General features: G+C 42.9%; 5 protein-coding genes across 11 annotated transcripts; 2 read left to right on the top strand and 3 right to left on the bottom strand.

Annotated features, from left to right (window-relative positions):
* Positions 1-1,467: 1,467 nt before the first annotated feature.
* On the top strand, positions 1,468-187,031 carry CSTPP1 (centriolar satellite-associated tubulin polyglutamylase complex regulator 1; the record flags this gene model as incomplete). Its single annotated transcript, XM_082660053.1, has 9 exons — positions 1,468-1,571; positions 38,725-38,827; positions 82,831-82,961; positions 164,591-164,675; positions 181,173-181,258; positions 183,233-183,428; positions 184,101-184,210; positions 186,534-186,597; positions 186,857-187,031. Exons 1-9 carry the CDS (start codon positions 1,526-1,528, stop codon positions 187,029-187,031), a joined length of 996 nt encoding a protein of 331 aa, XP_082516179.1. The 5' UTR covers positions 1,468-1,525.
* A 1,872-nt stretch (positions 187,032-188,903) lies between these two features.
* ARFGAP2 (ARF GTPase activating protein 2) lies at positions 188,904-199,827 on the bottom strand. Of its 2 annotated transcripts, XM_082660051.1 has the most exons (17): positions 199,721-199,827; positions 199,432-199,550; positions 198,840-198,912; positions 198,189-198,320; positions 198,024-198,104; positions 197,129-197,210; positions 196,782-196,838; positions 196,099-196,140; positions 195,682-195,734; positions 195,115-195,251; positions 194,883-195,014; positions 192,326-192,454; positions 192,112-192,246; positions 191,092-191,218; positions 190,839-190,932; positions 190,622-190,740; positions 188,904-190,148 (listed from the first exon to the last, which is right to left on the bottom strand). In XM_082660051.1, exons 1-17 carry the CDS (start codon positions 199,790-199,792, stop codon positions 190,128-190,130), a joined length of 1,605 nt encoding a protein of 534 aa, XP_082516177.1. In that variant the 5' UTR covers positions 199,793-199,827; the 3' UTR covers positions 188,904-190,127. The 2 variants fall into 2 exon arrangements, with proteins under 2 accessions (XP_082516177.1, XP_082516178.1); XM_082660052.1 differs by lacking the exon at positions 196,099-196,140.
* A 707-nt stretch (positions 199,828-200,534) lies between these two features.
* PACSIN3 (protein kinase C and casein kinase substrate in neurons 3) lies at positions 200,535-208,746 on the bottom strand. 4 transcript variants are annotated; one of them, XM_082660390.1, is made up of 10 exons: positions 208,683-208,746; positions 204,883-204,972; positions 204,569-204,725; positions 203,578-203,813; positions 203,308-203,463; positions 202,553-202,728; positions 202,292-202,412; positions 201,987-202,123; positions 201,451-201,572; positions 200,535-201,054 (listed from the first exon to the last, which is right to left on the bottom strand). In XM_082660390.1, exons 2-10 carry the CDS (start codon positions 204,934-204,936, stop codon positions 200,939-200,941), a joined length of 1,275 nt encoding a protein of 424 aa, XP_082516516.1. In that variant the 5' UTR covers positions 204,937-204,972; positions 208,683-208,746; the 3' UTR covers positions 200,535-200,938. The 4 variants fall into 4 exon arrangements, with proteins under 4 accessions (XP_082516516.1, XP_082516514.1, XP_082516517.1 ...); XM_082660388.1 differs by lacking the exon at positions 208,683-208,746 and adding an exon at positions 208,242-208,502; XM_082660391.1 differs by lacking the exon at positions 208,683-208,746 and adding an exon at positions 206,648-207,510.
* A 13,163-nt stretch (positions 208,747-221,909) lies between these two features.
* Positions 221,910-243,290, top strand: DDB2 (damage specific DNA binding protein 2). Its single transcript, XM_082661051.1, has 10 exons — positions 221,910-222,191; positions 223,339-223,472; positions 223,880-224,071; positions 238,742-238,887; positions 240,156-240,255; positions 240,348-240,525; positions 240,854-240,996; positions 242,501-242,665; positions 242,812-242,857; positions 243,159-243,290. The coding sequence occupies exons 1-10, from the start codon at positions 222,065-222,067 to the stop codon at positions 243,206-243,208; spliced, it is 1,281 nt and encodes a 426-aa protein (XP_082517177.1). The 5' UTR covers positions 221,910-222,064; the 3' UTR covers positions 243,209-243,290.
* Positions 243,291-244,445: 1,155 nt separating this feature from the next.
* Positions 244,446-251,514, bottom strand: ACP2 (acid phosphatase 2, lysosomal). Of its 3 annotated transcripts, none has more exons than XM_082661054.1 (11): positions 251,367-251,514; positions 250,692-250,787; positions 250,274-250,360; positions 249,237-249,389; positions 249,029-249,127; positions 248,860-248,949; positions 248,271-248,403; positions 247,393-247,475; positions 247,172-247,278; positions 246,909-247,084; positions 244,446-244,591 (listed from the first exon to the last, which is right to left on the bottom strand). In XM_082661054.1, exons 1-11 carry the CDS (start codon positions 251,478-251,480, stop codon positions 244,458-244,460), a joined length of 1,272 nt encoding a protein of 423 aa, XP_082517180.1. In that variant the 5' UTR covers positions 251,481-251,514; the 3' UTR covers positions 244,446-244,457. The 3 variants fall into 3 exon arrangements, with proteins under 3 accessions (XP_082517180.1, XP_082517179.1, XP_082517178.1); XM_082661053.1 differs by lacking the exon at positions 251,367-251,514 and adding an exon at positions 251,215-251,233; XM_082661052.1 differs by lacking the exon at positions 251,367-251,514 and adding an exon at positions 251,139-251,211.
* Positions 251,515-259,549: the final 8,035 nt, after the last annotated feature.

Raw genomic sequence — 259,549 nt, forward strand, 5'->3', positions numbered from 1 at the left:
AGTGCATTAGAAAGTTTTATGAGGACAAATGAAATGATCTGAGAATAGCTTCAGGTTGCTTGGAAATAAAATGAAATTGTAATCCTTAATAATTATCATCCTATTACTTTATTAATAATATAGTAAAAAGCCACAGGTGTGAAAGTTATGAAACTCCCATAACTCTCAAGGTGCATGGGGTAGGGGAGGGGGTGGGAGGCAAGGGTGGAGGTAGAAGGCAAACATTTTTTTTATGATATGCAGGACTTCACATCAAATACCAAATTAGTTAACTTATTACCTCAAGATAATAAATGCTGCTCTGAGTTCGGCTCTGTCCCTTTATCCTTACCACATCCAAACTCAGAGTGACTCACCGGAGCCTAGAAATGAGACACATATACAATTTTAAGGGAAACAGAGAATTAGGAGGTTTGAAGCTTCTACTGGAGAAGGCTAAGAATAGACCACTCAGAACACAAAGAGAAGAACCTCCTCTTTCCTTTTTCTCCCAGTGTAGGTGGTCCACTGGTTTCCCAATCATTCCTTTGATAGAATGATTTTTGTTTTCTTTCTTTCCACAAAACCTCACCTCATGTGGGGGGAGAGCTAACTAAAAAAGTGAGGAGAGAGTGACCTTTTCTACTATGTTTGAACTGTGACGAGTGGTACACACCACTAAGCCGTTGTTGGGCGTGGAGAGGTGCAAAAAGAGAAATATCCAGATATCTGGGAACTTGAAAACCAATGAACACTCTCCCCTCTTAAAGGAAAAGTGAGCAATTAGGGATATAAGGGAAAAAATCCAATAGGTGTCCTTGTTTGTGCATCCCATCCCCCCAAGAAGTGAAGTGTCTTTGTAAGAAAAAAAGAAAAGAAAAGAAAAGACACTTGGGAAGGGTACCAAATAGTAAGGGATAGAAGTAGAAGGAGGGGCTATAAAGATAAAGAGGAATTTGAAAGGAAATGTCAATGAAGTCATAGAGAATTTAATGAGCACTTTCTGGATGCCCAGACTTGTCACAGGCAGAAAAGACACATCCCTGACCTCAAGAAGCAGCCAAGATATACGCACGTGAAAGCACTTTGTAGTAATTTAAGATGATAAATAATAAGGAGATAAAAATAGGTAATGGAATAGTAAATGTTTATGGGAATTTAGGGGTGGGAGCTATTATTGTGACTTAGGATAACAGTTGTATAAAGGAGTAGTTATGAAATTCAGAAATTGCGGGTATATAGAGGGCTGGCAATAATTTTTCGACACCGGGAAATATGATGGTTTCAAAGGAACTCTCCACCTCAAATTCCTCTAAAACCAACGCCTCAAGAAAGGGAGGCCAAAGAAACTACGACCGCCGCGAAGAGGCAGCTCCCGGAACTAGTGTGGCCAGCTTGACGTTGCGATACGGAGACTGTTTGCGTGACACCCTCTCCGCCTCTAGCCTCTCCTGCCGCAGCGTGGGTGCCATGGCAACAGAGAGAGCCCTCGACCTGGCTTCCGGAAGCGGGAGAGCTGGAGCTCTGAAGCTACCCTGGTCAAAGGATGCTGAGTCCGGAACGCCTAGCCCTACCGGACTACGAATATCTGGGTAGGCGCTTCCTTCAGCTTCGGGGAAGGAAAGAAGTGCAGACGAATTAGGCCAGGGTTTGGGGAGGAGGCCGGGGCGAGGTCTGAGTGGGAACGGGTAGGGTGGGCTAGGGAGGGGCGGGGTGGGGGCGGTCCAGGGCCTGAACTTGTAAGGCCCAGCGAGGAGGAAAACACCATCTGGGAGTAAAGAATGCTGAAGTATACCCGCTGGAGCTCAGACAGTGTGGATTGTGTCCTAGGTGGGCTAGGTTGGAGTTGAGAATTGAGGGGCCTTTGGGGGTATTACTGATATGCTGCCAGTGGAGTAACCTTGGAACCTTGAAGTGCCAAATCAGTCATTCTGTGAACAATCATTTAACCGTTATAGCGGCAACTAACATTTTTGAGCATTTCTTTTACATCAGACACTATGCTAAGCATTTTACGTGCATTCTTTATTGAATCTTCATAACAGCCCCAGGAGGAGACTGTGTTTTTCTTCCATTTTGCAGACAGCGAAACTGAGGCCGAAGAGGTGACTTGCACAAATAAGGCCACACAGCTATAAAATGGTAGGGCTAGGATCAGAACCTAATTTGCCCACTCCTGAGCTTGAGCTCTTGGCCATTAAGGCTGTGGCTGTAATACTTTACACACACTGTAACACCTTCAGTGTGTAAGGCATTTACTGGATGAAAAAAGGATATATGTATGTTGTGTGTATGTATGTATATACATGTATATACATACATGTATGCACACGTTTTAAAAAATTAATAGACTTTATTTTGTAGAGCAATTTTAAGTTTACAGAAAATTGAGCAGATATTATAGAGTGTTCCCATATACTCCCTCTCTCTCTCACTCAGAGCTTCCCATTATTAACATGTGACATTAATATAGTACATTCATTACAATTGATGAACCAATACTGATACATTATTATTAACCAAAATCCACAGTTTACATTAGGGTTCACTCTTTGTGTTGTACAGTTTTATGAGTTTTGACAAATGCATGATGTCATGTATCAACCATTATAGTATTATGCAGAATAGTGTCACTGCCCTGAAAATCCTCTGTGCTCTGTCTATTCATCCTTCCCTCGGTCCCCCAACCACAGGCAACCATTCATCTTTTTACTGTCTCTAAAGTTTTACATTTCCAGAATGTCATATAGTTGGAGTCATAGAGTACGTAACCTTTTCAGACTGGCTTTTTTCACTGAGCAACATGCGTTTAAGGTCCCTCCATGTCTTTTCCTGGCTTGATAGTTCATTTCTTTTTATCATTGAATAATATTCAATTGTATGGATGTACTATACACATTTTTTTTTTTTTTTTGCTGTACACGGGCCTCTCACTCTTGTGGCCTCTCCTGTTGCGGGGCACAGGTTACGGACGCGCAGGCTCAGCGGCCATGGCTCTTGGGCCCAGCCGCTCCGCGGCATGTGGGATCTTCCCGGACCGGGGCACAAACCCTTGTCCCCTGCATTGGCAGGCGGACTCTCAACCACTGTGCCACCAGGGAAGCCCTATACACATTTTTTAATGAAAAACAATTCTAGTTTAAATTTTTGAATTAGTAATATGGAAACTAGATTAAAAAACATAAAGAAGTTTATAATGAAAAGTCTCTTCCAACCCCTTTCCCCCCATCTGCCAGTTTCCAACCATCCTCAGCCTCCCACTAGTAACCACTATTGCTGGTTTCCTGTGTATCCTTCCAGAGTTTAGTTTATTAGGTATATAAGGGAGAATACACTTTTTTTATTCAATATATCTCGGAGTGATTTCTGTGTCAGTGAGAGCTTTCTCATTCTTTTAAAAAAATGTTTAGCTACATAGTATTTTAAATAATTTATTTGACCAATTCTCTGTTGGTACACATGTTGTTTTTAGCCTTTTGCTATTACTGAAAATACCCCACTGAATAACCTGTAATTTTGTGCCATTGCTAGTATATCTGCAAGGATAAATTCCACAAAGTGAAATTGGTGGGTCAGGGACCTATGCATTTTAAATATTGATAGATATTGCCAAATCGTCTTTCACAGGGGTTGTACCATTTTACACTGCACTAGCAATGTAAGAGTATGCCTGTTTCCCCATAGTCTTTCCAACAAAGTATATCAAACTCAAACCATCAGATTTTTTCAACCTGTTAAGTGACAAATAGTCCCAGGTAGATTTAATGTGCATTTCTTTTCTGAAGTTGAGCATCTTTTCACCAGGTTTAAGGGCTGTGTAGTTTTTGAAAGGGGTATATATATATATATATATATATAGAGAGAGAGAGAGAGAGAGAGAGAGAGAGAGCATTGTTATATCACAGATAATTTTGCATCCAATGAATAAGAATATCAATGTCTAACAATGCCTAGACTTTTGCTAAGGATTTTATGTATTTTATCTTATTTACTCAGTACTAATCTATGAAATATTTGAAAAGCCTAGTCTATTGTTCACTTCCTTGGATGTTTGTGTCAAAGTCTTAACATATTTAAATTATATGCCTCAAAGGCTTGACATATTTAATATACCGGTGCTTTGGTGAGTAGAAGTTGGTGGTCCCTCCAAAAGTGGCTTTTTACAGCCACTAATTCAGTGGCAATGTTAATAATAAATCTATAAACAGAATCAAGATTTCAGGTTGGTTGTAAAAGCTTCAGTTTCTAACCACTTATCTAATTATTGAACCCTGGATTATTGAACCTCCTTCAGGTTCTGTTGCATATTTAAGTGCCTTAACTTCCTGTCCCATTCACCATCTGGACGTTCATACTGCCCTAAGCAGGGTCATACTACTCATTGGCTTCCTCATGGTTCCTCAGACCATACAACTCTGCTGAAATGCATTTGTCTTTAGTTGAGAACAACCCTGCCCATTACAGTTTGGTCTCTTTTAGAGGCATGCTGTTGCTGTTTTGAAGCAGTCACCCTCAATATAATGACCACTGAAAATCACTCCTTATAGATTAATTTAATAAAATATTTTCTGATTTGAAAATTTAAATACCTACAGAGGTTTTTTTTTTTTTTTTAACTTTTTTATTATTTATTTATTTATATTTTTTTGCGGTACGCGGGCCTCTCACTGTTGTGGCCTCTCCCGTTGCGGAGCACAGGCTCCGGACACGCAGGCTCAGCGGCCATGGCTCACGGGCCCAGCCGCTCCATGGCATGTGGGATCTTCCCGGACCGGGGCACGAACCCGTGTCCCTTGCATCGGCAAGCGGACTCTCAACCACTGCGCCACCAGGGAAGCCCCAGGGGTTATTTTTGGCTTGGCTTTTCTTCCTCCTCCTCTCCTTCTCCTCCTCCTTCTCCTTCTTCTTCTTTTTTTATTAAATAAGTTATAAAGTCACATGTGTAGGCCTAGAGAAGAAAATACACATAGAAAAACGAAAATTGCATAGATAGAAAAGCTCTAGGTTTTCAGTGCATCAGAAAAGTGAAAGCTCAATATCCCTTGGTAAGTGTTTCTGGAGACCTCTTTTTAGTATTATGGTATAAACGACAGGGATACCTATTCAGTGAATATCCATAGATTTTCCCTTCTGCCTGCTAGCCAGGGCTTATATTTACCTTTTTGACTACTAGTGAAGAAAACAGTCTTTCATCCTGTTGGGTAAACTGATCCATTCCCTGCTGACTTTGTGGATTAGGAACCTGTAATCATGGCCTGGAATGGCTTAGGATCTTAAGATCATCATTACAGAACTGACTCCATGATGTTCATGCCTGCACTCATCAGAATGGAGTGATAGGAACTATGTTAATGCCCAGGCGTGAATAGAGAGAGAGGAGAGTCTGGTAAGGAGATGAAATAAATATAGAGCCCTTGAAAGGTTTCCACTTTATGAAAGCTACTTATTGGAAGCTTCTGCCAGAGGCTGAGGTGTGTCTGTGTATCTGGTTGGGTGTGGAGAGTTCTCTAGAGCTGAAGGGCAGCCTGTTCTGGTCCCAGGTTTGCAAAACACACTACCTACGTGCTGACCTGAGTGTAAGCATGAGGGTGTGAGGTTTATTATTTTACCCCACCTAAATTGGTGAGGTGCTTGCTTTCACTCATGCTTCAATTTGCCTCTTCTGTTTCTATGGATACTGCTTATTCTCACTGAGACTGGTAGTGGATTGGCATAATAGATAACTCCAGGAAATCCGAGATGGTCTTTCTCCTTTGAGGGCTATAGTTTTAGAGGAATCACAATAAACTGGACAGTTATTTTTAAGCTATAGTTTTTGAGCACTTCATTTATGCTTAGCACTGTGCCTTAACTCATTTAATCTTCACAACCACCATACAATTAGGTGTTATTATTAGTCCTATTTAGTAGTTATTAATATCGTCTCCTCATTTTACCAATAAGGAAACTGAGGCTTAGAAAGGCTAATTGATTTGTACAAAGTCACATAGGTGATGATACATAAAAGCAGGGATTCAAATCCAGGTTTATCGGATTCCATGCCTGTTTTTTCCTCTCTACCAAGAAGATAAAAATAAACAAACCAAAATATCTATTGCCTGTAAAGGGTAGTGATCCTTGCTTCCCTTTTAAGAATGGAGTTCTTAAACAGTTCATTAGTTGCAAATCAGTTTCCTGAACACAGGAATTGTATCTTTCTCATCATTGTATACCTACCTTTCACAATCTAGACACTTTATACATACACGTGTGTTAAATTGAATATGAATAATCTGACCTTAGGGTCCCCCAAATATGAGCAGCTAACAGCAATAACTAAGACTTATTAAGTACTTACTATGTACCAGGTAACATTTTATGTGCTTTATAAACATTAATGCACACGAAGATAGTTTCAATTTTTATCTCCATTTCACATATGAGGAAACTACAGCACAAAGGTATTAAATAACTAGTTAGTGAGTCCTAGAGGCAGAATTCTAATCTAGCAGTCTGACTCCAGAGTCCACATTGTTAAACTCCATGCAATGAATACCTTGAGCAACTCCAAAAATGAGGCTCCAGCTATTGCATAGACCAGCTTATAATGGTTGCATGGATTCTGGAGTAAGTTCAGGTGACTCCAAGAGCTTAATTTAACATTTCTGCCAGGAGGGGGCATACTAGGAACCAGGATGGATCAGGGAATAGTAAAATTCCAGTTCCTTCTTGCCACTGGACTCATCTCTCAATTGCAGGCAATAAGGAAGATAACTTCTAAAAATAAACCATTTAGGAGAGTTTTAATGACAATAATCTATGTACTTTGTGTAGCTGTGTGACCTTGAAGAAGTTACTCAACCTCTCTGTGCCTTAGTTTCCTGGTATGCAAAATGTACTTACCTCATACATGTAAGCTTTTAGAGCAATGCCTGGCTGCTACATTGTATCTGCATTGTAAAAAGAGGACACACAAAGATGAGTAAGATACCTTTCCTTCTAGAGCACCTGGGTAGTGCTCAATAAATATTAGCTGCTATTATTACTCCTACATTTTAACAAAAATGTAATACATCTGTGGCAGGCATGAAATTGTGCCTCTCAGATCCCCTATTATGTGGAGGGGAGGGTAATTAACTCTGAACCCCAGCTCTCAATCCAACACCTTGTTCACATTGAGGTCACACTTCCCGCAGGCTGCTCCCAGCGGATGACTGGGTGGGGAAGACCCACTTTTATGAGAAGTGTGACTCCTCTGATGGTGACTTTGGCTTGAGGACTCCCACTGCACTGCAGTCTAATACTCTCACTCCCTCGCTCTTTTTTACAAGGGTCAACCCTGCATTGTGGTCTGTCAGCTCTCCCAGCTTCTTCCAGCTCCCTCCCCATTTTCCCTCATGGGCTTTTCAGTATATCTCTTGCATGTCTGATCCTGTCTTGTTGTCTGCTTCTCAGAGTACCTGGACTAAGACACCATCCAACAGTAACTGATATAGTCCCTTCCAGTCATGAGGTTGATACAGTTTTTTCAAGCCTTGACAAAGGTTCTGACATGATTCTTTCTATGTTGAAGATTATTAAGTGTTACTAATCTTATTTTTTTGCATTTGCTGATATCATAGCACATGATATTTACTTGTCTTACTGCCTGGCACAATTTCTTTTTTTGCTTTTGGATGAATCCTGATAAGCAAACTTATTTTTGTTTGAATATAATGAGTGAATCTTCCAAACACAACCCTATGCTAGGAAACATTGCTATTTACAATAAGTCAACAGAAATACTGTTAGAACTTTAGAATGCTTGGGTTGTTGCAGAAAGAAAAAGAAATATTACAGATGTTACGCTGACTTCCTAAATCTTTGGAAACTAGGTTTAAAATATATAAAGCTGGTCACTTAAAAACAGTAATGAACGTGTTCACAAAACAATCTCCTTCCTTTCTTCTTCCCCCCTTCCGCTTCCTTTCTTTTCTTCCTAATTGTTCCTTTCTTTCTTTCTTTCTTCCTGAATACCTTCTCTATATAAAGCAAAGCATGAATACGAAGTGTTCCTCCCTACAGGAAACTTATGCCAAAGATGGGAGATGAGACATATTCATAAATGACTGTAACACAAAGTGACAGTGTTAATAAGTGCCAACAAAATTGGGAAATCGCCAAGACACCTGCATATATACAGTTCACTTGCTCTATAATGACACTTATTTCCCATCTCTGTAGTTGTAGCGCACGGGCTTAGTTTCTCTACAGCATGTGGGATCCTCCCAGACCAGGGCTCGAACCCGTGTCCCCTGCACTGGCAGGCGGATTCTTAACCACTGTGCCACCAGGGAAGCCCTAATAATGTTTTTGCTGGGGAGAAAAAAGAGCAAGTGAGTTCTAAGGCACGTTGTTGACCCTTACCCATCCCCATTTCTCCAAGGTAACTGATTGCAGGTGATGTCAGTGTTATTCTAGGGTTTAAATTCTAAGGTTCTGTAAATTGTTTACTTTGCTTATCATTTATATATTCAAGTAATCTTAAAATCTTTCCTCCAAATGCCGTCCAAAAGTTGGGGATCTCTTTTATTTGTTATAAATACCACATTTGCTAAATGAGTAAATTTAGGAAGCTGAGTAGGTAATTAAAGTTTTAAAAACTAATAATAGTAGATGAGAAGAGACAAAATGAGCCATTAGCTTATCTCTAGTTCATTATCGTGTTTATAGCCTTCTTAGCACTTATCACAATTATCTTATTTATCTATCTGTATATTTTGTTACTGTTTCTTACTAGAATGTAAGCCATAAGGGCAGGCTTATTCTCTCAGTATCTCCAAAATCTAGCACGGTGCTTGGCCCAAGTTAAGTGCGCAATTGTTAGATGAATAGTCTGCTTTAAGTAGCAAAATAATTTTTTTTTTCAAATGAGAGAAGGGACTCCAGTTCAACAAATAGTTATTGAATTCCTACTGTGTGAGAGACACTAAGCTTTTTTCTCCTTCTTCCATTGACAAAAAAAAAGGATGACTGATTAAAATCTTTCATCTGAATGCTGTCCCAAAGTTGGGGATCACTGTTATTTGCATAAATACCATGTTTGCTAAATGAGTAAATTTAATTTCATGGTTGACACATTTTCTTTGTTTCGGTTACACAACAGTAAGATTTAATTCATTTTTTTAAATGATATTTTATGAAGGAAGGAAATTTTATACAATTTGGGGGCATCTCCTTGAGATTCCATCTTCAGTTGGGCAGAGTAATATGCTTTAAGACTGGAATTACCCTTGTCAACTAATCCCTGGGTCCACTGTGTTGGGATGCCCTTGCGCTACTTCCCTACGGGCCTTAGGAAATTGCTCATTCTATGATTGGAATTTCAAGTCAAAACACATTTATCTGAGCAGAATTTTAATGATTTATCAAAGAGAGGAGGGATTTTCCCATACACATCTGAACTTACCAAATTACCGATCCCATTAGCTATGTTTTCTCTTAAGCACCTTTCTTTAAACAAAGTAATTACTGCTGAAATCATCCAATGTATTTTTCATAAAAGCTTGTGACTAAGTTTTGTTTGATTAGCAGGAACGCAGTAAAAGTAAATATTGTTTGAGAAGGCACTTTCAGAGCCCTTTCTTTTTCTTCATTGAATTAGCTTTTTAAAAGCACTGTTCTTTGGAGAGAGTAAGAGCCTTTTTCCAGCTGTCCTATTGTGTAGCTCAAGGTCTTGTTAATACTATTATCTGGCCCTGAGATTACAGGTAATTGTGGTAAAACACAAGCTTCAGTTTCTGTAATCTAAGACAGAAATCTGTTTGTGCCCTAGCCTTCATATCAGGTGTTTGTTAAATTCAGACTTCTCTCACCTGGGATAGCGCACTGCCCCCCACAGTAAACAGAGGTATCTGGCAGGGATGGGGCTACATTAGAGCCATTGCCATTTTTTTTTCTTTTTAAAGATCATGTGGCAGAACCCCTCCTGTGGCCAACTTACATACAACATGTGCACTAAATGGGAAAATTATATATTTTAAAATAAGCATGTTTGAAACAATAACACTTTTGAATGTGAAATGTACCAAAAGGCCGCATGTCTCTGGCTTTGCTTGTCAAATGGAGAGGCTGCCAGAACCACTCGGCTCCATGGTTCTCATGCCCTAAAGTCCTGCAAATTGACACGTAAGTAGGCAACACACAAAGAAGCTCAGCCCATGAGAAAGTGAGTTTGGGCGCTTGGGCTGCCTTCCTTTCTCTCTGTGTGGATTTCTTTCCAGCTTCGCTTCTTCTGTCCTATCTTAGTTTTTCAGAAAGGAGAGATTAAATGTGTCTGCTATTTCAGCATGTTAACTGCACAGGCAACATGAGGCTAGCACTCAGGCCACTGTTCAGCCTGTCATATGGAAGGAATTGCTTTTCAGGGGAGATTATAATTGTGTATGTAGCCACACAAATGCACATTCTGCCTGGAGGAAAATGCACAGAAGAGGAGGCCTTATGCTGCCACTCAGGTCTCTTTGTGGAGGGCTGCATAAGAAGCCCTTACATGGCATAGTCAACTCTTTTGGGCTTAATGAGTCATCTTTTTGTGTGATGCCTACTTCAAAAAAGGAGGAGGGCGGGGGGCGGGGGGAGAAGAAGAAGCACACTCTTGCCCAAGTGAGTTGCTTTTATTGGCCCTGCAGCTTTGTCTAACAGTTTTGTATATTCCTGATGACATCATTTATAATACTAGTGCACAGAGAGTAAACAAAAAATAATTTAGCTTTCAGGCATTTAGACAAAACTTAAATAGTGCAATTTAGAGAAATGATAATAAGCTTTATAAACAGTGAGCACATGAGCTTAAACAGCAAGCATGACCCCACTCTTTTTTGGAATGTGATGTGTTGAAAGATGGCTGTAGAGAAAACTAGAAGCTTGACACTTTTGAATTATGTGCAGTTCAGACTTGAGTCCATGGTCTAGTGTTAATCCCAAGCAGTATGTTCTAGTTAGTGGATAAAATACAAGCTACCATGTGAGTAAGTCATTAAGCCCCTTGAGTCCTAGCATTTTACCTATAAGAAAGGAAAAGGTAATATTACCACCTACTTCACAGGAATGTTAGAAGACTGAGAAGATAAAACATGTGGAGCTCTTTATAAGAAAGGTATTTTGTAAATAGAAAATAGCATTATTATTGTCCTTCATCAAATTTCCCCAACACATGGAGTTGATAAAAGCTACCTCATAGGGGGTTGAGAGGGTGAATTAATATATGTCAAGTATCTTAAAGTAAACTATTTAATGAGACCTAAAATTGATAGTCTTTCTTGATAGTCTCTAGACCACCAAACCTGATATTTAAACACATGATTAACTTATAAAGTCTTATATGTGCCATCAGTCTTTTGCCTTGTCTTCAAGGATTGGCATGGTAGAGGATAGTGAATATACAGGTAGAAGAAAATAGGTTAGGTCTTCAGGAAGAATGGCCCTGCCTTTTTTCTTTTCCAGATTATGCCTATGAATAGTCTTTGGAGTCTTGCTAATTTTTTTTAATTAATTCATTTAATTTTGGCTGCATTGGGTCTTCGTTGCTGCACGTGGAAGCTTTCTCTAGTTGCGGTGATTGGGGGCTCCTCTTCATTGTGGGGCGTGGGCTTTTCATTGAGGTGGCTTCTTGTTGAGGAGCATGGGCTCTAGGCGCGTGGGCTTCAGTAGCTGTGGCACGAGGGCTCAGTAATTGTGGCTCGTGGGCTCTAGAGTGCAGGCTCAGTAGTTGTGGCACACGGGCTTAGTTGCTCCGCGGCATGTGGGATCTTCCCGGACCAGGGCTCGAACCCGTGTTCCCTGCATTGGCAGGCAGATTCTTAACAACTGCGCCACCAGGGAAGTCTGAATCTTGCTAATTTTTGTTGCCATGTCTGGACATAGGTAGAGACTGTTTTGACCTTTGTTCTTCCAGTAAATATTTGGTTTTGATCTCATGTTTCTAAAGAAACAAACTCATAAGGAAAAGAAGTGATTGTTTTGTCTCACATTGTGAACTTTTCTTATCATATTTCTTAGTAGTTAAGAGAAAATAATTATTGTTGAAGGACCTGACATCGAGTTCCCTAACTGGAAAGTTCTTAAACTCAGCCAAGTAATAAAACCAGCTTTGGTTATTATCTTTAGAGGAGAAGGGACATCAGAAGAGAAATTATATTTTTTAATTGACAAAATTATCGCTAATATCTCTGCTTCCATTTTTGTTGGTATTTTCATAAGATTTTAGGCAACAAAACCTGAGAAGACCCCCTCGTGTAATTTTCAAGTTTAAAATTTCATCTGTTGTTTCCAAGTATAGTAACACTTGGGTAACCTCACTTCCCAGATTTAATTTTCTATTAGATGACACTAAATGGGAAACACTATTTCATTTAAATTCTAACTGCTTAGCAGAGATTATTTCTCTTACATTTTTTTAAATACAGAGGTAATATTCCAACTTCTAAGTAAGTCCAGCCCCCCAAATACTGTCTTAAGTGGGAAGTATATTCAAATAGATGCTCTTGGTATGGCAGCTGGAGTCATTCTCATATACAGGAGGACTGGAGATGGACAGCAATCTCATTTAGTCCTTACAAGATATTTGTGAGGCAGGTACCAGCCTGATCCTCACTTTTCCATGAGGAAACTGAAATTTAGGTTATGTAACTTGCCCAAGGTCACCAAGCTAGTAAATGTGGAGGTGAAGCTTGAATGAAGTTTATCTGACCCTAGAGCCTGTGTTGTTAGCTGCTTTGCTTTTAGGTCTGATTTCTCAAGGCCCTCTTTCCTATTCAGTTCACAAGGATTGAAGGATTAGAACTTAATATTTTAACAGAAATGTCTACAGAATATATGATATATTCCCCAGATTCTCTGGTATAATAGAACATAATTTAACATTTCTTTATGTTGTGGTGTCATTATTTGAGACATTATTTATTATATTGTACTGTAGATGTGTTATGACATTTACTCATGAGGGTGGATGCTAGGAAACGGGGACTCAGAGAACTTAAGTAAAATTTCCAACGTTTATATGTAATAGATAGCAGTAGGTGGAGCTAAGATTTGACTAGTACTTCTGGTTCCAAATTTAGTGCTTTGGGGTGCCATTCAATCAATGTTAGTTAAATCTGACTTTATAGTTATTAATTAATGGTAAGAACTTCCCCCTATGCTCAAAACTCCCCTCTCTCCAGACTAATGTTTCCTACTTTGTCAGTAAAATGTTGAGGTATACTGAGGTTTTGTACTCTAGGTGCTTTTGTGCCACTGATCTCAGGGTGATGGTTGAGCAGCTGTTATAAAAAGATCCACCACCACAACTGCCCCCTCCAGTGCAATGGCTCATACAAGAGAGAACTTTATTTCTTTCTAACTTAACCTGAGTCCAGGATGCGGATGGCAGGATCTGCTCTAGGAAGCCATCATGGGATTTCAGGTTAGCAGGGCAGCCAAGCCATTTGAAACCCATGGTTTCTGAGGATGCCTCCATTGTAGCCATTTCCCGTTATAGAAAGGAAAAGGGGAAGGAGCAAGTCCAGGGCAAACACCTTTTAAGCAAGTAAGGCAGAAGTTGCAAACATCACTTGTGCTCACATTTCATAGGTGAGGACTTAATATAAGGCCCCTGCTAACTGCAGAGGAGCTTAAGAATTGAAGTCCAACCAGACGATTGTGTGTAAGAAGAATAGGAGCACATATTTTGGGGTGTGCAAACAATAACCTGCCATACCTGGTATGTGTATTGTTAGTAGGTGCTTGCCCTTATTCAGAAGCGAAGCACAGATGTATCAGTAGGTGTTTGACTTTTCCTCCCCTACCTCTACCTCTGTTAAGTACAGAGTATTTTATCCCTTGTCCGTGTTCTCCATTCTTCTGCCTTATGCTACTACTGAGCTTGGTTGCTCCCTTTTTTAAAAAAAATAAATTTATTTATTTTATTTATTTTTGGCTGCATTGGGTCTTCATTGCTGTGTGCAGGCTTTCTCCAGTTGCGGTGAACAGGGGCTACTCTTCATTGCAGTGCATGGGCATCTCATTGCGGTGGCTTCTCTTGTTGCGGGGCACAGGGTCTAGGTGCGTGGGCTTCAGTAGTGTGGCACTCCAGCTCTAGGACACAGGCTCAGTAGTTGTGGTGCACGGGCCTAGTTGCTCCGCGGCATGTGGGATCTTCCCGGACCAGGGCTCGAACCAGTGCCCCCTGCATTGGCAGGTGGATTCCTAACCACTGCACCACCAGGGAAGCCCATGGTTGCTCCCTTTTTATTATTTTTTTCTTTCTTAACTCTATGTCTCCTGTCATTTCTCTTGGAACACTTCTCTGTCCTTTGTAAACATTTCCAACATCTTCCAAATCAGAAGAGTCCCTTTCTACACTTTAGTGAGCACATGGAATGTTAGCGTTTTAGTTCTCTACTGTTGTGTTGGCTGCTGGGTGTTGGGGCTTACTTTGCTGCCAAATAAAACTTCTCTGAGTGGGAGTTGGACCCATTGTAGGAACTTAAATCTTGTTTCCAGAGAGCTAGTTTTACAATAAATAAAGATATTTATCTTCCTATACTGAGAGTGAGAGTTTTAGAAGAACAAGGAAAATGTGGTGCCACGGAAACTGGGGGAGGAGTGAGTTTCAAGATGGAGGGAGTGTTCAGTAATAGCACTTGTCGCAGAGAGGTCAGATAAGATAAGAGCTGCAGAAGAGATTGTTAGTGGCATTAGGTGCGAAGTTTCAGTGGAGTAGTGTGGCAGGACGCCAGATTTTCCTGGATTGAAGAGTAAATGGGAAGGGTGAGGGATTAGAGACAATAGGTAGGCTGGATTTGTTTCCAGAAGTTCGGTGGATTGGGGAAGGAGGAGGGGGGGTGATAGCAAGAGTAGGGAGAGTTTATTGTTGTTTTTAAGTTTTTAGATGGCAGAGAGACTTGAGTATGTTTATAGGCTGAAGGAAAGGGAGCCATAGCCGAGGAGAGAGAGAGGATCCAAGAGAAGAACAAGATAATTAAATGATGGAACGCTTTTTCAGAAGAGGTGGGAGGGAATTCCAGGATCAAGGGCAGAGGAGCAAGCTTGTTTTTGGAGGTGGGAATCAGGGCTATGTTTATCCATTGGGCACTATAGGCATTGTGCCTAATCTATAAACTGTTCTGAGATCTTTGAAAATATTTGATGCCTATAAAATATTTATTGACCCTGAACTATAGGTAAATGTTTAATTATACATTTATAAAACATAGTATAATGTCACTTTTATTGTTATATTTAGTGTGGACAAACATTTTATTACATTTGAAAGCAGCTTATAGGTAAGATTTTTCGCAGTTAGCAGGAGTTCCCAAGTGAGAAATCAGGTCCTAAGATGGCTTTAGAACAACTTTACAAGGATATTATTCAGCAATAAAGAAGAAGGAAGTCCTGCCACTTATAACAACATGGATGGACCTTGAGGACATTATTTTAAGTGAAATAAGTTAGAGAAAGACAAATACCATATGATCTTATATGTATGTAATATTTAATATCTTTAAAAAACCTGGACTCATAGATACAGAGAAAAGATTGGTGATTGCCAGAGAGGTGGAGGGTGGAGAGTGGGTGAAATGGGTGAAGGTGGGGAAAAGGTACAAACTTCCAGTCATACAGTAAATAAATTCTGGGGATGTAATGTACAACATGGTGACTGTAGTTAATAATCCTGTATTGTATATTTGAAAGTTGCTAAGAGAGTAGATCTTACAAGTTCTCATCACAAGAAAAAAAATTGTAACTGTGTATGATGATGGATGTTAATTAGACTTACTGTGGTGATCATTTCACAATATATACAAATATTGAATCGTCATATTGTACACCTGAAATTAATATATGTCAATTATATATCAATAAAAAAGAAAAAGAAAGAAACCCTGACTCTACAAAGAATAATTGTATTTGAACAACAGACAGAAAGTAAAAATGGTGAAGGAGGGCTTCCCTGGTGGCGCAGTGGTTAAGAATCCGCCTGCCAATGCAGGGGACGTGGTTTCAAGCCCTGGTCCGGGAGGATCCCACATGCCGCGGAGCAACTAAGCTCGTGCGCCACAACTGCCGAACCTGCGCTCTAGAGCCCATGTGCCGCAACTACCGAGCCCACGTGCCACAACTGCTGAAGCCCGCGCGCCTAGAGCCCGTGCTCGGCAACGGGGGAAGCCAGCAGGGTGGGAAGCCTGTGCACCACAACGAGGAGTAGCCCCCGCTTGCCGCAGCTAGAGAAAGCCCGCACGCAGCAACGAAGACCCAACGCAGCCAACAATAAATTAATTAATTAATTTAAAAAAATGGTGAAGGACAGAGTTAAGCTTAGAAATGGAGCTGAAAGTTGATGTTCTTTACCTGACCACTTAACCTTGTGTTTGTCTTTGAAGTAAGATTCAAGGTTATCTCCTTAAGAGTTAGGGAAACAAAAGTAAAAGGCATAAAAGAGAGCAAAGAAAATTTGTATTGCTGAGGAAAAGAAGAAACAAGTTGCTGTAGGAAAGAAGAAAGATAGCTTGACTAGGGACAAGTATAAGAATTCTGAGCAGCATTAAGACATTTGAAGTAAGGATGTATAAATAAATCCTTTGAAAAAAGAAGCAACAAAGAACGTAAATAGGAACAAAGTCGACTATGTAAATTCTAAAAGAAAAAAATACAAAAATATTGCAAAGTAATAATTAGATGAAATGATTGAAAAACTTTTAGGAAAACAACATGTTACAAATAATGGGTAAAGAGGGAAAATCCAAATAGAACAAAAATTGTTTAATTTAATGTATATTTATATTAGCTACAGAATTTTATCAGTCAAATGGATTTATGAAAGTTTTAACAAAACACAATAGTACCATACCACCCAAACTTCTTGCCTCTAAATCCTACTCCTCAGAGAAGACTACTTACAGATTTTTTCACCATGTCTTTTGATATTTTTCTACATATTTTAAAGTAACATGCTTAAACTACTTTCCTTGATTTTTCAGTTATAGATGTTATCTAATGACTTCTTATGATGGATTTAGTGCTTTTATATCCTCTAAATTTCCTTCCTCCTAGCCTTCCAGTAAAACTATGATTTTTGCTTAAGTTAATATTCAGTGTTTATCATCACTAAGGAAATGGTATGTATACATTAGTCATGTGGTATGTACAAACAACATGTACAAACAATAAGGTAAAATTAGAACATTTAGGAAAAGACTAAAGGGGAAAATTTGGAAATAAAAAATATATGGATCTTTTACAAACATTTATCATATACAAAGAAGTTTTTGGTTAATAAAAAGTAGAAATTATATATATTGCATCCTCAAGCTATAATAAAATAAAATTAGAGATAATAAAAGTATAATTTAAAAGTTACCTAACCACAAGGATAGTTTAAAAATTACTTTCCTTTACAACTATGTTAGATAATAAATTTGAGAAATAACAATAAACTATTTTTTGATCCCAGCACAATTAAAATCTATGGGCAAAAAGCAATACTTTGAGGAAAAATTATTGTTATAAATTAATAAGAAATAGAAAGGTAATTAAGCTTAAAGAATTTAGAAAAGGAGCAAAGTAGCAAACCAAAGAAAATATAAAATAGAATTAAATAATAAAACTAAAAGTACACAAACAAGTTGGTGATTTTTTTTGAGCTTTCAGAAACAAATAGTTCATAAATTACAAAATTTGTCATTAACTCAGAAAAAACTCATCTTTCTTTTTTCTGTCATTTTTATGGATGTGTAATTTATCATCCATAAATCACAAATTATAAGGGTAAGATTTAATAAGCTTCGATATATGTATATAGCCATGTAATTGTCACCTCAGTTACGATATATAACATTTTCATCACCTGAAAATGTCCTTATGCCCTGCTCCTATGTTGAAGCCCTAATCCCCAATGTGATGGTATTTGGAAGTGAGGCCTTTGGGAGGTAATTAGGTCATGAGGGTGGAGGCTTCATCATGGGATCATATGAAGAGAAACAAGAGAGATAATCGCTCTTTTCACCCTGAGGAAGAAGGTGGTCATCTGCAAACCAGGAAAGCTCTTTGGTAGTATATACTAAAGTTGAACATACTCATACCCTATGGCGCAGTCATTTACTTCAAGGCACAGAACCAACTGAAATGCAGACATAAGTTTACTAAAAGACTTATGCTAGAGTGCTCATAGTCACACCATTCATATTAGGCCCAAACTAGAAACTGAAAACATGCTGTCAACAGGGAATTGATAAATAAATTGTGGTGTATTCAATAATGGAATATTATGCTGCAATGAGAATTAATGAACTCACAGCTGTATGGACGAACCTCCTAAATATGATGTTGAATGAAAAAAGCCAGACACAAAAGACTGCATACTGCATGATTTCATATTTCCAAAACAGGAAAAATTAGTCTATGTATTTACCCTTGGGGGGCTTACAGCTGGCAGGAGACTCTAGGAGGTTTTCTAGGGTGCTGATTATAAGTGCAAATTCATATTTTTCTGTATACTACGATACTTTCATAGAAAGTTTTAAAAAATTATGTTACTTAGTTTTTAACCTAAAGATACGCAAGTAAAATAGAACTGAGGTCCCAGAAATAGATGCCAAAGTACATATCCATTTAATTTGTGACAAAATAAGTGTAACAAAATAATGTGAAAAATCCATTAGTTGAGATAATTGGAAGGAACATGGAAGAAATAAATTCAGATTCACACTTCATACCATGTGCTTCAATGAATTCTAGTTGAATTAAAGTGTTAAAATACTTTAAAAAAATTTAAAGTGAAAAATTACAGTCAATCTGCATGCCCATCAGTAAGAGAATGGTTAATAAATTATGATATTTTTATAATAGGTATTACCATGCAGCCGTTGAAAAGGATGCGTTAGACTAATATGGAAAGATGTACGTTAAGTATTAAGTGACAAAATAAGTTACAGAATGTGTACAAAGTGGTTACATTTTGTAAAAAAACAAGTTAACGTTTGTACATATATGTATGATCACACATAGAAAAAGTTCTGGAAGGAGGTAGAACAATCTGTTGACAGTGAATACTCTGAGAAATTGAATTAGGGAAGTGCTTACAAATGAGGAAGCCTCACTTTTTACTTTATACCCTTCTGTATTGGTCTGTTACATTCACGTGTTGCTTTTACAATTAAATTTTAAAGTCCATATAAGAGGAAAGATAACCTAACTAAATATTCAGATTAACAATAATTTAAGCTTTGCAAATTAAGGTATTTTTGAGTTAGTTAAAATAGAAAGCTTTATACTGGGATGTCTGCAAGGAAATTGGTCTTCTTTTTTTGAAGGTGGCATAGTCTCTGGAGAGCAGTTTGGCAACGCATAACAAGAGCCATAAAAATCAGTATATCTTTTGATCCTAAAGCCCTACTTCTGGGAGATATCGTAAGGAAGTAATTCAAAAGAGAAAATAAATTGTGTAAAAATGTTTATAGCTACATTATTTTTAATAAAAAACTGGAAATAATCCAGAAGCAAACTGAGGTAGATTAATACAGTGGGATATTATATTATTATATCATTAAATAATTCCTAAGAAGACTATATGTGTGTGTGAGTGTGTGCGTGTGTGTGTGTGTGCGTGTGTGTGTGTGTGTGAAAAAGCATGTACAAATTTTTTTTAAAAAGTAGAACTCAAATATAAACCTATGGATTTTGGTGAAAATGAGAAGGGACCATAGAGATATGTAAATCCTTGCTATTTTAAGATAAAGGAATTCTGTGTTTAAATAATGTTTTAAAATGCAATAACAATATTGATTTCTAATTTTAAAAACGTATTAAACTAGATGGCCTAATAAGGTTACTGTCAGCTCTATGCTTTTATAATCTTAAGAAAGTGACATTGAAAGTCATGTTTCTTTGATCTTTTCCTTCTCTCTCTAGCACCATTCATATCTTTCTCCTTAGTTTAATATTTTCCTTAAACTAGGCCCATTAATGAGTCTCTGCACTGAGTCATTTTGTTTTGGGAAGACAAAGTATAAATTCAGAGAAGTAGAAGAGAATGCAGTAATTTCATTCTCCATATCTATTTATATTAACTGTTACAAAAGCAAAATGTTCACTAATGCTTAATCAGGCTTCCAAATAGTTCTAGAGAGTATCCTTCTCCCCCATAATCTAATGAGGAAAATTCAGTTTGGAGGGGGGTGAAATACCTTGCATAATGCCCCATGGAGCCATCTATAAGACAAGGATTAGAAACCAGGGCTCATGTAACAAGACCCTCTTGCTCAGGCTGTTAGCCTGGGGGCCTCTCTGTGGGATGGCAGTGCAGGGCTGGGATCAATTCACTGTTTAAGAGCTGGACTAAAGGTCAGTTCACCTTTCCTTGAAGGGTTGAATTATTTGAGCAGTATAAACTTCCTGATAAGAGATTTCTGGAAGCAATTGTAAAAGTGGCTTATACCACCAACAGGTGGAACTAGATGGAATCTGACCTAGGCTGTCCAAAGAGAAGGGGCCATTAGAGAGAAGTTCTGCTTCCCCTTTGCTACTTACTTACTTCATGTGCCGCCCCTCATTTCATTTTCCTCTCTAGTGCAAAATGCAGGATCAAAGGAAATGGTGCTGTCATCAGTTCTAAAATTGAACAGAATGCTTCCTCGGTTAGTAAATGGAAAAATTAATTTTAAAATGTCTTTATGTAAGTTCTGTGAAATACTAAGATATTGACTTGTGATCTGTTTTTCAATCAAGGTATTTATGTTCATATTAATTGTTATTAATCATGGTCATTTTAAACTTTGTGAATATCTCTAAGAATTTCTCTAAGAATTATCCACTGTGATTCAGTGGGTTATGTTTACACTTACGAGATTAAAGTTTAAGTTTCTGCTCTGTCATTTATATACTGAATGACCTTGGGCAATTTCATCATTTGTAAAATGGAGAGAATAATCCCAGCCTTATCTGACTCCTAGGTTGGTTGCAAGGTTCAATGAGATAATGTATGTGAAAGTATTTAGTAAACTTTCAGGGGCATTACAGATGTTACTGTTCAAGTCACAAAAGTCAGTAAGACCTTACCGTGTTTACAACAATGGTCCAGCATTGAAGAGAACAGTACATCTCTTCAGATGCTAGGATAATGTCTGGAAACACTTTATGCTAGCCTAGCATGCACTAACCTAAATCAATGGATAGGCCAATGAGCCTCCTGATTGGTATGTTAGTTTGATCCCTTCATTTATACTTTTGGGCAAATACATGGATGTTTTATGTTTATATTAGGTTTGTCTGAATACAATAGAAAAACCTAAAATAACGTGGTTTGAGCGACTTATATGATTATTTCTCTTTTGTGGAAAAGAATTCTGAAGATGGGCAGTCCACGGCTGATATGGTATGCTCCAAGGTGTAATCAGGAACTCAGGTTTCGGTCTTTTTACTCCAACATCCTACCCATAGATTCCATCTTTTGCCTCATGATCCTCATGATCCATGAGGACTGAAGTAGCTCTCTGTTATCTTCTGAGGTAAATAAGGGACATCTTTCAGCTGAATTAGTTCCATTTAGGGACTTTCTAGAAGACCCGCACCATATTGTGCTTATATTTTATGACTTAATCACATGACTAAAGCCTAGCTGCAAGAGGAGCTGAGAAATGTGATCTTTATGCCAGTGGCCATGTACCCAGGTAAAAATTGGAGTACGTTTCTAAAGAAAAAGGTTACTAGAGTCAGCAACTAGCAGTCTCTGTCACAGCATTATATAAATATATGGATGTTTTCTGTTATGAACTGCCCCCCCCACCCCATCCCCAACACACAGACATACACACACACTCGCATGTACCTCACATTCACGTAAGTGCTGCCTATTTCATTTTGCTTGTTTCCTGGGTGAATTAGTCCATTTCAGCTATCCTGTACCCAGGAATCATGTCAATGCATGGTGATTGATGCCAGCTTTAGAAGAGTAACCGGTTGAGCTCATTAAGCAAAAGGTTCTGTGGCCTTTTTTCAAGGCAGCCGGTTGACCAGTGGAATGAATTGATTATGTGTACGTTCAGCACTTTGCTTGATGCTGCAAAATACGCATAGGGGGTACAATACAGACTTTTCTTCCTGTATTTTGGTCTTAGTGAATGGAACCATCATATTCCCAAATGCCCAAGAAAGGAACCCAGAAATAATCCTAAATTCTCCCCCATCCTTTACCTCTCATCCCACCAATTACCAACTTCCATTGATTTTTCCTCTTTTGCTTTTATCTGTCATTCCCATTGCTACTTCCCTAATTCAGGCCTTAACTCTCTCTGACCTGGACTATTTCAACAACTGCCCTACTTCTTATCTGTACCTCTAATCTTTCTCCCTTCAGTTCTTCCACACTGCTTCCAGAGTGATCTTTCAGAAATAGTAATCTGATTGTCACTCTCTTGCTCAAAATCCTTCAGTGGTTTCCTGAAATCTGTGCTCTTTTATAAGACCCTTTATGGTGATGATGCTGTCCGGCCTTATCTCTTAGCAATACTCAACTATTCTTAGCTTTCCAGATCTACCATGCTTTACACATCTTGATGCTTCTGCATGTGCTGATACGTCTGTGTTAAATATCTCCCCTGCACTTTTTTTTTAATTAATTAATTTATTTGGCTGTATCAGGTCTTAGTTGCTTCACTCGGGATCTTCATTGCGGCACACAGGATCTTTCATTGCAGCGTGGGGGCTTCTTTAGTTGTGGCGTGCGGGCTTCTCTCTGGTTGTGGCGTGTGGGGCTCAGTAGTTGCAGTGCATAGGCTTAGTTGCCCCGTGGCATGTGGGATCTTAGGTTCCCAACCAGGGATTGAACCCAGGTCCCCTGCATTGGAAGGCGGATTCTTAACCACTGGACCACCAGGGAAGTCCCTCCTCCCTCCACTTATTCACCTGGAAAATTTTTTCAGGTCCTTTGAAACACTCTTTCTCCCAGACAGATATAGGCACTCTTTCTCTTTACATTTTTTACATATCTCCTTTATAACAGTTATCATACTATACTGTCATTGTTAATTTGTATGTCTGCTTCTCCAGTAGATGGTAAATAAACTCCTCAAGGACAAGGACCATGCTTAGGTATTAAATAATTATTGAACAAAGGGATGTCTTCAATTGTAAGTGAGTTGGGGATACTCACAGATGAAATAAGTGGAACACTTTTAAGTCAGCATGAAATCAAGTGCTATGTAAGAAGTAATAGGAGTTCAGGAGGAAAAGGAGATCACTGGGGATTGGAGGAATTAGTCAAGGAATCAAAATGAGTATATCTCCTTAGGGAGATAGCAAAGTTCTTTGGGCAGGGAAAACTGAAAATTCTAGGGATATATTTTTATACTTGGCAATGTTTGTATAAAGCAATATTTCTAATGTCAAAACATTAAATTTTGAAAAATATAATAAGTAAATAAAAAAGGAAAGAAAAATGAGAAAGGAAAAACCCTAGGAAATACAAGGGGTATACTGGTTTAATTTTGAACCCTCTTATCTATAAATGTCTTTAGTTCCTTTTACTTTAGCCTTTTCTCATCTTTGAAGAAATCAAAGTCCTATTGTATAAATGCTTTATTAATAATACTATATCAGTTATAAGAGTCAACATTGTCTCAACCTGCAATCTTTTTAGAATGTGTGTATACATACACAGTATTAATACGTGTTTATTATATATATGTTTTATATATGTATATGTATAGACTAGGTAATAGTTCAAAACATATAATAAGGCATACATTGAGAGGAATTGTTCTCACCCTGTCACATTTTACCCTTTTCCCCCTCTCATATGTTCTGTAGACAACTGCTTTTATTTTATTCAACCAGCTCTTTTAAATCCATTTGATATGATTATATTTTGGTTCTCCAAGTTTCCAGTACTGTTGAACTTTGCCATTTTTTCCCCCTGAAATAGCCTCCTTCTTTACTTTTTCTAGAATACCCTCTTTTTCTGCCTTTTATCGTAAAGGCATGTAATAATTTACCTCATCTGATTGTCTTCCAGTTAAGAGTTCAGTATAATTCAGTAATCTGATTATCGGTACTTAGATTATCTTTCAGCCCAGCGTTATAGGACAAAAACAGTTTTTTTATAATTGTTTCTGAATTATGATTGGTACCAGAGGCCTGAATGGACTAACAGTAAGATAGAAGAAGGCTGGATAATATCATTTGACTATTACTTTAAAAAAGTTAGGTCCATTCAGGGAGTATGAAAAAAATATTTGAAAATAATTCAGTTGCTACCATGATTCATTTTGTTTGTTTGTTTTTTAATTTATTTATTTACTTTTGGCTGCATTGAGTCTTCATTGCTGTACGCGGGCTTTCTCTAGTTGCGGCGAGCGGAGGCTACTCTTCGTTGCGGTGCACGGGCTTCTCATTGCAGTGGCCTCTCGTTGAGCGTGGGCTCTAGGCGCATGGGCTTCAGTAGTTGTGGTGTGAGGGCTCAGTAGTTGTGGCTCACGGGCTCTAGAGCGCAGACTTAGTTATGGCGCACGGGCTTAGTTGCTCTGCGGCATGTGGGATCTTCCTGGACCAGGGTTCGAACCCGTGTTCCCTGCATTGGCAGGTGGATTCTTAACCACTGCGTCACCAGGGAAGCCCCTCCTTTTGTTTGTTTGTACAAAGAAAAACTTTGGCAATGTGGTTATAGATGGAAATATGGAGAACTTAAGGGATGCATTTGAGCAAGCCCAAAGACTTTCTATTACTGAATCAAGGGTAAAAAGAATGAAGAATGACTTCAATTTCTGTATTTCTAAAATGACTGGAGTTGAATGATACGATCTTAAAGTCTTTCTACTCCTTAAGCTTTTATAATTCAGGAGCAGTGGTGAGAATAGTGACAAAGTGACTGGCTACTGATTCCAAATTAAGTACAAAAAGAGAGGCCAATGGAACAATCTGTGGAAGGACATAAGTGATTTCATGTCCTGGTGAAGAGGAATACTGTGTTCAGTAGAAGTTGAGGAAGACAAGGAATTTTCGGGTTGGAATTTGATAGATCATCATTGTGAAAGAAAACTGACCATGTGTGTCTAGGAAGAGAGATTTGGGTGCTGGATTTTTTTTTTTAACGTGTAGGCCATGAACCCTCAGGGGAGCTATAGATGAGCCTTAGGAGGTTCTTGAATGTTCTAAAATTATACACGCATATTAAATTATATCCATTTTTCTTTGAGGAAGCATTTGCAGCTTTAATTAGATTCTTATCATGACCTAACAAAAAGCCACTCACTCTTAAAATATGAATGATAAAGACTCCAAGTGATTAAAATGGAGAAAGAGTAATAATACACTTCAGTGGTCATGCAGTGGATGAATATAGTCATTGTGATATTTTCAGAGTAAGTTGGATTTCAATCACAAAAGACACAGAAGTAAGGGGTGAGAAAAATACAAAGAATGGAGAGAAATTTGTCATTAAACAGCTTTGAGTCTTGGCTTGCCATTATAAGCTGTGTGACCTTGGGCAAGTGAATAACCTTCAAAAACCTCAATTTCCTCAGTTGTAAAATGGGGATAATAAGTATCTACCTTAAATGGTGGATATGAAGATTAAATGAGATAACACATGGTAAGCACATAGTATAGTGCTTGGCACATAGTAAGTATTTGGTAAACCTTTTCCCTCACAAGGTTTTAAATTTTCTATATTTATTTTAAGGTCCTTATTGTAGGTTTCACTGGGGAGGGCTGGTCCTTAGTAAGTCCATCTTCAGAGAACTACTCAGTGATGCTTACACTCAAGATTATATTAAGTGGTTAGTCTAGAGGCTCTTTCCAATGTAGATTTGCAAGCTGGGTGTATAAAAGTCAGACACTAGACTTGTTGCCTGGCAGCACGTGTCCCTGAGTGGTAGTACATGGCTTGCATTGTAATGTCATCAGTGCAGGGGCCAGCTGGCTGGACATGTACTGCCACATAGTCTAGGGACTCCATTCCTCAACGAAACAGCAGCCGGCACTAGGGTTAACAGAAAATGACAAACCAGGCATGGATGAGGGAGGCGCCAGTAGAGCAGCGGGATGTCCTTTGATTTGCTTCTGTTATTTGCATGTCTTTCTTGTGATGTCTGTGAAATGTTCAGAATGACAAAGTTTTTAAAAGACCTGCTGACTCCGCCTGAAAAATGTGAAAAACCTCCCGTTTAGAGACCCATTATGTCCAGCTAGCCTGCATTTTCTATATCTTTTCCTTCATTTTTTATTAATGCAAACATTTGCATGAAGACAGAACCTTTGTTTCTTAAAGAGTTCATCTGCTCCTGCTGCTTACTGGCCCTGCCATGCAAGAGCACAACAGAACCTTTGTTACGCTTTGAGCAAAGCTGTTTATGAACGGTGGCTTACTGAGAACTGCTTCCTGTGCTGTGTGCTTCCATTTTGTCTAAAAGAAAAAAAGAAAATAGTTCTTAGGAGTGAAAAGAATTTGGACTTTCTTTTATTCACGTGTTGAATGTTGAAATGACAAGTAGCTCCCAAATTTGTGAGGAACTGGTAATTGCATCGAATGCATTTTTTCACTTTACCTTGAACATAATGAGGCTCTTGGTAACAATGGAAGAGACAAGTACTTTCTCACTGGAATAGAGAGACAACAGTAAAAAGGCAACAGAAAGAAGGGTTGAGAACAGGACAAAAATGGCTTCCTGTAAGAACCCTAATATTGTAACAGAATGTGTTTTGGCACTTAGTGTTTCCCACCTGGAAGGCACAGTCCTGAAATGGTTGAGTTGAATAAAGAATAGCACCACAGTTTATAAATAGTGATACATTTTATGTACTCATTCAGTAAATATTTGAATGACTGGTATGTGGAAGACACTGAATGATTCTGAGTGTTATAGGGGATAAAAGACAAATGAGTTATGGTACCTATCTGTCTTTAAGGAGCAGGAAGTCTAACAATGGAGGTAACACGGGTAACAGAAATAACTCTATATCAAAGTAGAAAGTGCCACTGGAAATATTTAGAATAGGTATTTAGGAAGTTCAGGAAAAGGAAGGTTGTTTCTGGCTGGGAGATAATCAGGGAAAGCTTCCTGACCAGGTGGCATTTGAGTGGAGCCTGGCAGGAGAGGTAGGCTTGGACATTGCAACATGCCAACATTCCATTAATCATTTGAGTAATAAGTCAAAAATTATGTGGCTCTGGTAAAATAGATCCAAAGCATATTTTTATAGGGTACTTTGGTGTTTTACACCATTTATTCTTTTTCATTTAAAAAAAGTTTAATTAATTAATTAATTTAGTTTTGGCCGTGCCATGTGGCATGTGGGATCTTAGTTCCCTGACTAGAGATTGAACCCGCCACCCCTGCAGTGGAAGCGTGGACCCTTAACCACTGGACCACCAGGGAAGTCCCCACACCATTAATTTAGATGATATGTTAAATGATGGCATGAATTTCCTGTGTAAACTAAACTAGGGCCTCTCTGTCTAGCCTATGCTGTTCCAGTCATTCACCGCATATGACTTTTGTGCACTTTGGCCTAGGCCTCTAGGCATCTATAAATATCTATGTTAGCATCCTTTACTTTCATAACAAAAATAGAAACTCAAAGGGATTATTGAGCATTATTGTAGCCATATCCCATAAGCAGGGTGTAGACATAGTTCTGAGTGAGGATTTGACATGTGAGACTCTCATTTGAAAAAGAATCTCCACCTTCATACAGAAGCAGTATCAATCAGAAGAGAGAAGATTGGGAATTCTAAGCCCATGAGTTTTCAGCTGCCTTTAATTAGAACTCTTCTGTATCTTTCTGCCACTAGATTAAATGAGACCCTGTTGCTGTTTTATGAGTTATTGTGAGTGCCAACTAATTTTTATGAAATAGTTTGAATGTAAAATGTCAAGTAATTGATAAGTTGTTGCATTCGTACCTTGCTGCATTAATATCACTAATCTGTATATTCCTAGTTAAATTGCATATTACCAAACATAATTGCTGATAATCTGTAAATGCATGGTTTGCCACAAAGGCTACAACCTTTAATGACTATGTAGCACAATTCATTTTCACCCTATAACATTAATACTTCCCTGCCTGACATGACATTATGAGTTGCACATTATGACAATATGATTTCTCCATGTTTGTCAGTTTATAGGTTTTTTTTTTTTAATTCATGGTGCTTTCTGGAAAATGGTATTGTGAATGTTTATGGAGTTGATTTGATAACTATACTGCTCTATGAGTAACTATTTTTGCAAAGCTTTTGTCATGACAATGCTTGGATTCTTCATGTATCCCATAGATCATAACTGTGGGAAACTTAAGTGCTACTTTAGATTTCTCTGCATTTAGGCAGTGCATTTTGTTATGGTCAGCTCTCTGAGTGCTTTAAGTTTGGATCTCTGTAATAGCTTCCTTAAAAAAAAAAAGAAAAAAGATTTCTGTAGTTTCTGGCACTTGAAATTGCAAGACTCAAACGTACTAATTCTGTATTATGAGATTTAGGCTGGAAATACTGAAGCAATAAGATTTAAGTACTTAGCCTTAATTGACATCTGCCTCTTCTCCCCCCCCCCCCGCCAAACCCCCCCCCCCCACCAGTTTTAGGAAGGAGAAGGGAGAGGAGAGGATTAATGGTTGACTAGAAACTGTTTGAATGTCAGGGGACTCAGCTGTTAACTTGTACAATACCACCGTTGGTTGAAGGAAGTAGACTTTAGTTTTTTGTCTTCTACTTTACATAGAGACCTTTAGTCACCTCTTGTTTTCTGGTTGTCACAGGTGATGTTAACATATGTGTAATGCTTTCTTTGCTCCTGGCTTATCTTTTAGTATTTGAGTTTGACTAGCTGTATAGCAGCACTGTGGTGGTTTGGGTGTCCAAATGCAATGTATTAGTTTTGTCTGTTTTATAACTGTTAATGTAAAAGATCTTTCCTTAATTTGTACATTTGTTCTTAGAAAATTCCATTTGATACATATGCTCCGTAGCTCTTTAAGGGCTGCAATATAGTGTAGTGCAGACCAAAGGCCTGGATTCAAATCCTGTCTCTGCTGCTTACCAGCCCTTTAACCTTTAGGTAAATTACATGTCTGAGTCTTCCTTTTTTCACCTGTAAAATGGAAATATAATGAAAGTACCCATCTCATAGGATTGTTGTGAGCAGTACATGAATTATTACCTATAAAATGCTTAGAATGCTGTCTTTCATAGAGCTTAATAAATGTTGGCTGTCATTTTATTATATTTATAGGTTTAGCTACCATTAAGCAAACTCTGTAATGATCAAGAGCTATTAAAAGAGGGAGGCCTCCTGCATTTATATGAAGGATATTTCTCAAGATATTGATCTGCAAGTTGTGATTCATTTACAGTTTTTTTCTGGGGGCCCAAAGTTAAACTTGACATGCAGCTGTTTTATATTCAGAGCTAGTTAGTGTTTAGAGAAGCTTGATTTTGGGTTAACACTTTTACTTTATTTTTCTCCACCGCAAGTTTTAAATTTCTTTTTGTATTATACTGACTATGTTAATTGTGAACTCACAATTTTGGCAAGGGACGTAATTAGCTTAAATTAAATATCATACCAGAACAAAATATAGGGTAATAGGTTTATACACTTGGAGTACAGAAGGCCTGTTTGAACAAGACGCAAAGCACAAAGGGCACAGATAAATACTTTTGATTACATCAACATTTTAAACTGTGCAATGAAGCGTACCATAAACAAATGAAAAGAAAACCCATAAGGTAGAAAACCCATATTTGCACATATAGAGAATTAGAAAAACCTCCAAATCAAGAAAGAAAAAAGACAGCCAGAGAGGAAAATGGGCAAAGGATATTAGCAGATTATTCACAGAAGAGAAATACAAGTAACCATGAAAATATGCTTAACTTTATTTAATTAAGTAATTAAGAAGACTAAACTATTAAAACAACAGTGAGAAACTATTTTATAACTGTTAAATTGGCAAAAGTCACAAAGCTTTAGTGAAAACAGATTTTCTCATGGTGGGGAGGAGTATAAATTGGAATAACCCTTTGTAAAGCAACTGTGTATATCTAGTAAACATGAAGATGTGGAAAAAAGGGAATTCTTGTGTACTGTTGTTATGATTGTAAGTTGGTACAGCAACTATGGAAAACAGTACAGAGAATCCTCAAAAAATTAAAAATAGAACTACTACCATGTGATCCAGCAATTCCACTTCTGGGAATATATCCAAAGGAAACAAAAGCACAAAATGGAAAAGGTACCTACATCCCCATGTTCATAGTAATATACTTAACAATAGCCAAGATAGGGAAACAATCTAAGTGTCCATTGATGGATGAATGGATAAAGAAGTTGTGGAAAAAATACACACACTGGAATATTATTTTAATAATATTCTGAATATTATTCAGAATATTATTAAAAATGAGGAAATTGGGCTTCCTTGGTGGCGCAGTGGTTGAGAGTCCGCCTGCCGATGCAGAGGACATGGGTTCGTACCCCGGTCCGGGAAGATCCCACATGCCTCGGAGCGGCTGGGCCCGTGAGGCATGGCCGCTGAGCCTGCGCATCCGGAGCCTGTGCTCCGCAATGGGAGAGGCCACAACAGTGAGAGGCCCGCGTACCGCAAAAAAAAAAAAAAAAAAAGGAAATCCTACCATTTGCAACAACATGGATGGCCCTTGAAGGCATTATGCTGAATTAAATAAGTCAGAAAGAGATAGACAGATACTCTATGATCTCACTTATATGTGGAATCTAAAAAACCCACCAAACTCTGAAAAAAGAGATCAGACATGTGGTTGCCAGAGGCAGAGGGTTGGGGGAAGGAGAATAGGAGGATGGTGGGGGTGATGGTAGGACAGGGTGCAGATTTCCAGGAATAAGGTAAATGAGTCCTGGGGATGTTAAGTACAGCATGATGACTGTTGTTAACACTGCTGTATGATGTATGGGAAAGCTGTTAAGAGAGTAGATCCCAAGAGCTCTTATCCAAGGAGAAATTTTTCTTTTTTTCTTTTCTTCTTTCTTTTCTTTTTATTGTATCTATATTTGAAGATGGATGTTAGCTTAACCTATTGCGATAATCATTTCATAGTATATGTAAATCAAGCCATTATGCTGTATTCTTTAAACTTACACAGTAATGTATGTCAATTGTTTCTCAATAAAACTAAAAAAAAAAAAAAACCATGAGGATATGTGCATCCTGTGACATGTCCATTCAACTTTGAGATATCTGCCTTAGGAAAACTCTTGTACGTATGCACAGGAAAACAAGTGCAAGAATGTTCAACCCAGCACAGTTTGCTATAGTGAAAATGTGGGAACAACCTATTTATCAATAGAGGAGTATTTACCATTGGCAAATAAGTTGGTTCCGTATTGTTTCATAAAAGATTTCCAAACATGGTTGAGTGAAAATAGTAAGGTACAGAAAAGTATATGTCATTTACTTAAAAACAAAACCAAGCTCACAAACTGTGTTTATATATTTTTTTAAGTATGAGTACCAAACTGATTGGGAACTGGGATTGGTTTTTTACTTTTTCTATATTGTTTGAATCTTTAAAAATAATTAAATATGTAATTATAAGTAAACATTTTTTTAAGTTTAAAGATCATGCCAATACTTTATCCTATTTACCAACTGAAGTTTCTTTTCTAGTATTAAGAATGGAGAGCCAGTGTTTTCTAGATAATACAGTGTAAAATGGGACACATTGTAGGTTCTTAGCTTTTTCTTATTTTGTTTCGTTTTTGAGAGCTAGGGTTGAAGTGGAAGGGCATGGGCTTTGGAGTTAAATCTTAAGTTTGAATTCTAGCTCAGCCATTTTTTAAGACTGAGCAGGTTCCTTAACCTCTCTGAGCTTCAAAAAAGTCTATTTCCTACCTCATTGGGTTGTATAAGTATTGCATGTGCTGGTTTTCCTCATTTCCCCATCTCCTTTGGTCAAAGGAAATTGGTCTAGTGTGGTCTAAGATCAAAGATGGTCTTGTATGGGTGATAAAATATTTTACCAGAACATACTGTGTCCCTGGATCAGGACATACCAGTAAAGATGGAGGATGTGAATAATTAGTTTTAGAGGTTTATTAACTTTTTAAACCATTAAGCTATCTATATGTACTTAACAAGATCAAATACTATATCATGTTAGTGATTTATATATGATATTAAACTTAAAGCTTCTAAACAGTTTACGTGACAGGTCGTTGGTTAACAGGGTTACTTTTCTAATCTCAGAGAACAGTCTTAATTTAATTCAGCACTTATTTGTGCCAGCCAGCATCTAAATCTCAGGAGGCTTCAAAGACAAAAATGTGTCTCAAAAGGACTCTGGTAAGGGAGAAGAAAGTCAGATTTAAAGTTGAATATATGTATGTACTCTGCTTTTCACTTACACTGCTCTTGCTCTTGTATCTATTAATATCACATATTGTAATTCATGTGAATATCTTCTGGGGAAACTTGTTTATTCTAATACAGGGACTCTGTATAAAATACTAATATAATAAAATGAGTGGTCTCAATGATGTAGGTAGCCTGTCAAGCAAAAATTTTCAAATGGGACCCCTTGTCATTTAATGGCAAAATAAATAGCTAATGCTTTGATGGTATTTATGCTGGGGAAGAGAGTAAAAAGAAATAGTTGTGGACTTTACCCGTATAAATTAGAGCCTCCTGAGTAATTAACAGTTAATAAATGAATGCTTCCCACAAGTTTAAAGGCTATAGCTGAAATGGGTATAGATTATGTATATTATCATATGTGTAGGGTTTTATATAGCCCAAGAATCCTTGAAGATAATCTGTAAACATCCTTGGTTAGATGAGCAGAACTTTAAATAGGTGAGTAGGGGGCTATAGTGGGTTGGCCTCCGGGTGTTCCTTAATGTTGAAACCCAATGTCTTGTGAGGTGCGATGTCTGGGAGGGATATGTAGTAACAACTGTAATAAAACAACAATAATAAACATAATAGCTAATGTTTATTGCATATTTACTATGTGCCAAGCACTATGCTAAGATTATTACATAAGTTATTTTATTTACTCCTCACTACAACCTTAGGTGGTAGGTATTATTTCCCAATTTTACAGGAAAGGACAGAGAGATTAGGTAATTTGCTTCAAGTCACACAGCTAATAAGTACCAGAGCTAGAAATCAAATCCAGGTCAGCCTGACTCCAGAGCCCATGTTCTTAACCATTGCAATAAATTGCTATGTTGTTTTAATCTGTGAAATTAGTATGTAGCAATAATAACGTAATCATTAATATGTTACCTTCTGTGTATATCAAATGTATTCTAAAGAAGCAGTTTATTATTAGACATATTCTTTTTTTTTTTTTTTTTTGCGGTACGCGGGCCGCTCACTGTTGTGGCCTCTCCCGTTGCGGACCACAGGCTCCGGACGCGCAGACTCAGCGGCCATGGCTCACGGGCCTAGCCGCTCCGCGGCATGTGGGGTCTTTCCGGACCGGGGCACGAACCCATGTCCCCTGTATCGGCGGGCAGACTCTCAACCACTGCGCCACCAGGGAAGCCCTATTAGACATATTCTTAATGTCATACCCATTTTATAGCAAGAGTGACTGTGGTATATAGAGATTAAGTGATCAGCAGGAGGTGATTCAACCGAGAACCAAGAAGTTTCTGATCCACAATTGCTTTCACTCGTAACGTTCATATAAAGATCATACAGTATTTACTTATCTTTTTTTTTTTTTTTTTTTTTGTGGTAAGCGGGTCTCTCTCACTGTTGCAGCCTCTCCCGTTGCGGAGCACAGGCTCCGGACGCGCAGGCTCAGCGGCCATGGCTCACGGGCCCAGCCGCTCCGCGGCATGTGGGATTTTCCCGGACCGGGGCACGAACCCGTGTCCCCTGCATCGGCAGGCGGACTCTCAACCACTGCGCCACCAGGGAAGCCCTATTTACTTATCTTTTACTTAGATATTTCAGTGCAGTGCAGTCTGAGATAAGCACTTATAGCTTCAGTACACTGCACTGAAATATCTAAGTAAAAGATAAGTAAACACTGTATGATCTTTATACGAACCTTGTGAGCGATGCTGTCTGAGCAAAACATGGACTCTTGGGCCTTAGTGTGGATTTCAGAACAATAGAGCATATTGGTTCATGTCAGAAAACTTAATCCTGGTCTTGTGGAAATCACAGCAAAGCAGAAGAAGAAAAGCCAATCTGAAATGCTTTTCCTTTTCCAAGAGGGCAGCTAAGGTGCCCAGATATCTTTGCCCTCCAGGGGTGCAGGTGTGCAGTTTTTATTCTTTAATCATTCACGTAAATTAAAGCTTATTCTTTTGCATTTAAAAAATAACATGAAGTGACACCCTCCATGTTTTATTGCCAGACAAGAGCTTTGAACTTCTGTCTCGCTGAAGTTTGGTGAAGTACAAGGATTTTCCATGGCTGGGTGGTGCCCTTAACCACAGAAGGAACATTGGAATGATAAGAGCTGCACAGGAAGGAAACCACTAGGGAGCAGCAATTTAGAGAGAGCTCTTTGCACTTGGCTTGTGTGAAATTCTTGGGGAGGAACTTCTTCCTACCTCTGCTGGCTTTTCTTAGCTCCTTCGCTTCACGCACAGATGAAAAGAGCCCTAGAACATATATACACTACCAAACGTAAAATAGATAGCTAGTGGGAAGCAGCCGCATAGCACAGGGAGACCAGCTTGGAGCTTTGTGACCACCTAGATGGGTGGGATAGGGAGGGTGGGAGGGAGGGAGACACAAGAGGGAAGAGATATGGGAACATATGTATATGTATAACTGATTCACTTTGTTATAAAGCAGAAACTAACACACCATTGTAAACCAATTATACTTCAATAAAGATGTAAAAAAAAGAAAAAAGAGCACTAGGGCTTTCTGTTTCTACTTTCCGAACTAGGAATGGGTGGAGTGAATACTTTGTGGTGGGGTGGTTCTTCGTAAGAAACTTTGAAATTTGGGGACAAGTTTTAACTTCACACAAATGCTGATTAGCATGCATACCTATGCAGGTGGGGACAGGATATAGACACACTCACATACACACATATGAATTCACACGGACACAAGTGGACCACATCTCTCAGATGATTTTACTATCAACATACACCCCTGCTTTTGTGCTCTGTGTAAAATGAAGATCATATTTATTTCTAAAACTGATTAGAAAGTGTCAGTGATGAGGCAGTGTGGTATATAGTGTTAAAAGCATGGGTTCTTGGTAGGACACACCTTGGTTTGAATCTTGGCTTCTCTTCTCACTAGCTGTGTGATCTTGAGCAAGTTACTTTAATTCTATAAATCTCAGTTCTCCCATTTGTAAAACAGAAACATGATCAAAATTTCTATCATAGGATTGTTGTGAAGACTAAATAAAATCATGCATGTAAAACAATTAGCACAGTCTCTGGCCCATTGTTGTTCAGTAAGTTGCACAGGTCCTCAAAATTGGTAGAGCTGTTATTATCATTATTATGTGTAATATTGAACTCTGAATGTCTGATTGGTAGCTGAATGTTAAATAAGTATAGTCCTTTATTTATATTTGTTTTCTTTTTTCCTTCCTCTCTCCCCCGCTGCTTTTTTTTTTTTTTTTCCTCATGCAAAGTCTGTTTTCCAGAAAAGTCCTCCTTTTTTTGAGGAGGACGAAAGTACTTTGATTTTAACTGCTCTGAAAACATTTCTCCCTTAAAGAGCTTTCACATTGACTTTTAGTCCCTGGAGCTAGGGAGGAGAAGCAGCAGGATTTGCTTCTAAGTAGAGCTCTTTCATTTCTACCATCAAAAAACAAAACAAACAACCAAACCAAACCAAACCAAACCAAACCAAACAAAACAAAACAAACCCCTAGTCTTGTAGTAGCCTTAGGTAGATCTAAGTCATAAACGCCTATATAGCCCAAGGAAGAAATCTTTTTGTAAGACCAGGATAAGTGAGTGGAATAAGGGAAGGAAACTCAGAGGTGAAAGTATACCTGATTTTAATGTTGGTTTGGCCATTTTTTCTTCCCGATTTCATATATGCTTAATTATAAAACAATTAATGCCAGAAATATCTTTTTTTTTTTTTTTTTTTTTTTTTTTGGCCATGCCACGTGGCTTGCAGGATCTTAGTTCCCTGACCAGGGATTGAACCCAGGGCCAACAGCAGTGGAAGCACTGAGTCCTAACCACTGGACTGCCAGGGAAGTCCCAAGAGATTGTCATGTATTATCTCACTTCACTGTCAGTTTTGGCCATTTCTTAGCGAAATAGTTTTCCAGTTGGGTGAACTGTTGCTGAAGCACTGGTTTTTGTTTTCACATCTTTTTCTGAGGTCAGGGTTAGAGAATGTTTGTGGTAGCTGATAGTTGTTAGCTTTGGGAAGCACTCATATTGATAGAATAAGTCATGGAATGTAAACATGTCATTCATCTGGACTTTAGGCTGGTGTAAACATGGTGAAACTTTAGGTAACCACTGTCAAAGACTCACTTGAGTAGAGCTTGGGTAGATAAACTTATTTGCTTTATAATCTCACTAAACTACCAGGACTTCAGGAATGTTTTTTTGAAGTACCTATTTTTACAAATTTTAGGTAATTCTTTCATATTTTCCTGAAGGATGAAAATGTGAAAGAGGCAAATGCCCATCTCAGTAGCAACTTTGTGGAATTGCTTTTTGGCAAGATATTTATTACTTTTGGGTTTTTTGTTCTTACTGTTCCAGACGAAAGTTGTTTTGTTTTGCTTTTTTGTAAAAAATAGGATGGCAAATGGAAGTACTGAATTGGAAGTTTCTATATGAAGTTTGCCAGGCTACCACTGTTATACCTAAAGACAAAACTCAGGGAAGGGGAGCAAGCATTTCGTGAGCACCTGCTATATTAGAAGCTCTGCTGTATTACTGAAGTAAACCTCCAATAGCCCTTTGACATAGCTTTTAATAAAATATATTATCAAGAAAACCAGATATTGTGGTTTATGAATAGTAACGGTATTATTATCCACAGGAAATAGGCTTGCAGAATAATTTGCTCAAGGTTACACAGCTAGCATTTGGTGGGGCTGAGAATGGAACTCAAGTGTCTTGGAACTCCAAAGCCAAAGTTCTTAACCAGTGATTCTTAAATTACATCAGAAACATCAAGGGTACCTGTTAAAAATTACTGGGCTCCAGTTAGAATTTTAAGGTCATCAAGTCTGAGATATTGTCAGATGATCAATTTGTATTTTAACAGGGTGTCTCAAGTGATTCAGATCAAGAAGTTGATTGACCATGTTTTGAGAAAGAATTAAATTATGTTTCTTTCATCACTTATATGTGGAATCTAAAATATGATACAGGGACTTCCCTGGTGGTGCAGTGGTTAAGAATCGCCTGCCAATGCAGGGGACATGGGTTTGAGCCCTGGTCCGGGAAGATCCCACATGCCACGGAGCAGCTAAGCCCATGCGCCACAACTACTGAGCCTGCGCTCTACAGCTCACAAGCCACAACTATTGAGCCCCCGTGCCACAACTACTGAAGCCCGCACGCCTATAACCCGTGCTCCACAACAAGAGAAGCCACTGCAATGAGAAGCCTGCACACTGCAACGAAGAGTAGCCCCCGCTCGCGACAACTAGAGAAAGCCCGCATGCAGCAGCGAAGACCCAATGCGGCCAAAAATAAATAAATAAATGTATAAAAAAATAAAAATAAGTAAAATAAATTATGATACAAATGAACTTATTTACAAAACAGAAACAGACCCACAGACATAGATGACAAACTTACAGTTACCAAAGGGGAAGGGGGAAGGGATAAACTAGGAGTTTGGAATTAGCAAACACAAACTACTATATATAAAATAGATAAACAACAGGGTTCTACTGTATAGCACAGAAAACTATATTCGATCTCTTGTAATAACTTATAATGGAAAAGAATATGAAAAAGAACATATATATATAACTGTCACTTTGTTGTACACCAGAATCTAACACAACATTGTAAATCAACTATACTTCAATTTATAAATAAATTAATTAATTTAATTAAATAATGTTTCTTTCCACACTTGATAAAGAAGAAAACAGGTGCAGATTAAATAACTATCCAAGATTAAGCTATCAGACAGAGCCATGATTCCAACCCAGGTCTGTCTAATTCTAATACTCATCACACCCTGTATTACAAGCCCATGATTAAGTCACACATTTATCCGTCACAACAAATGTAGAAAACATGATTTCTGATAAATTGGGCCACACAGATTTCATGGTCTTATTATTTATCAAGGTTAATAACTTATGACAACTTTACTGAAATCTTCATGGTCCTTAAACTTTTTCAGTGACTTTTTTTTAAATTAAAGAATTGAGTTTTCCTTGCAGTCAGATCATCCATGTTTCAGGCATAGAATCATTACTCCCTGGGATAAATTTCTGGGACATGCAGAAGTGGAAGAAGGTGGAAGGAGGTAGGAAGAAAGAATTCCCAGGTGTACCTGCTAAATGGTGCTAAAGCTCCTCACCCTAATCACTGAAATGAAGAGTGAAGGGTTGATATTAATACTAACAGCCAATCACACGGCAATAGGTTATGTTCTACAGCATCTCCCATTCTGCCCATTGAGAGTAGCTCAGTTAGGGCCAGCAAGTTTGGTTTGCCTATTCCAGTCCACTTCCTAGAACAGAACCAACACCTTGATTGACTTTCATGGCCTACTGGGATTGGAAGGACTTTTTTTTTTGTATCCCTCTCACTTTCTCTTTCTGTCTTTGTTTGTTTTTTGTAGCCCAGCGCCATGTCCTCACATACATGGAGGATGCAGTATGCCAGCTGCTAGAGAACAAGGAAGATATTAGCCAATATGGCATTGCCAGGTTCTTCACTGAATAGTAAGTACATGAGTGCTTTGCCTATAGCGTGGGCCCAGAGGAGGCTTTTGGAAGCAGGCAAGATACATGAAAAGTAGAGCAGGGCAATGCTGATTATGTAGTGGCAGTGAATGCTTAGACTGACTGAGAGCTGCCCAAACAGGTTTTGGAACATGCCTTTGGTGCAGCTAGTTTTGTCCAATGATAAGTCTTATGAGTGGTGATAACTATAAAAGTTCAACTGCTGCTTGTTTGATCTATTAGATCTGTTTTTTTTAGGTTCCTCTTATAATTTTTAACTTTCCCTCTTATTCAGAATATTCACTCTGATTTCCTTTAGTCAGTGTTCCTTTAGCCTGTGTTTTTCTTGGCTGGCTTTTTTCATGGAAATGCTTAGGATGATATTCCTCTGCAGTTTTCTTTCTACAGGAGGCTGTGTCAATCACTTAATGATTTAAGATTATTTCTAGAGGCAGGACATCTTTCACAGATTATATCTTTGAGGAGTAGTGTTTCTTTATAAAGTATGCTTGGAGTGTGTAAAAGTCAAAATGATTATTTTTTAATTTATTAAAAAATTGTTTTCTTCAAGTTATAATTTATTCAAGATATAATTGACGTATAGTACTAAGTTTAAGGTGCATGGCATAATGATTTGATTTACACACATCATGAAGTGATTATCATAATAAGTTTAGTGAACATCCATCATCTTATATAGATAGATAATTAAAGAAATAGAAAAAAACTTTTTTCTTTTGATGAGAACTCTTAGGATTTACTCTCTTAACAATTTTCATTTGTAACATGCAGCAGTGTTAATTATATTTATCATCTTGTACATTATTACATCCCTAGTACTGGTTTATCTTATAACTGGAAGTTTTGCCTGCCTTTATGCAATTCCTCCTATCCCCCACCCACCTCCGATGACCCGAAATCTGATCTTTTTTGCTATGAGTTTGTTTGTTTTTGAATTATTGACCTATAACACTGTTAGCTCCTGTTACACAACATAGTGATTTGATACTTCTATGCATTTGAAACTGATCACTGCAATAAGTCTAGTTGTGATAGTTCACCATACAAAGATATTACATAGTTTTTTGTTTTTGTTTCTTTTTTAGGTATTACATAGTTATTGACCATATTCCCCACACTACATTTCATACCCGTAAGTCATTTAGTTTGCAACTGAAAGTTTATACCTCTTAATCTCTCTTACCTATTTCTTTCTTTTTGGTATCACAGAACTGTTTTTAGGCTGAATGAAATAATCAGTTTAAAATACCTTGGTCTTCATGAAAGGATATGCTAAAGAAATACAAAAAATTATTTTTATTACCAAAATGCCAACATATTTATATAATCATTTGTCTTCTTTTTCCTTTTTTTCTGGTTTATTGTAAGCATTCTAAAAAAGGAAGAATAGCCTCTTATAGGCTTCTACTTATGGTGCATCATGAGCTCAAGTCCATCCTCCTTGAAAACAATTTTATTTTCCTTTCTGTTCTCCAGAGTTTCCTTGAAGATCAGACATCTCTTCTAATGGCCTTAACTTGGGTTGCTGTTAGGGGAATTCTTGACTCCCCCAGCTCTTTTGCTGAGCTATAAGTCTTGCAAACAAAATCTAGATTTCTTATGGATTGGAATTTCAAGTTCCTGGGAAAAACAGGCTTGCCAGGATCAGAGCTGGTCCCTTCTCTTCTCCCAGTCTTCTAAAGGAGGGTGAAGTAGAACAAGGAATGTCACTTGTTCTCGAGGTATGGGCTGAAGCAAATGAGGTGGACTGGGAATAAAGACTGAGATTGAATAGCCTTGCTTGCTTTTACAGAACTGACAAGCCTAGGGGTCAAGTTTCTAGGCTGTTTAATCTGTACGAGCACCCTTGAGGCTCCTTGCCAAATGAAATATGATTCTTCTGGGGACAGTGCTTCTTCCTGGCTTTTTTCATTTTACTCTATTCCCCCTCCCCCATCTCCTTTATAAGTCCTTTCCCTACTGTGCTGGTTCCTTGAGGATAGGCATCATTTCTTCTTCATCCCTGTATTCCCAATACCTGGCATGATGCTTATTATATGATAGGTGTTAGGTAAATGTTGAATCTACAGCTGTATCTGTATTTTAGGTTATTGCATACTATCCACTCTTATTCTTGGTCTTATTATGAATAAGGACCGTCTCTTGTTCTTTCTCTCTTTTTTCTTGATTCTTTTTGATAAAGTTCTATATCCTGCCATTTAAGAAGCTGTCTACTGGAATTCCCTGGCGGTCCAGTGGTTAGGACTCCGCACTTACACTATAGGGGGCACGGGTTAGGTCCCTGATCAGGAACTAAGATCCCATATGACGCGCAGCACGGCCAAAAAAAAAAAAAAGAAGCTGTATACCATGTATGTAGCACTCCAAAAGTGAACCCACTGGTGTATGTAACTAATACCGAACTCTAGTAAGGCTTATAACTGTTTCCAAATGCTATTGACTATAGCTTTTATCTAGCAGTACACTGTTGGAAAAAAAAAATCTTAAGACTTTTTTCCACAGTGCTGATAGAAATCTAGTTGCCAAGTGAGCAGTTTCTTGTCCTTAGAAAACTAAAAATTACATAATCTATGTGAATGGCACATACCTGACATTTTTTAAAAATAGATCTTTATTGGAGTATAACTGCTTCACAATACTGTGTTAGTTTCTGTTGTATAACAAAGTGAATCATCCATATGCATACATATGTCTCCATATCCCCTCCCTCTTGAACCTCCCTCCCACCCTCCCTATCCCGCCCCTCTAGTTCATCGCAAAGCACCGGGCTGATCTCCGTGTGCTATGCTGCTGCTTCCCACTAGCTATTGAACATTTGGTAGTGTATATATGTCGATGTTACTCTCACTTCACCTCAGCTTCCCCCTCTCAAGCACCCCCCAACTGTGTCCTCAAGTCCATTCCCTATGTCTATGTCTTTATTCCTGCCCTGCCGCATCAGTACCATTTCTTTTTTTTTTTTAGATTCCATATATATGCATTAGCATACGGTATTTGTTTTTCTCTTTCTGACTTACTTCACTCTGTATGACAGACTCTAGGTCCATCCACATCACCACAGATAATTCAATTTCGTTTCTTTTTATGGCTAATATTCCATTGTATATATGTGCCTCATCTTCTTTATCCATTCATCTGTTGATGGACACGTAGGTTGCTTCCATGTCCTGGCTATTATAAATACTGCTGCAATGAACATTGTGGTACATGTCTCTTTTTCAATTATGGTTTTGTCAGGGTATATGCCCAGAAGTGGGATTGCTATGTCATATGGTAGTTCTATTTTTAGTTTTTTAAGGAACCTCCATGCTGTTCTCTGTAGTGGTTGTATCAATTTACATTCCCACCAGCAGTGCAGGAGGGTTCCCTTTTCACCACACCCTTTCCAGCATTTACTGTTTCTAGATTTTTTGGTAATGGCCATTCTACCTGACATTTCTATAACTCTAAAACACCATATTGGCCTGAGGCAAGTTATTTTAAGAGGTGAGCCAGCATCAAAGCTCCAAAATCCTTAAAAAAAACAAAAACAAAAAAACACAAAACTCAACTTGAAAGGTGTTCATATATGATTGAATAGGAAGTAGTATTTGGTAGACAAGGAGACCTGAATGGTAGAAGTTCCTGATTTTCCTTTGATTGTGAATTTATCTACTGAAAATCCTTCTTTCGCAGACCTGAGTTTTGTATTGATTTATAGAAGCATAATGAAGTGAAAAGAGCTCTGCCCTGGGAAGAAAAAGAGCTCCTATCCTTATAAGTCCTCACTCCGTAATCTTGGGAAAATTTATGATATTTTTTTCCTTTTTTTTTTGGGCTGTGTTGGGTCTTCGTTGCTGCGCATGGACTTTCTCTACTTGCAGTAAGCGGGGGCTACTTTTCGTTGAGGTGCGCAGGCTTCTCATTGCGGTGGCTTCTCTTGTTGAGGAGCTTGGGCTCCAGGCTCACAGGCTTCAGTAGTTGCAGCACGCAGGCTCAGTAGTTGTGGAACGTGGGCCCTAGAGTACGCGGGCTTCAGTAGTTGTGGCTTGCGGGCTGTAGAGCACTGGCTCGGTGGTTGTGGCACACTGGCTTAGTTGCTCAGTGGCATGTGGGATCTTCTCGGACCAGGGATTGAACCCATGTCCCCTGCATTGGCAGGTGGATTCTTAACCACTGTGCCACCAGAGAAGTCCCTCTGAAATTTTCTGGGCTTCAGTTGCCTCAACTGTGAAATGGGTATAATAAAGTCTAATGTGCTAATAAATAAAAATAACGTAATAATTATATATTATAATAAAAATGTTTTATTAAACTCATACTATGTTTCAGCAACTATAATTCTTTGAAATAGGTAATATTATTATCTCTATTTTATAGATGAGGAAACTGAGGCCCAGAAAAGTTAAAATAGCTTCTTTAAGTTCACAAGCTAATAAATGACAGAATTAGGAACCAAGCCTCATCTGCAGTATTACAAAGGCCACTATTCTGTACTGTCTCCAAGTCGCTATAATGCCTAATGTTGCTGGAGGCCTAACCAGATAATAATATGAGGTCTCTTCTAGCTATGTTTTCTGGATTCTTTGAAATTTCCCTTATGAGCTGTACTTCACACAGTTTATCACATAGCTTTGTCTGGTGACCTCCATTCATTGCCATTTAAATGTTTTATGTTGTCCTTTTGGAGGGGATACAATCGGAGCTGTCTCGAAACAATAGGAAACATAACTTTTTTTAAAATGTGTTAAGTGTGCACTTCCATCTCTCAGTTTCAAGTTCAGACATTGAGATTTTCATACGTTTAATGGTGGATAATTTACCTTTGAGCAATGATAAAAATACTCTTCAAAATTGTTTTTGGAAGGTTTTTCTGCCGATTTTCTTCTATGGATCGGCTTGCCCTCTCACCTGTGCTGTCACTCCTTGGTGCTTGGTGTTTTCCAACAAATCCATGATTGTTCCAGCAAATCTGGATAAGCTGTAAAGCATGAGTAGCTAAGCTGTACTGTGTGTGTGTGCGTGTGCGTGTGCGTGTGTGCGTGTGTCTGCAAGACTGTGAGCTCTTCAGATCATATTCTTCTGGACACTCTTGAAAGAGGGATACGAAATCCCACAGGATTTTCTTTCATGTTGTATGCAACCTCTACCTCTGAATGCCATCTTTCAACCAATGAAAGGTAAAAGGAATTAATATTTAGAGGTGCCGCTCTAAGAATAGACCAAGTGTCGGCACGGGGTCAGGACCTCTGAAGAAGTACAGACAAGAAAGTGAGGCTAGAGTAGCTGTAACTTAGAAACGACAGCAGAGTGTGACCAGGTTCTTGTGGGAAAGATAAAATGAGAAATGTGTTTTTTTAGGACATTGGAAAATAATGATGAGAGAAAAACAGGCTGAAATCTGAGAATTCCTATCACGATTGGGAACCCTTCTTCACAGGCTAAATTGATAGTTACAACACTGTGGCATCAGAGAGCTTGACCTCCACATACTAATATAGAAAAGAATGATACTCTGTGGTCTTGGTTGGTGGGCCCAGGAGGACTCTTTTTTTATAATCAAGTGTCTTGTTTTTGTTCTTTTTTAAATGATGATTTTACCTTTCTAGGGAAGTTTTCATGATGACTGTTTTGGTTACAAGTACATATACAGATATCCTTCATTGATGGAAGTTTTTTTTAAGGATATGTGAGAATATACGACAGCATTCATTCAGTAATTATTTTTGAGCACCTACTGTGTGCCTATGTGTATTTGGCAATGAAGAAGACATAGTGGTGAACAAGACAAATAAGGTAATTACCCTCATGAACCTAGCTGTTTAGTGAGGGAGATAGCCAATAAACAAGTAAGCTGACAATGACGACAATAGCTAATAGTTAATAAATACTTGCTATGTGCTGGGCATGGTTCTAAGCATATAACATGTATTATCTCATTTAATTCTCAAAATACTATGAGGTGAAATATTAGTATTATCTTCATTTTATACATTAGGAAATTCAGGCACACAAAAGTAACATTCCCTAGGTTACACAGCTGATAAGTGTAACAAGGAAGTAACTAGGATAATGTGATGTATAGGATGGCCAGGAAGGCCCCTTGGAGGAGATGGCATTTGAGGGCTTATCCCATGGAATGACTGGCTCATCCCATTTGAGAGGTGATAAGTTATCTCAGCTCAGGTGACCTACCTTCTTTTTGTCCACCTTTATTACCTAGGCTTTCTGTGTCCAAAAAAAATAATTTGATTGATTTTATGTGCTGCTTCTCAGAGTGGAATACCCTTAACAGGCAGTAGTCATAGAAAGCTATCTTACAAGTAATTGGCCTCCCTCATGCGCTGCTCATATATAATAAGTAAAAACAATAAAATAATTAGTCATAAAATTATTTGTGTTATCTAATAGATAGTATAAATATGGAGATGGACGTATTTATCAATCTTTGGAAAAAGAACATTAGTAATTCCATTGTGATACATATTATCAGAATTCAGTTGGGAACTTGCATGCTTTTTTATATACTCTTGTAGTAAAAGGTACCAGCCTCAAATTCCTTTTTTTATTGTTTTAATTAGAATAAGTCCATGAAATGTGAACTTCATTAATTCACTCTTGGAGAAAAAAAGGAGATTCCAATAGTGCATATTCTTAAATCACTTAAAATATAACTTAATGAAAACAATGCATGATTATAAAATATGTATTATTTCTTCTTTTTTAAAACAGGTGCTCTAAGCCCTATGAAAGATGACCCACTTCTCTCCTCAGTAATCTAGAACAGTCAGGGTATAAACTTTCAGTTCTAAAATTGGCAAATTTTTTAGGATTATCCACCACCCAGCATTTAAGTAATGTTTTGGGTTCTTCTTGTGCCCATGGTAACAGAGGAGTGGATTTGGAGCAACAAAAAACACATCAGAACAAACTAGGAACTCACTGATTTCCAGGCTCATAGGTTTGAATGAGGGGTGGACTTAAGACTTCTCTGGGCCATTTCTGCTCCATGTTTTCCCAATTTATTGTTGTTAAATTGAGTCAAAATGTGGTATAGTGAAGGAATGGTGACTAATCCTATCATTGGCTTCTTCAAAAGGTGTAATACTTCTCCCAGCCTACCCCTCACCCCCATCTTTTTTCCACAGTTCAGTTCTTAGCTGGAGTTGACACATTGTAACAGAAAATAATCCATTTTTCATTGTCAACATCTGGATTCTCAGACTCAGATAATTGCCACGAATAGATTTTGCCATAGCTGAAGCAATCCTATCCTCACTGTTATTGGCCCAGGCATTTCTGTTAAGCCATCATTTGTGAAATCTATAGAGGATTCTGGTTCTTTTCCATATTACCAGAGGTATCTTATAGCAAAAGGACACCAGGGAAACATAGTGGTGAGTTGAGAGTCACCAAAATCTATTTTGAAACTTAAAAATCCAGGTTCATTGAGGACATAAGAAGCTGCATATTTGCTTAGAATCCGTCTCTCTTCTTCAGTCCCTTTATGTTTTGATTATAGGAAACCATCCAGCAGCACTTCACCTGGTAACTGAGGAAGCCATTTCACAGCCCACTGGTCCCCTGACTCATTTAGAAGTTGCAGTCAAAGGTTATGGAAGTAATAATTGGGCCCAGATTCTCCCTGTCAGGAAACACCTTACTTCCCCACCCCCTCCCTGCTACAATTTAAGAGAAATTTAGCTGTTGTGAAACTGTTCAATAAGAGGAAATGAAGGAACTCCATCCTTGGCTGAAGTATTCTCAAGACCCAGCGATATTATTTCTGTTTTCATGGGAGCTGCTTTTACAGCTAGCTAGTATAAATTTTAGGGATAATTCTCCACACTAAAATATTTCCCCTTAGAGAAATTACTTGATTTATTTTAATCTATAAATAATATAAAGAACCTTTACTTGGTCCAATCCAAGCCCTGGTATTCCTTGTCACTCTGATAATTCCCTGAGTACTCCTCTGGCAATCAGGTAGACACACACAAATCTGAAGTAACATGTCAGTAGTGCTATTAGCAATGTAAAATAGCTAATCAGAAGTTAAGAAACTTTACTTCATCAACAATTGAGCAATTTAAATTCATCAGTGCTTTTAACTTCTTCCATAATTTGCTCAGAGCTCTCGAAGATCTGTGGTGCTGGCAGCACAGGCCTGGCATGAGAGCAGGAAAGAATGACACAATCTGGCACCTTTAACCAGAGGGTTGTTAATGAACTGGGATGGGGCCAGAGGGGAGAAAGGGGAAGGAGGATGGACAGTTAGATTTTTGGCAGCCACACAAAGGTCCTTCTTCCCTGAGAAAAGTGAAATGAAAGTCAAATGAAGCTTCTCTCTGTTATTATGATTTACTAAGATGTTTGTCTGTCCATAGCCTCCGGCCCCATGGCAGGTGCATCTTTGCATTCTGACTTCCCCACAAAACAAATTCTCAGGGTCCTTCAAGAGGGGTCATATCCAACCAGGTTCTTGTCTGAGGCTACAACTGTGATTTCTTTTTTCAACTAACAAATGCAGCTCGGAGCAGCACGGTAGAAACTACCTTATCAGAAAATGTTATGAGCATGTAAATTTATTTGAAGACTCATCATTCCAGGATTACTGAGTTCTGGGGCTGCCACAGTAGGTAATGCCATTTCTGGTGTGGCCATAGAAGCAGCCTTGAATTTATCCCTTTGTCATTAAATAGCATTAATAACAAATGCCTTTGTTAAGGTCCTTGTGTTATATTTTCCAAGTCAAAACAATTGCTAGGGATGAAAATACCTGTCTCATAGGGTTGTTATGCAAATCTAGTGAAATGACAGGTATAAAATATCTGACTATATGTAATTCATTTTCATCGAGTCTCATTCCCCTTTATCTCCAGTTTTCTGGGATTTTTGCTTCCCTCCTACTTCATGGCTTTTTTGGAAAGTGATAGTCTTCTTCTTCTTTCTCTTTAAATGGTATCAAAGTTGAAAATCTTGAGAACTTTTAGTCTGTCTTGTTTTCTGTAACACTTTTTGCTTACCCTGCACTGTTTGGAGATTAAAGACGTTTGATGATTTTCTGCACGACTATTAGCCATTTAGTGTTAGCCACTTCACTCATTATTTAGTTTATTCAGAGAATAGCCTAAGAAAGCTTTTCTTTTTTTTCTTCACAAAAAAGCCATTTCCTCACTTCCTGTCTATACCCTCTTTCCTCTGGCTGCCAAGATTTTAAAAATTCAAGGTGTAATGGGAGACCTGAGCTAGTCGGGGCTCTGCAGCTTGTATTGTTCCCGCTCTTAGCTCTAGCAGTACAGTGATGTGCTCAGGGTAATGAAAAGCAGACATTCTCTGCTGAGGTCATTGCTCGTCACACTGGCAGCTTGCTCCAGGAAGCTGTTTATCTGTGCTTGCTGAGCCAAGCTCCAGCCTCCAAACAGTTGGATGCACTGAGAAACCACAGAGCCCAAAGAGAGAATGTTACACGGGCAGGTCCAGGCAAAGACAGTATATTTACACCACACAAGCTGCAATTTACATGTGTGGGGGTAATTGCTCATCTGCACCCTCTCAGACTTCACCTTCTATGTAATATATGTGCCCTCTCAAGGGGGTTTAACCTAGAGAACTGTGCAGCTCTGTCCAAATTGCCCTGAACATCCGCTAACTTGCCGTAAGGAAAAAAAGGTATTATAGAAAACTTGATGTAAAAACCACCTTTTTTTTTTTTTTTTTAACTGGACCATTTTTAAAGTCTTTATTGAATTTGTTACAATATTGCTTCTGTTTTATGTTTTGCTTTTTTGGCCTTGAGGCATGTGGGATCTTAGCTCCCTGACCAGGGATTGAACCCACAACCCCTGCATTGGAAGCCGAAGTCTTAACCACTGGACCGCCAGGGAAGTCCCCAAACCACCTTTTTTTGTGTGTGTGTGGTACGCGGGCCTCTCACTGTTGTGGCCTCTCTCGTTGAGGAGCACAGGCTCCGGACGCGCAGGCTCAGCGGCCATGGCTCACAGGCCCAGCCACTTCGCGGCATGTGGGATCTTCCCGGACCGGGGCACGAACCCGTGTCCCCTGCATCGGCAGGCGGACTCTCAACCACTGCGCCACCAGGGAAGCCCACCCAAACCACCTTTTTAAGGTAGTATTTTTCTGAGTCAAATTTGTTGTTTAGAATCTTAAACCATACAGGCCCTATCTCTAAAGCATCCCAAAACACTGTTCCTTGCATGGTTTTTCCAACTAAATATTTTTCTTCATGCCTTTACCGAAATAGCAGGTATTGTTATAGAGCTTCATATGTGGCCTATATCAATAGGAATATAAGATATGGTCACATGCCTAAGGGAGTGTAATCTGGTTGAGGAGATAATGCTTATTGATTAACAGCTACAGAACAATTCAAGACCTTATATAATGGCATTAAATTGTGCTCTGAGATCTGAGAGTAAGGTGAAATAATGGGTACTACAGTAGTTACATCATAGAGGAGTTTGTTTTGACCTCTGTGATGGTTAATTTTATGTGTCAACCTGACTAAGCTAAGGGGTGCCCCAGTAGCTGGTAAAACATTATTTCTGGATGTGTCTATGAAGGTGTTTTCAGAAAAGATTAGCATTTGAATCAGTAAACTGAATAAAGAAGATTGTCCTCACCAATGCATATGGGCATCATCTAATCCACTGAGGGCCTGATTAGAACAAAAAGGTAAAGAAGGGTAAATTTGCTCTCTTTGCTTGAGCTGGGATTTCCATTTTCTTCTGCCCTTGCACATCTGCACTCCTGGTTCTCAGGCCTCCAAACCTGAACTAGAACTTAACACCATTGGCCCCCTGATTCTTGGGTCTTTGGACTCAGACTGAGACTTATACTATTGGCTTCCCTGGCTCGTAGACCTTCAGATTTGGTTGAATTAACCAACTTTCTTTGTTCTCAGGATTGCAAGTGGCAGATCATGGGACTTCTTGGCCTCTATAATCACATGAGTCAATTCCATAATTAGATAAGCTATATCTCCTCATATATATTTATATATATACTATTGGTTCTGTTTCTCTGAATAACACTGACTAATATAACCTGGAAAGGTGAGTAGAATAGGGATAAATGAAAAAGAAAGAAGTATTTTTATGTGACATGAAAGCACTGTAGCGTAGTGGTTAACAACACAGACTTTGGAATCAGATCTGTGTTCGAGAGCCTGCCATCTAACTTAATAGTATGTGACCTTGGGCAAGTTGCTTAGCCTCACCTATAAAATAGGGAGACTCATATAATAAAATAAAATTCCATGTTACATGACTGATAGACGGTTTAAAGGAGATAATGAATGTAAAGTGCTTGGCATTCTACCTAAGATATACTACGTGTTGAATAAATGATAGGTACTGCTACTGTTCATTCATTCGAAAATATTTACTGAGTGCATTTTGGTAGTTTTCTAGACACTAGGGGATAGAAGTGAACAAAACAGACAAGAAATCTCAACCTTCATGGAGCTTCCATTCTGAAGTTAGCTATCATTCAAACTATCTTTATTTCACTTTTTTTTCTCTTTTAATTATTTTAGACTTACAAAAAAGTTGCAAAAATATTATTGAGTTCCTATAACCCTTTCACCCAGCTTCCATCAATGTTAACGTCTTCTATAACCATAGTATAATTACAAAAGTCAGAGACTTATTACTTGAAAACTATTAACTATCTATAGACCTCATTTGAATTTTCACCTTCATTTTTGAAGGCCTGTTTTCTCTTATATAAATTCTAGGTTGGCAATTATTTTCCTTTAGCACTTTGCATATACCATTCCTTTATCTTCTTGTTTACACTGTTTCTGTTGAGAAGTCAGCTATCAGTCTTATTCTTACACCTTTGAAAATAATCTTTCCTTTTACAATAATCTCTAGCTACTTTTGGATATTTGGTCTTTGGTTTTTGGTAGTTTTTCTATGATGTGCCTAGGTTTGCTTTTCTTTATATTTATAAACTATTTGGAGTTCTCAGTGTTTCTTGAACACGTAACTTACATCTTTTATCAATTTTGGAAAGTTCTCAATTTTTAGCTTTTCAAATTACTTCTGTTGCACTATCTTCACTCCTGGGATTCTAATGACACAAACATTAGACTTTTTCATGGTATCCACTCTTATGCACTTTTCTGCATTTTTTCATCATTTTGTCTTTCATGCTTCATTGTGAATATTTTTTTCTATTTTACAGTTCATTAATTCTCCTTTCATTTATGTCTAATTTGCTGTTAAACCCATCTACTGAGTTCTTAACTCCAATTATTATTTTGTTTTTGTTTGTGTGTGTGTATGTGTGTGTGTGTGTGTGTGTGTCTTACTGTGGCACTTTTAATCAGTCTTTTAAATACAAAGGAAAGAAGAAAGAAATTGCAAGTTGGACGACCCAGCAATCCCACTACTGGGCATATACCCTGAGAAAACCATAATTCAAAAAGCGTCATGTACCACAATGTTCATTGCAGCTCTGTTTACAATAGCCAGGACATGGAAGCAACCTAAGTGTCCATCGACAGATGAATGGATAAAAGTTGTGGCACATATATACAGTGGAATATTACTCAGCCATAAAAAGAAACGAAATTGAGTTATTTGTAGTGAGGTGGATGGACCTAGAGTCTGTCATACAGAGTGGAGTAAGTCAGAAACAGAAAAACAAATACTGTATGCTAACACATATATATGGAATCTAAAAAAAAAAAAAAAAAATGGTGAAGAACCTAGGGGCAGGACAGGAATAAAGATGCAGACATAGAGAATGAACTTGAGGACATGGGGAGGGGGAAGGGTAAGCTGGGACGAAGTGAGAGAGTGGCATGGATTTATGTATACTACGAAATGTAAAATAGATAGCTAGTAGGAAGCAGCTGCATAGCACAGGGAGATCAGCTCAGTGCTTTGTGACCGCCTAAAGTGGTGGGATAGGGAGGGTGGGAGGGAGATGCAAGAGGGAGGGGATATGGGAATATATGTATACATATAGCTGATTCACTTTGTGATAAAGCAGAAACTAATACACCATTTTAAAGCAATTATACTCCAATGAAGATGTTTAAAAAAAAAAAGATTGCAAGTTGGGGAAACTGTAAATGGTTGAAAGTTAGTTTGAAGAAACCTTAGGATTTGTTTACTAGTATTTCTCATACTTTTCTTAGTCTTGCCTCCCCTACAGTGCATCTTCATTCTTTCTTATTTTTATTTCCAGCAGCAAAGAGGATTTTAATTAGCTTACTTTCTATAGTTTATTCCTCTAGTTTATTCTGAAAACCTTCATTTTAAAATAGTAGTTCAAATATGCTTTTCTTGTTTGTTTTTTACAGACTTATTTTTAGAGCAGTTAGGTTCACAGCAAATTTCAGAGGAAGGTAGAGATTTTTTATATACCCTCTGCCCCCTAAAAATTCATGCTTCTCTCATACCAACATCCCACCAGAGTGGTACACTTGTTACAATTGATGAACCTACACTGACACATCATTATCCCCCAAAGTCCATAGTCTACCTTAGGGTTCACTCTTGGTATTGTACATTCTCTGGGTTTGGACAGATGTGTAATGATATATCCATCATTATAGTATCATACAGAGTATTTTTATTGCTCTAAAAATTCTCTACCTGTTTATCCCTTTTTTCCATTCCAATTTCTGACATTTTTACTGTCTTCACAGTTTTTCCTTTTCCAGAATGTCATATAGTTGGAATCATACAATATGTAGCCTTTTATGATCATTATATTTTTTTAATTCTAGAATTGCCATTCAGCCATCATTAAAAAGTCTACAAATAACAAATGCTGGAGGGTGTTTGGAGAAAAGAGAACCCTCCTACACTGTTGGTGGGAATGTAAATTGGTGTAGCCACTATGAAAAGCAGTATGGAGGTTCCTCAAAAAACTAAAAATAGAGTTGCCATATGATTCAGCAGTCCCTTTCCTGAGCATATATCCAGACAAAACTATAATTCAAAAAGGTATATGCACCCCTATGTTCATAGCAACACTATTTACAATAGCCAAGACATGGAAACAACCTAAATGTCCATCGACAGATGAATGGAGAAAAGGAAGATGTGGTACATATATACAATGGAATATAGTCAGCCATCAAAAAGAATGAAATAATGCCATTTGCAGCAACATGGATGGACCTAGAGATTATCATACTAAGTGAAGTAAGTCAGAGAAAGACAAATACCATATGATATCACTTATATGTGGAATCTAAAATATGACACAAATGAACATATCTATGAAACAGAAACAGACTCACAGATATAGAGAACAGATTTGTGGTTGCCAAGGGGGAGGGGAGTTGGAGGGAAGGATTGGGAGTTTGGGGTTAACAGATGCAAACTATTATATAAAGGATGGATAAACAACAAGGTCCTACTGTATAGCACAGGGGACTATATTCAATATCCTGTGCTAACAGGATACCATAACAGAAAAGAATATGTAAAAGAAAATATATATATAACTGAATCACTTTGCTGTATAGCAGAAATTAACACAACATTGTAAATCAACTATACTTCAATAAAGTTTTTTTAAAAAGAATTGCCATTCATTTCTTTTTTAATGGTTTCTTTACTGGATCTTATCTTTCATTTGCTTGACCATAGTAAAGCATGGTTATAAACAGTCCTTCATTCATTATTTGGATTCTTTGTGGGTCTTTGTCTATTATCTACTCTGTCTCTTGGTTTTTTACTCCATTGTCTTATCTTGTAGTATACTTTTCCCCCCTTTAGTTGAGTGTTGTATATTGTATCAATATATGAAAAACTATAGAGATAATATGAGGCCTAGAATGATGTTATCTTTCTTCAGAGAGGATTTACATTTGCTTTTGGCAGATGGCTTGAGCACTCACAATCCTGGATTACCTCAGTTCAATCAGGGGTTGAAATCATTTGAAGCTGGGCTTAAGTATCAGGGAGGGCTGATCTATCAATATTTCCAGGTATAGCTTTTCATGGTGCCAACCAGAGCCTGAAGGATTTACCAGAGTCCCTCTCCCCAGCCTTGGTGGGTCCTGAACTCCAGTTTTTTGGCTGCCAAGTCTTAAAAATCATTTGAAAACTCAAGAACTTAACATCAATTCAAAACTATTACCTGCTCAGGCTATCAGCTGCCTCTTTCATGACTAGTAGAGGCCCTTGGAACTACTAATGGGTATAATATTACCTTATTTTTGAAGTGATGATGACTATAAATGATATTGTGAGATATCTGGAACAACTTTAATATGATATGAAAATATCTGAGATTTCTATTGTTGAAAAAATCACAGGAACTGCTAATTCTACTATATTTACATTCATAGTTGAAGGAAATACTAAATTCCAGTTAAAGGTTACTAAAAAATAAAGATGTAATTTTTTTCCTATCCAAGTTTGTAGATTCCTTGAATTCAATCCATGGACGCTTCTGTTTAGAATTCCTGCCCACTGGGAAGAGTGGCACCAAACACTGGGCTTACCTCTTTGGATTTTATTCTCCTCTTATACGTGGCCTTGTCGTTCTTCATTTGACTTGGTGGCTCTCTGATGACTTCAGATAGATGCTTTTAATAGTTCATCCAGTTTTTCTCAGCCAGGAGGATTGGTCTAAATTACTTAGTCTACCTTTATTGTAAGAGGAAGTATTTGGAACTTTCATTCTAGTGGAATATAATTATATTAGCAGAAGTAGAAAGGGGTCATAAAGGAGGGGTCATAAAGGAGTCTAACTTGACTTGTGGAGGACCAGTACACGTTGAAAAGCAACAAACAAGAAATATATAATTAGGATAGGGTCAGTCTGTGGAAGCCTCAATTATATTGAGATAAGAAGAAAGGCAAAGTAAAAATACCTTATAAAGGCTGAGAAGTAAACCCACTGCTTGGTCTTTTTTTTTAAATTTATTTTTGGCTGTGTTGGGTCTTCGTTGCTGTGCATGGGCTTTCTCTAATTGTGGCGAGTGGGAGCTACTTTTCGTTGTGGTGCGAGGGCTTCTCATTGCAGTGGCTTCGCTTGTTACGGAACACGGGCTCTAGGCACATGGGCTTCAGTAGTTGTGGCACGTGGGCTCAGTAGTTGTGGCTCGTGGTCTCTAGAGTGCAGGCTCAGTAGTGGTGGCACAAGGGCTTAGTTGCTCCGCGGCATGTGGGATCTTCCCGGACCAGGGCTTGAACCCATGTCCCCTGCATTGGCAGGCGGATTCTTAACCACTGTGCCACCAGGGAAGCCTTTGGTCTTCTTTTAATTTTTAAAATTCAGTAACTATTTATTAAGCCCTACTAAATGCCAGTCACTGTGTCAGACATGGTCCTCAAGGAATTCACTGTCATTCTTACGTGAAGCAGAAATAATGGCAGTTTACATACCAGAAAAACGCTATTATTCTACAATGTTTGTGGACCCACTATATGCTAGGCACCATGCTACTGAAGGATATAAGATGAATTAGCCAGTTGAACTCGAGGAGCTTATGAACTCAAGGAGAAAATTCAGAAGTAAGCATAATTATTAAGATGCTATTAAATAAGTACCAAGTAGAATTTCGTGTTTTGGGATAAGTGGAAGAAGAGATTCATTCTGACTATGAATTTTGAGCTTCAGATGGTCCTTAGAAGATGAATAATGGAGAATGGGAGCTGAGCAAGGAGCGCATCTCTAGCCAAGGCAACAGCATGAGCAAGGGCACAGAGGTTTGGTGTATTTAGAGAATGATAGAAGGTCTGTGGTCAGCGGGTTAGTCTGTTCAAGCTGCTATAACAAACTGTCATAGACTATGTGGCTTATAAACAACAGAAATTTATTCCTTGCAGTTCTGGAGGCTTGAAGTGCAAGGTCAAGGCTGACAGATTCCATGTCTGCTGAGCCCTGCATCCTGGTTCATAGATGACCATCTGTTTGCTGTATACTCCCATGGTGGAAGCGGTGAGGAAGCTCCCCTGAGCCTCTTATAAAAAGGGCACAAATCCCATTCATGAGAGCTCCACCCTCGTGACCTACCTCCCAAAGGCCCCATCTCCAAATACAATCACATTGGGGATTAGGTTTCAACATATGAATTTTGAAGGGGACACAAATATTCAGCCTATTGCAGTGAGGTAATAGAACTCAGGAAGATATTTCAGTGAGGGGTTAGAAAGATAGTTTTCTATCCTATGTGACTGGTAGGGTATTGGTGCCATTGACTGAGATCATTCAATTCAGGAATTATTTCTTACATACCTGTTATGCCTTGGTTTATGACAGGTGCTGGAGAAACAATGACTAATAAGGCATGGTCCCTACCTTGAGGGTACTCACGGTCAAATAAGCCAGTGATTAAATTACTTGTGATTTGAGCTAACTAGAGGTTTAAGGTGCTAAGAATAAGACTGTCCAGAGGACAGATATCTTAATTAAACTTGAAGAGTCAGGGAAGGTGTCACAGAACAGGTAGCCTTCTAAGCTGAGTATTCTTTTCCTAATTTATTTATTTATTAAAATCAGAGTTATACATGCATACAGTTTAAAGAGTGAAATAGTTCTATAAGAATTGTAAAAAAAAAAAAAAAAAAAGGCATTCTTCCAACTCTCTCTCAATTTAGTTTCCCTTTCCTCAGAGATAATCACTTTCAACTCAGAGTGATTTATTTGGCATTTATTTCTAGACCTCTAAATGACTAGCTTATGTTGCTACTTCTTGATTTTTTCAAATCCAGGTGCTATCTATTGACTTCCCGCTGTGTAAGATATAACCCTAATGCCCTTTAACACCCTTTACTGCACATGTGTGCCTTTGCTCACCCGCCACAACTCCCAGTATACTCATATCAAGGTTTTTGTTGTATCATTATTCAGTGTTTATATTTTATAACTATACAAACAGTGTCAACCCCTGAACTATGTTGTGCAATCTTCTCGCCCCTATGATTACCCCGCTCCCTCTTTTTTCTTGTTTGGTTGATTTCCTGTAGACTTATCACCAAGTGAACCAAATTCTACCCACTTGAGTAAATTTCCCTTTAGTACTGTGCTATTTATTTTCCACTTGCCCCTCCAGATCCACTCTCTACCTTTCTCTGCTCTGGAGGGCTGATCTGTATGGATTTTAATCCATAGGCTCCCTTGCTCTGTGGCTTCCATTTGGGCTAAAGCCAGTGGGAGGTACTGGCAGGAGATTGAAGGGCAGGAGGAGAGAGAGTGAGATTGGGATATCTATTCACTTGTTTCTCTTTCTACCAGTTTGCTGTGGGCTGCATTGGCTCTGTTCCTCTACTGAAGGTCACAGCTCAAGTCGAATGGTCCCTACTCTTTCTGGATTCAAGAAAGCATTCCCTCTGCTTGTCTCTTCAGGCCTAGGGGTAAAAAACAGATCCTAACTGTTGCTGGCCCTTAGGTAATCCACTTTCCCTTAGCCCTGTCCATACCTTTGTAAATATTTTTTCTAAAAAGCTTTCCTCAGCTATCCTTTTTAAATGCATTATCTGTTAACTGCCAGGACTCTGACAGAAGCAAGTACATTAATATTTGTATGTATTTATTCTCTCTGTTTTATCTCCTTAAAGAAGTCTCCTCCAGAATCTTCTGGTTTGCTTTATCTTTATTATTTTATCTCTCTGTATGCTATATAGCAGTTATCAGGGACCTCTGGATTTCACCATTACCCTTCAGATTCCCTGTCTTCCTTCTTCCTTGTTTCTGGTGTAGTAGTTTTAAAAAAGGACCCCACATTCTTTGATATTCCTGCCGTAGAGAAGTGGGATCTATGTGCCCTCCCCTTGAATATGAATATAATAAAGTAACACTTTGTGACTTCCCAAGGCTAGGTCACAAAAGGCCATGTGGATTCTGTTTCTGGGACCTCGGTTTTCAGAAATTCCCTCTCAGGACCCCTCTTACTAACCAGCTGCCATGTGTAAGAAGCCCAGCCACAAGCCTGGTCTTCAAGTCATCCCAGTCCTGGCACCCAACATGTGAGTGAAGAAGCCTCCTGATGATTCTATCCCCAACCCTTTGTATCGACCCCAGCCATTCAAGCCTTTCCAATTAAGGTCCCAGACATCATGGAGTAAAGACAGGGCGTCTCTGCTGCACTCTGTATAATTCCTGAACCTACTGAATGCACAAGCATAGTAAAATTTTTATTTTTTATGACAGCAAGTTTGGTGTGGTTTGTTATGCAGCAGTAGAGGTCCGAACAAAATTTGTTCCTGGGAGTGAGTTGCTGCAGTAACAAAAACCTAAAACATGCATCATTGGCTTTGAGACCAGGCAGCAGGCAGAAATCAGAAAGACCTTGAGGAGACTGTTAGTGGAAGTCTGATGGGCCTCAAGGAGGCTATCAATGAAGCCTTAATAAAGAGGGAGGAAAATGTTATTGGAAGCTGGAGGTAAGAGGACCCCTGGTTATACAGTGACAGGAAGTTTGTCAATACTGTTTGTTACCTTTGGTAATGTGAAAAAATAGGAAATGTAAATGAACTATTTGGTTTTCAGGTAGGATTTAGAGCAAATATAGAGAGCTTGGGACAGTCTTTCTAACCAGCAAAAAATACTCAAAGTAAGAAAGTGCCTCGGGCTTCCCTGGTGGCGCAGTGGTTGAGAGTCCGCCTGCCAATGCAGGGGACATGGGTTCGTGCCCCGGTCCGGGAGGATCCCACATGCCGCGGAGCGGCTAGGCCTGTGAGCCATGGCCACTGAGCCTGAGCGTCCGGAGCCTGTGCTCCGCTAACGGGAGAGGCCACAACAGTGAGAGGCCCACGTACCACAAAAAAAAAAAAAAAAAAAATGCCTCAAGGCAAAGATCGAATACAGAGTGCTGTCAGAAAAATGTGGTCTTAGAGTAAGGATGTACGTTTGTTAAAACCTCAGAAAGATTTCAAGGTGGAGCCTCTTAGACTCTTTCAGATAGACAAAAGACCTAAAGATCCTAAGGGTGTTGTCTCATTGCAGCCTAAGAAAACCCAAATAGGGCCTGTCTCAGGGAGACTTGGGTGTACAGCTTTTGTCTGATGAAGAAAAACCCATGTTTTTAAGAGAATTGTATTGGGGGAAGTACCACCAGTTTGGACTAAAGAGGATAGAGATAAATACAAAACAAAAAGTTACCTTAGGACCCCTAGACTTCTATGGGCAGGAAGCAAGCCAAGAAAGCCCCTCCACTACAAACTGAAGCAATGTTTCATGGAAATGAAAGTATGATTCAGAAGATGGAACCAAAAGCTCAGAGTATAGAGTCAAAGGTCATGGAAAGTCATTACCAGGAAGAGGTATTGGGCCCAAACCAAGGAAATAAGACATGTGCCTGTGTGGATTTCAGAATTGCAATGGACCAGTGGCTACATATTGCCTCCTATCCTCCCTCTTTTTGAATGGAAGTCTATTGTGTTTATCCTATGCCTGTATCATCATTGTACATATGGGAGCGTATAACTTATCTCCTCAGTTTACAGGTGTTTAGATGAGTAATCAGACTGTGGAGCTGTACCCCAAAAGTTGTACTTGAGGAACTTCATCTGCACCTGGTTTTGATTTATATGACAAGATCCTGGAGTTTGGGTTGATGCTGAAATGGAGTTAGACTTTAGGGGTTTAGGAGAGCAGGGTGTATTTTGCATTTGGGAGGAATGTAAATTTGGGAGGGAAACTGTGGCAGATTATATTTTCCAAAGATAGCTGCACCAATGTCTCCTATCCTACATGTTCTTCTACAAAGTGACCTTGCCACACCCCCAAAAAAAGTGGAGTCTAGGACTTCCCTGGTGGTGCAGTTGTTAAGAATCTGCCTGCCGATGTGGGGGAACAAGGGTTCGATCCCTGGTCTGGGAAGATCCCACATGCCGCGGAGCAACTAAGCCCATGCACCACAACTACTGAGCCTGCGCTCTAGAGCCCACGAGCCACAACTACTGAGCCCGCATGCCACAACTACTGAAGCCCGTGTGCCCTAGAGCCCACATGCCACAACTACTGAAGCCTGCGTGCTCTAGGGCCTGCATGCCACAACTACTGAGCCTGCATGCTGCAACTACTGAAGCCCACACACCTAGAGCCTGTGCTCCTCAACAAGAGAAGCCACTGCAGTGAGAAGCCCATGCCCTACAATGAAGAGTAGTCCCCACTAGCCACAACTAGAGAAGGCCTGCGAGCAGCAACGAAAACCCAACACGGGCAAAAAATAAGTAAAAAAAACAGAAAAACAAACAAAAAGAAACTGGCTTGTTCATTTAAAGAAAAAAATGGTGGAGTCTAATTTTTTACAATGATGTGCCTTGGTGCGCATCTATATTCATTCATTGTGCTGGGCTTTTAAGGATCCTTTTGTTCTGGGAACTCATGTCTTTCAGTTCTGAGAAATTTTCTTCAATTTTTTTTCTTGCCTTCGTTTTCTCTGTTCTTTCAAACATCTTGTCTACTTGCATATGCACCCATGTAGTTTTATATCAATGGTATCATACTATTCATGCTGTTCTGTATAATGAATATTATTTTTCAGATTATATAGGCTGTATATCTTTTAAGATTTATCAAATGATATGACATTTAATATTTATCAATTAGCATGGCATTTAAACATAATCATTATACCTATATCTATATATAAAAAATCTATAGGCTGTTTCGCACACCTGGAAGTGGCCCACACACCAAATAAAAACTTTTTTAGACTAGGTCCCAATTTGAACTTCCGAAAATACGGTCACCATATGCTAAGGCATGAATTAGGGAATGAGCGTGGTGTTTGATGTTCCCCATTACTCTTTTCATTGCTCTCCCTTGCTCGTCCCTCCTTTCTTACATGATGACCCTATCTGAGATGGGTCTACATAATGGAAAGTAGTTTAGAATTGTGATATTTTATGGAAACAATTATCTGTAATAACTTTTTGTAAAAATCGTATGTTTATTTTGGAGTTTTAAGCCTGGTGGTAAGACAGAATTTTTTTCTTAGGAATCCAGATTTTCTCTTTAATCAGCAAAACCCTTTAATTTGCTAAAGATCAGTTTTGTGCCCTGTTGACCGCTCAGTGGAACAAGCAAGTGTTAAGAGATCCCTTGTGTTTTTTCTTTGGTTGTAAATTCCATCAAGCTAGCCCATTAATTACAGTGGTTGGGAATTGGAGAGCTGTTCATTTGGCAATTAGCAAAGGGTGGTGGATGAAAGAAAAATACCTTTCTGATATTTTTGCTTAGGAATTTAGGGATTCAGAATTTAGTCAGAAACGACTTGAATTGTTTGAATTCAATTCAAACAATTGAATTGTTTTGAATTGTTAATTCACTTAAATCCTTCACTTGAATCACTCTTAAATCCGTCCTTGTTTTGTAACATACAAGAACTTAAGAGATAGCTAAAACAGTGGTTGGGAAATTCTGTTGTGGATTTAAGATCCTCGAAAAGCATCATCCTTTAATGGGCATAGTGTTTTGGTGATAGATAAGCAAGTATCGGTTAGCTAATAAAGTGAGAAGTCCCAGGTCCCGTGGTTACCTTTCTGCATCAGAGGAAGTGTGTAGTTTGTAGGCAAGAGGCAATTTCTCTGGAGTTCACTATCTCTGTTCTGCAGGACTTTTTTCTTTCTTTTTTTTTTTAAAATATCATCCTAGAGATAACAAGAACATTTAGTGGCACTAGATGGTACTCATCAGGAGTTTAGGATGTTTGCATGTTAGGTTGTTTAAAACAAGGCAGAAAGGATTACTTATTGCCAGCTGCATCATTCCTGGCAAGACCTTACTAGTTTGCTGCTTGGTTTTTTGTTGTTGTTGTTAACCCATTAGAGAAGCTAACCACTATATTAGTTCCAGCCAAATCTTTGTCGTCACTGGTCCTAAAAACCTCTTGGGGACCTAAGAGCACCTGGCCATTCTGAAAGCCTCTATGCTCAGTGATTGATGCTCATCTCTGCAGGCTCCCCAAAGCCCTCGTCCCTTTTTCCTGAAGCACCTTCAAGCATTTCTGCATGGCTACCCACTCTCTTCTATTATATCTCCTCCTCCTGCCTTACTGAATACTGGATTTCCCAGCTCACAACTCTTAAGAAGGAGCTTTATTTCAGAGTAGAAAAGGGACCCCATATGTGGCCTATTATATCCATATCAACTTGCTTACCCTTTTCAAACAGCTATTGTCTTTTAATAGGGTCCTGCCTGGCAGGGGGAGTCCTTAATACCTGCCATATAAGAATGGGCAGCTTGAGTTACAGCGAACTGCAGTTTGGTGCTCTGATCAAAAGGCCTCTGTTGTTTTTAGGTTTTTTTTTTTTTTTTCCCCCTTCCCTCTCTCTCTCTTTCTATATCCTAAGCTAATAATTCAGCACAGCAAGGTCATTACTGGCTTTGAATTGAGAGCTGAGAGTGTTAAATTACTGACCTAGAATAAAAGAGATCTGGGGGGCTCTCAGGAAAGATAAAGGGATTCCGGCTAGTAAAGTGCAAGCCCAGCAACCTCGCTTCTTAACAATATTATTTTTTTTAATCCTCTCTGTCTTCAAAAGTCTTTTCTGGGACAAGGAAAGATCCTCAGTTAGAGAAATTAGGTTAGGAACTCAATGACATCTTCTGAGAATTGTGGCCCAGGTGCTAGAAGTTCATGGATGCCTATGTAGCTGTCCTTTTTGTCTCCCCACCTTGTTACTATTTCACTCTCTTCCAGCTTGCTCCTTAGCCAAATATTGGTCCTTTATCACATAAGTCAAATATATTTGTGATATTTCAGCTGAAAGATTATCTCCCACACGGGGATTTCAGACATGTGAAAAACATACCATTTAGCCCCTAAAATATTTTTCAAATATGACATTGTCATCAAAAGCTACTTCTAGTCCATTTATATTTTGTAAATAATGTTTGTCTGGTCCTCACATACTTTAACAAGAAAAAAATTCCCCCACTGTGAATGAATTTGACACCTTTTCTCTACTATATTGGGTCTTCTGAAGAAAGTCATTTCCACCCCTTCATACTTTGTCAAAACTATTACCTCCCATATATCCTTTTTCACAATTATCTCTTAAAAGCCAGGCACCATTCATATCCTCTGGAAAATATTGACTTCCTAAATTTACTATTTTTAGAAAAGTCCCTGAAATCCACTTTCACAGATTTTCTGTACATCAAAGTAATAATAATAGCTAATAGTCCCTGAATGTGCCAAGAATTATACCACAGGCATTATTATCACATTTAATCTTTGGCAACCTTATATAGTAAGCATTCCTATTATCACCATTTTACAGATAAAACATAATTGAGACACAAAGTGGTTAAGTACCTGGCCCAAAGTCACACAGCTAAAAAGTGGTAAGATTTGCCCCAGACTAGCGCTTCTCAAACTTTAATGTGCATATGAATCACCTGGAAATCTTGTTAAAATGCAGAATGGGGTTTATTAGGTCTGGGATGGGACCTAGATTCTGATCTCTAAGAGGCTTCTAAGGGACACTGATGCTGCCGTCGTTGGTCCACACTTTCAGTATCAAAGCTGTAGACATTCTTACTTTGGACCCACTCTAAAAAATGTTATGGTTATAACTTCCAATTTCTCATTCCATCAGGCAGTTCTATAAATATACATACTGGGTTTTTGTGTTACTACTATTATCTTAACCAGTATCTTCATTTCTTTATTTTTATTGTGGTAGAATATACATAACATACAATTTACCATTTTAACCATTTTTAAGTCTACATTTCTGTGACATTAAGTACATTCACATTGTTTTGCAGCAGTCACCACCATCCATCTTCAGAATTTTTTCATCTTCCCAAACCGGGACTCTGTACCCATTAAGCACTAACTCCCCATTTCCTCCTCCCCCTATGCCCTGATAACCACCATTCTACTTTCTATCTCTATGAGTTGACTACTCTGGATACCACATATAGGTGGAATCATATAATAGTTGTCTTTTTGTGACTGGCTTATTTCATTTAGCTTAATGTCCTCCAGGTTCATCCATGTTGTACCATGTATCAGAATCGCCTTCCTTTTTTGAGGCTAAATAATATTTCATTGTATGCATGTATCACATTTTGTTTATTCATTCACCTGTCGATGGACACTTAGGTTGCTTCCACTTTTTGGCTATCGTGGATAATACTACCATGAACGTGGGTGTACAGATATCTGAGTCCCTACTTTCATTTCTTTTGACAATAAACCTGGAAGTGAAATTGCTGGTTTATATGGTAATTCTACCAATATCTTACTTTCTAAGGTACAAGTTTATGTCCAAGTTATTGTTTGTGTCCCTCTTTTTAAAAAAAAAAAAAAAGAAAAAAATATTTCTTACTTAAAGTGAATCTTTAAAGGTTTGGCAGGAAAAGTGAGTTTTCAGTATAGATTTTCATTAGGTTCTGTCATCTATAGCTGCTTTGTGATTTTCAATCAATCACAAAAGAGTATTGAAAAATGTCCTTTGTTTTTTAGAAGTCTAATGGCACCAAGTAAAGAATTAGAGAATGGTAATGTTCTAAAATAAATCAATATTAAGAAGTTTTATGTCACAGAGAAAGTTTTATGTGAATGAATTCAAGACTTCACCTGACAAACAGGTGTTTGGGGAACGGGGAGGCCCTTGTTAAATTTTTATGTTCTTTCTTTAAGATTTCCTGGAGTAACTATCCTAGGATCTTCAGAAACTTTGTGGCACCTCTTTCTCTGAGGTCTTTAACCAAATAACACATTAGATTCTCAGTGTTTACAAAAGTTTTGTGTAAGAACCTGCCTACTATCTAGAGTTCTTCCCTCATATATCTTTTTTTTTTTTTAAATAAATTTATTTATTTATTTATTTTTGGCTAGATTGGGTCTTTGTTGCTGCGTGCGGGCTTTTCCCTAGTTGCAGTGAGCCGGGGCTACTCTTTGTTGTGGTGTGTGGGCTTCTCATCGTAGTGGCTTCTCTTGTTGCGGAGCATGGGCTTTAGGCGCACGGGCTTCAGTAGTTGTGGCTCGGGGGCTCTAGAGCGCAGGCTCAGTAGTTGTGGCGCACGGGCTTAGTTGCTCCACGGCATGTGCTTCCCTCATATATCTTTAGAAATAAAATTCTCTGCTGGAAATAAGAAAACAAATCAAAGTGACATTGAAATCTGATGAGTTAATAAGAACGTTTGAAGAGATTTTTATAAAGGTATCAGGAAGAAACTGACTTCTTTCCATCATAGACTGCTGAATCATTAAGGCTACTTTAATCACGTATGCCTGGAGCTCTCTCATTTTAGGAGTTCCTAACTAATGCAAAAGATTGAAAAGAATGGACTTGAACTTGGAAAGGTAAGAGAAAACAAAATAGCTTTCACCTAAAGTCAGGAAAATGAGTATTTTAAAAATATAAATGGATTTACCAGTAGCTTCAAATAAATAAGTATGCATGGCTACCAAAAGAAACTGCATTTATTTTCTAAAAAGTGAGACCAACTTTGGAGATAAAACAAAAAACAACACAAAGAAGGTAACTCTGGAGATAATGGTAATAGTGTAACACAAGACATGATAAGATGAAATAATAACCTAGAAGAGAATGGAATCAGCAGCCGCAAGACTGATGTGTGTGGCTCTAACAGAGCAAACCCTGTTTGGTGTGTTCCCAACACCCCTTCAATTTTATTATCATTTTGAATTATAATCAAATCCAAGACTTTGGCCTATGACTAAAGCATTTGTATGAAGCATTTTTTTTCTCAGCCTAATTCATATCATCTCGAACAAGAACAAGGGATGGTGGTTTGAGAATTACTTGCTGGCTTTGAACCGAGAGAGCTGATAAATGTAATGCCTGCAGCTCCTGAATGGGGGTGGGGGGGTAGGAGGGAAAGGGTTTTTAACATTTAAGGGACCCTAAAAATAGGGTTGGGTCTTCAATGAGATCTGCAGATGATGCTAATGGGACCATATTGAGGATCCTAGTGAGAACAAAAGGATGATACAAAAAATCCTAGAAGCTATAGCTGTAGGCAGAAAATAGAATGTTCCTTAAAATGTCATCTACTGTTGTACAAAGCTCAGATATGCAATGGGTGGGAAAAACCTGGAAGGAAACTAGTATTGAGCTGAAAAAGCTAAAGAAGAAAACTGACAAGAAATTAGATAAGAATGTGATATGTGATCTGGCAGTAAAACAGACAAAAGCTGTTTTGAGGTCTGGAGGTAGAGAGTAATCACACTGTAGGGAAGGAACGGCAGGATGTATCTGAGGATGACTAAGGAGAGCCTTACCTGCAGCACTAAATTTAACTACAGTAGCAGAAAAAAATAGTACCGGTGGGATGAGCCTGTTGACAAAAGAGATACAGAGGTTGAAAGGTAGAGCCGAAGAGAAAGAAATAACAGATAACAGGTTTAGAGACCACATAAGAAAATATGTGAGATGTAACATGTAGCAGGAGGTAAGACATAACAGAAATACTACAGCATTCTAAGGAGGAACATTCTTTGTCCAGAAATTTTTCCTGTAAGGCTAGGAGATGTTTCCCCAGAGAAATCATGGAAACACAATTACTCTTGATTTCAAGTGAAATTCGGCAAGCTCCTGGAAGTTCTGTTATCAAGACCTGTGTTTAAAGGCCTTGTAGGAATGAGAAAAACTAGAGGTTTATGGTAACTGTTGTTAAAAAATATTTTTCTTACAAAAATGTAACATATAATAATATTGTAGAATATATGGAAGACAAAGAAATCAATTAGAAGCTAACAATCCTAATTCAATGAGTAAATATAATTCTTTTAAATTTTTTAAATCATTTTCCTTATTGTAGACCTACTTTATTGTAGTTAAAATTATAATGTACACACAATTTTATTTCCTGTTTTTTTTTATAGTATATGAAAAGCATTTTCTAAATTGCTACATTGTCTTTTTGTAATTTAAATTTCTAACATGCTGTAAAGAGTATGTATGCAGAAATTTTCTCCCAGTGCTCTCTCTGTGCATTGATTTCCCATCCTGAGGTACATGTATTTGCCCGTTTCTATTGGCATGGAGTAAAGAGCAATATAAAAGAGATGTTCCTTAACACTTAAAACTGCAAGGGATAAACAGATGTTAATGAATCATCTTGCTTTTCTACTGATACAAGTGGGTAAGGAATTGATATGCAGTTGAGAGTTTACCATAGCATGCCAGGCGTTCGGCAATCAGTTTTGAAGTTGGAAGACTTGAAAGGGGAGTTTGAAACATTTTTTAACTCTGGCAGGGGGCCTAACTGAATTATGAATAAAGATCCAGAGGAGAGCAGTTTACTTTCAGAGAAGCAGCATATGAGAACGAAGTCCTTTGCTTAGTCTTCTGGGGAGAATTTGCTTGGTGATCACTCTATCTGGAAACACTCTCCTTTCCCCTTGGCATCAGCCCAGGATGGGACAAGTGCTCTCTTCCGCTGCTTTAAGAAGATTCTTTCTGGGGTTTGGTGACAGAAGAGTACTCGGTGAAGTAACCAAGGAAAGAAAGCTCGGTGCTGCTTATGCTTCCCATTGCAGAAGCTTTTCGTAGCTCTCAGGGCCTGAGGCTGTCTCGTGAGTTTTTCACTTCATAATGCAGTAGAATAGGATCTCACTGATGTCATGGTCTGAAAACTAGCTCTGCTACTGAGGATTACTCAGTCAGGCCGAAAAAAACCTTGGTATGAAATGCCAGTGCTAAAGCATTAGAGTGAACCGATAAGCTTCTGATTTAGTTGTTTTACTGTTGCAGAAATTACCAATCTCATCCACCACAAGGACAGCTCAGTTGTCACAAATTGGTTCACCTATCCCTAGACAGTGACTGAAGATTGATTAGTCTCTGTTGGATTTCTTCCTAAATTGGAGATTTTTTTTTAGAAGCCAATGATCTCAGATATTCTAGTTCTGATTTAGCCAGTGCTGAGAATGAGAAGATGAAGAGGATTGTGAGTGTCCACCTGCAGCATGGCAGCTTTCTATTTTCTATACTGCTTACACTTATATCTTCCTGGCCAACAGAGAAGATGACCTGCAGTCGATTCACCTAATGCATATCTATGAGCAGAACCATATTCCAAATGTCCCATATGTTAAAACCACACTTGGTGGGCTTCCCTGGTGGCACAGTGGTTAAGAATCCGCCTGCCAATGCAGGGGACACGGGTTCGAGCCCCGGTCTGGGAAGATCCCACATGCTGTGGAGCAACTAAGCCTGTGCATCACAACTACTGCGCCTGCGCTCTAGAGCCCGCAAGCCACAACTACTGAGCCCACGCACCTGGAACCCGTGCTCCATAACAAGAGAAGCCACCGCAATGAGAAGTCTGCGCGTCGCAACGAAGAGTAGCCCCTGCTCTCCGCAACTAGAGAAAGCCATGCACAGCAACGAAGAACCAAAAGCAGACAAAAATCAATCAATCAATCAATTCATTAATTAAAACACACACACACACTTGGTCAAATTTCTCCTTGGATACAGGGTCATGATGTTCATTTATTTTTTTCCTGTTATGGGTGTATTGTATGTTTGAACAATAGATTATAACAGCCCAGTAGAGAGTTAGATGGTTTTAGAAATTCTGCATTAAACTTTTCTGCAGATATTTCTTTGTAGCACTATAATAAAGAAATTCGTGTGAGGTAACTTCTATTCAAGTGTGTTGCCGAAACTATAATACTTTGGGGTTCTGCAACATAGACCAAGCTGACATGCTTCACCGATTTCTCTCATCAAGTTAGCATTGCAAAATTCTACAGCAGATAGGCAATGGAAAGAAGACACGTAAGGGCTTAGGCTTCGTCTGAACTTCACAAGGAAGGAAAGAACAAACCCAGGCTTAGTTAGTTCTGGGGACCAAATCACGCCCCAGGAATACATCTTTAGGGTTTGGTGACTTTTTGCAGCACAAAACGCCAATCTGCTAGTTTTTCCAATCCATTAATGGGAAATATGCCCTAAAAGCTTTCTTTTCTATTCCCTCTCTATGGAATATCTTTTTTCCTTCTGCTTCCAGAAGCAATAAAAGGTTACTTTAAATCATGACTTTTTACAAAATGTTTTGGATCTTTGATCTTATTTATTTTTCAGAGGTTGATCTCTACCCTGTGTATTTATCACCTTGTGTGGCCAGTTTGTGCTGCATAATTGGGTGTGATCTGTTCTCATATTTTACTTTCTTAGTAGATCCGTTTAGGATTTCTTGCAAATAAACTCATCTCAAAACAGCAAAAAACAGTCCCAATTCTAACAGAAGATAGTATATTCTAATGAGCTTGCCTGATTTTAGAAAGAAAAAAGGAGACAAGAGACTGGCCTAAGAAGACCAAACTGCTGCAATCCAATTTAATTGTGTAGGTCAGTACTCATTGGCTGTTTTCATTTTGAGTAAGAGCAAGGAGTACCTGGAAGATTTGAAGTATTATAGGAACTTTGAACTTTTGCCTCTTGGCACATTGAAAATGAACTGGAATATTTTAATCTGGTCCTTTTGCTCTTTGTTATTTCTTTATCTAGAATGTGAATGGCTATGTCTGTAAATCTACTACGATGACATTTATATTTAATTCTTTCCTTGGTAGTTCTTGAGTTACTGGCCACTTCACCAAAGTCATTTAAATCAATTCTGACTTTTTGCTTTTTAATATCCAACATTAAGGTGTTTATGTGGAATTGATACCATAAACGAATTCTTAGAACTTCTTTAGTTTTTCAGGAGAAAACAGATACCACTTAATAGAAGTCTGTTGACTTTTTTCTGTATAAACAGCCTTTGTTATTAAATGAGAAAATGAAATTTTATCAAGAACTCACACTACTTAACATGTTTACAAATGTCTGGTTATAAAGTCATTAATTTTAAGCACAGCTTCTGCTGTATTTTCTTGATCTGTTACTCTAGAGTTAATCAACTATTAAGCAAATAAAATGCGAAAACTATGAAATTTAAATAATTTATTTTCTTGTTAAAATCAATTTGAGACATTTGTTCTCAATTTCATTTTAATAACTTTATTTATACCTTTTAAGATAAAAATGATATAATTCACAGAGACATTTTAATTTTGATATCTCTGGTTCTCTTGTGGCCAGAGGATCCAAACAGAGAGTTCTTGAACTTTTTATTCATGACAGCTTAAAAAGAGATCATCAGATCCCTATGAATTGGACAAAAGAATATCTGTATTATGCTACCTATAGTATAAGAAAGAACAAGAAATAAAAATATTTACATGTATCTTCTCTTTATTGTAGAAAGTCAACTTATAAAGGTAGATGAAATGATGTAATTAGGGGGAAAATAACCATTTGGCAAACCATCATCATTTTTATTGTTTCTGGCAAGAATTATCAGTAGATGCTGAAAGTAGCAAATGAAAGTTTGAAGAGTAACAGTATATTTCCACAGCCTCAAAGTATCTCCCCACAAGATACTTGCTAATTACAAAGGATGGCTCTACAGTGGGTGAACCTAGCAGACACTGCTTTACCTATATGACCAAAGTTGATATCACCAGTAATTAGACTAATCCACAGCAAGTGCCTCTTGATATGATGCACTGGGAAAACTAAGCATCACTTCTGTGATAATCCTGCCAAAAGAGTATAACCTGAATCTAACCATGAGGAAACATCAGACAAACCCAAATTGGAGTACAATCTGTATTCTTTAAAAATGTCAATGTCGGGCTTCCCTGGTGGCGCAGTGGTTGGGAGTCCGCCTGCCGATGCAGGGGACGCGGATTCGTGCCCCGGTCCGGGAGGATCCCACATGCCGCGGAGCGGCTGGGCCCTTGAGCCATGGCCGCTGAGCCTGCGCGTCCGGAGCCTGTGCTCCGCAATAGGAGAGACCACAACAGTGAGAGGCCCGTGTACTGCAAAAAAAAAAAAAAAAAAAAAAAAAAAAAGTCAATGTCATGAAATACAAAGAAAGACCCAGGAACTGTTTCAGATTAAAGGAGACTAAAATGTCATGACAACTGAATGCAATGTATCATCTTGAATTTTCTTTTCCTATGAAGGAGACATTACTGGAACAATTAGTGAAATCTTAATAAGGTCTGTAGATTAGATAAAAGTATTATATCGATTCTAATTTCTGATATTGTTCATTGTACTATTGTTACATAAGAGAATTACTTATTTTTTAGGAAATACATACTGTGTTTAGGGGTGAAGGAGCATCATGTCTACAACTTACTCTTAAACAGTTCTGAAATATAATATATATAAATACCTATATTTATACATATATGTATGGGTGTGACAGAGAGTAGAGAGAGAATGAGAGAGAAAGAATGTTGTACTGAGAGCAAATGTAGAAAAATATTCACATTCAGGTAATCTAGGTAAGGGATATGCAGGAATCCTTTGTGCTATTCTTGTAACTCTTCTGTAAATTTGAAATTATTTCAAACTTAAAAAAAATTGACATCTCAAGGGAATAAAACCAACAACTTAAGGAAAATGAAAGATTTTGCTCAATGAAATTTAAATACTGGTTTTTGGAGAACTCTGTTTGAGGCAGGCATCTGATATACTTTTGTATGGCCTTTAAGATATTTTTAGGAACTTTTTTGTTTGATTTTACAAGTAGGATTGATAACTTCTTTTTTCAAAATTTGTGATCCAATTTTATTTATTTATTGAAGTATAGTTGACTTACAATATTATATTAGTTTCAGATGTACAGCATAGTAATTTGATATTTTATAGATTACACTTCATACAAAATTATTATAAAATATTGATTATATTCCCTGTGTTGTATGTTACATCCTTGTAACTTATTTATTTTATACCTAGTAGTTTGTACCTCTGAATTCCCTCCACTTATTTTGCCCCTCCGTCTACCCCTCTCCCCTGTGGTAACCACTAATTTGTTCTCAAGATTCATGACTATTAAAGAACATTTCAGTTTAGTTAAATACAATGAAAAATTAATAAGAAGGTACTTTTTTTTTTTTTTTTTTGCGGTACACGGTACGCAGGCCTCTCACTGTTGTGGCCTCTCCCGTTGTGGAGCACAGGCTCACAAATGGCTCACGGGCCTAGCCGCTCTGCTGCATGTGGGATCTTCCCGGACCGGGGCACGAACCCGTGTCCCCTGCATCGGCAGGCGGACTCTCAACCACTGCGCCTCCAGGGAAGCCCCAAGAAGGTACATTTTTATGCAGGTAGAAAGTTTGTTTTGGATTTCTGGTCATAATGGCTTTCAGTGTTTGTGATTTGGTCCTCCTATTCATTCCAAACACATGGTAATGATAAAATTTTCTGAGAGAAAGTTTAAAGGATATAGCCATGTGTAAAATCAATATAAATTCACCTATAGACCAAGAACTAAACAAAACCACAATGTTAATGGGACTAAAACCTTAGGCCTCCTGTACTCTGGGTTCAGAAGCAAGCATAGGTAACTAAGTGCTCATTTCTTATGGAATAGTAAAGACTAAAAGTGTCACACACAGGGCAAGAGACTAAAGCCAGACTTTTCTTCCTCTACCCCTTTAAAGGGGATTCATAAAAAAACTTATTATTGCTATCTGGAAAATGGCTTATATAAAACCTGGGAGTACAAGAGGAAGCAGACACCCTTGTAGTCAAGACTTAGTCTTGCTACTCAGGTCTAAGCTACTCAGGGATTCAGTGATAGTCTCTGTGGTCTCTGTGATATCCCCAGTATCATCAGGAATGGAGTCTTAAGTCATCCAATATAAGACCTAGTTCTGAACTAGGATCTGTCTCCAGGAGACAGTGAGAGAATAAACAAGTAGAGAGAATAAAGCCTGCCACTTAAGATGAGTTTGCACACTGCAATTCCAAAACATATAAGGAAAACTGATGCTAAGAAAAAGAGCCAATAAACCCAGCAATTGAAATATAAATTTACTCCAGAGAAAATAAAGTTAATTAATTATTTTAAATTGATTTTGAAATGAAGTTTAGGATCCTCAGGGAGAAAAAAGAAAGAATAGTAGTAATATAAAAAGAGAACAAAATATGGATAAACAACAAGGGTTGTACTGTCTAGCTCAGTGAACTGTATTCAATATCTTGTAATAACCTATAATAGAAAAGAATATATACATATATATATCTGAATCACTTTGCTGTATATGAGAAACTAACACAACATTGTAAATCAATTATACTTCAATAAAAAAATAAATAAAGAGAGAACAAAGATTGGGAAACAAGAACAGGCAAAATGAAACAAAGCCATGTATAAGCCTTAAAAGACAAATTGAAAGTTCTAGAAATAAAAAAGTTAATTGAATTTTTTAAAAACTGAGAGAGAATGAACTCTAGACCAGACATAATAGAATAGAGAATTCATAATTTAGAAGATAATACTAAGTGTAACACAAAGATCAAGAGATAAAATCTATAAAAGGACAGGTGAGAGACACTGAGAGGCAACAATGTATATCTAATAGGAGATTTAGAAGAAAAGGATAGAGAAAATGGCAAAGGAGCAATATTTTAAAAGATACTGGCTGAGAACTTCACAGATTTGACAAAATACATAAGTCAGGTGAAAGTCCTGAGCAAGATAAACAAAAATAAACCTACATGGTAGACACATTGTAGAATCTGTAGAACATTAACAATAAAGAAAATAGCTTATATGAATGATAAGAATGATTAACTCCATCAAGAATGTCAGAAGTTTGACTGCTGGCATCTTGACAACAATGATAGGTGCCAGATGACAATGGAGTAGTATCTTTAAAGTGCTGAGGGAAGATAAATGGCAATCCAGAATTCTCCACCTGGTTAAATCATAACTCCAGAGGGTAAAATAAAGATATTTTCAGGAAGATGAAAAGCAAGAGTATTTACCACCCACAGACTTTTGTGTAAATGACAGGTCTATGAGTATTCAGAAATTCACAATTCAGAACTCAAAAAAGCTTAAAAAACAAGGTTTTTTTGGTAAGTTTTCAGCAAACTCATTTGTGGGCACATTTGACCTGAACTAGTTTATGAGGCTGTCTTTGGTCTTTATTTATCCTACCTAGTGTGACTATATGTTTCACTGTGGAAATTTTAATATGCTTGACTGTGGGCTGCTTCCCCAGACCCAGTGGATGTGTTATATCACAGCTAGTTTGTCCAACATGTTGCCTTTATAAAATCCAAAAATTTGTCAGTTCCAAAACAGAGAGGTCCCAAGGATTTCAGATAATGATTGTGGACCATTCTTTCTTTACTTTTTTTCTTGAATAATTTCCAACTTTTCCCCCCAGTTTTACTGAGATATAATTGACATACAACACTATATAAATTTAAGGTGTACAGCATAATGACTTGACATACATGTATGTTGTGAAATGGACCTTTCTTTTTTTCTTTCAATTTTTTTCTTTTTTTTTTTTTTTACCTTGAGGTATAATTGACATACAACGTTATATTAGTTTCAGGTGTACAACATAATGATTTGGTATTTGTATATATTGTGAAATGATCACCACAGTAAGCCTAGTTATTATTCATCACCACACATAGTTACAGAATTTTTTTCTTGTGATGAGAATTTTTTAGACTTACTGTCTTAGCAGCTTTTAAATGTGCCAGTATTATTAACTATAGTCACATGGCGTACATTACATCCCCATGACTTATTTATAACTGGAAGTTTGTACCTTTTGACCCCCCTCACCCATTTTGCCCATCCCCCAAAATGGTTGCCTCTGGCAACCATCAGTCTGTTCTCTGTATCTGTGAGCTTGTTGTTTTGTTTTCTTTTTCAGATTCTTCATATAAGTGAGATCATACTTATATGAAGTATTTGTTTTGACTTTCTCTGTCTTATTTCACTTAGCAGAATGCCCCCATGGTCCATTCTTGTTGTCACAAATGGCAAAATTTCCTTCTTTTTTATGGCCAAGTAATATTCCATTATGTATATATATCACATTTTCTCTATCATCACTTCATCCATCAGTGAACACTTAGCTTGCATCTATATCTTGGTTTCTATAAATAATGCTGCAATGAACATGGGGGTGCAGATATCTTTTTGAGCAGTTCTTTAGATAAATACTCAGAAGTGGAATTGCTGAATCATATGATAGTTCTATTTTTGTTATTATTATTTTTTTGTGTGGTACGCAGGCCTCTCACTGTTGTGGCCTCTCCCGTTGCGGAGCACAGGCTCCGGACGCACAGGCTCAGTCGCCATGGCTCACGGACCTAGCCGCTCCGTGGCATGTGGTATCTTCCCGGACCGGGGCACGAACCCGTGTCCCCTGCATCGGCAAGCGGACTCTCAACCACTGCACCACCAGGGAAGCCCCTCTCATTGTGGTTTTGATTGCATTTTCCTAATGATTAGTGCTGTTGAGCACCTTTTCATGTACCTGTTGGCCATCTGTATGACTTCTTTGGGAAAATGTCTATTCCGATCTTCTGCCTATTTTTTAATCAGATTGTTTTTTTGTTTTGTTTTTGTTTGCTATTGAGTTGTATGAGTTTTTCATATAGTTTGATATTAACCCCTTATCAGAATATGATTTGAAATATTTTCTCCCATTCAGTAGGTTGCCTTTTCATTTTGTTGCTGGTTTCCTTTACTGTGCAGAAGTTCTTTAATTTGATGTAGTCCCACTTGTTTATTTTTACTTTTGTTGCCTTTGCTTTTGGTGTCAAGTCCAAAAAATTGAAATGGACATTTCTTAGAAGATGAACTTTAGCAAGAAAATAATTGAACCAAGAGAGAAGGAGCAAAAAATAGTAGTGAGGATGAAAATTGGTATGAAATGTTGGTAAACTTAATTAGCTATTAACTAAAAATTAATAACTTTTTTACATTAAAAAAAAAAGTAGAGTCAAAAGAAATAAAAGACATCCAAATTGGAAGGGAAGAGGTAAAATTATCTGTTTGCAGATGACATGATCCTATGTACAGAAAATCCCAAAGAATCCACAAAAAAAGCTACTAGTGGGCTTCCCTGGTGGCGCAGTGGTTGAGAGTCCACCTGCCGATGCAGGGGACACAGGTTCGCGCCCCGGTCCAGGAAGATCCCACATGCCGCGGAGCGGCTGGGCCCGTGAGCCATGGCTGCTGTGCCTGCACGTCCGGAGCCTGTGCTCCGCAACGGTAGAGGCCACAACAGTGAGAGGCCCGCATACCACACACACAAAAAAAGCTACTAGAGCTAATAAATGAATTCAGTAAAGATGCAGGATACACAGAGGCAGGATCAGTTGTGTTTTTATTCCAGCAATCAACAATCCAAAAAGGACATTAAGAAAGTAATTCTACTCACAACAGCATCTAAAAGAATTAAGTACTTAGAAATAAATCGAACCAAAGAGATGAAAGACTTGCACAGTGAAAACTGTAAAACACTGCTGAATGAAATTAAAGAAGACCTAAATAAATGGAAAGACATCCCATGTTCTTGGAAAGGAGGACTTAACATTGTTAAGATGTCAGTACTACCCAAAGCAGTCTACAGATACAACACAATCCCTACCAGAATTACAACAGCTTTTTTTTTTTTTTTTTTTTTTTTTAGCGGTACGCGGGCCTCTCACTGCTGTGGCCTCTCCCGTTGTGGAGCACAGGCTCCGGACGCGCAGGCTCAGTGGCCATGGCTCACGGGCCCAGCCGCTCCACGGCACGTGGGATCCTCCCGGACTGGGGCATGAACCCGTGTCCCCTGCATCGGCAGGCAGACTCTCAACCACTGTGCCACCAGGGAAGCCCCAACAGCTTTTTTTTTTTCACAGAAATAGAACAACCAATCCTCAAATTCATGTGGAATTGCAAGGGCCTCAAATAGCCAGAACAATCCTGAAAAAGAAGAATAAAGTTGGAAGGCTCAAACTTCCCAACTCTGAAACTCAATACAAAGCCACAGTAATTGGAACAGTGTGGAACTGGCTTAAGGACAGACATATAGACCACTGAAATAGAAGAGAGAACCCAGAAGTAAACCCTCATATGTAAGATCAATTGATTTTAAGAAGGGGGCCAAGGGTACCATTCACTGGGGAAAGGACTGCTCAAAAAGTCTTTCAACAAGTGGTGCTGGGAAAACTGGATACCTGTCTGCAAAGAAAAACTTACCTCACACCTTATATAAAAATTAACTCAAAATGCATCAAGGACCTAAACTTAGAGCTAAAACTATAAAACGCTTAGAAGAAAACAATCCAATGTCTTCTTGACATTGGATTTGGCAATGATTTCGTGGATATGACACCAAAAGCACAGGGAACAAAAGAAAAAATAGATAAATTGGACTTCATCAAAATTAAGAACTTTTGTACATCAAAGGATACTATCAAGAAAGTGAGAAGACAACCTGTAGAATGAGAGTACATATTTGCAAATCACATATCTAATAAGGGATTCATATCCAGATTATGTAAAGATCTCTTACAACTCAGCAACAACAAAAAATGAACAACACAATTCATAAAAGGACAAAGGGCTTAAATGGGCATTTTTCCAAAGAAGATATACAAATAGCTAATGAGCCCATGAAAAGATACTCAACATCATTAGTCATTAGGGAAATGCAAATCAATACCACAATGAGATACCACTTCACACCTGCTAAGAGAGCTATTAAAAAAGCACGTGGTGGTTGGGACTTCCTTGGCGGTCCAGTGGTTAAGACTCCATGCTTCCAGGGCTTCCCTGGTGGCACAGTGGTTAAGAATCCGCCTGCTAATGCAGGGGACATGGGTTTGAGCCCTGGTCCAGGAAGATCCCACATGCTGTGGAGCGACTAAGCCAATGTGCCACAACTACTGAGCCTGTGCTCTAGTGCCCGTGAGCACAGCTACTGAAGCCCGCACACCTAGAGCCCATGCACCTCAACAAGAGAAGCCACTGCAATGAGAAGCCCACGCACCCAACGAAGAGTAGCCCCCACTCGCCACAACTAGAGAAAGCCCACGCTCAGCAATGAAGACCCAACGCAGGCAAAAATAAATAAATAAATAAATAAATTTATTTTTTTAAAAAAAGACTCCATGCTTCCATAGGGGACGTGGGTTGAATCCCTGGTCAGGGAACTAAGATCCCGCATGCTGCACAGCACAGCCAAAAATAAAAAAGAGGTGGTGGAAGCACAGACGTTGACAAGAACATGAAGAAATTGGAACCATTCTGCATTGCTGGTGAGGATATAAAATGGTACAGACACTGTGGAAAACAGTTTGGTGGTTTCTCAAAACATTAAACTTAGAACTACTCTTTGATGCAGCATTTCTACTCCTTGGCATGTATCAAAAAGGAATTGAAAGGAGGGACATGAACAGATATTTGTACACCCAAGTTCATAGCATTTTTCACAGCAGTCAAAAGGTAGAAACAACCCAAGTGGCCATTGACAAATGAATGGATAAACAAAATGTGGTATATACATGCAATGGAATGCTATTCAGTCTTAAAATAGAATGAAATTTGCAGTATTCCACAACATGGATGGACCTTGAAGACATTATGCTTAGTGAATTATCCAGAAATAGAAGGACAAACATTGTATGATTCCATTTAAATGAGGTACCTAGAATAGGCAAATTCATTGAGACAGAAAGTAGAATAGAGGTTACCAGAGTCTGGGAGGAGGCTAGAAGGGGGAGCCATTTTTTAAATGGATACAGAGTTTTTGTTGGGGATGATGAAAAAGTTTTGGGTATAGATAGTGATGATGGTTATATAGGATTGTGAATATGTTTAATGCCACTGAATTGGACATTTACAGTGGTTAAAATGATAAATATTATGAATGGTTAAAATGATAAATATTATATATATCTTACCACAATAAAAAAAGTTTTTCAGGGCTTCCCCGGTGGCGCAGTGGTTGGGAGTCCGCCTGCCGATGCAGGGACACGGGTTCGTGCCCCGGTCTGGGAGGATCCCACATGCCGCGGAGCGGCTGGGCCTGTGAGCCATGGCTGCTGAGCCTGCGCGTCCGGAGCCTGTGCTCCGCAATGGGAGAGGCCGCAACAGTGAGAGGCCTGCGTACCGCAAAAAAAAAAAAAAAAAAAAAAAGTTTTTCAATTAAAAAAAGGTAGAATTCAAATTCTAGAAAATAGTATCAGAAGATGAGAAGAGTGCTAATAAGTTATTTAAGTGTACTTTGTTCCTTGTTTTGGAGAGTGATAAAGATGATTAATTTGACATTTTAAAAATGTATAGCTAGGGCTTCCCTGGTGGCGCAGTGGTTGAGAGTCCGCCTGCCGATGCAGGGGACATGGGTTCGTGCCCCGGTCCGGGAAGATCCCACATGTCGCGGAGCGGCTAGGCCCGTGAGCCATGGCCACTGAGCCTGCGTGTCCAGAGCCTGTGCTCCGCAACAAGAGAGGCCACAACAGTGAGAGGCCCGCGTACCGCAAATAAATAAATAAAATGTATAGCTAAATATGTATGTTAAATTTAAGAGAAATACTAAAAGTTTACAGATTCTGTCATAGCTTCCAAACTAATTGGGGGGTGATATATTTTTTTTGGGGGGGTGATATTTTTAAAAAACTTTACTAACACACTAAAAAGTAGGAAAAGAGAAAAAAAGTCAAAGAATAACAGTTCACAGAAAAGACAAAATAAGGGACTTCCCTGGTGGTCCAGTGTGATCCCAGGGAACTAGATCCTGCATGCCACAACTAAAGATCCTGCATGCTGCAACAAAGATCCCACATGCAGCAACGAAGATCCCATGTGCTGCAGCTAAGACCCAGAACAGCCAAATAAATAAATATTTTTTAAAAAAGACAGAATAAGGGCTTCCCTGGTGGCACAGTGGTTAAGAATCCGCCTGCCAATGCAGGGAACACGGGTTCGAGCCCCGGTCTGGAAAGATCCCACATGCCGTGGAGCAACTAAGCCCATGCGCCACAGCTACTGAGCCTGCACTCTAGAGCTCCTGAGCCACAACTACTGAGCCTGCGAGCCACAACTACTGAAGCCTGCGCACCTAGAGCCTGTGTTCTGCAACAAGAGAAGCCACTGTGATGAGAAGCATCCACAACAAAGAGTAGCCCCTGCTCACCGCAACTAGAGAAAGTCCGCATGCAGCAACAAGGACCCAATGCAGCCAAAAATTAATTAATTAATTAATTAAAAAAATAAAAAGACAAAAGATGGCAGAAATTAATCAAATATATAAAAAACTTACTAAAATACAGAGAATGTAAGATTGGGTAAAAAACCAAATCCAGCTGTGCAGCACTCACAAGAGAAGTATCTTTTTTTTTTTTTAAATTAATTAATTTATTTATTTTTGGCTGTGTTGGGTCTTCGTTGCTGCACATGGGCTTCCTCTAGTTGCGGCGAGAGGGGGCCACTCTTCGTTGCGGTGTGCAGGCTTCTCATTTCAGTGGCTTCTCTTGTGGAGCATGGGCTCTAGGCACGCAGGCTTCAGTAGTTGTGGCATGCGGGTTCAGTAGTGGTTCATGGGCTCTAGAGCGCAGGCTCAGTAGTTGTGGCACACGGGCTTAGCTGCTCCGCGGCATGTGGAATCTTCCCAGATCGGGGCTCGAACCCGTGTCCCCTGCATTGACAGGCGGATTCTTAACCACTGCGCCACCAGGGAAGCCCAAGAAGTATCTTTTAAAAATTACCCAAAAAGATTGAAATTAAAAGCATAGAAAAAGATATGCCAGGCAAATACTAATTAAAAAAAAAAAAGCTGGTATTGCAGTATTACAATACTAATATCAGACCAAAGTTCTAGACTTTTAAAAAGATGGTAGAAATTTGACTTTCAGTATCACTAGTATGGCTAGTTACAAACATAAATCCTGATACTTTCTGCCTGGTGTTATTCATCTGTTTTTTTCTTTTCTTTCTAAATCAACTACCACAGACATTTATGGAGCAGTATCTACTATGTGTTAGGTAATGCAACGGAGACAAAGATGAGTGCAGCCTAATTGATTATTGTATAGAATCTAATAGAGGAAATACATCCAGTAACTTTAAAACAAGGCAGCAAAATTGTGAGTACCATTAGAGAGTTATAAGTGAGATATGATGGGAATGGGCTGTGGTGGGAGGAATCAGGAAAAGATTTCATGCAAAACATGGTATTTGACATGGATAGAATTTTAAGAGTTGGAGGTAGGAAAAAGAGATTTCAGGTTGAAGAGAAACAGTAAAGCTTTGAGCAAGCGCATTTTCTGCTTTTTCTTTACAGCCATCTTATCTAAAAGAATTTCCCTGGTTATACTAAGATTGTCTATTAACTCTTTAGATAGTGATTCTGATCTCCATACTGATCAGCTACATGATCAACTGGTCATCTGATTATCTCCATACTAATCAAACATTTCTAATTATTTTTATTTTTAATTAAATATGAATTTTATTGGTATGAATTATCTAAAGGCAGTAGTGTAAATACAATTATGTCTTTTTATATTCAGTATTGTAAGACTTTGCCCTATCAGTTTGTTGTATAAAATTCCTATTTTATAAATTCTTATGTATATTCTATTCATCTATACAATGAGGCTCAGCTAGATTCTTCAATGAATAAATTACTCCCTAGCTTAAAAGAAGATATTTTTTAAAAGCTACACTAAGGATATAATTTCACTAGTATTAGTTCCTTTACAGCCTAGACCATGACCTAGACACCAGCATTTTTACCCTGGGGGTTGTGTAGCACACTTTGGGACTAATTCTTTACTGGGTAGCTTCATAAATTTAGGCTAGAATGTTATCATTTGCTAGACTTCATTTGCTAGAAATGTGGCCTGCTCCATTTACCTGTAACAGCTCATTTGCTTTATTTTTCATTTTCCTTTACTCAACACAACAGCACTGCAAACTGCGTAATTAGGTTAACACTTTCGTTGCTTTTTAAAAATCTTTCTTCTAACTCTTTGCCTCATACTTTCTCATAGTATCTTAGATTTGTATGCTAGTTTTCCATGGGGGAAGAAGGGTATGTAATTCGCTTTTTCATGCAGTGTTGTTAATATTGACAGAAGGAGGCTAATTTTATCCTAAGTGATAATATACTCTATGTTGAAGACAGGTTAAACACTTCCCTCTGAACTTGGTCAGGGCAAAGGAAAATGGATTAGATGGCTCCTGAAATTTTTTCCTGTTCAATTCAGAGATTCAGAATTTTTTCCCCCTTTAAATGCTAAACAAATGAAAAGTGACATTTGGGATTACCACTATCCCTCTGTTGCTTGCCATCTTCAGTTTAATGTCTGCTTCTCTACAAAGATTAACATATTTTCCACTCATGATTTACTTGTCAGGGACTTTAGGAGTTTTCTGGAACCAGAAGTCTGCCTTTGGTAGTGATGATTACTGGATAATTGCCTGTGCTTTGGTGGATTTTCCATTTTTAGATTACATCAGGCTCTACAGACTTTATTTCTTTGGCAGAAGAACCCAAAGGCAATGGAGTACATTTTTTCCCCTTCCCCAGCCCAGCTTAAACAATGACTCACTTGGGCCCTAGGGCTTTACTTCATACTCTCATTCAGGGGCCGCTTTCTACCCTTGTTTTTCTTACTTGCCTTTAGTGTCTGTCTGGAACCTTTTATATCCTTTGGCACATGGATTTTCCTCTAACGTTATTGTCAGAGAGGAGGTATACGCCACCACCCCCAAACTGGAACAGACAATCCAGTTATGTTCCCATAAGCCATGTTGTTCTTAAGACAGCTGATATAGGTCAGAGAGAATACAAAAAGAATATCTTTAAGGAAACATAAATTTCAGGTGGGGTAGAGGGAGAAGTATTCTCCAAAAAGATATGAGTGCCAGTGTCATCCAGCTAAAGACAAAGATTTCCCACTATATGAGATGCTCTAATGACTGATTAAAACTTCCTCAGTGTGTGTGTGTGTAGGAGGTGGGAAGCACTCAGAGGAATTGAACTCCAAGAGTTTTCAAAGAGATATAGTTATGTGAAGAGAATTCCTCATAGAAGGACTTGGTCTAATCTATAGTTCAGAGTTTTTTTGGAGAAAAAAAGATTTTTCTCCTTTTGGGCAGTTGTTCTATATATTCTTGACTTTTCATTCTAATTCCAGCCTTCTGTAACTCTCCATCTAATGATAATTCCTTGATTTTTCTCTTTGCAGTTTTAACAGTGTATGTCAGGGAACTCACATTCTTTTTCGGGAATTCAGCTTCATCCAAGCCACCCCTCACAATAGGGCATCATTCTTACGGGCCTTCTGGAGATGCTTCCGAACTGTAGGCAAAAATGGCGGTAAGTCTTCCCAAATTTTTTTCTTGCCTTCCTTTATTCCCTCCAAACTTCTTTCTTTTGCTCAGTATAAATACTGTTTTAGTGCATACTCTTCAAGGCTCTAGGAACACCTTTTAATGAGCTATCTGTCTTGTGTCAGAGATACTGCCATCAATATTATTATCACCATCACCATCACCGTCACTGAAGCACTTATTAAGATCCAAGTGTAACTCTGAGATCTATGTGCAGTAATTCATTTAATCTTCACAACGTCTCTCTGTGGTAGATAATATAATTCCCATTTTAAAACAAATGAAACTTAGGATCAATTTGCATATTGTTGGTTCAGCATCTTATGATTATAACCCAAGGAAAATATTAAAAAATACACTGATCAAAAATGTGTTTACTGAGACTTTATTTTGGTGATATGAAGGGTGAAAGACCCTTACTGAGAGCTTCTTTTAAAAAAATGGCACTAAATTCTTACATTCAGGATATTAAAATAGATTAAATTGCTCCAAAATTTTCAGATATAGAGTCTCTACATCAAAACTTTTGTTCACGTCTGTTTTCAAAGGCCTGTTCTTATTCCCATCTTCATATTATGTTTTTCCAAATAAGTATCGAATATCTTTGACAGTTTCTATAGTAAACCTAACTTAAAGTAGAGGAAGGCCTAAACTATTTCCTCATTCATTCAACAAATCTATCTGGTAGACTTACCATGTACCTGGTGCTGGGGTTATAGTAAGAAAATAGGTATGCTCCCTGCTTTCATTGAATTTGCAGGATCCCCTACCCTGCTCTAACTGATGCTACTGCTACTTTATATATAGCTACTGAAACTTTTTTGCTAAAACTCCTTCTACCTAGTTTCTGATTAGATCATTTCGCTATCCTAAGAAATAGGTATGGTAGATATTATTGTGCCCATTTTATTTTATTTTATTTATTTATTTATTTTAAGAAGATGTTGGGGGTAGGAGGTTATTAATTAATTAATTAATTTTTGCTGTGTTGGGTCTTCGTTTCTGTGCGAGGGCTTTCTCTAGTTGTGGCAAGCGGGGGCCACTCTTCATCGCGGTGCGCGGGCCTCTTACTGTCGCAGCCTCTCTTGTTGTGGAGCACAGGCTCCAGACGCGCAGGCTCAGTAGTTGTGGCTCACGGGCCTAGTTGCTCCGCGGCATGTGGAATCCTCCCAGACCAGGGCTCGAACCCGTGTCCCCTGCATTAGCAGGCAGATTCTCAACCACTGCGCCACCAGGGAAGCCCTGTGCCCATTTTATAAATAACAAAATTGTGTAACTCGCAGAAGGATTGCACAGTAGCAAATTTGGAAATAGAAACCAGATTTACTAATATGCTGTTTCTACTACTGACAAGTAACTCTAGAGATCATCCATCTCAATTACACTATTGTGCAAGCGTATTGAGAATAGCATCATCTTCTTTACAAAATATATGACTAGTAGTCGAAAATCAGTGTGAACTCAATTTTAAGCGAACTAGCTCAGAAAAACTATCTTGTTGGTCTCCACATAAACAAAACTGGGAGCTGTGAGTGTATAGATGAATTTTGTACTATTTCATCAGAACCTGTCTTTCCTAATCCTTTCTCTGTCCCTTAACCAGTCAGCAAATATATATTAAATACTCATTATATCAAAGAATGGTGCATATAGCTAGAGCTGGTTTCTGTGAAATAGCACATGGAGATAACTGTGGAAAATAATCTTCAGATATCCTTAATTCTTTTCATGACTTACAAGTGAGGCCTCTTCAGTAATTTATTTATTATCACAAGGGATCCATATAGTGGTGGACTCTAAGCAGATGTGGTTTTCTTTATCTTTCTTATAGCAGCTGCCAATGATTCATCCAGCTGCTGAGAGGAAGCAGCTCCAAGTTCTCCCTGTTTCTCCTGTGCCACCAGTAGGACCTAGATTTTATGCTGGATATTTATTGTCATGCTTCTTAATCAGACAGTCTCTGATTTCTGAAATACCAAATGCAACATTTGCGTCTAGGTGATCCTAAGATCTTTGGTTAAATAGTTTTAATATATTCTCAGTTTCCTCCAGGAACCTTCAGTCCCAGAATGTGTCAGTCTCCAATTTTAATCCAGAATGAGCAAAAACACTCAGAGGCAAGATTCCAAAGGAAAGTATTTATTAAGTCCCATTTTTTCAATTAGAATGCCAAGTACCAGACACCTACTCAGTGGACCTGCTATTATATTGTTCTCCTGCAGATAACTTCCTTAGAACATCATGTACATATTGTAGCATTATCAAGAGGAAACTGACTCTTCTGGGAGGAGGCAAAAGATGAGCTGGGTTCCAGCGTAACATATCTAAAAGTGAAGCCACCTGTAGAAAACTAAGGACCTTGATCCCTTCTGGCAAGAAATCTTTTATCCCAGTTTTTAGCAAGTACAGAGATACGATGTCATTCCTGCATGACTGAGTATTGAATGATGCTAATTTCCCTGTGTCTGAATTTCAAATAACCTCATGAAAACTGCAGTGAGTCTCTTGCTATCTAGACAACTTTAGACTCTTGGAAGCAAAAAGATCTACTCAAATGTAATAAGCCTTTAAAATTCAACTTCTCACTTTGGTATTTTTTTCAATACAGAAATATTAGTCTAAATTTTCCAAGTTGGCAAAGATTGAAATTCCCTTGAAGTAAATCTCTACTTCTTTTTAGGGATATTGGCTCAAAAGAGCTTTTGTCCACAGTTTATTTTCAGTTTATGAGAATTTAGTTTTGAGCTTTGTGCTTTTACCAGTGAATATATATATTTCATTTAATAAAATAATGATACTAAGGGAATTGTCCTCCTGCTATAAACAACTAGAAAATCAGACAAAGTATCTGAAACAACTGTTTCAGACATTGGACCAACAGTCAGTGTGGAACTATGGTCCCTGAGAGGCAGTTACCAAGTGACAGTACAGGGAGATCATCAAAGAGCTTGGTGGTCTTACTGAGTTGAAGAGGCAGAGACTGGGGTTTAGGGAGGCCAAGGTGGCCAGTATTTACAAGGCCAAGTACCAGAGAGAAGGGCATTGCTCACTTAGCTCCAGAGAGCTGCAAGGAGGTATTTGAGTCTTTGACTACAAACTCTGCACATGTGTGGGTTGGAAAAAGAACCACTAGAAAACAGTAGGCCAGACAATTCCTGGAGTACTCACAAGGCTAGTTTCTTCTATTTTGAGAGAAACCTCAAAATACACTGGGCATTGGATAGAGTCCTCAGTAGCTTAAGCATTAAACTGATCTGCAAGTAACTGCATATACCAGAACAAAATTCAATACTCCTTAAAGGAATTCAACAAAATCCAGCACTCAACAACATAAAATTCACAAAGTCTGGCATCCAACTAGAAATTACAGGAAGCAGGAAGATATGACCCATAACCAGGAGAAAAATAAATCAATAGAAACACAGACTCAGAAAAGACAGAGATGGGGGAATTAGCTAGCAAGGACCTTTAGACAGTTATTTTAAGTCATATAGATGTGCTCAAGTATGTAAAGGAAAATATGAATATGATTAGGAGATAAATGGAAGATATTAGAAAAATCTAAATGGAATTTCTAGACATAAAATACAGCATCAGAAATGAAAATAATGATAATAATAGCAGTTAATATTTATTAAGTGCTTCCTGTGTAGATTATCTCATTTTTCTAATCCTGTGTATTAGGTAGATACTTTTATTATCTCCTTTGCACAGAAAATAAAACTGAGATTTTGAAAGTTAAATAACTGGTCTAGGTCACACACCTATAAGTGTGTGACCAATGAATGACAAAGAAGCCAGAGAGCTGACTTGAGACAGTATTATGTTTTTAGTGTGTAATGTGTTCTCCATCAGAGAGTGTATGAAATGCTGGAAATACAGATAAGTAAATGACAGTGCTTGCCCTCAAAGAGCTCACATTCCGGGAGAAGGAACAGAGTAGCCTAGAAGTAGTTTCCTTAGAGTATAAGTGATTAGTAAAGCCTGTGTGAATCAGTAATAGCACAAGGAAAGAAATAGTTCTTCCTGCAGAAGTTGGGGAAGGCTCTAAAGAAGTAAAGACAATTAGGGTGGATCTTGGAGTAGTAGAAAGCTGTTAAGCAAAGAAGGAGTACATTCTGAAAAGAAAAAACAAGATTTTTGAAAGTATGATGACATGAAACATCATGGTTCCTTTGGAAAATGGTAAGAAGAACAATGTGGCAACAGAAAATGATGCTGAATGCTTATTGTGCCAGCCACTGAGCAAAATGCTATACATGTATTCATTCATTTCATTCACACAACAAACATGAGTTGGTGTGATTATTATCCTGTTTTATACATAAAGAAACTGAGAGAGAAGTTAAGTGACTTGCACAGGCTATATAGTTTATAAGTAGCACAGCTCATATTCAAACTTGTCTTCACAAAGGCCACATTTTTTTTTTTTTTTTTTTTTCTGTACGCAGGCCTCTCACTGTTGTGGTCTCTCCCGTTGCGGAGCACAGGCTCCGGACGCGCAGGCTCAGCGGCCATGGCTCACGGGCCCAGCCGCTCCGCGGCATGTGGGATCTTCCCGGACCGAGGCACGAACCCGTGTCCCCTGCATCGACAGGTGGACTCTCAACCACTGCACCACCCGGGAAGCCCTCCTTTGTAATTTTTTAAACAAACAAACAAAAATCCTTCAGTGTGATCTCTTCACTCCTGAGGTCTCCTCTAGCAGCCGGTTCTCTCCACTTGTTCCCACCAGTGCTTCACCTCTCATCACTTTCCCCGGAAACCTGATGTGACCAGGTTAAATAAATAAACAAATAATTTCTTCAACCTCAAGTTCCTGTTTCCTAGCTCCCATTTTACATATTTCTTCTCTATTCCTAATTTCCTCTTATTTTTTCATTTTTACTTCTTTCTTCAGAATCTTTTCTCCAGGGAGAACATTGACAATTGATGTCCCCTCAAATCTGTCCCCTCTCTACCTGCAATAACTTTAATCTTTCCCTCTATTTAATTTTTTTTTGGCTGTGTTGCATCTTCGTTGCTGCACGCGGGCTTTCTCTAGTTGCCGTGAGCGGGGGCTACTCTTTTGTTGTGGTGCGCGGGCTTCTCATTGTGGTGGCTTCTCTTGTTGTGAAGCACGGGCTCTAGGCACGTGGACTTCAGTAGTTGTGGCTCTCAGCCTCAGTAGTTGTGGCTCTCAGCCTCAGTAGTTGTGGCTCGCGGGCTCTAGAACGCAGGCTCAGTAGTTGCGGCTCATGGGCTTAGTTGCTCCGCGGCATGTGGGATCTTCCCGGACCAGGGCTCAAACCAATGTCCCCTTCATTGGCAGGTGGATTCTTAACCACTGCGCCACGAGGGAAGTTCCCCCTCTATTTAATTTTTCCTTTTTTCTATTTTGGTTATTTGGAGTTGTCACACGTGTCACACAAGCATTCCTGGAATGCTTTTGTCACAACCTCCTCTCCCACCCAACCCTCCTCACCCTCCATACATAATACCCTTAGGCTGCTGACCTCTCTATCCTTTTAGGTCTTAGTTTAAAGGTCAGCTCCTTAAAGGGGGCTTCCCTATGACCCTTCCTCATCTGAATTAAATCCTTTCATTACTCTTTTCAAAGCATCCTGTAATTTTCAGTCATCATTTATTACAGTTTCTGACTAAATATTTTTGGGATGACTCTTTACTTAATGTCCATCTCCCTTATTAAATTGTAACCTTTATGAGGGCAAGAACCTTGTTTTGCCAATAACTATTCCTAGCACCCAACATCTGTAAATGATTTGTTATTTAATATGAAGGCTCACCATTTCCCAATCACTACAAGAGGATAGATTTTTTTTTTTTGTGGTACGCGGGCCTCTCACTGTTGTGGCCTCTCCCGTCGTGGGAGCACAGGCTCCGGACGTGCAGGCTCAGCGGCCATGGCTCACGGGCCTAGCCACTCTGCGGCATGTGGGATCTTCCCGGACCGGGGCATGAACCCGTGTCCCCTGCATCGACAGGTGGACTCTCAACCACTGCGCCACCAGGGAAACCCAAGAGGATAGATTTTTGAATGGGTTATATTATCGTTTCTTCTATTGGGTGTAGGGTTGGTTTTGAAAATCTGTTTTACGCTAACTTTTCAATATCGTGTAAGAGCCTTGTTTGAAAATAATAGTAGCTACCACTTATTGACCACCTACTATATGCAAGGCACTAAACTTCATGTTCTAAGTGCCCCACTAAAAACTGACCCATTCAAAGCTGTGCTATTTTAAATGATACCTAATTAAAACAATATTCAATACCCACTGGTGATTCTAAACAAGGATTAGAAAGATTTAGATCATGATCTGTATGCAAACTTAATTTTTTTTAATATTTATTTTATTTATTTATTTGGCTTCGTTGGGTCTTAGTTGCAGCATGTGGGATCTTCGTTGCGGCATGCGGGGTCCTTTGTTGAGGTGCGGGCTCAGTAGTTGTGGCATGCAGGCTTAGTTGCCCCATGGCATGTGGGATCTTAGTTCCCCGACCAGGGATCAAACCCACGTCCCCTGTGTTGGAAGGCGGACTCTTAACCACTGGACCAACAGGGAAGTCCCGCAAACTTTAAACATTGGTGAGGATCTGATTAGTAGTACTTCCTTTCCTTCTTTTGTATTCCAGTCCAGGCTTTATGCTATGAAAGAGATCACAAACTAGTGGTCAGCTGACTGCACGTGCCTTGGCCTGCAGATATGTTTTCTTGGTTTGCGGTGTTAAAAATACATATTTTTAATTTGATGCCAACATTTAACATAAAAATCTCAATTCAATTTCACTTAAAAATGGAAAGTCCTCCCAATACCATGACGACATTCTAACAAGAAGACAGTTTGCCAGGGCAGAAGTGCAGCTGCTCTCTTTAGACAGGGTATGTAGACTCAGATTTACCGCCAGGACGGAGGTACAGCTGCTCTCTTTAGACAGGGCACGTAGACTCAGATTTACCACCATCCCCAGCTGCCTTGCTTCACCTGCTTACGTTTCCTGCCTGGCCTCTATAGGCATTTGAGTTTGCTGTCATTGCTAGAACTTCTTGGTCCATTTATAACCACTTGAAAGGTAAGGTTACACTCATAATTCAGAACAAGGAGTCAGGTTCTTATTCCTCAACTAGATGCTCTTTCTCTCTTCTCCTTGTTATCATGATGTCTCAAAATTTTTTATAATTAGAAGTGACCTTAAAGTCCTCTCATCTTGAAACTAAATCTAGGTTTTTTTAAAATATTCTCTTTTTTACAGTAAAATATACATTACATAAAATTTGCTATTCTAACCACTTTTTAAATTGAGAAATCTTTTTTTGGTGGTAAAATATAAATAACATAAAATTTACCATTTTAAGTGTACAGTTCAGTGGTATTAACTATATGCACATTGTTTTAAAACCATTACCACTATCTATCTCCCTTTTTTCATCTTCCCACATTGAAGCATTTTACCCATTAAAAAAAATAACTCCCCATTCCCCCCCTTCCAGCTGCTGATAACCACTGTTTTACTTTCTGTCTCTATGCGTTTGACTATTTTAGGTACCACATATAAGTGGAATCATACAATATTTGTCTTTTTGTGTCTGACTTATTCCACTAAGCATGATGTTTTCATAGTTCATCCATGTTGTAGTGTGTATCAGAATTTCATTCCTCTCTATAGTTGAATAATATGCCACTGTGTGTATATCGTATTTAGTTTATCCGTTCATCTGTCAGTGGACACGTGGGTTGTTTCCACCTTTTGGCTGTTGTGAATAATGCAGCTGTAAGCGTGGGTGTACAACTATCTGTTTGAGTCCCTGTCTTTGATTCTTGGATATGTACTTAGGAGTGAAATTGCTGGATCATATGATCATTCTATGTATAACTTTTTAAGAAATTGCCATACTGTTTTCCACAGTGGCTACACCATTTTACATTCTCACCAGCAATGCACAATTTCTCCCAATCCTCACCGACATGTGATATTTCTTGTTGTTTTGATAATAGGCATTCAAATTGGTGTGACGTGGAATCTCATTGTGGTTTTGATTTGCATCTCCCTGATGACTCATGATGTTGAATATCTTTTCATGTGCTTATTGGCCATTTGTATATCTTCTTTGGAGAAATGTCTATTTAAGCCCTTTGCACTTTTTTGAATTGTGTTGTTTATTGTTGTTGTTGTTGTTGAGTTGTAGGAGATCTTTACATAATCTGCATATGAATCCCTTATTAGACATGTGATTTGCAAATATGTTCTCTTATTCTGTAGGTTGTCTACTCACTTTCTTGATAGTATCCTTTGATACACCAAAGTTCTTAGTTTTGATGAAGTCCAATTTATCTATTTTTTCTTTTGTTCCCTGTGCTTTTGGTGTCATATCCATGAAATCATTGCCAAATCCAATGTCAAGAAGCCGTTGGATTGTTTTCTTCTAAGAGTTTTATAGTTTTAGCTCTTAAGTTTAGGTCTTTGATCCATTTTGAGTTAATTTTTAGATAAGGTGTGAGGTAAGGATCCAACTTTTTTCTTTTCTTTTCTTTTTTTTCCCACTGCATGGCATGTGCAGTGGAAGTATGGAGTCCTAGCCACTGGACCACCAGGGAAGTCCCCCAACTTCTTTCATTTGCAGAAGGATATCTAGTTTTCGCAGCACCACTACTGAAAGACTTTTTGAGCAGTCCTTTCCCCAATGAATGGTACCCTTGGCCTCTTCTTGAAAATCAATTGATCTTACTGTGAGGGTTTACTTCTGGGCCCTCTCTTCTGTTCAAGTGGTCTATATGTCTGTCCTTATGCCAGTTCCATACTGTTCTAATTACTGAGGCTTTGTATTGAGTTTCAAAGTTGGGAAGTTTGAGCCCTCCAACTTTATTCTTTTCCAAGATTGTCCTGGCCATTTGGGCCCCCTTGCAATTCCATATGAATTTGAGGATTAGCTCTCTATTTCTGTGGCAAAAAACCTGTTGGAATTCTGGTAGGAATTGTGTTGTATCTGTAGATTGCTTTGGGTAGTATTGACATCTTAACAATGATAAGTCTTCCTATCCATGAACATGGGAAGTTTTTCCATTTATTTAGGTCTTCTTTAATTTCATTCAGCAGTGTTTTATAGTTTTCAGTGTGCAAGTCTTTCACCTCCTTGGTTAGATTTATCCCTAAGTATTTTATTCTTTTCATGCTATTGTAAATGGAACTGTTTTTCTTAGTTTCCTTTTTACATTTTTCATTGCTAGTTTATAGAAATATAATTGGTTTTTGTATGTTGGTTTTGTATCCTGCATCTTTGCAAAATTCATGTATTAGCTGTAATAGTTTGTGTATTTGTGTATGTGTATAATCTTTATGGTTTTCTGCATAGAAGATCATGCCATCTTTAAATAGAGATAGTTTTATCTTTTCCTTTACAATTTGGATACCTTTTATATCTTTTTCTTGCCTAATTGCTTTGGTTAGAACTTCTTGTGCTATGTTCAGAAGTGACAAAAGCAGGTATCCTTGTCTTGTTCCTGATTTGGGGGGAAAGTTTTCTAGTATTTGGTTTTAAGATAGAAGTATGTCAGGAAAATTGTGATTCACATGGACAAGTAGCTGCAAATACTAATAGATTTATTTTTAACATCTTGACATCTGGTCAAAAAAAGTTTTTTAGTTATACTGATCCACATATTCAAAAAAGTAGTGATAGGGAATTCCCTGGCAGTCCAGTGGTTAGAACTCAGTGATCTCACTGCCAGGGCCCCGGGTTTGATCCCTGGTCTGGGAACTAAGATCCTACAAGCCACAGAGCAAGGCCAAAAAAAAAAAAAGTAGTGATAGTAAATTTTTGTGCCAAAGCTGAGTTACTTTCCTAATTGATGTGTGATCACTTTGGAGAAATCAATGAACAGTTTTCTCAGCTAGTTTAAAAACTGCATTGTTTGGAGAAAAATAAATGTATCTTATAATATCTCACATGAGTTGTTCAATAGTGTTATTTCTTTAAAGATCAGGTACCTCAGGGGCTGCTATGGATTGAATTGTGTGCCCCCCACATTCATATATTGAAGCCCTAACCCCCAACGTGACTGTGTTTGGAGGTAGGGCCTATAAGGATGTAATTAAGATTCAATGAGGTCATTAGGGTAGGGCTCTTCTCCAGTAGGATTAGTGTGCTTATAAAAAGAGATATCAGGGACTTCCCTAGTGGCACAGTGGTTAACAATCCTCCTGCCAATGCAGGGGACATGGGTTTGAACCCTGGTCCAGGAAGATCCCACGTGCCACAGAGCAGGTAAGCCTGTGCACCACAACTACTGAGCCCACATGCCATAACTACTGAAGCCCACATGCCACAACTACTGAAACCCACATACCTAGAGCCTGTGCTCTGCAACAAGAGAAGCCACCGCAATGAGAAGCCCGCGCACTGCAACGAAGAGTAGCCCCACTCGCTGCAACTAGAGAAAGCCCACGCACAGCAACAAAGACGCAGCGCAGCCAAAAATAAATAAATAAATTAAAAAAAAAAAAAAAAAGAAGAGACATCAGAGAGCCTTCCCCCTCTGTTCGCCATGTAAGGACACAGTGAGAAGGCAGCCTTTTACAACAAAGGAAAGACTCCTCACCAGACACTGAGCCTGCTGCCTCTTCCATCTTGGACTTCTAGTCTCCCAAACTGTGAGAAAAATAATTTCTGTTGTTTAAGCCACCCAGTCTATGGTATTTTGTTATGGCAGCCTGAGCAGACTAATACAGAGGCCAGATTTTTGCTCATAATTTTCACGCAGAAAAATTAATTTTATTTTGCATTTTGAATCCAAATCCTGTTTTGATTCATCACTAATATTTTATCTGAGGTGGTAAGTATGGCAGTGTTATAAGCCTAAATTGAGCTATTCAGTTTATTTAAATATCAGTAAGATTTCCAAGTTGATAAACTTACATTTAATGGATGTACTTAAGGTAGAAATAATAGTAATTTCTTATTTTATTTGACTATTGTTTTGACAACTGCCTTATATCAGTCAGAAAACTTTAGTGTAAAAGAATAAATTCTGGCATCACTACTGATACGTCTGCAAATGACTCTGAAAGGTCTACAATTTAAAAGCCTCATCCTAATAAAATTAACAGTATGTATCAATTTGTATAACATTATCCAATAGTGTTTTGAAAAATGCTTACATAATCTTAACTGCTAGTGTTTATCTACACAACATCTAATGACATTTTAAGGCCTGTGTTTTCTGTGATCCACTATTCCATCAATTTTTTCTGCCATTGCTTTTCCAGTCCCAGTACAAAGACGATTACATTTTTACCACTTTGTTAGTATCTTAACACTTAAATACTTCTATTTTGTAATTATCAAGTTATTTTATAGAGTAATAAATCTACTTTGTTTTGTTCCATAACCACATCGTATAGGAACAAGTATAAGGAGGGGTTGATAACATCTGTACTCTCATCCAGTAGAATTTAAAGATTTTATGTAATCACAGCCTTTATGCCAATATAGTCCTGGATTAAAAAGAAAAGAAAAAGACTAGAGCAGATAAAAAGCTTCCTAGTCAGTGACACATTTACAAGTTCAAATACATATATTTGTGAGCAGGAAAAGCTCCACGATGAGTTAACCTGAGAGCACAAGTTGGTAGTGTCTATATATTCAGATTTACTATGTAACCTATTTAGTGTGCATGTTGTTTTTCTTATAAATTTTAAACAAAGGTATATTTTTAATAAGAAAACTGTTAATATTAAACATTTGTAGAAACTTACCAATGCCTCTGAAAAACTCAAGCCTTCTGGTTTGAAAACTACTGATGTTTCTCTACCCATTCCCCATCACACAGGTATAAAATTGAAGCCTGAGGTCTCCCAGAGAGTCTTCTGACTCTCACCAAGTGCTCTTGCTATTAGCGTCAAGTGCTCTTGCCCTGATGCTTAATGCACATCAATATATTTTATGTCATTCAGCCTCTGAGATCAATGTATAATTTTCTAGCCCAGAATGTGATCAGATTAGTTAAGGTTTAAGAATGTATTGCAATTGTGTGTGATTTTCTATCTTCTTTGATTGCCTTGACAGATGGAGGAAAGTTTAAGTTCCACTCTACCTGTCTTCAAGAGAAAACATTATGTTATTCCATCTTTTATTTAAAATAAAAAATCATGATTCTTATTACTGAGGGAAGTATAGTACTTGCTTTACTGCATATTTCATGCTTTGAAGGACATAACATGCAGAATTTGGAAGTTCTTTGAAAATACAACCAAGGGTTTTTCAAAAATTAGGCTAAAGTGAGACTTTACCATGAGATGTTATTAAACCCATTCTCTAAAGCAGATGTACCCCAAAACAGAATGGTACCTCTTAGGCTTCTGAAATTTCTTGCTCGCATGATTCAGTTAAAAACAAAAGTAAAAGACTAAATTAAAGTGTATACACTGTGAGTCAAAATAAAGCCACCTTAGGTTAAAAATGTCAGTTTAATAAACCATACTCAAATTTGGTAGTTTTGGTGGGTTTTAAGCTGGGAGTGTATAAGTAGTGTTAAAAATTTAATCTTTTCTAGTTTTATTTTGCTTGGAATAACCTGCTCTTCATTCCCACCGCTGCCACTGGACCCTAATTTAGAACCCTAACTAACCACATCGGAGAGGTTGTCAAAAAGACAGATTCCTTGATCCCATCTCCAACCAAGTAAATCAGAGTCAGCAAGGGAGGGACCTGGGAATGAATGAATGTATTTATTTTAACATCTTTATTGGAGTATAATTGCTTTACAGTGTTGTGTTATTTTCTGCTGTAAAACAAAGTGAATCAGCTATATGCATACGTATATCCCCATATCCCCTACCTCTTGCATCTCCCTCCCACCCTCCTTATCCCACCCCTCTAGGTGGTCGCAAAGCACTGAGCTGATCTCCCTGTGCCATGCAGCTGCTTCCCACTAGCTATCTATTTTACATTTGGTAGTGTATATATGTCAGTGCTACTCTCTTACTTCCTCCCAGCTTACCCTTCCCTCTCCCGTGTCCTCAAGTCCATTCTCTACGTCTGTGTCTTTATTCCTGTCCTGCCCCTAGGTTCTTCAGACCATTTTTTTTTAATTCCATATATATGTGTTAGCATACGGTATTTGTTTTTCTCTTTCTGACTTACTTCACTCTGTATGACAGTCTCTAGGTCCATCCACCTCACTGCAAATAACTCAATTTCATTTCTTTTTATGGCTGAGTAATATTCTATTGTATATATGTGCCACATCTTCTTTATCCATTCATCTGTCGATGGACACTTAGGTTGCTTCCATGTCCTGGCTATTGTAAATAGTGCTGCAATGAACATTGTGGTGCATGACTCTTTTTGAATTATGATTTTCTCAGGGTATATGCCCAGTAGTGGGATTTCTGGATCATATGGTAATTCTATTTTTAGTTTTTTAAGGAACCTCCATACTGTTCTCCATAGTGGCTGTATCAATTTACATTCCCCACTAACAGTGCAAGAGGGTTCCCTTTTCTCCACACCCTCTCCAGCATTTATTGTTTGTAGATTTTTTGATGATGGCCATTCTGACTGGTGTGACGTGATACCTCATTGTAGTTTTGATTTGCATTTCTCTAGTGAGTGATGATGTTGAGCATCTTTTCATGTGTTTGTTGGCAATCTGTATATCTTCTTTAGAGAAATGTCTATTTAGGTCTTCTGCCCATTTTTTGATTGGATTTTTGTTTTTTTGATATTGAGCTGCATAAGCTGCTTGTATATTTTGGAGATTCATCCTTTGTCAGTTGCTTCATTGGCAAATATTTTCTCCCCTTCTGAGGGTTGTCTTTTCATCTTGTTTATAGTTTCCTTTGCTGTGCAAAAGCTTTTAAGTTTCATTAGGTCCCATTTGTTTATTTTTGTTTTTACTCTAGGCGGTGAGTCAGAAAGGATCTTGCTGTGATTTATGTCATACAGTGTTCTGCCTATGTTTTCCTCTAAGAGTTTTATAGTGTCTGGCCTTACATTTAGGTCTTTAATCCATTTTGAGTTTATTTTTGTGTATGGTATTAGGAAGTGTTCTAATTTCATTCTTTTACAGGTAGCTGTCCAGTTTTCCCAGCACCACTTATTGAAGAGGCTGTCTTTTCTCCATGGTATACTCTTGCCTCCTTTATCAACAGAGGTTTATCTCTGGGCTTTCTATCCTGTTCCATTGATCTATATTTCTGTTTTTGTGCCAGTACCATACTGTCTTGATTATTGTAGCTTTATAGTATAGTCTGAAGTCCAGGAGCCTGATTCCTCCAGCTCTATTTTTCTTTCTCAACATTGTTTTTCTATACAGGGTCTTTTGTGTTTCCATACAAATTGTGCAATTTTTTGTTCTAGCTCTGTTAAAAAATGCCATTGGTAGTTTGATAGGGATTGCATTGAATCTGTAGATTGCTTTGGGTAGTATAGTTATTTTCACAATATTGATTCTTCCAATCCAAGAACATAGTATATCTCTCCATCTGTTTGTATCATCTTTAATTTCTTTCATCAGTGTCTTATAGTTTTCTGCATACAGGTCTTTTGTCTCCTTCAGTAAGTTTATTCCTAGGTATTTTATTCTTTTTGTTGCAATGGTAAATGGGAGTGTTTCCTTAATTTCTCTTTCAGATTTTTCATCATTAGTGTAAAGGAATGCAAGAGATTTCTCTGCATTAATTTTGTATCCTGCTACTCTACCAAGTTCATTGATTAGCTCTAGTAGTTTTCTGGTAGCATCTTTAGGATTCTCTAAGTATAGTATCACGTCATCTGCAAACAGTGACAGCTTTACTTCTTCTTTTCCAATTTGGATTCCTTTTATTTCTTTTTCTTCTATGATTGCTGTGGCTAAAACTTCCAAAACTATGTTGAATAATAGTGGTGAGAGTGGGCATCCTTTTCTTGTTCCTGATCTTAGTGGAAATGGTTTCAGTTTATCACCATTGAGAATGATGTTGGCTGTGGGTTCGTCATATATGGCCTTTATTATGTTGAGGTAGGTTCCCTCTATGCCTATTTCCTGGAGAGTTTTTATCATAAATGGGTGTTGAATTTTGTCAAAAGCTTTTTCTGCATCTATTGAGATTATCATATGGTTTTTATCCTTCAATTTGTTAATATGGTGTATCACATTGATTGATTTGTGTATATTGAAGAATCCTTGATTTCCTGGGATAAACCCCACTAGACTGTGGGGTATGATCCTTTTAATGTGCTGTTGGATTCTGTTTGCTGGTATTTTGTTAAGGATTTTTGCATCTATGTTCATCAGAGATATTGGCCTATCGTTTTCTCTTTTCTTTGTCTGGTTGTCTGGTTTCGGTATCACGGTTATGGTGGCCTCATAAAATGAGTTTGGGAGTGTTCCTCCCTCTGCTATATTTTGGAAGAGTTTGAGAAGGATAGGTGTTAGTTCTTCTCTAAATGTTTGATAGAATTCGCCTGTGAAGCCATCTGGTCCTGGGCTTTGTTTGTTGGAAGATTTTTAATCACAGTTTCAATTTCAGTGCTTGTGATTGGTCTGTTGATATATTCTATCTTCCTGGTTCAGTCTCGGAAGGCTGTGCTTTTCTAAGAATTTGTCCATTTCTTCCAGGTTGTCCATTTTATTGGCATATAGTTGCTTGTAGTGATCTCTCATGATCCTTTGTATTTCTGCAGTATCAGTTGTTCCTTCTCCTTTTTCATTTCTAATTCTGTTGATGTGAGTCTTCTCCCTTTTTTTCTTGATGAGTCTGGCTAAGGGTTTATCAATTTTGTTTATCTTCTCAAAGAACCAGCTTTTAGTTTTATTGATCTTTGCTATTGTTTCTTTCATTTCTATTTCATTTATTTCTGATCTGATCTTTATGATTTCTTTCCTTCTGCTAACTTTGGGGTTCTTTTGTTCTTCTTTCTCTAATTGCTTTAGGTGTAAGGTAAGGTTGTTTATTTGAGATTTTCTTGTTTCTTGAGGTAGGATTGTATTGCTATAAGCTTCCCTCTTAGGACTGCTTTTGCTGCATCCCATAGGTTTGGGGTCATCATGTTTTCATTGTCATTTATTTCTAGGTATTTTTTAATTTCCTCTTTGATTTCTTCAGTGATCTCTTGGTTATTTAGTAGCGTATTATTTAGCCACCTGCGTTTGTATTTTTTTACAGTTTTTTTTTTCTGTAATTGATATCTAGTCTCATAGTGTTGTGGTCGGAAAAGATACTTGTTACAATTTCAATTTTCTTAAACTTACCAAGGCTTGATTTGTGACCCAAATGGATAGATATGGTCTATCCTGAAGAATGTTCCATGATCACTTGAGAAGAAAGTATATTCTGTTGTTTTGGGATGAATCTCCTATATATATCAATTAAGTCCATCTTGTTTAATGTGTCATTTAAAGCTTGTGTTTCTTTATTCATTTTCAGTTTGGATGATCTGTCCATTGGTGAAAGTGGGGTGTTAAAGTCCCCTACTATTATTGTGTTACTGTCGATTTCCCCTTTTATGGCTGTTAGCATTTGCCTTATGTATTGAGGTGCTCCTGTGTTGGGTGCATAAATATTTACAATTGTTATATCTTCTTCTTGGATTGATCCCTTGATCATTATGTAGTGTCCTTCTTTGTCTCTTGTAATAGTCTTTATTTTAAAGTCTACTTTGTCTGATATGAGAATTGCTACTCCAGCTTTCCTTTGATTTCCGTTTGCATGGAATATCTTTTTCCATCCCCTCACTTTCAGTCTGTATGTGTCCCTAGGTCTGAAGTGGGTCTCTTGTAGACGGCATATGTATGGGTCTTGTTTTTTTATCCAGTTACCCAGTCTGTGTCTTTTGGTTGAAGCATTTAATCCATTTACACTCAAGGTTATAATCAATATGTATGTTCCTATTACTGTTTTCCTAATTGTTTTGGGTTTGTTATTGTAGGTCTTTTCATTTTTTTGTGTTTCCTGCCTAGAGAAGTTCCTTTAGCATTTGTTGTAAAGCTGGTTTGCTGGTGCTGAATTCTCTTAACTTTTGCTTGTCTGTAAAGGTTTTAATTTCTCCATCGCATCTGAATGAGATCCTTGCTCGAGATCCTTGCTCGGTAGAGTAATCTTGGTTGTAGGTTTTTCCCTTTCATCACTTTAAATATGTCCTGCCACTCCCTTCTGGCTTGCAGAGTTTCTACTGAGAGATCAGCTGTTAACCTTATGTGGATTCCCTTGTATGTTATTTGTTGCTTTTCCCTTGCTGCTTTCAATATTTTTTCTTTTTATTTAATTTTTGATAGTTTGATTAATATGTGTCTCGGTGTGTTTCTCTTTGGGTTTATCCTGTATGGTACTCTTTGTGCTTCCTGGACTTGATTGACTATTTCCTTTCCCATGTTAGGAAAGTTTTCGACTATAATCTCTTCAAATATTTTCTCAGGCCCTTTGTTTTTCTCTTCTTCTTCTGGGACCTCTATAATTCGAATGTTGGTGCGTTTAACGTTGTCCCAGAGGTCTCTGAGACTTTCCTCAATTCTTTTCCTTCTTTTTTCTTTGTTCTACTCCCTGGCAGTTAATTCCATAATTTTATCTTCCAGCTCACTTACCCGTTCTTCTGCCTCAGTTATTCTGCTGTTGATTCCTTCTAGAGTATTTTTAATTTCAGTAATTGTGTAGTTCATCACTGTTTGTTTGCTCTTTAGTTCTTCTAGATCCTTTTTAAATGTTTCTTGTATTTTCTCCATTTTGTTTCTGAGATTTTGGATCATCTTTACTATCATTACTCTGAATTCTTTTTCAGGTAGGTTGCCTATTTCGTCTTCATTTATTTGGTCTTGTACGTTTTTACCTTGCTCCTTCATCTGTAACAAATTTTTTTGTCATTTCTTTTTTTTTTTCTGGTGGGTGGTGCTGTATTCCTGTCTTACTGGTTGTTTGGCTTGAGATGTCCAGCACTGGAGTTTACAGGCAGTTGGATAGAGCTGGGTCTTGGTGCTGAGATGAGGACCTCCAGGAGGCCTCACTCCAGTTGATATTCCCTGGGGTCTGAGGTTCTCTGTTAGTCCAGCAGTTTGGACTCGGAGCTCCCACCACAGGAGCTCAGGCCCAACCTCTGGCCTGGGAAGCAAGATCCTGCAAGCTTTGTGGCACAGTTAAAAAAAAGGAGGGGGGCTTCCCTGGTGGTGCAGTGGTTGAGAGTCCGCCTGCCGATGCAGGGGACACGGGTTCGTGCCCTGGTCCGGGAGGATCCCACGTGCCACAGAGTGGCTGGGCCCGTGAGACATGTCCGCTGAGCCTGCGCCTCTGGAGCCTGTGCTCCGCAACGAGAGAGGCCACAACAGTGAGAGGCCCGCGTACTGAAAAATAAAAAAGGAAGAAAGAAAAAAAGGAGCAGTACAATATCAAATAATAAAAAACAAAATAAAATTAGAAAGATAAAAAATGTTAGGAAAACTAAAACTATAATTGAAATAACTGCAACAGGGCACAGTAAAACAACAACAGAAAAAAAGAAGAAAAAAGGCGGGGGGGGGGGACAAGCCAAAAGGAGAGATCACTAACAAAGTATAAAGAATAAAATAAAATTAGAAAAATAGAAGATTTATTAGGAGAAATAAAAATATAAATGAATCAACAAGCTAAAACAGAACCCCAATCTAAAAGAGGAAAAAAGAAAAGAAAAAAAAAAAGTCTGGCTATGGGGGCGGATTGGAACTTAGGCAGGGGCGGGGTGTTTACAGTGGGGCCGGACCTAGGCTGGTGGGGAGGTGACGTTTGAGCGTGAGGTGGGGCCTAGGCGGGGCGACGTTCAAGTGTGGGCAGAGCCTCTGCTTAGGACCTGCGCAGAAGGGGAGCGGCAGCATGTGGAAAGGAGGGCCTCTGGAGTGTGGGGTTGCGGAGTCTGGAGGTAGGGCCCTGAGTGAGGGTGTGGGGTGGGGCTTGGCTCTGCATGGCGGGAGGGAGGCTCTGAGGGCAGAAGATTAGGCCAGGGAGCCCAAGAGGCTTCTCAGTGCCCAAGTGGACAGGGAAAGCCCCGGTCCTGTTCCCTTGTGTTCCTTCGTGCCCCTCCCCCACCATCTCCCCCCGGGGTCTCCCGTGTCGCTGCCAGACCCCTAACCGTGGGTGGGTTGTGCTGGGTGTAGAACTCCTCCCCTACCCCAGCCGTCCCTCAGGGAGGCCGGTCCCGTAAGTCCGGCCTTTACTTTTGCTCCCCCTTCACTCCCTCCCACTCCCTCAGGACCCGCGCGGCTGGAGAGGGCCTCGGTGGGCAGAGGATCAGGCCCGGATCTCAAGAGGTTCCTGGGGGCCCAAGTGGGCAGGGAAACCTGGCCGCACTCCCTTCTGATCCTCTGCCCTCCCAGTGGTCCCCCAGTTTCCCCCTTCGGGCATGGGATCCCTTCCCCTCCCCCAGCCACCCCTCAGGGGCGCCAGTCCCATTCTGCCTTCACTCCTCCTCCCCCCTCACTCCCCCCACTCCCCATGTCCCTGGTTGCTGGGGGTTCCTTCCGTCCCCTTAGGTGTTCGTGGTCCCCCACCGGTGCCTGGTAGGTGCCCTAGTTGTGAGAAGCCACGAATTCTGCGTCCTCCTAGTACGCCATCTTGACTCCCCCCCCCCGGCCCGGGAATTTATTTTTTAACAAGCATTTCAGGTGACACTTAAAATCACTCGTGTGGGAAGTATTGAATAACTTCTTAACTTTTTTCTTTTGCTCCAGTCCTTGCTCTACATCAGCAGTTTTCAACCCTGGTTGCACGTCAAGTTCATTCAGGGAGCTTTTAAAGACTACCCATGCCCATGCCCCATCACAGATCGATTTAATCAGAATCTTATGGGTTGGGACCTATGCTTTTTTTTTAATGTTTTAAGTAAAAAGGTTTTATTGCAGTACAACATTTAGAGAAAAGTGCAAAATAATAAATGTACAGCTTAATGGAGTTCTACAAAATAAACATACTCATGTAATGTCCATCCAGATAGAGAATATTACCAGCGCCCCAGATGCCTCTCCCAGGTCCCCTTCCAGTCATGAATCCCCTCTAGGGTCACCACTAGTCTAACTTTTATCACCATAAACTAGATGTGCCTGATCTTGAACTTTATGTAGCTAGAATCATAGAGCATGCACTCCTCAGGGGCTGGCTTCTTTTGCTTAACATTATATTTCTGATTTGTTGTTGGGTTTAGCTACAGTTTGTTCTTTTTTATTGTTGTGCAGAATTCCATTTTATGTATAAACCACAGTTTATCCATTCTACAGTAGGTGGTGTTTGGGTTGTTTTCAGTTTCAAGCTAGTACAAACAATGTTACTATAAACATACTTTTATATGTCTCTTGGTGTATAGATTTCTGTTAAGTATGTACTTAGGAGTGGAATTGTTGGGAATGCATACATTCAGCTTTAGCATATGTTCCCAAAATGATCGTACCATTTTCCACATTTAACTGCAGTTTATGAGAGTTCCTGTTGCTCTAGAACTTTTTCTGGGGCCCATGCATTTTAAAAGCTCTGCAGGTGATTGTGATGAACATTGAAGCTTGAGAACTACCGCAAGACCTTTTATAAATATAATTCTCTAAAGCATAGCCTTGGGCTTGTCGCCCCTGCTTAGAACATCAGAGGTTCTATTGGTATTGCCTGCTTATGAAATATGAGTTCCATTACCTTACATTTAGGCCACTCATGATCTAACCTCAGCTGTTCCAACCACTGCTTTCCTACTCACAGCCTACACTCTCACCACACACAGACATTCACTTTCCCCCAAACACTCCTTATACTTTTCCCCTAGCACACCTTTGTTTTTGCTTTTCTATTTGTGTAGCACTTTCTTGCATGTCTGTCACATTCCTGCCCATCTTCAAGTAAACCCAGTTCTAAAAGTCCTCGTAATTCCCACTTCCTCCCCTCCTTGCCCTCCCTTACCTCCATAAGTGATCTGTCTTATGGCACTTATTCTATCATATTTATATTAGTTATTGGCAAACATATAATCTCTTTCCTAAGATATCGCACAGGGTCAAGAATAAATCGATTTTGTCTCTCCTACCTCTCCATTCAGCTTGTAAATGTGTAATATCAAGCTCCATGTGAAGCACTAAAGAGAAGACTTTAAATTGGGTACAGCTGTGTAACCATGGTTAAGTTACTTTCTCCAGGCCTTAGTTTTCTCATCTGTAAAATGGAGAGTATACTACTTCAACATTGTGAAAATTAAATGAGATAATGGAGTAAAGCATCTATTAATCTTGGCACATAATAACTGCTTCATCAATGCCAGTTGTTTGTGTCATGTGATAGGTATCATTGTTAGTTCCCTTGAGTGGGGAGACAGCATAGTTTATCTCTGAAGCCCCATTCAGTACCTTTGCTTGTTGTGGGTGCTCAGTAAATGCTGGAAGAATAAATTAATGAATGTCTGCTGGATGATTGGATGGGCCAGGCTTATTCATATTCCATTTCCAGTAAGTTTGGCCTATCTTGGAAGAAGCAGTCAAATTTCAGTTTAACCATCAGAGATAGACAGAAAGTAGGGTTTCTACTAAAAACTTTATTTAAAAGCTTAAATCCCCAGTTTAACCATACAACAGCTGCTCTCCTTCTGCTGCCAGGAAGTAGGGGAAACGCTCCAAGAGCTATTTGCTGTTTGTTTGTTCATCTTCAGGTAAACATGCCATGACTTGGGGAGAGCACACACGTCACCCGCAGGCAAGCTTGGGTCTGGGAAGTTGCAAGTAGGAGCAATGAAGAAGAAATCCCCCACTCTGGGAGAGGTTCCTGCAGGGACTCAGCTAAACCCATTTGCAGCTTTGCTGAATTATTTACTAAGATGAGGGGACTGGGTGTGGCTGGTCTGAGATTCCTCCTGGGAAGTCACTTTAAGAGTCTCCTTAATTTCCTCACCCTTCATCTTTGTTCTCTGGCTTTGGTGCAAGGGTGCAGGCAGTCGCACCCAGTTGACTGTTGTTCCCAGCACACTGAATTCTTTGAATCCGGCTGTTGCTGCCAAGGATTCCCTGCCCTGTTCTTTTCCCCTTGCCCTGATTTTAAAAACAGTTCGAGAAGTTCTCATCTGGCATGGAGATGCTGTTTTTCTAGATACATAGGACCAAGAAGGACCTTTAGAGCTTTAGATTATCATTTCTCAAAAACCCAGTATTGATAGATGAACAAATTATACAAAGTAGGCTCTGCCATCACCACTGTCATTTAAAGGTATTTTAGTGCTAAGAGGCTGTACAGGTGAGATAAAACTGATACCTGAGAGTATTTATCACCACCTATGTCACTTGCAGGAGGAATATAAGAATATATTTAGCTAATTGAAACCTTATTAAAGGTGTGTAACAAAATATATGAAGATTAATGGGTAGTCCACGAAAATGTTTACCAGGTAACAATATCTTTTAAAACATGAGCAAATAAATGAATTTAACCATGTTATAATCAAAATGGGTCTGATGACAAAAGAATTAGTAGTCTGAAAAATATATAATCCAGTGTTCGAAACCTTATTTGTCATGCAAATTGGCCAATAATTCCTTGGAAGCACAATTCTACTTTTATTTATTATTTTTAAATTTATTTATTTATTTATTTGGCTGTACCTGGTCTTAGTTGCGGCATGTGGGATCTTTAGTTGCAGCATGTGGGATCTAGTTCCCTGACCAGGGATTGAACCTGGGCCCCTGCATTGGGAGTGCGGAGTCTTAGCCTTTGGACCACCAGGGAAGTCCCGCATTTCTACTTTTAAAATAAAGTTAACTTCAGGAAGCAATGATGAGCAAGGAAGTAATACAATTTTAGGAAGACACTGAAAATCTGCATTTATTGTCTCAAGTGGCAGAACAACAGGACAGTATAATACCATTTATATAAAATTATATATTTTTATGTCTGTATGTATTTATGTGCATACAAAAATGTTTGGAAAGAGGTTTACCAAAATGTTATAAGTGGTTTTCTTTCAGTGCTAGGATTTTACTTTTTTTTCGCACTTTTTTATATGGTTTGAGTTTTTTATAATGACTGTGTAACATTTTTATAATCACAATAAAAGCTATTTTTATTTTGAAAAAAAGAAAATTTTGTTTGACCATCTGCTATGGGCCCAAAATGGTACTAGGAGTTACAAGGATTAGAAAAGAAGGCTGCAACCTGGCCACCAGTATGTTTACATTCTAGTTGGGAAGGTACCTAAAGGGTGGTGGAGTGTAGAGTGTAATCAGGTGTCAGGATACGTGGTTCAAAGAAGTGCTGGAGGCTACCAGGAAGAAGAGAGGTCATGTGGAAGTTTTCATTGGAAAGAGGAAGCTCGAGTTGGACCTTGAAAGATGGACAGAATTTGACTAGGAGGAGGGAAGGAGGACATTTTAGGCAGCTTGAGCACTGAAGCAATAATAATGGTATTTGAAAAGACAGTGAGGAAACCAGCTTATATAGAGTAATAAGCAAATATGATTTGTGATAGAGAAATTTGCTTTATTGCCAAGTTTATTCCATATCTTTATTTTGATACATTGCAAATTGTATTTTGGTATACTTGAGCATTTTAAAAATCAGATCTTAGAAAAATAAATATAATTATTCTGAATACTGACTCTAAAGTGACATAAAAACTATGACTGCCATGAACATTTCATTATTTTAGTGTACTGAGAATGGAAAACTTCAGTCCATGTGCTCTATAATCCTGTCGTTTCTATCCATGTCTCAATTCAGTCAGTGGCTTTTTCTATAGGCTTTTAATTTGTGATTAATATATTCCTACACTTTCTTGTATTAAAAATCAAAAAGTAGGGTATGAAGGATGGAGGCCGAAAGTTTATTTAAAAATAAATGAAAGTTTATTTTTAAAAAAGACATTAAGATTGAGGCTTTTCAAACAATGGAGTCAGGATTTGCTTTTACTAGTTACTTGGTTAACATGACTACATGAAATGTGTGCTATGTACTCTAAATACTGTGGCCATGTAAACTATACTTACCATGCAAACAAGTCTTTCAGAGAACCATATGTTTGAAATTTTAAATACAAAATGTCAACTATAAAGCTTTCCTTTTTGAATTCATGTATTTTTAAGTACTTTCAGTGTTCAAAGCACTGTGCTGCTAGCTGATGAAAAGTAAGCAGAGAACTCATTCATTCATCTATTCTTTCATTCAACAGTATTTGTTGAGTGTGTCCTCTGTGCCAGGTATTATTCTAGGTGCTGGAACTAAAAGGATAAGGAGGAAATAGTTCTATTCTTAATGAACTCATAGTCTAGTTGGAGAGAAAATTGACATGTAAATAAACAGTTATAGACCACTGGTAGACAGTGTCAGGTCAAATACACATATTTATTTGCACTCTCTCTATAAAACACACTAAATTTATAATAAAGGGGGGAAAAGGTATAAAGCCAAAAGAGAACAAGAGATGACAGTAAGTAGTAGGCGTCAACTAAATTTTACAGGGTGGACTACAGATGGATAAGTAGGGAGTGATTTAGCAAAGAAAGCTGATGACTAATTTACAAAAGAGAAAGGTATCTCTTTATGCCACAGAGGTCTAGAAGGGTTCAAGAATTGGAGGTGTCAGGTACTCTGAAATTGGGAGTGTGAGGAAAGCTGAAAAGAGGATTTGCTGCAAGTCCTTGTAAGGAATGGTTAGATCCCCAGATCCTCTTCCCCACATTAAGCATCAAGGTCACTCCCTTCTCCGTCCAGTAGAAGGTTGGAGCAACTAAACTGAAGGAAGTCTTAACTCAAGAATACCAGGTTCAGAGCAGAGGTGAGATGGCCTCGTGAAAACAAGGAAATAAGCCAACGTCTACATGCTGTATGTTGATACCTCATTCCCCCCTTCCCTTGCTTAGCTCTCACAATGCTGGCTGCCAAATGGATACTCCCCAAGCACAAGTCTAGAAAATTTCCTGGAGAAACTTGAATAGCCCCAGGAAAAGTCCCTACAGACCTGACATTTAGGAGTTCCACTGTAAAATGACCAGGTCTCCATTCTGCAATGGAGCTCAATGTCAGCAAGCTCCATCCATTTAGAAAAACAGCTTTTTTACATCTCACTCTAAATATGAGCGGACATATTCAAGGATCACCAGGCATTTGGAGAAGGCTCTAACATGATAGCCAGAAACGAAGACCAAACAAACAAGGTAGAGGAGGGGGGAACTCAGAAGAAGCAGTAACAATACAAGGAGCAGAAGAAAACTTTAAGAAAGCTGTCATTAATAGCCTCAGGGAAAACAGAGAAGGTATTGGATCCATTAAATAAGACTAGCCTGCCAGGCTTCCCTGGTGGCACAGTGGTTAAGAATCCACCTGCCAATGCAGGGGACATGGGTTCGAGCCCTGGTCTGGGAAGATCCTACATGCCGCGGAGCAGCTAAGCCCGTGTGCCACAACTACTGAGCCTGCCCTCTAAAGCCTGCGAGCCACAATTACTGAGCCCACGTGCCACAACTACTGAAGCCCACACGCCTACAGCCTGTGCTCTGCAACAAGACAAGCCACCCCAATTAGAAGCCCACACACTGCAACAGAGAGTAGCCCCCGCTCGCCACAACTAGAGAAAGACCGCGCGCAGCAACGAAGATCCAATGCAGCCAAAAATTAAAAAGAAAAAAAAAGACTAGCCTGCCATATATAGCCGTGTGTGTGTGTGTGTGTGTGTGTGTGTGTGTGTGTGTGTTTAAAGAACAAGAAGGAGTTCTTGGAATTAAAAATATAATAGCATAAATTAAAAATTCAATAGAAGGGCTAAAGGTAAAGTTGAGGAAATTGCCCAGAAGAGGCAAAGAAATAGAAAATAAGAGAAAAATACAAAAAAATTAGAGGCCTAGTCCAGAAGTATAACGTCTAAAAAATTGGACTTCCGGAAAGAGATAAAGGAATTAGAATGCCACTGGGCTTCTCAACAGCAATGCTGGAAGCTAAAACTCAGTAGAGCAATAGAGCAATGCTTTCAGAATACAAAAGTAAAATTATTTCCAACCTAGAATTCTGTACCAAACCAAATTAATAATCAACAATGAGAATAGAATATAGATTTTTAGATAGGCGAGAGCTTATAAATTTTAACTCCCATGCAGCTTTTCTCATGAAACTACTGGAGGATGTGTTTCACCCAAAAATGGGAATAAATCTAAAAAGATGAAATTATGGGATCTAGAAAAAGGGATCCAACACAGAGAAGTAAAAGGAATTCTTAGGATGATAATGAAGGGTAGTCCCAGGACAGTCATTTATGCGGGAGAGTTAGATAGCAAGCAGTTCAGATTGCAGCAGCAGAAACATCCAGGAGGAATGTCTGCAAGAAAATTTTTTAAATAGAACTGATAAAAGTGTTGTGTTAGATTACATTCAGTTGGAGAATTAGAGATTAATACTTCAGTTGAAGAAATAGTGATTAATACTTAGAAACTCCAAGCAAACCAAGAAAGAGGTAATTCCAAGAGAAACAAAATGTTGTATGAGGAAGAAAATGTAATAATAATATACCTTGTGGCTTGGCTGTGAATAATGTTTATGTGGTATAAAAATATAAATACTGAATATTTTAAGCTAAAATTGTTACTGTATCTATATTAGAAAGATGGAGGGATGGGAAATGTGTGTAGGTGGTGAAAAAGATAATCTGTCATTTTCAACTAAGAGTCCAAAGATAATGTAAAATTTTAAAATCAAGAAATAGCAGCATAAGCATATTATTAAAAAATGAAAAACAGAAGACAAGTGGAGTTGGTTAAAAGAGTTGCTACCGTAGTTTGGTTTGGAACCAACTGAGTTTGAAAAACCAGTGAACCTTCCAAATGAACTTGTCCAGCAGGGATTCAAGTCTGATAAAGAGATTGGAAGTGGAGATATAGTCAGAATTTAAATCATGCGAATGGATGAGATCACCGAGGGATGAAAGTGTAGTGAGAGAGAGAGATAAGGGCAGAACTTTGGGGAATGCTTATATTTAAAGGGTGAGAGAAGGAAAAAGAGTCAGGGAAGAAACAGAATATAGGAGGAGAAATAGAATAATATGCCATTACATAAACCAAAGGAGGGGAGTTTCAAGGATAGGATGGGCAACAGTATCAGTTGTCACAGGTGGAGAACTAAAAAAATGTCCTTTGAATCTATGGTGATTGGAGATTGTAACTTTCAAGAGAACAGTTTTGATGTGATGGAAGCAACACTGAAGGGGCTACTGAGTGAATGAATGAGTGGTAAGAAAGAGGAGATAGTGAACATAGCACACTCTTCTGAGAAATTTGGCTTTGGTAAGTAGACTATGAAAGTTTTTTTAGATTAAGGGACCACTTAAACATATGTGGGTAGATAGCAAGAAGTTAATGGAGAAGGTAAGATGCAAGTGTAAGGGGGATAATTGACAGAGCAAGATCCCAGAGAAACTGAGAGAACATGGACTCAAGAGCACAGATGGAGAGATTAATCTTAGTAAGAGAAGGGAAAGATTTCTTTCTTTAAGAGAGGGATGGAAGAGGTGAGGATAAGTGAAGACACTAAGAAATATTAAGGTGTAGAGGAAGGAAATTGAAGGATTAAAAAATCAGATGGCTTCGATCTTCTTAATAAAATAAGTTATCTGCTTAGAGTTGGGGGTTGGGGCAAAGGGTTAGTTTGGAAATTTGAGAATGGAAAATGTCTGGGGCAGCTGCTGGAAGGAATGCAATACAAAGTTAAAAGGAGATGACTGAAAGGATTACCCGGTAGCCAAGAGCATCCAGTTGAGGTTAGAATGTATGAATTTGTAATAAAGCCAGTCAGTATGGTTTCTGGACTTCCTCCAAGAGCGCTATGACTCCAAAAGTTGTGTAAGTCATCATCTTGGCTAGAGAAGGGTTTTCTTGGAGTGTCTTAGGAGACATCCCAGGGTTCAAAAACTTTAGAAAAATGCTTGCTCAAGGAGAGTTAATGCTTAGGAATACCAAAGAGCAGGTTTGCCTGTGGGATACTTCCTTCTGTGGCTCATTCAGAAGTCTTGTGGGGAGAATCATGGGCAAAAAAAAAGAAATATACTTAAGAGACTTAAGAGAAGCAAAGCAGTTTGGTATCAAGAAGAGCTATAGCTGCATGGATATCTAGACACAAATCTGAGGGTGGGACCATGTTCGAGAACATCTGGATTCAGATAAAAGAAGAGCAGAAGAGAAGTGACATCATTGTGGGATTACACTGTAGGCTACCTAGCCAGATGGAAGAAATAGATAAAGCATTCTTGATGTAGATCATAAAACTGGCCTGAGTCATGACAGCATGGCAACAGGGATTTCAAACGTCAGGACATAAGTTCCAAGACACATTCAGCCAAAAAGCAGTATACTTGATTAATTCTTTTTTTTTTTTTTCCTGCTTATGATTTTCTAATCATTAAAGAGACACTTGCTGGAACTTCCCTCGTGGTCCAGTGGCTAAGACTCCATGCCCCCAATGCAGGGGGCCTGGGTTTGATCCCTGGTCAGGGAACTAGGTCCCACAAGCCAGCAACTAAGCCACAACTAAAGATCCCACATGCCACAACAAAGACCCAACACAGCCAAAAAATAAATAAATAAAAAAATTTTAAAATGGTCCACATAAAAAAAAATCTTAAAAATAATAGCCTTTATTTATTCAAACAAAAACTAAAGTCCCTTTTTATAGCGAAAGAAGATAAAATACCTAGGAATAAACCTAACAAGAATATGTAAGAGCTGTATGAAGAAAGCCTTAAAACACTACTGAAGAACTCAAAAGAAGGCTTGGACATATGGAAAAGCATAGTCTGTTCTTAGAAAGGAAGACTTAAAAATCATAAAGCTGTCAGTGCTCCCTAATTTAATTATAATTACCACGATCTCAGAAAAAATACCAAAAGGATTTAATTTTGTTTGCTTATGTTTTGTGAGACATGCTGATTCTAAAGCTTATACAGAAAAACTAAATATACTAGAATAACGAGGAATATTCTGAGAAAGAAAAGAAATAATAGGGAGGCCCTGAACCAAGATAGTGGAGTAGAAGGACGTGCTCTCACTCCCTCTTGCGAGAACACCAGAATCACAACTAACTGCTGAACAGTTATTGACAGGAAGACACTAGAACTCACCAAAAAAGATACCCTAGGGCTTCCCTGGTGGCGCAGTGGTTGAGAGTCCGCCTGTCGATGCAGGGGATGCAGGTTCGTGCCCCAGTCTGGAAAGATCCCACATGCTGCGGAGTGGCTTGGCCCATGAGCCACGGCCGCTGAGCCTGTGCGTCTGGAGCCTGTGCTCCACAATGGGAGAGGCCACAACAGTGAGAGGCCTGCGTACTGCTAAAAAGAAAAAAAAAGATACCCCACATCCAAAGACAGAGGCGAAGCCACAATGAGACAGTAGGAGGGGCACAATCACAATAAAATCAAATCCCATAACTGCTGGGTGGGTGACTCACAAGCTGGAGAACACTTATACCACAGAAGTCCACCCACTGGAGTGAAGGTTCTGAGCCCCACGTCAAGCTTCCAAACCTGGGGGGCCGGCAATGGAAGGAGGAATTCCTAGAGAATCAGACTTCGAAATGCAGCGGGATTTGATTACAGGACTCTGACAGGACTGGGATAAACAGAGACTCCACTCTTGGAGGGCACACACAAAGTAGTGTGTGCATCAGGACCCAGGGGAAGGAGCAGTGACCCCATAGGAGACTGAACCAGACCCACCTGCTAGTGTTGGAGGGTCTCCTGCAGAGGCGGGCAGTGGCTGTGGCTCACCATGGGGACAAGGACACTGACAGCAGAAGTTCTGGGAAGTACTCCTTGGCGTGAGCCCTCCCAGAGTCTGCCATTAGCTGCACGAAAGAGCCCAGGTAGGCTCCAATGCTGGGTTGCCTCAGGCCAAACAACCAACAGGGAGGGAACCCAGCCCCATGCATCAGCACACAAGCGGATTAAAGTTTTACTGAGCTCTGCCCACCAGAACAACAGCCAGCTCTACCCACCACCAGTCCCTCCCATCAGGAAACTTGCACAAGCCTCTTAGATAGCCTCATCCATCTGAGGGCAGACAGCAGAAGAAAGAAGAACGACAATCCTGCAGCCTGTGGAACAAAAACCACATTCACAGAAAGGTAGACAAGATGAAAAGGCAGAGGACTATGTACCAGATGAAGGAACAAGATAAAACCCCAGAAAAACAACTAAATGAAGTGGATATAGGCAACCTTCCAGAAAAAGAATTCAGAATAATGATAGTGAAGATGATCCGGGACTTCAGAAAAAGAATGGATGCAAAGATCGAGACGATGCAAGAAATGTTTAACAAAGACCTAGAAGAATTAAAGAACAAACAAACAGACGTGAACACTGCAATAACTGAAATGAAAACTACATTAGAAGGAATCAATAGCAGAATAACTGAGGCAGAAGAACGGATAAGTGACCTGGAAGACAGAATGGTGGAATTCACTGCTGTGGAACAGAATAAAGAAAAAAGAATGAAAAGAAATGAAGACAGCCTAAGAGACCTCTGGGACAACACTAAACGCAATAACATTTGCATTATAGGCGTCCCAGAAGGAGAAGAGAGAGAGAAAGGACCCAAGAAAATATTTGAAGAGATTATAGTCAAAAACTTCCCTAACACGAGAAAGGAAATAGCCACCCAAGTCCAGGAAGCACAGAGAGTCCCATACAGGATAAACCCAAGGAGAAACACACCAAGATGCATAGTAATTAAATTGGCAAAAACTAAAGACAAAGAAAAATTATTGAAAGCAGCAAGGGAAAAACAACAAATAACATACAAGGGAACTCCAATAAGGTTAACAGCTGATTGCTCAGCAGAAACTCTACAAGCCAGAAGGGAGTGGCATAATATACTTAAAGTACTAAAAGGGAAGAACCTACAATCAAGATTACCCGGCAAGGATCTCATTCAGATTCGATGGAGAAATCAAAAGCTTTACAGACAAGCAAAAGCTAAGAGAATTCAGCACCACCAAACCAGCTCTACAACAAATGATAAAGGAACTTCTCTAGGCAGGAAACACAAGAGAAGAAAAGGACCTACAAAAAGAAACACAAAACAATTAAGAAAATGGTCATAGGAACATACATATCGATAATTACCTTAAACATGAATGGATTAAATGCTCCAACCAAAAGACACAGGCTTGCTGAATGGATACAAAAACAAGACCCATATATATGCTGTCTACAAGAGACCCACTTCAGACCTAGGGACACATACAGACTGAAAGTGAGGGGATGGAAAAAGATATTCCATGCAAAAGGAAATCAAAAGAAAGCTAGAGCAGCAATTCTCATATCAAACAAAATAGACTTGAAAATAAAGAATGTTACAAGAGACAAGGAAGGACACTACATAATGATCAAGGGATCAATCCAAGAAGAAGATATAACAATTATAAATATATACACACCCAACATAGGAGCACCTCAATACATAAGGCAACTGCTAACAGCTGTAAAAGAGGAAATCGACAATAACACAATAATAGTGGGGGACTTTAACACCTCACTTACACCAATGGAAAGATCATCCAAAATGAAAATAAATAAGGAAACAGAAGCTTTAAATGACACAATAGACCAGATAGATTTAATTGATATTTATAGGACATTCCAACTCAAAACAGATTACACTTTGTTCTCAAGTGCGCACGGAACATTCTCCAGGATAGATCACATCTTGGGTCACAAATCAAGCCTCAGCAAATTTAAGAAAATGAAATAATATCAAGCATCTTTTCTGACCACAATGCTATGAGATTAGAAATGAATTACAGGGGAAAAAACGTAAAAAACACAAACACATGCAGACTAAACAATACGTTACTAAATAACCAAGAGATCACTGAAGAAATCAAAGAGGAAGTTTAAAAATGCCTAGAGACAAATGGCAATGAAAACACGACGATCCAAAACCTATGGGATGCAGCAAAAGCAGTTCTATGAGGAAGTTTATAGCTATACAAGCCTACCTCAAGAAACAAGAAAAATCTCAAATAAACAATCTAACCTTACACCTAAAGGAACTAGAGAAAGAAGAACAAACAAAACCCAAAGTTAGCAGAAGGATAGAAATCATAAAGATCAGAGCAGAAATAAATGAAATAGAAACAAAGAAAACAATAATAAAGATCAATAAAACTAAGAGCTGGTTCTTTGAGATAAACCAAATTAATAAACCATTAGCCAGACTCATCAAGAAAAAGAGAGAGAGGACTCAAATCAATAAAATTAGAAATAAAAAAGGAGAAGTTACAACAGACACCACAGAAATACAAAGCATCCTAAGAGACTACTACAAGCAACTCTATGACAATAAAATGGACAACCTGGAAGAAACAGACAAATTCTTAGAAAGGTATAACCTTCCAAGGCTGAACCAGGAAGAAATAGAAAATATGAACAGACCAATCAGAAGTAATGAAATTGAAACTGTGATTAAAAATCTTCCAAAAAACAAAAGTCCAGGACCAGATGGCTTTACAGGTGAGTTCTATCAAATATTTAGAGAAGACCTAACACCCATTCTTCTCAAACTCTTCCAAAAAGTTGTGGAGGAAGAAGCACTCCCAAACTCCAGCATCACCCTGATACCAAAACCAGACAAAGATACTACAAAAAAAGAAAATTACAGACCAATATCACTGATGAATATAGATGCAAAAATCCTCAACAAAATACTAGCAAAGAGAATCCAACAACACATTAAAAGGATCATACACCGTGATCAAGTGAGATTTATCCCAGGGATGCAAGGATTCTTCAATATACACAGATCAATCAATGTTATACACCATATTAACAAATTGAAGAATAAAAACCATATGATCATCTCAATAGATGCAGTAAAAGCTTTTGACAAAATTCAACACCCAATTATGATTAAAAAAAAACTCCAGTTGGGCTTCCCTGGTGGCACAGTGGTTGAGAGTCTGCCTGCCGATGCAGGGGACACGGGTTTGTGCCCTGGTCCGGGAAGATCCCACATGCCACGGAGCGGCTGGGCCCGTGAGCCGTGGCCACTGAGCCTGCGCATCCGGAGCCTGTGCTCCGCAACGGGAGAGCCCACAACAGTGAGAGGCCCGCGTACCGCAAGAAAAGAAAAAAAAACTCCAGAAAGTGGGCATAGAGGGAACCTACCTCAACATAATAAAGGCCATATACAACAAACCCACAGCAAACATCATTCTCAATGTTGAAAAACTGAAAGCATTTCCTCTAAGATCAGGAACAAGACAAGGATGTCCACTCTCACCACTATTATTCAACATACTTTTGGAAATCCTGGCCACGGCAATCAGAGAAGAAAAAGAAATAAAAGGGATACAAATTGGAAAAGAAGAAGTAAAACTGTCACTGTTGGCAGATGACATGATACTATACATAGAGAATCCTAAAGATGCTACCAGAAAACTACTAGAGCTAATCAATGAATTTGGTAAAGTTGCAAGATACAAAATTAATGCACAGAAATCTCTTGCATTCCTATACACTAATGATGAAAAATCTGAAAGAGAAATTAAGGAAACACTCCCATTTACCACTGCAACAAAAAGAATAAAATACCTAGGAATAAACATACCTAGGGAGACAAAAGACCTGTATACAGAAAACTATAAGACACTGATGAAAGAAATTAAAGATGATACCAACAGATGGAGAGATATACTATGTTCTTGGATTGGAAGAATCAACATTGTTAAAATAACTATACTACCCAAAGCAATCTACAGATTCAATGGAATCCCTATCAAATTACCAGTGGCATTTTTTACAGAACTAGAACAAAAAATCTTAAAATTTGTATGGAGACACAAAAGACCCTGAATAGCCAAAGCAGTCTTGAGGGAAAAAAACGGAGCTGGAGGAATCAGACTCCATGACTTCAGACTATACTACAAAGTTACAGTAATCAAGACAATATGGTACTGGCACAAAAACAGAAACATAGATCAATGGAACAAGATAGAAAGCCCAGAGATAAACACATGCACATATGGTCACCTTATCTTTGATAAAGGAGGCAAGAATATACAGTGGAGAAAAGACAGCCTCTTCAGTAAGTGGTGCTGGGAAAACTGGACAGCTGCACGTAAAAGTATGAAATTAGAACACTCCCTAACACCATACACAAAAATAAACTCAAAATGGATTAAAGACCTAAACGTAAGGCCAGACACTATCAGACTCTTAGAGGAAAACATAGGCAGAACACTCTATGATATAAATCACAGCAAGATGCTTTTTGACCCACCTCCTAGAGAAATGGAAATAAAAACAAAAATAAACAAATGGGACCTAATGAAACTTAAAAGCTTTTGAACAGCAAAGGAAACCATAAACAAGATGAAAAGACAGCCCTCAGAATGGGAGAAAATATTTGCTAATGAAGCAACTGACAAAGGATTAATCTCCAAAATTTACAAGCAGCTCATGCAGCTCAATATCAAAAAAACAAACAACCCAATCCAAAAATGGGCAGAAGACCTAAATAGACATTTCTCCAAAGAAGATATACAGATTGCCAACAAACACATGAAAGAATGCTCAACATCATTAATCATTAGAGAAATGCAAATCAAAACTACAATGAGATATCATTTCACACCGGTCAGAATGGCCATCATCAAAAAATCTAGAAACAGTAAATGCTGGAGAGGGTGTGGAGAAAAGGGAACCCTCTTGCACTGTTGGTGGGAATGTAAATTGATACAACCACTATGGAGAACAGTATGGAGGTTCCTTAAAAAACTAAAAATAGAACTACCATATGACCCAGCAAACCCACTGCTGGGCATATACCCTGAGAAAACCGTAATTGAAAAAGAGTTATGTACCAAAATGTTCATTGCAGCTCTATTTACAATAGCCAGGACATGGAAGCAACCTAAGTGTCCATCAACAGATGAATGGATAAAGAAGATGTGGCACATATATACAATGGAGTATTACTCAGCCATAAAAAGAAACGAAATTGAGTTATTTGTAGTGAGGTGGATGGACCTAGAGTCTGTCATACAGAGTGAAGTAAGTCAGAAAGAGAAAAACAAATACCATATGCTAACACATATATATGGAATCTAAGAAAAAAAAAAGGTTCATGAAGAACCTAGGGGCAAGATGGGAATAAAGACACAGACCTACTAGAGAATGGACTTGAGGATATGGGGAGGGGGAAGGGTAAGCTGTGACAAAGTGAGAGAGTGGCATGGACATATATACACTACCAAACATAAAATAGATAGCTAGTGGGAAGCAGCCACATAGCACAGGGAGATCAGCTCAGTGCTATGTGACCACCTAGAGGGGTGGTATAGGGAGGGTGGGAGGGAGGGAGACGCAAGAGGGAGGAGATATGGGAACATATGTATATGTATAACTGATTCACTTTGTTATAAAGCAGAAACTAACACACCATTGTTAAGCAATTATACTCCAATAAAGATGTTAAAAAGAAAAAAAAAAGACACATGCACCCCAGTGTTCATTGAAGCACTGTTTGCAATAGCCAGGTCATGGAAGCATCCTAAATGCCCATCAACAGACGAATGGGTAAAGAAGATGTGGGACATATATACAGTGGAATATTACTCAGCCATAAAAAGGAATGAAACTGGTCATTTGTTGAGACGTGGATGGATCTAGAGATGGTCATACAAAGTGAAGGAAGTCAGAAAGAGGAAAACAAATATCATATATTAACGCATATATGTGGAACCTAGAAAAATGGTACAGATGAACAGGTTTGCAGGGCAGAAATTGAGACAGAGATATAGAGAACAAACGTATGGGCACCAAGCGGGAAAGTGACGGGGGGCTGGGCCGGGGGGTGGTGTGATGAATTGGGCTATTGGGATTGACAGGTATACACTGATGTGTATAAAACTGATGACAAGAACCTGCTGTATAAAAAAATAAATAAAATACAATTCAAAGAAAAATAATAGAGTAGTAGCTTTTCCAGATATTAGAAATTATTATAAGGCTATAATAATTCTACTAATAACACTTACTCTGTGCCAGGTACTGTTTTAAGCACTTTCACTATAATAATTCATTTAATCTTCACACCAGCTCATTGAGATTAACTTGCTCAAGCTCACAGAGTTAATAAGTGGCAGAGGTTGAATTTAAACTCAGGTACTCTGGCTCCAGTGTACATGCTCTTCATCACCATGCTATACAAACATTCATTACAGGAACATGAATAGATAAGTAAAACTCAATGGACCAGAATGAGAAGCCTAGAAATTGACCCAAATATGAAAATGGAGTTAACCTGCGTTGGGGGAGGGAGGACCTTTTAAATCAATGAGCATAACTGGTAGCCATCTTTTAAAAATAAAGGGATTCCTTCCTCACACCTTACATGAAAATAAATTCCAGATGGATCAAAAATTTCAGTGTAAAAAAAATGAAACCATAAACATACTCAAAGAAACCACATGAAAGTGTTTTTATAGTTCAACAGAAAGCAAAGCCTTTCTTAATATGACTGAGAACATCAAAGCCATAAAAGAAAAGATTGATACATTTCATTAGATAAAAAGGATGAAAAATCTGCTTGACAAAAAAATCCTATAAATAAGGATAAAAGATTAACAACAAACGAGAAATATTTGCAACGAATATCACAGGTGAAGGGCTAATTTCCTTACATATGGAGTTCCTAAAACAATAATAAAAATCATAAAAACTCAGTAGAAAACTGAATGAAGGAAACGAACAGAAAATTGAAGCAAAATATTGTATAAACTGTTCTTAAAAATACTTTTTTAACAGTAGCTTGATTGAGGTATAATTCACATGACATACAGTTCACTTACTTAAAGCATGCAATTCAGTGGTTTTTAGTATATTCACAGAGTTGTGCAACTATTACCACAATCAATTTTATTTTATTTTTTATTTTTTAAAATTTTAAAATTTTATTTTTATATACAGCAAGTTCTTATTAGTTATCCATTTTATACATATTAGTGTATATATGTCAATCCCAATTGCTCAGTTCATCCCACCACCACCCCCATCCCCTGCCACTTTCCCCCTTGGTGTCCATGTTTGTTCTCTACGTCTGTGTGTCTATTTCTGCCCTGCAAACCGATTCATCTGTACCATTTTTCTAGGTTCCACACATATGCATTAATATACGATATTTGTTTTTCTCTTTCTGACTTACTTCACTCTATTTTTTTAAAGGATTAGATTTCTAAAAATAATTTGTATTTGTTTATTTATGGCCGCACCAAATGGCATGCGGGATCTTAGTTCCCCCACCAGGGATCGAACCCGTGCCCCCTGCAGTGGAAGCACGGAGCCCTAACCCCTGGACCACCAGGGAATTCCCACCAGAATCGTTTTTAGAACATTTTTATCACCCACTCTCTGCCCCCACACACACAAAAAAAGTACTCAGCAGTAACTCTAATTACTAAATACTTGCCCCTACTCTTTCCACTACTCACCCACCCACTTCCAGCCCTAGGCAACCACTAGTCTACTTTCTGTCTCTATGGATTTGCCTATTCTGGACATTTCATGTAGATGGAGCCATACAATATGTGGGCTTCTTTGTCTGGTTTCTTTCACTTAGAATAATGTTTTCGAGGTTCATCCATGTTGTAGAATGTATCATATCCATACCATATTTCTTTTTTATGGCCAAATAATATTTCATTGTATGGATATTCAATGGCTATTTATCTACTCATCCACTGACAGACATTTGGGTTGTTTCTACTTTTTTGGCTCTTATGAGTAATACTGCGACAAACATTTGTGTAGAAATTTTTGTGTGAACATATGCTTTCACTTCTCTTGGGTATATACCTAGTAGTGGAATGCTGGATCATACGATAATTCTATGTTCAACTTTTTGAGGAACTGCCTGCCTACCTGCCTGCCTGCCAAAATGGCTGCACCATTTTACATTCCCACCAGTAATGTATGAGGGTTACCATTTCTGCAGGTTCTTGCCACCACTTGTCTTTTTTTTTTTTTAATATAGTTGACATACAGTGTTATGTTAGTTTCAGGAGTACTACATAGTCATTTGTCATTTGCATACATTATGAAGTAATCACCATTATAAGTCTAATATCCATCTGATCCCATACAAAGTTGTTACAGTATTATTGACCATATTCCTTATGCTGTATGTTACATCCTTGTGGCTTGTTTATTTTATAACTGGAGGTTTGTACCTCTTAACCCACTTCACCTATTTTGTCCCCTCACCTTCCTGGCAGTGACCCATTTGTTCTCTGTGTCTATTGAGACTGTTTTCATTTTGTTTTGTTTGCTTGTTTGGTTTTCTTTTTTTTTTTTTTGTAGATTCCACATATAAATGAGATCATGTAGATCTCACTTTGTCTTTGTCTGACTTATTTCACTTAGCATAATTCCCCCTAGATTATCAATGTTGTTGCAAATGACAAGATTTCTTTTTTGTGGCTAATATTCCATTATATATCTACACCACATCTTTATCCATTCATCTATCAATAGACACTTAGGTTGCTTCCATATCTTGGATATTGTAAATAATGCTGCAGTGAACATTGGTGTGCATATATGTTTTTGAAATAGTGTTTTTGTTTTCTTTGGGTAAATACCCAGAAGTGAAATTGATGAATCATGTGGTAGTTCTATTTTTTTTTTTTTTTTTTTGAGGAACCTCCATACTGTTTTCCATAGTGGCTGCACCAATATACAAAACCACCAATAGTGCACAAGGTTTCCCTTTCTCCACATTTTTGTTGTCTTTTTGATGATAGCCATTCTGACAGGTGTGAGGTGATATCTCATTGTGGTTTTTACTTGCATTTCTCAAATGATTAGTGATGTTGCACATCTTTTCATCTGTCTGTTGGCCATCTGTGTGTCTTCTTTGGAAAAATGTCTATCTAGGTCCTTTGCCCGTTTTTTAATTGGATTATTTGGGTTTCTGCTATTGAGTTGTATGAGTTCACCATATATATTGAATATTAACTCTTTATCAGATACATGATTTGCAAATATTTTCTCCCATTCTGTAGGTTGCATTTTCATTTTATTAATTCTTTCTTTTGCTGTGGAGAAGCTTTTTAGTTTGATGTAGTCTATTTTTTGCTTTTGTTGCTTGTGATTTTGGTGTCATATATCCAAAAACTTGTTGCCAAGACCAGTGTCAAAGAGCTTTTCCCTTATGCTTTCTTTTAGGAGTTTTATAATTTCAGTCTTACATTAATCTTTAACCCATTTCAAGTTATTTTTGTGCATGGTGTAAGATAGAGGTCCAATTTCATTATTTTGCATGTGAGTATCCAGTTTTCCCAGAATCATTTATTGAAGAGACTATTCTTTCTTGGCTATCTTGTCAAATATTAGTTGATCATATATGTATGGGGTTTTTTCTGGGCTCTCGAGTTTGTACTGTTGCTCTGTCTGTTTTTATGCCATTACCATACTGTTTTGATCACTTTAGCTTTGTAATATAGTTTGAAATCAGAATGTGTGATGCCTCCTGCTTTGTTCTTTCTTTTCAGGATTGCCTTAGCTCTTCAGGGTCTATTGTGGTTTCATATGAATTTTAAGATCCTTTTTTTTTCTATTTCTGTGAAAAATGCCATTTGAATTTTTAAAGGGATTACATTGAATCTATGTTGGCTTTGGGTAGTATGAGCATTTTAACATTATTGATTCTTGCAGTTGGTGAACACATATCTTTGCCTTTGTTTGTGTCTTCAATTTCTTTCATCAAAGTCTTGCAATTTTCAATGTACAGATCTTTCACCTTCTTGAATAAGTTTATTCCTAAGTATTTTACTGTTTTTGATGCTATTGTGAATGGGATTATTTTCTTTATTTCTTTTTCAGAGTTTGTTGTTAGTGTATAAAAATGCAACTGATTTTTGTATGTTGATTTTGTGTCCTGCAACCTTACTGGATTAAGTTATTAGTTCTAACAGTTTTTTGGATTGGATTGTAGTTTTTAGGATTTTCTATATGTAAGATCATATCATGTGCAAACAGAGACAGTTTTACTTCTTCCTTTCTGATTTTGATGCTTTTTATTTCTTTTTCTTGGCTAATTGCTGTGGCTAAAACTTCCAGTACTATGTTTAATAGAGGTGGTGAGAATCGGCACCCTTGTCTTGTTCCTGATCGTAGAGGGAGAGCTTTCACCCTTTCACCACTGAATATCTTGTTAACAGTGAACTTGTCATATACAGCCTTTATTTTGTTGAAGTGCATTCCTTCTGTATCCAAATTGTTCAGAGTTTTTAATCATGAAAGGAGGCTGGGGCTTCCCTGGTGGCACAGTGGTTAAGAATCCGCCTGCCAATACAGGGGACACAGGTTCAAGCCCTGGTCCGGGAAGATCCCACATACCGCGGAGCAACTAAGCCCGTGTGCCACAACCACTGAGCCTGCGCTCTGAGCCCATGAGCCACAACTACTGAGCTCACCCGCCACAACTACTGAAGCCCGCACACCTGGAGCCTGAGCTCTGCAACAAGAGAAGCCACCATAATAAGCCCTTGCACCACAACAAAGAGTAGCCCCCGCTCGCTGCAACTAGAGAAAGCCCGCGAGCAGCAAGGAAGACCCAACACAGCCAAAAATAAGTAAATTAAATAAATAAATTTAAAAAACAAAAAAGGAGGCTGAGTTTTGTGGATATATGTTTTTATTTCTCTTGGGTAAATATCTAAGGGTGAAATTGCTTACAAATTGTTTTCCAAATTGGTTGTACTGTTTTACACTTCTATCAGCAATATCTGAAAATTCCAGTTGTTACACATCCTTGCTAACATTTGGTGTTGCCAATCTTCTTTTTTCCTCCAACTTTGAGATATAATTGACATATAACATTGTGTCGGTTTAAGGTGTACTATGTGATGATTTGATATATGTGTATGTTGTGAAATAATTACCACAATAATGTTATTTTTTAAAATATGGACTGCTTCACAAATTTGTGTGTCATCCTTGCACAGGGACCATGCTAATCTCTGTGTTGTGCCAATTTTTATACATGTGCTTCTGCAGCAAGCATAGTCTTTTTAAGTTTAGCTTTTCTAATGGATATAAAGTAACCTTTCTAGTATCTTGTAGTTTTAATTTGAATTTTCCTGATGACTAATGATGTTGAACACTTTTTTACTGCTTATTGACCATTTCCTCTGTGAAATGCCTCTTCAGATCTTTTGCCCATTTTTAATTTTTTAAAATTTTTTAAAAATTATTTTTTGATGTGGACAATTTTTAAAGTCTTTATTGAATTTATTACAATATTACTTCTGTTTTATGTTTTGGGTTTTTGGCCACGAGGCATGTGGGACCTTAGCTCCCCGACCAGGGATCGAACCCGTATCCCCTGCATTGTAAAGTGAAGTCCTAACCACTGGACCACCAGGGAAGTCCCTTGCCCAATTTTTAGTGGGTTGTTTATTTTAATCATTGAGCAGCAGTTCTTTATATACTCTGGATGCAAGTGAGATATGTGTATTGCAGATCTCTCTCCCATTCTTTGGCTTGTTTATTTATTTCCTTAGTGGAGTCTTTTATTGAGCAGAAGTTTTAAAAATCGATTTTTTCTTTTATGGTTAGGCTTCTGGGTCTGCTCTAAAAAAATCTTTGCCTACACTAAGTTTGTAACAGTATTACTCTACATTTTCTTCTAAAAGCATTAGAAATTTAGCTTTTATGCTTAGGTATATAATCCATCTTGAACTAATTTTTGTGTGTGGTTTGAAGTTGAGGTCAGGGTTTTGTTTTGTTTTTTTCCATATGGATAGCTAGCTGTTTGTTCCAGCACCACTTTTGAAAGACTTCACCTTTCCCACTTAATTGTTTTGGTTCCTTTGTAAAAGAAATCAGTTGATTACATAAGTGTGGGTGTATTTCTGGATTCTCTGTTTTGTTCCATTGATCTATTTGTTGAATGTTAGTCTTGATTACTTTACCTTTATAGAAAGGTAGTGTATGCCCTTCAACTTTTGCATTTTCACGATTGTTTTGGTCATTAGAGGTCCCTTGAATTTCCATATAACTTTTAGAATAAATGTCAATTTCTACACACAAAAGAAAGCCTAACAAGAATTTGATTGACATATCCATTGAAAAGCATTTCTAAGTTTGTGGTTGATTTTCGGCTGTGGCTTATTGTGATATTACGATTGATTTTTTTTTTTTCAATTTCGGTTTGGTCAGATTTTGTTTGGGGATTTTTCTCTAGAAATAACCTAAGGAAGGAAGTATTAGGAGATCTGAATGAAAGAAGAGGCATACTGTATTGTGTTCCAGGTTCAGATTCAAAACTGTAAAGAATTAATTCTACCTAAAATAAAGTTATTAATTCACTACAAAAAAAAAGAATTTGATTGAGATATGAAGAATCTGTAGATCAATTTGGGGAGAATTGTTATCTTTGCAATATTGACTCTTCCAATCCATGAACACAGTAAATTTTTTCTTAGGTCTTCTTTAATGTCTCTCAGCAATACTTTATAGTGTTTAATATACAGATCTTACACATTTTATTAAATTTATCTATATATTTCATGTTTTGTGCTACTATTTTAAATAGCGTTATTTTTTTCAAAGTTTTAAATTTTATTTAATTTTTTAATTTTATTTTATGTTATTTTTGGCTGCATTGGATCTTCATTGCTGCACGAGGGCTTTCTCTAGTTGCAGCGAGCAAGGGCTACTCTTTATTGCAGTGCGCGGGCTTCTCATTGGGGTGGCTTCTCTCATTGTAGAGCATGGGCTCTAGGAGCGTGGGCTTCAGTAGTTGTGGCACACGGGCTCAGTAGTTGTGGTGCGTGGGCTTAGTTGCTCCGTGGCACATGGGATTTTCCCGGACCAGGGCTCGAACCTGTGTCCCCTGCATTGGCAGGCAGATTCTTAACCACTGCACTACCAGGTAAGCCCAATAATGTTTTCTTTTCTCTAGCTTACTTTATTGTGAGAATACAGTATATAATAATATAACATACAAAATATGTGTTAATTGACTGTTTATGTTATCAGTAAGGCTTCAGGTCAATAGTAGGCTATTAGTAGTTAAGTTTTGGGGGAGTCAGAAGTTATAGGCAGATTTTCAACTGCGTGGGGGGCTGGTTCCCCTAAGCCCTGCATTGTTCAAAGATCAACTACATATACAAATGAATGTTTGTATTTATATTGTATTAAATTAAAGGGAAAATAAGAGACTAGGAACACTGAGAATTGTGACAAAATACTGAAGACAATATAAAAAGTCTTCCTTTTAAAAAATTGCATCAGAGCAAAAAAGAACAATGAAGACTAGGTGGGTGGTATAATATTAATGAATGAAAGTGAGAAAGCAAAACCTCTTATTTTGATTTAGTCTTCTCAGTCAAAGAGGATGCTCTTTGGACTGGAAAAGATAAAATAAACACTGGTTCCAGAGAATGAAATCAAATATAGCTGAGATTATAAGAGATCACGTAACTGCTTTTAATGAGCTCAAGTTTCTGGGCCTAATTTACATTCTGAGGTGCTAAGGCCCAGTCGATCAACTGGCTGAACCACTGCTGGCAGTCTTTGAGAAAGCAGAAAGTGTGCATGTTGTGTGGAGGGGGTGGGGGGATGGGCAGAGGGAGGGTGGCATGGCAGGTGGAGAGGAGAAGTTCCAGAAGATTGGAGTCAGAAGGTCATTTCAGCAGATTGAAGGCTGATGACCTTGCCATCCATCTTGGGTGATATTCTTCAACTATTTCTAAAAAGAATTAAAAAAATAAATAAATTGTAGGTATGTAGAAAAGGAAGTTGTAGTCACTGTAAGCCTATCAGAGTTTATTGAAAAAGAAGGGGGTGGGAGGGAATGAGGGAAGGAGGAAGGGGTGGAGAGAAGAGATGAGTAGAGTAGAGAAGAAAAGGAAAAGAAAAAGAGCCCAGGCTTGGTGGGTAAAGAAGGCCCGATTTCAACCCCAGGTTTCACTTCTTAGTAAAACGACATTAGGCAAATTATTTATCTCTATAAGCCAAATTTCCTTATTGGTAAAACAAATAATAAGAGAACCTACTTCATAGGGTAGTCCTGAGTTGTAAATCAAATAATGTGTGTAAAGCACTTATTTATCAAAATCAGTGATGATTGTGATGGGAGTGATAAAAGATGAATGGTGGTAATGGCAATAATCCTGAAGGAGGAGCAAGTGAAATAGTTAATGCAAACTTATTCTGTTTTTGAAGGCATTACCAGACAGATTGGGAGAAAGCTGTACTTAGTTTTAGCTATACTTATCGTAAAATTATTCTAATATTTAGCTACATTTATTGTATTTGTATAGTTTAATTGGGTTTCAACAAGACCTTGACAACATCTCCATGATATCCTTGTGAAGAAGCAGAAAGAATACAGGCTGGTTGAACAACATATAACTGGTTGAACAGTCGTATCAAAATGTGCTAATTAATGAGTTCATGTCATGCTGAAGGGAATAGTCCAGAAGTATGATTCTGGACTATTCTTTAGCCTATCTTTTTTTTCTAATCCATTATTTGCATGAAAGCATTGATAGCAGGTTAATCAAAGGTGGGAGAGGTAGCTAATAAGCTGCCTGAAAGAAACAGGGCCTGAAAAGCCATAGTATAATATAGTACAGAGAATATAGGCTTGGTGTCATGGGTCTACCATTACTTGCTTATGACCTTGAATAAATTATTTAACCACCTGAGCCTTTGCTTTCTAATTTGCATGAAGATAATACCACCTATTCCATGGTGGTTGAGGGGATAAAAAAGATAATATATGTGTACTAGTTAAATATATATGTATTAGTTATCTATCAGTGTATAATAAATTACCCCAAAACGTGGAGGCTTAAAACAATAAATACGTATGTCACACAGGTCCGGAGGGTCAGGAATCCAGGAGCAGCTCACTTAGATGGTTCTGGCTCAAGGTCCCTCATAAGGTAGAAATCAAGATTTGGGTCGGGGCTGCAGCCACCTGAAGGCTTGAATAGGACTGGGAGGTCTGCTTCTAAACTCACTCATATCACTGTTGGCAGGAGGCCTCAGTTCTTCATCATAAGTTCCTCATGATATGGTAGTGGCTTCCCCAGAAAAAGTGATCTCAGAGAGAGAGCAAACAGGAAGCATCAGTACCTTTTATGACCGAGTCTGTGAAGTCACATACTGTCACTTTTATTTTATTCTGTTCTTTAGAAGTGAATCAGTAAGTTTAACCCATACTCAAGGGGAAGGGAGGGGAGTATCATAGAATTTTGTGGACCTTAAAACCACCACATTATACAAAGTACTCTGTATAGCGCTTAGCACGCAGCAGGTACTCCATAAATGGCAGTTGCTTTTATATTGTTACTAATATACACCTCATACACATGGTCCTTACTATAAAGCTGTTGTGCGCAGGACAAGAAAAACTCATGGTTTTTTAGATTCCTGGAAAATACAGAGAAGGAAGCACCATATATCACAATATTCATTATATCTGTTTTGTAAACTAAAATGAATGAACCATTTTTGTACTGCATATATTGCATTAAGAACATAAGTGATAAAAAAAAATTTAACACTTAGTAGGCATACTTAAAATGTAGAGTCAGCCTGCAAATACCAGTGACACGGATAGTTTGAATGACAGTTAATCCAAAAATTGATTTTGTTTGGTTTTGTTAAGATAAAATATAAACACCTATATTTATATTTAACAAATACGAGAAGTCTTAAAATTTTAACTGTGTAGTACATCAACTTGTATGAGTCCTGCTCTCCTTTCCATCTAGAAATGGGCCACAGCAAAGACTGAGAGGCCCCAGTCTGCAGCAAAGATAAGAAGACTTGCTAGTTCACACACCCTCCCTGAGGGCAAGGAGTAATTTAGGGGGGAATTAAACCAACAAACAAAAAAGTGTATCAACAAAGGGCTCAGTTAAGCCAGAGAGTTGATGTTGACGGTAAAAATTTAGAAACAAGAATTAATATGGCTAAATCACTGGGTAACCTAGAGTTCCTCTGTTTATATATACATACGGATACATAGTATCCATACAGCCTCAAGGATTGTCTAAAGTTCTTTGTAAACAAAAGCATGAGATCTCTTGAACCCCAGGTGGACAGAGTAATTCACTGGGCCACTTTTGTAAGGTAAGATCATTAAATTGAAGATATTGTCACACCCTAAACTGGTTCATTTACTAGTGTTTTGATTTGTATTAATCATTAGACAGATCCTCAGGCTAATGTCTGATGTGGTAGAACGCTACTTAGCAACTCACCAACATAGCAATCAAACTTCCTAGTCACTGATTTGAAAGTAAGTAAAAATGGCCCCTGAGGAGCCAGTGTTTACAGAGTTTATATGTGTCTTTGTAGGAGAGGCAGAAAGTCTCCCAAGAGTTTGACAGAGAATCCGTTTACTTATAAATGCATAACCTTCAAGTACTGATCAGTTCAGCAGCAGCAGATAAAAAAGTAGTGAGGAGGGTCTAAAGTGTTGCCTTAGCCACACACTGACAGTGGGGATAAATGTTATCAAAAAAGAAAGTCACTAGAGAACCAGTGAAGAGAAAATCCATATTAAAGACAAACAAGAGAAAATCCATATTTAAAACAAGCAAACAGTATTTTAAGGTCATTAACCATATAGGGGACATGTAAAGGCTTTATTAATCTTTTTGCTCATCGAGGGTATCTTTCTATTATGGCCAGGGCAGTAAGCAGTAGTCATAATGTTGAACCAGAGTTGATAAACAAAAGGTTACTTGTGTTTATTATCATCTTTTTAGTAAGCCAAGGAAGTCTGTGATACAGTTAGAGATAAGATATGTTTAAAAAATTTTTTTTAAGTTTTGACACTTGAGTAAGCTTTACTTATTGACTTATATAGAATGCACATAGAAGAAGGGGTCACTAGAGGCCTCTGGAAAAACTGTGTACTGATTCAGCCTCATGAGGGTCACACAGCCTGTTCTGTGAATAATAAAATAATTATAATAGTAGCCACTCATGACACCATGTGTCAAGAACTGTGTTAAATCTTTACATGCATTATAATATTGAATCTTCTCAACCACCATTTAAGCATTATTATTATTTCCATTTTAAAGATGAGGAAATTGAGGTATAGCAGTTAAATAATTAGTGCAACAGAATCAAACCAAGGTCTGAATACATCCATTCGGGTTTCCCAGCTCAGTCTAAGTGTTTTATGGTGATGAGAAATATCCTTTCTGAGGAGGAATGACATTGTGCCTTCTAATTTATTTTCAAAGAATGAATGAAGATTCCCTCCTTTATTTCTTTTTTTTTTTTTAATAAATTTTAATTTATGTATTGATTTTTGGCTGCGTTGGGTCTTCGTTGCTGCGTGCGGGATTTCTCTAGTTGTGGCGAGGGGGGGCTACTCTTCATTGTGGTGCGCGGGCTTCTCATTGCAGTGCTTCTCTTGTTGCAGTGCATGGGCTCTAGGCGCGCGGGCTTCAGTAGTTGTAGCACTCGGGCTCAGTAGTTGTGGTTCGCGGGCTGTAGAACGCAGGCTCAGTAGTTGTGGCACACGGGCTTAGTTGCTCCGCGGCATGTGGGATCTTCCTGGACCAGGGCTTGAACCTGTGTCCCCTGCATTGGCAGGCGGATTCTTAACCACTGCACCACCAGGTAAGTCCCAGCCTCCTTTATTTCTTACTTATTCATGTGACCCTTTATTTTCTCTCACTCTGTGGTAGGCTGAATAATGGCACCCAAAGATACCCAGGTCCTAATCCCTGGAACCTGTGAATGTTATCTTATATGACAAGAAGAACTTTGCAGATATGATTACGTTAAGGATCTTGAGATGGGGGAGATTTTCCTGGATTATCCAGGTAGACCTAAATGTAATCACAGGTATCCTTATAAGAGGCAAACTGTGGGAGACTTTCGTGACAGAAGAGGAAGAAGGCAATGTGAAAGCTGGAAGCAGTGGACAAGGGAAGGTGATGTGATGCAGGGCCACAAGCCAAGTAGTGAGGACAGCCTCTAGTCGATTGCGAAGCCAAAGAAATAGATTCTCCCCGGATCTGCAGAAGGAATCGGGCCACTGACACCTTGATGTTAGCCTGTTAACACTCAATTTGGACTTACGGCCTCCAGAACTATAGGAGAATACATTTCAGTAATTTCAAGCCACCAAGTTTGTGGTAATTTGTTAAAGCAACCATAAGATTCTAATACACACCCCATATTACTGGCTTCACGGTTTATTTCCTTCGCACTTTGTCCTTATATTTTTCCTACACTTTGCAATTATTATATTACTTTTCTGAATTCAGTTATAAAAGCATTATTTCAGGTCAGGTTTGAGGAGTGTTGAGAGTTTAGCTAAGCTACTCCATGCTTTTGCTGCCTTGCAATCCATTTTGTTTGGCCTGCAGAGACCTTAAAATGATACCAGCTTCCTCAGCAAGTGCATGCCTTAGATAACAGCCTGCAAAGTCACAAACAAATATAAGTTCCTGATATGACTTTACCACTAGCAGTCTCCCCTGCCTCCCAGGGCTTTCACCTTGTCCCTTAGATAAGACCCCCATGGGAGCTTACCAAAAGCCCACTCTTTTGGTTTGAATTGACCAATCCGGCCTTAGCCCAGGAACCCCAAAGTTCTCCACCCACAGACCCTAATAAAGCCTTGTTGCCCCAGGTCCTGTCACTCTCTGTCTTCACTCTGCCTTGACCTCCCCCTGTGGCCCCTTGAGGTATGCTTTGTGCTTCCTCCAGGACCTGTCCGTAATAAACATCTCTATTTCAGTTTCTGTTGTGGTCTGTTGCTGAACAAGATAATATCTGGTACCCTATGCTCCACTTAAGAAATGTTGATTTGGGCTTCCCTGGTGGCGCAGTGGTTGAGAGTCCGCCTGCCGATGCAGGGGACACGGGTTCGTGCCCCGGTCTGGGAAGATCCCACGTGCCGCGGAGCGGCTGGGCCTGTGAGCCATGGCCACTGAGCCTGCGCGTCCGGAGCCTGTGCTCCGCAACGGGAGAGGCCACAACAGTGAGAGGCCCGTGTATGGCCAAAAAAAAAAGACCTAGTGCAACCAAATAAATGAATATTTTAAAAAAGAAAGAAAGAAAAGAACAAGAGTCATGGGAATTCCCTGGCAGTCCAGTGGTTAGGACTCTGTGCTTCCACTGCAGGGGGCTCAGGTTTGATCCCTGGTTGGTGAGGGGGGGGACTAAGATCCCACAAGCTGCAAGGCGCACCCAAAAAAAAAAAAGAGGCATAATGACAAGCAACTTAACAGTAAGAGTACAAGAGACTTAAATTGAGTACTGGGCAACAGGATGATGTGACTGTCATGAACCTAAATTAGCCTTAGGTTAATACAAGAATAACAGAGGCTGTAAGGAGAAGATGATTGTTTTGCTCTATTTATTCATTTTTCATTCAACAAGTATTTATTGAGTGCCTACTGTATCCCAGGAACTAGTTTATAGATTCTTGAAGGTCATCTTTTTTAACCGTGCAGTAAAAAATAGAGATAGTCACAGTTTCATTTTGGAATAAAGGAAGGTAATTATCACAGAAATAAAACTATTGTGTTATTTGGAGATATTTTTGTTTTACTGATTGATTTAAAATTGCTTCTTTTGAGCTCATCACTCTAATTAGAGAAATAAATTCCTGACCGGGAAATGGCCTACCGAGGGCATAGTCAAGACAAAGTGCAACAATCATTGCATCTTTTTCCTGAAAGAACTTTCCCATGATTGTTTAATTTGGCCTGAAGAGCCTTTTGTGACACTTAAACATCACTGAGGGGAAAAAAAAGGGACTGAGCTGGGTCAGTTTTGCAAAGGATGTAAGGGGTGAGTCTTGTTTCACTTGCCAGTATTAAGACAGGATTTCATCTATGAACTTTGTTTCTTGTCCAACTCCAGTTTCCACAGGTTTCCGTTTTCCTTTGCTCTCCAGTCAAAAGGAAAAATACTCATGTGATTATTAGGAATACTGGAGCAGTAAATTGTTTGCGGGACTTGAAACACCCTTTTTTCTCTCCCTTCAAAGCTTTAAATGATACTTGCTTCATTGAAGCTTACAGATTATTAAAAGCAGGCCTGACAGAGTGTTTAGCTTCCAGTAGAAAAAAATCTCTATCAAACTAATCTTTGAGTCATGTAGAAGTTTTCCTTTTCTAACGTTAATGCTTTGGAGCATTCCAGCACCTTTTCAGTAACTGCTATACAGAAAACTCCTGTATCTTCCTTGAGCCAAAGATGAAACTGGTGTCACCTCTAACGATTGTTAGAATTCCTAGTCTTTTTCAAATATGTTATTATTTACCCATTCTGTTCTTTGCAAAGTAACTCCCAAGGACTAGTGTCCTGGAAAAACAGAAATAACATAGTAGATTAGCAGTAGTTACGGGAACATTAAGAGTACCATTGCAAACCTGAATTTCTTGCATCTTTGTGGCTTCAGTTTAGAGTAAATGTAGATGGACAGAGGTCAAGCTGTCTCCAATTTGACCTTTAGTTAACCTAAAAGCTATATAAAAAATATAAAAACTAAGGATACCCTACTTCCTGTTACTTACAGAGAAAGAAGCATAAAAGGGCCAGACTAACAAAAAAAGGAAATAACATTTGTTGAATGCCTACAGTGAGGTAGGCATTGTGACAGGCACTTTTTAAAGTTATAATTCCTACAGTATCACATTTAATCCTCATCACAATCTGCATGGTATTGTCTCTATATTATAGACAAGAAAACAGAGGCTCACAACTAATTTGTTCAAGGCCATACAATAAGTAGTGGAGAAAAGATTCGAAACAGTCTGTTTGGCTTCCAAGTTATGCCCTTTCCACTACCTCTTTCTTCCTACTTCTCTGACCAGTCCTCCTCAGTGTCTTTCAAAAAGTTACTCTCGGCAGTGGGAGGGGAGGTGGGCAAGAAAAAAAAAAAGTTACTCTCCTGTATTCGTCTTAAATGTTGGTATATCCCAGGGTTCCATTCTTGGCTCATTACTTTTCTCACTACACATGGTTACTGAGCAGTCTTGTCTCCTTTGACTTTTCCTACTACCTTAGGCAAATGACTTTCTAGCCCTGAACTCTCCCTGAGCACCAGACCCACACATGCAGTGTGCTATCAGCCTCAGACATCACTACTGGTATGTCTGACAGTCACCGAATTTTCAGTATGTCAGAAACAGAACTCCTCACCTTCGCCCTTGAATCTGCCTCTCCTCGTGGGTTCCCCAAAATTATACTCTATCATTCTAGACTCCTCTTTTCCTCTCACATTCAGTCAGCTAAAAAGTCCCACTGTTCTCCCCTTCAAAACAGTTCCTGATTCCCGACCCTTCTTCTTGATTCCCCTTATCATTGCTCCGGTTCTTGCTTGAACCTTTGAAATTCTGCTCCCTTTACAGTCAAGTTATCTATATACGAAGAAAATCTGACTGTGCTGCTATTATTCTTCTTTTACTTGAAACCATTTAAAGGTGCCCGCACCATCTATAGAATGAAACACACAAGACTTTCTGTGACCTGATCTCTGCCTCTCTCTTCAGCCTTGTTTCCAGCAACTCCTTGCCTGAAAAGGTACTCTCCAATTATACTGAATTCAAGTACTGGTAGTTCCTCTCATCTCACATGTTGCTTGCCATGGAGATGCCTTTGTTGAGGCTCTGCCTGTAGCCCTGCCACCCCCATCTTTCCGCCTGGATAAACTCCCGCTTCAGTACACATCTCAGGTAGCACCTCCTCTAGAACACCTGCCCTCAGCAGCCCTCTACCTCAACCCACCAAGGAGGCTAAACCCTGTCCTCCCTGTCACTACTTTATCAAGATTGTTTTGAAATCAGTTTTTATCTTCTCTATTAGACTTTAAGTTCTTTGGGCACAAAGACCATAACTTATTGAATTTTTTAATCCTAGTGCCTAGCCTGGTACAGAGAGGGCTCTTAATGACTGTTTAACCTTAGTTAAACAACAGCATACTATCTCTCAAAAATGACTTCTGTATTGGCAGTTCAAACCATATCTTCCTCTGTGTAAAATAAATCTGACAACCGTTAAAACACAAGGACATAAAAAAAAAAACAACCTGATTTAAAAATTGGCAAAGGACTCAATAGACATTTCTCCAAAGAAGATATGCAAATGATCAATAAGCCATGAATGAAATGAAAAGATGCTCAACATCACTAGTCATTAGGGAATGAAAATCAAAACTACAGTGAGGTACTACCTCACACCCATTAGGAGGGCTACTATTAAGAAAAGAAAAGAACAAGTGTTGGCAAGGATGTGGAGAAACTGGAACTGGAACCATTGTGCACTGTTGGTGCAAATGTACAACGGAACAGCTGCTATGGAAAACAGTATAGTGGTTCCTCAGAAAATTAAAAATAGAATTACCACCTCTGTGTACATATCCAAAGCAGAGTCTCAAAGAGATATTTGTACTCCCATGCCCATGGCAGCATTATTTACAATAGCTAAAACATGGAAGTAACCAAAATGACTATCAGTGGATCAATGGATAAGCAAACAGTGGTACATACATATAATAGAATATCACTTACCTTAAAAGGAAGGAAATTCTGACACATGCTACAACATGGATGAACCTTGAGGACACCATGCTGAGTGAAATAAGCAAGTCACAAAAACACAAATACTGTGGGATTCCACTTATGTGAGGTACTTAGAGTAATCAAAACCATAAAGACAGAAGGTAGAATAGTGGTTGCCAGGGGCTGCGGGAATGGGAGGGTATTGTTTAATGGGTATAGAGTTTCAGTTTTGCAAGATAAAAAGAGTGCTGGAGTCGGATGGTGGTGATCCTTGCGTAACAGTGTGAATGTACTTAACATCAGTGAAGTGAACGCTTAAAAATGGTTACGATGAATTTTTTGTTATGTGTATTTTACCACAATAAAAAAATTTGTAAAAAGCAAAAACAGGGCTTCCCTGGTGGCGCAGTGGTTGAGAGTCTGCCTGTCGATGCAGGGCACACGGGTTCGTGCCCCGGTCCGGGAAGATCCCGCATGCTGCAGAGCGGCTGGGCCCGTGAGCCACGGCCGCTGAGCCTGCGCGTCTGGAGCCTGTGCTCCCCAAGGGGAGAGGCCACAACAGTGAGAGGCCCGTGTACCGCAAAAAAAAAAAAAAAATTTTTTATTGTGGTAAAATATACATAATAAATTCACCATTTTAACCATTGATAAGTGTACAATTCAGTGCCATTAAGTACATTCACAGTATTGTGCAACCATCACCACTATCCATTTCCAGAACTTTTTCATCATCCCAAACTGAGACTCTGTGCCCATCAACCAATAACTCCCTGCTTCTCCCTACCCCACCCCCAGCCCCTAGTAACCTGTAGTCTACTTCCTTTTTCTGTGAATTTGCCTCTTCTAGGTACCTCATAAAAGTGGACAGATAACTGATTTTTAACCTAAGTTTAATTGCTTTCTTGCCTGGAGGCATGAGTGAGGGGAAGCAAACATTAATTGGGTGCCTTGACATGACAAGCCAAGGTCGCATTCAGATTTATTGGATTTATCTCAAGCAATAGAAAATTATATTTATAAACTTTGGTTTCATGAAGTCATGTAGATTCCTTTTATCCTAATTATTTTTATTGTGACTTATGTGTTCATTATAAAATCTATTCATTCAAGATGGTTACTGATTAGTTGGTGATATTTATCTGATTTTCTCTAAAAATTAATAAGCATCTTTCAGTTACATTGTTCTAAGATTTTTCTGTAACATCAAGGCCCAGCAGAAAAAAACAAGGGGAATATTACTATTAAAATTGTTCCAAAGTTCAAAAACAGAGGAATTAGGACTTTTTAAACTCTTTTTATAAAAGGCATCTACTTCAAACCATCAAAAATTTGAAATTTCAAGTCATCCGGTCCACAAGATTTAGTACTTGAATGCAGCCCTACTGGCTTCTTCTAGATATCCCAATGAAGCAAAGAACACCTTATGTGCTCAGCATACTACTCTGGGGAGAAAGTCTCTTCATCTTGTCCAGAGCAGGACTTCAGACATCTGTGCCAGAGGCCCAGGAAATAGCCACTACTCGGAATGTTTATTTTAACCATATTCCTCAAACTTTTAAGACCAAGTATCTGTGACATACTCACGACCTTCACTGTTCCATAGTAACCTAATTATGTGTTTTGTGCAAAACTATGGAACTACCTGTTAATTACTTAAACCTTGCATTATAAAATTGCATTATAAAATTGCTTTTGATCTCTGTCCCCATGGGGTTGGACCACTGTATCGTGATAAATGGTTGGCCTAAGTTCTTCCTACACATTCCTGTTCTCCATTAAAAAAAAGAAAAAAGTATTCCAACTTCTAATTCTCAAACCTATAAGGGCCTTTCTGATAACCTACATCTATCACTGAAGTTGACCCTTGGATCCTATAATGCTCTTTGTTACAGACCTACTTTGCAACTTTGAGCGAATTACTTCTTGAACACTTAACTTTCCACACCACTGTTCATTGAGCATAAAACCAGGATAACAATACCACCTCTAGAAAAAGAGATTAGTGAGTCATTGGGTCTGTTTCCTTACTTATCTCTGGATGGGAAAATGCCTTCTTACTTTTCCTTCTGAATTCTCCCTTTGGTACCTGGCCCAAATGAAGAATTGTTCTTCTTGGCAGCATCTGTGGCTACCAAGAGGGACTTTACCCGCACTGCCTTTGAAGTGGTAGAGCAAAGTCTTTACCGAGGGCTTGGAGGATCTGGCACCCTGAGGAATCCTACACGTCCCCATCCACAACCTCTTTGGGAGGTCCTTTTCCTAAAGTTATATTCAGACTTACATCGATAGGCAGAGGAGACATCCTTCCTACAGAAGGTTTGCTTTTCCCCCACAGCTGTGGGAAGATGGTGAAGGGGAAGTGGGAACTGGGTATAACATTGGCATGTGTTTTGAGCACTTCAGATAAAAATGTTTGATGAGTACCGTCTTGTTTTTATTGCCTTATTATACTGCGCGTTGAAGAATGTGTTTTCTCTGGTCACCTGCCAGTGAAAAAACTTAGCCTTTTCCTGAAACTAGGATTATTCTTTAACTAGTTATGTAGGTAGAACAAGATAGACAAATGCTTCTGAAATTAGCAAATCAAGACTGGAGCACAGTGATGCTCATTCCTGCTCACCACCCTTTCCAATTCACTGACAGCTGCTGCAACCAACAGGAACAGGATTTCGGTGGGGCTCTCTTTCTCTTCTCACCTACTCCAAGTCGGAGTGTTTTCAGTTGGTTCCTTTGTTCTGATGTCCAAGACTTTAAAGGACTTGCCCCTCCCCCTCTTCGTTCCTGTTTTATGGTACCCGATAGGAAATGATTTTTCACTTAAATCCCTCTTCTGTAACAAACGAATCACTTTTTTTTTTTGCCGGGGGTGCTGAGTTGGGTCTTCGTTGCTGTGCGCGGGCTTTTCTCTAGCTGCGGCGAGCAGGGGCTACTCTTCGCTGCGGTGCGCAGGCTTCTCACTGCGGTGGCTTCTCTCGTTGCGGAGCACGGGCTCTAGGCGCGTGGGCTTCAGTAGTCGCGGCACGTGGGTTCTAGAGCGCAGGCTCAGTAGTTGTGGTGCACGGGCTTAGTTGCTCTGCGGCATGTGGGATCTTCTGGGACCAGGGCTCGAACCCGTGTCGCCTGCATTGGCAGGAGGATTCTTAACCACTGCGCCACCAGGGAAGTCCCAGAATCACTTTTTAGATTTCCATACCTTGTGTTCTCTAGTTTTTATTTTAGTCCAAAATAGTTATAGTTTCATTTTTTGAGGCAAAGTGTGAAGTTTTTTTGTTTTCGTTTTTGTTTTTGTATTTTTTTTGGCCCTCTCTCAAATTTGTTCTGGTTTATAGCAAAAGAAATGGCTAGCATAACATTTCTGTATCAGAAGCTAGTTGAGCTAAATGTGTATACTACTTTGAAATTCTCCTTAATGGGTTTGCATTGATGTAGGGTGTATCTTTTGGCTCTGGGCATTCTGAATAAAAGTTAAAGCATTTAACCCACCATTAGCTCATCTCCACCTCTTCAAACAAAAAGGAATGAACTATTGCAACGTGAGGGACAGAGGTCACATATGAGGGAGATTTATTAGAGATAATGTTATTCAGTGTCATGTTAGGTTCCTAAGCAATATTGCAGAATAACCTTCCCTGAAGTCTTTGTTTTGTTTTAATAGAGTAGACTCTGGTAGTGAGGAATTAATTACACACAGATCTACTTGAAGTCATGAGATGGACTTTATCTCTTGAAGTCAGTTATTCTTTAGAACGAATAAGTTGTATATTATTTTGAGGGAACTTTAACACTGATTTCATTGGGAAAATTAAAATGAGCCTAAGCCTAGTTTACAGAGAAGAGCCCTTTTAGATAGTACTTTTTTATTTGATTGGCCAACTCTCACTCACTTATGGTGAGTTTCAATATGGATAGTTCTACGTTGTGGTCAGTTTCCACGACTACTAAATAAAATATGAATTTCTCGTGTTATTTGAAGACTACCTGTGGGAGTTGTTTGTTTTTTGTTTTTGTTTTTGTTTTTTTGCAGTACGCGGGCCTCCCACCGCTGCGGCCTCTCCCGTTGTGGAGCACAGGCTTCAGACGCGCAGGCCCAGCGGTCATGGCCCACGGGCCCAGCTGCTCCGCGGCACGTGGAATCCTCCCGGACCGGGGCATGAACCCGCATCCCCTGCATCGGCAGGCGGACCCCCAACCACTGCGCCACCAGGGAAGCCCCGGGAGTTGTTTTTTTTTCTTTTCTTTTTCTTTTTTGGCTGCGCCGCGTGGCACGCAGGATCTTGGTTAGACCAGGGATCGAACCCGTGCCCCCTGCTGTGGAGGCGCAGAGTCTTAACCACCGGACCGCCAGGGAAGTCCTCTGTGGGAGTTCTTGATTTGAGTCTTTGTTATCTTCTGAGGAACGTATCATGGTTTACTCTGTCTCATCTGAACCCTACAAAAGATGATGGTATTCATCTTAGAAAAGAAAACTTTTGAACCTTCCTATACAGTGTACTATGCTCCCTAAGCCATTTGCTTGTGAAATAGAAACCTTTAGGATAATAGCCTGAGTTCTCTTCCTCTCTCCCCATCAGTCAGTTCTTATCTGTTAGCACCTTCTTTTGCTTTTCTGTCATCAGATGGAGAAAAGGGGTTGTCAGAGGCAGAACAACCTTCTTAAACTTTTCTCTAGCAGAGTACCTAGATTAAAGTAGGAACCAGAAGACATGAGGTCTAGAAACCTCAGAGTGACCTTATATGACAGACAAGACAGTTATATGAAGAAATGTCAGTCCCTGTGACCTGAATTAAGCTACCTAATCTCTCGATGATATCATTTCTCTGATTGTAAAAGGGGAATAGCAATACCAATCACTGTCTTCCTCTGGAGTTTGGGAGAAGTTTAATGAGATAATGAACTTAATTCTACTCTTACAAGGGAATATATTGTTGACGTTTAGAAGAGTGAACTATTTGGCGGTCCCTAAGGGACTTGACGATCTACTACCTCTTCCAGCACTCAGAAAGAAGTATTGTAGAAAGTTAACCCACAGCCAAAATGTAAGCCATTATTCAGTGGATAGATCAGGTCCAGTGTGAAAAAAGGGATTTTGCTCTCTTCTTTGGAAGAACTATCACTAGATAGGCACAAAGATATCCTTTTTTCTGAAATCAGAACAGTGCTATAATTGTGTTTTGTGGTTCACTTTGGGAGAATGTTGGGTTCAACCCTGGAAATCAGATGATATACTTTTTAAAAAGTCTCTGGAACATGCATTCTCAGTGGGAGCAATATTGCTCTGAAGGGGGGAAATATTGGTTCTTTGAGAGGCAAAAAAATTAAATATTACAGTGGTTTGTGGCCCTCCACTTAAAAAAATAGACATACAGTATATCTATGGTAGGAAAATTTCTCTGCGGGGCCGGGGGGACTTGGAAAAAAATCTATGAAAATGCTGGGGGAGGGGCAGGATTTTCAAAGGTTGGGAAACACTGCTGGAGTCTAGAACAAGCATACAGTTGTCAGTTACTCTTCTGGACATGTCTGTCCCTAAGTATAGGTGAGCTGCACATTGTCAGGCTGAATGCAGATTGCTATTGATTCCTTCACTCCAACAGAAACTGAGTTCATAGGAAACTTGAAAGAGATTAAATTTGTACCCTAAGGGATAATGATCTCACACAAACAACTCAAACATAAAATCTACCCTTTTAGAACCGATACTTTGTACTTAAATGTGGTTAAATCCTTAAGGTAAGAGACTCCTTTTTTCTCCTGTCTCTTTAGCCTTACAGAAAGGCACATCAAGGATAGGAACAATCTTCAAAGTGCTTCACAGAAAACGTCAGACTGAGAGAAAAGGGAGGGTATGGACCCCGCAGGCAGGAAGGGAATAATTGTCTAAATAGCAATGTAAAGTGCAAAGGAGTGAAGACAAGAAATATAGTGGGAATTGATGTTTAAATGTTTAAGAAATTTGAAGTTTGATGTTGCTGCTGATATTAATAAACATTTATATATCCTTCCATCCCCCTCATATGTCTTATATAGTCTTTCATACCTTTTTAATGGATGGGACGTCTCAAAATTGACTTGCTACGTACTATGAAATTTGGAAGAGGCCCTGTGTTCTGTATCCCTGAAACAATAGAATGGTCATATTTTCTAAAAATATTTTCCCCTAGTCTCTGACTCTTCCTTGTTTGATTATACTATTCTTCGATATACATAACATAACCATAACTTGGAGGAAAGAGAAACAGTGATTTTTTTTTCCTCCCTGCTTACCCATTTCACAGTGATGTTCTGGACAATGAATACTCTTTCTCCAAGCCAAGCATTTGCTAAGCATTAGTTGCTGTGGGCATTTAACTGTCTTACAGAAATCTACCCCAATCCCCTGTTTGTCGATTTCCTTAAGATCTTAGAAGAAAGTGAAATGAATTGGAGAGAGGCCTTCAAGCCCCCTGATCCACAGGGGGCCCACTGATCTCCACTTCCCACCCCAGTTCCAAAACCTAACATATTGTCCCTTTCATAGTTCCTCAGATCCCCACCCTTCAGCTTCTTTTTGTTACCCACTAGGTGGGTGTAACCAAACCTCAGTCACACCATGGCCCCAGCAGCTGGGCTTCTCTCTCCCGCATCACATTGCAGACATTCTTTTCACATCATTTTGTCCTCTCTGCTGCATTCCCTCCATTTGGCATCATTCCCTCTGTGCAAACTTCTCTTTCAAGGGACAGGAGTTTGCCAAGGAGATGCTGGCAGAGAGGGTCCAGTTCTCTCCTTTCTATCTGAAGAGCCCAGTGTCACTCATTAGCATATGAGAAGAATGGTTGTAAATAAACATCAAATGAGGTTAACGAGCTGCAACTCATCAATATTAATGAAGTCCACCTCACAGTCTTGGAGTGAGGTACTGATGGCTCTAATCACAAGAAGCAGCTTCATAAGGCCCCCAGTTACAGGGCAGGAAGGGTTAGATTCAGCCTGCTGGAATGTTTGTCATTTTACAACCCCAGGAATGCTGCAGAGAAAGGCTGTCTGATACCAGATCTGTACTTGCAAGGCCCCTCTTGTGTTCAGAATACATCTGTTTGTCTCAACAGGTGGAAGCCTAGAGGAAGAAGGCTGTATCTGCTCAGCCAGACTCTGGGATGGGAAAATGCCAGGTCCATCTGCAAGTCAAAATGGAGGTCCCCAGAGTACTAGGATTTAATCTCTCATGGTCCTTTCATCAATAACCCCATGAAACTCAAACTCTTGTTTCCAGTGTACTGAGGGAAGATCTGGAGACCTTCTAAGCCCAGTCCAATAGAGAGATGAAGAAACTTGTGTTTCATGTAGCTCATGTGCCAACTACCAGTTAGGTCCCTCCCCAGAGTCATGTTTGATTCCTGTGCCTGTATTTAGAAGATTCAAAGGGTAATAAGTACAGCTGTAATTTATTGAGCACTTACTGTGTCCCAGGCACTGCACTAAACATTTTTCGTACGTTATATAATCCACATATAATCCCATGAGGGTGATTCCCATTTCACAGGTGAGGAAATTGAAGCTCACTGATCTTATGTGACATGTCTAAGATTACACGCAGCAAGTGACAGATCTACAATAGATCTGTCTGACTGCAAGATCCATGCTTTCTGCAAATGCCAGTCTAATCACTGCATTCTATGGCATCTCAAAGTCAATCACGAAAAGTATGTGAGCTTCTGTGCTGTTCCTTCTCTTTTGTAAGATGCGTGCCCTTGGGCTTCCCTGGTGGCGCAGTGGTAAAGAATCCGTCTGCCAGTACAGGGGACACGGGTTCGAGCGCTGGTCCAGGAAGATCCCACATGCCCTGGTGCAACTAAGCCCGTGCGCTACAACTACGGAGCCTGCACTCTAGAGCCTGCATGCCACAACTACTGAAGCCCGCATGCCTAGAGCCCGTGCTCCACAACAAGAGAAGCCACCACAATGAGAAGCCCGCGCACCGCAACGAAGAGTAGCCCTTGCTCACCACAACTAGAGAAAGCCCGCACGCAGCAATGAAGACCCAGTGCAGCCAAAAATAAATAAATTTATGATGCGTGCCCTTTCTTCTCTAGTTCAACAGACCAAACACAAAGTAGTTCTCTGAAAGTAGAATCAGAGGACTTCAGAATTAATTTTTTTAGTCAGAGCACTTCTTTGAAATTATTTTTAGAAAGGAAACTTTCACTAGATATGTTTCCCTGTGTATATAAATTTGAGGTCAGTGGGATGTGTACTTTGAGATTTTGTGTGTGTGTGTGTTGGGTAGCACTGATACTGATTTATCCAGCTCACCAGGCCAGTTCCTTTTATGATTAAGCACATACCTTGTGTGAGATCAGTGACTGTGAGACACAAAGAAGCCGCCTGACTCTCAAGGCTGATTTGAGCCTATGATCCTAGCCTTAGTTACACTGTTTCAACAACTGAACCCTGGTTTATTTCTCAATGTTCATACTATCAGCTTCTTTATCTATGATTTCCTGGAGGGCGGAAAGGAGACCCTGATCCTTCATCAAATGGTTGTTATCACAAAAGCTATACCTGATTGTTTTTAAAGAACAACTCACAGTGAAAGCGTCTGAGAGTGAAACAGCCACTTATCTTTCTTCTCCTTTCCTCCTTGAAAACTCAGGGACCTTACTTGGTAATTTTTACTTAGGCAAAGTGCCCAGGAATGTTTCCACAGAATAGCACCCAAAGCCCACCCATGCAGGAGCCCTTCCCGCCACCAAGGTAACCAAGACTGGGAAGCAATTGAAACTGGGCCTTCCTTTCCCAGGCCTGTGGCTGTCAACTTGGCTCAGAAAGAGGCAGACTGATGACTCTGTCTCCTCACCCAGTCACATTACCGCACAGTTCTCATTTGAGCCTGAAGTCACATGGTTATGCTACTTATGGCCAAACAAGGATGCGCTGTTTCCAGTTCTTTGAACCCTGGGTTTGGCCTGGGCATCTTTAGTTGAAACCATCAGCGCCCCCAAAACCTGAAGCTTTTCCAGGGACAAATTGCATGCAGCGGTGGAGAGGGGGAGCAGAGCAGTGCAGTGGAGCAGCGGATGGGGCGCCGTTGGGACATTGGCGAGAGCCAAGGGGTTAGTTCATTGCTGCTTTGTATACTCAGGCGCACCAGAAAACTCAGATTAATGGGCTGTTTATTCTTCAGCATGTTCCTTGAATCAAAGGCTCTGGATGGTATTATTAAAGAGTGTTTGTGAGAGTGCCCTGGAACACTCCTCCTGGTCTCCGCTCACTGAAGAGGAACGACTGAGTCCTTTCATTTCCTGGGCAGCATCCCTCACGCTCACTGCTCACTGTAGTATAAAGGTCTGCAGAACCTTTGTTAGAAACAGAATCTTTTGTTCGGTCTCTATGAGGTCCCATTACCTCCAGCACCTTGGTCTGTTAGAGTCTAATCATTTCATGTTCTTGTCTTTGAGCTACCTGAACCTGATGAATGCAACCACTTTATCTCAGGCAGGTTTTTTTTTGTTTTTTTTTTTTCGGTACGCGGGCCTCTCACTGTTGTGGCCTCTCCCGTTGCGGAGCACAGGCTCCGGACACGCAGGCTCAGCGGCCATGGCTCACGGGCCCAGCCGCTCTGTGGCATGTGGGATCTTCCCGGACTGGGGCACGAACCCGTGTCCCCTGCATCGGCAGGCGGACTCCCAACCACTGCGCCATGAGGGAAGCCCAGGGAGGTTTTTTTGTTTGGGATTTCTGGGGGTTTTGAGTTGGCTCTGTTTGGCACCAGTTCTCTGTCTGGGCAGTACAGTCATCTTTTATTTTCATGTTTATTTAAAGTACTTTTGCCAGGGGTGAAGAAAACATACACCTGAACCCTATTCTGTGAAACAAATGAAGATTTTTTTTTTTTTTTTTTTGGCTATTAGAAGAGTCCCCTGAAATGTAATGACGTTTCTTCAAACCTTGGAATTGAAACATATCAATTATGGAGTTACTTCCTCCACCACCAACCCGCACAGTAGACATTTATGTCGGAGAAGGTCAAAAAATTAGGAGGAAACTGCTTCTCCACTCCCCTCCCAACCCCTTGTCAGCAGCAGCCTGCTATCACATGAGGGACCGCTGTACCCTGTTCCCTCTAGCAGTTATACTTTTCCCATGGCCTGGAAAATAATTGTATTTCAGGCCTTCCACGACTTTTGTGCGTGCACACACACACACACACACACAACCACAACCCTCACAGGCATGCCCTTAACACAGAGGCATCCAGTGTATTGCAGAGGTGCTCGAAGCTCACTAATCACTATAGACGATGCAAACACTCAGCACATTGCGGGCACCCATATATATCAAACAAACCCAGTACAAATCATAAGCAACAGTTCTGAATCTGGCACAACCCTAATTACCACAGCCAGAGGCCAGAAAATGAAATTGGGGTCATATATCTGGGCTTGGAACTCTAGAAACCATCTGGCATCCTGTAGCCCAAGATTCCACCGGGGAGGTGCTCCTTGGAGGGAGCCCTTGGAGCACTACACCGTGGGGCAGTGGGAGTCCTCTCATCCAGAGGATGCTGTCCCCTCACTTCCCTCCAAAACCAGCACAGCTGTGTGGATGAGGACTATTTGTGATATATACACTGAGATCAAGATATATATACACACCCGGGCGTTCCGCCTGTTTCCTTCTGTGAAGGCCATCTGTTTATCCAGTTCCAAATCCCAGAAGACAGTCACCGAAAAGTAAATAGTGAGAAGGGACAGGTTTTTTTTTTTTTCCTTCTAGATAAACATGTTCCAATGAACAAACAGATTTTGCAAACACATTCTATCTAGTAAATCTTACCTAACAGCTGTGTGAGAAGGGCTTAGAGGGGAGAAGGATGAGGCATATGGGAAGTCTTGGACTTGACTAAGAGAATTAGAAAGTTCAGAAATCCACAAAGCAGGGGCAGTTCAGTACTGTCTACTTCTTGTTAGATGGAAATTTGCTGCTTTATTCTATCCCCTCATCCCAAACCTGGGATCTGTGGTGGGCTTGCCGAAGATAAAGATCAGCTTCTTCCGCTGAAAAACCAATCTATCAAAACTTTATCTTTCGAGGACGTGTCCTGCCTTCTGACTGTACCCTCTTCCTCTCCCACTGACCCTGCTATCATCCACTTCAGCTCTAACGCTCCTCTGGAGTCAGACAAGGGAGTATTGCCCTAGAGCAGCCCATCTGGCCTGACTCTGCTTGGAAATGAGGGACTGAGCTTAGATCAAGAACGGATTCTGAAGATCAGGGACAAGCACAAGAAATTGACCTTTGGCCTCAGAGGCGGCTGGATATTTGTGTGTGTCTGTTCGATGTCGAAATGGCTCACTATACCATTCAGGAGTGGTTGTGTGCTTTTTTAATGCTCTCTTCACTCCTCAATTGCGGGTCGGATGCTTTGGATAATCCAGTGGAATTCTCTCCGCTTCACTGCTGGTTGCTGCCAGACACAGAGTGCTAAATCCTGTCAGTCGGTGACTTGAAATGATGATGTGTGAAACAGTGCTGCAATCTGGACATCCTGCACTCATTCCCGTGGACTGCTTTGCCAATTAACCATAGTAGGGAAATGCGGCAGCAAAGGGGGAAAGAGCCGTATCTAGAGTCCTCGCCTTATCTTTCCTCTGGGCTCAGAGTACCTAGTTAAGCTCCCAGTCCTCTGCCAATGCCAATATGTGTCTCCAGTAATCAGTGAACCTTGGAATTACGTTTCGTTCAATATCATTCCTTTCCCAGGCCTCATAGAGCAATTTCTTTAACAGATTGTAATGTGCCAGAGACAGAGAAGTAGTATGTGTGTGCAGAGCAGGGAAATGGGAAGCAAAACACTCTTGCTGCTGGTTCCCATCTCCCGGCCTGTGCACGTGCTGTCTCTTCTTTCCGCAGATCGCATGCTTGGCTTCTTCTCATCCGGTTAGACCCCAGCTCAAATGACACCTTCTCAAAGAGCTTATCCTTGACCACCCCATCTAGTATCTCACTTTCAGTCACTCCACATCACACCACCCCGTTTTACTTATGTCATCGCCCTTATCACTCTCTACAAGTATTTTATTTATCTCTTCACCCACACACACGTACTGGAATGTAAGTTCCATGAAAATAGGGATTTCTGTCGTATGCATTGCTGTTTCTGCAGAGCCTAGCATAGGCCCTGGAACACAGTTGGCACTGAATATTTATTAACTGAATAAATAGGTAGGAATGTAGCAATTAAGAACCCCCAAAGCAAATATATGGTTACTATCAGGAGATGGTGAAAGCAGACAGACAAATACTTTGAGGACTGGAATAAAAATACAAGGTTTCTCATACTGGTTTTCATAATGATTTCAATTCCAAACTGAATGTGTTGAGTTGAACATCACATAAAGCGAGTTGCTCTTCACTTCTTCTGACTCAGACTAAACTGAAAGTAACACCTAAGTTACCTATGGAGCAGGTTAGGTCAGGGTCATGGAGACCAAGCACTTCACCCTTCCTTGGCAAGCTGGCGTAACTGAGGCCACAACGGATGCCCACTTCCAGATTTCCACTCGATAGTACCTGGCTTAGCTTTCCCGAGGGCAGGTGCCAGAAGAAACTGGCACAGAAATGTAAAGCAGTTTAAAGCCCAGCCTGGGTATCTATCCGGCCTTGATTACACTCTTGCCTGCCTCCAGTTCCCAAAAAGACCACACCCCTCTCCAGAGCTCCGGGGCCCTGCAGGCAGCTGTTCCCACTGGGAGAGCCCTGGAGGGTGGGTGGGTGTGTCTTAGCACCGACATCGCCAGCTGTGAAACGGGAGGGCTGAGAGAACACATACTTTTAACCTGGCAGCCACATGGCACTCGTCTCCTCAGAAGTCCTTTGCCGAATCGAGAAGTAATAGCTTCTCAGACGCTATCCTTTGTCTTGTTGGGGCAAGATCAGTGCCTAGTGTCAGGAGAGAGATATTAAAGATTAAAGAGCCTCCTCCACCAGGAAACGGGATAGTTTTGCCTGAATCTCTTAATTTGCTTTTCCCCCCATACAAGTGCATTCATGTTGCTGGGCTCCCTGGCTTACTCCCCAGCAGTTTGTAGTCATTATTCTCCTGAGTTTGTGGTCTCATTGATATTAGAATGTTTTTCATCTGCTGTGATGCTTCCACGCTCCACTGCTTTTCCTCTTACATTACTAACGACTCTTCTGTTGGTTTCAGCCTTTAGCCAAGCCCACCCCATCCACACCCCACTCTTTCCCTGTCTTTTATTGATGCTATGTTGACTTTGTGTGTCTCTGTTAGTTCAGTGTTCTGAGCACCTGCAGAGAATTAACCATCTCTACTTGCTGCTGGGGATCACCCAGGCCTTTGATCTGTTTGATTTCTGTACTTTTGGAAACATTGAAGGATTCTGTAACCCCACCAAAGTACATAAAACCTGCTATAGTCCCTGTAGCCTGACCTTCCAGACTAGCTCTGCTTAGGGACCAGAAGATGTTAATGTAAATACAGATGTAGATACCATCCATTAAGTGTTTACTATGTACCATGTACTGTTCTAAGCACCTAACATGACTATCTTATTTAATCCTTACATGTAGGCCTAAAAGGCCACACATGAACTGGTCCCAGTTATTTCTCCAACCCTGTTCCTTAGTCCTTTCCCTCTTGTTTTCTTGGCTGTAGCTACACTGGCTTCTATGCTGTACTTCTTACCCAATGGGTATGTTTCCTCCATATAGCCTTTGCATTGGCTATTCCCTCTGCCTGGAATGCTTTTCCCTCAGATGTCTGCCTAGGTTACTTTTTAACTTTCTTCAAGTCTTTGCTTAGGCATTACCTTCTTCATGAAACTGAACTAGACTCCTTTCTATAAAATGATGCCACCACTACTACCTCACACTCCCTATTCGACTTGCTCTATTCTATTTTTTACGTTAAACTTATCAATAACTTACTCTATAGTTACTTATTTTGCTTATCTGTCTTCTCCAATATAAGGTAAGCTTCAGGAGGGCAAAGAACTTGTCTATTTGTTCCCTAATATATCCCAAGCACCTAAAAGAGCAGAGTATCTGGCACACAGTAGATGTTCTATAATTCCTGGCGAACTTCATCCCTTCAAGAACCATGTGAGGTAGGTGTTTCTGTTATTTCCATTTTAAAGATGATGGAATTGAAGCTCAAAGAATTTAAGTAGCTAATTTGCCCCACATCACTCAGCTATTAAGTAGTGGAGCTGGGATCTGAAGCCAGGATTGACTTAACTCCAAAGAATGTGCTTTCAAGCACTAGGTCAATAGTTCTCAAAACATTTTTCTTTTAAGTTTTTGGCCATGCCAAGCAGCATGTGGAATCTTAGTTCCCAGAACAGGGTTGGAACCCGCACGCCCTGCATTGGGAGCATGGAGTCCTAACCACTGGCCCGCCAGGGAAGTCCCATCAAACTTTGATATACATAAAAGTCACCTGAGCTATTTGTTTAGATGCACATTCACACGTCCTAACCCTGAGGATTCTGATTCAGATTCTGTAGGTCTGGGATGTAGATGATCCATGAGCTATCCCTGGAGGTACATTGGGATATACTATGCTGCCTTTAAGGGCTTGGGATCTATGTAAGGAGGCACAGAGATAAAGCCCATGGGACATTTTCTAAGTGCCCACTGTGTACCAGTCCCTGTGGCACATAAAAGTCCTCACTCTCAAGATTCAATCTTTTGGTGATAATGGGGCAAACAGACACATATATCATTAATAAATCATGGAATATTTAAAAGCACATGCTTTAGATTCAGGCAGACACACGGTTCAAAGCCTGAATGGCAAATGACTTAACCTCCCTGCATCTGCAAGTAAAATGAAAACAATATTTACCTAATAGGACTGTTATGAGGGATTAAATGAGGTCATGGGTGTCTAGGACTCAGGAAGGTAGCTTAAAAACAAATAACCAACACCAGGATAAATAAATGGCTCAGAAACAGTAAATATAGAAAAACTCAGAAGAAGAGTTACAGTTTTACAGCCTACTGCTTTATACTTAAGAGTACCAAAAATTTTTGTTGTTTGTAATGTACATGGAAATCTTTTCAAAATATATTTATATATATCTATATATAGATATAGGTATAAAATACTGTTCCCTGCATTCTTTTTTTTTTTTTTTTTTTTTTTTTTTTTTTTGCGGTACACGGGCCTCTCACTGTTGTGGCCTCTCCCGTTGCGTAGCACAGGCTCTGGACGCGCAGGCTCAGCAGCCAAGGTTCACGGGCCCAACCGCTCCGCGGCACGTGGGATCTTCCCGGACCGGGGCACGAACCCGCGTCCCCTGCATCGGCAGGCGGACTCTCAACCACTGTGCCCCCAGGGAAGCCCCCTGCATTCTTAAATAGAACTTATCTTGGCATCTAAGTATATACTTATAAATTATGTTATGCTGGACAACACTGCTGCCGTCAGAGCTTATTGAAGTGTACCCTAAAAGCATCGATTGTATTTTAAATATTTTTTCCGGCTTCTCTATCATGTTTCTATCATGCTGTTAATGCCTAATTTCTCACTGCTGTCCTTGCACCCGCCTTTTATAGTTCCTTTTCCTCTCCCAGGTGACTTTGTCTAGTCTGTATTGGGTTTAGAAACTAGATGGCCAAGCTTATTAAAACTGTGAGCATAATCAGGGCATTTCTCAGAAGCCTGTAAGTTAACCACATAAGCTTTAATGTGCGAACTTTGTGACATCTGTCTTGCCTACTTAGAGGCTTATTGGCATTTAGATATTTGAGATTGCCTATTAGTTAAGTTTTAAATACGTTAGGTATTATTGTGTAGGGTACAGACACCTGGAAAATCCATTTTCATTGTTCTCAGCATTGGAAGTTAGTCCATTTTGTAGCTCCATAACTTGAAAGAGCCTTGGGAATCACAGGATCATAGATCTGGCCTTTTGCTGTCAAGTAGGTAACTGATTGTTATCTCCATTTTACAGATAAAGAAACTGAGGCCTAAAGAGTAAATAGCATGCGCCAGTGAGGCAGTCCAGCAGAGCCAAGGCAGGGCTCCAAGTCTGTGAGCCTTCCCTTCTGCTCAGGCACACTGTTCCCAGGAGGAAACAGAGAATCACCTTAGGTTGTAGAAAGGAAGGAAAACCATCAATAACTATGACTAAAGAAAAATGAAGCCTGATTAGCATTGTAACTAATCAGTTTTAGCCCTGACTTTGATAGGTGTTTTTCCCCCCACCCCTGCCCTCATTGGAAGGGATGTATAATCTTATTGTGCCCCCATTGGGCCCAAACTGTGAGCATGTACTGATATAAGGAAGGGCCAAGGGGCATTATAATAAGATCCAGAAGCCTGTAAAGGATTTTAAAAGATGATTATCAGCTTTTCAAACTCTTTTCATTATGGACAAAACAAGGTGATTTAGAGAGGGCAGATAGAGCCACTGAGAATGAGGGACATGGAAATAGGTTTCTGAAGGAAGATGCAGAGTTGACTGGCTGCATCTTCTTGCTTGCTGGCTGGGTGGCTGGCTGGCCTCCTTGCTTGCTTTTTTTTTTTTAATTTTATTTATTTTTGGCTGCATTGAGTCTTTTCTCTAGTTGCGTTGCTTCGTGCGGGCTTTCTCTAGTTGCGGCGAGCGGGGGCTACTCTTTGTTGCGGTATGCGGACTTCTCATTGTGGTGGCTTCTCTTGTTGTGGAGCACGGGCTCTAGGTGCTCAGACTTCAGTAGTTGCAGCATGCAGGCCCTAGAGCGCGCAGGCTTCAGTAATTGTGGCATGCAGGCTCAGCAGTTGTGGCTCGTGGGCTGTAGAGCACAGGCTCAGTAGTTGTGGTTCACGGGCTTAGTTGTTCCACAGCATGTGGGATCTTCCTGGATCAGTGCTCGAATCCATGTCCCCTGCATTGGAAGGCGGACTCTTAACCACTGCGCCACCAGGGAAGTCCCAACAGAGGCATTGTGAACCCAGGCCTGTCTGAATTCCAAATCTCATGTCCTTAGTTATTATGTATACTGCACTAGCAGACAATAACATGGGTTTCATAGCATCCCACTCTTCTAGCAAGTTATGTGCTACCTAGATGCAAATTATGTCCTACCAGTTCTTTAGGTTACTGCCTTAACCACAGAGAATTACAATTAGAGAATCCTAGAATGTTAGACCCAAATAGAACCCTGAGGATTATTGAGACAAAAAATTTGCAATTTTTTATAGTTCTGAACGGTCTTACTTTTTTAAGACCCGTTGATGTCTTCCCACTGCTCATACTTTTGTCTTCTTAATTTTTTAAATGGGTTATACATGAACATGACAAAATTCAAAAGGTATAAATCTTACATACTTTAAAATATATTTAACTTAGTCTAATCGACTCCGATCATTTGTATGTGAGGCATGACAGAGGAAGAAACCGAGGCGTAAAGAGCTGGTGCCCAGTTGAAGGCCACCCATCAATGGGCAAACCAAGTACCTTATCCAAACTCCGGTGAGTAAGACCAGACTTTGTCTTCGAGAATACTTATGCCTAAAAGAAATCGGGTAGGCTTATCCTTTGATGTCGCTGGGGTATTTTTTATCTTTTTCCTTTCCTTTTGTATGCCTGCCAGTCCCACTGAAAGACAAGCATCCGAGTTGAGAAAGCCTGACCATTGTGTCATTTCCCAGGGTGGAGAGCCACTAGCATTTGGTTCACATTTTTATTAAAGTAAGATGAGTGATTCACTCACATTACAGGCAAGGAATCTTTTACCAGGAAAACCATACTTTGAAAAACAAAGCCGATGGCTTTAAGGAACAGAAACTGCTAACATCAATTTCCTTTCCCATCCAGTCCCAAAAAAGTCAGACACTCTCTGTCTCTAGCTGCGTCTTTCTCTTACCCACACATATACATATAATTATAGATATGTTACGTTATATATGCCCACAAATGACAGAAGACAGCAGGAAAGACAAAGGTGGATTCATCTGAAGAAATGTATGTGTTATCTACATCCAACCCTCTATCTGGTTCCTGCTGTTTTTTGTTTCTGAAGTCTATTTTTTTAGTTGATGGGTAGCCATAAATCCATCATCATTGGTGGAAGTTAGTGGATTCTGACAAGAGAACAGGCTGTGGTCTTTATAAATACGCCTACATGCTGGCAACAGCCTTCCCATACTCGCACAATCACTGAGGACCAGGGAACTTAGATTGTTTTTTATTTTTAGTCTGTCTTGGTTCAGCTCACCCTCAGTGAGTAACTCTGTTAGCCACTGCTTCTTATTATGTTTATTTAGAAGAGAAGGAAAATGCATTTGAAGCAAAACAAATGCATAATCTGTTCCACTTCTTATTTATTCTATGGCTACTTTGGACAGTGGAAAGCCCAGAGAAATAATAACTTTTATTGGTTTTTGTTTTCTGTGGCTTGCTTTCTCAGACAAGTCCTCATCAGACAGTTTTGCTGATAGCTTATGAAACTCCATGCCAACTCTCAGCCTCATTTTAAATTGGAAAGGAAAAAGGTAGCTGGAAGTATTTTTTATGTACATTAAATATACTCTTCTCTTGCTAATATGTGTCTGATCCTGTTAACATTGCAGATACAGGCTAATAATGACTTTAAATGTTTATTGTTTTTGTTATCCCTTCTCTATTTTCTTATAGAGATTAGCAGCAAGTCACCAAAAATAGAAAGCCTCTGTCAGTTTGTTTGGAGGGCAACAAGGAAGCTGGGAGCCAGATAGACTGCATCTGACCCTGGAGTCAGCCTAGGAGAAAGATGATAGAAAGAGGTGGAATAGCTGGTGGCAGATTTCAATAGTAACAGTAATGATAATAATAGCATTTGCAGCTAACATTTTCTGCATTCTCACTATGGAATTTGCTATGCTAGGTGTTTTTCATCCATAGAAGAAATAAAAGCAGGCTGAGTTCCCAGGGTCCCAGGGACCATATGGCAAGAAAGAAAAAGACATCACAGGGAACTGGCCTGTGTAATAGAAAGAGGCCTTGCCCTGGAATGGGAAGGCTTGATCTGATCCTGGCTCTAACATTTACTTGGTGATTTTATCCCTTACTGAGACTCATTTTCCTTGTCTATAAAAATGGGAATATTTTTATTCCCATTTTCCTCTCTCTGCCCCACAAACTTCTTATGGAGATCAAAAGTGATAATGCATATGAAAACAGTTTGCATAATTGTACAGTCTCTTTATAAATATGACTCATCATTACTTTTAATAGTGAGAAGAGAGAGGATTGGCAGTGCACTGACTATCAAGGAAAGTGGTGTACACCTGCCTTCAGGCAGGAAGTCTGTTATTCACTTGTCAATAAGAACAAAGGAAGCAAGATAAAATAATTATGAGATAAGGAATAAGATTATTCTAGCCACCCACTGGCTGGAGCTGGAGAACTTCCATGAACTGTGCCTTTTGTTATGCAGGTGCCATCGCACCTGTGTGCCTCAAACACAGGAGAGTAATAACAGGAGTGGCTACTCTTTATTGAATGCTTGCCCTGTGCCCTGTTCTAGCACTTTAAGTTTACTATCTCTCTCTTTTTTTTAATCGTCTCTTTTAACCCTCTCAAAAACTCTTCATGATTAGTATTAGTGTCATCTTCATTCATATTCATGTGATGATGATTATTATTCACTTTCATTTCTAATTGGCTTGCTCAATGCCACATGGCTAGTTTAAGAACCATGATTTAGATCCTCGTAGTATTAGTATCATCTTTATTCATATTCATGTGATGATGATTATTATTCACTTTCATTTCTAATTAGCTTGCTCAGTGCCACTTGGCTAGATTAAGAACCAGGATTTAGATCCTCGTCGGCTGATTCAGGAGCCTGCACTCTTAGTGAGGCACTATATAAGACCCACTTAGGGGTCAGGGCCAGTGGGGTTTTCTTTTCTTTTTTTTTGGCCACGTTGGGTCTTCGTTGCTGCGCGTGGACTTTAGTTGCGGCAAGTGGGGGCTGCTCTTCGTTGTGGTGCGCGGGCTCCAGGCACGCGTACTTCAGTAGTTGCAGCGCGCTCGGACTCAGTAGTTGTGGTTCGCGGGCTCTAGAGCACAGGCTCAGTAGTTGTGGCGCACGGGCTTAGTTGCTCCGCGGCATGTGGGATCTTCCCAGACCAGGGATCAAACCCGTGTCCCCTTCATTGGCAGGCGGATTGTTTTTTGTTTTATAAATTTATTTATTTTTTATTTATTTATTTTTGGCTGCGTTGGGTCTTCGTTGCTGTGCATGGGCTTCCTCTAGTTGCAGCGAGCAGGGACTACTCTTCGTTGTGGTGCGCGGGCTTCTCATTGCAGTGGCTTCTCTTGTTGCAGAGCATGGGCTCTAGGCATGCGGACTTCAGTAGTTGTGGCACGTGGGCTCAGTAGTTGTGGCTCACAGGCTCTAGAGCGCAGGCTCAGTAGCTGTGGCGCACAGGCTTAGTTGCTCTGCGGCATGTGGGACCTTCCCAGACCAGGGATCGAACCCTTCGTTGGCAGGCGGATTCTTAACCACTGCGCCACCAGGGAAGTCCCGGGCCAGTGGTTTTTAAACAGTCCTCTATAGAGCCCAGAGTTTAAAGCAGTGCCTCAGGCCTTCTCCCGTAGCTTCCTCATCCCCGCACCTCTAGCCTCAGTGAAGGCTATTGAGGACAAAGTTGGGTAAGAAGAGGTTTGTTTTTATCTATGTTATACATTAAGGTTCCTTATAAAATTTCCATTTTTAAAAAGTATATCTGTTTAGGGACTTCCCTGGCGGTCCAGTGGTTAAGAATCCATGCTTCCACTGCAGGAGGCCCAGGTTCTATCCATGGTCGGAGAACTAAGATCCTGCATGCCGTGCGGTACAGCAAAAAAAAAAAAAACCTTCCAAAAAGTATACCTGTTCAAAAATTTTGTTCAGCCCTCACATACCACGACATCCTTATTTTATAGGTGAGAAAATGGAGGTCCAGAAAACCTGTGGCCAGTATCATGTAAGTAGTTCTTTGCAGAACTCAGACCAAGTTCTTTTTAAAATGCTACCTCTGTTTCAAAAATTGAGTGAGGTATTCCAGATACACCACCACTGAGAGGGCAGGATTTTCCTCTCACCTTTACTTCCTGTGAGGCGGGAATGAAGTTCATTGTCCAGCTCTTGTGCCTGTTTGGCCGTTTCTGTTCAGTTAAGAACAGGAGCAGGTCACAGGAGGTTACAGCAGCACCTGCTTCTTCCTGGATAAAAATTATCCTTAGCTCTGTTACAGCACCTTAGCTCTGAAATCTCTGCTTCAAAGCGCACACCCTATCCTCCCATTTCCAAACAAAAATGTGAAGGAGCAACACCTGATAGGGCTGGACTAGTTGGTCTCTGGATCAGAGTGCAAATGGTAGTGCAATGCTAGGCTTGAAATAACTTCCTCGATGGGCTGCTGGGCCCTTTGGGAGCTTATGGTGCCAAGATCCTGCTCTACATTTTAGTGTCCAAAGCTGCCTCCATTCCTCTGTAAACTGTCAGGAGACTGTGTGCCTGTGCCAGAGTAGCTAGCCCTGTTGCTACTGAAGAGAGACTTTCTTTCCTCCTGGCTGGGGCTCCTTCCATAATGCCACGTGGCTTCCCACCCTGGGCATGTGCAGCCTGTTGTGTTTCATGTTATCAAAGCTGTCTAAGACAGTGCCTCCCCCCAGAACCAAGCCTTGCCTTGGTCCTCCAACTCTCAGGAGCCTATCAGGATGTACAGAAGAGAGGGTAACACCCCAAGGTGTATACACAGTATAGAGGGTTCTTACATATCAGCCCAGCCCACTGGTTCAGTCCCACAGTGGTGGCTAGAGATGGCCATGGTTAGCCCCAAAACCCGATCAGATTGCCATTATGTGCCACACACCATCCCTGGGGAAGAATTTTCAGACCCTGATAGAAATGCTCACATTTCTTTAAACCTTTGTATAATATAAACAGTTCCTGGGGAGTTTCTTTTATTCATTCTAAAAATTGCCATGAAATTGTTATTATATCTGATTTAGTGCTTTGCCTAGAACATATATACTGGCCAAAAAGTAATAGTCACTTGATGTTGGGCTTAGTCATAATCAAATATAAAAACTAAAGAGTCTGGCTTTCTGCCCCTGTTTGAACACACTACACATACTCTGGGGAGTAATGAGTTGGCAAAGGATAGTGTTAATAATGACCCCACAGGTGTCATTGGAAGCCATTGCTTCTCATTCCTTTTATAAAATCATTTCCCTTTCAGTAAACTAATTATCATTTTCCTCCATTTACAATATAAAACAACAGTGCTGTCAAAGAACATAAAATTGAAGAACACAGTCTGCTCTTCTTTGGGGGTTTTGCTTGACAGGAACATGGCCCTAGGATGTGAGCAATCTTCCTGTGACTTTTGGTACCAAGTGCCACGTGGGGAGTGAAGCCGTCAGATGTCTGCCTCCTTTCTCTCCCCTCCCCCAACTCTCCCTCTCTCCCTTCCCCTCCTTGCAGAGTAGCACTGAGATATTTACTCAGCTGTGGACTGGTACCAAAGCCTCAGTGCCCTGGGGAAAGGAAGGGGTGGTATGGTCATGCCCTGAATTATCCATGTCCTTCCGAGCATCTCTTGGCAGGGCGGCCTGGCTGGGGGTGAGTGTCATTTGGAATGAGCCTTCACAACCCCTGCATAAAAGAATATAAAAACAATTGCAGCTGAAAATTGGAGAGTCCACTCATGGACTGTGGTGTTCTCTGGCCTCTGTGGTAGTTCCTGTTGAGATCATGCAGCCAACCAACTAGAGGTTGTCCAGTCCTCTGGGATTCTCCGTGGCTTGGTAGCATTTCATTATCTCCAGCTCCAGTCTCAGCACTAGCTCACTCAGCCCTCAGCATGAAGGCAGTCATGCAAATGAACTCAGAGTAAACCCCAGTTCATCCTCCAGAGTTTTGGAGGTAAAAACCCTTGATTCAGGCTTTGGGGAAGGCTTCTCTGAGTAAGGAACAAAGGTATGGCCCTCATTCCTTCCATCTGGCACTCCTCCACTGGTCTCTTTTAGTGACACCACTCTGACCCTGGAAAAGGCACCATTTCCTAGGAAGAGCAGGAAGCATCTGAATCTTCAACCACACACTGCCGCAGTTCTTCTGAGCAAACGTGTGGACACGTGTGGTGGTCTGAGAGGAGGATGTAGAGATGACTAGGCTACCCCCACAGAGCTTCAGACCAGAATTTCCACAGCAAGAAGGCAGACCAGATGTAGAAAAGATAAGAGAAGGTCTTCAATCCTTCTTTTCCAAGAAAGGAGGAAGTGAGAACGAGTTAGCCCTTGAATATATTGGGCCTCAGTAATTTGTGACAAGATTACTTTTCGTAGCCAAATAACCTCACTATAATCCATCCAATCATAATCCATCCAATAATAATCCATCCATCCAATAATAATCCATCACTCTCTAGGATTAGAGTAGGGCTAGCCAGGAAAAGAATACTTTGAGTCAGGGATTGGTTATCTTGAAAACTCCAGTATTCAAAACTCCAGCTAGAGTTGTAACAGTAGTAAAGTGAATCACTAAGAAGTAAACCCTAGGCGGCTTCTGATTTTCACGGTAAAATTGGTGATCTATTCCAATGAAAATAAATACTCGAGTTGATTGGACTGAGCACTTGATAAGAAAGTGCTGGGAGTCAGCAAGGCCACGGAATGTAGTTACGCCTTCCATAATGTATTGAGTTCACTGAGAGCTGTGGTACCTACCAACCAGGACGTTTTCCATTTTCAGCACTTTACAGCTCCCGGCACCTCCTCACACTGCCCTGAACTTACAGTCATGCCTCCTGTGCCTGGAGATCCCCCATCTCTGTGTTCACACAGTGACCAGAAACTCGTCCCTCCGAATTTTCATCTGGGTCACTGTGCGGTGCATGTTTTTATTCAATCATTCCTTCAACAGATATTTACTACTGTATGCCAGGCCTTGTGCTGAGGGCTTTCGTTCAGGCCAAAGATGCCTTAATTTCAGGACTTCAAGTTTTAACCAGTTAATAATTATTAAATAATTCTCCCATTTATTGAGCATTTTGCTAATTTTTCAGAAAAGTTCCTTATATACAAATTACCTCATTTGATTTTTACAACAATCACACTAGGTAGGTACTGTGATTAGTCACATTTCTAAGAGGAAACCAAGGTTCAGAAAAATTGTCTAACTTATCCAAGTCATACTGGTGGTAGGTAGTGGAGGCCAGGTTTTGAAGCCAGGTCATCTGATTACATAGTCTGCGCTCTGCACTAACACAACTGCCCTGCCCAACTGGAGGGTATCTGTATGTTTAACTTAGATACTGGGTTGGCCAAAATGTTCGTTCGGGTTTTTCCATAAAATGTTACAGAAAAACCCAAACGAACTTTTTGGTCAACCCAATAAGTCTTTAACTTAGATGTAAAGTTTGTCAATTGCCTGGCATAAACAATCCTATCATCAGAAGTCAAGTCTCCCACTAACCAGCCAGATCACACCTGCTAGAGTAGAACTTGCAGGACCTTTGGAGCTAGACAGGCATATGTCTGAATCTCAGTCCTCCCTCCTCTTACTAGTTCTGTCTCCTTGAAAAAGTAATTAACCTTAAAGAAACCCTAGTTTCTTTATTTCTAAAATAATAACAGCAAATACTAACAGAGCACTTATGATGGGCTATTATTCTTAGTTCTTTTTTTTTTTTTTTTTTTTTGAGGTACACGGGCCTCTCACTGTTGTGGCCTCTCCCATTGCGGAACACAGGCTCCGGATGCGCAGGCTCAGCAGCCATGGCTCACGGGCCCAGCCGCTCCGCGGCATGTGGGATCTTCCCAAACCGGGACACGAACCCGTGTCCCCTGCATCGGCAGGTGGACTCTCAACCACTGCACCACCAGGGAAGCCCTATTCTTAGTTCTTAACATTAGCTCACAACAACTGAATGATGTTGGTACCACCATTATACCCACTTTATAGATGGGGAAACTGAAGCATAGAGCACTTAAAGGTCAGTAATTTGAAATCAGTGGCAAAGCTTGGATTTGGACCCAGGCAGTCTAACTCTAAAGTCCATGCTATGGGCCACAATGCTGTACTGTGCTGCCTCCTGAGATGGTAGGATTGAGGGTGTAGAAACCTCTGGTCCAGAGCCACACAGTCAATGGGACTATTACAAGGTTTAGAATAAGAAAATTTAACAGCTCTGACCACCCACAAAAAGAGTAGCACCAATTTGTGGGGAGTGTTCTGATTTTGATCTTATACCAAAGTCGTCTTATGTCTTTGCCTTTGAACTTTCAGGACCTGCTGGCTGAAGCTTTCCTAATTGTGGGGGGATTCCTTTAGAGAAGGCATCTGTTGGTACACACCGCTTACCTTCCCTGCACCTGCCAGGATGGAGAGCACCGGCAGGTGGGCGGGGATGAGAAATGGCCATGTAGCCACCAGCACAGGTGTACTCATCCCCCACCTTCCCATGGCCTCCGGCTCAGCAAAGGCTGTGGTGCTGGAGCTGCAGTCTTTCCTGTTGACAGTAATTAGAACCTTTCAGACTTAATTTCTTACATGAAAAAATCCCAGTTCACTTGAATTGTCTCCTTGATCCAGTTCACCTGGAGCTATTTAGTTCCTGCAGTTTGTTTGGGGAGGAGAACAAGCTATTAAGCCTTCACACATTACCGTTGATAAGATCAAGGTGCGGAAAATGTTAGTTGGGTAAACTTTGGAGCCAGACTGCCAGAGTTTGAATTCCAGTTCCAGCAGTTAAGCATGATCTGAGTTTTTGTCTGTGAAATGGGAATAACCATAGTGAAGATTAGATAAGATGAGATGGCACAGGTAAAACCCTTGGAAGATCAGTGTCTGGCCCATAGTAAGTGCTCAGTAAATGTTAACTGTTAGTATTATTATCGTTAATTAAGCCCATCCAGCCCTTAGACCCCAGCCTAGGATCTTGCTCTGGGAAGCCAAGTCCCCTTCCTGTCCCCCAGGCTCTGGACCCTTCTCTCCTCACTTACCAGATGATTTCATCTCTCTATGCCTCCACGCCCTCATCTGTGAAATGTGGCTGGGAATGCCAGAGTCTAGAGTCTACTTTGTGAGGTTGTTAAGGTTAAGTGAGCTAATTCAAAGCCTGAGCACAGAGCTCAGTGACTAGTCAGTCTCACTACTGTTATTCCTGAAGCACCAAGGGCTGCCTGGAAGGCAGATCTTTGAGATCTTGGAGAGCTCTTAGAACCAAAGGACCCAAAATAGGCAGGAGCATTTAGGGTTAACCAATGCCTGAGTGTGAGCCTCTGGAGCTGGGGAGACCGCTGGCTTGTTGGGAACGGAGGAGGCATTAAATGAATGCAGACTGCAGAAGAGTCTTCAAAACCAGGTTCGGCTCAAGCAATCTGACTGAATTTTCAAGGCAGAAAAACTTTAAAGGGGTTTAAGCATTTACACTCAGCAAGAAGCACCTTCCTCCTCTCCTGCCTTTGCCCCCAGGAGTTAAAAACAAAACCAAATAGCTCCTGTTGTTTGGTGTTACTATGTTCTAGACATTCTGCTGAGTACTTTATTGACATCATCTTTTTTGATCTTGACTTCAACCCTGAAAGGTGGGTGTCATCATTCCCATTTTACGGATGAAAAACTGAGATTTAGAGAGATTGAGCAGTTTGCCCAAGGTTGCATACCTGGGAAATTGCAGAGCCAAGATTTGCACCCAAGCCAGGGGGACAGGAGGAGGACAGCTCCCATTTGTTCATCAGTGTTTTGATTTTGGAACAACACTTAGTGCTCACCATTCTCCCAAATACCCACTGTACAACCCAGGAGTGTCTCCAAGTGGCAGATGCCTCTCCCTTGAAATTATCTGGCCTTGATATTATCCTACTTCTACTTTAATAGAACTGCTGTCTTCCACAATTAAACTGGCCAAAGTTGTTTATCTGCCTGCACTTCCCGTTCATCTCTTTATCTGACTATCTTCCTCACTTTACATTGGGGATAGTCAAGTTCCAGAAGTGGTGAACAGGATGTATTCTGTTTTTCTGATGTATTTAGTATTTCCAAGAACTGTTGTTGCATTGGAGAAGTACAAAATTATTTTTGTAAATCATTCTTCTACGCTTAGGAAGCAAGTATTTGAAGCACATGAGTTAGAATATCATCAAGAACCTAAAAGAGAGCTGAGGGTCTGGAAACCAGGAGGCTGAGATCTATTTCCAGCACTGTCTTTCTTGATTGAATAAGGGGGTCATACAACTCTCTTGGCTTCTCATTTTCCTTTACCCTGTTTGTCTTCCCGAGGATATCTTGTAGATAATTTGGGGGATAAATATGAATAACTGTGAAATACTTTGACCCCCCCTAAGAATGGTATCAGATCCATCCACCAAATCTTAGCCTAGAAAAGCATTAATGGGGACTACCTTGTGGTCCAGTAGGTAAGACTCCAAGCTCCCAATGCAGGGGGCCTGGGTTCAATCCGTGGTCAGGGAACTAAGATCCCGCATGCATGCCACAACTAAGAAGCCCTCATGACGCAACTAAAGATCCCACGTGCTGCAACTAAAGATCCCACATGCCACAATGAAGATCCCGCGTGCTGCAGCTAAGACTGGGTGCAGCCAAAATAAATAGATTAATTAATTAATTAATTTTAAGAAAGAAAGGAAAAAAAGCATTAATGATTCAAAGATAGAACTTTACTTTATTTAGTTCCTGCCAGAACTCACTTCTCTTTATACAGGGGGTTTTGAAGTGAGAATAAAGTGGGAACATATTAGATTCAGTGGCTTTTCTCCCTTTCGTCTTTCCTGTCCCTCACCCCAAGTCTGCGAGCCCACAAGTGGCTATTACTCCTTCCCTTGAAGAACAAAACCTCCTACTAGGCTGTGCCCTAGGTCAGGCGAGTGAGGAGAGGAAAGTGCACACCCCATTGTGGCCAAGACGAAGGCCGCAAAAGCCATCTTGATCCTTTGACCTACATTGACGCTGAGTCTGTCGCTTTGGTGTCCCTGACTTTGGCAGTGTGGTTAGTCTAACTCTATGCCCCCACCTTGAATTGAGCCTTGATGAAAAAGTAGTAGGAACCCAGGCCTGTCCCTGGGGATTTGGGGTTTTTATCTTGGAAACGCATCAACCAAACTATCAGGGCAGGAGATCTGGATGCCTGTGGCTTGAGCTAACTTAGGTCCAAAGAAACCCAGTGCCTGTGATCATCATCTTCATTCCCCAAATGTGGCCATGCCCTCTGGATTCCCTCCTCTCACTCATGCTCCTAGTTAGGATCTGGGATCCCAGTTGATCTCGCTTTACCATCAGCACGTCGTTCCATATTTGAAATGCTTCGGTATATGGAATACTTGTGGATGGCAGCTGCCTGACTGATCTAAAATCTCTTGGCTTTGGGACATGCAGTAACAAAACAACTTTTAAACACCAGTGTATTTCCTCTCCCTTGGCATTCTATAAACCCCCCTGAGATTTACCTCTCTGGGTTTTCTACTGGGTCACAGAGCCTCATCCTGGCTCATCTCTCCCAAAACACTGCTTCTGTATATCAGGAGTCACTTGGTTGCCTAGATTGTATATCTTGGACCTTGGTCTTGGCTTCCTAGAATAGAATGACCAGATTTGTGTGCAGCCATCCAAAAGGAGCCAGCCTGCACAGTACTGGATGACAGAGTAAGAAGGTCTGTGGGTTGCTGTGCTGTATTCTTCTCCTCCATACGTTGCAAGACTGCATTTGTCTTAATACTGCTTGCAGATGTTCTGTGGATGGTCTCTGGGCATGTTGTGGTGAATGTTACCATGCCAGAGAATTTCAGCAAACTTAGCCAGCTCTGAAATGACTCATTCTTGTGGATTTTCATACATAAGAAGGCTAATGAAGGTACCCCTCTAATTCCCCCTTCTTACCCGACCATCTTTCAAACCAGTGAAGCTCCTTTGGCCAAAATGTTGTAGCTGGGTGCCTCCCATCCAGGAAAAACTTTGTAGAAATATTGATCTTAAAATCTCACCCTTGGAGGGTTAGTGGCTAATGCAGCCTTAACACTGACTCACCTTTAAAAGAGCAGATCTACTGAGAGTAGGTCTGAAAACCATGAAATGATCAAAAAGACAGCAGTGACTTCACATGCAGAGACCTAATGTGTTCCTATCCATTTCCATTCCAGATTTGCTGACCATGAGGGAATATCACTGCTTGCTGCAATTACTGTGCCCGGATTTCCCGCTGGAGCTCACTCAGAAAGCAGCCAGGTATGTCTCCTGGGCTTTTGAAGTCAACTCAGCCCCCTCTTTGGCCCAGGCTTCTGAGAGAAACCTGAACTGTATACAAACAAACATACCATTAGGGGAGAATGAAACTGACAGGGAAAAAACTGGCATTTGGAGAGGGGTCTATTTGGGATTTGCCCAAAAACATAATACTTTCTGCATTTCCAAATGGAAGCCAAATGATCTTTGGTGGTTTCTGCGGGGAGTTTTATGGTCTGCAGATAGAGTTGGGAGGCGGTGAGATGAAGAGGCAAACACACACACACACACACACACACACACACACACACACACAGGCACGTACACAAAGAAATATCCCTAGAGGAAATTCTGAGAAAATATGGGGCAAGTTTGACAGCGACTTGTAATAAAGGGGGTTGAAGTTCGAGACTGGAAAACATGAAGGTGATAAAGCCCAATTGAGGGAGGGATAAATTGTATTACTTATGCTAAAAGAAGGTTTTCAAGATTAGTCCAGAACCAGGAAGACTTGGTAGAAATAGTTAGAACCCTCTAATTTCTGTGTTTGGTTTCACTGTCATTCACATTTTTTAACCAGATGAGGTCGTTGGGCTATGCCTCAGTTAACTTTTACTTATTTAACTGAAAACCTGAGCTAAGGCAGCAAGTGGAAGTATAGCAAAAATCTTGTTTTCTGAAAAATGCCAGAGCAGAGGATTTTTAGGAAAATACTCTGTATTATATCATACATGACAGATACGTGTCATTAGACATTTGTCCAGATCCATAGAATGTACAACACCAAGAGTGAATCGTAAATCTAAACTGTGGACTTTGGGCGATGATGTCTCAATGTAGGTTCAACGATTGTAACAAAGGTACCATTGGTGGGGGATGTTGATCTGGGGGAGGCTGAGCACGTGTGGAGGCAGGAGGTATATGGGAAATCCCTGCACCTTCCCCTCAATTTCACTGTGAACCTAAAACTGCTCTAAAAAAGTAAAATCTAAATAATAATTTTTTAAATGCCCAGCTTCCCTAAATCAGTCAAGTATATTTACAGAGTAGAGTTGACTAGTGAACAGGGAGGGGCTTAGGGGCACCGACCCTCTGTGCAGTGGAAAATCCAAGTATAACTTACAGTCAGCTCTCCATATACACAGTACCTCCATATACATGGCTCTGCATCCGTGGGTTTAGCACCTGTGGGTTCAACCAACCGCAGATTGCGTATTTGCTATTGAAAAAAAATCCACATATAAGTGGACCTGTGTAGTTGAAACCCAGGTTGTTCAAGTGTCAACTGTATATTCACGTCCATCACCACAGTCAGTTTTAGAGCATTTTAACTACCCCACCAAGAAATCCAGCACCTCTTAGCCATTACTCCCCAATCCCCCCATCCTCCCTAGCTCTAGACAACCACACTCTGTCTCTATATATTTGCCTATTCTAGACATTTAAAATAAATGGGATCGGGCTTCCCTGGTGGTGCAGTGGTTGAGGGTCCTCCTGCCGATGTAGGGGACGCGGGTTCGTGCCCCGGTCCGGGAAGATCCCACGTGTCGCGGAGCGGCTGGGCCCGTGAGCCATGGCCGCTGAGCCTGCGCGTCCGGAGCCTGTGCTCCGTAACAGGAGAGGCCACAACAGTGAGAGGCCCCCGTACCGCAAAACAAACAAACATACAAAAAAATAATAAATAAATGGGATCATATGATATATGGTGGTCCTTTGTGACTGGTTTCTTTCACTTAGCCTTATGTTTTCAAGGTCCATCCACATTGTAGCAGGTCTCAGTACTTCCTTTCATCAAATATTTCTTGAGTGCCAATTTTGTGCCAGGATCTATTCTGCATATTAGGGGTACAGTGATGAATAAGATATAGTTCCTGCCCCTCAAGGAGCTTGCCATTTGATTTAGAAGTGGATCCCTTGGGTACCGATCACGGCCTGCCACCACTTTGTGTCACATCACCTTGGTTTCTGTCACTGCACAGCAGCCTCCGTCCTCCTGTCCCACTCCTGAAAGGTAGCGGGCGAGTGTGAGGGTGAGCCTTCTGTATGATTTTCAACTCCACCAGCCCCGTTTTTGCATTTGCCCCACCCATCTCCCAGACCCTTCCAAACAATCTGATGTGTGTAAGCATGGCAAGATTAGACTAGAAGGAATAGAACCCTCTAAGATCCACAGATTCGTACAATTATTGATACCAAGGGGCTTCTGGAGTGGCATTCCCCTAGCTGTGTCAGAAGCTTACCTCCTCCTCAAGAGGCCTACTGTTCAATAGAAACTTCAGACCTTTCCATTTGAGGAAGAGGAAGCAAGGTAACCAGTCCATGTCAATAGCAGGGAATGTGAGGGGATGATGGGGATGCCAGTATCAACAACAGAAGGGCCCCAGGTGAGCCTCAGGATACTGGCTACAAAATTAGAGATGAACTCGGGACTCAGGCTTTTGTGTCAACCCTGCCTCCCCAGTGCCCTGCTTTCCTCACTCCACTCCAGCTGGTATGTGTGTGGAAAAATTGCATACATCCCAGAAAGTGCCCTCTGATTGTTTAAGCTATTCTCATCTTGTCCTGAAGGTCAGGATCCCAACTTCCTCACACACAAACCCACGCTTCTGACCAGAACTGCAAATGGGGGTGGTTAGGCCTCCAAGGCAGTTACTCTAGCTGGAAGAGGCACTGCCCTCTCCTGTCTCACTGCTGGTCTCACTGTATTCATGGCCCTGAGGTCTGGGGACAGGCCGCAGGAGGAGGCTCCAGTCTCTGATGCTGTGCACGTAAAAGAATGTAATCCACAGGCAGCTGTACGCCAGAGCCTGTTCAGCGGCAGAGCAGCTCCACATGCGCCTGACTTATGTGCGGCCAGCACCGTGGCCAGGCCCCGGAGCGGCAGGTGTGAGCCGGAAACAGGAGAGCAAAGAGCAAATAGACTCCATGACAGCGCCCAGCCAGAGATCCCCTCCACCGCACACGCTCCTGCAGCAGTGGGAGTCGTTAAGTAATTTTATCCCTAAGTGATCACCATAGCTTCTCCGTCTCCAAGGACTGGGAGGCTTTCCTGACGGTGAAGAACATTCAACTAGAGCCAGAATTCTTGAGTTCAAACCCTGGTTCCACAATTTACCAGCTTGTGCCCTTGGGAAAGTTATTTAATTTCTTTGAGCCTCAGTTTCCTCATTTGTAAAGTGGGAATAATCGAAGAAGCATATAATGTGCTTAAAATAATGCCTGGCACAGAGCAATGTTAGAAGCAGTGGTATTAACCTTGACCTTTAAGAGCACAGGCATCATAGGGTTAGAAAGACCTGGGTGTACACACCACCTGTGCTCTATTAACTGGATGACCTTGAGGATCTCTCTTAACTTCTACAAGCCCTGTTCCCCTATCTGTAAAATGGGGCTAATAGTAATAACTAACTCAGGGCGGTTGTAAGATTTCAACAAAAAATTATATGTAAATTGCTTAGCACATTATATAATCCAATAAATAATAATTTCTGCTGTTAAAATAATGCTAGTATTATTGTTATTACCAGATTTTTTTAAATAAGTGAGAAGTCAGACATAGAGAGCAGATTTGTGGTTGCCAAGAGGGAGCGGGGGAGGGAGAGGGATGGACTGGGAGATTGGGGTTAGTAGATGCAAACTATCACATTTATTTATTTGTTTGGTTGGTTTTATTTATTTATTTATTTATTTATTTGGCTGCATTGGGTCTTCATTGGCTTTGGGCTTTCTGCATTGGGCTTTCTCTAGTTGCGGCGAGCCAGGGCTACTCTTTTTTTTTTTTTTTTTTTTTTTTTTTGCGGTACGCGGGCCTCTCACTGTTGTGGCCTCTCCCGTTGCGGAGCACAGGCTCCGGACGCGCAGGCTCAGCGGCCATGGCTCACGGGCCCAGCCGCTCCGCGGCATGTGGGATCTTCCCAGACCGGGGCACGAACCCACGTCCCCTACATCGGCAGGCGGACTCTCAACCATTCTAACACCAGGGAAGCCCCGGGGCTACTCTTCATTGCGGTGCGTGGGCTTCTCATTCCGGTGGCTTCTCTTGTTGCGGAACACGGGCTCTAGGCGCACAGGCTTCAGTAGTTGCAGCACACGGGCTCAGTAGTTGTGGCACGTGGGCCCTAGAGTGCACAGCCTTCAGTAGTTGCGGCATGTGGGCTCAGTAGTTGTGGCACACGAGCTTGGTTGCTCTGTGGCATGTGGGATCTTCCCGGACCAGGGATCGAACCCATGTCCCCTGCATTGGCAGGCAGATTCTTAAACACTGACCCACCAGGGAAGTCCCAAACTATTACATTTAGAATAGATAAGTAACGAGGTCCTACTGTATAGTGCAGGGAACTATATCCAACCTCCTGGGATAAACCATAGTGGAAAAAAATATTAAAAAAGAATGTATGTATGTGTATAACAGTCACTTTGCTGTACAGCAGAAATTAGCACAACACTGTAAATGAACTATACTTCAATTAAAAAATTAAATAAGTGAGAAGTTCCTGGGTTCCCTAAGGCAGTGGTTTCTGGCCTTTTTTCCCTTCACAAAGTTCAGAAAATAATATATAACAAAAAGTAGGGTAAAGACAGGACTGCCTGTGTCTCCTCCCTCCTGGGCCGGGGGGACCATCACACCTGTAACCCATTCAAGGCCCAAATGACACAGGGGTGGGAAGCTTCCCTCCAAGGGTGAAGATTTAAAGCAGTGGTTCTCCAACTTGAGTGTGAATCAGAATCACCTGCAGGACTTACTAAACCGCGATGGCCCAGCCCCATGCTCAGAGTTCAGTGGGTCTGAGGTGGGGCTCAAGAATCCATATACCTTATAGGTTCTTAGGTGATGCTCATGGTCTGGGACCACACTTTGAGAACCACTTTAGAGCACTGCATGCCAACCTCTTTCTGGCATTTTAGAATGGATTGCATTAAAAGGAATTGCTTTTCCTTCTCACTCTTGTCATCTGAAACACTAACTCACTTCTCCCTCACTTAAAGCCAGATTTCCTAGTGAGTAATATATGTTTAACAGGAAAATCTCTTTTATCATGGTTATATGCTGACTACATATAGTGCTTCAAAAGCACATAAACTCCTCTAAGGAATCTAGTTTTAGACCTAACAAGTCACCTCCATTTAAGAGAGTCATTTTTCAGCTGGTCCCTGTATCACAAAGGTTGAATGGCCTAATGGTGTAGGACTCAGGTGCTGGAGCCAGACAGCCCTGGGTTCAAATCTCACTTCCTTCACTCATAGGCTTGTGACCTTGAGCAACTCCTCTGAGCCTCAATTTCTTCATCTTTAAAATGGAAATATAATAGCACCTGCCTCATAGAGTGTTTTTAGGATTTAATGAGATAATGCATGTAAAATACCTGTCACAAAGTCTTTTTTTGTTTGTTTTGTTTTGTTTTTTTGGCCGCACTGCGTGGCTTGTGGGATTTTAGTTCCCCAAACAGGGATTGAACCCGTGCCCTTGGCAGTGAGAGCACAGAGTCCTAACCACTGGACCGCCAGGGAATTCCCTTACCTATTATTTATTTATTTATTTATTTATTTAGGCTGCATTATTTAGGCTGCATCAGGCCTTAGTTGCGGCACGCAGGATCTTTCGTTCTAGCATGCGAGCTCTTTGTTGCGGTACTCAGGCCTTTCTCTAGTTGTGGTGCGTGGGCTTGCTAGTTGTGGCTCATGGGCTCAGCTGCCCCATGGCATGTGGGATCTTCATTCCCCGACCATGGATCAAACCAGCGTCCCCTGCATTGCAAGATGGATTCTTAGCCACTGGACCACCAGGAAAATCCCTCCCTTACCTATTTTTAAAGAATATAATTATAATTAGTAAGTGGGGAGTGATACTTCATTCCTATATTCATTTTTCAAATGTTTACTGAGCATCTACCCTCTGCCAGACCTCATGCCGTGCCCTGAAGATACAGCTTTATGCTCTCTTGATGTCTTTCTTTATGCTTCTCCTCTGCAATATCATCCTGCATAGATCTCCTCCCCAGATCTGACCTGCCATCTGACAGTGTCACTGTTGCCCCAAAGGTCTTTCACCTAAACAGACTATCCTTTCCCTCCCCATTCTTTCATTTACCAAATATTTATTGAGTGCCTGTTATATTGCCAGTCGTGCTTGTGGAGGGGCTATGACAATGTTGCTCCAGCTCTGGAAGAACTTACAAACTGACAGAGCAGCAGACATTAAATAAATAAAGAGCTAAGTGCTATAGGAACATATAAACAGGATACCCAGCCTAACCTGGGGAATCATGAAAAACTTGTCCATAAAACAGAGATGTTGAACCTGAGACCTGAAGGATTAATAAGAGATGAATTTGCCCTATCAACTACTAGGACTGATTATAAGGCCATCATAATGCCAACTAAAAATTTGGAACTTGCCATCTGCCTTTACAAGGATTAAGCCACTACAGCCGCTGACCTTCAACACACCCTGAGTGGGATTCAGAGTGAAGATCAGGAATGAAGCGCTCTGTGCTCTGGGGAAAAATGGCGGAACAGGCCTTCAGATAGTTAGATTTTTTTTTTTTTTTTGGCCATGCTGCATGTGGGATCTTCCCCAACCAGGGATCAAACCCATGCCCCCTGCAGTGGAAGCGCAGAGTCTTAACCACTGGACCGCCAGGGAAGTCCCAGATAGTTAGATATTTTCAAGGGAAGATTTTACGAGCCCAATTCTTGCATCTCCTCATACCTGAAAAGGCATTAAAATCATTAATGGAGACACCTGCTCCTCGTGACCAGCAGTAAACTTCACAAGACTAACGACAGCCTTCTGCAAAAATGTGTGCTGGATTGCATGTACGTCCCCTTCACCAAAATCACATATATACCGACCTTCCCCCCTACCTCTCCAGAGCAGTTTCTCAGAGCTATCTGATATGCTATCTCCCAGGCCGTAGTCCTCATTTTGCCCCAAATAAAACTTAACTCAAAACTCTCACGTTGTGCATGTTTTTTTCAGTCGACAGTTTATCCACATAGGATAAAATAAAATTAGCTCCCTACTTCAGACCATATTCAGAAGTCAATTTCACATAGATTACAGACCTAAGTGTAAAATGCAAAACCATAATACTCTTAAAAGAGATTAGGAGAAAATATTTTTATGGCCACCAGGTAGTTAAAAAATTCTAAAAACAAGATAAAAATTCTTAAAGCCCAAGCCCAGTGGACAAGGTTGATAAACTGACCACAAGCAGAATTGCATTCACTTATTCAATCATTCAGCCAGTGTTCATGGAGAGTGCCTGTTCTGTGCCAGGCACTCTTCCAGGTGCTGAGGACAGAGCAGTGAACAAAACCAAGCCCCTGCCCTCGTGGAGCTGACATTCTAGAGAAAGGGGAAGTATCTGCTAGGAAGCACGAATTCCCTGATGGCAAAGTGAACCCTAGCCACAGCGATGCAAGTGTTGAACCCTAACCCGCAGGACTACCGGAGAATTAAGATTAAAATTTTCTATTCAACAAAAGATGCTGTAAACAAAGTTGAAAGACAAGCCAGTGACTAGAAGATATTTATTACATATGTAACTAACAACAGATTAGTCTGCAGAGTTTTTTAGTCTCAAGAATGGTTTATGGGGGACTTCTCTGGTGGTCCAGTGGCTAAGACTCCACGCTCCCAATGCAGGGGGACTGGGTTTGATCCCTGGTCAGAGAACTAGATCCCACATGCCACAACTAAAGATCCTGCACACCACAACTACAAAGATCCCGCATGCCGCAACGAAGATTCTGCACGCGGCAATGAAGATCCTGTGTGCAGGAACTAAGTTTAAGACCTGGTGCAGCCCAGCCAAATAAACAAATAAATTAAATAAATATTTTTTTAAAAAAAGAGTTAAAAGCTATTAAAAAAAAAGAATTGCTTATGAAGAACTCCTACAAATCAATAAGAAAAAGATGAAGAACCTCAGTAGAAAAACAGTCCAAAGATACAAACAGATAATATATAGAAGAGAAAACCCTAACAATTAATAAACATTTGGGCATATCTTCATGGCCAAACTCACTGGTATCAAGGAAATGCCAATTAAATTGAGATACCACTTCACAGTCATCAAATGGGCAAAAATTTTAAAGTGAGATAATACAAGTATTGGTGAGAATGTGGGACAGTGGGAACTCTCCTAAACTGCTAGTGGTAGTGTAAATTGGTATAATCACTTTGAAGCAATTTGGGCACATCTTAAAAAGTTCAAGACGTGTGCCTGGTTATAAGGAGACATGCAGCATTATTTGTAATCGCTACCAATGGAACCCTCTGCCCGTCCCTATGCAGTAGAAAGGACAAAGTGTGCTATCTCCATTCTGTGGAAATCTATAGAGCAGCTGAAATGAATGCAGGGAGATATATATGCATCAGCACTGATAAATCTCAAAATGTCAAGTTACCAAATGATGCATAGAGTCTGAGAACAAGCAAAACAAAGTTATATAATATTTTAACAATGTAGACATTTGTGTGAGTTAATATAGTATGGAAACATGGGAGGGATGCCAAGCCCAAGTTTAAATGAATGAATGCTAAGCCCTCAAGCCCCAGTGACGATCTCTGAGGAGGAAGGTAGAGGAAGGGGATGAGGGAGGGTGTCCAGGTGTCCAGGTGTTTTAATCTACATGTGTAATATTTTACAAAGCTTCTAAACATTGAAGCAAGGGTGGCAAAATGTGAAGTTCTGATGCAGTTAGCTAGTGGGTATACAAATGTTTGTTATGTTAGTCTGTGTAATTGTTTTGACGTTTTAAATATTTTATTTAAAGTGAAAAGGGGACTTCCCTGGTGGCGCAGTGGTTAAGAATCCTCCTGCCAATGCAGGGGACACAGGTTCGAGCCATGGTCCGGGAAGATCCCACATGCCGCAGAGCAACTAAGCCTGTGCACCACAACTACTGAGCCTGCACTCTAGAGCCCGCGAGCCACAACTACTGAGCCCACATGCCTAGAGCCCGTGCTCCACAACAAGAGAAGCCACCGCAATGAGAAGCCCGTGCACCACAACGAAGAGTAGCCCCCACTCACCGCAACTAGAGAAAGCCCGGGCACAGCAACAAAGACCCAATGCAGCCAAAAAAGTAAAAAATAAAGTGAAAAGCGTGGGTAGGATTTAGGGAGGGAGGAGGGAGAGGGAAAGGCCGTCTAGGGAAAGTAAGCAGCCTGGAAAGAAGCCCCTCTTTCTCCAGTGAGGACCTAGGGGAACTGGGGAGTCAGTGGGCCTGGAGTTTGAGGAGTTTGGGGACTGGGAGAAGAGAGGGCCTCACAGGCCATGCACTGGATTTGGGTTTTTATCCTAAGATCATGGAACATTCCCCCACCCCCACCGTCTGTAAAGCTTCTTGGGAGAGACAAGGATAATGGAGCTGAAGTGGCCAAGCGGGCCTTCACGGTGTCTGCAGGGAAGAAGCAGTATCCGGGCCTAAGCCTCCAGCCCTCCTGGGGGCCACGGCTCTACACCAAGGGTGGGAGGAGGGACAGCGCCACCGGCAGGAGGTGTTATTGCCACTTCTTACTGGAAGCAGCTGCAGTGGCCTGGGAACTGTGGTTAGCGTCAGAGGGGCCTGTGTTTGAATTACAGCTCTTTTGCTTCTGCCTTGAGACCTGGTCAGGTTTCTGAACCTCCATGTTCGCGGTAAAGATATCCACCGATCTCACCTCATAGGATTAACGTGAGAAGAAAATGCAATGACAGATGTATGGCGCTGACCAAGTAAGGCCTTAACGAATACCGTGTTGCTGTAGTTGTTGCTGCTTCCCACACTCTCTGGATCCAGCTTCTCAGGCACCACAGGGCAGGTGGGATTGGGACCCCCTGGAGATGCAGGCCAGAGCCCAGGGAGAGCCATGACCTGGACACCCCATGCTGCTCTGAGGGCCTGAACTTGGAGGCAGCTTGTGAGGCACAGGGGTGCCTCCGACACAGTCCAGAAGAGGGGCAACCCTGAGGAAGTGTCACAGGAAACCCTGACACCACCTGGAGAAGGTGGCCAGGGTGTAGTTTCATCCTCACTCATGGCCCTGACTTTAAGACATAGTCCACAGAGGTGTCCCGGGATCCCAGACAGACTCGGAGACACGCTTCAGCTGCACCCATGAAAGACGCTGCTCACGTGACCTCCCAAAGGAAGTGCAGTCATGGAAGCATTCCTCCTGGCCCTGGCTTTGGCCTGGCTTCCCCCAAAAGTGGACTTGAAACAGGATAGCTAGCTCCCGCCTGAGAGCCTCTGCCCTGCCGGGCGCTGGCAGCACCTACTTCCTCTGAGCTATATTTTCATTTGCTATTTTGAGCCCTTCCATCACCTGAAACCAGCTAGAACACTTATTGGTAGCAGCTCACACTTATTTTGAGTGATTACTCGTATATAATAATACAATAGGCACAGTATATCACCATGTTGAGTCTTCACAAGAATCCCGTGAAAGAGGAACTATAATCATCCCCTCTTTACAGATAAGGAAACGGAAACTCCAGGAGAAAACATAACTCGCCCAAGAAAAGGTAACTTGGCCAGTCGGTTCTAGAGCTGGGATTTGATCCCAGGGCCGCTAACCCAGAACTGCACACACACAAAAAAAAACAGGTACAGCTCATGCCACTAGACCAGAGATACTGACCCTTAAGGGGGAATAGGAAGCTGGTAAGTCAGTAGGTTCGGACTGAAAGCTGTTTGCTTCCTTGGCACCCACTTAACTCCAGCCAGCCAGCCCATCCCAGCTGTTGGAAGTCAGCATGGGAGTGAGAGCACGGCCAGCCCCCTTGGGAGTAGCTCAGACCCTGCCAAGTGCTCTTTCTCCATTCCAGTCGCTGCCCTGGACTCCACCCTTCACATGGTTCTGCTCAGAGCCAACCTGAGCTAGAGTGCCTTTACTTGTCCCCGGAGTTCCTCTCTCTAGCCCTGAGGCCTGGCCGGCAGGGATTCCTCCATGATCCAGTGGATGTGCACAGACTCTCGTTGGCAGCAGCTTCCTGCTGGCTCCACTTCAAAGCAGGGGTGGCCTGTCTCCTGCAGGTGTCAGAGGCAGCCGGCAGGCCAGCAGGAGGCCTCTGGCAGGAAGGGGTTTTGAGCCAACTGCCGTCAACTGGAAAACAGCACACGTGGATGACCTGTCTTCAAGAAACTCCTCTTGAGCCCTCGGGGGCTGGTGACAAGTTTGAGTTCAGGGTGGAGCAGCTGTGGGTGGGTTGTAGGGCCTACAGCCTGGGGTTGGCCCTGTCACCAAAGGCAAAGACAGACCTGTAGCCCCGTGCCTGCCTTTTCCCACAGTTCTGCCAAGACTCCAATGCCAGATGCCCAGAACTTTTATGGGTCAGAGCATCAGTCTGGAGATGGACAATGCAGCATATGATGTTTCTAAAAGCACCTTTTTGTAAGTCTTTCAGACTTTTCTGCAGCGATGGTCCTCTGAACAGCAAACTTTCCCCCCAGCAGAACCCGCATTAACAGGAGAAGCTGTTAGTTCTGTCCACCCTTGGGATGACACTCTCTCAGGGCTAGAAGGAGCTCTTTCATACTTTCGGGAAGTATTCTGCTTGAATATCTCCAGCAACAAGCAGCTCACTCCCTCACAAAGCAGCCATAATCCCAGAGATGAGCATCTTCAAGTCTTCTAGAGCCAAACTCTAGACCCCTGTGACATCTCCCTCAGAGGCAGCCCTTCAAGAGTCGGGCCTCGGCCTCACTTCCTCCTTCATCTTCTCTTCCAGGCTAAAGGAGCTAAAGGCAGTCATCTGTCTGATATCCTGGTGTGCAGACTCCACCACTCTGACCTCCCTATTCCGTGACTCTAGTTTATTCCCCTTAAATGGACTGTCCAGAGCTGGATGTAGGATCCAGATGTCGCCTTGCCAGGGAAAGAGAAGAGGGAATACCGCAGCCTCTCGTAGTCATTTGTTCATGCTTTCCTTCATGCAACAAATACTTACCGAGTGCCTACTGTGTGCCCTGCACCACACTGGCGCTTGAGTCAGGCAGCGAACAGAGAGACAGAGGTGTAACTTGGTGGATCTTATAGTCCTGGGGCAAAGACAGACACGAACAGTGTGAGGGGGTCACAGAGAACTGTGGAAGCCAGAGCAGGGAGGCCTACCCTCGCCTTCCCAAAGGGGTGCTCTGTGGCTGCACCCCAAAGAGTGAGGCGGCATCAATCAGGTCGGTGAGGAGAAGGGCATGGGGGGCAGGAGGAAGGAAGAACTGAAGCATCTGTGTGGCTGGAACATCGTGAGGGACCCTGCCTGGGGCCTCCGATGAGTCTAGAAAGGTGAGCGGAGGCAGAGGGCAGGTCATGCAGGCTCATAAGCCAGGATAAGGATGGGAGACTTTGCTTTAAGGGCAATGGGAAGCCCAGGAAGGGTTTCAAACAGAGTTGTAAGATGGTCAAATTCACGTTTGGAAGATCCTTCTGACCACAGTATGGACACTCAATTAGAAGCAGGCAAGAGTGTTGCAGAAAACTGGGTAGGAGGTCGTTCCATTGTCCAGGAAGCAGAGGTGGAGGTGGGCGTTGGATGGGGGCTGTGGAAATGGAAAGAAGTAGACAGATGCAAGAGAAATGTCCAGAAGAGGACTGATAGGACTCGGTGACTGACTGATGTGGGGCAGGCAAGGAGGGGAGTTTCCAGGATGTCAGGAGGACTCCATTTTCTGGCTGAGCAGAGGAGCGTTGCTGTTAATGGCAGCTGAGATCCAATCGGCTTCTCGGGCAGCCAGTCTCATTGCTTGCAATCAAGAAAACCCCTCAGTCCCAGGCACAGGTGCTGCCGGGATCCCAGCCACCTGTCCCTCAGAAAGAAAGCCCCTGCTGCCCGTGTGCCTCCCCCAGCTAGCCTGCTGGTGCCTCCTGACCAATCTGAGTCTCAGCCCATCGGGGAGCAGGGGCCAAAACCAGAGCACACGCAGGGTCGCCCCGCTCCCACAGAGACCGCTGCCACCCTCTCAAGAGAGGGAGCTACCGTTCCTAGTCAAGAATGGCTACCCACAGAAAGCTGCAGCCGGGCCGGGGCTGGAAGGGCGGGCCCTGCTTGCAGCTGCCAGTCCTGGCTGCGGCTGGGAGAGGAAGATGCTTATGGCAATTGGCTGGAAGCCCTGGCGTGGCAGGGCCTGTCTCAGGAGCATGACGATCAGCAAGAATTACAACTTCTGGAATTAAACAGTGGTGATGATTGTGCAAGTCTGTGAATATACTAAAAACTACTGTACACTTTTGTGTGTGTGTGTGTGTGTGTGTGTGTGTGTGTGTGTGTGGTACGCGGGCCTCTCGCTGTTGTGGCCTCTCCCGTTGCGGAGCACAGGCTCCGGACACGCAGGCTCAGCGGCCATGGCTCACGGGCCCAGCCGCTCCGCGGCATGTGGGATCTTCCCGGACCGGGGCACGAACCCGCGTCCCCTGCATCGGCAGGCGGACTCTCAACCACTGCGCCACCAGGGAAGCCCCACTGTATACTTTTAAAGGGTGAATTTTATGGTATTTGAATTATATTGCAATACAGATCTTCCTCGAGTTTCAATGGGGTTATGTCCTGATAAACCTGTTGTAAGTTGAAAATATCAAAAGTCAAAAATGCGTTTTTACGCCTAACCTACCAAAGATCATAGCTTAGCCCAGCCTACCTTAAATGTGCTCAGAACACTTACATCAGCCTACAGTTGAACAAAATCATCTAACACAAAGCCTATTTTATAATAAAGTGTTGAATCTCTTATGTAATTGATTGAACACTGTACTGAAAGTGAGAAACAGAATGGTAGTCTGGTACAGAATGGCTGTCTGTGTCCACCCTGGTGACCGTGTAGCTGACCGGGAGCTGCCACCGCCCAGCATCACGAGGGAGTATGTCCTGCGCATCACTAGGCCAGGGAAAGATCAAGATTTAAAATTCAAAACATGGTTTCTACCAAATTCGTCTTGCTTTCACACCATTGTAAAGTCAAAAAACCTAAGTTGGGGCTTCCCTGGTGGCGCAGTGGTTGAGAGTCTGCCTGCCGATGCAGGAGACACGAGTTCGTGCCCCGGTCCGGGAAGATCCCACATGCCGCGGAGCAGCTGGGCCCGTGAGCCATGGCCGCTGAGCCTGTGCGTCCGGAGCCTGTGCTCCGCAACGGGAGAGGCCACAACAGTGAGAGGCCCGCGTACCGCAAAAAAAAAAACCTAAGTTGAACCATCGTAAGTCGGGGACCATCTGTATGAAATGAATGAATAAATAGGTAAAGAGAGAAATTGTAAATGGACGTAACTGCTATAAACAGGAGCACCAGGTCCCGGTTGATGAAAAACCAAGAGGAGCCATGCAACACCTTCAAAGGCTTTGGTTCCCTTCGTGGTTTCCTGCTTGGGGGTGTTCTCAGCCCGGCACTCTTCCCTAGCAATTAACTTCAGGCCATTCGGGTTCTCAGCTGTCCTGGGAGTGGGGCAGGAAGGAGACGTCACTGCCTTCTCTCCTCTGGGGCCTTTCCTTCCCTGTGAGCCTGGGAAGGAACGACTTGGAGGTGCTGGTGGCTCCTCCTCCCTGGGGCTCTGGGAGAGCTCACTCTTCCTCTGTAGTTTGGGTGTCTCTGTCACCCAGTCCCTACTACCTGCCCTCTCTCTACCTCTCTCTCCCGATCCAGATATCAGAATCTGGGCTTTGTGCCCCCTCTCTTCCCTTTCGCCTGCCTGAGGTTCTGAGAAACGGGGTAACTACTTAGCCAACGGCTCAACGCTTGGGCCCAGGAGCCTCTGCCGGAGAGACCAGGACGCCCTCCTGTGGCCGTTGGCAGCATTGCGTCCTCCCACTCTGGCCTTGAATTTTTTTCCAGCTGGAATTTTAATGTTGAATTCTGGTAGTTGAGGCAGCTTTTGTCTTCCCCAGGAGATACATGAGAAACAGTTAAGGCCCTAAGATATAGGTGAGAAGAAAAAAGATAAGTTAGGAAGCTAATAGACTAAGAATTAAAGTGCAAGTGTTCATATTCTGTATCTTTATTTTAAAAGAGGCAGTGAGACCTAGTAGAAAGTAAGTACATGACGTGTAGAGCAAATTCACCAGCTGTGCGACCTCAGCAAGCTGACTGCTCTGAGACTTAATCTCTTCACCTGTAAAATGGGAATAATCAACAAGACCTACCTCATAGGATTGTTGTGGGATAAATTTTAATTAATATAAGTAAAATACCTTATACCGTGCCTGCCATGAAGTAAGTACTCAGTCAATATGGCCTGTTTCTATCGTTACCATTATTACAACTGAAGACTAGAGGTAGGAACCATTGCTTTCTTCGGGGAGACCTGAAACCAGGGCAGCTGCCTGGCACAATTCCAGGGGCACTGCTCACATTATATTCTCTCTAAAGCCCCTTCCCCAGAGGTGAGCAATACCTGCTCTCTCTGGAGCTGATCCAGTTGCCAGTCTGGGGATTCTCGGACCCAGGGAGGTGGAGAGAGAATTAGAAAAATGCACGAGAGAGCAAAATAAAAGGTTTTTTGTTTTTAAAGGAAAGATAGGGCCCAGTCAAAAACAGATGGGGAGGTGGGGGCGGGTATTTCCCTGGTGGTCCAGTGGTTAGGACTCTGTGCTTCCACTGCTGGGGGTGCGGGTTCGATCCCTGGTCGGGGAGCTAAGATCCCATATGCCACACAGCACAGCCAAAACAAAAAACAACAAAGAAAAGAAACAGATGGGGGGCCCAGCTTCCCATCAGCAGGTGAGTTTGGCACCCTGCCTGGCACATGGATGGAGTCCAGCGAGTGCTAACTTCCTTCTCTTCCTGTCCTGTCCAGTGAGGCCCTGAGCAGAGTATGAACGTGGCCTTGGTCTGAGCCCTTTAGTGGTCACATGGTTTTCTTCCTGCGAGGTGAGCGCGCAGGCGGAGGGGTAGAGAGAGCAGACAGCAGGAGGTGGCCAGCTTGTGAGAGCGAACGGCGTGCGTGGAGGACCCGCAGCGCCGCAGGATGGGGTGTGTTCTTGGACCCTCTCAAGTGCAGACCCCAAGCGGTACCCTCTGCTCTTTGTGCCAGCTGTGTCCCAGCACGGAGGTGCCTGTAGCCGTTCTGAAGGCCCTTGGTAGCTTATTAAATCTCAGTGCCACTTGCCAAGACCCCTTTAAACCTCTTGGCTGTTCTTTTTGCCTTTTCTGATCAGCTGTATTTATTCTGAACTAAATGGTCCTCACTGCAGGACAGAAGTGTTTACTCTTAAGGGTATGAAAAGGGGTCTTGGCTGCGTTGCAGCTGCACCCCCTCTCCTTGTCAGCACCCACCCACGTCCCATCCTCCAGCTGGTGCCACAGACACTGAAGCGGGAGCCTGCCTCCCGCTTCAGTTCAGTTTGGTGACAGAGTCCAAACGATGGAGAAGTGGCGTGACCAGGAGGACCTTGTCTGGGGGAGCCCTCTCCCCAGTGTCTTGCTGTCCCAAGGGAGACTGGATCCCCAGGGACAGCTCGCTCGAATGCTCCCCCAGACACACACGTACACGCATCCTCTCATATTTTCTCTCTCTTCCCCCCTCAGGATTGTGCTCATGGACGACGCCATGGACTGCTTGATGTCTTTTTCAGATTTCCTTTTTGCCTTCCAGATCCAGTTTTACTACTCAGGTGAGAGTCTCCCAGGACCCCTGTGGCTCCTGTCAGGACCACGTGCCCTCTCCTACCCTGTTGCCCTTTCCATCGGTGTGCCCGGCGCGTGCACTTCTCCCCTCCTCCCTCCGTGGTGTGCTTCACAGCCGGTCACCCACCAGCAGGATGTCTAGTTCTTGCTGGTGGTCACAAGATTCAGTCTGCAGAGCCGACTCCCTCAGCCTCCTCAAGACATAGGAAACTGCAGTGCTTCCAGCCAGCAGCGCAACACATCAGTTTAAGTGATAATGACAGTAACAACAATACACACTATTGGAACAACACCCGACAAATTCACTGTCGAAAACTTACTGTGTGCCAGGCACAGCACTAAGCACCTTAATCCTTACAGCACCCCTGAGAGGTAGGTCCTTTAAGAGAGAAGCCGACAGAGGTAAAGCTGCCAGAGACACCGCGCTTCTGGGGGTGGAGCCCAGACCTGCAGAGGGCCCACTCCACAGCCAGTGCGCTCAGCCACTCTGCTGTGTCACTGTGATCGGGGGTCTCTCCCTGGGCCCTGACTCAGATATGTGAGCACACATTTTCCACCCACACAGCTTTCAATAAGCGCACGCCAGTCCTCTCTCACACTCCCACCCTGCTCCCCAGTGCTCACCAGCTGTGCCCTTAAATACCTTCTGGGCTCAGGTGGAATAAAAATAGATGAATGAACGCCAGTGCCCAGCAGCTCACACACAGCAACATCAAATGGAATGTTGGATTTAGAAACTGCTGGCTATATCCATAAACAAACTTGTTTAAAACAGGCTATTCCAGTAAACAGAAGGCTGTCCTTGGAGCCTGGACGTGGCCTTCCTGCCAACGGGTGGCCCCAGCCAGCCCTGGCCTCACTCAGGCGCCACATTCTGTTTTCCTGATGGCGGCCCAAGGGCCTGGTCAGGCAGGGGCTGGAGCCTGGGGTCTCACCACCTGCTCTTAGCAGCTCCAGGTGTCCATTTCCCATTTCTCTGAAGTTTCTTGGGCCCTAGAGAAGGTGCAGCCACGTGTGGAGACCCTCTTCCCTTGGCTGCCTGTCAGGGCTCTCCTCACAGTGGTCCCAGGGTGGGGCAGCAGCGGGGAGATGGGCCATAAGTCTCTGCTTACCTACGAGGGCTCAGCTACTAGCATTTGAAAACGAATTCAAATGTTTAATAAATGAGCAGCTTGCAAGCTTTCTCTCCCACACTGGTATTCCCACCTGCTTTCTTGAGTCAGAGAGGCGTGTGGCTCACAAGATGGGCTTACCAGCAGGACTGTGCACACGTTCACCGTTCAAAATTTTTTTTTTTTTTTTTTTTTTTTTTGCGGTACGCGGGCTTTTCACTGTTGTGGCCTCTCCCGTTGCGGAGCACAGGCTCAGGATGCGCAGGCTCAGTGGCCATGGCTCATGGGCCCAGCCGCTCCGCGGCATGTGGGATCTTCCCGGACCGGGGCACGAACCCGCGTCCCCTGCATCGGCAGGCGGACTCTCAACCACTGCGCCACCAGGGAAGCCCCTTTCAAAATTTTTCAGAAATATTTATAGCATTTTCTATGTGCCGGGCACAGTGCTAGGTGCTGGGACAGGAAGGCTGACAAGGCATGATCCAGGCCTTTATGCAAGATCTTCCATTCCAGCAAGGAGACAGAGTGAACAAGTAGTTACACAGAAAACCCCTCACTGGATAAGCACTACAGAGGAGTACAGGGTGCATGAAAGGATGTAACAGGGGGTCTCACCTGGTCTAGGAACAACTGCCAGAGGAGGGGACATTTGAGCTGAAACACATATTAGTGTCATCTCTCATGAGTGTAGTGGTCACATGAGGCCGAGGGCCCCTGCTCCCAGGACACTGTGCGCCGAGGACTGAGGCTGGTGTGGAGCTGAGCTAACACACAGAGAAGGGAGGGCACTGTGAGGGGACCAAGTGTGTCATCCCCGCCTGACCTGTGCCCCTCTACTCCTGTACCCAGAATTCCTGGAGAGCGTGGCTGCCATCTATCAGGACCTGCTGTCAGGCAAGAACCCCAATACGGTGATTGTGCCGACGTCATCCAGTGGGCAGCACCGCCAGCGGCCTACCTTGGGCGAGGCCAGCATGCTGGAGGGCGTGGAGGCGTCACTGTTCTACCAGTGCCTGGAGAACTTGTGTGACCGGCACAAGTACAGGTGAGAAATGGGCACGCAGACCCCACCTCAGCCCCAGGATTGCAGGCTCCTGGCCCAGAACAGATCTCCAGCAGGCTGTTCTGACTGGCCCAGGGCTTTTAGGCCCTTCATGGTCATAGTATAAATTAGAACAGTGCCATTTGCCCCCAGTCCAGGCTGTTGACTGAAAGTCTTCCCAGGTGGCTCACAGGAAGGATTGCTTTCACTTGGGCAAGAGCAGCTGTAGATGACCAACTTGGGCCCCTTCTCCTTGCCAGGAGATAGATTGGTCTTGACTTTTTAGAGAGAAGGAAAAAAATATTCACTGTGCGAGGAATTCACCCTACAGAAAGGGAGGGTTAAGCTGTCCTGTGTAGCACAAAGTCCCCTTGGGGACAGAGCAGCCAGTTTTGGTCTCCTCCAAGAGGAGGCCTTGCCCAGCGCCATTTCCCCGTTCCCCCACTCCCACCCCTGCCAGTGAAGCACCAGTTAGTGAACATGCCAGCCTTTCTGTTCACAGTCAAGGCCTTGCTTCTGGAGATCTGCTATACTCCCCGGGGTCTTAGGGCTCCCAGGGTAGGCAGATCCCTCGGTCTTGGCTTTGGGCATCCCCCTAAGCCTGAAGGTTTGGATGAAAAGATGGCACTCAGACTCACTAGTCTTTGCATTTGGCATCTGTATTCTCCCTTCTAGCTGCCCACCCCCAGCACTCGTCAAAGAGGTCCTAAGCAACGTTCAGAGACTGACCTTCTATGGATTCCTCGTGGCCCTCTCAAAGCATCATGGGATCAACCAAGCCCTAGGTAAGCCAGAGCTAGCTGTGGCCAGCCTCTCCTGCCCCTACAGTGTAAAGCCACATAGGAGCTGGCCCGTGTTGGTGGACAGAATCCCAAGGGGGAGGCAGCTTCACCATGTCTGCCTTGACTTCTCAGGGCCAGACTCTGAGGCCTAGGGAGCCAGAACATGCATAACACAAGATGTGCCCTCTGAGGCCTCTCACCCTCCCGTGGCCAGGGAGAGCCTTCCCCGCCCGAGGTCCTGCCCCAACATGAAGCAGCCTCTCCATGGCAGAGGCACGCCCAGCCCCTCCCATGGAACCCTCATTTCTGCTTTGGGGCGTGGCCTGCAGGTTGGGCAGACACAGGGCTATTTAATCAGTGGCTCTGGAGCTTATGTGTCAGAGGCACCTGAATCCCATCGGTAAACAGGGCAAAGGTGTGTCTGGGGAGACCTTTTTCCCATCTGGAAAAAAAATCTTATTAGTCTGAAAGGGAGTGGAAAAAAAGGGGGGCGGGGGGCGGAGAGAGGCCCGCACTGACCCAGTTTTTCCTGTCCATCGTTTTACTCTCACCGGTTGGCCTTCCCACCCACCCTCCTCTTCCCCCTCCCACACCTGCTGCCCTCCCAGGGGAGGGGCCACCAGGCTGTCATCGCCACAGAGCTTGAGAGGGGTTCTTATTATTAGTCTCTCTCCTCAAGAGATATCCAGGTGTGCTTGAGATCCCAGGTTCCTAAGTCTCAAAAGAAGACTTTTGCCAGTTGCAGGAATGGGGTCAAGAGAAGGAAATTGAACATTCGTTAAATGCCAGCCACAGCAGCCCAAGTGCTGGGCTAGACGCTTTAGATCTTACAGGACAGAGAGCCTGCTAGGGGCACAAACCTCAGCAGGACTGACTGAGGGTCCACTCAGGCACAGTGCACGGGTATGGGGCCCCCTCAGCTGAATGAGGTTGGTAGCCAAGGTCACCAACTGGAGGAGGAATACAAATGTGGCAAATAGGAGTCAGCAGTAAGGGGGCAGGGAGTGGGGAATTGGCTTAGGTTTTCTTTTACACTCCTAGGTAACTGACCCTCCCTTCCTGTCCACAAGTCAGCCACTAGGAAGAAAAAGGAAAAGCTAAGTAGCATGTGGGTCACAGCGTAGACTAACGTCATGCCTTCACTTTTTCTGGGTCCTTTAAGAAGGACAGTCATTCATTTAAGTTCCTTTACAGAGCACTAATGTCGGGCAAGTGGGAGATGGAAAGAAGTGTATGGTCTCTACCCTCACCTGCATCTCCAGTGTATGAAATAGAGACCTGAGGTCCCCCAGGTGCAGCCAGTTGTGGAGGGGTTGTCCTGTTCCCTTAGTCCTCCTCAAGGCACCCCCCCCGCCTCACAGACACAAAACAACAAGAGGGTTCCACCGGACCATAGTTTAAACACCACTTAGAACAAAAGGGGCCAGGAGGCATCATCTGAAAAAGTCAGGAATTGAACTAGAGCCAGATGGATAATTTTAAGCTTGAGGCTTTCTAGAGACTAGCACTGTTAGCAGCCACATCTTGCTTCTGACCACCAGTGAAGCTCTTTTCTCTAACAATTTGCTGTTAAAATCTATCTGCAAACTTCAGCTTTACCTTCCCTCCCACTGTTAACTGCTCCAAAGAGCATCCTAGACCCTCTCCTCTCACCTTTCCCCAGTATCCAAAAATTACTTCCCTTGGTTTATAACTGAGGAAACCAGCTCAGAGATTTGTGGCAGAGAAGGGACAAGCTCCCCTCCCCGCGGCTTCTGGCCACGGAGAGGAGAGTTTGATCTGATCCTGACCCCGCCTTCTCTTCTCACCCTGGGACCCTCCCTGGAGAGGCTGAGGCAGCGTTTTTGACCATTCTGTCTCCAAAGTGGGGTCACTCTGATTTAGAGGCACAAAACTAGATAGCTTATGGTCTTTGGGGCCTGGGCTGTATCCTGTGTCTCTGGCTCCTTTTCAGCTCAGTAACTGGGGCCTCAGGAAAGGACCAAACCCTCAATACCTGCTCACAACCCACCATCCAGTCTTGGAAGGAGATCGTCCTGTTTGTGCAATGACCTTGAGGTTTGGGGATGTCTCGTAGCTATGACTGGGAAGGGTAGGCAGTGGGCTTCACTAAATTTTTCCAGCAGTACCTAGGACTTACTGCCCCCCTAGCAGACCTCTTAAACTTCTGTTCCCCAAAGCTTTTAGATCAGCTCTCCCAGGGTTGGCAGAATAGGCAGACATGAAGGTGAGGGGCACATAGGCATCTGCTGGGCACGGGGCTGTGTGACTGCAGCCCGGGTGAAGGATCCTCAGATTAAGCTCTGTGCCCCCAATTATTTCCTAGGAGCTTTGCCTGACAAAGGGGACCTGATGCACGACCCAGCTCTGGATGAGGAACTAGAACGGCTGTAAGTGTCAGGTGGGAAGATGCTGCCCCCTTGTGGGGACAAAACCTCAGTCAGACGCGGTAATGCCCCGTCATGGGTCACACAGCACTTGTCCATCGGTTGGGGAGGGGTTTGGGGGCCAGCAGAGGCCTGAGGGATCCTCTCTGAGTCCTTTGGGAATACAGCCCATGGTTTCATCCACATGCAAGAGTGAGTGCGGAGGTCCTGGTCTCCGGACAGGAGGCACCTCGCTGCCCTCTGGGCTTCTTCCCTTCTTCAGGCTGGCGCAGATCCCAGGCCTGGTCAACTCGGTCACTGCCGGTCCAGAGGCCAGCAGCCTGCCTGCCCGGACCCCTCCCCGGGTTGGCTCCCCCTGGAGACCCCTGCATCACGCCCGCAAAGTGGATGCAGAGAGCGACGGCTCCACCGAAGAAACAGATGAGTCCGAGACTTGAGGAGTCTGAAGGGTCCTGTCTACAACGCCCAGTACCCAGCTCCCCGCCCCCCCCTCCCCTCCAGCCCTTGGGACTCCCGGCCACCTCCTCTCCCACCCCCGTGCCATGCTGCCCTCTGCTGGTGAAAAGGCCAAATAACGGCCCCAGCCCAGAGACCTGCCAGAGGGGTTCTAATGATCAGCCAAGCTAAGCAGTGACCCTAGCAAGTTAACAGCCTGCTCTCCTGGCTCTGCCAGCCTTTCATCGGGCCCCCAAGCTGACAGCAGATTGAGCTGAGGCCACCAGAAAGGTGACTTGGCTTTAGCCTTTTGCTGACGGTCCCCATCTCCTCACAGCAACTCCAGGAAGAGGGAGACCGGGCATAACCATGCAGGACCTTGCATGGTAAAGGGTGACACCCAGTGATGCAAGTATTAGGAGGATATAGCCATGGTGGCCTTCTGCTGGAGGAATAGCCACTAGCCATAAGATGGAGAAGGGTGGGTGAAAAGACTAATTTCACTTTCAAACACTGCTTCGTCTCCTCTGTGTCTAACAGTTAAATATGTGAAATGAATAAAGTCCCTTGTGTCTGGTAAGTGGTGAGTCTAAAGCCACTAGACTGAGGGGGTGAAGGGAAGGGGCAAGTTTGAGTTTTTGGTGCCAAGTTCCAGCTTTTTTCTGGCAGGACTGGGAAGTGGGGGCCAGAGGACCACTCAAGCCTGGAGGACTGCCTCAGATAATGGCAAAGAGGGGCTTACCTCCTGCACGTCCTCAGCCTTTTATGGGAAAGGTGCCTCACAGCTGGAATGGACCTTCAGGGAACAAGCTCAGATGGTTCAAGGCCAGGTTCCCGTAACTTTAGAGACTTTGGCCGCGAAGGGTTAGCGTTGCAGAGCCTCTCAACCAGAGTTTCATTAAGCATTTTCCAAGTACCTGCTCGGGGTTAGGCCAGGGGGGATGCAGCTGTGAACAAGACAGGCCGAGGAGTACCAGCTTCCAGCCAAGGCTGGAAGGTAAGGCAGGTGGTCTTCAACTTCCCTGCATTGGGCAGGGGTCCTTGAATTGGGCAGTTAACACCCACCTAGGGACCCAGAGCAGGCTGCTTCCTCTGAAGCCACTGGGCACACACATTTTCCTGGGCTCCTCCCTGCCCAGACCAGCACCCCTGGATAGTTATTTACAGGGACTGGCTCCCAAAGCTCTGCAGCCCCGGGCCAGGACTGGAAGTTCCAAGCCATGTGGTGAGGACTCAGGACCAGTGATCTCCAGCCTCCAGCTGACTGAGAGCAGTTCAAAACTCCTGACATGCATCAGTCACCTGGGGAGCTTGCTTACAACGCAAATGACCGAGCTCCAGCACAGAGATCTCCATTATGAACACTCCAGATGCCAAAGCTCCAAGAGCCCCAGTTTGGAAATCACTGCTTAGAGCCCCCATGGCTCCCTCCACCCATCTCCCAGAGCCCCTATAGGGGAAAACGGTTGCCACACACACACACACACCTTTTTTTTTTTTAACTCCACTAAGACACCCCCCCCCCCGCCCCCAACCAAGCCTGCCGCTGGGATGAGGTGTACGATGCTGAAGTCGCTCGCCTGCCTGCAGCCATATGGCTCAGTGGGTGAGTTAAAGGGCCAAGTAATACCAGCTCTGTCCTCCGTGTGCCACGGGGTGGTGAGGTCGAGGCTGCACCGGACCTCACAGCAGCACAGGGCCAAGGAGCCGGGGGCCTTTGGCTTTCAGAGAAGGGACAAGCTGGAGGCCCCGGAGAGAGCGCCCTCAGCTTCAGCACCAATGCCCTACCCATACTGGTGGGAGCCCAGAGAGTGAGGCGAGGGGCTTGCACTGGGCAGGGAGGCAGGATCCAGAGAGGACACTACTTCATTCAGACCAACAGAGGCCTAGGGCCCCGTCGGGGCTTTATTTGACACCACTTAGTTTCAATACAAACAGTCCAGAAAGAAAGTCACATCCCTTTGGGTGAGGGGGTGGTGGGAACAGTGGTCTGTGTTGCTTGGAACCCCAACCCTCAACCACGGGGTGGGGCGGGGCCAGGCTGCCAGCACGGCAGGGGACGATGGCACCAAGGATGAGTGTGTGGCCCAGAGGGGTGAGACCTGCAGCTCTGGAGGCGCCTCAAGCTCTCAGTGGTGGGGTGCTGTCCAGGCCCCAAGACCCAGATGATGAGGAGGAAGAAAGCTGAGCCCCAGGAGCCTGCTTCTGTCCCTCACGTCCTCTGCTTTCTTGGCCAGCTTTACACTCTCAGCATCCAGAGCAGAGCACAGGGCAGATGAGACCCACCACGGCCACCAAGCAAGAGAAGAAGGGACAGAGTCTCGGGAGGGGACAGAGGGTCCTGTGGTCCACAATGGATGGTATGGGAGGACTCCGAGACACCCCGGAGGAGAGGTAATCCTCCAAGTGATCACTGTAAAAAGGGGCAGTGAGACAGGAGAAGATCACTCGGGCCTCCAGTCTGACCCCACATGAAACCTTTAGGTACCAGGTAAAGTTTCTAGCCCTCAGTAAGGCCCACACGAAGGTCCTTCCCCTCCCCTGCCCTGTCCTGGTGCCCAGAAGAGACCACTGGAGCAGCAACAGCAGCAGCCTAGTCCAGAGCCTCCCTCCCCTGGGGGCTGATCTGCAGCAGAACTCTTTCCTGACCTCCCTGCTGGTTCCAGAGGACAGGGGCCAAACCCCCAGACAATCTGGAAGGATCCTAGAGCCAGCAAAAAAGCCTTATACTTTTTACTTTCCCTACTCCAGGAAGGCCTGGACCCAGGATAAGCCATCCTGAGGGAACTCTCCCCCCTCACTCCCAGTGTGGCAGGACAAGCGAGCAGCAGCTTTGGGGGCAAGACTGGATTAACAATAATCTAGCATACAGGGGTGGGAGTGGGAGAAGAAGAGGATAAAGGGCGCAATCTCCAGGCAGAGGTCAGGGGCTGATACTGCCCATCCCTCACCCGAGATCCTCAAAGGCCACCCACTCACACACCACAGGTATAAAATAACAATGCCTCCCCAGCTTCCACAAGGCAAGCATCCCAGGCCTAGGAATCATGAGGTTTTTGCTGCTGTCAACACCATATGTCTGAGCCATGGAGCCTGGATCAGTAGGAACCATAGCGATCCTGGGGATGGGGAAAGAAAAAACAAAGTCAGGGTCTCTAACCTGCATCAGCTTTCCAGTATGCACACCCTCCCCCAACACACCCCTCGGGACTGGGGTACTGGCAGGCGGGGGAATCAGGCACCAATCTCACCCTGGCAGAGATTGTTTTCTATTTTACTGTGACCCAGGAAAGGGGTTGTGGCCAGATCCCAAGGGGGAAGCCCTGCCTGATCTCACAGAAGCTGGAGAGGGAGGAGAAACAGTACAGATGACAAGAGTGGGGGAAAATCACTGCAGACATGGCATCGTCTTAGGGAGAGGCCCAGCCCTGGTACCAAGCTCAAAGGAAGGAAGCTGCCCTTCAGGAAAAGAAAATGCTCTCTCGGGCTGAGGGCTACCGTGCAGCTACGTCTGGATCTGGTGGAGAAGGCCAACTTCCAAGCATTACCCTTTGGTCTCCTCCCACCCCAGGTCAAGCAGTCCCAGCCTCACCTGCAAAGAATTCATCACACCATTGGCCAGCACGGCCATCTTCCCGGCCACAGACTTGACACCCTGCTTAAACTGGGCAATGTCAGCTGTGGGCAGCACGTTCCCCAGAGACACACTACCTGTCAAAGCAAGGGAAAGGGTGACCCAGAGCCCAGCAGGAAGCCCTTCCCAGTCCAGGGGGCCCCAGCTCTGCTCGCAGGCTTCGCTTGGGGCCTACCTGCTCCATGAGCACCATCCATGTCCCCAAAGAGGTCCGAAGAGCTGATGGCGCTGCTGCCTGAGAGCCGCTGTAGCCGGGACCTGGCTTCATGCTGCGGTGAAGAAAAGGCAAGGCCTCAGGACCTCTGGGCCGATGACCCAAGAACTCATTCAGGCCCAGCCACCCTGGTGCCAAAGTCCAAAACAGTAGGGAAGAAACTCTGCTTCTACCTGCTGCCTCCAGGCTCAGGTAAGCGGACAACTCTACTTACCTCAGTATCCACTTCCCGCCCAAAGAACATGTCAGATGAGATGGCTTTGGCTCCTGCAAATTTCTGTCGTGCTTCACTCGACTCAAGGCCTGAGCTCTGGCTTTCCACTTCCCTCCGGTTTGTGACTCTGGGGTGGATGTGGGACAACAGCTCTGACTCTTCCCATTGCTACCAGGCAATAGTATCACTATAGCATTACTATCCCATTCCTACCGGAGGCCAAAAAAAGCACCAGTGGCCTCCTGGGGATGCTCACCATGGCCCCATCTGACTATGGCTCTGGGACCCAGGGGCCCTCTCTTCTCCACACTGAAGCCAAGGCACAGAGAGCTTATGTTCCCTCCACTAGGTAGCATGGAAATAGGGTTTGGAGGGGCCAACGCTTCTGCCCCAAACCACTAGTATGATCAAATGTCTCAGTCTGCCTGGATTTATACCTACTCTCCTGGTGTAATTAATAGTATTACCCCCCTTTTACGCTCAAAAGCATGCCAGTGTGGCTGAAAAGGTATACGGTCACTCCCACCTAGCACTGACACAGACACTGAGCTAGGTGTTTCATAAGTTTCATTACATTTAATCCTTATGGCAGCTCTGAAGTCATTAGTTATGTCCCCATTTTACAAATGGATTACTTGCAGATTATTTATCAGTTAAGGACTGCCCCGATTAACATGGAATATGCTTTTAAAAAATTACTAGATGAAGGCCAGAGACACAAAATCAGACTCCTCCTGCCAGAGAAATGGACCTCAAGCACAAGAGGCTACAAGGCTTCCTGCAATGGCAGAGCACAGCTCAAACCAAAGCCTGATTCCTGCACTCTCTAATCTGGTAGCCAGTAGCCACATGTGGCTATTCAAATTTATTCAAATTAAATTAAAAACTCAGTTCCTCAATTAACCCTAGACACTTTTTAAGGACTCGCTAGCCACATACTTGGTGGCTACCACACCACACAGTAGCACTGCCAGCATCACAGAGCATCCTACTGGACAGCGCTGCCCTAGAGCACTCCACCTTTCTGAAATGGGCCGGACGCTTGAGACAGTCACTTCTGGCTCCTTCTCCTCCATCCCGTCCATACCCCAGGCAGCATCTGTATCCCAGCGGGAACCAAAACTCTCCCCCAAGGAAAAGGGGTTGTCCTTGTACCTGGGGAGACAGTACAGTGGCTCAGAGAAGCTTGATGAGGAACATGGTAGCCCAGTCTGCACCCCAACAATAGCCTTACTTTGGGGGTCCAGAGGCGAAAGTACCAACATCGTCAAACAAGTCCAGCTGTGAGCGGGAGGATTTTGCACTCACTGGGGTTTCCTGTTCGATCACCTGCATCTCAGACAGCACCGAGTGGGAGACGGAACTGTGGAGAAAAGCAGGAGTGAGCATCAGTGTCACTGCACAAGAGAAGATGCTCAGGGCTTCCCTGGTGACGCACTGGTTAAGAATCTGCCTGCCAAGGCAGGGGACACAGATTCAAGCCCTGGTCCCCGAAGATCCCACATGCCATGGAGTGACTAAGCCCGTGCACCACAACTACTAAGCCTGCACTCTAGAGCCCATGAGCCACAACTACCAAAGCCCGTGCGACTATAGCCCACACAACTAGAGCCTGTGCTCTGCAACAAGAGAAGCCACCACGATGAGACGCCCACACCACAATGAAGAGAAGCCCCTGCTCGGTGCAACTACAGAAAGCCTGAGCGCAGCAACGAAGACACAACGCAGCCAAAAATAAATAACTTTATTAAAAAAAAAAAGAGAGAGACGAGAAGATGCCCAGCTGCTGGCAGAAACCTGGGTTCTCCTTCACTGAGCACCACCCAGAACCTTCTTCCCCTGACTGTGCCCAGGGCTGGGCAAGACCCAGCAGGAAGTGCTAGCAACTGTGCTAAACTGGAGAGCACTCCTCACCTGTCAATACATCAGCTTTGTTTTCTCAAAGTAGGGTTTCCCTGACAAATGACTGTTTGGCCTGTTTTAATTTTAACGATAATGTGCACCAAATAATAGTGCTTTCTGTCCTCAACTTGCTGCACCATGAGCCACATCCTTCACCAAGATAGACACATAAAACAAAAAAGATGAAATGCCCCAGAACCAGGGAAGTGAGTCTAATGGCATCAAAGGATGAGTTCTTAATTATCCCATCCATTTTTTTTTTTTTTTTTTTTAAAAAGAAGAAAGCATTTCAAAGTAGAGTCTGGCCTTACGCACTAAAACGTGGATCTGCTATTTGGTTTCCCAATGAGAAGAGGCATTGAATTTGGCAGCCAGTACCAACTCGTGATGCCTCTCTGCCCTCCTGTGTTAAGCTCCACAGAGGCTTTTAAGGATTAATTTCATTTAAATAAATTCATTAAAAAATATCTACCACTTTTGGTTGGCAGAACTCCAAGAAGTGAATATTTTGCAATAGGGTTTTATATAAGGTGGGCTGGGTTTAAATGATTCTACTGCAGTACAAAAAAGAAAAAGAAAGTTTTAAATATACCCTTTAATCCAGTCATTCTTGTGAACAAAACAGGGAAGAGGAAAGTCCTTTTGGGATAAAATTTTGTCTCCCTGATTAGCTGTGGGTTACACTATTAGCACACAGACTAACAGGGAATAACTTAAATCCAACTGGCCGTGTCCTGAAAGATTAAGTAGAAATACCCAGCTTCCAGAGAAGTAGAGCACTTCTCTTCCAGAGAAGTAGAGCATAATGGCTACAAATACTAAATATAAAATCAAACAGTTCTATGTTCAAAATCTAGTTTTAAGAATTACTAGATTTTGGGGCTTTAGGCAAATTGCTTAATTGCTCTGAGTCTCAATTTTCTCATTTGTAAAAAGGGAAAACAATACCTCCTGTATAACACTGCTGTATTTAAGTAAATAAGGCCATTGGCGAAGCTCACGCCCCCTGGAAAGGAGCAGACACCACTTAGCACAAGCTCACTGTAGCCAGGACTGCTCACCCTGGCGCTGCCAGATATCCCAATTTTTAAGAGAGATAAAAAATCTAGTATTACTGAAATCTCTAGATGCTAACTCTTATTGTGAAGCAAACAAAATGCATGAGAGAACTGGTCAGCAGCCCTTGGTCTTTTTTTTTTTTTTTTAAGAAAACCACAGCAACATAAACCCAGTGGTCCTGAAACAGGAAGGGTACCACCCAACCAAAGGGCATTTAAATGTCTGGGGTTATTTCTGGGTGTTATGGCATCTGGTAACACTAATGGCATTTAGTGGACAGGTATTAGGAATGCTGAAAGCCCTGCGATTCTTGGGAAGCTCTTGAGAAAACTGTCCTGCCATTCAAAGTGCCGTTAGCACCCTTTTTAAGAAACATCACCCTAGGGACTTCCCTGGTGGTCCAGTGGTTAAGACTCTGCGCTCCCAACTCAGGGGGCCCAGGTTTAATCCCTGGTCAGGAAACTAGATCCCTCATGCCGCAACTTAGAGCCCACATGCCACAACTAAAGATCCCGCATGCTGCAACTAAGACCCAGTGCGGCCAAATAAATAAATAAATATAAAAAAAAAAAGAAAAAGAAATACCACCCTAGTCTCTTGGACATATCGAAAGAGCACCTGATCCTGTGTTTCATTCGTTCAACAAATACTTAGCGAGCATGTACCTATGTGCCAAGCACTATACTAGGGGCTTGAAGACAATAAGCAAAGTCATCTATTCAGCCTTGGAGGAAGACTAAGCCTAGAACCCCAAATTGCTGGGAAGAACCTTCAATGGTTCCCAGGGGAACAATGGCATTTCCGTGCCACACCCCAAAGCTGAGCCTCACCTTCGGGACACCAGTCCCATGCCCAACCTCTCTGCCTGCTCTCGCTTCTTCCCTTCCAGATTCTGTAGCTGCTTCTCCTCCTTCTTACGGTCAATCTGAAGCTCCTGGTAGGCCAGACGCATGGAGGCAACCCTTAGAGGGAACAAACGTGTCAGAGGCCGGCACCATCCTGACCTGTCCTACCTGCCCACCCAACCCCATACAAGCCGGGGCCCCTCTGGCAAACACTCACATGGACTCCTCGGCCTGCTTCTTGGCATCAGCCACCTGCTGCTCACGGAGCTTCTCTGCCACCTGGGCCTGCCGCTCAATCTCGCTGAAACTCTGGCTGCTCACCTTCTGGGCCCCTAGGCCTTTCTTGGCACCCAGCTGGGAGAATTATGTGATGAGAGCTTTGCCAACCACAATGCATGGGAACACCCACAAGGAAAGGGTTCCTTCTTAAAGTTTAGTGTAAAAAAAACAGGAGCCCCGTCAGCATGGTGGAGAGGGAGAACAGTGGTTCTGCTGGAGCTGAGCATAACGTGGCCCACACAACCCCAGCAGAGGCCTGGGGGCCGGAGGACAACAGCTAATGCTACCAGGCCCGGGATGTGCCAAGCACTTATGTGCACAATCTCACTGACTCCTCCCAGGAGCCCCTTAGAGACAAGCATCTTGACAGCCCCTCACAGATCAGGTGCAGAGAAGCTGAGCACCTTTCCAGTCATACAGCCAGTAAGTGGTCAGGGAAAAGGGGGAACCCAGGCGTCTGACTCCAGCTCCTAACCACTCTGCCATACTGCCTCTCCCCACCTACCCCTTTCTTAGCTGCTGCTGGCTTCTTCTTGCCAATGAGGGAGGTTTTCAGTTCTGTGTGAGGAAGAGGGTGGGGCGTGAGCAGAGACAAAGGGAGGTCAGAGGCAGCAGCTCAGTCCATATCATGCAGCTTTCTGGCAAGAGCTTCTACAAAGAACAGCTTCAGGCAGGGGAAGGCAAAGCTGCCACCACCAGCTCCAACCAATGGTGTCAGGACGTCCAAGCCAAGACAGACGAGGTTAGAGGAGGTTACTGATTCCCAGCCGATGGACCTAAGAACCTAGACCTGAAGCACCAGAGACAAAGTCCCTGACCCAACACGAAGACCGCCAGGCAGGGGCAGCACCAAACACCAGCCTCAGCTCCTAGAGCAGAGGGAGCGGGCGCGCAAGGGGCTCCCCAAGAAGCTGCTGGTTACCTCTGGCAGGAAGAGCCCCTTTAGGTGACAGATACATGGACTCTGGAGAAAAACAGACTTGTGGCTAACAGGGGGCCCCACCTCAGAGCCTCCATATAGCTCCCAAGCCCAGAGGCCTCTACAGAGCCTCACTCCGGACCAGGCCATGCCAGCCGTCCCATGGGGTCAGACTGACGGTCATTCTGCTGGCTTCCTGCCCCAATGCCCAAAGGTCGATAAAGCAAACCAGGGCAGCAAATGGACTGTTCACCCTGAACTAAGTCTGAAGGACATCAAGAAAAGAGTAGAAAAGAGCCGAAAGGCCAGGGACTGGCCGAGAAAGGACAATGTTGCCTCCAGCCATTAGCAGCTCAGAGTTGTCCCCTTTCTCGTGAAATAGACCAGACAGGCCAATCCTGCCTCGGCCCCCAGGGTTAGGTGTCCAGCCTCACGCTGGCCAGTCCCAGCCCCACCCCCAGAGACAAACCCCAGGCCTGGGACACCGGCCGCCAAGGGCCTGCTCTCAAGTCCTTGTGGTCGATGTTGCAGCCACAACTTCAATCCCAAGCCCCACTCCAGAGAAATCAGATGCTCAGTCTCCTGGGACCTCTCAGTCCACATGACCAGGCAGCAGCAGATCTGAAAAGAACCCCCGAGGCCGACCCTCTCCCAGGCACCCCACACCTGCCACCTGGCATACTGACCCAGAGAAGCTTTGGGTGAGGTGCCAAGCAGCTCCATGTTGGGGCCGTGCTCCGGCTCTGTGGATGCAATGATGGGAATCAGGTGGAAGACTCAAAACTTCCTATGACCTCTCCTTAAGGGAAGTGATGGGGTAAAAGTAGGGGCACCGACTTTCCTCAGCTTTCTGAGGCCACCAAAATAGAGAAGGAATGCCCACCACCTCCTCCGAGGGACTTAAGTGAATCCCAGCCCACCCAGAGATAGTAGGAGACCCCTCACTCCCATTACCTTGGCCAGGTGTCCCATTCCTAGCCCCAAGTCCTTTGCCAGGACCAAGGCACATAGTTGGAATCTGGGCTAAACTCACGTGCCAGGCCACTGCTCTCTGCAGATGGGGGTGGCTGCTGGGTCTCTGATGGGTCCGTGGCTGGTGCATTCCAGGCAGGGGGCTGAAAAGCCAGATGACAGAAGCCTTGATGAGCCATTCCTGCTGGCAAAGAGTGCCAAATACCTTATGGGTACAAGGCCCTACTCCAAGCCCATGAGGAAAGAATACTGGAGGTTAGCAATCAGAATTATAGTTGCTATTCACTACGGAAGAAAGCAGCACAAAACTAGCAGCCACCTCCATCCCTTCACTGTTTACTTAGAGCCAGAACCCATTCCCTTAATTTAATAATTGCATCGGGCACTCACCATGTGCCAGGTACAAGTCTAAGGGCTTTTTACATGTAAATATGTTTTATTATCACAACAAGCCTATGAGGTAGATACGTTCTCCATCTTAAGAGACTGAGATTAGGTGTCTTAGCCACCACACTAGAAAGACTAAGTAAAGGAGCAGGGATTCAAACAGAGTCTGACTTCAGTACCCAGTGGGTGGGTAGAGGGGAAACCTCCTCCCAGGGGTAGGTTGCTTGGGAGGGAATCCCTTCATTGTCCCCAGCCACAGTGCCTTTATCATAGGGGAAGAATCCAGGAAAAGTTATTTGGGGTTCCTGATACCTCGAGCCTTTAAGAAGCTTCTCGTCCTCCCTACACCCCAGCTCATAGGGGTGTGTTCCTAAGGAGGGCCTCATTGCACCCCTACTCATGGGAAGAGGAAACACCTGGGTCTATCCAGCAGTGGGCCCCAAACATTCCCCGTATGAGGTATCACACCAAGGCGAATGGAATCCATGCCCATGACTGTGGGCCTTGGCCTCAGTAAGTAAACCACCTGTCAGGAACAACTGTGGGAAACATTCCTTTTGCGCACTCACTTGAGTGTGTTCCAAGAAGAAATCAGAGTCCTTCTTCTCTGGCGAGTGACTGGGAGCACTACTCATATTGTCTATCCAAAGCTAGAAAGAAGACACAACTGAAACACAGGACTCTGAATATTCCCAGTTACCCCATGACCCCAGCCCGGGAGAACAGGCACTTACATCAGTGCCATGCCTAGCCAGGGCCGCACTCCCCAGCTGCCGGATCTTTTCCCGGTACATCTGGGCAGCTCGGCTATTATATTTGGTGTTGGCATCACTGGCTGTGCATCCATGTTGGCGGAAGAAGGCTGTCTGGTGAGCAAAGAAGAGAGGAGAACGTGCTACAGGTGGTTCTCCCCAGAGCAAAACAGACACCTCCTTCTAACAGTCTGGTTATTACTTATGCAGGACAGTATGCTCTATTGACACCAGCAGTTTTTCATAAAGTTCCTCAGAAACTCCTACAAAAAACACAGCCTCCCATCCTCTACGATGAATGACTGAAGCCCAGACCTCACTCAGCTCTGCCTGAGGACAGCATGCTGTACCCACTCTGCCCTTCCTTCATCCAGGCCCACGAGACCCAGACAACTGTGGAGGCCCCAAGCCCTTGGCCTCTCCCCCAAGAACGTCTGTCCAGTTTAGTTCGAATCCAAAGCCCCTTGGAAAAGAACAACGACCAATCTCCAAGTGTAGAGAATAGTGTACAGTGTTGCCATAGACCAGAGAATCCTCTGAACAGAGAAACTGAGAGGGCCTCCAAGAAGTCACTGTGAAGTCAGTACCCAGGCAGAAGAACGGGGGCAGGAGGATGGTAAGGAGGAGCTTTACCGCATTGGCATTCCCGCCGACCTGCATACACCTCAGCTGGAACCAGTTCCAGTTGGAATCCAACTCTGTGGACCTGTGTGCAAGGGCCGTGTGTCACCTACCAGCCCGTTCCAGGAGACGCTTCCCTGGCAGACCCACACCTGTCATTTGGCCTCGGGCTGCAGTAGGCACCCAAGAAACATTCATCAGCCACCTCCCTGTTTCCTCCACTCTACCCTGTCCAGGAAAGCTTTGCTCTTTATTCACCTAGTCCAAAAGGTACTAATTATTTCCCAGATGCGAAAGGAGGTCGAAGCTTGGACTCGGCCTTTCCCTTAAGGCCAGCCACAGTCTCGCTCCAGTGCATCAGCAACAAGAACAACGCAGATAACTTTTCCCTGAAACTAACGCTTGGAGTGTCGAGTTTGACCACCAGGAAATAACGGAGTTTTGACCCAGACGCGGAAACGAACCGCCTGTGTAACAAGGGGCCCACACTGGCGGCTGCCTCCCGTGAGAAGCTGGCGAACACCAAACTCAGGGCGCTCCAAGTCCAGGCAGCCACTCTCCCCTGCTGAGCACCCAGTCCCGACCGACGGCGAGGAGACCCCACCTGATGAAGCTGAGATGGACGCCCAGGGAGCGATGCACCCCGGAACAGTCAATGCACAAGAACACACCGTACGTGATGCTGGCCCAACTCGGATTCTTGGCGCCACAGTCGAAGCAGGCCTGGGTGGAGAAGGAGATGAGCGAATGGTCAGGGGCCCCGAGTCGAGGCCGGGCGCTGACACCCCAGGAAAACAGCCCGCGCCGGCCCCTCTCCCTCCCTCAGAACCCAGGGGAGCCGGGAGAGTCCCTCTCGGCCGGCGCCGGGCGCCGCGCGCCTCCCTCTCACGCACCTTGTTGGTCGGAATTGCGCGAAGCCTCTTAAAAAGGGTCTGGATCTCTGTCTTGCTCGGCTCGGCCGCCATTTTCTCTCCCTCCCAGACACCAGCGCGATCGACGGGTCCCGTCACGGGCCAATCCGCGGCCGCGAAGGCGGCACAGTTGGGTGGGCCTCAACGGGGGCCGGCCCGCCGAGGGGTGGGGTGATTTGTCCCGATCTGGACCAATGGGCGGCCGGCGGAGCTGGCGCCGAGACGTCAGCGTCCCGGGCCCCACGAGGTCGCCCGAATCCACGCCGCGCCGCGCCGCGCCGCGCCGCGCCGGGGCCAATCCGCAGCCGGGGCGGGGCGACGGCCGGCCCACAGGCCCAAACCTCGCCGCAGAGCCGCCCGCAAGCCCCGCCACCCCCAGAAGGTGGAGCCACCTCACAGAAGCGTGGACTGCGAGGCCCGGCACCCGGCCTTAGCTCAGGCCAGTTGCCGACCGGTGAGTAATGATTAACAGTCCTACCAAGCAGTCGTAGTCCCGCCGGCCTGGACGGGAAGATAAACTGGCTGGGCTCCCGCCTGGCTCAGAACTCAGCACCCAGCCTCCACCAAGCCTGGATGGCTCACACCAACTCTGATCTCGAGTCCCTTCCACCCCAGGTTAGGGTCCCGAAGGCCCAGAACAGGTACCAGGCTGGCAGACCTTCGCCCAACCCCCGCCCCCCCAATATACTCCAGGCCCACGACCTCCTCAGTGCCTCTCTCCAGATGCCCTCGGCAGCCTGGCAAGGGTGGAATAGCGAAAAAGATGCACACAAGCCTGTTTTGTTTTTTCTTCCAAGTTTAATACACACTAGAACAAGCCACAAAAGAGTGCTGCTAGCCCAGAACTACACTCACCCCAGGCCAACCCCAGGAACCCCAAAACACAGAGATCAGGAACTGCATCCCACAGCTCCTGGGGAGACTGGAGGACTCTTGGGGAGGCCCAGGCACCCCTGGGCCCTTCTGTCACCTCCTGACCTCCCCATCTTCCCCTCAGCCTAGACTCAGTTGGCCATTCCCTACCAGTCCCTTCTTAGACACAGGCCCCTCCCGTTCCCTGGGTCCCAGGACTTCCTCCCTCCTCAAGGGACAGAGGGGCAGCAGGGGCAGGATGGTTCAAGGCCCTCAGGTCCCGCTGTCCAGACAAGCTGGGCTCTGACCCAGGGTGGAGAAACGTTGCAGAAGGGCTGCCAGGGCAGGTCAGGCCCCCACACACTCCACATAGTTGGCCGGGTACAGGCCAATCCTGCCACTCTGCAGCTGGCCCTGACACCAGCCCTGCTCATCCTCCTCGCTCATCTTCAGCAGCTCCTCCCCTGCGAGAAGGGGGATTGGTCACTGGCAATTGTCCTGGCCCAGCCCCATTCCTGCAATTGGGTCAAGGACTGAGGGGGAGGGGGTAGTCGGAGAGCCCAGCTAGAAGAGACCTGGCTCAGGCAGAGGGAGGTCAAAGTCAGCCACTCCACCCCCAACCCTGAATGCAGCAGTCAGGCCGCAGCTGATGACTTTGAGAGGCAAATGAGGACTCCAAGCGGACACTCTGACTCCTGGGGGCTGGACCCAGAGCAGCCTTAAGAGTCAGAGAACTGGCCCTTGATAAGTGGATGTCTGGCTTCCCTTTTCCACAATCCTGCTCAGGCTAGTAAAGGGGCAGGGAAAAGGGGTGGAGGGGCTGAAGTCTGGAAGGGATCAAGAAAGGAGTTCCAGGGTACCTGCTCGGAAGCTCAGCTCATCAGCTTCCTGGCCCGCGTAGTCATAGAGTGCCCGCACCCGGACCCCAGTAGCAACCTTCCGGGGGTTCTCCTCATCTGACCACTCCTCATCCTGCCCGCCGCTAGAGAGGGAAGGACAAAGGGGCAGTCTCAGGGCACAAGGAACATGAGCGAGAGAGCCTAGGACTCAGGGCCAAGGGCTCACCTCCTGGAGGAACCCAGGGAGAGGCAGGTGGGGAAAAGCTGCAATTCTAGCCTGACCTCTGCCATGAATGCCTGCAAGCTCAGGCACCCTTCTGCCACACAGAGCTGACATGAGCAGTAGATGAGAGGGAACGTGGGAGACGCCTGGCGAGTCTAAACCACCATAAAAACTGGCATCATTACAACTCATAAGCGTTACAACCCCTAAGGTACCTGGCACCGATTTTCAACCCACTTCAGGTGTGACGGGAATGAAGGGAAGAGACAGAGGAAGGAGGGCAGAGCAGGGGGCAGAGCTGCTTCCTTCCCACAGCCCGAATCCTGGCTCTCACCCTGGGGACCCCAGGCACTGGGGTGGGGATGCAGCACCATCTCTTGTGGGTACGATGCTGGTCAGAGTAACCTCGTCAGGGCTCCGGCCACCCTTCTCCTTCCGGCTGATTGTCCTCTGTGTGTCCCAGGACCACTCCTGTGGGGGCAGTGTTCAGGGTCAGGCGGGGCTGCAGGCTCTGGTGGCCGACCACCCAGGCCACCTTGACCTCCTTCGTCCCAAGCCCCAGCCTCCCTCCTGAGGTCCAGGCTGAGCCCAGTGGGAGCCCACCCCACCTCCCAGCCCCAGCCTGCCTGGAACACGTACCTCAAACTGGGGCCAGTTCATGGCCATGCCCGGCCCGTGGGTGCTGCGCCACCACCGCAGATCCTCCCTGTCGCTGGCTGCCTCGATGCCCTGATGCAGGTCTCGGTGGAGTTCGTGGAACCTGTGCCCCAGGCACAACCCTCAGGCTGGGAAGCCCTGGGCCTCTGCGCACCCCAATCTCATTCAGCCCAACCAGAGCCCAGGGGAGATGGAGGAGACCCAGCATCACCCAGATCTCCATGCCCACCCTGCAGGCCATACCTCTCACTGCTGGAGAGGTCAAGGTGCTGGTGTAAGGTGAGCAGCATATCCTTGAAGAAGAGAAGCCGCTGGCGCTCGGCAGCCTGGCAGGTCTCGAAGGCCTGCTCCATGTCCTCCATGTAGCGTGGGGTGTAACGATGCAGCTCCACCAGCGTCTGCTCGTACTGGGTTTTCATCTGGGTGGGAGAGGAGGGGGTCTGGTGAGGACAAGACCTTGTATTGCTAGTATTTACTGAGCACCTCCTGTGGGCTAGGCACCAGGGTCCCAAAACCTGGCTCCTGCCCTTGAGGAACCCCAGGAGCCTAACAAGGGAGGTGGCATTCAGGCACAGCAGCTTTAAGAGTCTGGTGGAGAGTGAGATGAGGTCAACCTATGGGGAGCAGTGGGAGAAATCAGAAAAGGCTTCCCGGAGGAGGTGGAAACTGAGCAGCACCTCAGAGGACAGGGAGGAGCTCGATGTGCAGAGCTGGAGGAAGGGCGCTCTGGCAGGGTAGACAACGTGAGAACTTGTCCCAGGTGGGACACTGTGAAAGGAAAGGAGCTGGGAAGTTCTCCGCAACTGCGAAGATTATCCCAGTGCCCGAAACCACACCATTTCTCTCCTGAGTAAAGCATCATCTTTCTCAGGTTCCTCCCTTAACTGATAATCTGGAGAGAAGGTGGCAGGTGAGGATGAGAGCAATACAACTGCTGGGGACTGGAAAAGGCACTCAGGAAGCCCTGACCTGGGCCAGCCCAGTCCCTCAGCCGGTACCTTCTCGGACTCCTTGGAGCAGCGTTCCACCCGCTCCTGCAGCTTCCGCAGCTGCTCCTGGGAGACAGCGCTGTCCGCTTTCGCGTGGCTCTCCCGAGTCTGGGCTGTCTTCTCCTCCTTCCGGGCCGCATGGTAGCTCTTCTTGGAAGCCTCGACCTGGCACACACACAGGGACCACTTTGGACCCTGCATGCCATGCTTTGGCCCCCTCTAGCCCCAGGCTGACCCAGGAAGGCGTGTGCCTCTGCTGCCCATCCCGCCCAGGCTCACCTCCTTCAGCCTCTTTAGCCAGGGCTTCTGGGCCTTGCGGAAGCCGTCCTCGGCAGCCCGGCTCTCGCGGAAGCCGCCCAGCACAGGCCGGTGGAAGGCCCCCCGCTGCCAGGCGCGCACCCGCTCGCTGTCCTGGCCCTGCAGCTTCTCCCGCACCTCCAGGTGCAGGGCGCTTAGCCGCTCGGCCGCAGTGAAGAAGGCATGCCAGGCCTTCTCCAGCGTGCCATACTGAGGGCCTGCAGGGAGGGAAGGGGCTTGGGCTGGGCCGGGGATGCCACTTGCAATGAGCCCACCCCCTCTCGTCGGGTGCTGCTCTGGGTGCCAGACGTGGAGCAGAAATGCAAAGATAACAACAAATAATGTCAGCTGCTGCTTACTGAATACCTAATCTGTACCTGGACATACGAGATCTCACTGGATCCTTGTCTCATCCACCATTGTGAAGACAGTGTCACAAACAACATGGAACCAGCAAAAAGGCAGCCCAGAGAAGTGAAAGTAATTGCCCAAAGCATTATAGCTACAATTGGAGCTGAAATTCAAACCCAGGACTGTGGTATAATCCACTATATTCTATTGCCTCAGAAGGAAGAACTAGTGTCCGTTCCCAAGGAAGGCAGCTTGTTTGGATGGAAAGATCTCAAGCTCCTGAGTCAGAAGGCCTGAGCTCAAGCTTTAGTTCTTCTTAGCTGTGTGACTTCAGGCAAGTCACTTAGCCTCTCTGAACTGCCACATTCTCCTCTGGAAAATGGGTAGAAGAAGACCATCTCCATTATAGGGTTGTTAGAAATATCAAAATGACTCATGACAGTACTTTGGGAACTCTAACAGCACAGCTATAAGAATAACCGGGAGGATCGTCTTGCTTTAAAGGGAAGGCAGACGTGGAAGCCTCGAACTTTTCCACGAGAGGTGCAAAAAGAAGCTGCCTTGCCTGGTCACCCCACCCGCGGCAGCCCTCTTCTCCCAGTAGGCCCGAGCACAGGCTCACCCTTCTCCACGGAGCCCCTCCACTTGCGGGCCCATTCGGCCAGCTGCTGGGCATAGGCCTTCTCAATGCGGGCGCGCTCCTGGAAGCAGCTGACCAGGTCCCCACACAGCCGATGCCCATCCTCCACCCGCTGCACCGTCGGCCTGTAGTTGCCAGCCTGGGGAGGATACGAGAAGGATAGTGTCACCAGGGAGAAGCCCCCGGCAGGGGCCGGGGCTGACAGCTAGGCTCCTCCCTTGGACAGATGACTGGGCCCAGAGAGGGGTGAGCATTTCCGTGCCACCCCCAAACCTGGGACCCAGCTAGCTGCTCACCTCCCAGAAACTGCCCTCTAGGGCCTCCCCTCCAGCATCTTCCTCTGGAGCCATGGTGTCCCCGCAGCACGGAATGGTGGCGGATTAGAGCTGTAGAGGGCAGAGGGGTAAGCAGGGAAGCCAGACGCACACTTTTGGGGATAGGAAAAGACCCTCTCCTATCCCTGGCTTTTGCCCCCCACTGCCGTCCCCACTACCCAAGGAACTGTTAAGAGCCAGGACTTAGCAGGCAGGGGTCTGGAAGTCCCCAGGAGGGCCCAGGGTGGGGGCAAAGATGGTAGTTTCAAAGGTCCTCCTCTCGCCCTGGTTTGCCCTCGCCACCACCTCACTCCATGTACCTGGGGCCTAGAGCTCACTTCAGGGACCTGGGTTAGGGTCCAACTCTCAAAGCTGCCACTGTGATTCTGCCTTGGAGCTAACAAGAGCAAAGCAGGGGGTGAGGGTGGAGCTGACAGTGTCCAGGGCGGTGCCCAGCTCCCCCAATATAGCAACTGCTGTCAGAAGCGCCAGATTCCAACCAGGAGAATGCCAGTCGGGTCACATGGTCCAGCTGGGGATTACATGGCCGGCGGGGGTGGGTAGTGGGCAGAGAGCCTCTCACTGCCCCAACCGCAGATGAGACAAGAGGACGCCTGCCCAAGCCAGGGCTCTGTGGCCTCTCCTTGAACAAGGCGACCCTTTACCAGACCAGGCCAGGTCAGAGGGTGCCCAGCCACACTGCAGTAGCTCCCCGTGCTGGGAAGAGCAGACTGGGAACCAAGAGGCCTGAGTCTTATCTTGGCCATGAAGCTCGAACAAGTGCATTAGACTGTCCTCTCCTAAGGGGCTTCAGCTCCCTCCTAAGATGGAAATTCCACCTCCTGGTCTGCTTCCGTGCCAGGGCCGGTACAAGACTCAAACCAGGCAATGAACAAGAAATGTGAGGGGCCCGACAGTCACGAGGGACACACATCCCGCTCCACAGCATCCACTATGAGGTCCCAAAGGGCTCCGTGGATAATGAGTAACTCAGCCCCACCCTCAGAAAGCCCAGAGTATGGGGCAGCACGGGGTGTCAGACAGGTGATCAGCCAGTTATGACAGTGTGCTCCAGAACTGCGGAGGAGGACAAGGCAGATTCCAACCCCAGAGCCACCACCCCCAGGGGCTAGAGGACACAGTGGCATGCGGCCACTCCCCTCCTGTCTCTGGGCAGGGTCTCAGCTGTCCCCAGCATCAATTCAAGCCCCTAGAAGGAAATCACTTCCTCCTCTGAGCAAGCCCAAGGGACACCGCCAGACCCAGGAGGACAGTGTGCTTGTTGCTCCCAAAGCAGGGCTCTATCACAGTACTCCCCAAACTGGTAAATCTCTCCCCATCCTTCAAAACTCAGAGTGAGGCACCTTCTCCAGCCCCCCGCCCATTCCTCCATCCCCATCTCCCACCTGTCTATATCCCATTGGGTTGTGACTACAGGACAGGATCTGTCCCCAGTCACTGGCAGAGACTTCCTGAGGGTCCAGTTTGTGTTTCTGCAGGCACTGGAGTTAGTTAGTAGCTGAATGAGAAAACAAATGACATCCACCTGAAGACCAGGAAACCCACTGGCTATAGCAGCTTTGAGAAAGCATGGCCTGAGTGGGCTTCCACCACTCAGCTAACAGGAGGGAGAGCTCAGGCCTACAGTGGAGGTGCCTGGGCCCAGAGCAGGAGAGGAGCAGAGCAGCTGGCCCCACCAGGGTCCTCAGCACTTCCCCTTGCTTCCTCTTGAGTCTGTCCCACTTACCCAGAAAGGACTTGCCAACCAGATGGAGAGAAACCCAGCTGCAGCTGTAAATCCCAGGGCCTCAGAGCTGTCCCAGTCAGGCATCCAGGGGCCTGGGCCCCCTGCCTGCTCCAGCCTCTGGGCTCCTGGCTCCCGGGAGAGCTGCCCCCCACCCGTTCCCTCTCTCTGGCCCCAGAACAGAGCAAGCTGTGTGTGCAGGGCTGGCACTGCTCCCTTCAGCCTCCCAGAGCAAACACAAGCCCAAGCCCCAGGCACAGCCAGGCCCCACTGCCCCACGGGACCTAGCAGCAGGGGTGGGCCTTGTGCCTTGGCCCCTGCGGAGAAGGGCCAGCACCCTGTGCCTCCTGACCCCAGCAGAGACCCAGATTGGTCCCCAGAACACACTCCACCACCAGCAAGTGCTCAGAAAGCAGATAATGAACCTTCCCAGCCCATGGAGCCAGCACCTACTGGGCTGGGACAAGTCCTCTGGGGCTTGGCAGGGTCTCCTCACAGCTTGCTAAGCCAAGGTAGGGAGTCTTGGAGTTCAGGGAAGAACCCACTCCCTTACCTGAGGCTGGTATGTACCCCCAACCAGACTAGCCCCCACCCTTTCCAGAAGCCGGGGGCATGCCCCTGGGAGGGAGCACTGCTGCCCTGCCCTGCCCATCCTCTGTCCTGAGGCACGGGCTTGGCCTCAGGACCTCTTCTCCCAGCCGCCCCTCACGATCCGCCCGCAGCCCGAGGATTTGAAGGCACAGAAGGGGCCGGTCGACTGGTCCAGAGAGGGGTACTTAGGCAAGAGCGACTGGAACCAGCAGCCAGAGAGGCCCGGGAGCCTGGGGGAGGGGGTAGCGCGGGGAAAGAAGAGGAGGCAGGGCCAGGGAGGGGCATAACAAAGGGGCGCTTTTGGAAACCCGACCTGCCGCCTGAGGTGCCTGCTCCCTGATGACGCGCTCCAAAGCCGGAGCGCTCACACCAGACCTCGGAGGCCAGGGGCTGCCGTCTCTAACCTCAACCCTTAAGGACGGCTCCCTTCGACCTGGCCCTCTTGCGGGCCCGGCGCTGCACGACCCGGAGCCCATGGAGCCCACGCGGAGCGGCCGGGCCAGGCCTAGCCATGGAGACTCTAGCTAGGACTTCTTGGGCAAACTTGTTGAACTTGGTCTCGGCGGGGGTGGGGCCAGCCGGTCATCGCTGAGGGGAGGGGGCGCACCCTGCCTTGGCCGGCGCCGCCTCGAACTGCAGATGGTTGCCCGGGGCTGCGGCCCCAGGAACTGGGGCTCTTTGCTAAGGGCGAGGGGTCCTGGGGAGTAAGACCCCTACTGGGGTCCCAGGGCGGATTGGGGCCTTTTAGGGGCCCCAGGAGATGGTGTGGCCCGCCAGCCCCGACGCCTCCCTCTCCCCGGCAGGTCCCCGCCGGGTGCGCGGCGCCGCAGATAATAGACCCCTTCGGCTCGGCGGCAGCTCTTGCTGTCCTCCCGCAGAGCGCGGTGGCCGGGGGCTCGGGGAGGGAGTCACTGCCATTGCAAACTTCAGGAGCCGGAGGAGGAGAGGGCGTGCTCGAGCCGCGGCTCCCGCCGCCGCCTCCCCGCCCCGCCCGGGCAGCACTCACCGCGTCCTCCCTGGGCGCCTCGGCGGGTGGGGGTCCGGCCACGCTCCGGCCCAAGTCCTGCCGCTCCCGGGCCCGGGCCGCCGCCTCCCGGTGCGCGCCGGGCCCTCCCCCGGGAAGCCCAGCCCCCGGCCCCGCCCTCTCCTCGCTGCTGCGGCCGCAACCCCACCGGCCAGCGGCCGGGGCAGGGGCTGCCGGCATAGCAGCGACCGGCGCTTCCCGAGGCGCGGGCCGTGGGGTCTCGGCTCCCGCCTGAGAAGCGCCAGGGCCGACTCCCCAGGGTGGCGCCGCGCGGCTATAGGGAGTCAGATTTCGGCTTTGCCCCTCCCCGGCCTCCGCAGAGCCTGGGAGAGCGGTGGAAATGCGAAGGGATCGGGCCTGCACTGGCTCCCTTCGGAGGGAGGTCTGGGGGCTACCCTGCCTTACTCTTTTTGCTGAGCACACCTTTCTTAACTCCCACGAGGCTCACAATCATCTCCTTGTAAGCATTAGGACTCCCATCGTATAGATGAAAAAACTGAGGCTCAGTGACCTTTAATAGCTTGCACAAGATCTGTAGTCGGGCAGGGTCGGGACCCCAAAGCCGTGCCCTTTCTTTGCACAGCCCTCCTTACCAATCCGAGGGCCCATTCTGAGGACTGGGCAGACAAGTAGTGGAGGTGGGGCAGAACGGCACGAGCTCCTCCCCCTCCGTGTTCTTATTCCCAGATTTTGTACCACGATTCATTCTTAAATCCCTTCGCCCCTCCACCCCCTTTGTTAGTAGATCTTTGCAGATCGCCACGATGCCACTCCCCCGCCCCTTAATAAATCCCTCTTCCTCACCCCCTTGCCCCCCACCCCGGGATTTTTCGGAGCCTGTCCATCGGTTATTTATATCCACTGCTGGAGCGGTCCAAGAATGTTCTGAGGCTGACCTAATCGCCACCTGCTCGGTCTCCCCGCCCCTCCCTCTCCCTCCCCGCCCCTCCCTCTCCCTCCTGGGCCCAGTGACCAGGCGGCCTGGCAGGAGGGAGGGAGCGCAGGTGTGCTTGGTCCGACGCCGGGGGTACTCAGATGGTCTAGACCGCGCACATGGCTGGCGGTTGCGAACCCCGCCGCGCGCTCCGAGGAGTGCGCCCCCAGGGGACCGCGCGGCTCTCTGGGAAGCCAAGAGCCACGCTGTTCTCTTTCCAGCACGTACTCTTCGTCCTCACTCCCCGCAAGCCCGTCCCACCCCCACTCCCCGAGGAGTGTGAGTACGTGTGTATGGATTTGTAAACGGCGGCTTTAAAAATAGCAAAACTATGTAGTTTCTAAATCCGGGAGGAATCACGGACGCGTTCTTTGTGCAGATAAATCCGCTCGTAAAATGGAAAGGGGCCCTGAAGAGAATGGCGGGTAATTTCAGGTGGTAATTTTAGCCGCTGAGGGCTGACTCGCTCCGCAGTCCTTGTGGGAGGGTGAAACCGCCTATGGGGCACCCGAGACAAGCCGTGTTTGGCCAATCGTACCTGAGTAGTGGATCCTTGACTTGGCGCTTTCAGGGTGCAGCTTCTGAAACAAGTTTCAACACCCACTCTCTGTTGGGGCTTGGACAAGTCCCTTTTCTGCATCTCTCTGTTTCTACCTCTATGAAACATGACAGGTGACTGGGCTGACCTCCCAAACGGGCATGTGCCCCAGGCAATTAATGATTATAAAACGACTGCAAATGAGAGGAGCTGAGGTAATATCTAATGACAGCCATACTGTTTTGTATTATTCAAAATCAGTTAACATCCCACCAAGTGCCTGGGGGCTTTAGGCACCTGGAGAGAAAGTGTGAAAACACAAGAATGAAATTAATTACAGGAGCCACCTATTAAAACCCTATTAAAAATAAAGACTGCAAGCCAGGCTTTGGGATCTAGGGAAGCCAGGCCACAGAGAGACAAAAAAAAACCAGGGCTATTCATCAGACCACAAGGAGAAGGGAATGCGGAGTGGAAAACATCTGGCTTCCCTTGGATTCAAATCTGGAGGCAGAGAGCACAAATGTTGCCGCTGATCTTAATTGCCCCTAAGGTACTGTAGGGAGAGAAAAAAAACCAACAACAAAACCTGAGCATACTGAGCTGTTTCAAGGGTGAAAGGAGACAGAGCTGACCTTGGAAAGCCAACCCCATCCTAGTGCTGCCCCAGTGCTCAGATTTCTGTGCTGCGGCCAGAGCCCCTACACACTCACACGGCTCCATCAGTGAGGTACCCAACTTGAACAGAGTTCAAGATGAGATGCGCAAGGTCAGAGGGCTGGATAGACAGAAACCCAGAGGTAGCTTGGCCCGGGGCACCAGGTGGCAGGTTGGTCCAAAGCCCAAGTTCACAACATTCACAGACTCACTCACCTTGAGTTTCTGGAATGTCCTAACCACTGTACCTTCATGTGTTTATTTATTCATTCATTCATCCAGTTAAGAAAACATTTAAATTTTTGCTTTATGCTAAGCCCTATGCTGGATGTTGAATACAAAGATAAATAAGGCTGAGTCCTAAGGGTATGACAATGATACGATATGGACAGGAAGTACTATGGGAAAACAGAAGCAGAAGAGACCACTTCTCACCAGGTGATGACACTTGACTGGTTTTGATAAGCAGGAGTTAGTCATGTGGAGAGGCATTCTAGGCGGGAGCACCTGGGTGTGCCAAGCCCCAGAGGTGTTAGCATATGACCTGGTGACCCAGCAATTCCACTTTTCGGTATCTACCGTAGACAAACATGTACAAGTCCAGAAAAGGATACAAGGATGTTTGCATATAGTATTGTTTGCAATAGGGAAAAACTGGAAACAAATGTCCATCAAGAGGGCAATGGTTGAGGGACTTCCTGGGTAGCACAGTGGTTAAGAATTCGCCTGCCAGTGCAGGGGACACAGGTTCAATCCCTGGTCCAGGAAGATCCCACATGCCTCGGAGCAACTTAAGCCCGTGCGCCACAACTACTGAGCCTGCACTCTAGAGCCCGCGGGCCACAGCTACTGAAGCCTGTGCACCTAGAGCCCGTGCTCCACATCAAGAGAAGCCACTGCAATGAGAAGCCCGCGCACCCCAACGAAGAGTAGCCCCCGCTTGCGGCAACTAGAGAAAGCCCGCGTGAAACAACAAAGACCCAACACAACCAAAAGTAAATAAATAAAAAAATTAATTTTTTTAAAAAAAGAAGCCAATGGGGCTTCCCTGGTGGCGCAGTGGTTGAGAGTCCGCCTGCCGATACAGGGGACACGGGTTCATGCCCCGGTCCGGGAAGATCCCACATGCCGCGGAGCGGCTAGGCCCGTGAGCCATGGCCACTGAGCCTGCGCGTCCGGAGCCTGTGCTCTGCAACGGGAGAGGCCACAACAGTGAGAGGCCCGCGTACCGCAAAAAAAAAAAAAAAAAAAAGGCGGCAATGGTTCAATAACCTAAAGTCCATTCATGCTCTTGGATTACTCTGCAATAACTAAAGCACAGGGGAGGTAGAGATGTGCTCTTATATGAAAACCTCCAAGACACTGTTGAAGAAAAAGCAGAACACTCAAAATATTCAGAGACTATACACCAAACTGATTTTGATGATTCTGTCTAGAAAGAATTGGTGAGGGAGAGTTTTGTAATGTTTGAAAATTAACAATGAGAATGTACTTATGTGTAAAATATATCATTAAGATAAAGAGTTTTGTTTTAGGAGATGGTGATGGGTCTTATTGTCTGAAACGGTGCTGTCCAAATAGAATTTTCTGCATTAATGGAAAATAGCTGTGCTATCCAATATGGTAGTCACTAGCCACGTGTGGTTATTGAGCACTTGAAATGTGGCTAGTGTGATAGAGGAACTGAATTTTATTAATTTATTTTAATTAAATTAATTAATTAATTAATTTGGGCTACACCGGATCTTACTTGCGACACGCGGAAACTTCGTTGCGGCATACAAGATCTTTAGTTGTAGCATGCGGACTTCTTAGTTGCGGCACGCAGACTGTTAGCTGCAGCATGCATGGGGGATCTAGTTCCCCGATCAGGGATCGAACCTGGGCCCCCTGCATTGAGAGCATGGAGTTTTACCCGCTGGACCACCAGGGAAGTTCCTGAATTTTAAATTTAATTTAATTTTAATTAATTAAAAATGTATTCGCTACGTGTGGCCAGTGGCAACTGTATTGGACAGTTCCCGGCTAGAATATCTAGAACATTGAGTTCAGGATGGGGTAGAGGCAGATGAAAGATGTGGCTGGAAAGATGGGTTGGGATTGAACGGTGATTTGCAAGATGGGCTAAGGAGTTTGGGTTTTATCCTATAGACAGTGAGGAGTATGAATGGAAGTGACTAGATCAGATTTATCCTTTTAAAAGATAACTCTGGCAGCCCTTCAGAGTGTAGATTAGAGCAGGCAGAGGGCTGCAGGCAAGGTTTATCTCCTCCGAAGGCTGCTGTCTGTCTCTGTGGCCTCTGGACATTGCCCCAGCATTCCAGATGGGCAGCTGAGTAAAGTACTCTGATTCAACAGCTATATTTTTCAGATCTCAGGCAACCCCAGGTGGAAAAACTTGTCCGAGTTATTGAGAAGGGTTAACCTCAGTGGGGGAGGCTGTCTCTGGGTTGGAACACAGGAAGAACAGCAGACGGATGGCATTAGAGTGGGAATGTGTAGCAGGTTTCAGAGCAGGGGCCGTAGAGGAAGTTTCTCCAGGGTCAGGAATTTGCCCCGGGCAGATTCTTTGGAAGGTCCAGTTGCACAGTCCACGTTTCAGCTCCACAGGCAAGGGTTCTGCTCAGCAGGCCTGCCCTAGTTCATTGGGGCCCTTCCCCGAAGTCCACTGGGGACCTCCTTTTTGGTGAAAGAGGAGTTCTAGTGGGGAATCCATTAATTTAGCTGACTTTCAGGGAACACCTACTATGCAAGACACAATGCTGGGCGCTTGGTCCAGTGCAAACAAAGCAGACATGGTCCCTGACTCCGTGGGGTTTCCTATTAAAGTCAAAGGCCTGAGTACATAATTACAAATTGTGATATGTGTCTTAAAGTGCAATAAAAAAGATAAGTGCTATGAGAGAATAATAACAAGGGGAAAATAATTTCAATTGGCAGAGGGTCAGAGAAGATGTCTCTCAGGAAGTTTAAGCTTCTCTACCCCATAAGGGCCCAAAAGACAAATGGAAGTTAGCTAAGTAAAGAGGGAACCTAGAAAACAGGATTCCAGGCAGAAGGACTGATGTGTGCAAAGTCTCTGAAATGGGAACTTGACCTGGGAAAGAAGGGTAGAGTGGGTAGGGCATGGTGAGTGAGAGGGTGAGAGGGCCAGGGTGAGGTAAAGAGGGGCAGGCAGCACCCAGACACTGCAGGCTTTGTTTTATTCTGAGTGCAGAATTTAAGCAGAAGAGATCTGAATGTCTTTCTGGATGTTGTGTGAGGAATGGATTAGAGCAGGGGATCAGCAAACTGTAGCCTGGATGGCCCACAAGCTAAGAATGGTTTTTATTTATTTATTTATTTTTAAAGAAGGATACAAGTCATCCTTTTTTTTTTTTTTACTTTATTTATTTTTGGCCATATTGGGTCTTCTTTGCTGCGTGCGGGCTTTCTCTAGTTGTGGCGAGCGTGGGTTACTCTTTGTTGCAGTGCACGGGCTTCTCATTGCTGTGGCTTCTCTTGCTGTGGAGCATGGGATCTAGATGTGCGGGCTTCGTTAGTTGTGGTTCGCAGGCTCAGCAGTTGTGGCACACAGGCTTAGTTGCTCCACGACATGTGGAATCTTCCCAGACCAGTGCTCAAACCCGTGTCCCCTGCATTGGCAGGCGGATTCTTAACCACTATGCCACCAGGGAAGCCCTAAGAATGGTTTTTACATCATTAAATGGTTAAAAAGAATCAAAAGAAGAAGAATACTCTATGTGTTATGTGAAGGTTTTAAGGAATTCAAATTTCAGTGTCAATAATTTCAATTATTTATTGAAATTAAAATTTTCAATAAAGTTTTATTGGCACACAGCCACACTCACTTGCTTACAAATTGTCTACGGCTGCTTTGGCACTGCAGTGGCAGAGCTGAGTAGTTGCAATGGTGATTGCATGCCTGCAAAGCCTAAAATATCTACTATCAAGCCCTTTACACAAAAACTACACCGGCTCCTGGATTTGAAGAAGACCAATTAGGAGATTGCTGTAGTCATCAGGTGCAAGATGATAGGGACCTGTTCTAGGTGGTAGCCGTGGAGGTGCTCAGTGCGTGGCCTGAAGTAGCCGAGGGAGAGAATCGGTACAATTTGCTCAAGTGTGCATGGTAGGGGGGAGAGACATTTCAAAATGACACCCTCCAGGGACTTCCCTGGTTGTCCAGTGGATAAGACTCCAGGCTCCCAATGCCGGAGGCCGGGGTTCGATCCCTGGTCGGGGAACTAGATCCCACATGCATGCCACAACTAAGAAGCCTGCATGCCACAACTAAAAGATCCCGCATGCCTCAACTAAAGATCCTGCGTGCCGTGACAAAGATCCCGTGTGCCACCACTAAGACCTGGTGCAGCCTAAATAAATAAATAGATAAATAAAATAAATATTTAAAAAAAGACTCCCTCCCATGAGTTTGGAGGACTCAGAGTAGGACATTAGTGGGGCACTTGACAAAATTTGAATAAAGTTTGTTGATTAGGTAATAGTGTCGTTCCTGTTCATTTCCTCACCTTGATCATTGTATTGTGGTTCTGTATGATGTAACATTTGGGGAATTAGGGAAGAGTATATTTAAATTCTTTGTTCGGACTTCCCTGGTGGTCCAGTGGGTAAGACTCTGCGCTCCCAATGCAGGGGGCTCGGGGTTCAGTCCCTTGTCGGGGAACTAGATCCTGCATGCATGCCACAGCTAAGAAGTCCACATATTGCAACTAAAGATCCTGCGTGCCGCCACTAAGACCCGGTGCAGCCAAAATAAATAAATAAACATTAAAACAAAAGTTCTTTGTAATGTTTTTGCAACTCTTTGTAAGTCTGAAACTATTTCAAAATGAGAAGTTGAAAAATAAAAATAGATTAAAACAAAGTAAAAATGACTCCCTGGTTTTCAGCTTGAGTATCTACATAGACAGGTCATTTACTGGGATGGGGAAAATGGTAAAGAGGCAGGAGAAGAGGGGAGGATCAGACTTCACTTTGTCTTTTTTTTTTTTTTTTTTTGGCCATACCACAGGGCTTGTGGGATCTTAGTTCCCCGGCCAGGGATTGAACCTGGGCCCTCAGCAGTGAAAGGACAGAGTCCTAACCACTGGACCACCAGGGAAGTCCACAGACTTCACTTTGGACAGTTTAGGTTTGAGATGTTGATCTGAGAATGTGTCAAAAAGGCAGGGCCAGGCACTATCCTGAATCTCACTAATGAGCCCGAGACCTGGGAGAAGGTATAGAAACTGTGCAGCTCAACCTCAGAATGGGAGCTCTGTGCCTGAGGTGAGGCTGGACAAAGGGGATCGGGGGGGAAGTTTGTGGAGTATCTATGGAATCGCAGGTATGCTGCTCAGCACTTGGTCACCTCAGCCTCGTAACAACCCTGTCCAGTTGGACTTATTCTTCCCAGTTTACAAACGAGGAAAGAGACTTAGAGAGGTGCAGATCCGCTTTAGGACACAGCTAGGAAGTGGGAATGTGAGGGCTCGCCAGCGGATTTTTCCTTCTTGCTGATACTGACCACCCATGGCAGATACTGAGTATATTAGCATCCTAGAGCTGCCATAACAAATAGAACAAACTGGTGACTTAAAACAGCAGAAATTTCTTCTCTTACGGTTCTGGAGGTCAAAGGTCCAAAACCAGAGTGTTGGTAGGGCCACACTCCCTCCCCAGGCTCTGGGGGAGAATCTTACCTTGCCCTTCTGCTGGCTGCTGTTGGCTGCTGGCAATCTGGTAGCTTCTTTGGCATCCCTTGGTTGATAGCCATATTACTCCAGTCTCTGCTTCTTTCTTCACATCATCTTCTCTGTGTGTCTGTCTCTGTGTCTTATCTCCCTCTGCCTCACTCTTCTAAGGACACTTGCCACTGGATTTACAATCTAATTGGATAATCCAAGATGATCTCCTTATTTTGAAATCCTTAACTACGTCTGCAAAGACTGTTTTTCTAAATAAGGTATCATTCACAGGTTCTGGAGATTAGGATATGGATATATCTTTTCAGGGGCCATCATTCAACCCACCACAAGAGGCTAGAGGAGGCCAGAGCTGCTGATCTTGGAAATCTAGTAAAATGCTTCTTGAGCTTAAAAAACAGGCTGCCTTTCAGTCTTCCTTCATCCAATTTCACAAATGTGCCTCTTTGTGGAATGGATCAGCAGCCTAAATGCTGCCAACACAAATGTGGCTTGCTCTTCCAGACTGCCTGTAATTATGACAAAATGCTCAGATTCTGGGGCCTTTAGACACGGGATATTTGAGCACAGAAGGGAATTACAGTAAATGTGCCAGCAATGATGCCCAATCAGAGTGTGGAGTGTTGGGGAGATTGTGTGTGAATCTGTACCTAGAAACACCCTCTTCCCGAGGCTATCGGTTTCACCTATAACCACAGCTACCTGGGCAGCTCACCACCTTCCTCCACAAGGAGAATGTTAGCCGAGGTTCCTTGGGCGAGCTTCTTGTCACATGCTGCTGAAGTTACAATGACCTAATAACAGGACATTGGCTCCTACGGACAGGAGCCAAAGCAGGGCAGTGGAGAGGCGAGTGGGAAGAGCGGAATGTAAAGTGATGTAAATGTAGTTCTCCCGGTCCCACCAGCCTGTGACTCATCTGCTCGCAGAGCACTGGCTCGGCTGTACCACAGAGAGAATCATTTTTATTTCTGCCACTTGGGATTTTTGCAGTCCTCGAGACCTTTGGCATGAAAAGAGTGAGGAGAAGGCATTGGCAGAACTCAAACCCCTGGTTTCTGATTCTCTGGTCCCCACTCTTTCCATGATGGCTTAGCGACTGGTGAGAACTCTTGAGAACAGCTTCTTCACCACCTTTATCAAACCTTATCAGTAAATAACATGCTGCCGGGAGATTATATAACAACTTCTATTTGTAGAACACTTTACAGTTTGCAAAGCACTTTCGTATATTATTTCAGCACTCTGGCAACTGCCCTGTAACTCTGGCTTCCTAGAGAAGTTTCCTGGCATCCTGCACCAGTGGTATTTCATGACAGGATGTTGATTTAGTGTGTGGATGGTGCCTCATCCCGCACAGCAGAGACAGAAGGTGGGGTTTTGGGGTATTTACACAGCTGTTTGACACTTCCAAAGCTACCCAAAATTATATTTTTGAAAACTGATGCTGTTCCCAGAGGGCAGGAAGCATGCTTTCATTTCGCTTTATTATAAATCTATTCATACCGGGGCAGTTAAATATGTATTGGAGATGCCAAGCAACAAGGACCCTGGATGCTGTATTCAGTCTGTTTCCAAACCTTTAGGAGGAATTTAAACTTCAGTTCCCTGCAAATGCTGCAGAGTCCTTGAGGCTGTCATTTGCAAACCACTTCATGCAGTAACTGTGTGTGGGAAGCCTGCACACACCATCCGTGTGGATTATGGATGGTGTTGCAGACTCAGCAGAATGTTTGGATCCATCGACAGCTTGATCAGAATCAGAGTCATGTATCAGCCTGCAACAGGAAAATAGTTCCTACTAGATGGAAACTTCCCACAGGGAGGCCAGAGTTGAAAGCAGTCACTGGTTTCTGCTGCTTTAACGGCAAGTCATAGAATCACAGATTTTAAAACTGGAAAGGATCTGAGAGACCACATCTTCTCTCCCCTTTATTTTATGATGAGGAAACTAAGGCATAGAGAAGTGAAATGATGACTCCAAGATCACATACACAGTCTAAGTACAATGCTCTTTCCACCGTGCCATAGTATTTATTCCAGAAAACACCTAAGCCACATATTGTTTTGCAGATCAAAGAAACTGGCATTATTTAGGGTCACGCTCATGGTCTGCCCAGCTTCCAGTGCAAACACGAGACCCTGATTTGTTATCACCAGCAGCTTTTGAATGAATTGCCTTGTGATGCCTTATGTCAAAAGTAGTGTCACAGTTAGAACCAAGATATCTGTAAACGTGGTGTCATGGCACAGCCTCTCCGTGGCATGAAACCAGAGCAATACTGTACCATTCACCTCATTATCAGATTAGCTGCGTCAAAAAAAATGTATTAAATACTTTTATCCACCCTGCACCCGACGGTTCATCAGATGGGAATGGATGACATCAAGTCCCTCAGCAGCTGCTTTGCAGTGAACAGCAAAACTCAGGGTAAGAATGGCCCAACACACAACCTGAGGCAAAGCGCTTTACTGGTATGTGCAAGGCAGGTTTTCACTGCTCACAGTGGTTTGTTTGTTTGTTTTTTAATCCATCATGGAAGACTTCTCGATCCTAAAAAGGGATGGTGGGAAAATCTGGCATTAAGCAGGACATTTCCTTTGCTCATGAACGGCTATAACCCTCCTGCCTTTCCATTTTCTACTCCTTCTGCCTGGAATGTTCTCCCACTCTCCCCTCCCTCAGTCTTCTCTCAAGATTCAGCTTAAGTGTCACCTTCTCTGGGAACATTTCCTTGACTGTTTTTTTTTTTTAAATTTTTTGGCCGTGCCCGTATGGCATGTGGAATCTTAGTTCCCTGACCAGGGATCGAACCCGCGTGCCCTACATTGGGAGTGAGTAGTCTTAACCACTGGACCGCCAGGGAAGTCCCAACACTGCCCCTTCTTTACCCCACTCCAAGCTGAGTTCAAGCATCCTTTTTCTGTACCCCACCCCCACCCCACGTGAATCCAACGCTTCCTCTCTCACCCAGCTTGTCACACAATACTGTAGCTTTAGGTTTATTTGTCTGTTAAAAGGCACACACCACGTGCGCCATGGCCGCTGAGCCTGCATGTCCGGAGCCTGTGCTCCGCAATGGGAGAGGCCACAACAGTGGGAGGCCCTCGTACCGCAAAAAAAAAAAAAAAAAAAAAGGCACACTCCATGGGGGGAAAGAACATTTTTCATATCAGCATTTTTGTTTTTAATTTTATTGAAGTATGGCTGATTTACAATGTTGTGTTAATTTCTACTGTACAGCAAAGTCAGCATTCTTTTTGACTGGAATAATGCCAGGAACAGTGTAGGTTTTTGATAAACGTCAGTAGAATGAATTCTTCTGCTTGCCATTCAACCTCCCCCTTTATCTGTCCTCTCTTACTTTGCCCAAATCCTTAATGTGATCAATTTCCTCCTCTTCAAGCTGCCTCCTAATCTACCTATAAATGCCCCCAAGCCAAATACTATCAGGGACACTCCTGTAGTTGAACTCTGGGTCTATTGCTCATTGCAACAGAGGATGCATACCATGGGGAAGGGTGGGACATCTCTGGAAGAAAGTATTAGAAAGAAATAGGAGGGAATTCCCTGGCATTCCAGTGGTTAGGACTCCGTGGTCTCACTGCCAAGGGCCCGAATTCCCTGGTCGGGGAACTAGGATCCCACATGCTGTGCGTTGCGGCCAGAAAAACAAAACAAAACAAAACAACCCAAAAAACAAAATAGGATTGGCTTGTGTTGGATGGTTTGTATAACGGATCAGAGAAGTGGGGTTTTGCTCTGTATTGGAGGCTGTCAGGAAACAGGGGCGATTCTGTGATTGGCTATCAGTAAGAATGAAGCAAAGCTAAGGCTGTGATTAACAAAGAATCTGCAGTCATTCATATTAGCCAAAATAACAGGGGGATGTTTGATCATTTCTGTGGTTAGAATAATGTTCATACTTTTGCCTGTGTTCAAACATCAGTGATTATGTTTTTGTGTTGATCTATCGTGATCACAGAATGGCCTTGTCTGTGCTGATGATTTGCAAAATTATTTCTACAGAACACTAAGGCCTAGCTAATAATACCAGGCCAGCACCCAGATGCCAGGAGCTGCTTTTCTCTTTCTCATAACCCACACCCATTCCTAACTTTCATCAATCTGTTTCTCCTCTTAGGATGCTATTCTCCATTCCCCAGCAAACTCCACAAAACCCCATCTTCCCCGTGAGGCTTTCCTAAATACTACTTTCTCCATTAGAGTTATCTTTTCTGAATGCATCTAAAAGTCTTGGTTGGCATACCACAGTTTAGTACTCAACTGTGTTCTAGCCTGAATTGTTTGACTTGTTTCACACGTATATTTTTTTAATAAGTTTATTTATTTGTTTTTATTTTTGGCTGTGTTGGGTCGTCCTTGCTGTGTGTGGGCTTTCTCTAGCTGCGGTGAGCGGGGGCTACTCTTTGTTGCAGTGCGCAGGTTTCTCATTGCGGTGGCTTCTCTTGTTGTGGAGCACGGACTCTAGGCGCACAGGCTTCAGTAGTTGTGGCACGTGGGCTCAGTAGTTGTGGCTTGCGGCCTTTGAGCACAGGCTCATTAGTTGTGGCGCACGGGCTTAGTTGCTCCGCAGCATGTGGGATCCTCCCGGGCCAGGGCTCGAACCCGTGTCCCTTGCATTGGCAGACAGATTCTTAACCACTGCACCACCAGGGAAGCCCTAGCATGTATTTTTCTTCTTAGTAGATTGTAAACCTTATTTAGGGGCAGGGCTGTTTCTCATACTTCAGGATCCTCCAGAAATGAGCGCCCGCTGAGGTGAAACGAATGGCTGGTCTGAGTAAGGGGGAGAGGGCAGCTTGCTTCTGTAACACAGCTCTGAAAACACAGCTACAGGCCTGCAGGGGAGAAACCATTAGCTTGCCCTTTCCCCTGCTGGCTGCCATTTCTAACACCCTGAGCTGATCTTCCCATCAAGAAAGCTTTTTCCAATTTTTCTTTAGGAGCAATCATTTCTTTCCAAGAGTTATTATTTTTTTTGGCACTCTCTCCTGTCCCTACCTGTCTGAAAGCTCCTTGAATGCAGGATCTACCATTAATGCATTTTTGTCTCCTGTCACTCTCCCAAAGCACCTGGCACCTGACTTAGATGGTGGAAGGAAAGGACCAGCAGTTCCCGACCAACCCCATCTCCTGCCTGGCTCGACGCAGAAAGCGGGGTGCATCAGAGCTGTCTCCTGTCGGGCCGGGTGGGACGCCTATGAGGCTCACTGCAATGGTCTTTGGCACAAGACCTCAGCCTGGGCAGTTAGCCGCACGCTCTCCGGCCCATCATCACTGCCCCGGGTTGCTCCTTAGGAGGACACTAAGCAGGTTTGGGGAAACTTTAATTAAAAGCTGCGAGTTTCAACCACTCTCCACAGAGACGAAGGGATTCGTCAAAGCTGGAGAAGTATAAGCAATTGACATCGACCGCAAAGCCAGCAGGCAGAATCCGCTCGGTTTCCACCGCCGGGATGCGGTTTGCTTTCTACAAAGCCTACTCACGGATCAGCCAATCACACAACCCGAGAGGGCGTGGTCGCCAAGTAGAAGGTGGAGAAGGCGGAGCCGAAGCCTTGATTAGCATCCGGTCTGGGGCGGGGGGCGGGGCCCAGAGGCCTGGCAGCGCCGCGTCTGAAGAGGCTTCAAGTTGCGAGGCCGAACACCAACGGCCATGTTTATTTCTGGCAGGTCAGCTGACTTGGACTAGCTCAGGGCCAACACGTAGGCGGTATCCCTTTTCTCTGGGGAGCGGATGAGGCCCTCCCCTCACACACTTCCCATCTCTCCGCGCGCGCCCCCGCCTTGCCGGTGAGCCTGTTTGGCGGGAAGTTGGCTTAGTTGGCCTACCTGTGGCTCCGCGGGTTCTGTGGTCCCCGCCTTGTTTTTCCCCAGAAGCTTCTCAATCTTTCGTCGGTCATCTCGGCATAAGGCATAGTACCCCTTCGCACGGAGGACGCCATGGCTCCCAGGAAACGCCCAGAAACCCAGAAGACCCCCGAGGTGGTTGTGCGCCCCAAGAGCAAGAGGAACAGAAGCCCCTGGGAGCTGGAGCCCGAGGCCAAGAAGCTCTGTTTGAAGGGCCCCGGTACTGCCTGCGCCTGCTGCTTTAATTAATTCCGCCATTTGGGGTTCTCACACAGGAGGCTGGAGTGGGGGGTGGGTGCGCCTGGGTCCCTGAGGCCGTCCCAAATCATGAACGCCTCAGGCTCTGCATTTTGTCTGCAGGTCCTATGACACCTTAGAGCTTGCGCTTAACCTCCCTCAGGTGACAGGAAGAGGCAGATGAGCTCCATTACAACAGACACAATGGACTTTTCAAATTCCTTGTTTGTACCAGAATTTTTACACACTGAGGACTGCTTAAGATAATCCTACTTTGCCTAGTGGTGTGTGTACTTAATTTCTCTAGTCACGATTGCTAGCTGTATGTCCTTGGTTTAACTGCGGAAACCCTCCCATTTCCCTCCTTCCTTCCTTCGAAAACTCATTCTTAGGGGTTTATTGGGGCTTGAACCTGGGGCTATAAGGAATGTAGGGAACTCCAAAGACAGGGGGTTGTTGATGAAGTGTTTTTTTTGTTCATGAGAAGAAAGAATCGGTTGTCACGAGGCGGGATTCATAGAGATCAGGTCCTCAAATACATGTTGGTAATCCAGAGTTGCTTTATTCCTATTCTAGGTGGATCTGCCTTCCCCAAAGTAGCCTAGCGACTTTAGCGCCACACCGGACCCTATGGATCTGCTGGTTTTAAGGAGAAGAGATTGGACTTAGGGCCAACCACTGGTCACCTCTACATTATTTTAATATAGGATTTAAAGAAACTGCTTTTCCCAAAAAGTCACTTCTATGCTGTCCTAAAATCTTTTTATTGTGCTTTATATATAACTTTTAAATTGTCACCCAACCCTATCACTAGTTTTCCAGCCCAAACTGGGAAGAGTTCTGCAGTTCTCATGTGTTTCTTTGGCTCAGTTCTCAGGAACCCCGCAAGATCATAGTTTCACTTCAGAAGTACTATTTTGGGGAATGTTTTTTGGAAGGGGCTGAATTCCTACTCACTATTTATTTGTTGTGCTGGGTGAGACTGAGCAGAACGTGGAAAAACCTTAGGAGATGATAAGAGAGGTTGTCTATGCCGAATGAAGGAACAAGGCTTTCTTTTGGGGATGTTTCAGCAGAAAAATCTTTGAGTGAGATTGGAGCGGAAAATATGTGTCTGTTCTGCTTGGCAGGTCCTAGCAGAAGATTTGACTCAGGCTGCCTTTGGGCGGGGTTGGCTAGCCTGCGGGTCCCGCCACCATGCAGCATCGTCAGGGCCCTCCACCAGCATAAGCTGGGCACAGCTGCCTGGCCATCACTACAGCAGGTGAGGCGTTTCCTGGCTGAAGAGCTCAAGGGTTTGCATGGTGCCTTTTTTTTTTTTTTTACTGCTGGATGGTCCAAAATTAGATGCTGGGTTGGTTCAGTGGGTCGGCGGAGTGGTCAGATCACCCCCATCTTGTTGACTCCTGGGCACTCAGTCATGTAGAAGTGCCCACTGGGCACTCAGCCATGTAGAAGTCCTATGCTGTAGGGCGTCCCAGCAGGAATGCACCCTGCCTCCTTGCTTTCCATGATTAGATCATGTATATTGCAAATATTTTTATGCACAGAGTCAGGCAGTTATTTTTCCTTTAGTGGGAGGACCTGACCCCACTTATCTATGCGGGAGTCAGAGATTGGCAATTTACCCTTACGTTTTAATTCAACTTAATTTTTTTCTCTCTGTATCAGGGTCTCCAGCAGTCCTTTTTGAACTCTCTGGCTTCTTACCGGATATTCCAAAAGGCTGCCCCTTTTGACAGGAGGGCCACATCCCTGGCGTGGCACCCAACTCACCCCAGCACCCTGGCTGTGGGTTCCAAAGGGGGAGATATCTTGCTCTGGAACTTTGGCATAAAGGACAAACCCACCTTCATTAAAGGGGTGAGCAGTTCCCTGTGCCAGACGATAGTGCTGAAGAAGTGTGTGTTGAAGGGATGAAAAGTCATCCGGTAACAAGGAGATAATTGGGATCAAAAATAACTGTGGGTATTTTCAAACGGGTCAATGGTGATGATACTCAACTCTTTATTGAACGCCTGCCCTTAAAATATTAGGAAGTATGAAATATTGATCACCCTCGTAAATCACCTAGAATCTAAGCCCTTTCTTACCTCCTTGACCTCATCTTGTACTACTGTCTTTCCTCATTCCCTATGCTTTAGCCATACTGGCTATTTCTATTCCTGAAGCCGAGTCTTTGCACTTGCTGTTCCCTTTGACTGGAGTGCTCTTTCCCATGGTTTTCTCATGGCTGGCTCCCTCTTATCATTCAGGTCTCGGCTCAATATATTTTTTCAAAAAGGCTATTACTGACCGCTCTGCCTAATCACTGATGACTCCCTATCTCATTATCCTGCTTCACTTTTCCCCCACAATGTTTATCAATATCTGAAATGTTTTACTTCTTTACCCACTGGAAGGTAAGCTCCATGATGGCAGGGACCTTGTTTTTCTGATTTACCACTGTAACCCCAGTACCTAAAACAATGTTTGGCCTAGATAGCTGCTTTGTATTTGTTGAATGAATGAGGGGCTTGGAGTATAACTGGATAGGTGGGATGTCTACCGACAAGATAACTAACAATACAGCAGTACAGATGCTAAATGCTACATACAGAACATGAGAGAAGGAAGAACCTCTTGTGAATTAGAGTCAATAGAGGTTTCATAGATGAGTGAGGAGTGAGGAAGAACAATATTTAGATAAATGGAGAGAAAAGGAGGAAAGGCAGAGTGTGTTTGGGGCAAGGTTTGGCATAGAGCTTTTTAGGGGTGCTCTTAATTGTGCTAGTGTTTGTCATCAGTCACTGAGGGGTGAGGGTATTGGCCCCTCCACCAAAGACAAGACCGTTAGCTTGCCCAGCTGGGGACTGACATTGGAGGGCTATACTGTGAAAGGTGATGCTCTGGGTTTAGAGCAGGAGCCACAAATTCACATGCGTAAAGAAGCCAGACAGATAAAAGAATGATGTAGGATGGTGGTTATTGGTAAATTGGAGATGGTTGACAGGTGGGAATCTAGGTCCTGAGGTATCAGATCTGACTTTTTCAAATGAAGACTGAAATGTTCTGACTTTAAAAAATTGTAATGAAACACATATAAAATTTACCATCTTAACCATTTTTAAGTTTACAGCTCAGTGGCTTTAAGTACATTTACATTCTTGTGTAACCAGTCTCCAGAACTTTTTCATCTTGCAAAACTGAAACTCTGTAGCCATTAAACACTAATTCCCCATTCCTCCTTCCCTCCAGACCCTGGCAACCACATTCTGCTTTCTGTCTCTGTGATTTTGACTAAGTATCTCATACAAGTGGAATCAGACAGTATTTGTACGTTTGTGATAGGCTTATTTCACTTAGCACAGTGTCCTCAAGTTTTATCCGTGTTGCAGCACGTGTCAGAATTTTCTTCCCTTTTAAGGCTGAATAATATTCCACTGTATGTATGTACCACATTTTGTTTATCCATTCATCTGTTGATGGACATTTGGGTTGCTTCCACCTTTTGGCTTTTGTGAATAATGCTGCTGTGAACGCGGTTGTACAGATATCTCTTCGAGCCCCAGCTTTCAGTTCTTTTGGTTATGTACCCATAGTGGAATTGCTGGATCACATTGTGACTCTATTTTTCATTTTTTGAGGAACCACCATACTGTTTTCCATAGAGGCTGTACCATTTTACATTCCCGCCAACAGTACTCAGGGGTTTCAATTTAAAATATCCTGGTTTTTAATGTTGGGAATTAAGTGAAATTGAACATGCTCTGTAGCTAAACAAAACACATTTGTGAACTGGATTCTGCATTAGCTCACTGTTTTTCTACCTCAGGTTTAGAGGCCAAAGGTAAACCCAGGATGAGTTCTTTTAAGTGGAGGGTTTGGAGAGCAGCTCATCAGAAAAGGCCAGGTTAGGCAGGCTTGAAGATTAGGATTCAAGGTATGAGATCAGTGTTCAAGAAAATAAGTGCCTGAAGCCCAAAGAAAGGCAGCCAGGGGGTTACTTGGTGGTCTGTCTACCCAGCTGGTGAGACAGGTGACCCCCAGGAGGGGTAGCTTTAAGTTGAAGTCAGAACCCAGAGCTCAGGCAGGAGGAGATTGGTTTTTTCCCTAGGCATCCAGGACATGGGAATAGAGAATTTGAAGAAACAGCCTAAGAGTGTTCTAGGGGAAGAGTTTCCTGACAAAAAGGGGAATGATAACTGCTTTGAACTTGTGTCAGGCTGAAGCTGCTTTTGGTTTATATCACCCTTTATTGTGATGTGCATTTAAGTGAAGTTTCCTTACACACTGTTGTGGAGATTGGTCTGGGCATTTGAACTCTGTGACTAGTAGGGAACTAGGTTGTAGCAGGAGAAGGGTAGGTGGTCTGGAGAACTGTCTGTTTTTACTCCCAGGAACTGACAGCAGAAAGTTGATTTGAGACCAGTGACTGAGGGAGCAGCAGTGCTTCATTTTGTCATTTCTTTAGTCATCTGACCTTGGCTCTGATCTTAATCTTTCAGGCCCTTGGCAAGGGGACATGTATTACATTTTCAAAATGAAGATTATTTTATTCTCATTGTAAAAATGACCTGTGCTCATTGCAAGAAATTCAGGCAATACAGAAAAAAGTATAAAGAATAAAGTAACTATTACCTGAAATCCCCATTTGAGGCATCTTTATGTGCGTGTATATACTGTTATACACACCCGTTCTTCTACTTATATTTTTATGTAAATATTCTATCCTAGAATATCTATCTAATATCTATTTTACTTATTAGATCATATCCTAGTTTAGTCATCTTGTACCAGATGACGACCACTTAAAAATATCTTATTTTCTGGACTTCCCTGGCGGTCCAGTGGTTAAGACTCCATGCTTCCACTTCAGGAGGCACTGTTTCGATCCCTGGTTGGGGCACTAAGATTCCCACATGCTACTGGGCCAAAAATAAATAAATAAAATTAAAATTAAAATTTAATTAATTAAAAATTAAATTTAATTAAAAAATTAAAATAAATAAAATTTAAAAATATATATCTTATTTCCTTTTTTTGGTAATGCCTTTGGTTTTGGTATCAGGGTAATGTAGACCTCATGTAAAGAGTTGGGAAGTATTCCCTCCATTTGAATTTTCTGGAATAATTTGTATAGAATTGGTACTATTCCTTTCTTAAATTTTTTAATAGCATTCACTAGTGAAGCCATCTGGGCCTGGAGTTTTCTTTGTTGGAGGGTTTCTAACTATATATTCAGTTTCTTAATAGATACAGGGCAATTTAGGTTATCTGTTTCTTCTTGAAGGAGCTTGGTAGTTTCTTTCAAGTAATTTGTCCACTTTATCTAAATTTTTGAATTTAGTGGTGTCAAGTTGATCATAGTATTCCCTTATTATCCTTTTAATATCCATAGGATCTGTAGTAATGTCCTCCCTCATATTTCTTTTTTTTTTTTTTTTGCGGTACACGGAGCTCTCACCGCTGTGGCCTCTCCCGTTGCGGAGCACAGGCTCCGGACGCGTAGGCTCAGTGGCCATGGCTCACGGGCCCAGCTGCTCCGGGGCACGTGGGATCCTCCCGGACCAGGGCACGAACCCGCGTCCCCTGTATCGGCAGGCAGAACCCCAACCACTGCATCACCAGGGAAGCCCCCTCATATTTCTTAATATTGGTAATTTGTGTCTTCTTTTTTTTTTCCCCCTAATCAGTCTTGTTAGAGGATTATCAATTTTGTTGATATTTTCAAAGAACCAGCTTTTAGTTTCATTGATTTTTTTTCTCTGTTGTTTTTCTGTTTTCTTTTTTGTTGACTTTTGTTGTATTATTTTCTTTCCTATGCTTACTTTGGGTATAATTTGCTTTTCTTTTTCTGGTTTCTTAAGATAGAAACTTGAATTGTTTATTTGAGACCTTTCTTTTCTAATATAACCATTTAATGCTATACATTTCCCTCTATTTCTTAACTGCATCTCACAGATTTTGTTGTGTTTTTGTTTCCATTCAGTTCAAATTATTTTCCAAATTCTTTTTTTTTTTTTTGCGGTACGTGGGCGTCTCACCGTTGTGGCCTCTCCCGCTGCGGACCACAGGCTCCGGACGCACAGGCCCAGCGGCCATGGCTCACGGGCCCAGCCGCTCCGCGGCACGCGGGATCCTCCCGGACCAGGTCACAAACCTGTGTCCCCTGCATCAGCAGGCGGACTCTCAACTACTGCGCCACCAGGGAAGCCCCCCAAATTCTTTATGATTTCTTCTTTGACCTGTGGGTTATTCTGAATTATTTTGTTTAATTTCCAAATATTTGGGCATTGTTGAGATACCTCCCTGTTATTGATTTCTAGTTCAATTCTGTTACGAACAAAAGACATTTTACGTGATTTCCAGTCATTTTACATTTTTTATTTGTATTTTGGCTGAGCATACGGACTATCTTAGTGAGTTTTCCATATGCATTTGAAAAAAAAAGTGTATTCTTCTGTTTTGGGGTGAATTTTTTTTTTTTTTTCCTGTGGCTGCACTGTGCAGCATGTGGGATCTTAGTTCCCCGACCACGGATAGAACCCATGCCGCCTGCAGTGGAAGGATGGAGTCTTAATCACTGGACTGCCAGGGAAGTCCCTGTTTTGGGGTGAATTATTCTCTAAATGTCAGTTAGGTTAAGTTGGTTGATAGTGTTGTTTAAATATTTTGTATCTTTTTTTTTCTTAATGTTCTGTATCCTTATTGATTTTATGTCTCATCAATTATTGAGAGAGGAATATTGGAATCTTCAACTATAAAATTGTGGTTCTGTCTATTTTCCTTTAGTGTTTGCTTCAAGCATTTGGAAACTCTGTTATTAGGTGCTTACACGTTTAAAATTATGTCATTTTGATGAATTGACAACTTTGTCATTGTGTGATGTCTCCCTTTACCCCTGGTAATATTTCTTGTCTTGAAATCTTTGTTTGATATTAATGTGGCCACTGCAGCTTTTTTATCATTAGTATTTGCATTGTATATCTTTTTTTCATCCTTTTATTCTTAATGTATTTGTGTATTTGTATATAAATGAGTTTCCTGTAGATAGCATGTAAAAAAAAATCCAATCTGGGAATTCCATGGTGGTCCAATGGTTAGGACTCCTAAAACTAATACAGTGTTATATGTCAATATCTCAGTAATTTTTAAAAAAATTTCATTTAAAATAAAGTTAACCTGTGGGAAGTTCCCTGGTGGTCCAGTGGTTAAGACTTGGTGCTTTTTGTTATAAAGCAGAAGCTAACACACCATTGTAAAGCAATTATACTCCAATAAAGATGTAAAAAAAAAAAAAAAAAGACTTGGTGCTTTCACTACTGAGGGCCTGGGTTCAGTCCGTGGTTGGGGAACTAAGATCCCACAAGCCACATGGTGGCACAGCCAAAAAAAAAAAATCCAATCTGACAATCTCTACCTTTTTTTTTTCTTTTTTTTTTTTTTTGGGGGGGGTACGGAGGCGTCTCACTGCTGTGGCCTCTCCTGTTGCGGAGCACAGTCTCCGGACGCACAGGCTCAGCGGCCATGGCTCACGGGCCTAGCTGCTCTGCGGCATGTGGGATCTTCCCGGACCAGGGCATGAACCCGTGTCCCTTGCATCGGCAGGCGGACTCTCAACCACTGTGCCACCAGGGAAGCCCCAAATCTCTACCTTTTAATTGGAGCATTTGACCATTTACATTTAATATGATTATAAATATGATTGGGTTTAAGTCTGTTATCTTATATTTCTATTTGTCCCATTGCTTTGCTCCATTTTTCTTTTTTTCTTGTCTTCTTTTTGGTTGAGTACTTTTTATGATTCCATTTTATCTCCACTATTGGATTATTAGTTACACTTCTTTTCCTTTCTCTTTTCTCTCTTTTAGTAGTTGTTCTTGGGTTTATAATGTACATCTCTTTGTTTTGACCACACAGCTTGTGGGATCTTAGTTCCCTGACTAGGGATTGAACCTGGGCCCTTGGCAGTGAAAGTGAGGAGTCCTAACCACTGGACCACCAGGGAATTCCCCACAATGTACATCTTTAATGTAAGAGAGAACCTTCAGATAATGTTATACCACTTCACATGTATTGTAAGACTCTTACAACTATATATTTACTTCTGTTTTCTCCCTTCTGTCATTGTCCTACATTTTACTTCTACGTATGTTATAAACCCTACATTTTTATTTTTGCTTTACACAATTATCTTTTTGTTTCTGTTTTTTGTTAAATCTTTATTGAGATATAGCTAATATATGATAAACTGCACATGTTTAAAGTGTACGATTTGATGAGTTTTGACATACGTATACAACCATGAAACCATCACCACAATTAAAATAAAGAACATATCCATCACCCCCGAAGTTTCCTCACACACCTTGGAAATCCATCCCTTTCTTCCCTCTGTTCTGACACCTGAAAACCATTGATCCACTTTCTATCCCTATTGATAAATTTGCATTTTCAAGGCTTTTATATAAATGGCACCGTACAATATATACTCTTTTTTTTTTGGCTTCTTTCATGCAGTATAAATATTTGAGATTCGTCTACATTTTTGCATGTATCAGTAGTATTTTTTTTCTTTCTGAGTAGTTTTCCAGTGTATCGATATACCACAGTTTATCCATTCACCTGTCGAAGGGCATTTGGACTTTTTCCAGTTTTTGACTGTTGCAAATAAAGCTGCTGTGAACATGCATGTACAAGTCTTTGTGTGGATATATGTTTTCGTTTTTCTCGAGTAAATACCTAGTTGTGGAATAGCTGGATTGCAGGACAGGTATCTTTTAAAGATATTTTAAATTTATTTTTATAAATATTTATTTATTTATTTGGCTGTACTGGGTTTTAGTTGTGGCACATGGGATCTTTGTTGCGGTATGCGGAATCTTTAGTTGCGGCAAGCGAACTCTTAGTTGCAGCATGTGATCTAGTTCCTTGACCAGGGATCGAACGCAGGCCACCTGCATTGGGAGCGTGGAGTCTTAGCCACTGGACCACCAGGGAAGTCCCTAAAGATATTTTTATAATTTTTATTTAATATTTACTTTATTATTATTATTATTTTTGGCTGCGTCAGGACTTAATTGGGGCATGCGGGATCTTCGTTGAGGCACACGAGATCTTTCATTGCAGTGTGGGCTCTCTTGTGGCACGTTGGCTTCTCTCTAGTTGTGGCGCTCAGGCTCCAGAGCACATGGGCTCTTTAGTTTTCAGCAGGCAGGCTCTCTCGTTGAGGCGCACGAGCTCTGTAGTTGCAGCACACGGGCTTAGTTGCCCCGTGGCATGTGGGATCTTAGTTCCCCAACCAGGGATCGAACCTGTGTCCCCTGCATTGGAAGGTGGATGCTTTACCACTGGACCCACGGAAGTCCCAAGATATTTTTTAAATGAGAAAAAACTTCAATATTTACCCACATATTTGCCATCTCCAGGGCTTTTCATTCCTTTGTATGATGCAGACTTCCTTTTGGTAACATTTTCCATTTTCTTTCTGCTTGAAGAGATTCCTTTAACATTTCCTGTAATGTAGGTTGGTTGGTGATGCTTTTTCCTTTTGTTTGTCTGAGAACGTCTTTATTTTGCCTCCCCTCTTGTGTTTTTTTTTTTGAAGGTAATTTTGCTGGGTATAGAATTCTAGGTTCATAGGGCTTTTTTTTTTCTTTTAGTACTTTAAAGATAATTTCTGATGCAAAGTTTGCTCTCATTCTTATGTTCCTCTTCATGTGATTTTTCATTTTTTCTTTTGGCTGCTTTAAAAATGGTCCCTTTGTCATCTAAAGTAATATTCACAGGTTCCAGGGATCAGGGCATGGACATCTTGGGGGACCATTATTCAACCTACTCCAGTTAGCATGGGTCTAAGGCAGCCTGTAGTTTAGATGTGAGTTGACCTCACCCTGAGGCAGTACCCTTCTGAGGACTCTACTCAATGTTCTGTATATTAAGAATTTTTTCATTCTGGATGGTGAGAATACAGACTGTTCTGAGGATTTCTCCTTCTACTCACTTCTCGTGGTTTTACCTCAGCCTTATGTAGTTTCCTTATACATATTTACCCAACAATATTTACTCCAAGGCCTGAGGGGACCCCTCTGAAAATCTCCAGAATGCTCTCTCTGTATATCTCCCCCTCCAGCATTTTCCCCCACAAATTCTTGCCTTGTTGGCTTTCCCAACTTGTCACCTCAGCTTAATGAGACTATTAGGCTGTTTGGGTCCTCTCTCCCTGTGCTGCAGCCTGGATACTCTTTCCAAGCAGCAAGCTGGGACAATTGCAGGGCTACCTCATTTCTTGCCCTCTTGTCTTGTGCTGCCTGTTGCCCAATGTCTGAAAACTCATTTCATGTATTTTTTCATTTTTTTTTAGTTGTGTAAGGCAGGAGGATATATCTGGTTTCTGACACTCCATCATAGCTGGAAGTAGAAATTCATACTTAACTAATTCTAATAGTTTCTCTGAGGATTTAAATTTTTTTCCTACACAGTTTTGTCATCTACAAATAAATGAGAGTTTGAATTCTCACTTTACCATTTTTTCACTTCTTTTTTTGCCTTATTCCATTGGCTAAGACCTCTACTACTTTGTTGAATGTTGGCTATAACAGACATCCTTGTCTTATTCTTTTTTTTTTTTTTTGCGGTATGCGGGCCTCTCACCGTTGTGGCCTCTCCCGCTGTGGAGCAGAGGCTCCAGATGCACACGCTCAGCCGCCATGGCTCACGGGCCCAGCCGCTCCACAGCATGTGGGATCCTCCCGGACCAGGGCACGAACCTGTGTCCTCTCATCGGCAGGCGGACTCTCAACCACTGTGCCACCAGGGAAGCCCCTTGTCTTATTCTTGATTATAGAAGGCTTTTATTTTTTGTCATTAAACAAGGTTTCTGCTACTTTTTATTGTGATAAGATATACATAACATGAAAATTACCATTTTAAAGCATACAACTCAGTGGTACTAAGTACATTTACATTGTTGTGCAACCATCATCAATATCCATCTCCAGAACTTTTTCATCGCCAAAACTCTGTACCCATTAAACAATGACTCTCTATTACCCCTCCCCTCAGCCCTACTAATCTGTTTTCTGTCTCTGAATTTGATTATTCTAGGTACTGCATATAAGTGGAATCATACAATAAATATTTGTCCTTTGGGGTCTGACTCCTTTCACTTAGCATAATGTTTTCAGGGTTCAACCATGTTATCCTTTTTGTAGTTGAATAATATTCAATTGTATGAATACACCAAATTTTGTTTTGTCATTCATCTGTTGATGGACATTTGGATTGTTTCTGCCTTTTGCTGTTATGATTCAGCTGCCATGAATGTTCATGTACAAGTTTTTGTTAGAACTGTTTTCAGTTCTTTTGTGTATATACCTAAGAGCTTGTTTGTTTTTAAAACTTGTTTTTAAATACTTTTTATCAGATTAAGTTCCTCTTTTATTCATAGTTTGCCAGAAGCTCTTATCGTGAATTATAATTGAATTTCATCAAATACTTTTTTGTCTCTTGAGGTCAGCAATGATTTTCTTCCTCTATTCTATTAATGTGGTAAACTACACTGTTTTTTGTTTGTTTTGGTTTATTATAGTCGATTTTTTCATTTAAATGTTATTTTTTTCACTCTTACCTTTACAGTTATATTTCTAGCAAGTGATACTGCTTCTTTTAAAAACTGTGGGAAGAGCACATAACACAAAATGTATCATCTGAACCATTTTTCAGTGCACTAACACTATATTCACATTGTTTTGCAACAGAATTCTAGAACTTTTTCATCTTGTGAAACTGAAACTGTGCCCACTGAATAACAACTCACCATTTCCCCTTCCCTCCAGCCTTTGGCAACCACAGGTCTACTTTCTGCTTCTATGAGCTTGAACTACTTTAGATACCACTAAGTTTTGGTGGTTTTACGGTTTTACTGTGGCTATGTCAGAGAGTATTCTTGTAGGAAGTACACAATAAAGTATTCGAGTGTGATGGGACATCATGTTGGCAATTTATTATCAAATGGTTCCGGAAAAACAGTTCCTTGTGCTATTCTTGCAACTCTTCTATGAGTTTGAGATAGTTTGAAAATAAAGTTTAAAAAAAAAAGATTGTTTCTTCCTTAAATATTTAGTACACTCACCACTGAAGCCATTAGGATCTGGAATTTACTTTGCAAGAAAGTTTTTAGTTGTGACTCAGTTTCTTTAATAGATACCAGCATATTCAGATTTTTCTTTTTCATCTTCTGTCAGTCTGGCAAGTTTGTACTTTTCTAGGAATTTGACTATTAACTCTAAGTTTTCAAATTTATTGGCAAAAGATTGTTTATGATGTCCTCTTATTATCTTTTAAAATGTCTAAGATGTATATTGATAATCTTTTCCATTCATTAAATTGGTTATTTGTGCCTTCTTGTTTGGTCATTCTCACCAGGGAGTTATCAATTTAATTATATTAGTCTTTTCATGGAACCAACTTTTGGCTTTGTTGATTCTTTCCACAGTGTATTTGTTTTATTTTATTAATTTCTGTTCTTTTTTTTTACTTTCTTTGGTTTTAGCTTCTTGTTTGTTTTACAGCTCCTTGAGATGGATGTTTGAGTCATTGATATTTAGCTTTTTTAACTATCATTATGAATATGCTCCTATGAATATCTGCATACAAGTTTTTACATCAACATATTCATTTCTGTTGAGTATATATCTCTTGGGTGTATATATCTCCTGGGTCATATGGTAACTCTATGTTTAATTTTTTGAGGAATTGCCTGTTTGCCAAAGCAACTGCTCCATTTCACTTTCCCACCAGCAATGTAGGAGGGCTTCAGTTCCTCCACATCCTCACCAACACTTAACTGACAAAAATTGTACATATTTAAGGTGTACCACATGATGTTTTAATACATGTATGTACTGTGAAATGATTACACCATCAAGCTAATTAACATCCATCACCTTACATAGTTTTTTGTGTGTGCATGCGCGCATGCGTGCTGAGAACACTTATCTACTCAGAAAATTTCAAGTATACAGTACAGTATATTAACTATAGTCACCATGCTGTACATTAGATCTCAAGAATAACTGAAACTTTGTACCCTTTGACAAACATCTCCCCATTCCCCTCCCCCCACCCCAGCCCCTGGCAACCACTATTCTACTCTCTGCCTTTGTGAGTTTGACTTTTTTAGATTGCACATGAAATTGAGATCATTCAGTATTTGTTTTTCTGTGTCTGACGTCCTCCATGTTCATCCATGTTGTTGCAAATGGCAGGATTTCCTTTTTTTTAAGGCTGAGTAATATTCCATTATACACACACACATACCACATTTTCTTTATCCATTCATTCATCAGCAGACACTTAAGTTGTTTCCGTATCTTGGCAATTGTGAATAATGCTGCAGTGAACACAGGAGGACAGAACTCTTTGAGAAACTGATTTCATTTCCTTTTGATATACACCCAGAAATGGAATTACTGGATCATATGGTAGTTCTATTTTAAATTTTTTGAGGAACCTCCATACTATTTTCCATAATGCCTCTACCAATTTACATTCCCATCAACAGTATTCAAGAGTTCCCTCTTCTCCACATCTTGGCCAGCACTTGTTATCACTTGTCTTTTTGATAATAGTCATTCTAACAGGTGTGAGGTGATATCTCATTGTAGTTTTGCATTTCCCTGATGATTAGTGATGTTGAGCACCTTTTCATATACCTGTTGGCCATCTGTATATATTCTTTGGAAAAATGTATATTCAAATCCTTTGCCCATTTTTAATCAGATTGTTTTCTTGCTATTGAGCTGTCCGAGTTCCTTATATATTGTTAATATTAACCCCTGATCAGATATATAGTTTGCAGTATTTTCTCCCATTCCATAGGCTGTCTTACAACACTTGTAATTGTCTTTTTGATTATAGCCATCCTAGTGGATGTGAAATAGTATTTCATTGTGGTTTTGATTTGCAATTCCCTAATGACTAATGATGTTGAGCATCTTTTCATGTGCCACTGACTATTTGTGTATCTTCTTTGGAGAAATGTCTGTTGAAATCCTGTGTCCATTTTTTTTTTTTTTTTTTTTTTTGGCTGCACTGTGCAGCTTGCCAGATCTTACTTCCCCAACCAGAGATTGAACCCTGGGCCACAGGAGTGAAAGCGCCAAGTCCCAACCACTGGACCGCGAGGGAATTCCCTTTGTCCATTTTTAAATTAGGCCTATTTTTTAAATGTATACTAATTACAATTATTTTAAAGCCTGTGTCTAATAGCACCAATACCTGGATCTCCTGTGAGTGTCTTTCAACTATTGTTTTTTCTCTTAGTTATTGGTTATTTGATATTCTGGGTAATTTTAGATTTGATGCCAAATATTGCATATAAAAACTTGTAGAGATATAATTTGAAGTTTTGAGTGCTGTTATTTTCCTCCAGAAAGAATTTCTTTCCTCTGGCAGGCAGGTCAGGTGGAATCAGATCATCTTAATCTGATCAGCGATTGAAATGATTTGAATCTGGACTTCAGTCTTTGTGAGGGATGGTCTGTTTCCAGTTTGCTCTTATTTTTAGGGTTTCGGGGATCCTAGCTAAAAGCTGGGTTTTTCCCAAGACCTCTCCTCCTTGACAGGTCTGAACTCCAGTTTTTGCCCCTCTTGAGACGGACAGAACCTCTCTTCAGCTTCTCAGCCACCACTTTCTTATCTGCATACGACTCAAGAGGAAAAGCAGCATCGAAATGTCAGGCGTACCTCTCTGCTTCTCTTCTCTCTCTCTTCTCTTCAAGTCCTTGATGCCTTGATAGCTCTTTGTTGACTTCAGACTTTCCTTTGAAAACATGTATTTTTTCTGTCTTTTCTAGTTTTTCTTGACAGAAGGTTGGCCTGACACCAGCTAACCCACCATCACTGGAATTGGAAGTCTCAAACATATCTCTTTTTCATATTTTGTCCAGGTTTGGTTAGTCCTTCTCAGTGCAAGAGCTGGTCATAACCATTTAGCCCACCCTTGCTAGAACGCTCATGCGTTTTACCTTAAACTGTTTACATGTGTTTATTACTAACGCTTTGACATAGGGCCAGTCCTTTTCTTGGAGTAAGTGTTCACTGATTAGGGTTCACCTGGTCTTACATAAACCATATCCATAATGCCTTTTTTATAGGGTCTAGTTTCCATTCCCCAAAAGTGGAGACATAACTTAAAATTAGTTGTGGAGCAATCTGATTGCAGATTCCTTTTAAATTTTTATTACTGTTTCCCACCCTAATTGTTTATAAGTATCTCACCCATACTTAATTCAACAACTATTATTTTTAGCAAATCATTTTTTTTTTAGCAAATCATTTTTATCTAGTTTTTCCAAAGTGTTCATATGGATTTCACAGAAATAACAATAGTCTTTCTTTTTGCACATATTTCATCAGTTTAATTAAATTACGTTTGATGAAATGTTTTAAGTGTTTAAAGTTTAAATGTTTAATAAATCACATCATGTAAATTAAATTACATGATTACAACACAAACTACAACTGGCATACATAGGTTTAAGAACAAACACAACTAACCCTTCGTAAGCATAGAACTCAGCTAGTGGGAGCAGATTATCATATAGCAGCAGGGTTTGGTGAACCATGGGCATCAGAATGTTTTAGAGAGGGAATGGAAAGTACCAGTTAGTATGCTGATTGAGTTAAGTGGATGTTGTGTAAGAGGCCTTGTAGAACTAAGGCTGGGATAGCAACAGCATACGGGAGAAGTGGAGGAAGAGCCTTGAGGATGTAAAGTTCTTAAAACAGTGCTTGATATATAATAAACACTTAATAAGGTTATGCTACTGATGTCATGATTATTTTCATCATCATTGTCTGAGATGTCTGGAAAAAACAGGAAGGAGCTCAGATCTGACATCAGCCCTCCTAACCCAGCCACTGTTCCAAGCTGAAGCTCTTCTGAAAAGAGCAGTTATATGATAAACAGATTATGGTACAGTCACACAGTGGAATACTCAGCAATAAAATGGGATGAACTATAGATACAGACAGCAAGTTGGATGAAACTCAGGGGCATTACACTGAGGGAAATGAAAGAAGCCAGTCTCAAAAGGCTGCATACCGTATAATTCATTTATATGACAGTCTGTCAAAGGCAAAACAACTGTATAGTGATGGAGAACAGATCAGTGGTTGCCAGGGGATAGGAGTCGGGGGGAGGATGGGACTACAATGGGAGAGCACAAGGGATTTTGGGGGAAGTGACACAACTGTCCCGCACCCTAATTTTGGTGGTGGTTATTCAAATCTATACGTGTGTTAAAATTCATAGAACTGTATACCAAAAACAACAAATTTACTGTATGTTAATTAAAAAGTATGAAATTAAAACTAAAACCTTAAGAAACAGTACTGTGGAGAGCATCCTACTGTCTAGGCATCTAAGCTGGCCTGGCCCCAAGTGCAGTCTGGCTGGCTCTTGTGTCTGAGCGGAGTATGTGCACCCAGGCCTGGTCCTCTTCCTGGGCCGTTGTCACTCACTGGCTTTTTTCTTCCTTGTGTTAGATTGGAGCTGGAGGGAGCATCACTGGGCTGAAGTTTAACCCTCTCAATACCAACCAGTTTTTCACCTCCTCAATGGAGGGAACAACTAGGCTGCAAGACTTTAAAGGCAACACTCTCCGAGTTTTTGCCAGCTCAGGCACCTGCAAGTGAGTAGTTTAACTCAGAGGGGAAAGGGCTTCTAGGCTCTCGGTGTAGTTCTGGCGAGAGCATCCAGGTCCCATTTCTTTCACCCAAACCTGGCACGGGGAAGAAAGGAAAGGTGTTAGCTCCTTTCCACGTTTCCCTCTCTTTCTCAGTCTTTTTCTTTAGCTGCTCTTACTCTGGGCCAGGTGGGTTACTGCTTCAGGGAGCGGTTCTGGAGCTTCAGCTCTTATGTCAGTCATTCCTGTATTAGACTAGACCTTGATTCTCACTGGACAAGTCAACATGGCATTTGTCTAGAAAGCCACTTAAAGCCTGGACCAGGAATGAAGAACTTAAGATTCCATTCCTTGCATTCACTGGGATGTAATGACCTGACCAGTTCCTTGATGGAAGCTTAAATGGATATAATCATGTCCATAAAGCACTCTGGACTCCCCAAGAGCAAGTGGCTGGAGAAATTACAAAATGCTTGTCACTTTGATTTCTAGCCAGAGACATGACTCTGCTCCCTAAGTATTTGGGGGTGTGGGGGTCTAACTAGCACTGGGCTGCCCCACAGGGGTAAGAAATACAGGAGCAATAGGACAGGTGATAGAATAGACTTACTCTTCCACAAGAAGCCCTCCCCCTGAAAGATGTTTACAAGGGATGCAAAAGGCAGTGTAGCAAGGATTTGAGGGAAAAAAATGTGAATCTGAGCTCTCCTCGCTGGGTATCAGGATCCCTGAAGCACCCTCCAACCCCATCTCTTCACATCACGTAGTCTGAGGGACAAAAGAGCAAGATACAGCTTCTGAGTTGTGTGTGCCTTTCCCCCTGAATGCTCAGAAGGGGGCAGAAGTTCCTTTCTAGCCAGCTGTGAGGAACAGAGCTGGGCAGTCCCTGTTTGGTGTGTCACATCTCCTTTGGCCCGACCAAGGGTGGAGGGTGAAGGGAGAAAGCAATACCTGAGTCTTCCTCAGGACCCAGGGCTGAAGGGGGCAAGCCCGCCTGGGGACCTGCGTTATGGCTCTGGGTTTGGCTGCTTCAGGGACTCTGAGTAGCTGAGGATCCTGGGCCCGGCAGTAACTGGACAAGTTTCTGAGCCCCACCACCCCCACAACCTCTGTGGGGATGGTAGACAAGTCTGAGTGCTCCTCACTGGGAGTCCACGACAAGTTATTCATTCATTCAACAAATATTTATTGTCTAATATACGTGAGCTGCAACAGTGAATAAATGGAACTTGCCTCTGTCCCCAAGAATCTTACAGCACAGTCTCTCCCTCCAGCTTCTGGTTTTGCAGCCTGGATGTGTCTGTCAGAAGCCGAGTGGTGGTCACAGGAGATAACGTGGGGAACGTGATCCTGCTGAACATGGACGGCAGGGAGGTGCGTTCTCTGGAGCCTAGGTCCTCCCCTTCCCTCCCTGACCCCCAGCCTCGGTTCTGCACCCCCCACCTGAACCGAGCTCTTCTCTGCAGCTTTGGAATCTGAGAATGCACAAAAAGAAAGTGACCCACGTGGCCCTGAACCCGTGCTGTGATTGGTTCCTGGCCACAGCCTCCGTAGATCAAACAGTGAAAATCTGGGACCTGCGCCAGGTTAGAGGGAAATCCAGCTTCCTCTACTCGCTGCTGCACAGGCATCCCGTCAACGCAGGTGTGATATACCAGACCTCGTCCTTCCTGCAGACCCTGCTGACCCGACCGCTTCAGGGGTTTTCCCTCAAAGTGTAGAAGCCACTAAGCCAAACCTTTATACCCCTGATAGCATCGGCCAAGCTGAAGTCCTGAAGCCTTTCTGACTCTAGCTGCTCGTATCAGCTGCTGAGCCTCTAGGATGTTTTTGTTCGCAGCCCAGATTCACCTCCCTTCCACCTGTCTCTAGAAAGGAGAGGGAGGGAGGGTGCCCCTGCAAGAGGCCTGTGAGGGCCAGGACAACAGGGGGCCCGTGGTTCCCTGAGCTCAGGGGCTTTTCACTTTGCCAGCTCATTTCAGTCCCGACGGTGCCCAGCTCCTGACCACTGACCAGAAGAGTGAGATCCGTGTTTACTCTGCCTCCCAGTGGGACTGCCCCCCAAGCTTGATCCCACACCCTCATCGCCACTTCCAGCACCTGACACCCATCAAGGTAAGTAATGGAGGGAAGGGAGCTGTGATCGTGGGATGGATCAGGTCTACCAGGGTGGGGAGAAGGGGGCAGATACAGAAGCCTTCAATGCTAGACCTCTTCCTGTGCTGACACAAAGCAATCTCTTATTCTCTGGCTCTCTCTGCACCTTTTGTCCAGCTCTGTGATCCCATTTTGCTGAGTTTTCTTCATGTCTCTTTGATAAGCTTATTTCCCTGAGTTTTTTCCACGCAGCCCAGATCTCACTGTGGGCACTTTCTGAGATCCTAACCCTCGGTTCTGCCCTTAGTTTCAGTTACCTGTGTGTGCAGCTGATCTGCAAGCTAATCTTAGCCCTCATTAGCGGCTTCTCTGGCCTCAGTCCCTAAGGCTTACAGTCTTCAAGTCCTGTGATTCTTTCCTGCTCATGCCCCAAGCAGTCTGAACTCTGCCAGTCCTTCTGCTTTACTAGTATATATTCTTTCCTAGAACCACAGCCCCTCTTCAGACCTCCAGATCTCATGCCTGTACTTCTCTAGTCAGTATAGCATAGTTCAGGCAGGCGGACACCCCCGGGGTTAGAATCCTTGAGCAAATTACTCAAATTTTGGATCCCAGTTTCCTGGTCTATAAAAAGCGAATAATGGTATCTGCCTGACAAGGTTGTTGTGAGGATAAATCCTTATACTTAAAGCACGTGGCAACATGCTTAGCGCCTAGTAAGTACTCAGTAAACAGTGATGACTTGGTAGTAGAGTGGTCCCCACGTACCTCAGATCAAATCCAAGCTCTCAGTAACATCAGGGTCCTTTAGCAGTTGGTGTTCCCCATGGATCCTTCCTTCCTTATCTCCCACTTGGTATCCAGCCAGCCCAACCAACAGCATCCCAGGTGTGACTTGTTTGTGACTTATTTCCAAGCCACTGCCGGTAGCACTTCTTCCTTCCTGCTAACCATGTCTTTTCTCCTTCAGAACTTCCTTGAAAAGCTTTCTTGGGAAAATCCCATCAAGTTCTGTCATTCCAACAGCTGCCAGATCTGTTTTGAGCAGGGTGATCTGAGGAACACAGGTGTCCTCCCCTTCTTCAGTCACTAGCCATTTTCTACTCAACTCATTGACTTTGATGGAGGAGGGAGAGTAGTGGGATTACTTCAGAACTTATTAGGTCCTATTTGGTTTTGCTTACCGGAGGCTTTTCGCTTTGTAGGCTTACCTCTTTGGTTCATGTCTGGGTCGGGCTGATGTTAAAACATTTATCAGTTGGTATGATCTCAGGAAATGCAAAGGAGAGAGAAGGCCTGAAGGTGTCCTAAGGGTCAGGGAGGCAAGCTGGGGATTTTAAATTTGCAACGGTAGATGCGCACGCACTTGAAAACCATTCCTGTTGTTTCATGTAGGTCTTATCTCCATTATTAAATTGTTGGCAGTTGTATGAACAAGTGTTGTTAGTGGCAAAGATACTTTTGATGTCCCTCTTGACAGTGTTCTGCGTTTACTCTTGTGACCTGCCTCTCCATCTCCTAGGCAACCTGGCATCCTCGGTACAACCTCATTGTCGTGGGCCGATACCCAGATCCTAATTTCAAAAGTTGTACCTCCCATGAATTAAGGACGATCGATGTGTTTGACGGAAGCTCAGGAAAGATGATGTATCAGCTGTATGACCCAGAATCTTCTGGTATCATGTCGGTGAGGCTTGGGCCCTCAAATAATAATGGGAGGAAGCAGGGATTCACCTTACCTTATTGGATCAAAAATGACCAGAAATTAATCCTTATGTGCCCTTCTCCCAGTACCCTCATTCCCTCCTCATGCTTATCCCCTTGTCTCTGCAGCTCAATGAGTTCAATCCCATGGGGGACACACTGGCCTCTGTGATGGGTGAGTGAATCTCAGGCTGGTAAAGCCCACCCTACTCCCCAAGGTTCAGGGCAGGTTAACCTCAGCTTAGTGCTGCTCCATTCACCCCAGGGTCATAGTCAGTAAAGATGATGACCAGGGGACAGCGGGCTCTTTGGCCTAGGCCCTCCATCCCTCTTGCTTTGTCTTGGTCACAGCAATGCCTGGCTGCTGCCCAGTTTCCTGGTATCTCCTTACCAAGTCCTAGGTTCCCCACGCCAGCCCCAAGTTTTCAGAGGCTGATAATGGATGGTGCGAGTCAGACTGGTCTCACTCCTCCTAGGTTATCACATTCTCATTTGGAGCCAGGAGGAAGCTGGGAAGCGTAAATGAGAGACATTAATGAAGGTGGGGGCCAAGCAAGGGCTTGGAGCCCCATGGGAACAAGTTCTGCGAGAAGAGGCGGCTTTGTGTTAAAGGGCCAGAGGTATCCGAGTCCTTAGGGTTGGAGCAGGGGCACTGGGACTGCGACACTGGGACTGGGACACTGGCATGTACTGTTCTGGACGTAGCTCCAGAAACTCCAGAGTTGGCGACCCAGCTGCCCCAAGGGTCCTTGCTATATCTAGCCTGGAGCCAAGCTTCTCTTTTCTCCTCTCTGACATGCAGTGGCAGAGGATCAGGTAGTGGTTTTCGATTTGTGTTCACTATTCACATGGCCAATAAAACCATACCCGACTGAGCTTCTGAGTGGGTCTTCCAGCACTGACCTGGTCAAAGGGCTTCTCAGGTCCCCAAAATGAAGAAAAGGCACAGAAAACAGCACTAAGAGTCCAAAACCTTCATTCTCTGGAAGCTGTCTCAGCCCTATTCTGGGCCACAGTCAGGAGCTATTCAGCTCACAACCTGCCAGCTGGAGATCCCTGGCAGATCCCAGGAGATCCCAGCCTAGATGAGAGGGATAGTAGTTTCGTGATTCTGTACAACTCACCCCCCCACACCTCCCCCGACTCCCTCCCAAGTACCCACATCCTTCCGACCTGCTCAAGGTGCAGGGGTGACAAAGATGCTGGAAGCATTATGTCTGACTCCAGTTAATGGTGGCTTCAGCTGGACAAAGGAAAACTTCGCTGGCTGGCTCTAGGGTGATCTGGTTCCTTGGTGGCCAGTGTTTGTACCCCCAGTGTTTTGCAGTTTTTCCCACTAAAATAAGCACTGAGAGGCAAGACTGTGTCCTCTGGGCCATTTGCCAAACACTCTGGGTTGGAAGAGAGAGTGAGCAGGGCTTGATGGAGAGGCAAAGTAGATCAAGTGGCAACTCCTTCAGCCTTTTTATCGTAGGTCCTGAGTGAAACTTGAATACTCGTCTACATTTCAGGTCCTTAGAAGGGAGCATGCAGGAGGCAAATCCTGTTTGGAGAAAGCCAGCGTCCAACATAGTACTTGGTTAACGTCAGGCACATGAATGCTGAGTGACAGGTGCCACAGGCCAAGCTGAGCCCCACTTGTTCATCTAGGCTGGGGTGACCAGAGGGAGGCCCAACCCAGGGTCTCCTGTCCATGGGCTGGGGAGCAGCAACAGTCAGGAGCAAGGCCCAGCCCACCTCCCCGAGGAGGCAGAGGGAAGGGGGCTGAGTGGTTGTCAGGCATGGTCCTCCCCGTCTGGAACGTGGCGGTAGCCAGGAGGCTGGGCCTGCATCCGGAAGAGGACGGTGAGGAGCAGCACTATGAGAAGGAAGAGGATGGAGCCACATACAGCCAAGGCCACGATCACCTCTGGGCACGGGGCAGGGAGGGCGAGAGAAAGGTCATGTCAGTGTTCATTCAGCAAATATCTGAGTGCCTACCACATGCCAGGTGCTGTTCTTACAATGGGGATATCACAGAGGGCCAAGACAAAGTCTCCCTTGTAGATTTTACATTCTAGGAGAGGAGATGCCATGACAGGCAAATGATAGACATGATGGATTAGTGGCAAATGCCATAAAGGAAAACAAAGCAGGGTAAGGGGGAAATGATGGAGAGGTAGGTCAGTCAGGGAAGGTGTCACTGAGAAAGTGACCATTTGAACCTGGAGTCACTGAGACATACAAAAGATCTGAGAGAAGAGTGTCCTGAGGCCAGGGGTCAGGGGGTGGGGTGGGTGGACGGGAAGCAAATGCAAAAGGGAATTTGCTTGGCATGTTCTAGGACCAGCAAGAAAGTCAGTATCACTAGAGCAGAATACACAAGCACAGGAGATGAGGGCAGAGGACCAGACCAAGTAGGGCCTGGAGGCCATGGTAAAGAACTTGGGTTTTTTGTTTTTGTTTTGTTTTTTAATTTATTTTTCTTATGTATTTTTGGCTGTGTTGGGTCTTTGTTGCTGCATGTGGGCTTTCTCTAGCTGCAGCGAGCAGGGGCTACTCTTCGTTGTGGTGCGCGGGCTTCTCATTGCAGTGGCTTCTCTTGTTGCGGAGCACGGGCTCTAGGCGCACGGGCTCAGTAGTTGTGGCACGTGGGCTCAGTAGTTGTGGCTCACGGGCTTAGTAGTTGTGGCTCGCGGGCTTTAGAGCGCAGGCTAAGTAGCTGTGGTGCACGGGCTTAGTTGCTCCGCGGCATGTGGGATCTTCCCAGACCAGGGCCCGAACCCGTGTCCCCCGCATTGGCAGGTGGACTCTTAACCACTGTGCCACCAGGGAAGCCCAAGAACTTGGGTTTTATTCCAAATGTAATGGGAAGCCACTGGAAGATTCTGAGAAGAGTAGTGATGTGAACTGATTTATGTTTAAAAAAAATTAACTCTGTTGTGCTGAAACACTGGTAGAGCCAAGAACAGAATCAGAAAGAACGTTAGGAAGCTTTTCAGTACTTCAGGCAAGAGATGATGGCAGACAGGGCTAGGGAGCAAGAGCGTGTACTTCAAAGATTGGGCTGGTAGGATCTGCTAGTGGTCTGGAGGTGGGGTCTGAGGAAGAGGGTATTCAGAATAGCGCTTTGGGTTATGCTATACACCTAGGTGGCTAATGCGCCATTTACTAAGGTGGGGAAGGCTGGAGGAAGAGCAGATTTGGGGGAAGAGCATTTGGATGGATTGATTGATTTTTGAGCATTTGGATTTAGACTTCAACTGTGACATGCCTTAGTTGACATCCACGTAGAGACCTCAAGTCAGCAGCTGGATATGTGAACCTGCAGCTCAGAGAAGAGGTCATGAATCTGTGAGTCATAAAAAGACAGAACTTAGCATGGAGATGGTAATATAAGGCTGGGTAAGCTCACCTTGGGAGCAGGCATGGATGGGGAAAGAGCGAGGCTGAGCCCTGGGCCATCCACTGGTTAGTGGGGAGGAGAAGCTAGTAAAGGAAGCTGCCTATGAGTTAGGAGAAGAACCAGAGAAGCCAAGGAAGTGTTTAAGGAAGGAGTGATCGATTCTGTAATGCTGCTGAGAGGTGAGAGAAGCTAAGAATTGGTCACTGGCTTTGGTAAGAGGAGGTCATTGGTCCTTGACAAGAGTGGTTTCCATGGAGTGGCAGGTGACATAAGACTGTCCAGTGTGAGTCTGAGAGAATGGGCACTGAGGTAGTGACACCAGAGTCTAGGCAACCCTTTGAAGGATTACACCCGAAAAGGGGAGAGAGAAAAGGAGTGGCAGCTGGAGAAGGACGTGGGCCAAAGAGGTTTTTTTAGGCTTTGAGATGACACTGATCCAGGAGAGCAGTAACACTGAGCACCGGGGTCCGTGTGGAGGTGAGAAGAGATGGACCCAGAGTGTAAGTGGAAAGGCTGGCTCCAAGTGGTGGCTTGTACCAGCGAGTAAGCTGGAACACCTGGTGGTGGGAGGACAAGACAGTTTTCTCCCGGTTGCTTTTATTTTCTCTTAGTATAAGAAGAGGGGCATTGCCTGAGGGTGAGGAGTACGTCTCAGGGTGGGAAATTAACTGTCTAGGGATAGGATGGGCCTCGCCCCAAACCATGCAGCGTCTGAGCTGGCTAAAGGACTGCCATCCCTGCAACAGGACGGCTGGAAGTGCATCAGCTCTCTCGAGACCTGTGGATATGAATTGTAAGCTGTTCTGGGACACGGCCAGCATGGAGGCAGGCAGCAGCTCACCTGTGTCTGCAGGACTGCTTGCCAGCCGGCACTCCTGCTGCCAATCCTTGGGCACAACAGGCTCTGTGAGGCGAAGGAAGTCCTGCAGCGGGCAGCGGTGAGGGCAGCCAGGCAGGATCAGCGGCCAGGGGGCCTTGTTACTCTCATTCCGAAAGTACATTTCCACTGAGAAATTCCTGAGGGTTGATAGGAGACAAGATGGGAGCTGCCCACAGTCCCCACGTGAGCGCCTCTCCTCAGGGCAGACCCATAGCTCCACTCACCCAGTATCTTCCTGGTACAGTTCAAATATGTGGCAGGACGCATAGGGGGCTTGTTCACCATTGTAGACATCCAACGCCATTTGCAGAGCAACCAGGGTGGTGTCGTGCTGTAAGAGAGAAGGGCTCCCCATCAGCACTGCCCCCCACACCCCCAGGCGCTGAAGAGAGGAGAGATCCAGCTCCTACGTGACGTCAGCACACTGGGGACCGTGGAAGCTTACCGCAGAGTAGACCAGCAGCTTAGGGAGCTGGGAGGTGGTTGCCATCAGGGTCAGGTTCTTCCGTATCTGAGCCAGCAGGACTCCTGAAGGAGAGAGTCCCCAGTGTCAGTGGCTACAGCCATCACCGTCTTCTGACTAGACCTATCTGAGGTCCTCTCCCCCTCTGCCAGTCCTGGGTCTGATCACCAGCACAGAGAACGCTTTAGATTCAGGGGAACCACGCAAACTCTACAGCAGCCCCTGCTCTCTAATAACTTCCAAATTTACAGAAGGAAGCAAGACAAAACAAGATATCTATATTTCTCACAGGTGCGGAAACCTGCCCATTTATTTATAAAGGAGCTATGAGGCCCTGCCCATGTTTGAAGAATTACTCCAGTTGGGAATAAATATAAACTTAAGATTGCTTCAGAGCACACAGGATGGGGGCTCCAGGCCAGGGGAACTCTGTCATGTGTAGGCTCTGAAAACTTTCTAGATGTTGGAAAGGTCTGGCGGCTGGCACTCCCTTGGGTGCTCAGATGAAGAAACTGACGTGTATTACTCTCAGCGTCCTTTCAGAGTGGCCCCTGGTGGTCCTCTGGAGGTAGGAAGTCATTTGAGGGAAGGGAGGGTCTTCTGACATGGGTGAAACTTAAGGATATGAATGGCAGAAAAGCACAAAAACCTAACTGTGGTCACTCACACAGTGACAAACATGTTAAGTATCTGCAGAACTGGGGAGACTGGATGGCTGACGGGATAACTAGGGGGATCTGGTTCTGAAAGAGCAGAGAACACCTCAGGCAGAGAAGTAAGCATGTAAGAAGCCCCCAGGAGCAGATGTCTAATGCTGTAGGGTTCTGACAGGGGAGTGACATGCTGCTTTTGTCACTCACCCCCCTGCAGCCGGGCCTTCTCTGCCTGCTCGTAGATCCCGAAGAGGAAGCGGAAGCTGAAGTCCTTTAGCCGGCTCAGACGCTGCATGGTTTGGGGCGAGGCCCAGGGCGGCAGGACCAGCCCGTGTGTCTGCTGTGTACGGCAGCGGGCAGGTTAGCTCCCCAGCCTAGGCCAGAGCCTCTCCGGAGAGCAGCTCTCTTCCCACGTGGGACAGTACCTGTGTGTGTGTGTGTGTGTGATAGAGGGGAGGGAGAGGAGAGGCAGAGGGACTGGAACCAGGAGACATAGGCTGCAGGGAACAGGAAAGCAGGCTTGGGAGCGAGAAGTGTGACTCAGCAGAATGGAGTCAGATACCACGAGAGCTCTGGGTGGACAGAAGCAGGAACTGCTGACGACTGATAAACTGTTTCCCACTCTGAGGTTCTTTTTCACCCGTGAGGGAAGTTCCCTTGTTTCACAAGAGGTGGCTTGCTTGGACCTCCCCAGTAAGCATGGTGTCCAGGCACTGTGTTCTACTTGGCCTGGTCACCTAGGCCTGTCGAGGTATGAGAGAAGAGTGGTCACACCGGGGACCCTGAGCCGGCTCACCTCACAGAAAAGTGTGTCGTAGACATTCCAGATGGTCTCCAGTGTCAGGTCCGTAAGCCCTGTCTCGTTGGCCACCATATCCAGAAATTGCTATGAAAAATGGATCAGGGGATCAGTCCTGCCCTGGGGGAAAGGACAGTGTGGTGACCTCCACCTCAGCCCCACTCACTGCATTCTGAATACTCTCATTCTGATACTCCGGTGTCCGCCGGGTCTCGTTCTGCAGCTGTTCAAAACGGGGACATGGGCCCAATGGGAACTTCAGCAGCTGCAGACCAAAGCGGGGAAGCAGAGGCAGAGAAGGAGTCGGGGATCAGCAGGCCAACGGCCAGAATTGTCCCTGTCACCACCTCTAGGGAAGAGCTGGCTGGTCTTACCCTGTCCTCGGCAATGGGCACAGTGTGGACGGGGATAGGCTGCCAAGAGATGTTTGGGTTAAAGCGCTGCATCCCGTCGGGAGGGAAGAGTCCAGCCAGGTTGGCCTCAGCACTCATGAGAGTCCGGTCAAAGTCTGTACTTCGCACATAAACCTGCAGAGATGACAACATAAGTCTCATCTGTGGGAGCGGGGTGGGAGAGCTCTGGCCCCTCACTGGGGCTCCAGGGGTGGTTCTGTTCTTGATGGTCACCTAGCAAATTATAAATCAACCATGCATCTGGCCCTCTCCCCTTCTCTGGCCTTCCTCATCCCTCTTCCCAGCCAAGGGCCACTCAGCTGGGGGCGTAGCTGTCCCCCATCTGTGAAGAACTCCTGTGGGAATGGCTCTAGTTCAAAGCCCCTCCCAGTCCAAAGTGCTTAGTCAACAAGGCTCTCAGGTCTGTCTGCTTGCCTGGTTTATTACAACACCTGTTTCCCTATCTAGGCCTGGGTCCTTAAGGGCAGAAACTGCCTTCAATCACACCTCCCTTTATAACTGTCTTAGAGACCAGGAGAGGAAATAAAATAAGGAACAGAGATATTTGCTTGTGAAAAGGGAGGATTAAGCTGTGAGAAAGGGCAAGATCAGGATACGGCTGGCCCTCAAGGAAACAATAACAACATTTAGGCATAAAGATCAGATCTGTATGGCGCACCATTATGTGCAATGCTAGCATAGTGCCTGCCCCATAACAGGTACTCAGTAAGTGTCTTGGATGGAAAGCCTGAGTTACTTCACAGAGTCAGAAACTACTTTGCTAGATCCTTAAGTCAGCTTGGATGCTTGATCACTTTTGCCTCTCTCCAAGCCAAGCAGGGGCAACTCAGCCTCTAGGGTTTTGTTTTAGACAGCCCTTGGATGTTTTGTCCTGTAGTTGTGCTGTAACTAAAAGTGCATGGAGGGAGGCGTGCCCAGCCTCACCCGTAGTCTCCCTGAGGGCAGAGGGTGAGAACAGCACTTCCCATTTCCCTTGCCTCTAGAACTCCCAGCCTTACCTCTTGCCGGTGGTAAGAGGTGTTGAGGAAGTCATGGTAGCGCTGTCGCAGAGCCTGGCCCAGCTCCCAGTGCTGTAGCATCCCCTCCTGTGGGCAAACCCAAGGGTTAAGAGGCCCACAGGGAAGGGATGGCTCACAATTACCACAGGGCCTAGCCACTATTGCTTTCTAAGTTCCTGGTTGAAAGTAGGAGTGGATTAATCTGATACCAGGAGTCATTTATTAAGTGGCCGACTGTGCATGGCATTATGTATGCCCATTTTAATCTAGGCACAGATGAAAGTAAGATTAAGAAATGTGGTCAAAATGAGCACCCACATGGGAAAAGGCAGTTTGGTGAGGCCCCAAGCTCTGCAGCCTGCTCTAGAGGTCACTCATTCTACAGCTCATCCTGAGAGAGAGCTGGCTTCTGACCCACCTTGGTTAGCTGACCAAATCCCTGGGGCCATTCGTCTTCCTGATAGGGGTCCTTGGGGTATGTCTTCACTGGCGAACGGTCTCCATGTCGGTACAGCTGAGGGAAGAAAATGGTTAGCCTACAGGTCAGAAGGGTCCCCTCGATGTGGACACAGAGCCAAACTCTGCCCCATGTTGAGAAGGAGCCGTCACTCACTCTGGGAAGCCTTAACTCTACCAACTGCAAAAGACCCCAACTCAGAAGTCAGTAACTTCCTCCAGGTTCCAGAGGTTCTAACTTGGCTAAGCAATGTCACTGGAGACCTTGGGAAAATCAAAAGTACAGGTGGGAAAGGAAAAGAAATAAAAGCAATGCAGATGGTGGGGGAAACTGGAAAAAAAATCACCAAAGGTTTTCTTCGCGAGCCTCTTACCATTCAGCTACATCCCTGTCCCAAGGCAGACTCACCCGACCTATCCTCTAATACTGAACTCCGTACACCCTGCCCCCCCAAATACCCCAGAGCTTCACAAAAACTGCGAACCCTGGCCTCCAACCCCGCAGGCCGGTCGTCTCTTCTTAAACCAGCTCCTCCTCCAATGGACCCCAGACCCCAGCAAAGCCCCGCCCATCCCTCCACCCGCAGGCCGGTGCCCTCCTAGCACTGGCGAGCCCTTGGCGACCCCATCTCATTACCAAGGTAACGAAACGCAGACGCCGGGCCTGGGTAGGTGGCATCACCATCAGGTTAACACCAAGGAAGAGCTGGAGAAGAGCCACCCAGCTCCAGCCGAACTGTCTGCCCGCCATCACCGCTGTAGTCTGTGCAGCAAAGAGGCTGGAACCCGCTGAGTGGCACTTGCAGCAGCCGCCCGGACGCACCCTTAAGGACACACGCCGGAAGTGCTCTCGCCGCCATCTTGCTAAAGGTGGGGACAGGGATGGAGGGAGGAGGAATCATGTAGGGAATTCCTGTAGGAGGTTCGCGATCCCGCCGTGGCGGAGAAGCGTGGGAATGTAGCGCGACCTCGCCCTGCAGAAAGGGCTTGAAGACCTCGTCTTGGTAAAGAGAACACTGAGCGTGGGTTTTGCCTCTGCCCGCGGAGACCCAGTACCAAGGTGGCTCTTGTATTAGGCCGGACCGTGGCCGGCACAGCAAGCGACCCCCTCGGGCCGGGGTGCTGCCGGGCCTGACCTAGAGCGAGAGCGGGTGCAGAATTGGGGCGAGGGGTGGTATAGGGCGCCTTTCTCCACACCCCTTCCTTCGGGTGGAATTTGAGCCTTGGCACTGGCTCTCTTCCCCGGAAGAAGTCTTGTTTTGGGTGTAGGGCACAGCGTGTAAACAGCCCTTTGGACTCCTGTGTCCCTGAGGTTGGTCCCAGTGTAGCCAATGCTCATTTCCTGAGCAAAGCTTCAGGACTCCTCTCACTCCCCCTTCCAGTCCTTTCCCTGTCCTCCCACCCGTCCACTTCCAAGTTTTAGTTAATTAGAATCAAGATGTCATGCCTCTTCTCAAAGGAGTTGGGTTGCACAGGATGTTCAGACTTTGCAAAACCAAAGCAGTGAATCCGTAGGGGCGAAATTTCAGACCAGTGGGGAGATATATAGGGGTAAGGGGAAGGAGCATATACGGTGGGAGTAGGTGGGGTTTCCACAGAATCAGAGAGGCCCTCTTGGCACTGACCATTAGGATACAGGTGCAGCCAGTTGGCTTCAGGGCTTTGTGACTCAGCTTGGGGGGACTCACAGCTCCAGGAGGTCAGCTCGTAGGCCCTTGGGATGCTTTGATTTAGATCTGCCCCCTAATAGCAAACCACCTCAGATCACTGGAGAAATAAAACGTGATCAGAATATATGGAAGAAAGCAGGGTCAGTATCTTGCCCCATGACTCCAGATTGAATTATTTATATATACCTCAGAATCTAAACATTACTTCCAGAATTGTTATGGAGAAGCGAATAGAAATTGAGAGCTGAAGACTAGGTAGTCAAAAAGTTAGCCTTATTTAGTCACAAGCCCCCCCCCCCCTTTTTTTCTGAATTTTATTTACTTTTTATACAGCAGGTTCTTATTAGTTATCTATTTTATGTATATTAGTGTGTATGTCAATCCCAGTCTCCCAATTCATCACACCATCACCACCCCCACCCCCGCCACTTTCCCCCCTGGTGTCCATACGTTTGTTCTCTACATCTGTATCTCTATTTCTGCCCTGCAAATCAGTTCATCTGTACCATTTTTCTAGGTTCCACATATACGCGTTAATATACGATATTTGTTTTTCTCTTTCTGGCTTACTTCACTCTGTATGACAGTCTCTAGATCCATCCACGTCTCTACAAATGACCCAATTTCGTTCCTTTTTATGGCTGAGTAATATTCCATTGTATATATGTACCACATCTTTATCCATTCATCTGTTGATGGGCATTTAGGTTGCTTCCGTGACCTGGCTATTGTAAGTATAGTGCTGCAATGAACATTGGGGTGCATGTGTCTTTCTGAATTATGGTTTTCTCTGGGTATATTCCCAGGAGTGGGATTGCTAGCTCATATGGTAATTTTATTTTTAGTTTTTTAAGGAACCTCCATACTGTCCTCTGTAGTGGCTGTGTCAATTTACATTCCCACCAACAGTGCAGGAGGTTCCCTTTTCTCCACTCCCTCTCCAGCATTTGTTGTTTGTAGATTTTCTTTTTTTTCTTTTTTTTGCAGTACGCAGGCCTTTCACTGTTGTGGCCTCTCCCGTTGCGGAGCATAGGCTCCGGACGCACAGGCTCAGGGGCCATGGCTCACGGGCCCAGCCGCTCCGCGGCATGTGGGATCCTCCCGGACCGGGGCACGAACCCACGTCCCCTGCATTGGCAAACGGACTCTCAACCACTGCGCCACCAGGGGAGCCCTGTTTGTAGATTTTCTGATGATGCCCATTCTAACTGGTATGAGGTGATACCTCATTGTAGTTTTGATTTGCATTTCTCTAATAATTAGTAATGTTGAGCAGCTTTTCATGTGCTTCTTGGCCATCTGTATGTCTTCTTTGGAGAAATGTCTGTTTAGGTCTTCTGCCCATTTTTTGATTGGGTTGTTTGTTTTTCTAATATTGAGCTGCATAAACTGTTCATATATTTTGGAGATTAATCCTTTGTCCGTTGATTCGTTTGCAAATATTTCCCGTTCCGAGGGTTGTCTTTTTGTCTTGATTGTAGTTTCCGTTGCTTTGCAAAAGCTTTTAAGTTTCATTGGGTCCCATTTGTTTATTTTTGTTTTTATTTCCATTTCTCTAGGAGGTGGATCAAAAAAGATCTTGCTGTGATTTATGTCAAAGAGTGTTCTTCCTATGTTTTCCTCTAAGAATTTTATAGTGTCCGGTCTTACATTTAGGTCTCTAATCCATTTTGAGTTTATTTTTGTGTATGGTATTAGGGAGTGTTCTAATTTCATTCTTTTACATGTAGCTGTCCAGCTTTCCCAGCACCACCTATTGAAGAGACTGTCTTTTCTCCATTGTATATCCTTGCCTCCTTTGTCATAGATAAGTTGACTATAGGTGCGTGGGTTTATCTCTGGGCTTTCTATCCTTTTCCATTGATCTGTATTTCTGTTTTTGTGCCAGAATCATATTGTCTTGATTACTGTAGCTTTATAGTATAGTCTGAAGTCAGGGAGTCTGATTCCTCCAGCTCCGTTTTTTCCCCTCAAGACTACTTTGGCTATTTGGGGTCTTTTGTGTCTCCATACAAATTTTAAGATTTTTTGTTCTAGTTCTGTAAAAAATGCCATTGGTAAATTGATAGGGATTGCATTGAATCTGTAGATTGCTTTGAGTAGTATAGTCATTTGCACAATATTGTTTCTTCCAATCCAAGGACATGGTATATCTCTCCATCTCTTGCTGTCATCTTTGATTTCTTTCATCAGTGTCTTATAGTTTTCTGAGTACAGGTCTTTTACCTCCTTAGGTAGGTTTATTCCTAGGTATTTTATTCTTTTTGTTGCAGTGGTGAATGGGATTGTTTCCTTAATTTCTCTTTCTGATCTTTCGTTGTTAGTGTATAGGAATGCAAGAGATTTCTGTGCATTAATTTTGTATCTTGCAACTTTACCAAATTCATTGATTAGCTCTAGTTTTCTGGTGGCATCTTTAGGATTCTCTATGTATAGTATCATGTCATCTGCCAACAGTGACAGTTTTACTTCTTCTTTTCCAATTTGTATTCCTTTTATTTCTTTTTCTTCTCTGATTGCCATGGCTAGGACTTCCAAAACTATGTTGAATAATAGTGGTGAGAGTGGACATCCTTGTCTTGTTCCTGATCTTAGAGGAAATGCTTTCAGTTTTTCACCATTGAGAATGATGTTTGCTGTGGGTTTGTTGTATATGGCCTTTATTATGTTGAGGTAGCCTCCCTCTATTCCCACTTTCTGGAGAGTTTTTATCATAAATGGATGTTGAATTTTGTCAAAAGCTTTTTCTGCATGAGATGATCATATGGTTTTTATTCTTTAATTTGTTAATATTAGTTAATATGTGTTTCCTTATTAATTGTCTGCTTGGAAGATCTGTCCATTGGTGTAAGTGAGGTGTCAAAATCCCCCACTATTATGGTGTTACTGTCAATTTCCTCTTTTATAGCTGTTAGCAGTTGCCTTACGTACTGAGGTGCTCCTATGTTGGGTGTGTATATATTTATAATTGTTATATCTTCTTCTTGGATTGATCCCTTGATCATTATGTAGTGTCTTTCCTTGTCTCTTGTAACATTCTTTATTTTAAAGTCTATTTTATCTGATAAGAGTATTGCTACTCCAGCTTTCTTTTGATTTCCATTTGCATGGAATATCTTTTTCCATCCTCTCACTTTCAGTCTATATGTGTCCTTAGGTCTGAAGTGGGTCACTTGTAGGCAGTATATATATGGGTCTTGTTTTTGCATTCAGCAAGCCTCTGTCTTTTGGTTAGAGCATTTAATCCATTCACATTTAAGGTAATTATTGATATGTATGTTCCTATTACCATTTTCTTAATTGTTTTGGGTTTGTTTTTGTAGGTCCTTTTCTTTTCTTGTGTTTCCCACTTACAGAAGTTCCTTTAGCATTTGTTGTAGAGCTGGTTTGGTGGTGCTGAATCTCTTAGCTTTTGTTTGTCTGTAAAGCTTTTGATTTCTCCTTTGAATCTGATTGAGATCCTTGCAGGGTAGGGTAATCTTGGTTGTAGATTCTTCCCTTTCATCACTTTAAATATTTCGTGCCATTCCCTTCTGGCTTGTAGAGTTTCTGCTGAGAAATCAGGTGTTAACCTTATGGGAGTTCCCTTGTATGTTATTTTGTTGTTTTTCCTTTGTTGCTTTCAATAATTTTTCTTTGTCTTTTAATTTTTGTCAGTTTGATTACTGTGTGTCTCGGCATGTTCCTCCTTGGGTTTATCGTGCCTGGGACTCTCTGTGCTTCCTGGACTTGGGTGGCTATTTCCTTTCCCATGTTAGGGAAGTTTTCGACTATAATCTCTTCAAATATTTTCTCAAGTCCTTTCTCTCTTCTTCTTCTGGGACCCCTATAATGCGAATGTTGTTGCATTTAATGTTGTCCCAGAGGTCTCTTAGGCTGTCTTTATTTCTTTTAATTCTTTTTTCTTTATTCTGTTCCGTGGCAGTGAATTCCACCATTCTGTCTTCCAGGTCACTTATCTGTTCTCTGCCTCAGTTATTTTGCTATTGATTCCTTCTAGTATATTTTTCATTTCAGTTATTGTAGTGTTCATCTCTGTTTGTTTGTTCTTTAATTCTTCTAGGTCTTTGTTAGACATTTCTTGCATCTTCGCGATCTTTGCCTCCATTCTTTTTCCGAGGTCCTGGATCATCTTCACTATCATTATTCTGAATGCTTTTCCTGGAAGGTTGCCTTTCTCCACTTCATTTAGTTGTTTTTCTGGGGTCTTATCTTGTTCCTTCACCTGGTACAAAGTCCTCTGCCTTTTCATTTTGTCTGTCTTTCTGTGAATGTGCTTTTCCTTCCACGAGCTGCAGAATTGTACTTCTTCTTTGTTACAGGCCCCTTTATGAATCATGAAAATTTAGTCCCCACTCCTCCAGAAAAATGTCCACACACACAAATGGAATTTTGCATACAATCCCAAGAGGTTCATGAAGACCATTATGAGGCTTCATAAATCAGCATCTCTGAATCCTTGATCTAACCTAGTCCCCTTAATTCACAGATAAGAAAACAAACCCAGAGAGAGGAAGTGACTTGTCCAAGGTCACGCAGTTTAGGAGAATGGATTAAAACTCAAGTTTTCTGATTTCCAGTCAAATAGCCCTTAAAATGGTTTATTTCTCACAGGCTACTCAAGCTGCATTGCTTAACTGTATTCAGTGGCCCTCAGATACTTTCAATGAAGAGATTTCTAGCAAAGGAAACCTTTTCACATTGGTGGGGTTGGATGGGACATGGCTAATTGGCAAAATTCTACATATTAGTGGGACTTTTTGAGTCTTTTGTTTTAATATGCCCCTTACTCTCCTTGCAAACTAGCCAGAGCATTGTGATTTCAGAATGTAAATCCCGAGCTTATTAAATTTTGGCAAGTAGAACAAAAATCCCTTAAATTCATCTTTTGCTTTTCTTCCCACTTGTTCAAGTATTTCTATATTAGTTGTGCCTGCAAGCATCCGATGTAGGAAGGATTGATGGAGAAGATATTATTTCACTTTTTTTTTTTTTTTTTTTTTTGCGGTACGCGGGCCTCTCACTGTTGTGGCCTCTCCCGTTGCGGAGCACAGGTTCCGGACACGCAGGCTCAGCGGCCATGGCTCACGGGCCCAGCTGCTCCGCGGCATGTGGGATCTTCCCGGACCGGGGCACGAACCCGTGTCCGCTGCATCGGCAGGCGGACTCTCAACAACTGCACCACCAGGGAAGCCCCTATTTCACTTTTTATGGTGAGAAATAAACCCAGGAAGGGTAAGGATTACACCACAAGTACATGGTAGAGCCAAGAGCTGAGCCCTGGTTTCTTGACCCCCAGCTTCTGCATGTTTTCTGCCAGATGATTCTGTGGTCCCCACACCTTGGTTTCTAACTACAGATGCAAAAAGAATAGATGTGTAGATGGATAGTTAGATAGATGGATACATGGGCGTACCTCAGACCAAATAAATCAGAATCTCTGAAAATGAGGCCAGGTTTGGGAACTACTGCTGCACCCTGTGTTGGCAGAAGCAAACCTAAATCCAGGTGAGTGGACTGTTTTTCCTATCTGGGGGGGCAGTTTTGTGTAATACAGAGAGGTGGGCATTTTTTGTTTGAGTTTTGAGTCAGCTATACATGTATTCAAATTTGATATTTGACCCCTTGCTAGTATTCTCTTCTAGGATTATACATGAGGAGAAATAAAATAATACATGTAAAGATAAATGTATGTAGTAGGGCCTAATAAATGTTACTTTTCTTCTTTCTGCTGTCTATATCATCTCTGAACTCATAGACCTGGGAAGCAGGAATTCTTGGGTTCTTCTGTCTCCTGTGATTGGGAGGCTGGGGAGGAGTCACTTGAGCAGCATGCAAGATGACCCCCACACTTTGCAGCCTTCCAGAATGGTGATGGAGGCAGCAAGAAGCCGTTGCCCCAGTCCATCCCTGCAAACTGTACCTTGTGGCCTGCCTCATGGGAGTGCCATCCAGTTGTGCATATAACTGTGGGCTGGTGAATGCTCCTATCTTTGCTTCAAGATTCCCTTTGCTGCAAGGAGGAGCCTCTGGAGGTTCTGGGGGTCAGAAGTGTGACCTGGAAGACCCTAAAAGGAGTTCCCAGGCATGTTGCCTCTTCTAGGAGCCAAGAAAACATAGGAAAGGCCCCATGGGGCTGGGAGGCTTTGCACCTAACACCTCCAGTGGGCTGGTGGGACTGCACAGTGGCGGCTGGGGGTGGGGGGTGTCTGGCAAAATGAGACATGTGATTCCCACTGCAGATCACCTGACTACTTGCCCTGGTTTGGGGAAGAAGTCCCAGTCATTAATCTCTAGAACCTTTGTGGAGATACCACCAACAGGTTTTGGTCTTCACCCCTTTTGCTCTCCCTTCCCATCTTCATGCGGGGGAGGCTCCTGAACCCCCGTAACCTGAAGGGGTAACTCTGGCAGTAATGCTTCCTCCTCCCTTACTTGAGATTAGGCTGAGGCTGAATCCCTTGTGTGGGGGAGATGGCGCCCTAACCTGCTTGTTCAGCAACTGGCTCTAGCCTGGGTCAGAGGGCTCCCGATGCGGCTTGTGTGTACTGCTGGGTCCTGTCCTGTGGGGAGACCAGGGTGTCGGGAGAGGGAGCTGAGGATCAGGAGTGAATGGGTCTTCTCGCAACTCCCAGAAGATAGATATCAGCCCCCAGACCAATGTTCCATCCCAAGTTCCTTGAACCAAGTGTTTCAGTGACATCGCTGACTCTGCCTCTGTGCTGGAGCTTCTGGGGATGCGGAAAGGTGGAGGAGGACGCTGGAACGATGATGTGGGTGCTAAGACAGGACAGTTCTAGTTTCCCAGGGGATACGGTCCCTGGTTTTTACTTTCCCAGGACAGCTGGGGCCTTGTAAAAATCAGGGAGGGAACATAAGCAAGAGACATGGAGAGCCTTGTGCTCATGACTCAGAGATGCCCGGACCAGGGTGGGGGCCTTGTGAGGGGATGACCTTGTGATGAGAGGGAACAAGAGCAAAAGCTGGAGGCAGAACTTTGAGATGGGGGTGTCAGAGGGGCTTTTCTGAAATGTGAAAATGAATACATGGACGGATTTTGCAACACCATCCAGCCTGCTGTCTTCTCAAGTTTTGCTCCCTAACCTCTGCCTGTTCCTCCTGCCCCACCCTGTGCTTCCTCCCATCTTTC

This window comes from Grampus griseus (genome assembly GCF_964374135.1).
Source record: "Grampus griseus genome assembly, chromosome: 8".
NCBI lineage: Eukaryota > Metazoa > Chordata > Mammalia > Artiodactyla > Delphinidae > Grampus > Grampus griseus.

Bases quoted from the DNA above. Each gene is read 5' to 3' on its own strand.
- ARFGAP2 (XM_082660051.1), bottom strand. From the start codon at position 199,792: ATGGCGGCCGAGCCGAGCAAGACAGAGATCCAGACCCTTTTTAAGAGG. The intron at 198,105-198,188 runs GTAAGTGCCTGT...TCTTCTTTCTAG, and splicing joins TGGCTAGGCATGGCACTGAT to CTTTGGATAGACAATATGAG. The intron at 192,455-194,882 runs GTGAGGCTCAGC...TTTTCTCCACAG, and splicing joins ATGGGACTGGTGTCCCGAAG to TTCCGTCTCCCACTCGGTGC.
- PACSIN3 (XM_082660390.1), bottom strand. From the start codon at position 204,936: ATGGCTCCAGAGGAAGATGCTGGAGGGGAGGCCCTAGAGGGCAGTTTC. The intron at 203,814-204,568 runs GTGAGCCTGTGC...CCCTCCCTGCAG, and splicing joins GAGGGGCTCCGTGGAGAAGG to GCCCTCAGTATGGCACGCTG. The intron at 202,124-202,291 runs GTACGTGTTCCA...CTGCCCCCACAG, and splicing joins TGAACTGGCCCCAGTTTGAG to GAGTGGTCCTGGGACACACA.
- DDB2 (XM_082661051.1), top strand. From the start codon at position 222,065: ATGGCTCCCAGGAAACGCCCAGAAACCCAGAAGACCCCCGAGGTGGTT. The intron at 240,256-240,347 runs GTGCGTTCTCTG...TCTTCTCTGCAG, and splicing joins TGAACATGGACGGCAGGGAG to CTTTGGAATCTGAGAATGCA. The intron at 240,526-240,853 runs GTGTGATATACC...TCACTTTGCCAG, and splicing joins CAGGCATCCCGTCAACGCAG to CTCATTTCAGTCCCGACGGT.
- ACP2 (XM_082661054.1), bottom strand. From the start codon at position 251,480: ATGGCGGGCAGACAGTTCGGCTGGAGCTGGGTGGCTCTTCTCCAGCTC. The intron at 250,788-251,366 runs GTAATGAGATGG...TTCTTCCCTCAG, and splicing joins GTCTGCGTTTCGTTACCTTG to CTGTACCGACATGGAGACCG. The intron at 248,404-248,859 runs GTGAGCCGGCTC...TGCCGTACACAG, and splicing joins ACGACACACTTTTCTGTGAG to CAGACACACGGGCTGGTCCT.